This window comes from Xiphophorus hellerii, chromosome 2, assembly GCF_003331165.1.
Source record: "Xiphophorus hellerii strain 12219 chromosome 2, Xiphophorus_hellerii-4.1, whole genome shotgun sequence".
NCBI classification, from domain to species: domain Eukaryota; kingdom Metazoa; phylum Chordata; class Actinopteri; order Cyprinodontiformes; family Poeciliidae; genus Xiphophorus; species Xiphophorus hellerii.
In genome coordinates this window covers 3,692,484-3,927,611 of record NC_045673.1, presented here as the reverse complement: position 1 = coordinate 3,927,611, position 235,128 = coordinate 3,692,484, and the positions used below count along the sequence as shown (strand labels likewise).

The 235,128-nt window shown below is 38.0% G+C and overlaps 10 protein-coding genes and 1 long non-coding RNA gene across 19 annotated transcripts; 5 read left to right on the top strand and 6 right to left on the bottom strand.

The window, feature by feature from the left end:
* Window positions 1-12,890: 12,890 nt before the first annotated feature.
* Window positions 12,891-15,566, top strand: il17c (interleukin 17c). The gene is made up of 3 exons (XM_032579306.1): window positions 12,891-13,609; window positions 13,720-13,937; window positions 15,093-15,566. Exons 1-3 carry the CDS (start codon window positions 13,595-13,597, stop codon window positions 15,334-15,336), a joined length of 477 nt encoding a protein of 158 aa, XP_032435197.1. The 5' UTR covers window positions 12,891-13,594; the 3' UTR covers window positions 15,337-15,566.
* A 1,521-nt stretch (window positions 15,567-17,087) lies between these two features.
* Window positions 17,088-25,202, top strand: psme3ip1 (proteasome activator subunit 3 interacting protein 1). 2 transcript variants are annotated; one of them, XM_032580844.1, is made up of 8 exons: window positions 17,088-17,195; window positions 19,418-19,554; window positions 19,637-19,735; window positions 21,533-21,654; window positions 22,686-22,831; window positions 23,326-23,399; window positions 23,746-23,931; window positions 24,930-25,202. In XM_032580844.1, the coding sequence occupies exons 2-8, from the start codon at window positions 19,428-19,430 to the stop codon at window positions 24,932-24,934; spliced, it is 759 nt and encodes a 252-aa protein (XP_032436735.1). In that variant the 5' UTR covers window positions 17,088-17,195; window positions 19,418-19,427; the 3' UTR covers window positions 24,935-25,202. The 2 variants fall into 2 exon arrangements, with proteins under 2 accessions (XP_032436735.1, XP_032436727.1); XM_032580836.1 differs by having other exon boundaries at window positions 23,746-25,202.
* Window positions 25,203-27,079: 1,877 nt separating this feature from the next.
* acd (ACD shelterin complex subunit and telomerase recruitment factor) lies at window positions 27,080-29,420 on the bottom strand. 4 transcript variants are annotated; one of them, XM_032580804.1, is made up of 3 exons: window positions 28,627-29,420; window positions 28,015-28,050; window positions 27,080-27,942 (listed from the first exon to the last, which is right to left on the bottom strand). In XM_032580804.1, exons 1-3 carry the CDS (start codon window positions 29,387-29,389, stop codon window positions 27,248-27,250), a joined length of 1,494 nt encoding a protein of 497 aa, XP_032436695.1. In that variant the 5' UTR covers window positions 29,390-29,420; the 3' UTR covers window positions 27,080-27,247. The 4 variants fall into 4 exon arrangements, with proteins under 4 accessions (XP_032436695.1, XP_032436704.1, XP_032436714.1 ...); XM_032580813.1 differs by having other exon boundaries at window positions 27,080-27,960; window positions 28,033-28,050; XM_032580823.1 differs by having other exon boundaries at window positions 28,033-28,050.
* gan (gigaxonin) lies at window positions 29,308-45,541 on the top strand. Of its 2 annotated transcripts, XR_004341552.1 has the most exons (15): window positions 29,308-29,447; window positions 30,608-30,747; window positions 31,063-31,272; window positions 31,426-31,540; window positions 32,573-32,923; window positions 33,707-33,775; window positions 34,035-34,186; window positions 35,151-35,272; window positions 36,218-36,330; window positions 37,183-37,332; window positions 39,816-39,952; window positions 42,042-42,176; window positions 43,019-43,128; window positions 43,225-43,535; window positions 43,622-45,541. XR_004341552.1 is itself a non-coding variant. In XM_032580777.1 (14 exons), exons 3-14 carry the CDS (start codon window positions 31,088-31,090, stop codon window positions 43,395-43,397), a joined length of 1,812 nt encoding a protein of 603 aa, XP_032436668.1. In that variant the 5' UTR covers window positions 29,308-29,447; window positions 30,608-30,747; window positions 31,063-31,087; the 3' UTR covers window positions 43,398-45,541. The 2 variants fall into 2 exon arrangements, 1 of the variants encoding a protein (XP_032436668.1); XM_032580777.1 differs by having other exon boundaries at window positions 43,225-45,541.
* An 8,275-nt stretch (window positions 45,542-53,816) lies between these two features.
* On the top strand, window positions 53,817-90,433 carry cmip (c-Maf inducing protein). The gene is made up of 21 exons (XM_032588882.1): window positions 53,817-54,661; window positions 70,447-70,572; window positions 74,531-74,581; window positions 75,592-75,753; window positions 76,620-76,661; window positions 76,863-76,925; window positions 77,021-77,101; window positions 77,938-78,041; window positions 78,126-78,230; window positions 80,803-81,243; window positions 83,699-83,764; window positions 85,813-85,839; window positions 85,923-85,971; window positions 86,050-86,157; window positions 87,337-87,453; window positions 87,767-87,907; window positions 88,135-88,182; window positions 88,270-88,416; window positions 88,502-88,607; window positions 88,683-88,753; window positions 89,110-90,433. The coding sequence occupies exons 1-21, from the start codon at window positions 54,341-54,343 to the stop codon at window positions 89,161-89,163; spliced, it is 2,430 nt and encodes an 809-aa protein (XP_032444773.1). The 5' UTR covers window positions 53,817-54,340; the 3' UTR covers window positions 89,164-90,433.
* LOC116736442 (uncharacterized) lies at window positions 65,305-70,459 on the bottom strand. The gene is made up of 2 exons (XR_004342559.1): window positions 66,332-70,459; window positions 65,305-66,198 (listed from the first exon to the last, which is right to left on the bottom strand). It is a non-coding gene; the product is annotated as an uncharacterized LOC116736442 (long non-coding RNA).
* Window positions 90,434-94,616: 4,183 nt separating the features above from the next.
* Window positions 94,617-106,750, bottom strand: utp4 (UTP4 small subunit processome component). The gene is made up of 17 exons (XM_032581213.1): window positions 106,638-106,750; window positions 105,651-105,815; window positions 105,377-105,565; window positions 104,607-104,691; window positions 104,150-104,239; window positions 103,847-104,058; window positions 102,459-102,630; window positions 102,206-102,297; window positions 101,379-101,475; window positions 100,274-100,338; window positions 99,386-99,508; window positions 98,472-98,628; window positions 97,260-97,366; window positions 97,084-97,179; window positions 96,826-97,011; window positions 96,322-96,432; window positions 94,617-95,478 (listed from the first exon to the last, which is right to left on the bottom strand). The coding sequence occupies exons 2-17, from the start codon at window positions 105,807-105,809 to the stop codon at window positions 95,362-95,364; spliced, it is 2,058 nt and encodes a 685-aa protein (XP_032437104.1). The 5' UTR covers window positions 105,810-105,815; window positions 106,638-106,750; the 3' UTR covers window positions 94,617-95,361.
* chtf8 (CTF8, chromosome transmission fidelity factor 8 homolog (S. cerevisiae)) lies at window positions 106,749-108,931 on the top strand. The gene is made up of 3 exons (XM_032581227.1): window positions 106,749-106,887; window positions 107,868-107,991; window positions 108,531-108,931. The coding sequence occupies exons 1-3, from the start codon at window positions 106,868-106,870 to the stop codon at window positions 108,786-108,788; spliced, it is 402 nt and encodes a 133-aa protein (XP_032437118.1). The 5' UTR covers window positions 106,749-106,867; the 3' UTR covers window positions 108,789-108,931.
* Window positions 108,932-114,409: 5,478 nt separating this feature from the next.
* has3 (hyaluronan synthase 3) lies at window positions 114,410-127,197 on the bottom strand. 2 transcript variants are annotated; one of them, XM_032580707.1, is made up of 5 exons: window positions 126,581-127,197; window positions 120,006-120,099; window positions 118,895-119,445; window positions 117,253-117,354; window positions 114,410-116,402 (listed from the first exon to the last, which is right to left on the bottom strand). In XM_032580707.1, exons 2-5 carry the CDS (start codon window positions 120,097-120,099, stop codon window positions 115,473-115,475), a joined length of 1,677 nt encoding a protein of 558 aa, XP_032436598.1. In that variant the 5' UTR covers window positions 126,581-127,197; the 3' UTR covers window positions 114,410-115,472. The 2 variants fall into 2 exon arrangements, with proteins under 2 accessions (XP_032436598.1, XP_032436589.1); XM_032580698.1 differs by lacking the exon at window positions 126,581-127,197 and having other exon boundaries at window positions 120,006-120,634.
* A 3,615-nt stretch (window positions 127,198-130,812) lies between these two features.
* Window positions 130,813-155,079, bottom strand: tango6 (transport and golgi organization 6 homolog (Drosophila)). Of its 3 annotated transcripts, none has more exons than XM_032580655.1 (19): window positions 154,893-155,079; window positions 152,787-153,216; window positions 151,903-152,107; window positions 150,895-151,011; window positions 149,464-149,608; window positions 149,057-149,163; window positions 148,395-148,557; window positions 147,691-147,758; window positions 146,033-146,145; window positions 145,773-145,949; window positions 145,564-145,690; window positions 144,788-144,991; window positions 144,528-144,671; window positions 142,993-143,427; window positions 142,053-142,110; window positions 141,555-141,713; window positions 136,608-136,759; window positions 134,794-134,907; window positions 130,813-131,042 (listed from the first exon to the last, which is right to left on the bottom strand). In XM_032580655.1, exons 1-19 carry the CDS (start codon window positions 154,942-154,944, stop codon window positions 130,866-130,868), a joined length of 3,147 nt encoding a protein of 1,048 aa, XP_032436546.1. In that variant the 5' UTR covers window positions 154,945-155,079; the 3' UTR covers window positions 130,813-130,865. The 3 variants fall into 3 exon arrangements, with proteins under 3 accessions (XP_032436546.1, XP_032436553.1, XP_032436562.1); XM_032580662.1 differs by having other exon boundaries at window positions 147,691-147,763; window positions 148,400-148,557; XM_032580671.1 differs by having other exon boundaries at window positions 152,787-153,210.
* A 6,298-nt stretch (window positions 155,080-161,377) lies between these two features.
* On the bottom strand, window positions 161,378-184,464 carry n4bp1 (nedd4 binding protein 1). The gene is made up of 12 exons (XM_032580684.1): window positions 183,789-184,464; window positions 176,512-176,739; window positions 176,251-176,424; window positions 174,997-175,502; window positions 173,985-174,360; window positions 173,220-173,552; window positions 172,400-172,635; window positions 166,836-166,966; window positions 165,677-165,773; window positions 164,955-165,062; window positions 163,683-163,784; window positions 161,378-163,600 (listed from the first exon to the last, which is right to left on the bottom strand). Exons 1-12 carry the CDS (start codon window positions 184,098-184,100, stop codon window positions 163,264-163,266), a joined length of 2,940 nt encoding a protein of 979 aa, XP_032436575.1. The 5' UTR covers window positions 184,101-184,464; the 3' UTR covers window positions 161,378-163,263.
* Window positions 184,465-235,128: the final 50,664 nt, after the last annotated feature.

Here is a 235,128-nt window from a genome sequence, read left to right as displayed (position 1 = left end):
TGGTTTCTGCTGATTCTCCTTTTAATCTCTAAACAAAAGGCAACTATTGTGCAAAAAAAGAGCTCTCTAAATGCAGAACATGCCTCAGTGCTGCGATGACTATCTGCTGACGGAAAGTCGAAGGTTAAATATAGGCACTGATGCAAAAATGAATTATTATTCAGAATATTTTTCTGTTTGATTGTAATCTCGATTTTGCTGGACAAACCATGAAAACATTTCGAAATATTTGTCTCTATTGTCTTCTATAACCTTTGGCTGCGATATGAAGTATAGTGTTTATAAAATCTGCAGAAATCAGCCCATATCTTTTTCTGTAGACAATAATATGATTTAGGCCAAACCAGTAAAATGAACTTATCCCATTTTGAAGCACCAGATTTCAGCCAGACTTTCCACCAGAAACACCAGTCAAAGTTTTAACAGTTCAAAGGAAGTTGGACTGTGATTGTTTACATTTTCTTTTCAATATATTTTTGCAGTTTTCTGGAATCACGGTTTAAATTTTATGATTTTTTTCTCATTTTCCCACAGAAACTTCAACTCACTGATGATGTCACACACGCTATATTATGACCCTGTGAAATATTCAGAAACGTTTTGGATTGCTGCTGCTGTTACGTTCACAGTTTCATCTCTACATGTACAGTTTATACATCAAAACGTAGGCATTTGTGTCTACTTTTATTCACTGCGTCTCCCACTGCTGTATGATTTACAGTTTTCTGTCAAATCAGCTCAGAGCGCAGAGAGCGCTCACCCAAGCTCTTATTCACTCCCATTATATTTCAAGGCTAAATTCTTTTCCCAACTGGAATTGATGGCTAACTTTAACCTTTCATAAAACACTGCCGATCCATAAAATCTTCCATGTTTGACCACAAGAGTGTTCTCAAACTGTATGCCAAAAACTTCATCAGTACAACTTTTAGTTTTTATACAGTGATTGTTTGTCTGAGGCTTAAATTGTTGTATGGAATTCTGTCAGAATATTTGATAAAGAGAGCGGTTCTGCTTTCCAAAACAGGAGGGCAATCACCATAGCAACCGATTACCATAACAACCAGGGACTGTCTTACTCACCAATTTCTCTCCTATTAAAAACTATCTTTAAGTAAATTACATTTTCTCAATTGGTTTGAAAGAGGAAGGTTGACATATATAATATAAAGTTTCAGTGATTTAATTAAAAAGTGAAACCGTTTTTAATCTAATTTTTTTATTTCTGTTCATTTTGATGATTACAAATAACAAAAGCAACACAATTCAGTGTTTTAAAAAATATTAGATTTTGAGATAAAATTGGTTTAATAATAGGATTCAAAGAACAGTAAAGTAAAATCCAGTGGAAGGGGGAAAGTACACAAGCAACAGGTATAACTGCAGCCATGTTGAGGATTGAGAAGCAACAGTAACATTAATTAATGTTAATTAAGCAAAGCTGTGAGATTTAATTTATTGGTAGAACTTGGTAGCTGTTTGTCCTAGTAAAAGTACCAATATCTGGTTAGATGACCACAGTGTTTCTGTGTTTGTACTGTAGAGTACATTAAGATATTTTTCAGTATAGGTTAAAAATAATCTTTTAAATAGTTTAAATTGTTGATTTTTATGTGGACTGAAAAGATGTAAAAAATGAATTTGTTGCCTCCTTTTAGATTATTGTAATACTGAAGAGCACAATGTTCATGTAATTCATGAAAAATATTAATGAGGTTGATGTAAATCACTTCCTCTATTTTTCCACGCTAGAACTACAACGGCAGAGTGATGTCATTGTTTACAGTGAGGTAATGTCACATGACCCAAAACTCTGCAGGACATGCACATTACATTTACTTCTCTGTTCTGCTTCTCAGGTGTTTGCGTTCAGGAAATTATCCATATTTTCCAACTAAAGCTCTGCAGTAACTTACCAAGAAATGTTTTTGTTGCTGGATGACATGAAACACACATAAATAAATAAAAAACAAAACATTTTCTCATCATAAAAACTCATTTTGAAGATAAAAAAAACATACTTTTATTTACAATAATAGCAATCCAGACAAGAAACTGCCTCAGTGGCAAAATAAATAAATGAATATGAATTAATATTCAGCTTTTAAATTGGTGTGATATTCTGAAACACTGAAGTGTCACAAGCATGTAAAGAAATAGGAAATTTGGAAGAAGGGGAAACATTTTTTCACACCACTGTCCATCAAAATACTTCTGCAGAAGAGGACATTTTCTTGATAAAATTGTCATAAGGTGTGGTGGATGAGTGGTGAGGTAGAACGCCAGGAGACCCAGGTAAGAGAGATGGTTGTTTTAATAATAAATAATGTTCCAAACGGTCCACAAGATTCTGGCGGCACGGCTGAGCGGAAGCCAGGGCTCACAGAATAAACGCGTGGCAAATGAACCGGCAAACAGAAAGACGAGGACCCGACAAAACACAGAGACACAGGTGAGACTAAATACACAGGAGGTAATCAGGGAACGAGAAACACCTGGGAGTAATCAAAGGGAGACGGGACAACACAGAGACTCAGAAAACTCAAAATAAACACAAAGAAAAACATGACAAAAAAATTGACCCCAAACACACCGGCAAAGAGGAACATCTTCAGTCTGCAGCAGAAACACCGAGCTGACATGAAGTTCAAATAAAGTTTATTAGTATAACACGTTTCAGCAACAAGGGAGTTCATTTTTGGGTATGGAGGTAAACTAAACAGACATTTACTATCTGCAAAAACACAAACTCTTTTAGTGGACAAAAAGAAGACTTTTAGTCTACTTTTTAGTGCTAATATCTTAGTACACTTAAAATAAGACACTTAACTTCCATGTAACTTTTCAGCAAGATATGAGAGCTTGTTTTGAGTTTTAGAAAACCCTTAATATTGATTAAAAAGTTTTAGTTCAGCTGTCAGATTATTTCACTTGTAACAAGACATTTTTCCCAAGTTATACATTTTTAAATAATCTGCCACTGAAACTAATACTACTTTACGATGGAGTGTTAGGGCTACGCTAAGAAAACTAAAATAAATAAAAAGGCAAGAATAAAGTCAGAATATTAAAAGAATAAAGTCAAAATTATGAGAATAAAGTCATAATATGACAAGGATAAAGTTTGAATATTACGCCTTTATTTTCTTATTTAGCTTTATTTTTATACAAGTTTATTCCAGTTTTTTTTGTCTTGGTATGGTCCTAATACTCAATCATGCTTTTTTAAAAGAGCTTAAAGAGGAAGAACAGAGTCACTCTGTAATAAACAAGTCTGTGTTCCTGACTCAGTCTGCTGTTGCATCACTCCAACATGTGGAGTAGAACTGAAAGTAAAGCCTGGTCCTAAAAAATCACAATCTTTATCTGGGATTTTCATGCATCCTTTAGCTGAAGAATCATATTTTATTTACAACATTGACTCCTTTCAAAAACAAAACAAAAAAAATAGATCATTTAGATTTATAGCTGTTGATTTTTCAGTTATTGAAGACGGTGAGCTAATCTCACACAGTTAGAGTTGTAGTATTAAGAGAAGTTCAAACTTGACACACAGCTAGTCCAAGCTAACCTGAACTACAGGTTCTGTTGTAAGCTAATAACAGCCGATTCCATGCAAAGACGAACAAATCTAAAACAAATAGTTCTGCCAAATCTCCCAAATTATGGCAAACATGTCACCAAACAGACGCTAGCTAGTCTTAAGCTAGGAACAGCCAGTAAATCTTGAATGAAAAACTAACAATTATGTATTTTCCAGGCACATCGTGCTGTTTAATAATCAAGTAACTCATATTAGCTTCAGCTGTTAAAAAAATGCTATATGTATATCAAACATAACTTAAAGGAGACTTGACTTTGCAATTTGACGTATTGAAATTGGGCCTCTGTCTCTTTAAGAAGCTCCTGCTTCTTAAGGCAGAAGTTATTTTGATATGTTTATACATCAAAAATATCTTTGAGATATTTAGATATTTCACTTTAGATATTTCACTCTTAAAAATAATTTGCTGCCTTCAAATTGGCCTCTATCACTTTAAGAAGCTCCTTCCCGTTCCAAGAGTTCCTTCTTCTTCTCCTTCCATGGCAGAGTTCAAAGGTCAGAGGATAAAAAAAACAAAAACAAATAAAAACACAACAAAAACTGAAACCTTTTTGCTGATAAACCGTCTAAGTAAGTTATTTAATGTTTTACTTTTATGTTTCTGAGCAAATTTTGACATCTTTCTGTAAATTTGAGTACCGGTAATATTTCCTCCCCCCCCCAAAAAAAACAGCTCAGTGCTGCCCTCTGTGGGTTAAACGGTTAAACGGTGCCTAAGCAGTTCAATTCTATTATTTTCAAACACAAACACAGAAAAATAGCTTCTAGATTTGTCACTATTTAGTGCTTTGATAGTCGTAAGAGGGTTCTGAAAAGTCGCTAAACGCAGCGACAGAGTGGATAAGTTAGCAGCAGCGCTTCTCTTCCTCCTCATCCCCACCATTTGGCCACGCCCCTAAGCGTCTCTTGGCTCCGCCCACTGCGGGAGAAACGTTCTCAATTGGTCAGGGGGAGGGGCTATGCTTTCACTGGGGATTAGCTACACTTTGATGTCAAGTTTAGAGTTAAATTTGACCCTGAGCTGAAATTCAAGTCGGGCTAAAAGAGAAAGCAGTTGTGTTGATCTACTCATTATAGTCTAAAAATAGAAGCAGGAAGTTTTTCCTGTCAAGGGAGCAAAGATAAGAAGAAAGAAAGAAAGAAAGAAAGAAAGAAAGAAAGAAGCAAAAGTTGATTGACGTATAACAAGCTCCTATCAGTTACACTTTCCAGAAGATTTGCTTTTGACTCTGTGTTTTACAACGAGCAAAGTTATTAATAGAACTGCTTTTTTTTAACTTTCATGTCAAACTGATTTGCTTAAAGGGGCAGGATTATGTACTTTCCAGGTACATAGTGTCACTTTATAGCTTGATGAAGTAACTATGTCACCTTCAGTGGTTATGAAAATATTTTCTGTATCACAAACACCTTAAAATAAATTTGACTTTGCATCTGATGTTTTGAAATTGGCCTCTGTCTCTTTAAGAAACTCCTGCCCTTTCTCATACGCCTCATTCAGCGCCTCATCACAACAATGCTCCTCTAGGATGCCATTTTTATAAAAATGCTAAATCTTAAGTATTTTTGTCTAGTTTTTTCTGCTGTAAAAATCTTAGAACACTTGAAAAATTAGACCAAACGAACTTGCAAGCACATTTTCAGCCAGATGTAGAAGCTTGTTTTAAGTCAATAATTCCTTAATATTGATAATAAATAAAAGTGTTAGTTTCACTGGCTGGTTGTTTTACTTATAACATGTGAGAAAAATAAAATAATTGTTTTTTAATGCCAAGTTTGATTTTAATCCATTTGTTTTTTTCTTTCTTTTCTTAAAAATTAATTAGAAAGGACTGAATCAATTGAAAAGAAAGTAAGTAAGTGCAACAAGTTTTTAAATCTCTTACTAGTCATTTCAAGTCTACTAAGATATTTGCATTAGAATCAAGTCAAAAATAAATGGTAAGATTTTGTGTTTTTGCAGTGTAGGAGCTCAGGATGTTTGGTAGCTGCTGCTGCTGCTGCTGCTGCTGCTGCTGCTAGTCTGGAGGGACTGAGTGGAATAGTGGTGCTAAAAATAATATGTTGGATTTAACTCAGGTTCAGGAATCTAATTAGAGTTAATTAGTCGCGTTCAATCGGGATCATTCAAGTTGTAAACTCAAGATCAGTTGGATTTCTGAATGGCTCTATAAAATAATAAAGTTTTGGCGTGTCCTAGTCAAAGTCTAGACAAGTCAAGCTGTGGTCCAAGCAGCAACTAGGTGTATTTTCCTCTTGTGTTGCCTGTTCCAAAGTCTTTTTTTTAAGTTTTGTTTCTGATTTAGTTTCCCATAAAACAAAAGATAAACATCTAAACGTGTGCAGAAACTTTTTTCTAAATTTCTGATGAATACCTGTGCAGGGACTCATTTGAGTGCCACTGTACACTCCTGCTGATAAGAGGATATTCCCCTTACGTGATGGATGAAGCGCCGTATTGACTGAATGCCACCCGACTGTCACGCACCGTAACTGGATCAGGGCTCACGTGGCTTTGCTTTTGATCCTGAAACAGAAACAGAATCAGCTTGGCTTCTAATTTAGAAACAAAGCTGCGATATGCAGCACGAAGCTCCGCAGGAATATTTCTCACCGAATATTTTTCTGGAATGCAGTCGGGTCGGGCCGGGCCGACGTTTACGATTGCATACGTGTTTCCTGCAGCTTTTGGCACTTCAAACACCTTTTCACCTGCAGATGTGTCCACATACTGTCGCGAATGCTTCACTGATAGCATTATTTAGAACACTGGTGTCCAAAGTGTGGCTCAGGGGCCACTGGTGGCCCTTGGAATAAGTTTGTGTGGCCCTGACTGCAGTTGAAGGATGGTACAAATTGGTCCCTCTGGCATTTGGAGTTGATGCAGACACCTTTTTGTAACTGTTTTAGAAGATTTTATATCTTAAATGGAAAATGTACTAAAACAAAGAGTTTCTTTTATTATTATTTTTATATTTTCCTTTTATTTTTATTTCATAGAAAGTTATGCCACAAAGTTATGCCAGCAACTTTTTATTCATAAACTTGGGCTAAACTCAACGAAGGTTTTAAAATAATTTATTTTGTTGTTGTTGCTGGATATCAACTAAGAACATTTTATAGACCAACAAGTTGGTAAATAATTGGCACAAAAAGTTAAATAATTGTAAAAAATTAAGGCAAATGCCACGTTATGTTGGTTTTGTTCAAATATTGCTTGTTTAATTCATTGCTGTGCATGAATAACATTTTACGCAGAAACACACTTGGGATACACTGCAAAAACACAAAATCTTACCAAGTATTTTGTCTAGTTTCTAGTGCAACTGTCTTAGTACACTTTAGAAAGTAAGAGTAAATTTAAGTGATTTTTCAATAAGAAACAGGATCTTGTTTTAAGGTAATAATTCCTTAATATTGATGAAGAAGTATTAGTTCCACTAGCTGATTATTTTCACTTATAATAAAACAAATCTGCCTGTGAAGCTGGTACTTTAAATAAAATCTATATTTAAGAATTTCTGTTTTAAAAAGCTCCTGTAGCTTGCTGGAAAAGTTACTTTTAAGTTAGTTTTGTCGGTTTTTTAAATGTACTAAAATATTTGCATTAGAAACTAGACAAAAATACTTACTAACCAGCGTTAGTATTAACCACCATTTTGCATTTTTATAATGTAAAGCTGCCAAAAACTAATCATTGTCACACAGAGTCAGGCTCTGGCTCTGCTGCTGGTTTTCTTCCTGTTTTCTCCCATGTAATAAGTGAAACAATCTGCCAGTGAAACTAATATTTTTTATCAATATTCAAGAATTATTTATGTAAACCAACCTTGTACATCTTGCTGAAAAGTTACTTGTAAGTTAATTTTTTTCTTATTTTAAGCGTACCAAGATTTGCACCAGAAACTGTTTCCTATCAAATTGGAACAGTGTAGCAGGAAGAATGGAGGGAAACTGCAGCGTCCTGGCTGGAAAACCAAAGGTGCATTTACTAAATACTGACTTGAACGGTGTGAATGTTTATTCAATGTCTTATTAAATGTCACATATTTTTACTTGAGTGTCTTTATTTTTGGCAGAAATCAGTTCTCACCAAACATTTAAGTTTTCTTTTTGTCAAAGAAGCCAAGTTTTGTTCATCATGCCTGATTTGAAAACACACCAAAAACAATAAAACATCCCAGGACGTGGATACTTTTTATGGGCACTATATTACTGATGAGTGCTGTCCAGGTTTTAGAGCTGAAATCAGAGGAGAAAAAAACCGAACGTTCTGTAAAAAGAGCTTCAACGGGAGAGAAAAAACCTCGTTTCAGTCAGCAATGACATTTTATTGGTCTAGTTAAAGGATAACCAATGACGCAATGGCGGATGCATTGATTTCTAACCAACAGCCTGATGCTGGAGAAAAGGAACGTTGTGCTGGAAAAGTGAAAGCAACGGTGGGAAAGTGAGGAAGGATTGAGGAACCGTGGAATCCACCAGGTTCTGCCAGCCTGAGGTTAGCCCTGTTTCTGATTTACAGCCGTGGAAAAACAAGACGCTCTTTGTGCTGAAAGAGGATCCAACTAATTCAGAAACAATGCAGAAAACCGTGGAGAAAGAACGTCTGCTCACCAAATGTTTTATTGATTCAGCAATTTGTTTAGGGACAATGGAGTTTTGTTTATTCTACAGAAAAAAATATGATATTTTTGGAATATATTTGTCCAAAGATATTGCAGAATGCTACAAAAAGAAACATAACTAATAATAATAATACTTCAATTATTTTTTAAATAGTACTCAAGTAAGAGTAGCGCTACTTACACATATTTTTACTGAAGTAAAAGTAAAAAGTAGCCATCAAAAAATTACTGTTGCTTAGTGATAACCAGTTTCTACTGCAGAACTGCTGATACATTGTTGTTGTTGTTGTTTGATGGATGCAGTTTTTCCCTCCATCACCTGATGGGAGAAATTTGGGCCATCACCTGATGGGAGAAAAGCAGAAGCTTCTTGATGGTCTCGTGCTGTTTGAGGTTTTTTAAATATTATTTCTACACTATAGTTTCAGTTTCGTCTTCCTTTGAATTTTAATTTTGGCATCAAATTTCTGCTTATTTCACCAGCAGTTGTTGGGGGGGAGGAGGAGCCTGGACATGTCCTGGACTATGCCTGGACATCCACTGTGTCCAGGCATAGTCCAGGCATATCCTGCATGATGGATATCATGCCTGGACATGACCCCTGGACATGACCCCTGGACATGACCCCTGGACATGACCCCTGGACATTCCATGCCATCCATCACAAGACAAACAATGTATTGACAACCTAAGTCAAGTCAAAGAATTTAGTTTAATAAAAATCACCTAGATATTTATTTTTGGTGTCATGCTCCAAACAGAAGAGACAAAGACGAAGCTTCCCGAAGCTAGGGTGACCAGACGTCCTCTTTTTCCCGGACATCTCCTACTTTTCAGACCTAAAAAGATGTCCGGGGGAATTTAAAAAGCGTCCGGGATTTTGGTGAATTGCCTCAAAACACATTACATAGCTTACAGTTCATTGTAGGGCACTGTGCACGGCGCTGCGTCTCACGTAATCCCTGAGCCGCGTCAGTGCGGGCAGCACCCCCCCCCCCCCCCCCCCCAAGGTGTTCTGGTGCCCCCCCCCCCCCCCCCCCCCCCCCCCCCCCTTCTAAGTTTTCTGGTTTCGCTCCCCCCCCCCCCATGCAGATTGTCCGGGTTTTCCCAAAGTCAAATATGGTCACCCTACCCGAAGCAGATATGAATGATAACATTGATCAGGTTGATCCACATTTAATATTGTAGGCTACAATTCCCGAATCATTTAGACTTCCTCAAAAAAGCGCTTATACCTGCCTATTTTCGAAGTTTAAACATCAAATATGCCGAAATATCCAGTGGAGACCGTTTTAAAGCTAGCACAGAAGCTAACATCAACGGCATTCCAAATTTACGCTTTTCGACGTACAGCCAATCAGCGCGAAGGAAAATATACCCTAGCCAATAGCGTGTTGAGCAGCATCTTAGTTAGCTGCCTTAGCTTCCAAAGCTGCCTTTTTTCCGCATATTTTAAGATTTGCTTTTCGAAAATACAAGTAAGCTGTGAATTTCCCGCAAATAAATTGAAGACACGTTCTAAATAAATAACTGAATTTGCGAACACGGAACTACAAAGACGCTGAGGTCAACTGTAGTTCATGACCGTTTGTCTGCCGTTAGCAAACAGATGATTGACACGTAGCACCGGGTCAAACAGGGAAAGAAGAAAAACTGATAAATGTGTAGAAAAAGGAAATATGGAATAGAATAACTCTTTATTAATCCCACATTCACTTGTCACAGCAGTACAGTAAAAAAATTGCCATTGAATATAAAAATGTCTAAAAACAAAATTAACAACTGTAAAATAATACAGTACAGATAGAATTCAAATTAAACAGAGACCTGAACAAATGGGAGATTTTTAAATACAGAACATGTTCTCATGTTGTACAAGATCAGATGTGAAAAGTGTGACAAGAATTATTGTAAATATTGCACAGGATGGTCATATAATTGTTGAATTTACATTTAATGAACAACATTATGCAGCTTTGGGAACATGGGAGGAAGTTAGAGTACCAAGAGAGAACTTCATGGAGAAAAGCTCACAGGAAAACAGTGCTACCAACTGTGCCACCATGTAACCTTTATTTAATTGAAACATTTTGTTATTGCTATTGCTGAATTTGCACACACAAGACATTGATAGTTTTTAGAGAATATTTAAAACTGTTAAAATCTTTCCTCCTTGAGTTGGTCCATTCTAACTCAACGCTCCACTGGACCACCGAACTTTCTTGCTGCAAAAAGTGAGCATGTTTTCGAATTACTATGAAAACCAAAACAAAATTAAATACTGTCATTTTATTTTTAGAAAATGTGTTTTTTTATATAAATTTGGCTTGTCTCCTGAGCTGAATGTCATGTCTAGGCTCAGGCAATTAAAATGTCATAAAATTCACTTAAATTCACATGAAATAAAAACTACCAACAAAAGAACATGGACCTACGAAATAATAAAATAAATTAAAAGAGTTTAAGAATAACACTTACACTCTTCAGTGAAACACTTCTTAAGAACACTGAAGAAAAAAATATTAGTTCTACTGGCAGATTATTTCACTTATAGCATGATATTTTTTTCCACATTGTAAATAAATAACTTTTTCATCAATATCAATTTTTAAACCTAAAATAAGCTCTTATATTTTGCTGTTAAGTTACTTATTTTCTCTTATTTCAGGTGTACTAAGATATTTGCACGATTCTTGGTTAGATTTTGTGTTTTTGCTCTGTTAAAAACAGATTGCTCAGATTATTTCTTCAAATGAAACAATCTGCTGATGGAACTTGAACTTTTCCTCAAACATTAAGGAATTATTGATCCTACTTTGCTGAAAAGTTTCTTGCTTTGGCTTAATTCAAGTGTAGCAGGATTTTTTGTTTTTGCAGGGAAAAGTTTGTAAATTGTTGGAATTTTAATACTTGCTCTTTCTTTGTTTTGTTTTTTTGTCACAGGTAAAAGTGAACTTTCCCTCTTCAGTCCCTTCAAAAGCTCCAGAATTCCCACAATAATTGTCTGTTTCTGTTTTTTTTTTATTATTGTTTTTCTTTCTTCCTTTCTTTCTTTCTTTTTTTGTCCTGTCAAACATTTCGGTAGTAGTGACTCAGGTCAGAGTCCCTCCCTTGATGTTGAAACACAGGATGTCACGCTGGGTGCGTCGGGGTGTCATGCAGCTCCAGACGCAACAAAGGGACTGTGAAGACTCTTCGGGATCGGATGACCTTCGCATTTGATCTGATGACTTACTTGGCAGCTGCTCTGAACAAGATGCTGGAATTTCTTCTGCAGGCTAACATTATATATGGTGCTATTTTGGGACGAGCAGCGTTGCATCACCAGAGGCGGAGCTGAGGAAACCTGAGCTGTAATTCAAGTTTCAGGAGCTTTTTCATGATCTCATCCTCAGTGTCCAACAGCTTCAGATAAAACTTTCCAGATTTCTATTGTTTGGTCCTGGCAGCATTCAGTCCCGCATCGTCGTTTCCTCATCCACACACGCAGCGCTTGCGGCTCTGCTGATCATTGCCCTATAAAAATAAAAACAAAACTTAAACAGGTTGAGCGAGACCTGGATCTCATACGTCTACTTTACGTTTTTTGCACGTCAGGTTTTAAGGATTTCATCATCATCATCATCATCATCATCATCATCATCATCATCATCATCATCATCATCATCGCCATGAAAAGGTCGGAAATCCTGCAGCAGCTCCAAGCTCGCGCCAAACAGTGACGAAATAAAATAACAGAGAAAAGGGAGAAAATGTTCGACTTTTCACATGAGGAAAACTTTCCGGTTCAAAAACTTTAGTTTTAAAAACGTTTAAATATTTTCTGTTTGAGTTAGCAACTTTTTAGCTGGTCTTATCAGCGCCCCCTGCTGCTCATTTTGATGAACTTCAGCCTTTATCCGATTTGCCCTCGTTTTTTCTGTCTAAAAAAATATTCAAAGTTCTTCCAAGTAACTAAAACTTAACAAATTAAACTCACAAAAATACAGCACAACATAGAAGTCTTTATTTTTCTACTATTTCTTGTAGGGTTATTTCCTGAAAACAATAAATTTACATAATTTTCCCCATTTTTCCATGTTCTGTCCAAACAGCATGGCGGATCTGGTTACCTTGCAGTGTCAGGGAAGATTTGTTCAATAAAATGGGGAACATAAACTATCTCTTCCTGTTTCAAATAAAAATCTCAATTATATCTCGTTTGGACAAGAAAAGATTTTAAAGAGACAGTATATTGCCGTACAATATGTGAGATAAAATGGAGAAAAAGTGGGAATTAAGATTATTTATTCCCGTTAGAAGTTATTTTTTTCTTACTAACACGCTCAGGGCCGGTCCAAAATGATCTGCGGTCCCAAACTAAATCTCATTAGGGGCCAATTTCCTATTTAAAAAGTGAAACTCAAATATCACAAATATCAATAATCTATTGAAATGCACACATTTAGTTCTGTTAGTTTTTATTTGTTTTGTCTAAAGTCTAACAAAAAGCCAAAGTTAAGTTTTTCTTTTCTATAAAAGGTGAAGAGTAAATTTAGACCAATAATAAAAATTGTTTTTATAGCAGAAACTTATTATATCTACTTCTAATCATACTTGACATGTTTCTGTGAAATATTCTTAAATCTTAGTCAGAGGTTTGTATGTCAGAACCTGTGAGGAATGTCTGAAGAGACAAAAAAATTAACTAAGTGTCTAATAACAAAAGGATTTTTAAGACCAGATAAAATGCTGGTTTGCACTACAACATGTAATTCATAATGAAATGTTTGAGATGTATCACTTTGAGTGTGATCTGCCAGTGGAACTAGTAACTTTCCATCAACATTAAGCTGCTATCTTTTCCTGAAAAGTTACCTGTAAGTTAGTTTTGTCTTATTTCAAGTTTACGAAGACATTTGCACTAACTAAACCAAACATACCTGGTAAGATTTTGTACATTGGCATTGCTAATTCGTCTTCATTTGATTTTTATCATCATCATCATTTACTTGCAGTCATATTTGACTGGCTTTAAAACCTTCTGCAGCAGCAGGTGAGGTCATCGTCACTCTGGGTCAGAGGGGGGGCAACTTCCGGTTACCTGGACAGGCTTGTTTTTATTTTTAATTATACTTTTAATTGTGCGTGTCTCTCCCTCTCTCTCTCTCTTGGTTCATTTGGGAAAGAGGAAGTCTGGGAGCGTTTCCATTTCCTCATGCTGCCGGTGTTTCCCCCTCCGCTTTTCCCTCCTCCCGTCCAATCAGGCGCAAGCGGGGCGGAGCGCGAGCAGATTTAAGATGAGAATGCCCAGGCGCAGATTACAACCAGGATTTATCACAGAGATTAAACCATCTGCTTGAGTAAAAGTCTGCAAAAGAACATGAAACTAGCGCAGGTGAGTGATGGGAATCTCTCACCCCCTCCTTCTCCTTCATCATCCTCCATCATCATCATCATCATCCTCCATCATCATCATCATTCTCACCCTCCCTCTCCTCTCTACAGATCTTCATCCTGGCGCTGTGCGCCGCGTCCGTGACGATGCATCGTTGCTATAATGAGGCCGAAGTGGAGAAGAAGGCGCTGAAGAAGCTGAAGAAGTTCCCACGTCCCCCGGACATGACGCCCTCCCCCAACTTTTCCCCCGGCTGCCCGCTGGAGCTCTTCAAGAAGCCCGCCTTGGAGCCCTTGGAGGATCGCTCCCTGTCTCCCTGGAAATACGAGTGAGTAGAGGCTTTAATTCAAAACGCAAAAATATTCCTCTGTTTTATTCTTACTTGTTTATTGTAACTGTGAAGGAAACAGAAGCTGATTGCGATAAATAAATAAAAAGAGAGAGAGAGAAAAGAAAATCCAAACTGGATGTTGACAGACTGATGGAAACTCCGGATGATTTCCCAGTTAGACTTTAACTCAGAAAATTTCCCACTTCCACGCTAATACGATCTTTAATTTCTCTATTTGTGCCTTTTTTTCTTTTCTTTTCTTTACGCCCCTCAGATTAAAATAAGTTAAACTTCCTTTTACGTTCGCGTAATTGCATCTAATAATAATAATATTAGTAAAATCTTGCCGATGAGACAGAAGAAACGTTGTTTTTCTTAGATTCTGACTTTGGGTTCATATCGGAATGGAAAGTTCCGGCAGCCAAGTCAAAGTAAAGCGCGCAAACTTTGTGACAGGTGAAAAATATCAGATATTCAGAGGCGATTAAAGATAGGAATTTATTGCATTGCTCGGACAATGAATCAAATTAATTGTTCCTTTATGTATTTAAGGAACAACAAAAAAGACAAACTGTCCTACTTTGTTAGTTTATATATCATATTATTGGGTAGATAAATGTGCTTCTCACCATTATTATTCAGGTTTAACTTTAACTGGCTGTTTTATTCTTCAGGGGCGTTCTTTGCATTAACAGTGTCCATGGGCAAATCTTTCCCTAATGCCCCCCAAACTCTGCACTTTTCTTTATTTTATCTTTACATTAATAACTGGAGTAAAAGTGTTGCTTTCATGTTTGACTCCCACTGAAAAGTTACTTGCAAGCTAGTTTCGTCTGATTTTAAGTGTATTCAAAATATTTGCACTATTCTGAACACACTTACTTGTACTTTTGGTTTAGTTTATGCATGGTAAGATGCGGTTTTGCTGTGTATTGTGCTTTAAATCATGACGAGTTATGCTATATTAACACCTTATGTTTGCAGTACCTTGATAATAAGCATCAACAAATTTAACCGACAGCAAAGTTGTAAAGAACAGATTCTTTATAAAAGTTAAATACTGCTTTAAGAGTAGCTTTATGTAATAAATGTCAAGTTTACCCTTTAAAGTTTGTGTTTAAGTCTCACTGAGTCGTCTTCTTCCATCCACAGGATAGTAAGCAACACTGAGTTTTACCCCCAAACGTACACCCAGGCCGTCTGCCTGTGCAAGGGCTGCATCATGTCCAGAAACGGCACGGTGATAGACAACCAGGACTACAACTCAGCTCCGGTGATCGGCTCCTGGGTGTTCATGAAGAGGGAAAAATGTAAGAAAGGCGGGTACAAGCTGAAGCTGGAGAGACGGGACGTGATTATGGGGTGCACCTGCGTAAGGCCGTCCTCATCACGCTGACCCCCAATCCCAGCAACTCCTGCGGACTTGGAGCTCAAGGCAGCACCACCTCTACGAGGTTCTGAGGACATATTTATTATCTATTTATTTATCCAAGCTATGATGGGTTGGTCTCTCTTAAAACTAGTGTGAAGCTCTGCATAGTGCAGCTAATGGAGGGTATTAAATACCCGATTCTACAACTGATGATGTTTCATCAAAAAAAAAGCTATTGTGTACTTTTGTTATAATAATAATATTTGTTGGAATTATTTATATTATTTGTTTGCATTGATTTTCATCATGAGACTGGTGTTTTTTTTACTGTAGATGTTTTGTCCCAGTGGGACTTCACAGTTCAGCTTCGTTGAAGCACAATGAAACAACAAATAAATAAAATGTTGAAACTTAAATTCAAAACAAAGCAGCCTGTGTCTGACTTATTTGATTGTTCACAGTTTTTCAAAGGTCCAAATATACAGATACATCTAGAAAATCAGAAAGTGAAATTCATTCATCAGAGTAAAAACACAAAATCTTACCAAACATTTTTGTTAGTGCTCTTGAAATAAAACAAAACTAAGTTACAAATAGCATTTCAGTCAAATTTAGGAGCTTGTTTGAAGTCAATAATTCCTTACTATTGAGTAAAAAAAACTAATTTCTCTGGCAGATTAATTCACTTATGTCTTATTATAGGCAAAATAATCTGCCAGACAAATTAGCTTCAGCAATAAATATGTTGAAATTTAGGGATATACACTGAAAAACACAAAATATTACCATGCTGGTCTAGTTTCTAGTTCAAATATCATTGTATACTTGAAACAAGACAAAACCAGATCCCAAGTTAATTTTCAGCAAGATATAGGAGCTTGTTTTAGGTAAATAATTCCTTAATATTAATAAAAGAAATTATTAGTTGCACTGTCAGATTTTTTCATTCAAGACATTTTCCCCATGTCATAAGTTATAGAAATCATAGAAGAATCACAGTGATAGAAATAATAAAATTATATTCATAGAAATGAACAAGCTTTATATATATATATATATATATATAATAATGGTAATGGCGAACCAACCAGACATTGTCGTAGTGGATAAACAACAGAGGAAAGCCGTTGTGGTAGATGTAGCAATACCAAGCGACTGCAACATCAGGAAAAAGGAGCACGAGAAACTAGAGAAATACCAGGGCCTCAGGGAGGAACTGGAGAGGGCCTGGAAGGTGAAGACCACAGTGGTGCCTGTGGTCATCGGGGCCCTCGGGGCAGTCACCCCCAAACTGGACCAATGGCTACAACAGATCCCAGGAACAACATCAGACATCTCAGTCCAGAAATGTGCAGTCCTTGGCACAGCCAAGATACTGCGCAGGACCCTCAAGCTCCCAGGCCTCTGGTAGAGGACCCGAGCTCAGAGGATAAGAACCACCCGCGGTGGGTGAGAAGGGAATTTTTTATATATATATATATATGTTTATTTTTGTTTACGTTGCTCATCTATTTCTGTTCTGTGGCGGCAGAAATATGTGGATATATTAGTGGTTTCGAAAGAAACAGCGCCTCCTACTGTCATAGGCGTAGAATTGTATCCGAATGAGTTGCCTGTCTTGAAATATGTGAAAACCTTTCACTTTATTTCGGTTGTCTTGGCCTATGACTTTATTTGTATAATTTAAAACACGAGAAGAAACTAAAACATTTTTTAACAAACGTGTACTCGTCTATTTTTGACAGCAACCGTCACTGGTGGTTGATCAGAACGTAAAATTACAGTTTAGGTCAGAACTAATGAGTTGGTTGTCGGACCTTTTTCAGCGTAACACCAGGCGGTGATAAATAAGAGCAGGTTGTTAACCGCTAGCCGTAAACTCGGTAAGTTTTGGAGATTAAACAATTAATTCAGCTAATATAAACCAGCCGAATAATTACTCCGAGGTTGTGCATGTTTAGCACCTGACAGTCAGACGTACTGCCGGTTTTGAGTCGCTGATAGCTGCAAGAAGCTAATGGAGCTAACATTAGCTTGTGTCTCGCTCCATCTGAACTAAATTCAGATTATCTTTACACACCTTGACAGATGCCACGTTAACACATATCACTCTGAAAGCTTTAATCGGTGTGATAAACTTTCATTTAATAACATTTATCTGAATATTTTAAACAGGGACGGTCAAGAACAGGCAAAGCCTGGGGGCAAAGCCCATATTCACAGAGGAGTTGTGTCAAAAATGAGGATTGTTTTGTCTACAATTTAAATGAAAACTTGCAAAATAATCACAAAAAATGGCTTAATTTCAAAATACTTCTTTGGTATTTCCCTGACTTATTGAATATACATCTCTACCTATTATTTCCTACAATCATCAGTTAATAACCCTGTAATACTAGTTGTATTTAGTGAAAAATCCACAGTAATTTAAAGTTTCATATAAATAGAGTTGAAATCAAAAGAATTTATAAGACAAGATTTTATGTATAAGTTTAGACAATAGACTTAGAAGCCTCACATTGAGTATAGAAGACACAATAGTAAAATCCATTGGAATATTGCTTAAGATAAAAATACTTAATAAATATAAATGGTTTGTATTTATATACAAACCATTTATATGGGGATTTTCTGTCTGCTACATTATTCAGAAATATGCAATGTGAATAAAACAAATATTGATGTAGTGGTTAGGTTACAAAAGAGAAATTTAGTAGCATATGAACCAGTTAATAAACTTTTTATTTAATTCTTTAAAATGTATAGCACTCATGCATATATAAAAATACCAGAAATAATGTATAAATCAAAGAATATTCTGCCTTGAAACTAAAGTGCAGATATTTTGTTATTTCAATAGTTATTTATTACTTTTAATGAAGTCTAGACCTTCCTCTGACTAAGTAGGAATATGGTTTATTCAGTCTTACATGGCTATTTTAACAGAGGGAGAAAGAAATGTATAATGAAGGATTGTTTTGGGAAGGTTGCGGTTATCATAAATATGCAAAGCTGCACCCTTCAGCGTGTGTGTTAATAATTATTCTGGCTGGGACTCAGACATTTTGTTCCTTAAGACCTTGATTAGGTCTATAAACTGCATTCTTCTTGATTACAAATAAAGATCAATTTTAACTCTCAGAAGAGGCTTGAAACTCTACCTTACACTGAATGTAACTTAAGCTGTTTTGTACCATCTGTTCTGGTTATTACTGGACATTTAGTGCTATGGAAATATATTGATTGAATGTAGCAACAGAATTTATAGCAGTCAATCTGGACAAAGTTCATGAGTAACTATGCAAATACAACTAGAGGCTGACAGTTACACAATGTAAATGTATTGTATTTTTTTCAGCAGCAGATAAAAGTTTGAGAGAACGGTTTAGCAAGATTGGAGCTGCCGCTTCTCAGCAGACCTATTTACAACGTGGCAAAAATAAAGTGATTTACTATCAACATAACTGGTGCTTCTGTAAAGTGGAGAAAAAAAATATTTTATTTTCCTTTCTATAACCTTAATTTGACCAGGAAGAGTACGTTTGTAAAAGAGTGGTATATTATACAAAACAATTTAAGGTAATATATATATATATATATATATATATATATATATATATATTTAAGGTTAAAAATCTAAAAAATAAATAAACATTTTGCAGCTAAAAACTAGGACACATTACCATCAGTTAATCCACTGAAAAACAAATTTAAATATAAAATAAAATATTGCAGAGAAAATTAGGAAAACATTACATCAGTGGAATAAAAATTTTTTTCTCAGAAATATTTTCTTTTCTTTTTAAAAAAATAAAATAAGAAATACATAGATAAATAAATAAAGTATTAATACATTTAAATCCCATGTCAGAGTGGTGCAACAAATACAAAAAGCATCCCAAAAACAGAAAAAAAAAGTTGAGTTTTTTCCCTCTTCGGACTTCCTCCTAAAGTTAATCATTTTGATTATATTTTTAGTCTCTCTAATATCCATTATGGTTACATGGTAACATTGCTTCTTTTAAAAAAAACATATATACAAAAATATCTAATTTCCCTTAAAACTTCGTCGTACTCGCAGCTAAACGTGTCCCGCTGTCTTTAGGGTCGCTCCGATGGCCGGGGGAGAAGCGACGGGCGTCGACCTCAGCAGGAAGTTTGTGTCTGAGTCGGAGCTCGACGAGAGGAGGAAGAAGAGGCAGGAGGAATGGGAGAAAGTCCGGAAGCCCGACGACCCGGAGGGTGGGCGCGGAGCATCCAGAAGACTCGGATCCGGCCGACTCTGGCCCGTTTTAACACACGTTTGTGTCTGTGTGCTCACCAGAGGTCCCGGAGGAGGAGTACGACTCCCGCTGCCTGTATGACCGGCTGCAGGAGCAGAAGGAGAAGAAACAGCAGGAATTTGAGGAGCAGTTGAAGTTCAGTAGGTCCTTTTATTCCCAATATACTCCAGCATTTTACTGTAAAAATCATTAAAGTGTGGATAAAAGCATAAACATTTGTATGGTCACCGCTCATTTTGTTTATTTTTTACTTTAATTTCAGGATGGCGGCCATCTTGCCTGCCATTTCTGAGCGTTTATAACTAATTATTGCTATAAAATGTTACCCATTTTGATAACTTTGATTAACTTTATGACTTTGGCCATCCTATTCATACAATTTGTAAGTAATAATGTGAAGCAAAATCAGCTGCTGAAAATGAGCCATCATCCTCCTACCACTTCCTGTCAACTCCTTCATCTTTTTCCCCATTAGTAACATCCGGTTGTTGATCACATGACTCGGGCGATGCCACAAAAGTCTGTAGTTTTTACGAAATACAGTCATTTCGATAGAACTGAAAAACCACCTCATCCTAGATTTAAAGAAAACAAAAACATTTGTTTATCAATAACGGGAGCTTTTTCAAAATGGCCGCATTTCCAATGAGGAAATTTATTTTCATAATTCTAATTTGCATAATTTTAAGGTAAATGGAAGTGTAGCTACATTCTTAATTGTTAGCCTTAGATTCTGCTAATTTTGTGTTTAGCGTTAGCATCCAGTAATCTTCTGAAAAATGATTAGTGATTTAGCGTTAACTTAGCTAAGACTCTTGTTTAGCGAATTAGCCGTTAGTGAACCTAACTTGTGCAATAACCACTGTAGATTTTAGCGCTAACAGAAATTCTTCATTACAACCATTTGGAAAAGTGTCCACCAGAGAAACGAAACATATCGAATTTCTATGTTTTAAAATGTGTACGCTTTGATTGAGCACCAAACACATTCAGCTAATGGACAATTTTGGAGGAAAATTTTTTTTTCCATGACAACTGGCAACTGGCCATCTTGAAAATGTTAACATTTATCAATAAGTATGATATTTTGTGGGTCCAATTGTGTATGATTTGACACCAGAAATATTCATCTGTGATAAATATTGGTAAATTTTCCTCGACGACCATCTTGAATTTTTTAGTTTTCTGATTAGCGGAAAGCTAAAATCACTTGCTTAGCAAATTACAATACAGTGAAACTAAGTCTTTGGTCAACTCTGCCCACCGCTGGCAATAACTGCTACTAATTTCAGGTGTGTTGGAATTTCAAGAATTATTTCTCTTTGCTAAGCGCCGGAAAACTTAGTGAGAATATTTTTCTTGGTAACTTTCTTTGTATATTTTGTTTTTGCATTTAAGTTTAGCAGGAAGGTAATTTACCTTAACACATATTTAGATTGTCTCAATGTAGTGAATATTTATTAACACTAATTTCTCAATTATTGATTAATGTGTGTAATTGAAATAAAGGTTGACATTTATATAGTATTAAACAACATTGTTGAAATTGGAGGATTTTCTTTTGTTAAATAAATGTTTTTGTTCTTTGACCAATCAAGTGTAAAGGGTGTGTGAGAGACATTTGAAAACATAAAATTAGTTTTATTTTAGTTAATGTTGTCCCTGCTGTAGAATACAGAATACTATCACGCTACAGTCATAGTAATGGTAACAAATGATGTATAACAGTGAATTGAAACTGTATTTTTTTAGTTTATGTATGTTGTTTTTATCTCCAAGGTGCGGTGCTGGAAATGTTTAAAAGCTTACCTTGAAAATGCCTGAAAAATGTTTGATTTTTACTGTTGGAAAAGTGAACGAACCCCGTAGACAGAAGTCACTGTTCATTTTTGGATGTCTCAGATTAATGCCGTTTCTGTCTTGCCGTACGCTGACAGGAAACATGGTGAGGGGACTGGACGAGGACGAGACCAGTTTCCTGGACGAGGTTTCCCGGCAGCAGGTCCTGGTGGAGAAGCAACGCAGGGACGAGGAAAAGCAGGAGCTGTTGGAATACCGAATATCCTCCACAGATTTAACTCTTTTTTATTATTATTAATGTTGTTATTTATCATTTTGTGATTTTAAAGTTGCAGAAGGATGTTAAAATGGATTCAGTTGTTTTCAAGAAGTCTTGCTACTGACAATAATTTGATGCTGATGTCTTATAAATTAGTATTTCTATTTGTAAAACCAATATCTAAGTTTCATTTCTCAAAATGTTCAACAATCTTCATTTTATTCTCATATTTTTTGTATCATTACGCCTTTTGTTGTCGTAATATTATGACATTCTCAAATTATCACGATTTATTCTTAGATTTTTTTCAACCTTGTTCTCGTAACACTGATGTTTTTTTTTTATATTTTGGTAATCTGGTGTTTTTATTACTTTTTTTTCTCATACTATGATGACTATTCTCATATTACGACTTTATTCTAGTGCAATTATGACTTTTTTACTTCTGTTATCACAACATTATTCTGGTATTTTAACAACTTTATTCTCTTTCATTGCAACTTTATTCTTGTAATTTCAGTACTTAGTTCTCATACGACTTTTATTGTCATAAACCTTCATCTCAAAATATTAGATTATAAAAAAACTACGATTTGTTTTCATTTCAGTAACTTAAATTCGTATATAATCTATATCCATCATACAAATTTAGATATTTCCAGCCTTTATTATTATTTTTTGAAACTTAATTATTATAGGTTAGGGATAATGAACGCCTAAAATTCTGCTTTAAAAAATGTAAATAATGAGGAAAAGTTAAATATGTGGACCTCGTGGTGTCACACCCTAATCAGCTAATTAACTCTTTAATTAAAATGTTTCCTGCACCTTTAAATGTTCTCAGTCTTGGTCAGCTGTCTGCTGAAGAAGCGACAACAGGTCATTACTAAAAAAGCCTGCATACAGAGCACTACATGCAGGAATATTCACAGAAGGTTGAGTGGAAGGAAAAAGTTTAGGCTGGAATTTTAAACGTATTTGAAATAAATTTGATCTATCCCTGTTTGATCTCCGTAACTCTCCACCGTCACAGCGCTCTGGTCAAGCAAGCGTCAGCATCCGCAGAGAGTCGGAGAGAGTCAGAAAAGAAGGCGGGGCCTAAACAGTCGGGGGCGGAGCCAAAGACCAGCCACCTGTCTCAGGCTCATTTATTAGTGGGAGCTGTGAAGAGACGCAGGTACGAAGTTCTTCAATGGTTTTACTGAAACATGAAAATTACTCCTGGAAAATAGAAAACTGAGTGGAAAAGATTTGGTTCTTAATATTAGTTTTTTCTTGTTTTAATAGATAAAAAGTCAGGATTTCTAAAGATAAATGAACATATGAGGGGGAAAAGGAAAGAAGGGATTTCAACTAGTTTACTTTTTTCTTTGTGAATAATCCTGATTTAAAATTTCTAAAATTTTCACGATTCAAATTCCAGGAAAGTAAAGATAATTTGAACAGGATTTTCCATAATTTTCCATGATAAATCAGTCGTAGTTTCTCCTTGGGGTTGGGAGGCTTCTCTCTTTCCTTTTTCCCCTCCTCCTTTCTTTATTTCTTTCCCAAAAATGGCGTCAAACTGCGGGTTTTTCTTTACGTTCTTTAAAAAATTTTTTGCTGTATTTTTTGTGTGATGAGTTTGGAAACCATGGAAACCGTTTGTGAAGCCTCTTCTCTTCCTCTCAGCTCCTCGCAGTCGTCAGACGGCGGCAAGAAGCCGAGGGTGGAGAACACGAGAGGAATTGGAGACAGACTCGCAGGTGGGCATCGGTCTGAAACAGAAAAATAAATGTTTTGGTTTTTAGCAGCAAAGATGCAGAAGAAGAAATCATTCGGAAAAAAAGACATAATGACTCAGATTTGAAGAAGGATGGATGATCTAAGAAAGGAGACGAGAAAGGAAGGAAACTATTTTTTGTATCGTTCTCTTGTAAAAACAGTAAAATGTTCTCAAAAAACCTCAAATGAATGAAGGAGCGTTTCGTTTCCCCCAAAACATTGTGGATATTTTGTGTCTGAATCAAACTTTTTCTTCAAATTTTCTCAGTTTTTATCAATCTTCTTGGAGTAAACGGCTGTGCTGATTGTGACTGTTTTCCTGTCCAGAGCAGGACGGAGGAAGCAGGGAAGTTGAGGACCGCCGAGCCGTCCCCGGCCTCACGGCAAAGACGCCGCCGTCGGCCGCCCACGGCATGCTGCATCTGCCGTCGGCGGCCGTGTGCGTCGGCGTCTTACCGGGGCTGTGCGCGTACTCCGGCAGCAGCGACTCCGACAGCAGCTCGGACAGCGAAGGTAGCGTGGACGCAATCATGTCGCCGTATCCGCGGCACAACAGGGCCTACAGATAGACACACACTCACCCACCCACAGAAACACTAAGCGAAGCGTTCAGCTGCAGCTCCATAGCTGCACTTCACTGTAAAAATCCTTCAACTGTGGATACAAGCATTAAAATTTGCTTGCAGCAGAAATATGGCAGCCATCTTGAACTATCAAGATGGCTACCATTATTTAATATTTGCAAATTTAGTGCAAAAATAAATTTTTCTTGATGTCTATCTTAAAAAAATGGCAGCCATATAAAATTGTTCAAAATGACCGGAAAATGTCACGGAAAATTTGCACATTTTCTTTGACAGCCATCTTGAAAAATGGCAGCCATCGTAGATTTTTCAATGACAAATGGATGGAGTATTACAAATTTAATGCAAAAATACATTTTCCTTGACAAACATTTTGAGAAATTACAGCCATCTTGAATTTTCCACAATGGCTGTTAAATATTTGCAACTTTAGTACAAAAACAAATTTTCCTTGATGATTGTCTTGAAAAGTGGCAGCCATCTTTAATTTTTCAGTGACTAATGGTTTAAATATTTTCAAATTTAGTGCAAAAGTAAATTTTCCTTCATGAACGTATTACATTTTTCAAGATGGCTGCCATTTTTAGATATCTGGAAATTCTTCGATCATCTTGAAAATTCGCAGCCATCTTTAATTTTTCAGTGGCTGTTGTTGTTTTCTCCAAGAATTAATCCGCTGGGATTATCTGTCCCAGTTTAGGTTCTTGTATCCGCATGTGAAAGATTTTGCTGAAATCTTGAGTTACCTGCTGCAGCTTGTAGAGGTGTGTTCACTCCGTTCCTCTCCCAGCTGTGAGTTTAACTGTTTCTCTTTGTCTCCAGACAAAGTTCAGCCCTAAATCTCTACCTGATCTGTGCATCATTTCATGTTTTTTCGTCAATGTGGCTCTGAAATGTGACTCCTTCCCTCGATCACGTCTCACGCAGTTTAAGCCGACCCCCCCTGAACCACAGCGACTGCAGGCTGTGCTATTGGCTGAGGGAACAGAGACTGACAGCTGTGGAGCGAAGAAGAGAGGCCCCTTTAGGACTCACTGTAGGATTTTACGTTTGATGTGTTTTATCATCAGAGGAAACTTCTTTCTGTCTCAGATGTTGAAATATTCTGTGTTTACAGACAGATTTGTGAGAGTGTGTGACAGAACGACGGCGCTCCCTGCAACTGTCATGTTGTAATAAACTGATTTATTGATCAGCATCCAATCAGTGGGATGTTTTTTTTTTTTTTTTAAATTAATTTCAGGATTTAAGGTTTAATTTTCTGCACAGATTCAGTCACAAAAATGAAAACAGGAAAATTTTCAAATGATTTTTGTTTTCTGGGTTCCTTAATTTAGTAGATTAGTAGTGTTGTCTTTTATTTGTTGCTTTTTGTCCGTCCTTCCTCGCCTTTTGCTCCTTGAATTCCTTCCTTGTACAGTTTCTGTTTTCCTGTTTACCTCCTTCACTCCTTGTGTCCTATATCCTTTCCTCCTCTTATTTTCTGTCCCCTAACCATTTTTTTCACACTTGTCTCCTACCGCTATTTTCTTATCTTTCCTTTGGTCTGTCCTTCCTCGCCTTTTGCTCCTTGAGTCCTTTCTCTCTTATTTCAGTTAATTCCTTCCTATTGTACTTCCTTCTTTCTTTTCTACCTTCTTTGCTCCTTGTGTCCTACTGTCATTCCTCCCCTTCTTCTTTCCTTGTACACTTTCTTCTGCCCTGGCTTCCTTGTATCCTTTCTCTGCTTCCTTTCTAACTAATGTCCTTTCCTTCCTGTGTCTTCTCTTCCTTCCTTCATCACATTCTTCTTTCCTTTCCTTTTATAGTTCCTTTTCCATTTCCTAACCTTTTGTGTTGCTTTTTCCTTCCACCCTTGTGTCCTACATCCATTTCCTTATCCTCTTTCTAATTTTTTTCTACTTTACTCTTATTTCCTTGACCGTTCTTCCACCCATGTTTCCTAACTCAATTCCTTTCTTCACTTCCTGTTTCCCTTCCTTTGCTCATCGTGTCCTACTGCCTTTACTTCCCTTCCTCGTGCCCTGTCTTTTGTCCTTGCTTCCTTCAGTCCTTCTTTCCCTCCTTGTGTCTCCAGGGGCTTAAACATAAAACCAGATTAAATATTCAACCAACAATGCGATTAATCAGTATATTTATCGCCTAGCGCCACATTGCAGGTAATAAAGCTCTTAGTCTACAAAAGATCGTTGCACAATAATTAGGAAACTTTTTGAAAAATATGCTTTTATTCTATAATAAACATTAACATTTTTTTTAACTCTGGTACAGGGAAACCACACAGAACTGCACCTCCTGATGCATCTGTAACATTTACGTCCAGAACCATCAAATCTCAAGATAAAGAGAAAAAATTCTCAACATCAGAAAATTATGGAGCGCCGTTCGTAAAGTTACATAATGAAAAATGAACAGATATAATTTGGTTTATTTATCCTGCCAGATAAATAAAATGTGGCTGTTCATTCTTCTAAGCCATGTTTTCACATACTAGACATACTTTAATATTAAAATAAAAAGTATATTAAAATATTTAATATTAATTTGAATATTCAAACTAAATATTGAGCTTGTGAATTCAATATTTAGTTAGGCAGCTAAATATTTAGAAAACTAACTTTTGTTTTCTAAAAGTTAACTAACTTAGTTGGGAACCAAATATTTAGCTTCAAAACTAAATATATATTTTAAAACGAAATATTTAGCTTCCGAACTCAATATTTAGTGCCCATCTAAATATTTAAATTAAAAGTAAAATATGTAGTTTGTATATTAAATATTTAGTTTTAAAACTATTGCAAACTATTTAATTCAAAAAGTAAATATTTTACTTCCAAAATAAATATTTTGTTCCAACAGAATACTTAATTAAATATTTAAACTTAATATTTAGTTGGAAAGCTAATTCTTAAGCTCAAACTTAAGACATTTATTTGGGAACTAAATATTCAGCTTCCAAACTAAATATTTAAATTAAAAGCTAAATATTTAGTTTGGAAGGTAAATATTTGGACATTTAGAAACATGACACACCCACACCAAAAAAAAAAAAAAAAACACCCACAGGTTTTTTTCTCTGACAGGCGAAATAAACCAAAATATTGCTGTTAATCTTTTCTTGTGTAATTTTACAAACGGCACTCCATACAAAACTAGAAACCAAATGTGGAAGAAATATTGGACTTTTTTGGTAATAAACATGACAAAGCGAGTCCGATCTGTAGGCGTTCGGTACTTCAGTCCAATCAGTCGACGCTCTGCGGATCCTCTGTTGGTTTCGGAGTCAACAGATACCGCAGAGCCCAGTGTAGCAGAGAGGCAGCCACTCGGAACCGGCTGAAGTCCTGGTGGTTCTGATCCGACACTCTGTATTTGTAGGAGAACGGTCTGCCGTCGCCGTGAGTGCCCGGGATCTTTTTCGGGGCGGGTTGGGTCTGTTTTGGACTGTCCTCGTTTCTGGGAGTTCCAAGGTGGGAGTCAAAGAGCCAAGATGGCGGACTCCCACTGACTTCTTCCTCCTCTTCTTGTTGTTGTTCCGCCTCGCATCGCTTCCTCTTGGGCTTCCTATAGCTTTCCGGAACGGTGTCGGTTCCGTCTGAGGCAGGAGGTTCTGGTGGACTCACGGTGACTGATGAGGAGCTCGGTGGGAAGCTGGCGGCGGGTTGGTTTTGGTAAGGAGGCAGGAAGCTGGGAACCGGAAGCTGGGTGCTGGCAACCGGAAGTCGGGTGCTGGTTACCATGGCAGCAGAGTCCAGTTTCGGGGTGGACTCCGGGGACGAGTCGGAGGTGGAAGGGCTGATTCCCAGAGGGGGGAACATGTCCCAGGGGTTGGCGGAAAGCAGGGCGGTTGGGTCTGGGAAAGGAGCGACGTCCTCCATCAAAAGAGGGTAACGCTCACCCGCGTCCCCCGCAGTTCCCGCATCTCCCGCAGTTCCCGCACCTCCCGCAGTTCCCGCATCTCCCGCACCTCCCGCAGTTCCCGCAGTTCCCGCGTCCCCCGCAGTTCCCGCATCTCCCGCAGTTCCCGCACTCTGTACTGGATCGCCACCTGCAGGAAGGACACGGTAAGTACTTTCTCAGGTATGCGGACACAATATGGCACCGAATGGGGAGTTTGAATGTAACAATAGCTGTCAGATACTATGAAGTGGAATTAGGAACACGCTAAAAAATAATAAAGAAATAAATACAAAAATAAAGTTGTACAGAATAAAGTCATATTACGATAATAAAGTGACTTTATTCTGGTAATATGACTTTATGCTTGTAATACTATGACTTTTTTCTTATTATTTCAACTTTATACTGGTAATATTATTTTATTCTCATGGGAGTTCATTCTTCCAATCTTTTGACTTTATCCTTTTGCTTTTTATATTTTATTTTTATTTAGTATGGCTCTCCTACTCTTACAGAAAAGGATTAGGGCCACAGAATTATGACTTGATCTCAGAAGATTAAAGTAATAACTTTTTTCTTTTTTACTTCAGTGGTCCTAATAATGTTCCAAACTCATTCATAAAATACAGAAAAAGCTGACAAGAAATAATTATTCAAATTCAAAAATACTTTTTGATATTCCGCTGTTTGGCGCCCCTATGGGTGTATGCAGTGCGATACTGACCTGCCGGTTCGGTTATCTGCCACTCCACGTCCTCCACAGAGCAAGCCTGTCCCTTGCTCTCATACGGAATGAGAAGCAGCTTCGCCGGGACGGTGAAGCTCGGTTCCCCCTTGTACCTGACCCGGTCCAGGTCCCATCTGGTGCAGTTCGGAGGCGGGGTGTAAGCAGAGGTGGAGGGTCGGGGGTTCCTGAGAGCCAGCAGTCTCTCCCGGATGTCCCGCAGCAGTGTCTGCAGGCAGTCGTGCTGCCACTCTCCTAGCAGTTCGGACAGGTCCAGTCCGGTCTGGCTCCGCTGGGAGTCCTCCTGACCAAGAAGGGACCTCCAGGTTCTGCAGATCTTCATCCGGACCGAGGCCGAACTGGTGCAGCAGGGCGTGTTGTCTTTAACCGGACCCGCCGCGGTGGTGGCCAGCTCCCCCACTGACAGGAAGAACCGGCTCTTGGTCTGTTCCGGGTCCATGTGGAACCGGAGCCGGTAGTCCTGCAGGCACACGGTGGTGTTCAGGAGGCTGCTGAAGCACTCCCGGTCCTCCTTCTCCTGGAGCTGCTCCCAGGCGGAGGCGGTGAGCACGGCCGGGATCTTGAGCTCTCCGTCGGACAGGAAGAGCAACCCCGTCGGGCCATCGGAGCCCCGAGCCTGGGACTGGGTCATCTGACCCACCCCGATGACATGAGCCCTCAGCTGGCTGCCAGACGCATCCCCGCTCCCGTAGCTAAGGATCAGATTCTCGATCCAGGGAGTCAGTTTGCTCCAGGGAGGCATTTCTGGAGTTTGTTTTCAGCTTGACGGAGTGCGCCTGCGATTAGCTTCCGACAGGAAAGTAAGTTCATAAAATGGGTTCCTCCATAATAACTTGTTCAAAAAGCTTTTTTAAAAGCTTCGTTTAGAACATCAGTTTACAAACAAAACAAGGCAACAATATTAATACGATGTTTATGATTTCACAGATTAAGTTGCATGTATTCAATATAATATAGTATAATATGCGACACAGAACCAAATACGGAGGTTTACAACAAATCAAAGTTATTAATAAAAGTACAAAGTTGTTGAACAGATTTACTTTGAACCAAAATCAACTTAGGAAATTTTTCAATTGACATAAATTTGGATTAAGTTTTAAAAGTCTGCATTTATGAACAACAACAAAAAAACATTCCCAGTATAATTAAATTATTAATTCAAAATTCTGTTTTAACTTGTTCGCATAAGTGAAAAGAGTGAAGACTATATGTGTACATTGCAATATATATATATATATATATAAAGTACATTTAAGCTAAGGCAAATTTACTAGTGGTATTAACAGTAGTAATAACTAACGAATAAAGTAGTTGAAGATAAAGTAAACTTTTGATGTTCATATGAATCACAGGACTAGTTTAAATAACAATGAATTACACCAGTGATTTTTTCTTTCACTGCTATAATCTAGAGTGACTGACATTATCTAGCTCCGCGGTGAAAACTCAGTGGGGAAAACCTCTAATAGTCTTCAAACCTAAACTGTGAATGGAGTTTCTGCTGGGAAATATAACAGAGCTATATGTGGAGCAGCACAAAAGAAGACTGGGTTTATCTGAATATTTGACAGAATACCGGGAACATTTTTGCTTTTATTTTCCTTGCAAGTTTCTTTAACATTGTAAATACCTCTCTAAATAATGGATGAATAAATTAAAGTCACGAGTAACAACCAGCTGCTGTATTATTTATTTATTTATTTTATTTTTACATGAAGTTTGCACTAAGCTTATTGGTGGAACGCTTTTACCTGAACTCTTTCAGCCCATTTCAGGAGACGTTCAATAATATAAGACAAATGCATTATACGAAATTGTAATCGCATTTTTATACAAATTTCCCACCAATTATTAGTGTAAATGAGTAGTTTTGTTGAATATTTATATGTGCTGATAAATACACATTTCATTTATTATCATTATTCTAATTATACCTTCTGGTGTACATCTCGTACAGTTTTGTCTTATGTTCCTGAATGCAGCATGTAACACATGCCTGTAACGTCGACTTCCAGCCTTTTGGAGCGATTCATGGTCTGAGTGCAGTCCGGGGCACTCCCTGTGCCCAAAAATACAAAAACACAAAGAAAACTTCAGGTAAGACTTTACAACAAGTAATTATTCTAAAAGAAAACTGTAGCAGGTTGTTTTAGCCCGTGTCGGAGCCGTTAATCTAAACTGTAGATTGTTTTGCTGCTAGCGTAGCTTTTCCTGCCAAACTTGATTTAAAAACTGGTTAGTTTAATACGTTCCAGCTTGCAGCACCTGTATGCGCTGCTTATAGAAAATACATTTTTGTTATTTTTAATAGTGGTGCTTTTACAAAGTATTCGGCTCGGTAATAGATACAGATACCAACAGCATCAATTAGCAAACGTTTATGAAAAACAATGTGTACGCTTCTCTTGACAGAAGGAGACCTGTCCCAAGTCCAGACATGCCGAACTCCACATCCGGTGATCCCGGTTTGACGGTTTCGGATCCGCAGCACTCCCAGAAGCTCTTGAGAGTTCTTCGGACCTTCTGGCAGGAGCAAAGCTTCCACGATGCGCTCCTTGTGGTGGATGGAGAGGAGCTCCCTGTGCAGAAAAACATCCTGGCTGCAGCCAGCCCTTACATCAGGTCAGACATTCTTCCTGCACACAGCTGGTCGGACATTTGTTGTGTTTGTGGCAGCAGCATGATGGGTGTGTTCACTTTCATTAGCTGGGAGTGATTCCAGGCAGCTTTTATTTCATGTTGTGGCATATTCTGCTGTGAATAATTTCTTTTCAGGACCAAACTGAACTACAATCCTCCTAAAGAAGATGGGTCAACCTACAGAATTGAACTGCAGGGAGTCCCCATGGCCATCATGAAACAGATCCTGGACTACATCTTCAGTGGGGAGGTGATTCCCAGCTTTTTATCTTAAAATGCACTGTGTTCTCTCATTAATCTGGTCAATCTACACATGATTATGTTAAAAACAAGATACTGAGGTCAGAAAGATGGAAAAAATTAGTGCAAAGATGTTTTTGTTTTGGCCTACTTCAGTGATGTCCAAAGTTGTTGCTCCTGGGGACAAAACGGACAAATTTAAACTACTAGCAGGTCACAAAATTCATGAAATTTAAAATGCAAAAATTTGTTTATTGTGACTTTACGGACACATACAGATTTTTATGAAATCTATACATTCCTAAAGATCCAAAACTTAAAAAAAAGACTTTGGACTGTCGCTCCTACTGACAGTCATTTTAGTAACTGATAAATCTATTGATGATTTTGATGATTAATTAATTGGATGGAAAAAAAAGTTTCATATAACCCTTTTTCATATGTTGACAAATACTATGATTAGTCAATTAATGAAATAATCTTGAACTAATTTAGTAATTGATTAATCGTTAACTGGAGGATACAGACTAAAAAAATGTCATGTGGTGAAAAAAACAAACAAATTCAGAGCAGTAGTTAAGAGAAAAACTGTAAGAAAAATATATACATTTTGCATTTAATATAAAAGCACCTTTGTCTGTAAATATGTTTCAGCCAAAACTCCCACATGGCAGTTTGAGTTTCACCAGGTTCAGATTTACTAAAGGAAACATATTTATTACAGTTTAGGCAGTAAAATTTGTATTTTCTTATTTAAAAATGGAATTGAATAATTTGTATATTTGCATCTTTTAATGTTTTTCTAATAATGTATAAAAAAGCTTAAGTGGTTAAATGAAAAATATGTAGAAAGTGGCATTTTTCTCTTTGATTAATCATCAGAATAATGAATTAATCGATCACTAAAATAATCGTTAGTTGCTGCTCTAATAATGTGTAATGTTAGAATTTTTCAGAGAAGCTGAATTTTAACAGTTTTATTCTCTGTAAAGCAGAATCATGAAACACCAGTACAGCTGTTGGATTTGTTTCGTATTCCCAGATCAGCCTGAGCGAGGAGACCGTCCAGGACATGGTGCAGGCGTCCGACCTGCTGCTCATGACCGACCTGAAGCTGCTCTGCTGCCAGTTCCTGGAGAGCTGCATCACGGCGGAGAACTGCATCGGCATCCGCCTCTTCTCGCTGCATTACTGCCTGCAGCACGTCCACTACGTCGCCACGGACTTCCTGCAGACGCATTTCCGCGACGTGGCGCTCACCGAGGAGTTCAGGGAGCTTCCCCACAGCCGGCTGTGCGAGCTGCTGAACATGGAGAAGCTCAACGTGGGCAACGAGAAGCACGTGCTGGAGGCCGCTGTGCGATGGTTCGCCCATGACCCGGACGACCGTAGGGTGAGGAAGCGTCACGTTCTCCATAGCTGATTTCCAGCTGCTGGGCCTGTCAAGATGATAAGTTTTGTTGGATGTTAATGTGATAAATGATAATATTGCCGTTTTGAGTAGGGATGCACCGATTGCAATTTTCTGGCTAATCACCAAGTATTGATCTTTGAAAAGCCTGACATGCCAATTCCAATTTTTTTGTCTGAAATGTTGCTTAATATAGCAAGAAAGTTGCTGAGTCGGTAACAGTGGGGTGACGATTAACTGCAAACTAGCAGGGATGACCTGGTGGGTCTGTCGATCACGCCTCATTTTTAGGCATTTGTTGAGGTAAATAAGATCAGATTGACTCCGAATGTAAGTGTCAGCTGATCACCAGTCTCGCAAAATTAAGGAAGTTGGCGCCAGCAAATCGGTACGCCCCTAGTTTTGAGACAGTTTTCAGGTAATATATTTATAATGGTATAATAATGCAATAACACATTCTCAAAATCAATAAGCATTACATTTTATTGAATATTTGACACTGGAACTGGAATACATTTTAAATATGCAAAATAACTAAATAAGACAACAAATAAAATGAATCATGTAATGTCTGTAAACAAAATTGTCCCCAAAAATGGACTCGTTGAGACCAAAGCACCAGACTGAAGACTTTTAACATTCAACTTTTGGTAGAAAGAGAGAAAAGAGAAAAACGATAAATAATAAATTCATCACGTGATTAATTGATTTATTATGACAGGCCTAGTTGTTTTCCTTCACAGTTTTTTGTTACTGTGTCTTCAGGTCCATATGAAGGAAGTGATGTCGGCCGTGTGGATGCAGGGCTTGGACCAGAGCTACCTGAGAGAACAGGTGCTGCTGCAAACAGCAATTTGCACATTAGTATCTGTAGATTCTAATGTGCCATTTCAAGTTTCTAATCCTCAATAATCTGAAGGTTAATTAATGTTCTAAGAATAGAAACTCAAAGAAACTGAAACACTTTATTCCTCCATCACCTCCAGCAGACACTGAACTGCAGCCTTAGTTTCCTAGTAATCATTTTCACACAAAGTGATGAAGCTTAATTAGTTTTTGTGTTTTAGATGTTTATTTTGTGTCATGTGATCAGTCCATGGCAGAGCCGCTGATGAGGGAGGTGGTCAGGGAGTTCTGCCAGAAGGTTCTGACGGAGGATCCGCCGCAGGGCGAGGCGATGCTGACCGCCTTCAAACCCCGAGGTTACTCTGAATGCATCGTCCTTGTAGGAGGAGAAGATCGAAGGTAGGAATCTGTATTTTCATCTTCAAGGTGGAACACAACTTACTGCAGAACTACACAGTAACATGTTGGGAGCTGTTTGGGTCCACTAAGCCTGTCTTAATGATTGGAAATTAAAAATACCTCATTAATTTTCATTCAGATTAGTATTTTTTCAAGAGCAGTTTTGCTGACAGTCATTATGATCTATTTTATTAATGGTTTTGGTTATTTGTGTGTTTTTATTTTTGGTTATCATGTTTTATTTTGGACATTTAAAATCTCTTCCAGTTCCAGTGTCAAGTGTTCTTTACAAAATTAAAGTTTATTGGTCTTGGTCATTTATTTATAGATCTATAAATTTCATTTATTTATGTATTTATTTTAAATATTTATTTTGTAGTTAGTCATTTTTAAATCACTAACAATGTCACAATTATATATATATATTTAGAAATTTTGTATTGTTTGTGGTTACATTTGTATTTATCAATATTTAACACTTTTGATGGAGTTGCTGTCAGCATACAAGCAATTTCCTCTTGGGGATCAATATTCTATATATTCCACTCTTTTATTATGCTATTTTATTACTTGAAAATTGTCTCCCAGCAACAAAATTGTGGTTTAACACAGTAATTTCTGTACAATTTATAACCCAGCAACACGAAAAAGTTAATTCGGTTCAAGTCATTCAGTTACCCTTGTTAACTTTGCACTTAAAAAAACACTTCTTCCTTCCGCTCAACTTTCCAGTAATGTTCTTGATCCCATAATCGTGAAGATCATTTCTGTATTAAATATCCCTTTTTTATTGGTTTTGTGTAACATTTGAGGAACAGTTGAAATATCACAATATGTGTTTACTTTTTGAACGGAATTATTGACAGAAACTTAATTATTAAAGGATACTTTGTATTAGGGAGGTGTATTTCAGATGTAATGCGGTCAGAGACCTCCGTCTGATCGACTGTTTCACTCTGAACAGAACCAGGAAGCCGACCGCCATGACGCGCTGCATGTGCCCGCTGTACGACACCAACAGGCAGAAGTGGATCGAGCTGCAGCCGATGAGCGTGGCCCGTCTGGGCCACGGCGTGGTCGCCGCCGGTTAGTGCTCCATCGGAATCTGTTCCGGAATAGAAAGGCTTGCGATTAATGGTTTTTAAAATTAAAATCAGTTCCCATGGATTAACTAAAAATAATAATGTCCGCCAGACCTTCTTTTAGTGTTGTAGTTTGTCCGCCATCCAGCAGGGGGCGCCGCTGGTCATCCTTAAGCGAAGCCTTTGGGTCCAGAAACAAAGATGGCGGTGGGATAACAGAAACGGTCGGAACAGAGTCCGTCGTCGGATGGAAAATGCACTTTATTCGGTTCTGTTTTAAAATATAAACACTCGACAAGCTCACTACGTTAAGTTTCATCTTAATAGCGGTCATTTAGCCGAGCTACATGACGGAGCAACGTCAACCTCTGATTCAAAGATTGTTGATGTGCTAGTGCTACGAAGACGAGGAGACGGATGTGGAGGAGACATGATGGAAAAAGAACATGGCGCCAATTAGCAATGTTGATTTTGAGGTCTGTCGTGAGTTAAAACACTTCATGTAGCGAATTTTTAATATTTCTTCAGAAGCACAAAAGTTCTGTCTGAATATGTCTGTTCATGGGCAATTAAGTGTTTCAAATAGCGTCACCTCCTAAAATAACGACCTAAGTCTTAAAACGCCACCTCTTTCTTTTCAAAAGATGTTTCAGGCAAATAAAAGAAGTTATTATTTTACTTTCATATTTTATAAATATGTCTTAAGTTTGTGAGGAAACTGAACTTTTCTGTTTATTCAGTCGATATTTTATATTTTCATTCAGCATATTGTTAAAATGGAACCCTTCATGTTATGGAAATACTGTCGGCCCTCTTAATACAAGAGAAAACTCTGCTTATCAATTAACCGTCTGTCGATTTAAATTAGACGAATTCATTAATCGATAACTTGCATCTTTAGAGCAGAGCAGCAGGTGGGTGGTTGACGTGGCTGTTTCCTGTGTGTCAGAGGGCTTCCTGTTTGTGATGGGGGGAACAGATGAAAACGGCACGATCCTGGACACTGGAGAGAAATTCGACCCGGATTCCAACTCCTGGAGCCCCATGCCCCCGATGCTGCAGGTACCGACAGCTGCTCCTGGTTCATCTGAGAGATTATTCATCTACAAGCTGCACCTGTCTGTCCACTGCTCTGTTGACAACCTCCATAGACGTCCAAATGGCTTGTTTTTGCACCTTTTGACCACAAGGTGTCAGTATTGCTTTTAAAGTCAAATCGCAATAAAAAGCAGCAAACTCTTATTTTTGTCTAGTTTCTAGTGCAGTTATCTTAGTTCCAGCAAAATCTAAGAGTTTTTGGTAGCGCTTTATTTGAAGGGGTGTGCATAAGATTGATATCACACTGTCATGAACATGGAGTCTTCAGACATGTTTATGACTGTTGTCATGAAGTGCCACTAAGTAAATGACAGTTTTAATGCAAAGTTAACACATTTAATTGACTTTTAATGCAGCTTTGCATTAAATGTTGCATTAAATTGTTAACTTTGCATTAAAATAATTTACAAATGTTGATTACAAAGTACTAGTTCCGCTAGCAGATTTTCTCACTTATAACAAGACATTTTTCTTTGTTATAAAGGAAGAAATCTGCTTGTTAAACTAGTCACTTTTAAATCAATATTAATGAATTATTTATCCAAGACAAGTTTCTATAACTTGTTGAAAATGTACTTTTAAGTTAGTTTTGTCTTATTAAGATGTTTGCTGGACATAAATACTTCATAAGATTCTGTGTTTCTGCAGTGTTTGCACTCATTTTTACTGACTTTAGCACCTTTTTCTTTCTAATTTGGTTACGATGGGAGTCACAGTGTTCCCAGTTTTAAGCACCTTATCTGATCTTCAGTCAGCCAGTTTTTACACACACATATTGGCTTTAAATAAAATCTATTTTCTGTCTGATGCTTGCAGCCTCGTCAGAACTTCGGCGTGGTGGAGGTGGACGGGCTGATCTACGTGCTGGGAGGAGAAACCGAAGACCTGGCGCTGACCGCGGTGGAGGTTTTCGACCCGCATTTCAGCACCTGGAAGATGCAGACGAGCATGACGATGATGCGGAAGGTAACTGAGGAGAACTTCTCTTCTTTCCAACGTTGATTCAGTTCTTTGAGATTCACTGACATTAAATTTTACACATCAACACAAAATAAGATCAGGACCATTGCAAAACCTTGATTCTTTAATATTGTTATTCATTGTGTTTCAGTTGAATTAGATGTAAAGGTAATGTGTTTATACATATAATTTCATTAAATTACCAAAGATAATTTGTTGAACAGAATTTAAATATCAGCTTTGTTGAAGTTTTCTGCACACAAACCAGGAATTTGACTTTGGTTCCACCTTGTTCTCAATTTCAATATGAATATGTAAAAGCAAAACCAAAAGACAAGGTTGAATTATTTACAGTTTCTAAACTTTTAATAATTTAAAATGAACTTACACACAATAAAAAATTAAATAAGTAAATAAATAATAAACATATGACAATAAATATATATTATAGTAATATATATATATGTGTATCAATCTTTCTGTATATATTCAATCTTTCTGTATATATGTATATATATATATATATATATATATGTGTGTGTGTGTATACATACATGGTGAGCATGAGCAGTTATGCTCATGCTCACCACGAAAGTTCACCTCTCTGACCTGCAGGTGGCGCTGTACCACCTCTGAAGAGTTCCTGAAAAAGGAAACATTACTTATATTCCTTTTTTTTTTTTTGCAAATCAAGTATTTAATACTTCCTAAATAAAAATAAACTATTTATAGACATTAGCGATTACAGAAAAATGTTCCACAGTCACTGATTTAAAAACAAAAAATTTCACAAAAACGTAAGAGCTACAATGTGAATCATTGACATTTGTTTTCTGTAATTTCTGGTTGAGTGTGTAATTTCTTATTCTTGCATCGTCTGTCAGAAACATGCTGTGCAGCAGCAGCAGGACGGTCTCAGGGTCCAGTTAGCATATGTGTGGTGGTATCTTATCATATTTGTATTCTGCTTTTATATTCGTTTCCTTTACTTCTATTCTCTGAACTTCCAGCTGAAGATGCTCTTAGAGACGTTTCTTTTCTGTTTCTTTGTAATAAAAGATAATTATTGTGACGGAACGGCTTCATGTTAGGACATCATGTGAACCGGCACCACAGACTGCTGCTGAGCTTTACAGCCTTACTTTATAAAACTATGACCAACATGAGGTTGTAACACTTTCCTATGATTTTGTTTATTTCTGAGCCACTCAGAGGAGAACTAGACTTTAGGACACAAATTAGTCTAACAATGATCACTTTAGGTCGCTATTGTGAGGTGAAAAATGCCAGATTTCATTATTTTTTTAAATATTTAGATTTACCTTGCGCCAACAAGAATTATTTCAGCAACCCTGAATCCATAATTCATGCAAGGCTGGGATTTTAACGCCTTAATTGTGATTAAGTACATAGATTTTAATACATTAAAAATGTTAACATAATTAATCGCTATTTTCTAAACAGATATACAAAAGTCCTGAGATGGAACCTTTGTGTTATTGTGTTTCTAGTACACCCATAAATATGATGCACAAGCAACATCTGCAAACGACAGTAATGGACGTCAAATCTGCTTCGCTCGGACCACTGGGAGTTATTTTCTGGCACTATTTTCGCTCCCTGACCACAACACAAGAAATGTTAAAAAAAATAAATAAATCTGGTCAACAGAATGGAAAACAATTGATGACCCAAAAAGTGTGTTATATTGTCTGTCTTTTAATAAGGCAGCAGCCCAAAGGCATTTTTTTGTTTTCAGTCTTTAATGATGTGCAGATTTCATAAAAAAATGTGTTTATTGTTGAGCAAGTACATAAAAAAATGTTTCTTAATGAATTTTGTGCCATTTTTGGAAATGAGTGCTAAAGGTTTGGGCAATGTTGCTGTAAGTACTTGGATTTTTAACAGTCAATAACCAAAACAAAAAATTTGCAAAGCAGCCAACTAAATTGGTTCTTTAAAAATTATCTGTAATAATTAACTTATCAATCAGGTTTATTTGTATATTACATGTCAGCAACAAGGAGTTCAAAGGGCTTTACACCATAAAAACTCAATTATAAAACATCAGAAAAACAAAGTACAATAAACAATTGAGAAACCAGAGACGAACATTACATTTTGATGAGTGCCATCATCAAAATCAACACACATCGAAAATGTTGGTCAACGTTTCATTTACTACGATTCAAAAGCAAATCTGAACAGGTGGGTTTTAGTCTAGGTTTAAAGGCACTCAGTGTATCGGCTGTTTTGCAGTTTTCTGGAAGTTTGCTACAGATTTGTGGAGCATAAATGCTGAATGAGGCTTCTTAGGGGAAGCTAAGTGCAATAAATGCTTTCAAAATTAGTTAGACAAAGCCATTACTTCTGCTTTTTGCAGACGTAGCGCACCACTGCTGTTTTTGTGTTTAGTTTTAGTTTAGTTTTTTAAGTGTGTATTCTGCAGCTAACTAAATAAAAACACAGATTAAATGTTTTGCCGTTAGGTGGGATGCTATGCCTCGATGAATAAGAAGATCTACGCCATTGGCGGCGGCTCCTACGGGAAACTCTTTGACTCTGTGGAAAGCTTTGACCCAAAAACCCAGCAGTGGACGGGCCTGTGTCCTCTGAAGGAGAGACGGTAAGCGTGACCCCGTCAGGTGACCGTCTGCACATCGGCCTTGACGCCACGCGGAAGCACGAGTTGCTCAACAGGAAATGAAATGAGGCTTCTGTCGCAATTCTGGATGGGTTAGCGTTACCTTGAGCAGCGCCGCGCCACATCCACACTGACACATGATGCTGCTGCTGACGAGTCACGCTGCATTCAGCCTGGAAAACTCTTCTTCTTCTCATCAGCTGTGGCGTTGATGCAAACCAGCAACCGAACCAGAGTTTTGGGTTTCAATCATCATCAGATTCTTACCTATTCAAGCCGCTGTAGGTTGTTTTTTTGAGGGGTTTCTTTGAATAACCACATCCCAGCTCATATCTGTGGTTTTTACGTTTCCTCCATAACCTGATTCACACACTCACTTACTTTTCGTCTGCAATCCTCTCATTAGTAAGGCTGAACTTTAAGGTCTTGTTTTTAGTCACTCATCAGATCAGAAACTTATCACTTCAACTTTAAAATTGAAGTGATAATTTTTTTTATAGTTTCTTGAAGGAGGCAATGGTAACAAATGTTTCTGGACGATGGATTGTCCCTGAAATTATTGTGATAAACAGGATTGTTTTTTGAGACCATTTTGAAGTAATATAATGGTAATGGCATAAAAATGCAGGAACACATTATCAAACATCAATAAACTGTAAATTATAATCTACATTTAACACTTCAACATTTTAAATATCTGAAATAAACAAACAAAACAGAAACAACAAACTAAATGAATCACGAAGTTTCTGTAAACAGACTGAAGACTTTTATCATCCAGATTTTTGCAGAAGAGAGAAAGGAAAAACAATAAATAATGCAAATGAAAATTATTGAGCTCTGTTTAATTTAACATGTGATTAATTGATTTATTACTTATTGACTGTTTTGAAGTTTTACTGTGATCTGGGTTGTTAAACAAAAAATACTCAAATCTGTTTAATTTCTCTAACTTTTGCAATCAGAAATATTCAACCTCGTCAATTATCAAATTTTACTCCAACCCAGATTCAGCGTTGATTGCATTCTTTGAGTTGAGAGAAACAGAAACCAAACAGTGCAGGATGTGGTGACTGTGTGTGACCGTTTGGTCAAGATAAGTCACGTCACAAGAGTCAGGAGTTTGGATTTCAACAAAAAAGAAACGTATATTTTGCCATTTTTTAGCTAATATTTGGACAACATATCAATACGTAGGCCTCCTCTTCTGCTAGAGCTGATTTTAATAAATCTTTTCTTGCTTTCTTTTTATAAAAAAGAGATTATAAATGACAGAAAATATTTTCAATATTATTTCTATCTCCTCTGTAAGTTGTATGACAAAGTATTAAGGCCATGCTATGAGAAGCTTTAATTGCAAGAATATAGTCATAATCAGTGAGGTTCATAACTGGTGAGGCAATGATTTAATCAAAATCAGATTTACAAATAATTTCGCTGAAGGGCAAAAAGACAATTCTTCTACATGTGATGCGTAGCCGTGCTGCCGCCGCAGAATAACTCCGTTAACTCAATCAAACTTGGACATTTAGATATTATTAATTTTGTGCTCCACAGCAAAGGGAGAAACCGTTACAGTACAACTCAAAACCACTTCTTTCTCGCTCTCTGTATCAGCGCAGCAACGCGCAGACTCGTTGCCATAGCAACTGACGACGCCACAAAAAACACTCAAATATTTTTGCGCTGTCTTAAACAAAGTCAAGCAGAAAGTTAAAGCACAGCATCCAGTTCAGAGGCAAAGCTGTACCAAGTACTGAGGAAATGTATGTAAATTTCTGATTTTGAAGACATAGATAAATTAATCTCTTAAATATTCTGTTTCTCTTTATTGTGACATTTATCAAACAGAAATATCTGTTAAATAGGGTCTAAAAAAGCTAAGTTTGGTCTGATCTCACTTCAAACATTGATAAAAATATTTGTGAATATTTTATTCAGTTTCAACTATGGAAAGATTTGGTCTGTTTATGAAATTTCGGAACATTCTTTGTATGCCATGAAAACCAGGAAGGCATGTTAGATATGTGTGTTGATATTTCTGTTTTTTGACGCACTTTGTCCCGCTCAGGTTCGGTTCGGTGGCCTGCGGCGTCGGTCAGGAGCTCTACGTGTTCGGCGGAGTCAGAAGCCAAGAGAGCGAAAATCCTGAACAAAGACAGATGATGACCTGCAAGTCCGAGTTCTACCACGACGAGATGAGAAGGTCCAGTTTTAAAAGCTTAATCCAGCTTGTGTTTCATGTTTTAATGTGAGTTTGAATTTAGGCGAGTAAAAAACGGGACTATAAAACCTCAGTTATTTCTTATTAAACAGAGGCGGTAAAAACGTTGTCAAATTTTCCCTCTTTTACACTGAAACTGGGAAAATAAAAATAAGTAGCAGCTAGTCGTCTGTAGGCAGTGATTAAATCAGGGGTTTACAAACTTTTTCTGTTATTATGTAACTTTCGTAACTTTTTTTTTTTTACATATTTGTTGAAACTGTCACTATGTTGAGACAGTTTAATACAAGACAGATAATCCGTGAAAAGATTGAGCTCCTCTGCCTCCTAGTGCTACCTAGAAACAACGAATCACAGCTAGGAGGCGGGTCTTAATGCTGCCAATCAGTGTTGTGTACAAGCTGCTCATTGTGCCCACACAGTAGCTCTCTGCTACGCAACTGCTAGCACAGGATGTCATGAATGCTGAGGCTAGTTAGCGTAGCCTCTGAAGACGTGGATAAAGTTTTATTGTAACTGTAAGTTATTTTCAGACAAAAGAAAATTTTTCAAAATCATTTTCTTTCAATAAAAAAAACTTAGGAAATTTTAACAAAAACTTTCTCAAATACGAGTAGCAATTCATAATAAAATTACTCAAGTAAAAGCAAAAAGTACAGTGTAGTAAAAATACTCCTAAATGTATTTATTTATTTATTTTTTTTCCAAAAAGCTGTTGAACTTGTTGTGATTGAGTAAATGAAACCAGTTACTACCCAACTCTGCTAACTGGGTTACGTTCTGAGCGTGAAAAGTTGACGTGTTTTCTGAACGTTGTGCTTCAGCTGGATGTTCCTTGACGACCAGAACCTGTGCATCCCGGCCAGCTCCTCCTTCGTCTACGGGGCGGTTCCGATCGGGGCCAGCATCTACGTGGTGGGAGACCTGGACACGGGTCGGTAAAAAGAACAGCAGGCGTTGCTTTGCAGGTCGATCGCTTTGCTAACCCACAGCTTTTTCTCTTTTTTTTTTTTTTTGCGTGCGTGCGTAGGGACGAGCTTCGACTACATCCGGGAGTTTCGGCGCAGCACCGGGACGTGGTTCCGCACCAAGCCCATGTTACCCAGCGACCTCTCCAAAACGGCCTGCGCCGCCCTACGCATCGCCAACTGTCGCCTGTTCCGCCTCCAGCTGACCCAGGGCATGTTCCCCATCAGGTTGTGATTCCTGGCACCCCACGGCTCACTGCTGCCCCCTAGGCCCTGATCAGGGTTACGGCGTCACAGAAAACTGCGTTGAGGATCGTGGATCTTTACCGTTTGACTTGACGAGACTAAAACTCATCAAAACAAGTTTTTCATGGTGAAGGTTTTTTTCCCTTTTTTTTTTTTAGGATTTTTAAATATTTTCTATTTAACTTGGGATTTTATCTTTCTGTTCTTTTACAGATCATTCCTCATTGTTTTATATTTACTGATGGGTCGGGGAGAGATTGAACACTAATATCTAAAAAATTATGATGCTCACTTGATTTAGAGGAGATTTTTAAGGAACTTTCACCTGCAGCAGAGGTAATCCTTTAGTATTTAAGTGATATTCCTAAAATGATCCACATATGAGATGGTAAACACTTTTAAACTAAACGTTAACATTTATTTAATTTGTTCTAGCTGAGGCTTGTTAAACTGGGATGGAGATTTATAGGTTGTGGTGCTTTTATTTTTATACAAAATCTTTTAAAGTGACGCTTTTAATGCAGCTTCACTCCAAAAATCCAGAGAATCAGAAAGTCACTGGTTGCTATGGCGATTTCCCAGAGAGCAATGGAGGCCAAATTTAACCCTCAAACAAAAGGCCACTGTATAAAAACTATGTGTTGTCAAAATCAATCATGGTCCATGAATATCAGAACCTTCTGGTGGATAAACTTGTACATTTTTATCCACCTGCAAGGTTTTAAAAAGAAGACATGAAAAATTTAAAAAAGAGCATAAAGACTATGGTTTTATGTGGCTCAATGCGAGTGCTGTGTGTTCTGGAGGAATTTGACAGAAAATTGTAATTCCTACAACAGTGAGAGACACACAGGATGAAAGTAGAAAGAAATATCTATGTTTCAATTTATAAACTGTAAATGTGGAGACAAAGCTGTAGATGTAAAAGCGGTTTGAATAAAAAACAACTTCTGAGTATTTTCCAGGGTAGAAATTCAGCCAAGCCTGATTTTAAATAACGTATCATTTTATTTATTGAATATGAAGCTTTTTTGATTTCAAATCTATATTCTTTCTTACTTGAGCTGCTGATTTAGGACAGTTTTATGATTTGAACCCAGCTTTATTCTGTCAGGATTACATCCTTTTCTGGAGAGAAAAGGTATCTGCCTCAAAGATATCTGGAGATGTGAGGCACATTTGAAAGATATCGATGGATTCCCCAAATATCTTGATAATAAATTTGTTTACCAGGAAGCAGATGTTTATTCAAAGTGTTTAAATGTGGATATTTTTTTATTTGTGAAAGTGTTGGTGCTTCCTGCTGATAAGATGACGCTGTGTTTCCAGATGATACATCCGGACAATTATGTGTACACCTGATTATTGTGCAAACACACCATTTGTAGCGTCGTCACTGTTGATCATTCATAGTCGCTGAGTCGTGAACATGTTTGATCAATTTAACCTGCTGGATTTTCTGGAGGCTCCCAGAACTTGTTCCTCCAGAGGAAATCAGTTCCCTGAGGCGGAGAGCCTCGCAGACGTCTGCTTTATGAGAATGAATCGGAGCAGATCGACATTGTTCCACAGTGCCAGATGTTTAGAATATTTGACAGAGAAGGAAATCTTGTTTTTAATCTTTTGAACAACATTCAGTCAAGGAAAAATAAAGTTCAATTAAAGAAACAGAAAGTGATCCCATTTCTGTAAGAAAACAATAGTGGTATGAAGGAGCACTTTGTGGCTCTTTCCTCACAGTCCAGTATTTACAGTAAATATGCTGCACTGCATCACTGTTGTCTAAACAGAGCCTCACTTTTCACAAAGTGCTGAAAACAAAACACTCGTTTTGTTTTTGTTTGAACACAGGCATTTTCACATAAACATCACCTGCTAAACATACTGCTTTGTTATCCATCCATATGACGGCAATTTAGCTATAAATTGCCACCTTTCAGAAATTAAAATAAAGGACGCTCACCACTGCGCGTGTTGCTCTGCTCTCATGGGGTGGGATGGCCGCTGCAGTGATAGACAAGGTTTTATGGTAGTGTTTTTTGTTTTTAAAAAGTTATCCATAGAACAGTGGTTCCCAAAGTGGGGGGGCGCAAGAAGCGGCATGGATGATTGAAAAAGAAAAAAAAAAACAGTTACACAAAAGTGTTTCACTGTAAAGATGGTTTGTAGTTTGTTTTGTTGCTGCAACCTGAAGTGTGAAATAAACTTCAGTGGAGTTTGAAAACAAAATATGTGTTTAGGTTTATGTCTGGTTGAACGATGTGTGTGCCCAGTTGCTTTTTTTTTCTTTTTTAGGGGGTTGGGGTTGTTGTAAACAATGGGGGGGGGGGGCCAGAAAATCTTTGGGAACCACTGCCATAGAGCAACCGTTCATACATAGAGTACTCCAATCAGAGTAGCATACCTTAAACATGTTTAATTAAGCAAGTGTAGAATGTATTTGGTAAATTACTCAAGTAACTGATCATAACACCTAATTTAATAATCAAAATGTGTCCTCAGACAGGGCTCAAAAAGTATTAAAGTTGTATGAAAGTTCTGGTATTGTAAACAGTATTACTAAAATATTTATACAAATAAGGAGCTAAGTTTGGAGGCTGGTTCTAGACCAGATTTACCACGGGGGCCAGTGTAGTGAGTGTCTTTTCATGGGGACACTTAAAAAAAAAGAATGAAACAAAAAACCAGCGATATTTCATCATTTGATATAAGTGAGCCAAAGAGCCACTTGTGTCTCCAGAGATACAGGTTGCAGATCCTGATCCAGCAGATAGAAAGTGTGATCCTATCTCAATACAGCAGCTAATACATTAAATGAACACTGAATTAATAAAAGATGTCAACATTTCTTAATAAAACAAACAGAAAGCTCTAACAAACCTTTTTAAAGTAGGAAATATTTATGTATTTACTGTTAATCTCTTATGATTTGTTCTTTAAATGGACATTTGTATTATTTTGGCTGATACGGCTATACATTAAATAAGCAAATAATCGATTATTTAATGATCAAACCATAACCGTCTACTAAAACCATAATAAAAAACTTAATCATGGCTAAATGTTCTGTGCCATATCAGCCACAGGAGATGATTGAAAGAGACTCTGGTGTCTCTTTTCGTTGTAACGGGTCTGCAGTTCGTCTCCTGATCCATTCTGTCTGACGTCATTCAACACACCGCGCCACGACCAACACATTTGTTTTAATTGACTGTATTCAACATGTTCAGCCTGGGATTTGAGTCTTCCCTCTCACGCCTGCATCTTTACGAGAGGTTTTGCTCCTAAGGACATGATGGTATCGGGATGAGGACGTTTTAAAAAGACGCGGGTTGATGGCAGCTCACCGCGCCTGCGTAGTGTCCGTCTCTAGGCAACCGTGAAAGCTACGGACAGCGTCGCTCCGTAGCTTTCTTGGGGTCCTATTTACATCCCGCCACGACAATTTAGATGACCTTAATATATCCTGTGTTTTATTTTGGTCATTATTGTTACAATTAGTCTTGATATGTGTGTGATAGGCGAGCCTATATACATTTATAGAAATACGGAACAAATCGCGTCCCATTTAACAGCCAAATACGAAACGATTCCGTATTTTAAGGGACGGGTGGCGACCCTACATATGGGGTGAGAAAATGTTAGTCAACACTCTAGTTATAACCCATACGAATGGTAGCAGTTAAGTTAACATTAACATTTCAGCATATTTTAATATAAAAACTACTGAATACTAAACTGATTAAATCCATGTTGGTCAACATGCTAGTGATACCCCACAAGTCTCAACCGGAAGTGATTCGCGCCATCTTTGTAGGTCAGATGATGTGGACAAGCTGCCTCCGATCTCCTACTATTATGTAATTCACTACTTAGTGAACATAAAGAGTACATACACCACAGACGAGCTTTGCGGCCTGAAATTCATAGATGCATACTACCAATGTTTCAACAGCTTTGCAAAGGACATAGGAACTCTTCGTGTGAATAACAAGGTTCTGGTGACTGGCAGAGTAAGTAGAACACACGGAGGCTACATGTCTTAGCTTACAGATAAAAGCTACATTAGCTAAGCTAATTTTGCTAGTTCGGCAGTATTTCTCTTAGTATTACTCAGAGGTGGGTAGACTACTCAAAAATTGTAACTGAGTGTTCAAATGTACTTATTGTTTATAAGGTATATAGAAACAATATTTACCTTATGATATTGTCTAAGCTTAGATAAATTAGACAATATTTAGTTTAGATATTATCTAAGCTTAGAACTTAGACCTAGTTCTAAGCTTGTCGATTGTTTATTATTGTCATAGTAACTCCTTAGCAACTGTTTTGACAGTTAGTTATTGTACCTACCAAGATGGCTGTCAGCTACAAAGCTCGTGGAAGTGTGATGTTACACGAGAACTTTGTATAGACTACAATTAGCTAACCTTAGCATCAGAACCGCTGATTCGGGGGCACTTTTAAATGTCTTCACTATTTCTGTTAGCTCATGCTACCACTTATACGCCCTGCAAGACTCCTTAAATCCAACACATTAGAAACATGTTTTGTATGTCCACTTTAATCACCCCTCAGATCAACAGACACTCCGTTTTTCTCTCAGTACATGTCTAGACAAGTGATTAAGGAAACAGGATTATAGAGTGTAACGTTACAGGAGGGGATGGGTTTTAATTAAAGCGAGCGGTTTAATCCATCCAACCCGGGTCATCTGACTGCATAAACAACCAGTTTAAAGGAGTTGATTGAAGAAGCACGCTGCTAGAACTGTTTAATCCCCTAACTTTACTATCAAACAACTCTGTGCATTTATAGTGTTGTGGGTTAACCGTTTTGCCCTTTGTGCAACAACCAGGTCCGTTTTTACCATTTCTGAGTCCCGACCATGAACCCCTTAAGTTTCACCTTTGGACAAATGATGAGAGTTTGTTAGAAGTTTAACAGGATTTAATGACAAAATGATCAAATGTGTTACAACCGTACAATAGGAACAGATACAGAGTGACATTCACCGTCGCAGCGCTGGTCCACACTTAGCTCACCTTATGGATGAAACCAAGTGAGGCAAAGATTGTAGCGCATGTTTAGCTTTTTATTCTTTTCTGCAATCTGTACCCTCCAAGGGTTATCTAATCAGTTTCAGTCTGTTTATGTATGCGTGGCGTCAGTCATACAAAAACATAGTTGTGTAAGCTGTGGCATGTGTGTGTCAGCAGATTAAAAAGTAGACAAAAAAGATAGAGAAAAAGATAGTATCTACAACAATAGACTACAATAGAAATATATTTTATTGGACCAAAGTCCAATAAAGTATATTTATATATAACAAGTTAAAATCCTAGAATCAAGTCACAAAGAAAGAGTAAATAACATGGGATGTAAACTCTTACGCTATGTACAACCTTCTCATGCTGGTTCATGCACTGTTGTGGGATGGCATTCCATTCAAAAATTGTCAAGTCAGCCACTGTGGTTGTGTTGGTACTTGTGACACAGCCACACTGAATGCCTGAGGTGGGACGTGCTGGTTGAGGTCAGATCAGAAGACTGGTCATTGTAGCTGCCCCAGTAGACCGATAAATCTGCTCGGTGGTGGCAAGTGTTGACATCTTGGAGTAGAGATTTCTTTTTGCACCAAGACTATTGAAAAATATCATCCATGTTTCTGTTGCAGTTCTACCCATGTTGTAATGTTGCAGAACACAATCATTTTGCAAAGTTTAAACTGGTATTGATCTGGCCATTTCTTTTTAGAATTTTTTTACTTTACTCTAACCAACTAGATAATAGATCCATTCTATTAGATCTTATGCTGTGACCCGAGGTTAGAGTGTTGCAGTTAAAAGTCAGATCTCCAACATGGCGACGCCCATAGACATTGTTTGCAGTACATCGTACAAACATAGTTTTAGGCTTTACTTTCAGTAAGCAAACACCATTTAAGTCTTTAAGTTTAGAATTGCAGGTATTACACGCAACATTGTTTTTAGATGAATTCGAACATAAGGATCTCAATAAATAAACATGTTTCCATCACAGACTAAAGGAGTTGCCATATTGAAGTCCGCCGTAATACTAGTGATAGTCAGAGTTTCTTCCAGTTTCCCAGCTGGAAATCCAACTTCAAAGGGCAATCCAGTTGATTCTTCCCGACTGGGAAGTCAGAACTTTCAAGTTCTGAGTACAACTGGAAAGCAGCATCAGAACCAGGACAACATAGTTCCAGTTAAAAAGTCAGGATCCCAACATGGCAACACCCATAGACATTATTTGCAGTAGTTCTTACAAACATTATTTTAAGCTTTCCATAAGCAAACACCGCTTTTAATTTGTTCAGGTTATAGTTGCAGGCGCTACATATAATATTGACACTCTTACATGTGTGCGTTGTAAAATAAACGTTTCCACCACAGCTTACTACTGTTGATTCGAGGAGCGGCCATATTGAATCGCAAAATCACTCTTAAAACGTTTTAACTGGGTGGCAGTTGGAGTTACTCCTATTTTACAGTGGGAAATCTGACTTTCAATTGATTTATCCGACTAGGAAGTTGAAATTTTACAGTTCTTACTACAACTAGAATGCAGCATAAGTGCTGGTCAGGACAAAATTTGAATATTCTGCCAGTATGACTTTATATTCACATATTATTATATCAGTAAATAAAATTATAGAAAAATACATCGTCTGACATAAAACCAATACGATGGCATATTACGGCCATTGTAGATAGGAAAAAGAAAAAGAAGAGTACATTTCTGCCAAAAAAATAATTCTGAAATTTTGAGATTAATCTAAAAATAATTCTAGAAAGAATTTTGAATTTTTTGAGATTTCAAAAGTTGAATTTTTTTTACTTTAAGACTCAGATATCCTCTTCTTCCCCCCCCTCCCAAAAAAAAATTCTAGCAAATTTTAAATTTTTCAAACTAAAACATTTCCAAGTTTTTTCTTGGCAGAAATGTACTCCATCTTTTTTCTTTGTACAAACCCCCCTAATATTTTGCCGAAAACAAATGCATAGAAAAAATTTTGAAGAAAATTAAAATAATATAAAAAAGGAAATAGCTAATAATAATCATCATCAAAATATTATTAATAAGAAGAATGAAGGTAGGCAGAAATAGAAAATGGCGAATAAATCATAACAATTATACAGTATAATTAATTTTCTTTAAGTCAAATGAAATTCATCAAACAAAAAAAGATCTATTTGGACTCTATGATGAACGTAAGAAGAGATGGATAGATGACCAAGTGAATCAAAAAATGGAAGGACATTTGCATGGTGTACATAGAGAAGGATGAATCGCAACAAAACAATGTGTTTAGCAGACGATGTTCCTGTGAAAACTTCAGCGTTCAAACTGAAACAAAAACAAAACACTTCATATGCTTTTCAGCAGATTGTGAATTTAATCCTCTGACGTCAATGAAACACTCAGCAGAAGCCACTTGTGACAAAACTTCCTCCTTAGAACAAATTGAAGCAATCCCACGGCCTCTTTCAGGTTTTTACAGTTTCCTCGCAGACAGACAATCACAAGGTGCCAACAAGTGAGCCGCTGTTTAGACAACAGTAATGCAGAGCAGTTTTTACTGTAAATGCTGGAACGTGTGGAAAGAACCACGAGGCACTCATTTAAACTGGGACATTGTTTCATCTCAGAAACTGGATCCATGTCTGTTGCTTTTTTTTTAATACAATTTTTTTTCCCTCTGCTGCATGTTGTTAAAAGACAAAAAGCAAGATTTCCTTTCCAGTTAAAGGACATTGTAAACATCTGGATTATTACTTTAGAAGAGCGTTGTTCTGCCTTGTAAACAACATTTATTACCAGTCTCAATTACTGATTTTTGTTAAGATATTGAAATTCTATACAAATTTCATGCAAATGTGCCTGAAAATTCCAGGTAACTTTTATCTGGAATAAAAGTTCCCTGTTAACTTTTTATGTCTCTCACAGTGGTAGGAATTACTGTTTTCTGTCAAATCCACTCAGAGTGCAGAAAACACACATACAACCTCTCATTTGCTCCCATTATATTTTTGCTATCTTTTTTATGTTTTATATCTTTTTTCAAAAATCATGTAGACGTACAAAAATGTATTTATCCACCAGAAGGTTCTGAAAATCATGACTCATGAATGATCTTGATACCACTTATAGTTTTTATACTATAAAGTATAAGAAATGGCTTTTTAATTTCGGCCTTTTGGGAAATCGCCATAGCAACCGGTGACTCTGCATTTCCTGAGTCTCTGAATGGATTTTGGGAAATAAGTTGCATTAAAAGCTTCACTTTAAAGTATTTTGTATAAAAATAAAACCTGACCACAACCCCTAAAACCGTCCTGGTTTAACAAGCCTCAACAAGAACAAATTAAATATTAGTTAATATTTCATTTAAACGCATTTATGATCAAATATGTGGATCATTTTAGGAGTACATTGTAAATATCACTTAAATCCTTAAAGATAAACCGCACTGCAGGACACAATTCCTTAAAAATGTCCTCTAAATTAAATGAACATCATAATTGCATATATGTGTATGTATTTATGAAAGACAAACAATAATTTATTTCGAATAAAACACAGACTGAACAGTCCTGTGCTGTTGATGATATCAGGGACAGTTAGCAGATGATACATTTCTATAAAAAGTTGGGAAAATAATAATAATGACACAGTTTACAGATAAATTACATCAAAGCAGCCCTGCAGACATATCCCGTCATGAAAACTTTTCATGAAGTGTTTTATAATTTCCATGATTTCCTAATGAATATCTTGTGATGCCTGGCATTCCTCACTCTTTCCGGCCATCTTTCTTGTATTCGCTGACGCACTGAGCGCTGACACAACCTGCAGATATTCTGGCCTGTTTGAACGTGCAGCACCAGACAGCAGGAAGGATAGTCAGAGCTTCCGTAAAAGATGCAAACGATGACAGAACGGAAAAAAGATGGTTCCTATTGGGAATCTCAGGTAAGACATTTGTTGTTGTGGCCTGGGACCCCTGAGACGGGCCGGTGTGAAGCGTTTATTCCCCGTCTGAGTCACTCACCTGGGCTGGTTTCTGCAGGCTTTTCCCCAGAGTGTTGTCTTGGAAAATTGGGAAAGAGGCCTCTTTACCAATTTTATCGACCCGAATTTGGTTGAAAATGAAACTTGGTTTTCTGCACAAGTACAGTCTGCGAGAGTCATGTTGATGTGAAACTTTATGTCATTTCAAATTGGTCAAAAATTTTACTGGATCAACAAATAAACTGATAAAAAAAATAAAAAAATAATTTTACGGCTTTTTATTAGTAGAAATACAACACGAAAATATATAAAGAATATTAAATTGAAAAATAAATTTCAAAGATTAAAATTTGTCAAAGTTAAAACTACTTTGCGTTTAAACAGAATTATTAATTATCATGTCCTTGTTTTTATGTCTATGTGGACCATTGGTGTGTTCAATCAATCAATAAATTAACACTTAATAAGTTTCCTTTCTAGGGCATTTTAGTTTGTATTTCTCAAGATACAAAAATGGTTAAAAATCAAGAAATTTTAAAATGTATTTTTTTAAAAAGTAAAAAAAAAAAACGACAAGTGCTGGTAACCAGTAAAGTAAATATATTTGTGAATATAAAGCTACATTGATTATTAAATTAAATTTAAATGATAAATAATTTAAGTAATATATGATAATATCATATAATGAAAATGAAAACTATATTGAAGATTAAAGTCTAATTTGTACAGAAATGGCAAGAAATGGTAGTATATTCTCGAAACGGTTTAATAAAAGTCCAAATTTATCAAATGGAAATATGAAAAAAAGAAAAAAAATTTACAGAATGAAATTAAATTATATTAAAATGTGAAGCAAATATGACATTCTTTTCTCAATGTTTTGCTTGATATATAAAGTTAAGAAAATGTTAAATATATTGAATTTTGTGGTTTTAATTGGTAGAAATATATAACACAATACAATATATTATAATAATTTTCTAATTTAAATTATTTTAATTTAATAATTAGTTCCTCTACACTAAGTACATGTTTTTATATAATATAATTATATATATATTGAGAATGTAGAGCTAAGTTAATTGTTAAATTAAAAGAACTTAAATTTGAACATTTTTATAATGTCATAAAGTAGCGATGAATTTTTTCACTTTATTCCGATTAACTGGAAAATTTTAATCCTGGAATCATGCATCATTTCCAGGGAAGAAGAAAAGTGGAGGAGGAAGAGTAGGAGGGTTTCGCTTGTACGCCATTTTTTATGCGCGCGCACCCAGGGAGGGGAGAGCCGAACGCGCGCGCGCGCCCCCAGCAGACACACACTGGTACAAAAGACGCACGGCTCATCCGCTCGCCTCCCAATTGACGTCAGTCCGGCGTCACGTGACGGGGCAGGGTCCAATGAGCGCAGGGTGCTGTCTCCTCTTCACACTGAGACGGTCAGCAGGAAAAGCGGAGAATAAAAGCGATCGGAGAGGCAGAAATGGCCTACAACACCCTCTGAGGACCCCGGAGACGCCGGAACGAAGTGTTTTTCTGCCGATTCGACCCGAGGATTTACCGAGTCCGGCTCCGAGGTGTACCCACTGGATCAGGCCATGGCCCTCACACTCTGAGAACGGCGCTGTGTCCGTGGAGTGGGGGGAGTACGCGCACCGTGAAGACTGTTCACGGAGAGGAAAATGGTGGATTATTGTCAGTGAGTGATTAAACGGTTGAAACATCTGGATCTGCTGACGTCCTGTTCGTGTGTTGGTAGGTAAGCTCCCCCACCCCTTCCCTCCGCCTCATCCCAACGACCTTCTGATTTATTTTAAAACAAAAGAAAAAAATCCTGCACGACCCTCCGTCAAAACTCCACTGGGAACAATAAATCTGGGATTACTGGGGGAGAAAATGGATTACAACAGCGGCGGCGGGGGACACAACGAGCTGCACAACAACCAGTTCTACCAGTGCGAGGAGAGCAAGCCCTTACTGGGGGAGATGTCCGAGGGCAACAACAACACGAAGCTGGGCGCAGGGCCGTGCAGAAGGTCCCTGCACCACTGCAGCAGCAGCGGGATGCGCTACAAGCTGCTGCACGAAGGGGACATCCAGGTGTGCGTGGTCAAACACCCACGCACCTTCCTCAGCAAGCTGCTCACCTCCAAGTACCTGCGGAGGTGGGAGCCGCACCACCTGACGCTGACGGACAGCGGCCTCAGCTCGGCGACGGTGAGTGTTGAAAACTGTAAGACACGCGTGTGCGTGGCTGCGGTTCTGAATGTGTCGGTGCGTGATGCTTCTGCATTCCTGCACCGGAGCTGGTCTTGTTTGGACGCGCATTCTGGGTTTTGACGCATTTCGGGGTAAAAAGGGAAGCGGGTCGTAGACAAAGATACACAGCATCCTGAGGACACTTCTGGTCCTCCAGGTGAGGAGAGGAGCTTCCAGACCAGGGGCGTAGCTAATGTATCTGTTACCTCGGAGGGCCAAGATTAGAAAAGGCACCAAAAAATAAGCATTCGCTACTTTATTCCAATTTCAGGTTAAATTTTTTGAGAGGTGAGCAGAGTACTACAAAAACAAAAACAAAAAAAATGAAATAAGAGTAGCACTACTTCAACGTATTTTTACTCAAGTAAAAGTAAAAAGTAGACATCCAAGAAATTACAAAAAGTATTTGGTAAAAAGTCAACTCAAGTACTGAGTAACTGATCAAATTATCAACCATTTCATATTTAAATTAAATAATCAGATGGACCAAAATATAAAGTTATGTGGAAAAATTTTTATTTCAATGACAAAAATGTCAATAATACATATAGGTCAGTCCCCAACCCGTGGCCCGGTACCGGTCCGTGGACCAATTGGTACCGGGCCTCGCAAGAAATAATTAAATACTTCCGTTTTATGTATTGTGTCAGAATCCTTTAACCGGATTCTGTGGGTTACGTCTTGAGCGTCTACGTTGAGCCCACAAGCAGCAGAACGATTTAGAAACGGCAGCAACAGCATCGGTGTCGGTGTCCCCCCCCCACTGGAGAATATAAACAATAACAATATTTTTTCATTAAACCTTTATTTAAATCTGAAGTATGCAACATTATGTTAAAGCTGTTACTATGTCTTGGCAGTATGTGAGACAGATAATCTGAGAACAAAAATATGAAGCCTCTCTGCCTTCTCCCAGTTCTCCCTTTGCTAGAAACAACCAATCAGAGGCAGAGGCTGGTGGCTACTAGCCACCAGCATAGCCTGTTGTGAATGCTAATGCTAGTTAGCTTAGCCACTGATGATGGCTGATAAACAGCTTTCCTGTAAAGGTGAGTTGTTTCTCCACCATTAGCAGATTTATTGAGTATATGAGATTGATTGACAGCTCAAAGACCCGCCCCTTGGCTCTGATTGGTTGTTTTTGTTCTGTATCGGTGCATTTCTTCTGGTAGTTTATGAAGGAGATCAATCTTTTCAAGGATTATCTGTCTTATATTCCAGTGTCAGGACATGGTGATATTTTTAACAAATATGTAAAAAAAAAAAAAAAAAAATCTTAATAAAAGTTACATACTGCAACTTTAACCAGGATAAACCTCTTTTACAAGAGTGTCCTGACAACAATACAGTTAAACAATTAGTTACAAAAACACAGTACAATATGAATGACCTCATTAAATAAAAAACAGTCTCCTAAAGTCAATTCAAACAGAGGCTTATAGACTGTTTTCTGCTTAACGCTCCAAAATAACGACATAAACGCAGCATTTACTGACAATCTCAACAGAAAGAAAATAAGCGAAAATGAGCTCTGGTGAATTCTGAATGCATATGTGAACATAAAGCAGACCGCTCTAAAAGCAGGAACTGGACTACGCCGCAGGGCATTCTGGGTAAATACAATCAAAAACAAACAGCTAGCTGGAGAAATTGCTCGTGGTCTCTAAAAAAGATCCTGTATCCGATAACATCTTTTTGTCTACATTTAGTGAAGAAGAAAGTTGTGTTCATATCTTCTTTAGAGGTTTTGGTGTAGTTTCCTTCAGTGTTTCTTGGTGCAGCACCCCTACAGGTGAGGAGGGAAACAGGTTTTTCAATTAGTTTGGATTAATTTGACTGAGTGTGAAAGCGAACCGCAGCAGCTGAAAATGTAGCAAATGTTGCAACCTTGGTCCCCAATCGAATTGAGTCTACTAGACTATCAGGTGTGGAAACGCTCTCAATTAGCTGCATAATTACCTGAATTATTAACACAGACCTTTTGGGGAACGTAATTGGCCAGCTGGGTGGTCTGAGAAGCCCCTCAGATGTGAGAGATGAACCTGCCTGGATGTTTGCTCTGTTGGCTGTTGTTCTGCTTTAGTCCCACACCTGTAAGACCTGATTCTGGGTAATAATGAACCTCAGGGCATCTCTGTGTAGTCATCACTTGTAATTGTTGGTAATTCGACTGAATAATAAAACTTTTTTATTTCCTTCCCCCGTTATCAACACCCTTGACATTTTCCACTCATTGTTGTATCAATATACCTCGTTAAGCGCTTTTTAGACGTGTGCCCGTCACACCACAGAGCTCCGCTGCATCATGGAGAATATTTTTGTTGCTGCAGGAAATGCATGCAGCTGATGGGGGGTGGGGGAGAAACCCGTCTAAGTTTCTTCTTCAGAGGTGCTTTTATTTTCTGTACTTATGCTTCACGTTTTGAGGCCTGTCTTTAGTGGAAGCATATTTTTAGCAGTGCACTCATAAGTCGTTAACGTTGCTTGTTGCTTCCTCTTGTTGGGGTTTTAATTAAAGACCGAACTACTCTAAGAAACCCAGAAAGGCCTCGTCATGTTACCGGACAAACGGGGAACTAAATCATTTATAACTTCATAGATGTTTTTTGTTTTTTTTTAATGAGGATGTTGAAAATTTTCAGTCAGTCAATGAGAAGTTGTAATGCGGTTATCTTATTTGTCATAATCAGCTTACAGATACAATGACAAAATTCTAACAGGACTTCTTTTCTACGTTTTCCTGAACTAGATTTTTTTATTCCTGCTTTATTACTATTCATATATAAAATAAGGCTTTTTGTTCAGTAATATTTCCTTCTGTTTACTTTTACATCTCTGAAATGAAGCCTTCCTTAAGTTTTGACATCAATTTCAACACAATGTAATTTTTTAGCATTTTTTTTTCGAAATGAAAGAAACATTCACAACAACCTGCTAACTGTTACTGCTAATTAAATGGTACTGTAAACTAAGTAGCATAACCATTAATAATATTTTGTCCTAGATAACTTAAAAGTACCTGGAAAGTTTCAAGTTAGTACTTTATAAGTTGCATATAAGTTCCCTGTTTTCTGTATAGGTTTCCTATAAGTTATTTTTTTAAATAAGCCATTAAAACGATGCTTCGCCATCATCCTCCAACTACTTCCTCTTGTCGTCTTCTTCATGGTTTGTGCCAGTAGTAACATCTGGTTGTTGATGGTGTGACTTGTGTGATGCGAAAAAAGAGTTTTCATTGTTTCCATCCAAACCTTTTTTAATCCAAAACCATGTTTTTAAAAAAAAAAAATTGGCATGATACCATTAAATAATTTTTTCCTAAAATGCCACTTGCTCAATTAAATGTAAGCACCCTGTGTTATCTGATGCAGAGATGAGTGACTAAAGCGAATTGTATTCTGTAAGGTAGCGATGCTCCTTGCTGTTGCATGTTTTGTTAACAAAACAGAAAAACACAAGCGCTCTTCTGCGCGGCGTCATCCATCAGCCAGAGTCCTTTACTGAGCCGCAGTCTGCTTTGTTTTTATGGCAGGAAACGCAGACTGTGACGACGCTGCTCCTTCTTTTTGTTTTGAATCGAGTCATGCGGGTGATTTATCCAGAAATTCCTGTATCATGTGTCTGCGAGTCGTCACATATTCCCAGCCCCGCTCAGAGGCTGAAACATGAGGAAGAGGGCTCGTGTTCAGGGAGGGATGAGGGAGCGAAACGTGCCTTTCCTGAGTGGAGCCGTTGTGCTGCTCGGCGTCCTGTGTGGGCTGCAGAACAATGCCGACCCGTTCAGAGAGTCGACTCCCAGCGAGGAGAGGCCGATCACATCCCCACGCTCTGCAAATAACTGAGATGATTAGGAGGAGAAAAGAGAGTCGGAGCCAGCAGGGTTCACATGGGATCAGTTAAACCAGTTCCACTCCCTTCAGATCTAACCGCGCCACATCAGCTTTGTCTCCGTGTGTTTTAATGAATCGAATGACATATTTGTGTCAGCTGCAGCGTGGAACAGTTGCATCTTGGGAAATTTCCAAGTTTTTACTGAAACATTTCTGAGATTAATTTCAGAATTTATTTTTTTTTTCTGCCAAATTTTAAACTTTTCAGAGCACAGATATTTTCAAGTTTTATTCACGAAGATTTCTGATTAAACACACAATTTCTGTGGTTTTTTGGTGGAAATGTACTCTTCCTTTTTTACTTTTCTCTCTCCAATGGGCCTGAGAAAAGTAAAGATATTACACACAAAGAAGCATCAGAAATCAATTCCTATTGACGACGCCTCCACTAGTTACGATTGATCTTCTGTGTTGATTTAGCCTCAATTATTTTAACCAATAGTCAATATGAGGGCAAACAGAACGTTTTTATCTGATTTGGAAATTTAGCAGGAGATTCAAACAGGACCTTACATCTGGTGGGAACATAACACACACTGACCATCTTCTCTGTAGTACAAAAAGTTCTATTTTATGGTTTTATTTTCTGTTATGTCAGCAAAAAAATGTCAGGATTGTAGAATAGGTAAACTTTTAATTAGTTCTTGCTTGTTGGAATTTATATTTGTAGGAATTTGCAATAATTGCATTGTCTTGCAATGGTATGGTGGGACTTTTTTTAACTCTTTTTTTTTTTTTAAGCACAAGCATCACATCTATTCAGTCTGAACTGACATTTTGATACATTTCAGGTTTTACACAATCAGTTTAAGTTTGATTTCTTTAAGATTTCCCCACCAAATGTTCAGAGTGATGATGTCACGCACTCTAGATTCCGACCCTGTAAAATATTCAGGATTCATTTGACTTAAATTGTTCACAGTTTCATCTCCACATGTACAGTTTATACATCAAAACGTAGGTATTTCTGTCTACTTTCACCCAGCGTGTTTCTAACTGTGGTAGAACTTAAAGTTTTGTGTCAAATCAACCCAGAGTGCAGATATCTCACACCCAAGCTCTCATTCACTCTCACTGTATTTCAGATTTAAATTGTTTTTTCCGAACTGGAACTAAAGGCTCTCTTTAGCCTGTCATATCTCCTACATGAAACCATGTAGAAGCTTATAAATTTACAATTATTGCCACCAGAAGATTCTGCCACTTATGGTAGAAATATTTATTTGATACGACTTACGGTTCGCTCCATGGCTGCTTGTTTAAGACTTTATTTCTTATTTGCCTGGCTTGTGAAACGGTTGTTGCTCTGGGCTCCCAAATCCCCATAGCAACGAATGACTCGGCATTATTATAGTTTAGATTTCTTTTTTCATTACTAAGCCGCGTCTTTCTTCTTATAGCAATTTGTTAATTGCTTGAACTCTTAAATAATTAAGTGAAGCTATACAGAATCGAGATGTAAAGGAGAAGTCTTTGTTTCTCTTAGTTTTATTTCACTAAGTTCAGTCTGGATTCAGTGTTGGTAGCTGCATTTGTACCCTGCAAAGATTTCAGATGTAAATTCATTTTAAAGGTCACTTTTTGTCTTCATATTTTGAGGTTTTCGTGTTCAAAGAAATGGGTCAGAAAAAAACTTGACCTGCCACTTCTGAGTTACAGCTCGGCTGTCTGCACATAAAGAGTATTCAGCCAGGCTTCCTCATGTGGTTGTTTAATGCGTCATTCAGCCTCAACTTGAAGTTTGGCCTTAATCCTAATCTCAGCAATCTCTGAACGAGACCTAAACATCAGTCTGATTGGTTCCAGGCTGCACAAAGGCAGGAAGCTCTGCTCAGAATCATACTTCATAATCTTATCAGACTTCTGGAAAAAAAAAAAGATAAAAGTTGTGTTTTTTTTTCCTGCTCAAATACAGCTGTAATGACTTTAATGACAATAACGAGTTCACACCCTGAGCCTTGACCTGCACTGATAAACCTTCACATTTCTGTTTGCTTCTGTTCATGATGGATTTCTAGGAGGAAGGAGAGATGAAAGTTCAGCTCAGACGATCGGGTCGTGTTTTAAAAAATGAAGAGAAACGTCCCATAAACGTCTCCAGACACACTTTCCTACTGCGCTGTACTACAGCCGTTGCGAATACAGAAAAAGGGAGTCAATTTCTGCAAAAGATTTTGAGACTGATCTCAGAAATTTTCCAGGAAAAAAACTTGGAGTTTCAAAAGTTGAAAAAAATTCACTTTTGGAAATTTTCTGACTTCTTAAAGCAGATCATTTTTGTCTGAGTTTGAGTTTGAGTTTTTTTTTTGCCACATTTTTGACTTTTGAAATTCAGAGACGTCCCATTTTTTTCTAGAACATTTCTTAGGTTCATTAAAAAAATTATGATTTTTTTTTCTATCAAATCTTTGACTTTTCAAACTCAAACTTCCCAGTTTTTTTTTCTTGAAAATGTTCTATATTAATCTAAAAATGTCTGAATTTCAGACATTTTTCATGTCTTTGATTTTTCACACTCAGAAACTTCAAAGTTTTTTCTAGAAAACTCCTGAGTTTTTTGGTAGAAATTTTCTTCTTTTTATTGTCTCTAATTATTTCCTCGTCCTTGCTTCACTGTTTGAGAAATGCTGCTGTGATGCAGAGCGATGGGAGATGTTCCCATTGTTCCGCTACGCTGGAATTATGGAAAACATCATAAAACGGCCCACACCTCTGAAGCCGTTTAACTTTCTGTCCTGCTACATCTAAAATCTGCATTCCATGTAATCCTCTTTGCATTCCGCGTCTCCATGATGCTGCACCACCGCCCGTTTTTCCTGATCGTTTGCATGCCTTTGTTTCACGCCGCTGCGACTAGATGACGTACGCGGGAAGAGCTGCCGTTGTCCTCGGCTCGCCAAGTCTGCCGAGCGTTAAAAGTGGAAGATGAGAAATGATCTGAAAGCAGAAGTTGTTGCTTCGTCGTTCTGGTGAAACAATGTGAAGAACTGAACGGATTATAGTATCAGAATCTAACATCTGAGAAAGGGGTCAGAGGTCAAGCGGTTCTGAGGAGCTCATTCAGAGAAGGGAGGGGGAGAGGGGCTGGAAATGAGAGGGTGAAATGTTGGGAAAAGAGTTTCAAACTCAGCAGGGCCGGTCAAAACCTTTTTGAGGCCCTAAGCAGGTTTTAATTCAGGGCCCCCAATACCAACATGCCAACACTTCATCTTTCCCAGAGTTATAATAATAATAATAATAACATACCTGCTATTATTATAACAAATTTTGCTGGACAATAAATTGTCCCAGAAGTTATTGCAATAAACGATAATATTTCTGTCTTGAGATCATTTTCAAGTAGTACAATAGTAATGGCATAAAAATGCAAGAAAACATTATCAGAGATCTATACACTTTAATTTCTAACAAACATTTAACATTTAAAATATCCAAAGTAAACAAACAAAACAACTGAAACGACAAATAAAGTTAGTTATGAAGTCTTTAAACAAAATTGTTCTTCCAAAAAAAAGAAACAAAAAAAAAGGGGCTAGTTGAAACCAAAGCAGCAGACTGAAGACTTTTGTCTGATTTTAACCTTAAAGGAGAAGCAAACAAAAAAAGATGCACTAACTAATTTATATTTTGAAATGCAGAGTGGTATTTACTTGTTGTGCATCAGTTTAACTACTGAAAGTAAAATCTGCAAACACTAAACCTACAGAAAAGAAGAGAGCAAGTTTTATTTTTTTTATTTTGAGCAATGTGTAAAACATGCAATCTATAACTACAAAGCAAAGTCAAATGATGCTCTTAGATCCAGTCCTATTTACATCGTTCTGGATCAGAAATGAAGCTGATGACTCATCCAATATAATTAGCATTTTACCTCAAAAAATGTTGCAGACTTAAATAAACACAATCGATGTATTTCCTTAAAATGTAAGCATGGGGCGAAGCCACAATCTGTGATCTCTCTGCTAAAAATCTCCTCCATGTGAGACGGTTTGGTGTTTACAAGGGAGAAAACAAGCTACTTGTTTATGTGTAGACCTGCTAACCACAAACAAACCACAATCAGCATCAAGCAACTGCAATATTTGGTTGGATATCATATATCAATGACCAAACATGCAAATTCTGCTTGACAATAACAACACAGAGTATTTGTCCAGTTGGTTTGACTTTCCTTGCCAATGCCAACACTTTGTCGATGTGAGATTCATAATCTGTATCATTTGCAATGTTCAGCCATAGCATCACAACTGTTGGGTGTTCAGTGCAATATTTGTGGAGTTAGCAGGTAACAGGAAGGCTAGCTGGAGTACAGAAAGTTGCTCCAACTAATTAAAAAATTCCCTCTGTTTCATTGAGCATAAAAGATTTATACAGTTTTATCAGCCTGTTGGACGACTTTGATAAGCCAAGAATAATTACAATCTAGAAACTAGGTGGAGATGCTAATTGTGCTGATGATGCTAAGCGCTAATAAAAATAGCAAATTTCAAGATGCAGGGTTACAAGGATCACCACTGTACAATGGCTGCTGGACAAAACAAGTGTTTTGTTGTTGACCTTCCATTCAGAAACCACTTGCTGCATTCTTGTTGGTTCTGCAGGAAGCTCCACTTATGCTTTTCAAAGATGTACGGTAGTATAATTGCACATCTGTTTGTAGCCATTTTCACATGCGAGTGTAAACGTCGAGTTAAATGGAGCAGACTAAAATTTCATTATCTAAGAATGATTTTGTGCAAAACATTTAATGGACATGTTTTGTATAGACCAAAGACTTAAATCCTAACGGTCATAATTGGTCACTTTAAACTGTTTCAAGTTTCATCAGGAGCTTATGTTTGCGATTGTGTAGAAAGATCGGCTCTCTCAGGGTCCCATTTATCCAAAGACAGCCTCTGAAGTCTTGCATCGACCTCTGACCCCTCACAGCTCTGCTGCTTTTCCACAGTAACCCTCCTGGCTTGCGGCGGCCTTGCACGTGCTCGGTGTCTGCGCGCTCCTTGGGTCTGATTTATGGTTTTGTTTAGATAACGTTATATTTGGATCAGAGTTTGGAGCTGCTGGGAGTTCTTTCCAGTTCTCCGTCCGGGAAAGTCAGGACCGTTGGGAGCTCCTCCGTCGGTTGCTCATGTTTTTTGTTTGTTTGCTCTTCATCGCAGGCGCTAAAATCAGCACATTCAGTTATTAGTGAGCTGCTGAACTCTCAGTAATGACTGATTAACGCTGTAATAGTCGAAGGTTTTCAACACGTGCTTCGCTCTCATCACGACCCGTGTTTGTAAACATGACGAAGACTTTGGGAAACTGATTCAGCTGACATCATGTGTGTGACCAGGCAGAGATATGTCCACCTCCGTTTGTCACATGTAGATGTAAACAAAAAGAACAAAAGAGTCTTTCTGGGAACTGACTGTTAATTTTCATCTGAAGTTATTTAGGGGCCAGAAAGATTTAGAGCAGCAAAACGCAAAATATATATTTACGCGACTGCAATTTGCCTCTTATCCACGGGAGTAGTAGGTCACTTTTAATGTACTAATCCTTTAAAGGGAACATATCCACTTTTTTAGCCTTTAAATATGTTTTTTGTGTACTTTTAGGGTCTGAGTGTAAAAAAAAATTAGATTTATTCTCTCCTGGTGCTGCTAAATATCTCTATAATGAGAATAAAGTCAAAATATTACAACTTTATCATGGTAATGTTATGACTTTATTCTCATAATATTATGGGAATGTTATTCTGTTAATTTTCTGACTTTATTCCCGTAATTTTATTTTTACTTTTTCGTGTGTGGACCTACTATGTTCTCATTTTTCAAAGTGTTTCCCATCACTTTTGTTTTAAAGGGAATGCATATTGGCATCTTTGTTTTCATATTAACTGAATTCTTTTAATGTAGTTATTGACTTAAAATTTGGCTAAGAGGCAAATTAGAGGTAACTGATCATGTTGGTCACAAAAGATGCATTCAGTTAATGTTTTCTTATGTTTACATGATTTTAATTCATAGTAAACAAGGTGTTTGTGCTTTTTTACTGCTAATAACATCTTATTACGTGATGCACGTTTGAGTAAGTGCAAACATGGGGCATGTTTGAGGTTCAACACAAACAAAAGAAAACAATTAGTGTCGTGTTGAACATGTTTTATTCTTACATTTTATTATTTCGTGAAATAAAAAAATATATTCTGAAAAAGTTCTGCTGTTTTAGGACTTGAGAGTTTTCAGTAAATGCAGAGAGGAAATAACCAACCATTTACAGCTACAGAAACTTTTATTCTCTTTAACTTGACATATTATCTATATAAAACACTGTAGACACGTAAAAATAGATATGCATGTCTGGCAGGTGGCTCTGACACAGTTCAGTAACTTTACTTCTTCAATTTGGCTTGTAGTTTTTATCACAGTAACTGTTTAAGGGGTAAATGCTTGTTTCTTTTTCTGAGTATTGTGGTCTTCTCCTTCATTTTTCAGAAAAGGAGGGAATTGCCATAGCAACCAGCAGTAGTAGCACTGCTAACTAAAGTTAGCTAGGCTAATCCTAAAGCTGTAATCACAAACATTAGTTCCGCTAAAGCGTTAGCAGAGCTAAACATGATATTTAGAGGAAGCTAATGCTAAAGCGCTAACTTCAAATTAAATTATATCTGTCTTTGAAAGGCTACAACCGTCAACACCAGTTTGACCTAATTTACATCTTTTTTGATGCCCTTTGTTTATATTTTTTGAATTTTTTTTCCTGTTTTATTTTGTTCCAGAATGTTTTATGCTTTAAGTAAAGTTGAAAAACGAAAATGGAGAGGAAATAGAGCTGCTGAGTAAACAGTTTTAATGCACTTTGAAATAAGAGCATCAATATATACGTTTAAATAAATGATGTTTATAACATAACCAAGTTTATTACAAGTTGGTGCTTTAGAATTTATCTGGGAAAAATTATTTAGGGGAAGCTAAGTGCGCTAGACGTTTTAAAAGTTAGCTGAAGTGTTACATGAAACTTCAGCTCTGTGATTAATGGAGTGGGGGAAGTGTGCCCACCAGTGGATACCAGGGTCATGTTCTTGTTTGCATCCGTGTTTCTTTATTCTTTATTTATTCAGCGTGAAGTTAGTAGCTTCTTTTGCAGCCGTAGAAACTTGATACATCAACGAAAAAAAGCACGCGGGAGTGTGAGCACGGGTTGAAATTCTTATGTTTCTGAGAAGACCCTGAATATTTCCTGGATGTTGCACACCAAAGTGTTTATACTGATCACAGGAGGAAAACATTGAGCAGAAACTGCTGCAGGAAGTGCGAAGTGGCGTTCCTGTATGCATCGTCCTGCAGCAGCTTCAGTTCTTGATTACGTTCCTACTTCCTGTCTCGGGTGACGCAGAAACTTTCTCGGAGTCGTTTCTTCACAGAAACCTGCAGCTGTGCCCGCCCACGCAGCTGCAGACGTCAAACCTCACAGCTGCGTCGTCATGCCAAACGGCGATCTGCGCCCCTCTGTAGCAGATGGAGAAGTTAAGAGCCGCCGATGGCTGGAAGGAAGTGACTCCATCGCTTCGAGAGCCGCAGCTTTGCAAGAGGTCTGACGAAGTCCGGCAGCAATCACCTTCTGTTCAGGAACAAGAATTATTAGTGAAACTGCCACTAAAGTGACTTTGAAATGAAAAGACCTGGCGGGTACTTTATCATTAATAACCCTGGTGGCTTTGTTGTTCCAGGTGTGTTTGGTTTGGTCAGCTGACCTGCAAAATGGCTGCTTGACCTTTCCAGTGGCGAGCTGAACACCTGTTGGGTTTCTCCTCGGTCAGCTGCTGGTCTCCTCCTCATCTTCCTCCGCTTTGGTTTCTCTTTCTTCTCTGGTGCTCGAGTGTTTCCTCATGAGTCACCCAGAGAAGAGGGTGGGAAAAAAATCCAAGTTTTCCTGCAACTCAGCAAATGTTTCTCATATAATCAGGAAGATGATGATCGCAGAAAGAGTGCTGAGTTGTGCAGAAGTTTTTAGTTTTCAGTTCTTATTTTTGCCTAAAAACGGAACCATAAAATGTGCCAAAATGAGAGTTAAAGTTTGGTCTCAACTGGACATATTTTTGAAGGATAATTTGGTTTACAGACTTCATAATTAATTTTATTTGTTGTTTCAGTTGCTTATTTATTGTGGATATTTAAAATGTCTCCCATGTCTAGCGATAAATATTCATTAGAATTTGAAGTTTATTGATCTGTGAGAATCTTTTCTGGCATTGTTATGCCGTTACTATAACGCTACTTGAAAATGGTCTCGAAACCACACTGTAATTTTATCTTGAATAACTTCTGGGACAATTTATTGTCCAGCAAAATTTGTTATCAGGATGGGCCTAAATGAGATGCCAAATGGACCGGATTAAAATAAAATGTACCAAAATTTAATGCTAATCTGTACGGAGTACAACACAAAGTCAGCCAAATTCTGCGTCGCAGAGGGGAAAACCCAGATCGGCTGAAATAATTCAAAAAGTTGGCTGAAATGGGCAAGAATGAAGTCAAATTGAGACACAAACGTGGCTGAAATTGGATGTAAAATTCACCAAACTTGATTCCCAAAGTTGACAGAAATGAGGCATAAATCTGGTCCAAATGTTAGCATAAGTCAAATTTGTCCACTTTAGATGGAAAATATTCTGGAATTTAGCATAAATTAAACTGACATTTGGGGAAAATTGGAAGCAAAACACCAAACTAGATTTAACTGGTAAGAGTTAAGGTTGCATGAAATTAAGCTCAGTCCAACAAAAGAAGATGTTCAGCCAACCAAATTGAAATGCCAAACTGGGCAAAATCAGACTCAGAAATGTTTGATATGAGGCTAAACAGGTGGAGCTGAGAATTTTATCCACAAAATTTCCCCTTGAGATGCGTAATTCATCAACATTCACACTGGAACGTCCAAAATGAGGCACAAAATCTGACCCAAATTGGTGCAGAACTTAATGAAATTAGACCCAGAATTGAAATAAATCACAAAGCATCCCTTAAAGGGAGGTGGAGAGTAAAACTCGACCTAATTAGACACAGTTTCCGAATCAGGTGCCAAGTTGGCCAAAATCACCAGACTGGCAAAAACTGGTTTCAAAAACAACCAAAAAGAGTCATAAAGTTGGCAGAAGCAAAGCACACAGTTGGCTGATGGCCGGGTTGTGGTCTGCTTGGGCTTTTTTGTTCCAACTTACAGGCTTCTGTTCCCAGAAAACATCGAGTTTTCTGGAAACTAAAACTCCAGTTTATTTTGGGGATGTGGCGTTTTAGGACCATTTCTGTTTTTATGTCGGATGAATTGTTAAAATGATGTTTCATGTGACTAAACATTTCCTAGTAAAACCCAGAACATCTCTCAGGTTTTGAATCTGTTTTATGTCCTCTCTTCCTTTTATCGTTTTTTTTTGTCTTCATCATTGCTCCGTCTGCTTCTCACGGTGGGGGAAAAGCATAACGTACATCTCCATCCTCCTGTTTCTATGGCAACGCAGCAGAGAGCAAAGGAGCCGAGAGTTGCAGGAGGCTCCTTCATCCCTCGTTTATGATGAAGAGCAAAGTGAAAAGAGACAGAGTAAGGGGAAAAACGAGGGCTGGGAGCAGAAAAACGGTTATGAGGAAGAGGAGAGGGGCCGGCGCTCGCTCTTGTACAGGATGTTGTATCTATGGCAACCTCGGCTGGTTATCAGAAAATTGAAGTCCCTTCTGTTCGTTCTGCTCTGCCTTTTCAGAGATGCGGTGCCATTTATCTCCCGCTTCATATTCTGCTCTTCAGCTCATTACCGAGTCGTGCGCCGCAGAAACAAAACAAAACAAAAACAAAACCCGGTTCGGCGGCCTGCAGACGGAAAGACTGCAGCCGACGTTTACTCTTCCACAGAAAATGAAACATCTCCCCTGAACCAATATTTGCCGTGGACGTGGTCTGTAATGAAAATCCTGCACGTGGAGACAGCCAGCGATCTATGAGCTGCAGAGGGATGTGCACATGAAGGAAGAGCGTGTTTGTTCTTCAGCGGAGGGAGGAGGAGGGAGCTGTTTGCTCTACAGAGCGAGAGATGGACGTAATTAAAGAAGAGGAGCACCTGTCCGTTGGAGTCGCGGAGTCGCTTCCATGTAGCGGCTCAGGCGAGTTTCTGTGAGAAAAACATGACAGAAGGAGAGAGAACCCAATCCAGCTGAACGGCTTAGGTCAGGGGTGTCCAAAGTGTGGCCCGGGGGCCAATTTTGGCCCTCAAGAAGGCCACGTTCACATTGCAGCCTGGAGTGAACTAGATGGAGATGGTAATTGTGCTAACAATGCTAGTCACTATTAAAATAGCCAATTTCAAGCTATATGGTTACAAGTATTACTTGTTTTCTTTCACTGCTGTATGCGATGTACAATGGCTGCTGAAAAAAAACAAGTATTTTGTTGACTTGTTCAGAAACCATTTGCTGCATTCTTGTTTTTTGTGCAGGAGGCTCCACTTCTGCTTTTTAAACGTGTACGGTTTAGAGGTGCAGGAAAAAAAATCTATTCTATAAAGAATCATAATTCTTAGTCCTGGGAAGTCTGAATCAATTCAAAATACTGAAAATGCGGGAGCTGTATACATTTCTAATAATTCTTTTATATTTTTTTGATTTAAGAAAAACGCAGGCAGCTGAGGCTACATTCACACTGTGACCCAGATCCATTTTTTACACTCTGTTTCTTTGAGCATAAAGGATTTAGGCAGTTTGGCAGACCTTTTGTTTTAAATCTGGAATGATTTACACGTCCCTTGTTTATAGAAATCTGACTGCGTTTCAGTCACTCACTGCTCAAGAATATTTTTAATATTTTTAAGCCTCACTATTTGTTTGAGGCTTTAAGTTCTTGTTGTTGCTGCTCCCAGAAAAGGCAGGAATTACCATAATCAGACCTGAAAGTTTCTCCCAGTTTCACTCTGAGTCTTGACATTAGATCCGCTACAGAGAATATTCTCCTCTCTGCTCATCTCGCCACTAAACTATCTTCTGCTTCCTTTTATAACCCGTTTTATGGGAACTTGGTCAGATGTAATTTACAGTTAAGCAGCTCTCTCACATCAGCACTCCTTAAAAACTTGATCGCGTGTCGCTCTGCTTCATCTGCTGTCGTTTTCAGCGCGTCTTTGTGCTGCTCCTCCTCTGGGATCATAAATACTAGCCCACTCTGTGAACTCTTGGGCAGCAAAAGAAAAAAGAAAAGTAAAAGAATAATAAACAGGTAATTGTTAAAGAGCAGAGCAGCAGTCAAAGCTTCTGCAGATGACGTCTGCTCTGGCTTTTTGTGTTAATCTCCCACCAACAATAATTGCAAGCTAAATCATGCAATGACGCTAATGTCTGCAGAATCAGCGGTGAATCATTTGTGGCTCTTATTATAGAGCTGCCTTAGACATTTCTGTGAAACTCCTCCCATGGTTTTAGGAGGGAGAGCTTGGTTTCCTTGTGGTTTTGACTTGCTCTTGATATTTTTATCTGCTTGGGTCATGAACGCACACACACATATTTCTCTTGCGCCGGAAACTTGTGGTAATTTGTCAGTGTTTGGGACGGTCTGGGATCGCTGCTTCCCGCTCCTCCTCAGTTCAGTTAGTTTTTCCACCTGGTTTCTGCGTGTGAACACAGCATCACCGGCTGATTACACCGACTAAAGTACCTGCAGGTTAGTTTGCTCAGGGCGGCTCGGGTTAGGAGATGTTTCTTTTTGTCTTTCCAGCTGACTGGCAGGAAAAATAAAAGCCTTGTTTCTGCTCTGGCTCTGCTCCAGCAGACATCTTGTACTGTAAACAACATGCAGGCTGACGCTGTTGTCTTCTTTCTGCCCTACCTGCAGCCCACCGGTTACATGGAGACGACTTTGTCCTACAGCTCCATAGAGGACCTGCAGCTCCTCTCCTGGGACAATGCTCCCAAGTACTGCATCCAGCTCAGCATCCCTGGAGGCACCATCCTGCTGCAGGTGATTCACACACACCAGGAGGATGGAAATCGAGTGTTTGAACCTGCAGAACCCAACGTCGGCTACCTCTGTAGCAAAAAATAACATCAAAAACATGTTTAAAAACCCCTGATTAATCACATAAAAGATAAATAAGTACAGAAATGTGAAAAGTTAAAAGCACAAAGCGCTAGATAAAGTATTATTTATCTATATCAAATTTGCAAATTCAGAAAGTTTTTTTACTCCTTTTTTTCTATCTACAGTGGCCCTAATATGCCTTTGTAAACAAATCTATGGAAAAAATCAAATTAAAGTAATATAAAAAAGAAATAATAATTATTATTAATAATAATAATAATAATAATTGAATAAATGTAGACAGAGATGGAAAATGGATAATAAATCATAAAAACTATACAGAATAATGACATTTTCAAAGATCTAGCTAGCTAGTTATGTTGCTAGCTAGCTAGATTTTTAAAACGTCTTGAAAACCTCTGAAGACGACACTGAGCGCAACTTCCTTCTTTACTGAATGTAAACAAAAATGGAGTTTTGTCAGATTTCTCTTGTCGTTGGTCAAAGACAATGAGCTAGCAAGCTACCTAAAATCTGTAATTTAATAACATTAAACTCATCTTGCTCCTTCTGGAGACATTTTTATCACAGACAGGAATAAACACATTCAATTTGATTTAAATTTATTTCATAACTTGGCAGTAAAAAGGGTTTTGAACTGAGAGTTGCTTATTTTGTCGATCATATGGTTTTCAATTAAAATGCAATTAATTTATTATAAACCCTGGAATTACCTCAATAAAACATTTAATTCCACCACTAATTTTTATGTTTACCAGTGTCCAGAAGAACTGCTAAACTGACATTAGCATTTTTCCTCTTTGTTTTGATATGTTGATAATTTTACTTGTTGCGTGTATTTCAGTGATCTAATCAAAAAGACACAGGATGACCTAAAATACATAAAATCAGCACAAGGACACAAAATAACTTTGACAATATCTGAAAAGGCAACCTGATGGAGACGCAAGACGACCTCAAGGAGGCACGAGTCAACTGTAGCGAGGTTATGAACTCAGAGAGATGTGGGAAAGTCTCACAGAGACGCAGGATGACCTCAAAAACAAAAAAAACACTGAGGGAGACACTTGGTGACTTCGACAAGGTGTTGGACGACCACAGAGAGATTCATGGCAGCCTTAAAGACGACAGGGGTTGATTGACCACAGAGATACGTTAGCACTTTAACCAAACCAGATGACTGGAATCACTGTAACTTCTTTGTTTTTGTATTTCCTGCTTCTCTTCATGGTAATTGTCTTTCTTGTAGGGCTGGACAATAAATCAATAGTAATATATATTGCTACAGGTATGAGATCAATATCAGAAGATGTAGGTCTGAAGGAATATTCACTGAACTCCAGAACCCCACAGCATTATGGGAGATGTAGGCAGAGGAAACACTTCAGCTATTCAACCTCTCACAGCGAGCTAAGCTAGGTTGATGGCTTCAAGTCTCTCACTCTTTGGTTACCTAGCAACAACTGGAGTAACTTGCGCAGCAGCAGTTTAAGGTTCTGCCATTGCATAAAAATAAAAAAAATAAAAAACAACGACATGAAGTGGAAACTGTGGATAAACCAGTTTGGCAATATTTCAGATATTTGAAACAAAAACCTAGTCAATAAATATTGAATTTGATAAGTATTCAGTAGCATCCTGATACATTTTTCAGCCGTATCATTCAGCCCTACTTTGTGGTCTTTCTGCCGAGTCGTTTTCTGTCCCTGTTTGTTGTTTTTGAGATTATCTTTAGCTGTTTGTGGTATTTTGAATCATCATTCCTAGAAACATTTCATCGCCCTGACACGGTTTTCTTCCCCTGACCTCAGCAGCAGCTCTCTCACGGCGCTGGACACACTGTTCCCGCTCGGCCGTCCATAACACGGACCATTTCTTTCTGTAAACACACACCGCGCCCTTGCTGCTCCTGTCTTTTTTTCCCATTTTTCTTTGACAGCAGTCAGTCGGCTTAAAGTCACCAAACATGACTGTGTTTGTGTTGAGGAGTGCAAAACGCTCTGGACGCAGGCAGGAAACAGGTGAAATGATTCCTCCATTGCGTCGCAGCAACAGTTCCGCTTTCCGCGGCGTCAAAGACGATTGTGATTTAGAGACGCTAATGAGTTATTTACGGCCCCGCCGGCTGGGTAAACACTGGCTCGTCGAAGCAGGCATGTCTCGGTCAGAGGTGAAGCTCGGAGGATCGTCGTTAAACGGGCAGATTTATGTCTCGCTGCAGGTTGATCCAGCTCTGTTATGGATGCGCTGCAGCAGCTTTGTTTCACACAGGAAGCTCACAGGAAACCTCGTGTCTTTGTCTTGCATTCATGCCCCTTATTCGTTCATATGATGCTACAGACTGATGATGTATTTTGTTTGGATTTTATCTGTAGTGGAGCTTTTGTTCCTTTTTTGGGTGCATAATGTATTCAACCCCTTTTGAGTGAATACTTTGCAGAACAAAGTTCATCGCTGTTACAGCTTCCAGATAAGCAGATTGAAAGTTATGCAAAATAGCTGAAGACGATCTGATCTGATCTGATGGAGAGCAGGCAGCAGCAGCTTTCAGTTCTTCCCACAGATTCTCAACTGCTTTTAGTTATGGAGTTTGACTAGGCCATTTGTATGCTTTCAACTCAACAGTACTTTATTTATCTAGGCTTGTCACAAAAACTAACTTTGCTTGAAGACAAATTGTAGTTATTGCGATAAACAATCACATGTTATTTTGAGACAATTTTCAAGTAATATATTAAAAATGTCATACTAATGCAAGTTCACCCGCAACATACACTGGAAGACATTTTAAATATCCAACATAAAACACGACAATCTAAAGAGAAAATGAAAACCACACACAACCTAAACCACAAATAAAATATTTACAAAGTCTCCACCTGTCAAAAAGTATCAATCATCAAAATGGAAATGATCAAACCTAGGTTAATTGATCATGCAATTAATTGATTAATAGCTTATTCCAACAGGCTTAGTTGTATAGTATATAAATAGACACTGTAAAAACACAAAAACTTACCAGGTATTTTTCGTCTAGTTTTTATTGAATGTTAGTTTTGTCTTATTTCAAGAGGACTAACTTACAAGTGACATTTCAGAGAGATTTAGGAGCTTGTTTTATAATAATTCATCAATATTGATGAAAAAATATTATTTCCACTGGCAGATTATTTCACTTAAGATTATTACAGATTATTACAGATTATTTTCCCATGTTATAAGTGAAATAATCTGATAATTTTTCATCAATATTGGGGAATTCTTATAAAACAATCTCCTATTCTAACTGAAAAGTTTCTTGTAAAATAGGTTTCTTTTATTTCAAGTGTACTAAAATATTTGCACTAGAAATTGGACCAAAAATACTTGGTAAGGTTTTCTTTTTGCAGTGCATTGTCCATTTCTGTCTTTATATAGGTCTTAAATTTATAATGGTCTTAAAAAGTTTTACATTTAAGTTTGAGCTGAAAAAAATCCTTTAAAACCCGGTCAGAGAGATGTTGGAGTAGGGGATAAGATCTTTGGAAGAGATGGTTTGGACTTCCTCCTCCTCTCTGCTCCTTTGCAGCTTCTCTGGAATTTGGGGTCAAAGTTTAGGTATTATATGAGCTTTGGACACCCTGATCAGCTGCTCCAAATTGACAAGAAATGATAAATAACTTGCTGCCACGGTTACGCATCATATCAAATGTGCAAAAAGTAATAAAAAGTGGAAGACCAAACGTCAAACAGCAACGCCTCAAACCAAAACAATGAACAAAAGTGTAGAAAAAGAACAAATGAGGTTTGATGAAGAAGTTTCTCATCATTTTCATGTGGATCTAAAAGTTTTTGTTTATTTGGACCTAACGCGCTCTTTGTCTCCGGGTCGCTGCAGGCTGCCAACAGCTACCTGAGGGACCAGTGGTTTCACTCCCTGCAGTGGAAGGTGAGCTTTCTGTTTGTCTTTAACTATTAATTCATCAGTTTGGTTACAGCGCTCCTCACTCCCAGACTCATTCAGGAAAAGGTTTCTGCTGTTGTTGCTCAGTTTGTCACCGATCTGACCTGTAAAACCCGCCGACAGCTGAAGCCGACACCGTCGCTTCCTGTGCTGCGGATTTATAATCCATGTGTGTCCAGAGTTCTAAACACGAGGGAAATAAATTAGATATTGGATCATATTTGATACAATCCTGCTTTTTCAGATTTATGCATTTAAAGTGGTTTTGATCGATGGTTCTCCAACCTTTCTGATGGCGTTTCAAGTTAAATCTATAAAAATAACAGTTTAACAGTAAGAAAATTAGTTTGTTTTATGGAAGAGGATTAGTGGCCACTGAAAAAACATTACTTTAATCTCACAATTATGACTTTAATCTTTTGTGATCAACAGTCAGAATTCTTACTTCTTTCTCTCAGAATTTTGACTTATTTTCCACGAATTCTGTCTTTTCTCAAATTCTAGTTTTCCTCTGATTTCTTAAGTTCTTTCTCGGAATTCTGAGAAAAAAAACGTATGAAATTTGACTTATTTCGCCCCCAAGTTCTTCCTTTATTTTCAGAATTTTGTCTTTTCTCAGAATTCTACATTTTTCCTCAGAATTTTCAAGCTTTTTTCTCAGAATCCTGTTTTTTTTTCCCCCTGAGAATTTTGACTATTTGTCTTGGAATTCAGAATTTTTTCTCTGAATTCTGAGGAAAAAAAGCCAGAATTCTAATAAAAAATTCTTTGTCTTTTTTATGGCCCCAATCCTCTTCCATATTTAACCAACAAGAAAATTTAAAAAAAATTCCATTTAAAGCTGGACTAAAACCGAAGAATTACAAATATAAACTTTATACAACCTGCACAGTGTGAAAACCTCCAGGCAGGTCTATCTGCATGGATGGAAATAGGTTTTTTTTGTCACCATACAGCAGATGTTACTTTCCTCTGATTGTATATTTCTCCTGCAGAAAAAGATCTACAAATACCGTAAAGTCCTGAACAACCCGAGCCGCTGGGACGTGGTGCTGAAGGAGATCCGAGCGCTGGTGGACATGGCTCTGACCTCCCCGCTGCAGGACGAATCCATCCACCAGGCCCCGCTGCACATCATCTCCACCCTGCTGGCAGAGGCACGTCTCTCCCTCCTGCACACTCAGGCAGTTGGCTCCTGTATCGCTTCTTTTGGCATGGGCTTAAATATTTGTGCATAGATTTTAGAACAGAAGCTGCAGTTTGGATGCAGATCATTTTCTGTTTACAACCTTTGTTTCTTCATCCACTCGTCTTTTTTCCACAATAGCTGATTCATCTGGACACCTGCACTGCAAAAACACAAAATCTTACAAAGTATTTTTGTCTAGTTTCTTGTGCAAAGAAACTACTACTAATAACTTTAAATCATTTACAAACTTTAAATAAATTACAAATAACTGCTGTAGTTTTTTGTAATTACTACACTTGAAATAAGACTAAACTAATTTACAAGTAACTGAAAAATTCCTTAATATTGATGAAAAAGTACTAGATACATTGTCAGATTATTTCAGTTATAACAAGATATTTTTCATGTTATAAGTGAAATATTTATCCATTAATATTAAGAAATTATTGACTTAAAATGAGCTACTTATATGTTGCTGAAAAGTTATTTGGAAGTTAGTTTTGTCTTATTTCAAGTGTAATGAGCCGGAGGTGTCCATGATTTTGTTTGGTCCCTAACGACAAGTTAAGAACGGTAAAAAGTTTGGGCAATAAAACAGAAAACGATTGATGACACAAACAATTTGGAAATTGTCTAAAGTGTTTTTATGGTTTTGTTCTTTACTGATGCACTGATTTAAAAAAATAGTTTATTATTGAGCAGGTAAACAAAAAAAATCAACAATAAACAAATTTTGCATTTTTATTTTAATACATTTTGATAACATTTTTCAGTTTTGCTAACTTAGCTCCAGTATTTCCTGTGTTGACAGTTGTTATTTCTTCCTGTCTGCAGAACTCGAACCTGAGCGCTCAGGATCACGAGAACATCATCGTGGTGAGTTTCCAGGTGAAGCCTCTCCAGCTTCCCGCCGTTTTGCCCTTTGACCCCCTGGATATGGACCCCTGCAGTGTTTCTGGCTGCATGCGGAGCGGCCGTGTTGTTTGTGCAGCTCACCTGATCCTGCGGCCTGGCGCTCTGCCCAGGTAAATAGCAGATAGCATATGGAAATATTTATCTGCGTGTGCTCTTTTGCAGGCGATCGCTCCGCTTTTGGAAAACAACCACCCGCCGCCCGACCTGTGCGAGTTCTTCTGTAAGGTGAGAAGAGGAGCAGCAGCAGCGCTTCGCTCAGCTGTTGAACTCTGCAGATTCAGGATTTTTTAAAGAAGTCTTCCTTGCTCTGCTTGTTGCAGCACTGTCGGGAGCGGCCGCGCTCCATGGTTGTGATCGAAGTTTTCACGCCTGTAGTCCAGAGAATCCTCAAACACAACATGGTGAGAAACCATGAAAATGCTCTAAAATTCAGGGGTTTTTGTTTTAAATCAGTGAACCTGGAAACCTTTAACAGCTGCAGAGTCTCAGCAGTGAAAACCACTTCCTGTCCCGGCGTGGTTCCACCCTGCTCAGTTCCTTCATGGGATGGCAGACTGGTAGTTGGCTTGTTTCCATTAAAGGCTCTCTGACGCTTTATCCCAGTGTTTTACAATGTAGGGCCCGTGGCCCCCTCAGGGGACACGATGGCGCTGTGTGGGGACCTCAGATAGTTGGAGCAAAGATGAGAAAAAAAATGCAAAAGTAAAAAAGATCAATCCCATTATTTAATCTTAAATATTTCATTACTATTTTTGTTTTATGTTTTTAAATAATTTTTAAACAAAATATAAGTTATGAAAGTCATAATATTACATCTTTATTCATAGAATTTTATGAATATACTCTGGAAAAAGTATGACTTTATTCTTATAATTTTCTGACTTTATTATCGTGTTATTTCAACTTAATTTTTTACGGTTTTATTCTCATGTTATGTCTTTATTTTTGTACTTTTGTGATTTTTATTCTTGTGATATTATGACTTTATTTTATGTTATTTTGACTATTTTCATACAAGTTTATTCTCACAGTTTTGACTTTATTTTCTTAATTGTATGACTGTATTTTTTAAATATTTTGACTATATGGTTGCACACATTTATTCTCGCAATATTATGACTTTGTTATATTATTTCAACATTATTCCTGTTTGACTTTATCCTCATAATTTAATTACTTTATTTTTAGTTTTTTCTTGGCAATCCTCAAACTTTGTGTTTTTCTTTTCTCCTGGCAGGATTTTGGGAAGTGCCCTCGGCTTCGCCTCTTCACTCAGGAGTACATTCTGGCTCTGAACGAGCTGAACGGCGGGATGGAGGTGGTTAAGAAGTTTATCCACAGGTGAGCGAGCCTCTCTGAGCGTTCAGAGCGTTTAGACGTGATTCCGCCTGCAGAATCTCTGGATTAAACATGTTTGTGTTGCAGCATGCACGGTCCGACGGGGCAGTGCCCTCACCCCCGTGTGCTGCCCAACCTGGTGGCCGTCTGCCTGGCGGCTATTTACTCCTGCTACGAAGAGTTCATCAACAGGTCAGTCATTTCCTGAAAATCATGCTGCTTTTCCACTAGAAACGCTAAATCTGCTTCACTTTTAAAGCTAATTACCGCCTTTTATAACCTGCAGCTTCACACTGAATGGCTCTCCGGAATGTTTGGGGGTAACCCCGTTTGTAATCTCACCGTTTATGATCCGAGTGTTTAACTAGAGCTGTTGATCCAGAGGAGCCGTGGCGTTGTTTGCCTCCATGTTTCCATTGATTAGACAAACCCCAGGCTGGTAATTTCCCACATATTGCAGCTCTAATATGAAGGAAACGGGACAAACAGTCATTTCCAGTTGTTACCAGGAAGGCAGCCCATAATCGGATCGGTCGTCAAACGCACATTATGCCATTTATAGCCCTAAACTAATTTGCAGCATCCCACAGCGCCACAGAAACACACAAGCAATTATAGGAGAAAGAAATAAATGGAAAATAATTAAATATATTGCTTGATCATTGGACTGTGGAGAAAACCCTGAGGCTTTTTATGAGAGCTGCTGTTAGTGGGTTTTTCTTGTCAACAAACTCTTTATTGAGCTTTATTAAATTTAATTTGTTCTACATATGAAACAAATGTTTTGTATCCTGTAAAAAAAGAGAAAAAAGCTGTTGGCGCGTTCTGTTTTTAGTATTTTCAAGTAAATTTCCTTCTCTCAGATTTTAATTTCACAGTTTCAGTCACATTTCATCATCTTACAAAGTTATTTTTTACATCTTTTGTAAAGAGAGAGGTGGGGATTTTTTTGGGAAAATGACAATTTGCAGTTTGCCATAATTCATGTAAGAGAAGACAGAAAAGGAAGATTTTAGGTCTATTCGATATATGTTGTAGAATATGGTGGCGGCAGCATCATGCTGTGGGGGTTGTATTCAGCAGGGGCAGCTGATCAGAGTTAATAGAGCTAAATGCTGGACCTAAAAAAACATCCAAATCTAAAGTAGGAAGATTTACATCAAAGAATAGGCATGTTGTAGAATGGCCTAGTCAAAGTCAAGACTTAAATCCAATTGAAAATCTGTGACAATAATTTAAAATTGGTTTTCTTGGACGTTCTCAACCAGTGGAGTCCAAACACATTTTTTATGTGGGCCAAAAAATATATAATTTTTATAAACTAAAATCACGGAAAATATCTGTTTTTTGTTTTTTTTTACGTACTCAACAATTAACGAAGAATGAACTATTTTAATTGAGCAAAAATAATGTCTTTTTTTTCTTTAGGAACAGGATCGTATATCCAAAACCTGAAATGTTTTTTTCCTTCATTTTGTTTTTCTTAGTAATAAAAATAAAATCCAGGTTAGCCTTAATTTTAAAACACTTTCTGTATTTATATTTGTCTTAAAACACAACATTAAAAGCAGATTTTGGGCGCACCAAAGTCTACTTTAGAGTATAGGTCAACAAACGGATTTGGCCCTAGTTACCATGACAACTGAAGGAGAGCGGAAAGCTTGGAAAAGATGATGTTGCATCTAATGTTTATCAAAAGTAGATTTTAATTTGAATTTAAAAATTTTAGTTGTGTGATCATTTATTTAATTTATGAACACCTTTACTCTAAACCCAATCTGACTGAGCTGGAGTTAATTTGCAAAAAAATAAAAAACAAAAATAAACAATTAGCCAAACTGTTAGGACATACGACCCGTTGCTGTTTGAATATTTTTGCAAAGTGAAATAAATTACAGAATTTTTTGTTTTTAAGCATATGCACTGACTGATGGCACTTTTTAAATTTCGTTGTTCTTGTGACAATGACAATAAAGATTTACCGTATTACCGTACCGAAATAAAATGAAAACAAGAATTACATCACCGAATGGAAATACTGGCTTGTTTACCCTCCGTTTGACCTCTTTCCAGGAATTTTTGTCTGGATGGTTCCGCTTGTTTTCTTTTGGGTCTTTATTACCTGCAACCCCAAAGCTTCTCTTCTCCTAGAGCTACCGTTGCCATGGGAACCGTCACCAGTGGCAGCCATTTCTCCAGACTCCGTTTACATCTCTCTTGCCCTCTTATCTCATTTCCATGTTTACCATGTGCTGGAAAGTTTGACTCGGCTTCATTTCTTTTGTTTGTCTGATTGTTTTTTGTCCGTATGTGAACTATTTACTACTTTATCATGGCTCAGTTCCAATCCTTTCACGGGAAAAAAAAAAAAATCCAAATGCAGTACTGATTCTAGCAAGATATAGGAGCTTATTATTGATCAATAATTCCCCAATATTGATCAGCAAGTACTAGTTTCACTAGCAGGTTATTTCACTTATAACAAGACAATTCTCCCATGTATTTGGAGCAAACATCTGCCAATGGAATAAGGTTTTTTTTTATCAGTATTAAGGAATTATTGAGCTGCTATATCTTGCTGAAAAGTTACTTATAAGTTACTATCTTATTTCAAGTGTACTGAGATATTTGCAGTAACTAGACCATAAATACTTGGTAAGATTTAGTGTTTTTGCAGTGAAAGAAATTGTATCTGTAAATATTGAGCATCAGCCTGCTGTTTAGATGCAGCCATGATGGTTTGTGATGTTTCGCCCACCTGCAGCAGAGACAACTCTCCCAGCCTGAAGGAGATCAGGAACGGCTGCCAGCAGCAAAACGACCGCAAGCCGCCGATGCCGCTGCGGCTGCTGCGACCAGAACCGCCGACGCCGCCTCCCTCCACCATCCTGCCTCTCTCCAGCGCCCCCCAGCCGTCTCCACCCGCTAACCCGGCGACTCCGTCCATCCCCATCTCCTCCCTGACGCCCTGCCTGCCGCTCTCCCCTCCGCCCTCCATCGTCAACTCCAGCGAGATCCTGGTGGAGCTGGAGCGGAACAACAACACGGCCAACGCCAAGCGGAAGGGCGGGCCTGCAGGGGGCGACAGCGAGCCGAACCTCATCGACTGTCTGCTGGTCAGCCCGGCTGTGAACACGCTGTCCATCCAGCTGCCGGCGCAGGCCGACCGAGTGCTGGGCTGCTTCGCCCTCATCCTCAAGATGCTGTGAGTTCACACAACTAGCTAATACTTCAACAAAACATCATATTAACAGACTGTTTCTAGGAGAAAACGAGCTAGCAGCATATTCTCGATTTGTCTGCTGTATTAGCAGAACAAAACATGCAGTTGAATAAAGAACAGAAAATTCTCATAAGGGTAGCCAGTGAAAACTTTAGGAAAGCTATAAAAAATATATTATATATGTATATATTTTTTAATATGTCTAATTAAATTTTTAACTGAATAAATAAACCTGGCCCCCCTTGGGGCGCCACTGGAACAAGATGTAATTTGCAGTTTTCAAAATTTGCAAATATTAAAAGCTTAGACCTGAATGAGATTTTGGTGAAATGAGGAAACCTGGCGTTGGTTGGAGCTCCACTGTTCAGCCTTGCATAGCAGCAGAAACAGCATTCAAAGTTCAGCTCACACAAACTAGGACTTTACTCTGCTGAACTGATTGACAGTTTTTACTCAATCACAGTTTAAGTTCATTGGACTTTTTGCAGATTTTCCCACAGAATGTACAGCTTAGATTATGACGTTACATCTAGATTCTGACCCTGCGATTTTAATTTTAATTTTAACTGCTTCCATGCTCACAGTTTCATCTCTACATTAGCAGTTTATACATCAAAACGTAGGTATTTTTCTCTCCTTTCACCCAGTGTGACTCCCACTGCTGTAGGACTTACAGTTTTCTGTCAAATCACCCCAAACTGCAGAGTACACACCCAAACTCTCATTCACTCCCATTAGAGTTCAGTTCTGATTTTTGTCTATCTAGACTAGAACTGAGGACTTTGTTTAGCCCGTCTTACCTTCTACATAAAACATTATTCACACGTATAATTTTACATGTGAGCCCATCAGAAAGTTCTGACCCTCTGGGGTCAGAATTATTTTCAGTGTGGCGTATATTTTGTTACACAGTAACAGTTTGTTTAGGGCTTCAACTCATTTCTGCCTGCCTCCTGTGAAAGGCGGCAATCGCCATGGAAACAAAAGATTTGGAATTGAATCTCTGGTTTCCACGGCGATTGTGGCCTCACAGAGTAATTTCTTCTTTAATATGTTATTAGACTTCCTGGAACTCTACACTCAAAAGTGCTCAGAAAATTATATCTGAAGTATGATTTTTTATTTTTTTTAAAAATTTTTAATTTTGTACTTTGGCCCTTTTGAGTTTACATATGCGAGTGTCTGGCGCAACAAAAGACCTTTCTCAATGCAAAGTACGCTAATACGTTCTTGTGTGCTTGGTAAGTACGTACTCGACATGTACAGTTGAAAGTTCATTCTCGCTGTGAACAGAAGTACGCGGTACAGTAGTTCTGCTGTTGGAACAGAACGTAGTTGGTAATGTTGCTCAGCTAAGATGTTTGGTTTTCTTTATTTTGACCTTTTCTAATTTATGAATGTGAGTGTTTGACGCAGGAATTGGCCTTTTTTAGTACCAAAATACAAAAGTACATTCCTGAGTGGCAAGGAGAGTTGAAGGTTTTTTTTTGACAGTTGAAGATCTTTCCCACAATTTCAATAAATGTTCCAGTTTTACTTGGTAATGGGATTATTTTCACATCTATAATGGATAGTAAAATAACAAAAAAATCTATGCCAAATAAATTTAGTTGGGAAGAAGCTATTAATAAACTGAGCCATTAATATTTTTGAAAATAACGTTAGAATATTACGAAAATAGTCGTAACATGACTTTATTCTCGTTATACTACGACTTTATTCTCATATTATTTCATATAGGGTTAGGGTAACCCTATCCCTAAGCCTTGTACAAAAACAAGGTTTTATCGTAATTTTATTTTATTTTTATAATTTTCTTGGCCCTAATACTCTGTCGTAAGAAACAGCATAGAGGTTCATTCTAGTAGGCGGAGCCTGAGGAAGCTGACCAATCAGAGCAGTTTCTGTCTTTGGAGTAAAAAGCTCATTTTAAACTCCTGCTTTATTTTGTAAACATTTTAAGGTGAACTGAACACTGAGTTGTTAAATTTCCATTATGTTAAAATCTCTGTCATCCACACACACTAACTGGAAACACACACACTAACTAAGCGCTTCCTTTTAGTGATAAATGCTTTCAACAAACCAGCCAGAGTGTCCCAGTTAGAGAAAGGCGAGTGTGTGAGCCCCCCTGACTGGCTGATCGCTGCTGATTACAGGGTGAAAGTGGAGCGGCGGCGGGGCGTAGACCCAGCGACTAAGCTGGCAGGCTTAAAAAGCAACAGTGTCTGTAGGGTTGTAGCATTTATGACAAAGCTGGAGTTACTTAATCTGTGTAATCTGAGGCTGCAAGAGCTTCTGTTACATCAGCACAACTGTTAATCTGCGTCATCGCAGCGCTGCTCGGGTTTCACTTTCTGCTGTCTTTTTTTTAAATGTTACAGGCATCTTTGCATTGTCCTCATGGATTTCTTGCTTTTCTTTTGTGATTTTTCAGGTCGGACTACGATGACTGGAGACCGGCTCTGGCCAGTCTGCTGCAGCCCATCCCGTTCCCGAAAGAGTGAGTGCTCGTATCCTCACTTCCTGCTCTCACCCAAAAAGATTCACAGCTCAGGAGTCAAAAACTTCTGAATAAAATAAGCGAGGAGACGCTTCTGTTTGTTTTCACTTCACTATTAGAAATTAATTAAACAAGCAACTTATAGAAACATCTTTTAGAAGAAATAACTCTCCAGTTGAGGTCTGGACTTTGATTAGGCCATTAAAACACCTTGCCTCTTGTTTTCAGCCATTTTGCAATAGATATTCTGCTTTCAAATGAAGTCATACCATCAACCCTCCTCTACCATGCTAGTAACTCATGCTAGGTGTTAATGTTGTGCTGTAGGGTTGGCAGAACTAACTTTTTAGTTAGTGGAACTAATGTTTAGGTTTAGTGATTTAGTGTTAGTGCAACTGGCGTTGTAGTTAGCAGTACTAACGTTTATGATTAGTGCTTTAGGGTTAGCGTAACTAGTTTTTAAGTTGGCAGTCCCCACCACTGATGGCACCATATTTATAAAATACATTTTAGAGCCTGGATGCAGTTATTCTAGTTTAGTGCCATTGTCTGAATATGACAAATCTGAAGGAATTGTTGAACCTCCAAATCTTTTATATTTCTGATTTGGCGTCAAATCCTGCCACATTAGTTTCCCTCCAACACCAGTAGTGCAACCATGACCTAACCTCCTTCTGGCTCCAGTCGCTGTGGATGTAGCCGTGTTTCTAAGAGGCTCCTGCGGGGGCCGGCTTCCTGACGTAGGTGTGTGAAGCAGCGGTCCCAGCCTTCCTGCCCCCAGAGAGCCTGCTGTTGTTGGACAGAAGCAGCCCAGAGCTGTTGTTTGCTGGCCCACCCAGAGCTTCATTAGGGTTGACTGGTGAACATTTTGTTGTTTCTCCAACGCTGGGATGCACCTGCTTCTCACCTGCACCACTGCTGCCCCGTTGGCGCTTTAGGCGTCGTTGGGAAGGGCAACAAGCTGACAATAAAATGAGTCATCTTCGCCACACACGAGTAGAGGGTTGATTTATCCGACTGAGTGGCTGAAACAACACAAACCCAATAGTTAGCACGTTAAACGTAAAGGTCCATGATAGGAAAACAACTGGGTTGTTTGGAGCAGATGTTCTCCCCAAACGGAACATGGCAGCTGGTCTCAAAAGACTTCTGGGAAAATGTAATTCGGAAAAAAATGGAGATGTTTGGCAATGATGCACAGAAGCAAGCTGTTGTGCAGGGTGAAGGAAGGCTCCTGGCTGGGGCAGCTGGCAGCCACTGACACAGAGCAATAAATTCAAACACAGCAGCAAATCTACAATAGAATAAGTCTCAAATGATTAACCTCGGTTAATCATTTGAGACTTCAATAATCGTCAACTAATTTAGTAGTTGATTAATCATTAACTGGAGTTTTCTGTGTGTCTTTTTTCTCTTTCAAAGTCTCTTGAGGGCTTTGGTAGAGTGTTAACAGTTTGAATTTCAAACAAAAAAATCTGGTTTTATGCAAGAAATCTGAGTCTTAAACAATTAATCAGATTAATTGTGATTATTCAATTATTGAAATAATATAAAGTGCAGTGCTTGTTTTGCATTTTATAAATATACATTTTTACATAAAATGTATATTGTTCTAATTTTAAAAAATTATTTTATTATTTATTTACATTGTTTTATGTATTTTAAATATTTTCTAACATGCATTTATGATTGAATAAAAAATCTGCAGAATATGCCAATTTGTTGCTAAAATAATCAGTAGCTGCAGCCCTTCAATAGAATGACTAAAAAATAAAAAAATCAATAGGTTACAATGGCCTAGTTAAAGCCCAGAAATCAGCCTGTTTGAAGTGCTGCAAGTTGACAGCAGCTCAGACTGCAATAACAAAGTGATACAGAACCTTTCACTAATTTCCTCTAGAGGACAATTAACTCTCAGCAGTCGGAAAATATAACGAGCTTGTTGCTCTCCTGGAACCTGTGAACTTGTGTCATCAGCGTCTCGTCACTGCAGCTGAAACAAAAAACGCTCCTGTTTCTCACATCTGTCTTTGTTCTCCTCCCTGCAGAGCTCTGGCTCATGCCAAATTCACAAAGTAAGTATCTGATAGTAGCAATGTATGCAAAGCCGACTCGGTGGCTTCATCTCGGCCTGACGCTTGTTCCTCTGTCTGCACAGGGAGCTGAAATACGTCATCCAGAGGTTTGCAGAGGATCCCAGGCAGGAGGTGAGTGGCTGCTCCTCTGTGTGACAGAGAGAACGGAGGAGGAAACAATAGCAACATCTGTTTTTCGGTGGCCTTCAGGTTCACTCTTGCCTGCTCAGCGTGCGCTCGGGCAAAGATGGCTGGTTCCAGCTCTACAGCCCAGGGGGCGTGGCCTGTGATGACGACGGCGAGCTGTTTGCTAGCATGGTGAGGCCATTACTCCAAAGGCTAAAAATGAATGCTAATATTAGCGTTGTAAATGCTGTTTTGTTTTATATTTTTATCGCTACTACAGACCAGGATTCTGTGTCTTTAATAAAGCTTGAATTCAATTGGATAACATCTTTGCACACCGCACATCCTGGACACAAACTTTTATCTTCAGGTCAGCGCTACAGAACGCGAGTTACTAAAACCTGCTGCCACAGAGACAATTCTTTTTTCTTGTCCTCCTCTTTTGTAAAGACAATACAAATACATTTACATATTTATTGATTTGGTCTAAAGTTCATATTAAAGTGTTTTCATTAAAAGCAAAGTGGAACGAAGACCAAATTCCTTGTTTGTGTGAACAAAACCTGGCAAAGATGAAAGCTAATTCACTTCTTCCATCCATCCATCCATTTTCTGTACACCCTTGTCCCTCGTGGGGTCGGGAGGTGCTGGTGCCTCTCCAGCTAACGTTTCGGGCGAGAGGCGGGGTCACCCTGGACAGGTCGCCAGTCTGTCGCAGGACAACACAGAGACATACAACCATGCACACACTCATATCTAGGGAGAATTTAGAGAGACCAATTAACCTGACAGTCATGTTTTTGGACTGAAGCCGGAGTACCCGGAGAGAACCCACGCATGCACAGGGAGAACATGCAAACTCCGTGCAGAAAGACCCCGGCCGGAAATCGAACCCAGGACCTTCTTGCTGCAAGGCAGCAGTGCTACCAACTGCCCCACCGTGCTGCCTCCTAATTCACTTCTTTGCTTATCTAAATTAATTTCTTCATAAGTAAATATTTACATATTTATTTTGTTTTGCCTTTTTCAAATACATTTATATTTAAAACATTTTTCATTAATATCAAAGTAGAATCAAATCCAAATTCATTGTTTGTGTGCACAAACTTGGCAAAAGAAAAAAGCACATTTTCTTTTTTATTTCTCTGAATTAATTTTATCTCCAAGTGGAGTAATTTTCTGCAAGGGCTCCATTTTGTACCTTAAAGCACAGCTACTCTCATTCAGAAGTTGGATGCTTCCCTCATGCTGAGGAACTGTTGACAGTAGTTTTATGTCTAACATGCATTGATTTTTAACTTTGTTGCCCGTTTTCCATGTTATTGTTGATGTTTTTCCATTGAAATGAGTTAGTCTCCCTCTCTCCTGCAGGTCCACATCTTGATGGGTTCCTGCTACAAAACAAAGAAGTTCCTCCTCTCTCTGGCTGAGAACAAGTTGGGTCCCTGCATGCTGCTGGCCCTGCGAGGGAACCAGACCATGGTCGAGGTCAGAATACAATTTTTACACTTTTTTAGACACTTAAACTCCAGATGAATGCTGAAACTCCCTACTCAACCTTTGACCTTTTTTTTTTATTTTCTTTTAATCAGAATTGCACTTTTTTTTACCTGGTTTATGAGACATTAATATTTTGTGCTGCAGCTTACATTTTCCATTTTAAGATTAGCATTCGTCTATTTCTTTCAAAATCCACCAGGATCTTTTTTTTTTCTAAGTGTGTATCTGCATCAACCAAAAGCACTGAAACCTACTGAGACAAAAGCCATTAGTTTTACAGATTTTGTCTTTGTGTTCTCAGATTTTGTGTCTCATGCTGGAGTACAACATCATTGAGAACAAAGACACGCAGCTGCAGATCATCTCCACTCTGCAGAGCACGCAGGTGGGCTTCCGCATGTACGAGCAGCTCTGCGACCGTCAGCGGGAGCTGAAGGAGCTGGTGAGTTTCTCCTCTGACTCTCCTCTGAAAGCTGCATGTTTTTAATAATTAATTTAGGGGAAGCTAAGTGTGCCAAATGTCGTCAAAGTTAGGTAAAGCGCTAAACAAAAGATTAGCTTTGCCATTAGCAGTTTAGTGTGCCTACTACTGGTTTTCTGTGCTTTAAAAAAGAAACTTATCTTGTGTATTTTTTTACAACTCCAACTTTTCCTTTTTGTTCTCTTCAGCAAAGAAAAGGAGGTCCCACCCGGCTGACTCTGCCCTCCAAGTCCACGGTTAGTTCACCCTCAGTCTGTTAAATCAACTCTCCTTCCTGGCTGGCAGACAATAAAAACATTTGCTTCGTCTCTTCCTCACTGCAGGATGCAGATCTGGCCCGCCTGCTGAGTTCAGGCTCCTTCGGGAACTTGGAGAACTTGAGCCTGGCCTTCACCAACGTCACCAGTGCCTGTGCGGAGCAGCTCATCAAGCTTCCGTCACTCAAACAGCTCAACCTCTGGTCCACTCAGGTCTGCAGTCGCTACGACTCGAAACAAACCGGAGGCGGACGAAGCTGTGAAATGACTCGCCTGTGGTTTGTTTTGTGCTCCGCAGTTCGGGGATGCAGGACTAAGGTTGTTATCCGAGCATCTGGCCTGCCTTCAGGTCCTGAACCTGTGTGAGACGCCGGTCACCGACGCCGGCCTGCTGGCTCTGAGCTGTAAGAGATCGCTCGCTGATAAATCTACTGATGCGTTGGCAGCCGTAGCTGACGGAGCTGCTTTTTGTGTTTCAGCCATGAAGAGCCTGTGCAGCCTGAACATGAACAGCACCAAGCTCACAGCCGACACGTACGAAGACCTCAAGGTAACTCCCGGCAGCTGGAGCAGAAGTTACATGTGGAGGACTCCAAGGTTCAATCCTTGGATCCCTTCTCTTTATCTGATCCTTGTTTTTGTTGGAAAGTTCTGAAGCACAAAATGCCTGAGTTTACTTAGAAAAACAAGACCCTGATAAATTATTTTTTTACTTTTTCCACCTTCAATGTGCATACCTTAGTCACATGTGGAGTACCCCAAGGTTCAATCCTTGGTACCCCTCTTATTTAATATCTACGTGCTCTCTAACTTTGAACTGCCTTGTTGCTGAAATGTGCTTTACTAATAAACTTGACTTAATAATGTAACAATCAGCAGATTTTAAGTCTTGTTTTCTCTCTTCAGGCCAAACTGCCCAACCTGAAGGACGTTGATGTCCGATACACAGAGGCCTGGTGATCCGCCACGGCCTCCTGCCCCATCCATGGTCACACACACACACACACACACCCCACCATCAACTGCATCGACCAGAACCTCAGCGCCTCTCCGCCAGCCAGGTATGGAGGAGATTTCTTCAGCTTCAACCACTTCAGGGTGCAGCCGTGAAGGAAAGGTCAACATTTCTCCATGGACGTTTCATCCCTCCTCCCTTCTACCCTTTTTTAAGGATCTGTTTTAGTCAGACTGCACAGGGACCACACCCATTTCATCCGTCCTTGGCCCTAAATGGTCTCTAAGTTTTGAGGCTCCCTGTAATGAACGCTGGAGACGTTCAGGTGTTGTGTCCGAAACCGTTTTCCCTCTAAGGTGAGTTCCTCCTACCAGTTCTGACCTGATGTAGCGTCAATAGCCTCACATTGCATTCAAATACACCTCGTATTCTAGATAATCGAGATTAAAATGAATCTAGAATCAGATAATCAAACTTTAATATCATGAAATACCACCAGACTTAATCAGCACTTTCTAAATATTTATCATGTATTTGTTTTATTAATAATTCAGAAAAGATGGAGACAGAAATAATTTTTTTTTAATTTAGCTACAAAGAAAAAAAACCCCATTACATTACCAATTTAAAAAAAGTATTTTAAACGTTATTTTCAAAAGGTACTTTAAATCTTGAAGCCATGACTCAAATTTATTGAATGTGATTATATTGGAAAGGGTCAGGCTTGAGTTTTATGTTTTGTATCCAGAAGTTTGGATTATCATGTTGAATTTAATTTTATTACATTTAGCTAATAAAATTATGTATCTGTTGATATCTGACCAGATCTGGAGGGACCCTGTCCCCTGATAGCCCCCATCTAGGACCACCCATGGTCCAGATGGTCTTCAGCCCCTGAATAATTCTGCGTCAGGCTCTTTTGTCCAGGTCACAAAAATACATAATTTAGAAACTTGTCATGTAATTCTGGATCAAGGTTATGGGCCAAGCCGTGAAGAAAAGACAGCTTTTCTCTAGATTATTACACCACCATGGGACATTCAAGTCACTCCTAAAACAAATTCTAAAGAAATAATACTAAATTTATTTAACAGAAATTAAAGTATTTTTTAAATCTATGAATATAATAATAAATGTTAAACTGTTGCACTTTTAGCTTCAGTCGTATTGAGATAAAATCACAGTAGGGCTGAGCGATATGGCCAAAAATAAAATCTGATTTTTTTTACATCAGTTCCAGTTTTTAATATTAATAGATCTTTGTCTCACTTTTTTTAAAAATAAAAATAATTACAGAAAATAATTATTTTTTGTAATTATGAGAAACGAGCCCGTTTCTCACCGGAAACGGGCTCGTTTCCGGTGAGAGTTGGACTCCGCCAGGGCTGCCCTTTGTCACCGATTCTGTTCATCACTTTCATGGACAGAATTTCTAGGCGCAGCCAAGGTGCTGAGGGGATCCGATTTGGTGGCCTTAGGATCTCATCTCTGCTTTTTGCAGACGATGTGGTCCTTTTGGCTTCATCAGATCGTGATCTGCAGCTCTCGCTGGAGCGGTTCGCAGCCGAGTGTGAAGCGGCCGGGATGAGGATCAGTGCCTCCAAATCCGAGGCCATGGTCTTGAGCCGGAAAAGGGTAGAGTGCCTTCTCCGGGTCAGGGGGGGTGTCCTGCCCCAAGTGGAGGAGTTTAAGTATCTCGGGATCTTGTTCACGAATGGGGGAAGAAGGGAGCGGGAGATCGACAGGCGGATTGGCGCAGCGTCTGCTGTCAAGCGGGCGCTGTACCGGTCCGTCGTGGTGAAGAGAGAGCTGAGCCAAAAAGCGAAGCTCTCGATTTACCGGTCGATCTACGTTCCCACCCTCATCTATGGTCATGAGCTTTGGGTCATGACCGAAAGAACGAGATCGCGGATACAAGCGGCCGAAATGGGTTTTCTCCGTAGGGTGGCTGGGCTCTCCCTTAGAGATAGGGTGAGAAGCTCAGTCATCCGGGAGGGACTCAGAGTAGAGCCGCTGCTCCTTCACATCGAGAGGAGCCAGTTGAGGTGGCTCGGGCATCTGGTCAGGATGCCTCCTGGACGCCTCCCTGGTGAGGTGTTCCGGGCACGTCCCACCGGGAGGAGGCCCCGGGGAAGACCCAGGACACGCTGGAGGGACTATGTCTCTCGGCTGGCCTGGGAACGCCTCGGGATTCCCCCGGAGGAGCTAGAAGAAGTGGCTGGGGAGAGGGAAGTCTGGGCCTCCCTTCTGAAGCTGCTACCCCCGCGACCCGACCTCGGATAAGCGGAAGAAGATGGATGGATGGATGGATGGACAGAAAATATTTTCTATCATCTCTTCTATGACTTGTGCAACTGAGTATTGGAGTCAGGGTATAAAAATTTATTGTTTAATTTTGAGAATATAGTCATAATATCAGCAGAATAAAGACACAATTGTACCACAATAAGTTATAAAATTACACAAAAAAAGTTGTTTTAATGAGAAAAAATCTTTTGGTTATCGAAATCTAATGTAACCAAGTATTTCCTCGAAACAGACAGTTCTTTGCACAATCATTTCAAAGTTCTGCTACTGATAATAATTTCATGCTGATAGCAAAGTATAACGTCACAAGACACTCACCATTCTTCATTTTAAGTTTTCGTATAGAAGTTATAAAATTACTACTTTTTTCTAACATTAGGACTTTATTATTTCTGTAATATGGGTTTATTCTCATATTACTTTGTCTTTATTATTATACAACTGTGTTCTTGTAATATTATGGCTTTATTCTCGTAAATAAATAAAAAAAAAACAATCTTAGCTTGGCCCTAAGTTCAAAATCTAAATAAATTGAAGCTGTAAAACACTTGTCAAAACAAGATGGCGGCCCTGAGCGTACCAACATCAAAGTCCAGATTTTTCCAAAAATGTAATCTTTGAAAAACAAAAAATCTATTAATTGATTACATTTTATCTAGAACCGTCTCTGGTGTAGATTTACTGGTGTTGAATTTGCATTTACTGGTGGAGGAACTCATTTTGCAGCGGAAACTTTGCTCTGCACAATAGCCGTTAGTCTCCGAACCGCTCCATGATGTAGCTCCCTGAACGGACCGACCGAACCCTATCGGAGTCAGGACCTTTCAGTTTTTCCTAAAAAAAAAAACAAAAAAACTACTCCTAATGTTCGTCACATGGGGAAAAAAAGAAAACTGAGTTTTTTATGATCTTGCACATATTTTTCCAGATTTGGAAGTGGATGCGTTCGTGTTCCGCTTGTTTTCGGGAGGGAAAACATGGCGGCTGCTGTTTCTTTTTCTTTTCTTTTTTTCATTTGTATCCGGACGGAAGAGGAAAACCACTAAGCTCCGAGTGACGTCATGTTGAGTCCTCTCGGGACATTTTTTTGGCTCTGGAAACAAACTGTTGTAGGACAATTTTGCCAAAAAAAAACAACAAACTTCTATATCCAACCAACTTCTGTCGACGCTGTTCCGACTTTGAAGAGAGAAAACGATCCGGACGGATTCATTCGTGTACATATTGGATCGGAGCAGTTGTTTGCTACATTCCCTCGGAACCAACGTTTTGAACTTTTTGTTCCCCTCCGGTATCAAACACACGTCAGACGTTCTCTGTCTGGTTAATTTATTGGCGTCAACCTGCCGACTGCTCCCACCGGACAGGACGTTTTGTTTCCTATTTATTTGGTGCCATCGAGGCTGTCTGTATCGACCCGTAACGGTCCGAAAGGTTCGGGCCCGGTTGTCCTGTACATACCGGTGTACATAATCGTCTTTTTGAAGTCCTTTACCTCCTCTTCATCCCCTTTTTTTCTTCTCTAAGCCTGATTTCAGCTGCAGGCTTGTGTTGCCTTCATCTTAACGTTTGTTTGTGGTTGTTTTCCTTGTTTTTTGTTTTATTTTTTCACACAAAGTGCACTGTAATCATAAAAAAGGAAATGTTTTTAATGCATATTATTTTAACGGTTTCCAGCTCTCCTCTGATGATTTAATCACTTTAATCAGTCTTGTTTCCTGTGTTGTTGTTGCTCTAGTTTAATTTTCTTTTTTGCACGTATGCGTTGCTGCATCATCTTATATTTGTTTTTATAATTTCTATATATATATATAGATAAGGTTTGTAAAATCTGATAAAAGGGGGGGTTTGATCACTTGTCTCCTGAAAACGAACGACTGAAACGGAGGGATTTAATCCCCCAAAAGGCCAGTTCAAAGGGGGTTGATGAAAGCCGATCTGACCGTAGCTGAGCTTTATTTGTTTAAATGTGGCCATTTTTTTTTATATAAAACAATAATAATAATAATGCACATATTTCTCGTTTTTCTTAAAGAATGTTGTTCAGATAATCATATCAGAGGTGAGACCCAGTGGTTCCACATTAGCAGCTCGAATTTTACTGCTTTGGTTCATCCTTTAATACTTTTTAAGTTTAATTGGAGCAGTTTATGTGGGCAGGTAAGAGGGAGATGAAGAAAAGATTGTTTATTTAATTCTTTAACTTTGCTGATGCAGCCAGGAGCCAGTTAGTTTGAAAGATTAAAAAAACGCAACAAAACTATCCTTTTATGTAGCTTTAAATGCAACATTTCATGTAATATGAAGGTTTAACACAAAGTGGAAATGAGTTTGTAATTTTCTGCCTTAATGTAGAGACAAGTTTAAACAGATTTTTAGAAACATTTTGTTTAAAAACTAATTCTGTTATCCCGGCACTACCACTTTGTGACCAGCAGGGGGTGCTGATTCCCCAGTAACGAGCGCTTAAAACACAGAGGGGAATCGGTGGAAATAAGGAATCATAATCAATAAATTAGAATATTTATTCACTCCAGCAACTCCATAATTAAGTGAAACACATTATATAGACTATTTGTACACAGATTAACATTTTCAAGCCTTTATTTGTTACTTATGATTATTTTTTGACTTACAACTAATGAAAACACATTGCATCAAACGAATACAAAAACAAACAATTTTAAAACAAAAATATGCAGTTAATATAACATATGGTTGAAGGTTATTTTAGAAATCTGATAAGGTCATATTTTAATTAATTGAATATTAATTTAAGGATATTTCCCAGCATAATAGACATTTGAATGCTGCACTCTCTCACCTAACTGGCTCCTGGTTTTGGTTCCCAACATGCAGGCATGAGCCGGATCTCCCAGAACCGCTCCTGTAAACAAATGGGCCCTTCTGGACCGCAGCGTGTCGAGGTTTCAGTGTTTAATGGTTGAATAGAGACTCCTCTCCTGTTTCGTCTCTATATCCTGTGGAGCTTCGTCCTCATTTCTTCTGCCATCTGTTTTTTTATTTTTAATTATTATTGTAGGCAATCTGTCAAGAGGTTCTACACACGTCTGTGTCAAATCTTATCAGATTGTGAGTAAGAAAAGCAGCCAGATGTGGCACAACCTGAAAAATCAGACTGAACGTTTTCTGTTTGCAGCTGGAAAAGTGGCGCCCATCACGTTTCTCTCTTTTTCAGTTGCATTGATCTGCTTTTCCTGCTGGGTTATTATTATTACTATTATCAATTATTATTATTGCCGCTGCTGCTGCTCTGTGGCTGTTGTAATAAAAATACAAAGGCTCTTTGACAGGAAAAATAACTATGATGTGAAATAATTTCAATCAAAAATAAAATGTCTGTGAATATGTTTCAGCTGACTGAGTCATGTGTGGGTTTTATTAGGATTTTAAGAATAAATTAAATGTCTTAGGAAAACAATGCAAAAATTGGACAAAAATTCAACATTGCTTATTTTTAGAAGAGCAAAAACCAGAAACTGAAATACTTTTTGTCCAAAGAAAAATCTCAAAAGTAAAATACTGTTGTGGTTTTTGCATATTAAAAATATTTTTTATCTACTTCTTCTAACTCTTTCTCCCTTCTTTTAAAAATGAATTAAAAAACAGAATTAAATTAACAGTTGACCTTAAGTGACAACAACCAGTTATGTATCAAAAGAAATTAAATCTACAGCAATTATTGACATTTTTATAAGTTATCCACTCCATTCTTTAGTTTTAGAATGGAGGTTTTTGCATGTTTTGACCCTTCTAAGCCACCGTACTCAGATACATTAATGCACACACAGACGGTCGGTTCTCAGTTTTCACTTTATCAAAACATCTCCAACAAACTGGAGAGATTACTGTGATCATGATGACTTGATCGCTGTTTAGGTGGCAAACTTTTTCTGCCGGACAGGAGCGGGGAGCTGAGCCACGATGTCCACCAGGGGGCGCTCCACCACAACCAGAGACAGATCCTCCAGCAGGTTCACAGACAGCAGGTGCTGTGGGACAAAGCAATAACGCTCAATCTGTGGAAAAGGTTTGTGAACTGATGCAAATGTTTTGCAATATTTATGACTTGTCTTCTACCACATCGTGTTAGGGGCATCGCAGACAGGAAAAAAAGTAATTTTCTGCCTGAAATCTCAGAAATTTTCTAGAAAAACTATAAAATTTGAGTTTGAAAAGTAGAAAATTTTCTGGAAAAAACTCAAAATTTGAGGCTCATCACTAAAAGTTTCTACAAAAAACTTTTTTAAATTCAAGTTAATTATTTGCTTGAAAAACTTTAAAAACTAAAAAATGTTAGACTTTTCTTTAACAATTTCAACGGTTAAGTTTTTTCTTGAAAATTTCTAAGATTAAACTCAAAATTGAAGTTTTTTCTAGAAATTTTTTTTTCTAATCTAATCAGATTGACAAAACTGATAAATTCTGAAATTTTCAAGATTTTTATATAATCCAAAAAACTGAAATTGAAAATTTTTTGGTTTTTGCCCTTTCACATCTATAGATATAAAGGGCATTATAAATAAAATCTATTATTAATTTCTGAAATTAACCTCAAAAATGTTTTTACTTTTCAAACTTTAAATTTCCAAGTTTTATCTAGAAATTTCTTAGATTAATTTCAAAATTTCTGATCTTTTTCTGTGAAATCGTAGACTTTCCAAACCCAGAAGTGTTCACCTTTTTTTTTTATCTACAATGGCCCTAATATGCAGTTGCAGTTTTCTGATTATTTTGCAGCAAAAAGTTTTTAATTTGAAAATTTTCAGCCCAAACTGCTGAGCTTCACACATGGTCAGTTCCAAACCTGCACATTCAGAGCGTGGAGGTTTTACCTGGAAGTTCTTGCAGGTCTTGAAGGCGTGGCTTTCTCTGAGCCTTTGTGGCTCAGGAAGACTCCGGAGGATCATTTGATTATAGAACTTCGTCTTCGCTTCAGGAAGAGGCTGTGCAGATAAAACAGTAAGGTGACCAATGATGGCACTCTGAACAGGCTGGAAAAGGTCTAGTTACACAAAACATTTTCATTACCTTTTTTTTGTGCACAAAATCATTCCTAGATAATGAGATTTTAGCTGGTTTAGGGCATCTTGCTATTTTAAATACAAATAAGTTGCTGCTGGCCACGCCCCAACTCAACGTTTACACTCAGACATGAAAATAGCTGTTAACAGATGAGCAATACGTCTTTGAAAAGCAGTAGTTGTGCCTCCTGGACAATCAACAAGAATCCAGTAAGTGGTTTCTGGAGGCTAAGTCAACAAGAAAATACTTGTGATTTCCAGCAGCCATTGTACACCACATACAGTGGTAAAACCAGCTGACCAAATGCTGCGTACCAGACTCTGGTCGATGATGCAGAACATGAACATGTCGTGCAGCATGATGTGCGCCGGGTTGTTGGGGTTGAAGGCGATGCTGGTGACCGGCGTGTCGCGCTGCAGCCACAGCGGGTGCAGGCCTTGCCTCTGCAGCTGACGGCTCCACTCGCTGTACTCCTTCTGCTTCAGGGAGAACTCAAAGATCTGCAAAACAACGACACAAACTTAGCAGGTTCGATCCTCTAGGTGAAACAGAAACGTCGCCGAGGCGCCCACCTGCTGGTCGGCGTGAACGGAGACGAGGTTGCCGGTGGTTGGGTGGATGGAGACGGCGGTGGGGCAGGAGCTGTAGGCCGGGACCGAGCAGTGCAGCTGAAAACCACAAACAGATTCTGTTTCCTGTCGCTGTTCTGCTGCATGATGTCCAAACAAAAGCAAACATCTGAGCTCACCTTCATCTTTCGAAGGTTGAAGACGTGGATCTCGCAGTCTGTGTTCGCCGTCGCGAGCCACTGACCGTCTTCACTGGGAGACAGGATGTGGATAGGCTGTCTGGAGCCTGGAAACACAAAACAGATTAAGAATCAGGGAACATTTAATACAATTGGTTCAAAAAGTGACTAAATGAAACATTTCTGCAAGATTTCACCTCCAAACGACAGCTTATTAGGGCTGAAACAATTAATCGGAATAATTGTGATTAATTGATTATTCAAATAATCGTCAACTAATTTAGTAATCAACTCACCATTAACTGGATTTTTAAAAAAGAGAACACTTAGAGCAGTAATTAAGCCAAAACTGTATAAAACTGTACAGTAAATATATACATTTTGCATTTAAAATAAAGAAAAAAAAAACGTTTGTTGTCTGTAAATATGTTTCACCCAGAACTCCGCTAGTGGCAGTTTTAGCTTCGCCTGGCTGTGATTCAATTGGTTAACACAAAAATTTGTCAACAGATTAGTTCTATATTGTATTAAGGCAGAAACGATTAATCCCGATTAATCAATTATTGAAATAATAATCAGCTAACTTGGTAATCAATTAATCGTTAACTGGAACATAGAGACTCAAAAACGGGTCAGTTTCTGAAAGAACACCTTCAGAGCAGTAATTAAGTTGAAACTGTATAAAACATAAATACATTTTGCATTTATGATAACAAAACAACTTTGTCTGTAAATATGTTTTACCCAGAACTCCTCAAGTGACAGTTTTAGCTTCCCTTAGTTCAAATTCTGTAAAAAATAAAGCAAAATCCCCTATTGAGCACCGTTTCCTATCCAATTAGTAATTAGTTAATCCAAATAATAGTATTTGTTCAATACTGTACTGGACCTGAAACGATTAATCATGACTAAAACATTACTCAAATAAGCGTCAACTAATCGATTAATTGTTAACTGTAGACTCAAAAAAGGTCAATTGCTGAAAAAACAACTTATTCAGAGAAGTTATTAAACCCAAACTGTATAGATTCACCTTGTTTAAAATCATTAAAAGAATGTTATGTTACTGCATTGTAGGCAATAAAATGTTTATTTTCTTCTTTGCTGATTTGCAGCATTACCTCAGTAGTTAACCAATCAGACGTTTCCGACGCCATGACATCATCGTCTGCCTCTGAGCAGCAATCCAAACAAACCTCCAGCGAAACTCACCAGACTTGTGTTTGAGGGTGTGAAGGTATTTACAGTCCGTCTGGTCGAGAGCGACGACGACGACGGAGGAGAGGCTGGAAGAGGCGAACAGCCTGCAGGAGTCTGAGGAGAAGCAGAGCTGATGGACCGACTTCAGCTCCCTGGGCAGCTTGGACACCTGCATGGAGGACGAGACCATAAAACGAGAGACGAGTCTCTGAAATGTTTCTACATGCTGCGCTTTAAATATCAGGATGATTGCAGTTAAGACCATAAAACAGCTGAAATAATTTCTAGTTCAGAGAAATAACAAATCAAAATACTCCGCTCATTACAGCTGTGACTTTTGCTATTAATACTCTGTATGCTTTTTTAATTAAAAGATGTATTTTTCTCAGTTTTTGCTTTATTGAAATACATTGAAAATCTCAAGAATTTTTCAATATTTGACAAAACCTTTACTCTCTTTGAAAGCTACATACTGTAAGCTATAAACTCCATTCAAAGGTTAAACAGGTCATAAGGCTTTTACCTAACTTCAAGTGAAGCAGCTTGTTGCCAGTTCTGCTAAAACTGAGATTTAAGTTTCGTGCAATATTTTACAATGTAATCATTCTTCAGCTGCTACAGAGTGCGCCCTCTGGTGACTGACGTTATTCAACTTTTACTGGTTTCTCACAAACAAACCTCTGTTTTTAGAAATTTCCCTCTACAGAAATAATTTATGCATCAAGACGTAGCCACAGGTGTCTGCTTTGAGTAAATATAAGAAGTATTACTGTAGGTTTAACAGTTTTCTCCATATAAAATATTTTCAGTCTTTCTGTTCAGTTAAACTTCATGTTTAAAATCTGTACTCCATTATAAATGTCCAAATCTGAAAGCTTAAATAAAGAAATCCTGCTCTTCGTTTGGCTTTTTGTGTGTTTCCTCACCTTCTGGATGCTGATGTCGTTGCTGCTGATCTGCAGCCTGTAGAGACGAACGGCGGCGACGGTGGCGTAAGATAACCAGCTTCCACACGGAGACAACGCGCTGCAGCAGATATGGTCCTCGCCCTGCAGGGGGCAGCAAACACAACAATCAGTTCAAGTTTGGTAACTTGTGACGTTTCACACAGAGAAAACTCCAACAGAACCAGAACCAGTCACCACAAACCAGGGCCCAGTTGTTGTTGTTTTTTCAGCAGTTAGAACGGTCAGTTTCTGTTTCTGTCTGAAATCATTTAATTACTTTTGGAGCAGAAAGAAAAAAACACTTAAATCCAATATTCCAATTTACTGAATCAGTCTCTACTCATGTTTTCCTGTTTTGTAAAAAAAGGCAAAAAGTAAAAAACAAAAGAAATTTTTAAGGGAATTAGTACAGATTAAAAAACAAAAATTGTAGTTATATTTTGTTGCAAAGTTGATCTGAAGTCAATAAGACACACTAGTCAAACAAGATGGCGGTTCTGGGAGTGGTGACATCACTCTGAACTACGGAAACCCAAATGGTCCAATGGTGTAAAAATCCAGATTTTTAAAAAATTAAATATTCAAAAATCACAAATCCAATTAATCAAAAAGATTGATTTATCCCCCAGCCCCACTGTGAAATTAAAACTGATTAAATAAATTTATTAATCCTAAAATATTTGGCTAACATGATGATGTCATGCTTTTCCTGCTTTTAAAATGATCAACCAAATAAAACAGCCTGAATGTTTCCCTTCAGAATAAAATCATTGAGATTTTACTCAATGGTTTACTGGAACCAGTCAAACCATTTCAACATGTGGAACCCAGATGGTTACCGTGGAAACACAACTGTCCTTTACCTACCTTTGTCTTCAGCTGGATCAGTTTCTCTGGTTTCCTCTTCACAGGTAGACTCTCTCCAGGTGTTCCTATCAACACACGGTAGAGAGCTGTAATCATTTTAAGGATAAACAAATATAAAAATATGATACTAATAGCTAAAAATTCAGATTTTTAGGTATTAAAATACTTAAAATTATTATTTACAGTAGCTGTAATAGTTATCTCCAACTTGGCCACTAGATGTTAGTTAATATGTTCAAGTTTAAGGTTCGAGTCTGATGTTTCAGACAAACAACAACAGAGTTTGTTTGGAGGCAGATGAAGAGCAAAATCCTTCAGTTTCAGTTTCAGTTATTTTCTGAGAGGCAGAAACTCGCTGGTCACTCGGTCAGGAAGGTCAGCGCAGAGCGACTGGTGCTTCACGTGTTTTCACTGTAAACGTCTCTAATAACACAGAAGAAAGTTGCTAGATTTGTCACTTTTTAAAAAATAAAGTCTCTAGAGAAAAGCAAAGTCATTAAGTGTATCAATAAAGTAATTAAATAGGCCGTCCTCGTCCTGACCACACCCCTAATTAACTCCCTATTGTCATCCCCAGTCTTGGCCACGCCCATCAATGTATCTTGGCTCCGCCCACTTTGGTGGAATTTATGCTTTTATATCAAGTTTAGTTACACTTTAGACGTTTGTTTGACATTAATGAAACTAAATATCTGCACCTTTTGAGCTAAATTTATCCACTGTGAACCTGTTTCTGAAGCATAAAAACTCTTCAAAATAAAATGCCATCAAAGAAATATTTAAAAACTAAAGAAATATGGGTTTAAGTTTGGCATTTAATGTCCACTGAGTGAACAGTGTCGCATTGCAGTGTTTTATTACTTTATGATTTGGTTTAATGCAGGAGTCTCAAACTCCAGGCCTCCAGTCGCAGTCCTGCAGTTTTTAGATGTGCCACAGGTACAAAACGCTGGAATGAAATGGCTTAATGACCTCCTCCTTGTGTAGATCAGTTCTCCAGAGCCTTAATGACCTAATTATTATGTTCAGGCGTGGCGCAGCAGAGGCACATCTAAAAGTTGCAGGACTGGAGTTTGAGACCCCTGGTTTAATGCGTTTTCCTCACCATTTCTGTCGCTCTCTCCAAGCCTCCACAGCTCCAAATGATCCGGGAACTGGAAGAGCAGAAGTCCAGCTTTCTTTGCACAACTAACAAGGTTTCTCTAGAACAGAGAGGATGCAGGTTATTTCCAACTGACAGCATTTATACTACGCAGTCATGTGAAAACATGAAGGCATGATGTAAAAATGTCAGTTTTCTGTTTACATATTTGTACATATGGATATTTAACATCAGCACAAATGAAAAAAATAATAAATTTTAAGTTGTTTTTTTAAATACAATAAAAATGCAGTTTCTGATGAAGTATTAAATTAGAATATCTCAGCATCACGTGATTAAATATCATTACTTAGGAGTTTAAACCAGTTTTTTTTTCCTGTTTAAGCATTAAATATTCAGCCTGTTGTGCTCCTGACGCTTGAGGAAAGAGAAAAAGTGGCGAAATCCACTCAGAAAGAAGCTGTGCTAAGGGATTTAAATAAACCTAAGCTGAAATCATGGCCAAGTCAAGCTGTCCGAGTGAGTTCATCCAGGAAGCCGACCGCAAGACGCTACATGAAGTCTTCTAAAACCACAAAATATCATAAAGGAAAAAAAAGAGAGTCCAATTTCTTTCATGAGGATAAATTTATGCTCATAAATGTTCCTGCATATATCCAATTTTTCAACATGTTTCCGAAAACATCCTCTTATTTGTCATTCAACATCATCTGTGTCTCTCTTTGCTCACAGATGATGTTGCTGCCTCCTGGAAGTGAGGGATTGTTTTTTTTTATTTCTGTGTATTACTTCCTCTCATACACAGTAAGATTTTCTCTTCCTGGACTCACGTGTGGGAAAGCAATTTTACGAAGCGCAGACTCCTGGGTGTTCTTCTCCACTTTGTCCAGCAGGGGTCTCACCACCAACTGGGTGTCCATACCTGAAACGAACCAATGAGTTCATCTTAAAGCTTTAAAAATATTTTTATTTAATTTTCCAAAAGATGAAGGCTTCACCTGAAGACATAGTTGAACAAGTGAGACAAAAACCTCAATGCAAAGTAAATATGACACTCAGATGTAGCAGCCAATCAACTCTGACCTCCAGAAATCACGGCCGAGTCGGTGTGAACCAGCGCCCTAACATCGTGCGAGTGGTTCTTAAAGGTTCTGGTCTGGACCCACAGCTTGTCCTGCTGTCCCACAGTGGAGGAGATGAACTGGAACTGGACAATGGTTCCTTCAGACGTCCCAGCGATCACACTGCTCTCATCCTGTCAAACACACCATTTCTTTATATTTTTTTTCTTTGGATAGTGATACTTACATTCCTTCTGACAAATTAAATAAATACAGAACTGTAGATATGACTTAAGTTAATAAATAAATAATCAGTTCACATTCAACATTTGCTCTTCTTCTTCTGTTTCTATCCGGTTTTGGCTTGTAAAAACAGAAATGAAGAATATAAAGACAACTATTGATTAACATTACTCTATGCTGAGTCAGTGAATCTTAGGTCTGGACAATATGGTTGAGAAACATATCACAATACTAATTATGATGCTAGTCAATAATTATAATAATCTGATAATTATTAATTAGTTTTTTGTTTTAAATATTTGAATTATTGCCAAACTGGTGGCGTGACTCTTTTATCCACAGTTTTAACTTCATACCGTTTTTTTTTGTTTGTTTTTTTTTAAGCAGTTATTAAGCACAGTGGCAGAACCTGAAACTGCTGCTGGGAAAGTTACTCAACAGTTCGTTGCTAGGTAACCAAAGAGTGGGTAAGTGAGTTGTTGCTAGGTAACCAAAGAGTGAGAGTTACTTGATTCCACAAAGAGAGGTTAAGAGGCTTAAGACTTTCCTCTGACTACATCTCCCAAAATGCTGTGTGTTGTTTTCTAGAAAATAATTGAGATTAATCTAAAAATGTTCTGAGTTCTTTTCCGGCAGATTTTAGACTTTTCAAACACAGAAACTTCTACGTTATTTTTTTTTTTTTTTTAAAAGAAAATTTATGAGATTGATCTAAAAAAAAGTTTTTAGTTTTTTTCCAGCAAATTGACTGACATTAGCCTCAAAATTTTAGTATTTTTCTAGAAAAATTTGGGCTTTTCAAACTCAAAAATGTTCTTGCTTTTTCTAGAAAAATACTGAGATTAATCCCAAAATGTGATTTTTTTCAAGCATATTTTAGGATTTTCAAACTCAGTTGTTTCTACAAAGTTTCTAACATTAATCTAAAAATTTCTGAGTTTTTCTAGCAAATGTTGAACTTTTAAAATTCAGGTATTTTTTAGATTTCTTCTAGAAAATGTTTGACTTTTCAAACTCAGAAATTGTCTTAAGAATGATCTCTAAATTTGTGAGTTTTTTTTGTTGGAAATTAACTTTTTTTTTCTATTTTCTATGGTCCTAAAACGCCGTTCTAAATATTTGCTAACATCCAAATCCAACATGCTTTACTTGTGTTGGGTTTGCTACCTGTGAAACGGCCAGAACCAGGACATCCCACTTGGTGACCAGATGGGTTCTGATCAGAGTTCCAGTCAACCCGTCCCAGATCTGGACCTTTCCTGCAGAATCGCCGCTGATGATGGTGTGGTCGTTCAGAAAGGCGACGCTCCAGACCACCACCTCCCGGCTCTTTGAGGCTCCAACGCCTCGGTCCACCAGCAGCCTGTGAGTGGCGTGGCCTGCAGTCAGAACCAAACAGGAGGAAATAACGGACCGAGAACCCAAAAACCGAGCAGACTTTCTGTATGGATCGTTTCAGGATGAAGTCACCTGTTTCCGAGTCAAAGATCCGGATCATGTCCATCATTCCTGCTGCTATCTGAGCACCAGACGGATGCCAGGACAGCGATATGATCCGACCTGAAAGATTAAAAATGTATCTGATTTTTCTGATCAATCAAACCGTGACTCTAGTGAGTTAGTTTTAATTTATCATGAAATTAATTCATTTATTACTCACTATGACAGGACTATTCACTATTACATAACATAATTTATTACTGTCTTGTTATAGTGTTCTACAGAGCAGGAAATATGTAAACTAATCAAGCAATTCAATAAATTTAACTTTGACTAAACCACTACAAATAGTATTTTTCTAGCCATTCAGAGATGGACTTTCTTTCTCTAGTGCTTTGCATCAGTTTTTCTTTCTAAGTCTTTACAAAGAAAGAAAGTGTGTCATTTGTTACTGTGCAGATTAAAGTGTGAGTGGTGGGAGACTCACCTTTCTGTCTGCTCAGGTTCCTCTGAAACTGAATCCTGTCCTCCAGGACCTCAAACATCTTCACAGTCCCGTCTTCACAGCCAGCCTGTCAGAGAAAACAGAGCTGGATCAGTCAGACCCAAAACACAACTTAGATCTAACTGGGACCAGGTCTGTCACAATAACACATTTTTCTGGACGATAAACTGTCCCAGAAGTTTTTACGATAAAGAATTATATTGTTGTTTAGAGACCATTTTTCAAGAAATATAACCGTAATGGCATAATAATGCAAGGTCACATTCTCACAGATCAATAAACTTTAAATTCTAATGAACAGTCAACATTTTAAAATGTCAGTGTCAAATTTATTTAAATAGCACTTTTAAAAACATCTTAAAACTGCTGTACAAAGACATTAACTCAGTAGAATGAACAAAGAATAAAACATCACAACAGAAAAGTTTCAGTATCAGGCCTCAATTAAATGTCAACATATAAAAATAAGTTTTAAAAAGTGATTTAAAATGACCCAGACTGCAGGCCGGTCTAAAACTTATTTCAGAGAATAGGAAATATCCAAAATTAACAACAGAAACAACAAATAAAATAAATTATGAAGTCTCTGTAAACAAAATTGTCCTTCAAAAAAAGGGGCCAGTTTACAACAAAACACCAGATTGAAGACTTTTGTCATCCAGTATTTGGTAGAAAGAGAAAAACAATAAATAATGCAAATGGAAATTATTCAGTTTGTTTTAATTTATCATGCGATTAATTGATTTACGCACCGCCAGCAGAGTCCCCTCGCTGTTGCCGCTGATTGTCCAGATTGGTCCTCCGTAGGCCTCGATGCTGTAGCGGGGCCTCAGGTTCTCCAGGTCATACTCTGTGATCTCCCCGTCCAAACCGGCGCTGAACAAACGACAGCCGACCCAGCAAAGCGCCTCGATGGACCGCCCGTCCCGCCCGGCGATGACCTGAGCATCAACAGATCCGGGAATCTGTTCAGCTGAAGAGGAGACGGTGGAAAAGTTCCAACTAACCACATGTTTGATCCTTTACCTTCTCCTGGAAGTAGTTGTCGGCAAAGTTAAAGATCTCCACGGCGCCATCTGCTCGGGCCACGGCCAGCCGCTCCGTGTGGCTGTTGAAGGCCATGGACCGGATGGCGCTGGGCATGTAGTCAAAGAAGCGGACCCGGTGCACCTTAAATTCCCCCATTTGGATCTGGGACAGAAAAAAACACAAAAATATGAAGAAACTAAATAACCAGTTCTAAAGTCCTTTATAACTTTAACCAGTTCTAAACCCCTTTAGAACTGGTTATTAACTGGGTATTAGTTAATAGCTTTAATACTTAAAGCTTTAATACTTAAAGCTATTAAGTATTTTCTCTGTATCTCAGAGAATATACTTTAAAACAGAGTTCCTAAAAATAAAGGCCAAAAAACCATTTGCCATAGTTGAACCCATTTGTGTAGAGTTTTAAACTGATATCAGTTAAAAATAAACATCAAATCTAATCATTAAAAAACGATTTAAACCACCAAAAATTAAATGGCATCTTTTTAGTTCCTAACATAGACAAGTACTTTCTTAAAAGTTTAAATCCTTGCCTAACAATAATTCCTTAAATCTTAATAACATTTGAAGGAACATGATATATTTTCATATAAAACCTTTGATCGTCTCATTAAGAAACACTAGTTATTCCGTCATAATGCCATTAATAATCCGCAATTAAAATGTTATTATTATTTACGGATTTGATGAAAAGTCAGCTGAAATTATTATTTTTTATTAATATTATTGCTCTTATTAGATATCAGAACTTTTAACGGGACAAATGTATCCTGAAGCCGCTCAGTTGGCTGTAAAATCCTGTTTAAATCTAAAGAACGTGAAGAAAAAAATAACAGTTAGCTCCAAATGCTAACGACACCTGAAGCGATGTGTCGTTTAAAAGCACTAAAACGCCTCATAACTCAAGTACAACATTTACAAACTTTCTAAAACTCTCACTTTTACTTTATTGTCAGAAAAACTCACCTTAGATTTAACGCTGCACGTTTCAAAACATCAGGAACCACGTTGACGACGACCCGGAGCAGGAAGTCCAGGGGGAAGTGCGTCATGACGTAACCTGCACGCATCACTTTCCGGTTGGCGGGAAGCTGAATGTAAACAGAGCAGTTCGGATTCCTTGGACAGTCGTTTCGGCTCTAATGAACCTTTTCATGCGGATTTAAAGACGCTGCGGCTGGTTGGTTGTCTGCAGGATGGTTCAGATATTCATACGGTAAAAACTCCGATATTTATCATTTTATTTCACAGAAGGTTTTCGTATTTCTAGCGGATAATTTTCCAAAAGATCCAGAATAACAGCAGCAGGTTTAGATTTGAAGAAAGTGTTAAAAGATGGATAGCGGGGCTTATTTGTGAGTCATAAAAATAATCATAAAAGTTTATTTACTTCCCTCTAAAGTTGTTGAAATATTTTTTAACTGGTGCTCCTCAAATATCGTTCCGATGTATACGCTGCAGGCGAAAGCATTTTAATTTTAATTAGGTAATGTTATAAACCTTATTTATCTCCTAAGTTAGATGAAATTCACAAAATATCATTATTTTAATCTATAAATTAATATAACTAATATTAATAAATAATAGAAGTTCTGAAACTATCTAATTAGGTAGCAAATAAAAATAGAATTAGACAATTTTATATATTTTTTTATTTTATGAACTAAAAATAGTCCCGATTGTGGGATGCTTTATATTTATACATATATTTTTTAATATTTTAATTTTCTGCTTACACCATAATTTTCTTTAGTTCATTGGTAATTTTGCTGTTATTTTCTATATGTTTTCCAACAACTGATTAGCACTGGGTGCTTGCGGTGCCTTGCGAAAGTATTTAAACCCCTTGAATTGCTCCAGATTTCATTTTTATTCGAGTTTTATGTGACAGACCTAATCTACTTTGTATTGTTCTATCCCAGAAAATTACATTGAATATTGTGGTGGTAACATGACAAGAATGGTGCAAACACTTTTGTATGACACTATATAAATATTGTTCTGTTCTTATGAATCTTTTTAATGTTAAACTGGGATCATAAAAACATGTTATGAGGTTTTCATGAGACATAAACATGTAAACATTCCCCCTCTCTCCTGTTTTTCTCTATGAAGAATTTGCTCTGTTTTAGTTGCAGAAGTAATGACGGAACTTCCTGTTTAACCAGAGCGTACCGTGTGTTTGTGCTCCTGCAGGGGCAGCGTGGACGGCAGCAGCCCTCCAGAGTGGCTGCTGGTGGAGCTGCAGGGAGAGGTGATGTCCAGACGCAACTCTGGGCTGGCGGGTAACGTGATGGGAGACCTGCTCTACACCAAGGAGGTGGAGATCCTTCACACCCATTGAAACCATCCACTCACAATCAAGATCAGATGCACATTTTAACTGGGCTGAAACAATTAATAGTGATAAATTTACTAATTTATTGATTATTAACAGGAGAATAAAGACTAAAAAAAAAGTCAATTTGCTTTAAGGAAAACATAATCAGATCAAAAATTAAACCAAAGCTGGACAAAAACTATATGCCATTTGCATTTAATTGTCTTTATAAAGAGCAAACTTATCTTGTTTTACATCAAATTATTCCTATTTACTAAATGACATAAATCTTAGCAAAAATGTAGGGTTTTTTTGTAACTTTCTTTAAATTTAGTATCAGTTAATTGTCTTTCAAACATATTTTGCTTTCCTCCAAGACTTTTCAATTGTGAATTGAAACTATCTTTTCAGTTCACATGTATTGTTTTTATTTCCAAGGTGTGGTGCTGGAAAAGTTTGAAAACCGAAAAAGAAGAAAAACATCCACAGTTCTACGTTTGTCTCTCAACTTCCTGTGCTGTTCGTCTTTTGTCCACCAGGGGGTGCCGGTGCTGGTTGTAGGACATCACATTCTCTACGGGAAGCAGGTCAAACTGGAGAAACCCTTCGCTGTCCTCACCAAACACTCCGGACACTCACAGGACACTGATGCTGCCGGTGACGTTACCATGGAAACGGACCAGCAAGAACCTTCCTCTTCCTCCACGTCCTACTCGGTGTCGGCTCTCATCAAACGGAAACTGATCTTTAAGACTCGCCCCAAACCCATCATCACAAATGTTCCCAAGAAAGTATAGAAGGACGATTACTGGCCGGTCCAAACGGGTCAGAGGCTGGTTCTGTGTATTAAAGTGCTGCTTTGTGACGTTTTTCTCCTCTGTTTGAATTGAAATGTTTTTGTCTCCTATTCCTAACGTAATTAAATGATATCTAAACTGCATGAGTGGTTTTGATTGTTGCCTTATAATCTGTTCAGTTATTTTTTGCTTCATCAGTTTATTTAAATCAGCCACATTTTATTCACAGCTCTGATAAAGATGTGTCAAAAATACACTGAGGCTGAAACGATTAATTGGATTAATCATCATGAATTGATTATTGAAATAATTGTCAACCAATTTAGTAATCAATTAATCATTAACTGGAATATTCAGACTCAAAAAAAGCCACTTGCTGGAAAAACACGTTTGTCTGTAAATATGTTTTAGTTTTACCCCGATCACATTTACTAAAGGAATGCTGTGTTATTGCAGTTTAGTTAATGTTTATGTTCTTATTTAAAAAAGGGAATTAGTTGTTGTTTTTTTGCATATTTTAATGTATTTCTAATATTGTATAAAAAGGCATAAATGGTTAAATTCAAAAATCTGGTTTTATCCGTTTAATCGGTTAATCATCAGAATAATCCGTTATAATCTAAAATAAACTGATAACTTTAGGTTTTAAGAAAAGGGTGATAAAGCAGTAGGTACAAATAAGTGCAGCAGTTAGAAACAGACATTTCTCAATGGGGAGTTTTGTTCTTAATGAGATGTACTTAGATTACATGTTAGAGTATAAAATTTGAGTTAATCTCCCTAATTTGACAATCTGTTCAAGTCACAGTGGTTAAAATAAGAGTTTTCCCGCCTTCAGAGCAAAACCACTATCTGACCAGCAGGGGGCAGCAGTGACAAGCCGAATAAAAAGTTCAGGTTTCATCCAAAAATCGTCAGAAAACATAAGTTTGCTGACAAACATTCAGGGTCTTCCTCTCTGCTGCAGCAGCAACATGGTACCAGAATGCTAATGGCTTATAGCGTGTGTTTGATGAAGGCGTTTCCACACGTTTAAAAAAAAATGGCCGCCTGTCAGAGGCCACCATGGCTGAATGGACCAATTCATTGAGCAGCTCACCGATAAACACTTCGCAAACCTCTAAACTTGTTTTCCAAAGTCAAAAAACATGAACTGAGTGGAACAGTTCCCAATGGTGAGGATGGGTGCCATGTTTGGGTCCTGAAATGGCAAACAGAAGGTCCAGAGATTGAAATTTCAAAATGATTATGTAGAAAAGTGTGAAAAACTGTCAAGGATTGTTATTTTGAAGTGAGATCCAACAGTAAGAAACAACCAGGTGGTCTAGTTTCTAGTGCAAATCTCTCAGTACACTTGAAATAAGACAAAACTAACTTGCAAGTAACTTTTCAGCAAAATATTGGTGCTTGGTTCAAGAAAAAATAATTCCTTAATGTTGATTTAAAAAGTGCTTGTTAACATGTTATAATGTGGGGGAAATGTCTTACAGAATGTGTTATAAGTAAATAATGATAGATCAATAACATTAATTATATTAATTCGTGATTTAAAAATAAATTCTAATTTGTTCGAAAAATTTGTTTGTGACCAAAAAAAACCTGAAGCAAGAAATCTGTAAGCTGTTAAACTGTCTCAGAAAAAAATACGTTGTTTAGGATTTAGTTTCCGCTGTCGCTCCAAGATGGCGGACCAAGAACTCATATGATATCTTAAAAAGACATCATTTTTTTCTTTTAATGTACAAGTCCTTTTTGAATCTATACATTTAAAATTGAACAAAACAACAACAGAAAAACATAAATTAAAAGAAAAAGTCCCACTGGAGACAGGCTCCTGGATTTTATAACTTAAATCTCTTTGGTGTTCAGTTTTTACACGGTTTTGAACAAAGTCCATTTGACGTAAAATGACCCAAATATCAACAGTTAAAAGAACAATGTTCGATAGAAAAACATCACTGCTACACAAATGAAAGCTGGCATCCTAGGAACATGTTTAAAGCAATCTCTGAATTGATGAATGAAACTGTAGTAGAGGCTGTAAACGGAGGCTTGGACCCTCATGAACAATAAATTAGTCCTGGACAGCACCAGAAATCCAGCTGCTTGAGGATTCAGATTTTCTGCTGGGACAGGTGATTGTGCTGTTGGTGACCAGTGGGACGGAGTCAAAGCTGCTGGGTTCAGACTCTGAAAAACCAGTCACAAAAATCAGATTTTCCCTCCTTCATTTCTGTCTGCATACAGTCGTTACAAAACTGTTGAGTTTTAAGCTGCTGAATATTCCATACGTTATCATCTTTAATATAGTCTTGATCAGTAGCTTTCTAAAGTTTAAAAAAAAAAATTATTTGGACTTTAGCTGCCGTAAGCTAATTTTCACTCAAATCTTTGCGCTTGACGTTGATAAATACAGAGTGGGACGCAAGTTATCATGAATGAGCTAATCTTATGATCAATAAGCGGCCATTTTCTTAAAACCCTCCGTTTTCGCTTATCAAGAGGGCCGGTGTTCTATCAGATTATCATACGCTGTCAGAATAGCGTACATGCAGTGAGTACGCATTCCTGCGCATGCTCATTAAGAAGTCCGACCGTCAGAGGAGCTGTCAGTTCAGAATACGCGACAAGTTGTGACGAAAATAAGTAATTAAATAGTTTTAAATGATAACTAGTTAGATACACATGTATTGTCGTGGTTTCAAAGTGTATATAAGCAGAGTCTATATACACTACAACACGCCCATGTAAAACTCATTAACCTACTAAACCGCTACGTCAGGATGTCGTACAGCTATTAATAGCAAAGTGCATGACGATCTACGTCATGATTCTATGTTGCTGATTAAATAAAATCATATGGTAATGACAGTGTATACTTGTCTGATAGATATAGCCATCAGTTCGTGCTAAGCGTATCTGACAGAACAACGACCGTCTTTCCATAACCTAAAGGGTAAATTTTAATAATATTCTGACGCTGCTGAGGTAAACCTGTCCAGTATTTACATTTCTAAACAGGACCGCTACAAACCGTTTCTCTTTTCCGTTCTGCGATACCGCCGACATCTTTGTTTATATCAACTGACTCCGCTAAAAAATGACCGGCGGCGCCCTCTGCTGGATGGCGGCCAAACTACATAATAATAATAATTATAAAAATAAGAAGTTAATATTGGCACAGATGTCATATTCGTCAAGGCACGTTATTAGCAGCTGGTCAGCTCACTCAACATAAAAAGAAGTTTCAACATTTATGAATATTAAAATTACAAAAAGGTGATAAAAATCTGCTTGTGTAGATTATGCCATCTTCATAATCTCATAGATTAACTGTTTATGGTATTTAAGATATAATCAGGTAAGCGAATATATGATCAGATAGACAATGTAATCTAAACTAATACATGCTAAATCTGGTTAAGCTAATCTAAGGCATTGTAGCTTAAGCAAGCTAATGGGGAGTAAAGTCAAATACAAAAAAGTAATATAACCCAAACTAAGATAATCAAACACAAGACAGGAGTAAGTAGAAAAAAGCTAAGATATGCTAGGGTAGGCTAAATTCAGTCGAGCTAAGTTTATGTTGACAGAACTAAGGTAGGCTAAGCTAAGACAGGCTCAGGCAGAGAATAATGTAAAAATGTCTACAGTTCTCTAAGGTTTTCAGACTACTGCAATAACAGAGAAAAAGTATAATTCCTCAAATGATGCATTTATATTTTTAGGTAATTGCTGTTTGGAAATCTCTTTGTTGAAGCTAATTTACTATTTGATGTCTGTAAAACTGCAATATTTTAGGTTTTTTTTTCTTACTCCAGCAAAAGAAATGCAAACTAAATGTGTTTTGGTGACTGGCTTCTGGTAATGAAAGATGTCTAAAGAACAAATTTAACAAGGGTTTAAGTTATCTATTGACTCAACACTGTTCATCCATTGAGGTTATGAGTATTACTTAAAATTAATTGGCTTTACAAACAAAATGAAAAATCTGAAAATGGTCAGGTGCAAAGACCAAACAGAAAACGAGTGAAAAACAGCCAAAGTTTAAAGAAAACTTCATAAATCTTGGAGAACTACTGATCAAGACCATTTTAAAAATGAATCTCTTGCCGAAGAAAGAAACATAAAAATACACTGAATAATAGATCAGGACTTTAAAAAAATGTCCCCTGAGTGCAAATGTTCCCTGTTTCTTCTAAATATTTGGGTTCTGGACTCTCCACACTGTTGGGTTTCAGATTACCTTGAAACAAAACAGCAAATACCAGAAATAACTGATTTCTTCAGGTTCTGCTTTGCAGCGATCACCTTCAGATTGTTTCTGGCTAACTGACGCTTCGATTCCACCAGCTGGGTGTTGACATTTTCAACACATATTGCATTACTATACACTTTTTCTAAGATTCTTGTTGCTTCATATCAAGATTTGTGACAGAAATACAGCAACTCTTGACCAGTTTGTGTTGTTTAGACAGAAGTTGAGAGAAACTACTGACCTTTCAGTCCAACTTTTCACTCTTTCACCAAACATTCAGGTATTAGCTTTGTCATTGCAGTGTGTTTTCTTTATTTATGACCAACTGAGAGCTCCACTTCTTCCCGCTATTTTAATTTAATCATCATTCTAAAATTAGACTTGCACTACCCTCAGATCAGGGCATGTTTTTACTCTGCAGCTTGCATGTTTTCTTATTGGCTGGTTGTACATGATGGGTCCCAAAGACCAGTCCTGGAGAGCTGCTACTCAAGTTTTAGATGGCTCCCTTGTTCGACACCTGAATCAAATTGTTCATTAGGACCTTTTTGCTCTGCAGAGGCCTGATAATGAGTAACTAATTTGAGACAGGTGTGCCGAAGCAGAAATGCATTTAACAGTTTAGAGATAGTAGATATGCAGAGGTGGGCAGAGTAGCTAAAAATGTATTCAAGTAAGAGTAGAAAGAAAGTTGCCATCCAATTAAGAGTTAAAAAGTATTTGGTGAAAAGTCTATTAAGAGGAAATTTAGTTATTTTAAAACTCAAAGTGAAAATAATTCATATAAATTCAGTGTATTATAAGCCTGGCGGGCCACCAGGCTTAATTTGGCTAAACATTGTTTATTAATTATAGATTTTTTAATGAACCATTGACAGTGATAGCAAAGACGAGTTAAAGAGTCTCTGGTAAGATGGTTGGAAGCATAAAGGCAGCATGATGTGGTCAGTATGTCAACACATAAGAAACTGACATCAGGCGTCTTTTTTTACTCTCTAATCACTTCCTGTCTCCACTGATCTACATGCTAACAACAATAAGTAACGGATAAAAATTTTGGACACTTTATTTCGGATTAAACAACTAAAATGCAAAAAATTATATTTATTTTAATTGTATCTTTTTATGTCTGCCTTTTTTAAGACTTTGTAGATGGTGTTTAGATATTGCTATTAATACAAAATTACAAACTGATATTTTCAAACTACCTGTCGTCTATAAACATTTTTTAACTCAAAAACACGACAGATGACTGCATCGCCCCAACCACCAGGCTTAGCAAGTTTTCTGAACTAACATAATTACAAAATAAGGCAAAAGGGTAAAAAAAAAAATCAAATCAATTTCTTTCAATATGAAACTTCTGACAGTTTCATATTAAAATAAGTTTGTTCTTCATTCAGTGAAGTTATTCACAGTATCCTGAAATTTTACTCCAGAGTAGAGACACTTAATTATAGTTACTCAAGTAAAAGTTAAAAGTACAACATAGAAAATATAGTCCTAAAAGTAATTTGTTTTCCAAAACGTTACTCAAGTAAATGTAACTAGTTATTACCCACCTCTGCACAGGACCGGACTGGGACTGGATTTTAAAAATTTTAAATTTTGCCTCAGGCACATCAGGAACTTTGATGTTTCCTCCTCTAATTTTCTCACTTCTGCTTTGTAAAAAAATAAAAAATAAAAAATCACAGGTCTGCCGCTAACTTCTCCTCAATACCTACATGTCCGCCTGAACAGCTGCAGACGTAATGTTTATAAAAATAGGTTTTTTACATACTGTATTTGCTGGAACTGTTGCATGGCATGACAGTTTGTTATGAGACAAATAATCTGTAAAAAGATCGATCTCTTCCACTTTCTCTCTGAGCTACTACTTTTCTTCTGTCTGAAGAAAACAACCAATCAGAGTCAGAAGGGGGGGTCTAAGCGTTGTCAATCACAATCTTGTGTAGAGCTTCTCATCCCTTCCATTCCCTGCTTGATCCCTACTACAACTTTTCCCCATCAGCAGATCTTGTTGTGAAGGCTAAAGCTAGTTAGCATAGCCACCGATGACGGTGGATAAAAGATTTTCCTGTCATCTGAGTTTTTTCCGCCATTAGCACATTTAGCAGCCAGTATATGAGCATGATTAACGGTGCTAAGACCCGCCTCCTGGCTCTGGTTGTTTTTGGTCTCAGGGAGGAAATAAATCATATCGATCTTATGTCTCATGACATGGTGACAGTTTTAAAACATATATTTTTTATAAAAGTCACACTGCAGCTTTAAGACCTGAATCCAAACAGTACAAAGCACCATCCATCTCTCAGATTTCAGATTCTCGTCTTTGTAGCACCAGTGTTGAAGATCCCAGCTCTTTGCTCCACCTTGTAGAGTCAAACTGCTGTTAAACCTGGAAACCATCCGGCCGCCGCGGTTCAGGACTCCGCGTACGGCAGGTGATACTGCTCCTCCCTCTTGTTGCATCGTTTAGCTACGATGGCTAAGTACAGCACCAGCAGGATGAGCCAGTAGCAGGCGTACAGCACTGTCCCCGCTATCAACAAGGCCTTCTCCGTTTCGCTGAACGGCTCCTGGGTTTCACAGTAGACGGTATACGCCACGCCTCCCAGCAGCACCAGCGCCCAAACTGTGACCGGCACAGCGCCAATGAGGTTGACCACTATCTTCCTGCGGCCAGACGTTCCCCATCCGGCCTTGTTGATGGTGAGCAGGGCAAACATTTTGGCAGGAAGCAAGCTGGACATGTAGAGCAGAGAGTAGAGCGACATGAAGATCATGACCAAACTTCCTCGCAGAAAGCAGGCGTAGGTGGCCTTCACCATCCCAACCAGCTGCACCGTCAGCAAGAAGAGCAGGATGTTCCAGAGCCGCCCGCGGTAGAACAGGTGGATCACTGTTGCGACCAGAAAGAAGGGGAAGAAACCGGTGACCACCGACTCGTAGGTCATCCACAGACTGTGCTTGTGGAACCAGAGGGCGTTGTAGAGCCATTCACGGAAGTAAGACTTGCTCCATCGTGTTTGTTGGTTGAGCCAACGCAGATACTGCGTGGGTGTCTCCGTCTGGCACTGAGACCGCGCCGTGTATTTAGTCTTGTAGCCGAAGCTGAGCACCCTGTTGGTGAGGTGGCGGTCGTCGCCAAAGCTGCACTTGGAGCCCAGGAAGGTTTGGTGGTACCAGGGCTCCAGGAAGCGCTGCAGCAAGGAGTTCCTGTACATCCCCAACGGGCCGCTGATGCACTGGACGCAGCCGAAGTAGGACTGGCAAGCGCGCTCGATGTTGAAGGCCATCCAGTAGCGCACGCTGCTCAGGAACGAGATCCACGAGTCGTACTTGTTGAGGATCTGGAGGGCGACATGGTGCAGAGAAATGTCTTGTAGAAAACAAAGAATTTTCTTTCAGCAAAGAACAACACAGTCAGAGCAGAAATTAAGCCAAAACTCTGCAAAAATACAAACACTGAGCATTTAAGATTAAAAAACCTTCTCCTACAACTCCGCTACTCCTTTTAGCTTCACCTGGTCTAAATTCTGTTTTTAAAAAAATCCTATTTTATCAAATTATTAATCAGTTTATCCAAAAAATAATCAACACATCAGACCTACACTGTATTGATGTTTCACATCTTGATGTTAGAAGTATTTTTATAGATGCATGAAATTATCAGGTGAACATTTATTTTCTAATTTAAATTAGGGCTTGAATATTGTATAAAAATATAAAATGTATATATAAATGACTGTCTCAAGTAATTTGTTCTCCAAAGATAAACCAAAAATAAAACAAAGCACACAAAAAACCCAGCAATTATTTAAACAAGTAGGTGGATAAAAAGTAGATAACTAAAAAAATAAACAACAAACAGAGGTTACAGAAAATTAATAAAATATAAATTAAACAGAAAGCATATAAAATGGGGGCATATAGTATATATGTTGTTTATTGTTCTGTTAAAAAGCAGAAATAAATAATAAAAAAAACTAACATTTTTTATCCCATTAATCGTCAGAATAATCGCTTTCTAAATTAATCGTTAGTTTCGGCCCTAATTTTAATTCTTTATAACATGGATCAAATGTTTTTAAGTCTGTCAATGTTTCAGATGGTTTCCTCCAGACTGAGAGCTCTCTCAGCTCTGCTCACTGCAGAAAACTAATCACAAAGATCCTTCAGATCAACGTTCAGCTTCCCTACCTGCACGTCCCCGCCGACTCCCCCCACCATCGGGTCTTCCTCAAGAACCTTCAGCATCTCTATAGTACAAGCCGGGTCCAGAACAGTGTCCGAGTCGCACACCTGTACAGCAAGACAAAGGGTTGAATAATTCAGAAGGTCAAATTCAGGCTGCAGCTGCTGCAGAACGAGGATTGCTGATTATGCGTAAAAAATCTGCAGAGAAATGAAGGACTGCTGACAGAGACGTGAGCTGGATCATTCAGGTTTCACATCAGCAGGTCGACCTCTGACCCGGAGCGCGACGCAGCAGATGAGGGGGTTTAAGTGTTTAGACTGTTTTGGGAGCAGAAGTACAAAAATGTCTAAAATCACCCACCTCTAACACTAACGTGTCTTAAAAGCCGAATATTGGAGAATTTAAGAGTTTGAAAAAGGAGTGAAACGCTTTACTCAAACTTTCTAAAATCTGAAAAATATGGAAATTGATGGAAATTAGCTAATTGATGAAAGTAAAGATTAGGGCCATTGCAGGTAGGTAGATAATAGGTAGAAAAAACGGGTAGCTTTTAACCAAAAACCTCAAATTTTTAGATTAATCTCAAAAGTTTTCTAGAACAAACTTGGAAAATGTTGAGATTAATCTGAGATTAAAATGTTGAGATTAATCTCAACATTTTGTTCTAGAACATTTCCAACTTTTGAAAGTCATAAATTTTGAAGACTTTTCTAGATAATATGTGAGATTAATTAGTAAATCTCACATATTAGTCATTATATTAGTTAATTAATACATTTTGAGATTATTTAATTTCATAATTTCTTGCTATTTCTTTTACTTTTTAAGCTAGGAAATTTCCACATATTTTTCTACAAAATTTCTGAGATTAACCTAAAAATTTCAATCTTTTTTTTTACTGGCAAATGTTTGACTTTTGAAACTAGAAAACATCAAAGTTTTTCTAGAAAATTTCTGAGATCAATCTCAAAATTTCATAGCTTTTTCTCGCAACGTTTTGACTTTTGTAGCTCAGAAATGTTCTTATTTTTTTCTAGAAAATTTCTGAAATTAACCGAAAAATTTAGTTTTTTGATTTGAGTTTTTTGGAAGGAGTTTATTTTTTATTTTATGTCTACATTGGACCTAACATGTAGTTCCAATAAATAAGTAGTTCCTTTAATTTTGTGGTTGGAGATATTCCTGTCACAATAAGTCATTTAATCGCATGATAAACTAAAACAAGTTCAATAATTTCCATTTTTATGATTTAACTTTATTTCTCTTTCTCCTACCAAAATTTGTCTTCAGTTTGGCAATTTGGTCTCAACTATCCATTTTTTGAGGGACAATTTTGCTTAAATAATCTTCATAATTAATTTTATTTGTTGTTTTGTTGATTTATTTTGGATATTCAAAATATCTGCCAGTTTCAGTGTTAAATGTTCATTAGAATTTAAAGTTTATTAATCTGTATGAATGTGTTCTTGCGTTATTTTGCCATTAGTATAATATTACTTGAAAATGTTCTCAAAACAACGATATTGTTAATCGTAATAACTTCTGGAACAATTTATTGTCCAACAAAATATGTTATTGTGACATTTTTCATAGGAAAAGCGAAATTTTAACCACCGGGTGAGATTTTGAAGGAGTTTTTCTTACCTGAACATAATCCACGCTGTCGCCCAGAGCTTTGAAGGCGGTGTACATCACCTCCCGTTTCCCGCCCCACTCCTGCATGACGCAGGAGTAGCGGCGGCCTTTAACCAGCCGGGCCACCCGGGACGCTTCCTCCATGTGCACCGCGCTCCTCCTCCCTCCTCCAACGCCTCCTCCTTCCCCGCCGTCGCTGTGAAAGTTCCCCTTCCACACCATGCTGCCGGCCTGCTCCGCTCCGCCCATCACCTCCTGGAAAATGTCCATCATGTATCGGTCCTCGGGCCGGTTTCCGTCCACCACCAGCACCACCTTCAGGCCCGGGAAGGAGATCCGCCGGACGCTGCGCAGACATTTCCTCAGATAGTCCGCGTCTTCCTGGTAGGCAGCGATGCAGAGGGCGACGGAACGGCGCAGGTGCTGAGGCCGGGCCGGGCTCCGCATCCTCCGGTGCTCCAGGAAGGCGAAGAGGCTCTGGAGGAAGAGGTGGAGGGAGAGGAAGGCGCCGTAGAGGCCGAAGGAGAGGTGGTGCTGCTCGGTGTGGATGAACTGGTAACCTTCAGAAACCAAACATGAGCGTCACAGTTTCTCCTCATGGAGACGTTACACTGAGCAGGGCCGACCAAAGACTTTTTGGGGCTCAAGGCAGATTTTCATTTGGGGCCACCCATACCAACAGGTTCATCATTCCTACTCTAAGTGTAGCTGTGTTTCCATGACAAATGTGTGCAAAACTTTGTCGATATGCCGCTGAAGTTAGAAAAAAAAACAACAACAACACAGTTTTGCTATTTCCATTAAAAAAGAAATGCTTTTGGATAAATTTTTTTCACACAATAAGACATTTTAAAAAACGGTGCGCCATCATCTTCCTACCACTTTCTGTGGTCTTCTTTGTCATTTCCGCCAGTAGTAACATCCGGTTGGTGTTTCTAATGCAGTTTTGCAGAATACACTAATTCCGATATGGACGAAAAAGCACTTCATCCTAGCACCAAGACATGTTTTTTTCTTTTTTTTTTTAATTTCCATGTTTCCATTAAGCTAATTTATTTTCGTAATTCCAATTAACGTGGTTATATGTTTAATGTAAATGCAGCTGGTGAGAGAAGACAACCTGTGACGTAGGCCAGTAGGATGGTGAACAGAACCACCGCAGCAAACAGGGTGGTGGCCACGATGTTCAGCGCATTCCTGCAGCGAGAGGGCATCTGGTGGAGGAAGTCAAGACCAGGAATAAGAGGAAAAGCAACAAAAAAAATCAGTTCGTTTATACAGTGCAAAGGACTTTGGAGAAAACTAAACTGGCTAAATGATAAAAACAATTTCAATAACTGATCAATGTGAGTGTGAGCAAACATTTCCATTTACTCTGAAAATATTTAAAGCAAATTGTAGGTTATCAACTTTGTAATGGTGCCGTTTTTATGGAATATTTGAATGAGGGCTGAAACGATTAATCGGATTAATCACAATAAATCGATTAATCACAATAAATCGATTAATCACAATGATGTCCACTGATTAACTGATCATTGTGAGTAAACCCCTAGGAGAATTAGCTGTTGCTGCCCACCAGTCAACATGAGAAAGATCAATTCTGCCAACCATTGTAGGGCTGAAATTATTAATTGCGATTAATCGATTATTTAAGTAATTTTCAACTAATTTAATAATTGATTAATCATCATACACATAAAAGAGGACAGAACAACTTACTCAGGGCACTAATTAAGCCAAAACTGTACAAAAATATAAACATTTTGCATTAAAATGAAGAAAATATTTTCTCTATATGTTTGTTTTACCCACAAATCCTCAAGTGGAAGTTTTACCTTGACATGGTTCTAATTCTATAAAATAAATCTCATATCAATCTCATTTCTCTATCCAATTATTAATCAGTTAATCCAAAAATAATCAACAGATCAACCAAACACTATTTTGATGTTAAATCAAGCGGAAAGGGCTGGCCTTTATCTTTGAGAATATGTTCTTGCCTTATTATTCCAATAATAATACTTGAAAAACAAGTATTATTTTTGCACTATAATAAACACTACAATACTTCAAAAATAACAATGTTATAGTTTATCGCAGTAACTTCTGGGACAATTTATCATCCAGCAAAATTTGTTATTGTGAGAGGCCAAAGTTCAATAAACCTTAATGAACGTTTAACATTATGGACAAATATCCAAAAATAAATAAACAAAACAACGGAAGCAACAAATAAAATGAATAAAGAACCAAATTGTCCTTCAAAAAAAGGCAAGGTGAGACCAAAACACCAGACTGAAGACTTTTCCCATCCAGGTTTTAATAAAACAGAGAACAGAGAAAAACAATGAATAATGCAAATGAAAATTATTGAGTTTGTTTTAATTTATCATGCGATTAATTGATTTATTGCTTATTGTGACAGGCCTGGTCAACACATAAGGAAAAAAATTAATGTTTTTTTTTCCAGTACAGGTTCAGAGAAACTCGTCTCTGGACAGTTCATCCAGCCGAGTGATGCATCTTTTCCTGAGCTTCCATGAAAGTCATCTGAAAACACTCCATCATCATCGTCACAGAAGAACTCCCGCTACCAGTCCGACCAGTCCCCTCCTCCCAGTCTGCCCCACTCTGGGTTAATAGCTCTAATTAAAGGCCAGGCGGGGTTTACCCGGAGCTCAGCACCAGTTGAAACAGGAACAATTCTGCCCTTTCATTCATAAAATTACCTCCAGCCCCCACCTGGCCGCTCTCACAGCACAGACACAGACTTTCCAGACATCACATTCAGCTCTGAGGGACGGAGACGTTTATCGCCCAATCTGAGCGATTTTCACCGTGGATGATCCGGGATAAATGACATTCATGACAGAAAAAAAAGAACCTGGCAGAATTTCACAGAGTGAACCAGACATTTCTCCATAGTTATGCTCATGTGTCATCAAAGCCATTTAGAGGGAGTTTAATCAGAAATCAGAGCTTTGTACAAATCCTGGTTTCTCTAAACCTGCAGCTCATTTTAGCATGGGCTAACACTGCTGAACAATTTATAGAAAAAGGTTCTGCCTTTCCCAGATAAAGAAAACTTGATGTCATCAAAGGTGACCTACAATGCTTCCTTGAGCAGCTTAGGATAGGTTTATGATCAATACAAATCACTTTTTGCACTAAATAATTCTTAGATAATGAGATTTTATCTGTTTTAGAGCCTTTTGACATTTTAAATCCAAATAAGCTGCTGCTGGCCACCAACTCGAGGCTAACACTCACACATGGAAATAGATGCAATTATACAACCGTACATCTTTGAAAAGCACAAGTGGAGCCTCCTGCGCAGACAACAAGAATGCAGCAAGTGGTTTCTGGATTGCAAATCAAAAACAAAACTTGTTTTTTCCAGCAGCCATTTTACAGCGCATACTGTGGTAAAACAAGCTGACCAAATGTGTTGAAGTTTCGCTTGGGTTGCTAGGTAATGGCGGAACTCTGCTGGGGTTGCTAGGTAACGGCAGAACTCTGCTGGGGTTGCTAAGCAACGGCAGAACTCTGCTGGGGTTGCTAGGTAACGGCGGAACTCTGCTGGGGTTGCCAGGTAACAGGCAATGCCTGCTGATTTGTGATGTTACATTCCAGAGGTTTTTGACACGACTTATTTTTCAGACACCCAAAAATATTAATTTATTTCCAAAAAACAGTTGATTTTTAATCGCTTGAGCTGTTTTATGCTTAAATGGAAGTACAAAAGTGTTATAAATGTGAATTTAAATTCGATAAGTAAAATCGTCTACCACATAAAATATTACCTTTTTCATTAAGAAATGATTTGCTTGTAAAAATCTTTATCTTGCTCAGAAGTTTATTGTAAGTTAGTTTTGTCTTATTTCAAGTGTACTAAGATATTATGCACTAGAAAATAGACAAAAATAATTGGTAAGATTTGTGTTTTTGATGTGCATTAGCTATAGCTGTTATTTATGATATATCAACAAACTTCTAATATCTAGGCATTGTTGTGTTTTTTCTTTTGAATTATTTTGTTAAAACCTTGGACAGAATTTAAATACAAAACACTTTAATAGCATATTTATACAATAAACAGAAACAATATAAAAACGTAACAATTTTGTGTGCATTGTTTTCTAATTAATGGCAAAAAATTATTGTTGGAGAGCAGATCACAGTAAAATCCTTTTGTTTACAAAAATAACATTTCATAAAGGTATCTGAAACTAAAGTATCAATCTTATCACGTTAGTATTGATACTGATACTGACTTAGTATTGATATTATCAATATTTTGGACTAATCCCCCCACATCTAATGTTAACAGCTTAGACAGTGCAATCATGTTTACAGCTTCGTGTGTGATATAATGGAGAGAATATAAATTAGTCAGACTGGATTTCCCTTCTCCATATTCCCTTTGAAACAGCAAAATAATACAGTTTTAACTGGGAATCCCTGATGATCTACTGGGATTTCTGTCTGGATCAAGTTTGTCTTTGGTAATGAAGACAAATTAAAGGGAGAAGAGGTTGGATGATTTAACAGGCCAAAGCAGCAGCAGAGGTCTGAGCCACCTGGAGGTCAAAGGTCACATCATATGGAGACTGAACATGGAGAGTTTGATTATAGAGCTGGTTGAAGGTCAAGAGGTGAGCTAGAAACCGGGAGTCAAACAAGACGAATGAAGAGGCGCAAGTAGATTTATCCATGAAGTTACTATATCAGTGGAATTGGCACATTTGCAACTCAAAAATCACAAAATTAATTAAGGGCTTGATTTTCTTTCTAAAGTGAAAAACCACCATGAAACCAGAAACCAAACCCAATATAATAACACATTATCAGCATTGTGAAAGTTTAGTGGAAGCAAACAAAGCATCACCTTTGTTCTGCTGTAAGACATTAAAGAGGGTGAATTATGCAAAATTCATATTTAGCACATTTTTGTAACTCAATTTGGGTTTCCACAGCTTCTAAAACAGCCCAAGTAGTTTAAACAACAACATCCAGCTGTTTTTTTGGCAATAGGTTAATGGTTTTTGATGAACAATGAGCCAATTGAGAGACACTGCCCGTTACCTAGCAACCCAAACTGAGCTACAACATGTTTGGTCAGCTGGTTTTACTGTTGTATGCATTGTACAATGGCTGCTGGAAAAGTCAAGTACTTAGTTTAGTTGGCTTGCCATTCAGAAACAACTTGTTGCATTCTCATTGGTTGCGCAGGAGGCTCCACTTTTGCTGTTCAGAGATGTACGACTCTATAATTGTGCCTCTGTTTTCAGCCATTTTCACGTTCGAGCATAAACGTTGAGTTGGGGGGACTCAACGTTTCAACGCTGGAAACAGCTGAAACAGCCTAAAACTGCTCATTCTGACAGGAGCTCCAATAGGCAGACTAAAATCTCAATATATAAGAATGATTTTGTTTTAAAAAATTGTATAGCCCATAGATCTATCCTATTGTGATCAAGAAATTATAATAGTTCACTTTTAAACTTTGCGGAAACGTCAGACACTGCGTGTTTATTCCTTCTGCAAGAACAAACCTGAATGTGTGATGATTAACTCCATCTTCCATCAACCCCCACCTTCCTGATTCCTTTGCAAGCGAATTTTGTGTAAGATAAGTAAAATTCAGAACTGAGCAAGCCTGCAAACACTAAACTGCTTATGTGAGTAAATATGACAAACCACAGTAAAGTAAAGCAGGTCAAGGCTGCCACTAGGTGGCGTCTTATCAAATAAGCCTGAACAAGAAAGTCCTCTCATACAGCAAACACACAAATAAAATCATGTCAGATCTTGCTAAGTCTAGAAGCTTTTTCTCATAAATTTAAGATGTTCTTCTAATATTATGACTATATTTTTGTAATTAACAATTCTCAGAGTCTGTACCTAATATTTGTAAACCTCACAGGAGGGATGACTGAAATCAAAGCCACTCTGTGGAAATATGTTTATTGTCATTTACAATTAATCATAAAATATGGAAATTTATTTTTTTAAAAACATAAATGACAACAAATCGATTAAAATCAGATCTGGTATAAAATCAGACTTAATTTTTAAGCCATGTTGCCCAGCCTTGGATAATGAGAGGAAACCTCTCAGGTTATATTTCAATCATTTTCAGAGACATTGGAGTGACTTTTTAAAGTTTTTTATGTCCTGATACATAAAAGCTTAGAGTATAAAATGGGTTGTACCTTTTTCTTGCCAGGACTTCGTGTTCAGACAGAAGCTATTTGGCTGATTTACTGAAAGTAGGACTAAGAACAGCTTATTAAAGCACATATTGCCACTTTTATTCAGGAGGGAGACACATTAAGGGATTTCTGAACTAGGACATGGCAAGAAAAATAAGGCATCTCTCCAGCAATAACAAGGAACTACTACAAGCTGGCCTGTAGCTACAGAGAGTCCTGGGTACATATTCTAAATCAGTGAACAAATGTGTTGAGGCCAAAAAAATCCAAATATCCAAAATAATATATAATGTATTATTATATTTTATTATCATTCACCCTTTGAATAATCTAAATTAATGAGTTACAACAACATTTAACTTCCTTTTGGGATTAATGAAGTATTCTGCATTGAATTTGAATAGAATTGAATTTATTGTTATAGTGCGGCCGCCATCCAGCAGAGGGCGCAGCTGGTCGTCCTTAAGCGGAGCCGTTAATACAGCAACAAAGATGGCGACCAGGCTAGAGCGGGAAAGAGAAACGGTCCAAACGGAGTCCGATATGGGATGCAAAATGCACTTTATGCGGTTGTTTTAAAATATAAACACTCAAAAAGCCCCTTAAGTTGTTTTGGGATATAAACACTCGACAAACTCCCTAATTTTCAACTTAATTATGGTCATTCGTCAACTTCTCTTTTAAAAATGACTGATGTGCTGTGAAGGCTAGCATGTGATGACAGAAGAGGCACAACAGAGAAAAATGGTAACATGTGCAAGTAAGCATGCTTAATTTTGAGGCTGTTGGGAGTTAATGAATGTCATGGAGCGAAGTTTTAACATTCCTGACTATTTATATATATTTATTTATATTTATAAAAATACAGAACAAATCACGTCAGGTTCAACACATAACTACACGAAAATGCCAAATAAAGGACCATTCCGTATCCCTATCTGACTGTAAATTTGTTCATGAGGAATTACATGTTAAACGTTTTCATCTTTTATTTTTCTATTCAGCAACCTAAGAGGTTCCTGTTTTGTTATATTTTATGTCTAAGTTTAGTAACAACAGAAAAATTCAGTACATGCAAAATAATGTTGAAATTAAATGTTTTTTTCTTTTTATATATAGCATGTTATGAAAAATGTTTATATTATGGAAAGACAGTTGACCCTCCATCGACTAAATGTTAGTCGATCGATGTGGTCCATCAACTTTATATTCAAAAAGTCCCACAGAATAAAACTGGAAATATTCTCTCTCTGCAAACATGAGCGCCCAGACCTGAACACTGTCCTGCACTGTGGCTGAGCCGCTACTTATCCCAAACTTTCCATCCAGTTTGTCTCTGAATGCATCCATTCATTCAACGTTTGCATCAACCTGCCAGACGTCAAACCTCATCCTGCTTCATCACAGATGTCTAATCTCACTTTTATTCAGTTTAATTAATCCTTTTTCTCTGTCTGGGGGTCATTAAAGTGCTTACCTTCCTGATCCAGTGGACCCTGCGTGTTTGTCTCCCCCCCAGGTCTCCGTCCGTCCAGCCGGGACGTCCAGCCGTCGCCTCTCCTCAGCACAGCGCTCTCCTTGTTCTGGCCCCCTCCCTTCTCCAGCTCACACTAAATCTTTATTCCAGCTTGCTCGCTTAATTCAGGAGATCCCACATCCAAAAATACAGCTGGCAGCTCAGACCGCCACCCTCCTCCCTGCCTGGGGGCCGGCCTCCTCCGCCTATCCTCCTCCCTCTAGCTCCTGGTCCCGTCCCGGAGCATGGAGACCCTCCAACCCCCCAAGCTGGGATTGATCCGAGGCTTTCAGCTCGCAGATGATGCCGCTGCAGCTTTTGGGTTGCAGTTACTCTCCATCCCGACTCCTGATCCCAACAGTAGGCCCTGAAGGATGAAGTCTGAGGGTCAAAGATTCAGGTTTCCTCTCTCCTCTCTGCAGAATCAGCTTCTCTCTGCAGTCTGAATCTTTGTCACTTCGTTCCTCCAGCACCCCAACCTGCTCACTCTCTCTCTGCAATGCAGCCTCCAGCTTCCACCCCTCTCTGGCTGACTCAAAGCATCCCTTTATGGCTTTATTTGTCTTCCCTCCACCTTCTCCTCCGTTCCTCCCTGCTGACGTCCTGCAGGTCGGACAAACCGCTGCGGCTCTGGGAATCAATACTATCCACGCTACTCAATTACATTTCATTCAGGTCAAGTAGCAGGACTGCAGATAAACAGATAAGGTCATTTTAGTACTGAGGTTCTTCACATGAGGATTTAACCACATTAAACACTGCAAAAACACAAAGCTTTACCAAGTATTTTATTACACTTCAAATACGACAAAACTAACTTACAAGTGACTTTCAGTAAAACATGGCAGCTTGTTTTAGATAAATAATTTCTTAATATTTGCGTTGAAACAATAAATCGGACTGTGATTAATCAATTATATCAATTTATTTAAACTTAATCGATTAACTCATTTTTTCAATATAAATTTGATTAACAATTAATTATGATAAATTGGATTATTGTGATTAATCTATTATTTCAACATATTTGAATTTGATCAATTAACTACCGATTAATCATGATTAATTTACAATTAATCACAATTAAGTGGTTAAATCGTGACTGATTATTTTCATATAATTAAACTTAATCTGTTAGTAGTAAAATAGAAAATTAGTTGATTATTTGAATAATCAATTCAAATAATCACCATTAATTGTGATCAGTTATTTAAATAAAATCAAACTTAATTGATTAACAATTGATTAATCACAATAAATCATAATAATCAATTGTTTCAATATAATTCAATTTAATCACTAATACTAGATTAATCATGATTAATCATACTGATCGATTATTGAAATAGTTGTCAACTAATTTGTTAATCGATTAATTGTTAACTGCATAGACTCAAAAAAGGCCATTTGCTGGAAGAACAAAACAGAGCAGTAACTACACCAAAACTGTAAAAAAATATATATTTTGCATTTAATTAATGAAATTTTTTATCTGACTAACCGATTAATAGTTTTAAAATATTAACTGGCAGATTATTTCACATATAACATGGGAAAATGCCATGTTATAAGTGAAATAATCTGGAACTAGTAATTATTTTCACCAGTATTAAGGAATTACTGACATAAAACAAACTCTTATATCTTGCTGAAAAGTTATTCGTAAGTTAGTTTTGGTGTTTTTTAAGCATACCAAGATGAGTGCGAAGGGAACTAGACCAAAAATACTTCTGTGTTTCTGCAGCATTCATGTTCTAATAAGTCTAGTGCCATAAGTTGGTGGTTTATCAATCCTCTTGCATCATGGGAAGCATGTTGGCGTCTTAATGCATCATCAAAACCCTGCAAACACCATCAGTGTTTCAGCTTATTATTCACACCAACAAGCTGTAACTGAGGAGGTTCTGGAGACTCTTTCAGTGTAAAACTCTCAACCATTTCTCCTTTTATAGACTCTTAAAAACTCCAGAGCCAAAATATCTGCATGTTGCCTCATTCTGAAAACATCTGCAGACTTTAGATAAGTTTGTTCCCAGAGCTATTTTTGGTCTAGTTTCTGGTGTGTTTCTTAGTACACTTGAAAAAAGACAAAACTAACTTACAGGTAACTTTTCAGAAAGATATGAGTTTGTTTCAAATAATTCCTTAATATTGATGAAAAAGTATTGGTTCCCTTGGCAGATTATTTGATTTACAACACGGGAAAATTAACAGTGAATCAAATCTGCCAATGAAACTAGTACGTTTTCATCAATAATAAGGAATTATCATATATCTAGTTACTTGTAACTAGTAAATAACTTTTCAGCAAGAAAAGTTACTTATTTGCACTAGAAAACGAACCAGGGATACTTGGTGAGATGTTGTAAGTAAAGATTGTTCTCAAGTCGGAGTAGCGCTACTTCAAGGTATTTTTTACTAGAGGTAAAAAGTAGCCGTCCAAGAAATTACTCAAGTAAAAAAAGTATTTGGCAAAAAGTCTACTCAAGTTCTGAGTAAGTGATCAACTAATCAATCATTTTATATTTAAATATGACATCATAAGACAGACCAAAATATAAAGTGGAAATTTTGGTACTTTAAGAATGAAAATGACAATAATTCATATAAGTAGCAAAAAACAAAATTATGCAAAATAAAATTTTTCCAAATCAGTTTCTGTCAATATGAAACTTTAACAGGAACTGCAGGAGTTCGTCTGTCTGGTGGGTTTTTGGTTAAAACATGTTTGTTTTTCATCAATAGGCAGAAAATCCAGATATTTTACTCAAGTAAGAGTAGAAATACTTCATGATAAAATTATTGAAGTTAAATAAAATGTATATTTTTTCAAAAAGTTACTCAAGTAAATGTAATTGAGTAGATGCAACTAGAGGCTACCCAGCTCTGCATGAGGCAGACAGAAGGATTTTAAACATTTGAAGCGGCTCTGCATGACGTTTTTCTGGTAAAACATCAGAGTCTCACCGTGGGGGAGATCTCAGACTGCAAACAACTCAGACCGTTGCATATTCATATAGAGACAGACCAGGGGGTCAACCCTTAAACCCTGTTAGCCTTTTGCTAAACAAACGACAACAAAAGAAGGAATTCCTCTCCGTCAGACTCCAGACCACACATAGGCTGGTTGACACAAAGCAGCGCGGCCTTTGTTGGATATTTCTGCCCAGATCTTCTCGCCATGAAGTCCAGACTTCATTGGGCTTCTAAACATCTAGTAGGAGAAAAATAAAGACACCTTTGAGTGCGAGTCTCATTCAGGCTCCTCCTGATTCATGGTAAACAACTCCTGACCTAGTCTTTGTTTCTTTAAATTTTCTTTCTTGAGATTCAGACGGCTCTGCAGTCGTTATTTTTCTTGTTAAAATTTATAAAAGCTTGGAATAGTTGCTCAACGTAAGACTGAAATTTCAAAACTGAATCTTTTTCAATGATCAAAACGAGTCAAAGTTATACAGAAAGGCTGAAACTTACCCACAGATCTCTAATATTTGCTTAAACGCCCCTCAGTAAACAAACCACTAACTTGTTACACTTAAAAATCTGTTTGCAGCATTTTGTTTGAAAAGTTGACCCAGAAAAAGTTGGCAGTTTTGTCCCATTTTCCAGCGCCTGGGTCTTGGTACATTTGAATTCAGACAAAACTAACTTAGAAGTAACCCTTCTGCAAGATACAAGAGCTTTTTTCAGGTCAATAATTCCTTAACATTGATTTTAAAGTACTTGTTGCACCGGCAGATTTTTTTACTCATCACATTTCCCCCATGTTATAAGTGAAATAACGTGACAGTGAAACTAGTACTTTTTAAAATCAATATTGAGGAATTAATGACTTAAAACAAACTCTCATATGTCCTGCTGAAAAGCTACTTATGTTAGTTTAATCTTAATTCAAGTGAACTAAGATCTTTGTGCCAGAAACCAGTTATGGTAAAAAAATAAATAAATCTCATTTTCCAAATCAAACACTGTAAAGTCAAAAATCACCTGGGTAAAAACAATAAATAAATTTTATTTATTTAGAAAAAAATGTTAAATCTAACTTGGCCCTATGTGAAAATATATTAACTGCGATTAACCAAGTTATGGTTTAATTTTCAAGTCTGATAACTGCCAGTACCTGCCTGCCAACCTGAAGTAAATTTAAAAAAAGTAAAATATTAAGGAGAAAAAGACACTGGATGAAAAACAAATTGACATTGGACAGAACAGAAGTATCCTTTATTGTCCCGACTCATTTCAGCTTCTACGGCAGGACGACGATCTTCTTCTCCAGCTTCTGCTCTGGGAAGACGAACCTCCTCATCACGTCGTCCAGCTCCTCCAGAGCCAGCTGCGCGTGGAGAACGGCCGCCTGGTCCGGGTCCGAGCGGACCACCAGCTTCAGGGCCCGGTACAGGTCCAGGAGAACGTCGCTGAGGACCTGCAGGAGGCAAACAGAGCAGGGCTAAAGCCGTTTCCTGAATTTTATTTTAACCATATTTATTAACCCAAAAAGTATTTGGTTATGGTGTGACTGGATAAAAAATGAGCAAATCAGTATCTAGGAGGTGGAAATTTACTGTTAATCTCTTTCACAAATGTAACAAACTGCTGTGGTTCAACAGGACATTAAACGGTTTTCCAAAATAAAATGGAGTATTGGAGCCATACTAAGGAAAAACAAACAAAAAACTCCTTAAGCTTAATAAAGCAAAAGAATAAAGTCAATATTACCAGAATGAAGTCGCACGAGAAAAAGTTTAAATAATATGGGAATAAAGTCATAATGACTTTATTCTTGTAATATTTACTTTATTTTTGGGAAATATTATGACTTCTCACATTATTCCGGCTTTATTCTCATAATACTGACTTATCTTTATCTCCACTTTATTCTCGTATTATGACTTTATTGTTAAAATATTATGACGTCTTCTTTGCTGTTTGCGCCAGTAGTTACATCCGGCTGTTGATCATATGGCTGCAAAAAAACCCTTTTCATTGCAGTTTCACCAACTTCGATACATTTCCCCCCCAAATCGGCATGTTTATATTAAGCAAATCTATTTTTATAATTCTAATTTATGCGACTTTACAGTCGACGTGAAACGCAGCTGGTACTGTGGAGGAAATCTCAGGTTTCACCTCTAACGATTTTTGTCCATCCATCTTTGCTCTCACTTTGGCTCCCGTCTTCTAAACCATCACTCTATCCTGCCCTACTTTGACCTTTGCCCTATTTTTACTTTTCCCACATCCCTCTGTTATTACAGTCCAGCTGGTTCTGCAGTGATGACAGGACTTGGACCAGAACCCACAGCTGGAAGACAGCAGGAGCCACAGCACACCTGAGCAGGTACACAAAGGTCAGGGCGAAGGAGAGCAGACCCAGGAAATAATACTTTTAGATTTGAAAGATCTTCATTTCTCTGTTTCAGTGAAGTTTTTCTCGCTTTTCGATGTCTCCGTTCCCTTTTACATTCATCAGATCTGGCATTGAAGAAACTAAGAAATGAAAAGGTTAAAGTTTTAAAATCTCTTACAGAGTCCAACAGTGCGGGGTTACAAACTCCTCCATGTCAATGTTGTTTTCTATCATATCTGTGAAAAATGCTTTTTTTACCCCCAGTTGAGATAATTTTAGCCTCCATATTCAAAAAGCTGCCACTCGTTGCTATGGTGACGGAATCCCAGTCGTCTTAAACCTCAGCTGCTGCGTAAAAACTTTAAGTTATACTGAAACAATTCTTGACCCATAAATGTCAGAACCTTCTGGTGACCGAACATGTAAATTTTTATGAGTCTACAGTATTTTTTGTCACAAATATGAGAGAAGGAAAACATTCAGACCCTGAATATAATGGAAGTGAATGAGAAATTACGTGTGAGCTCTCAGCACTCCAGGTTGATTTAACAGAAAACTGTAAGTCCTACAGCACTGACAGACACGCTGGGTGAAAGTAGAGAAAAGTACCTACGTTTTGATATGTTAACTGTACAGGTGGAGATAAAACTGTGGGAATGAAATCAGTTCAAATAAAATAAAAAATCTGAATATTTCACAGGGTCAGAATCTAGAGTGACATCAATAATCTGAACATCCTGTGAGAAAAATCTGGATATAAATCCATCAAACTTAGACTGTGATTGTGTGAAAAGTGTAAAATGAATTAAAACCTTAATTTAGTCAAATAAAGACCAAATTTCTATCAGCCGTTTAAACTTTGAACAAGGATCTTAATGGAAAGTACGGCTGAGATACGGAGCTTTAGTTCTTTTACTTCTTCCACCAAAATCCCATCAATTTTCATCTTATTTCGTAAACATGGTAAAAAATATCACCACCAATATGGAGAGCCAAAAGGGACAAAATAAAAAGCTACATCATTAAATTATTAATTAAATGCGCCATGAAATAAATGTTTAATTTAAATATTTAGATAATTTTTAATAGACTATATATTACATTTGTAAATCATTGAAACAAAACTTAGAATAACTGAAGCAGAATAAGAATTAAATGCATATTTAATTGCTTAATGTTTCCTGTTCCTATAGTGATACCATGAAATAATTTTATCTATAAAACTCTGATCTGCTGAGTTCCACTGGTTTAAATTATTCAAACATTTAATTAAACATATATTTATTTCATGGTACATTTATTTAATAATCTAATGATGCATTTCTTGCTTAATTTTTCCACTTTTGGCACTCCGTACGCCAACATCGCTGCACTTTATTCTTGATTGAGCCACATTTGAACTGATTTATTTGCATGTTCTTTTTTTCCAAAGGTAAGAAAAGAATTTAAAAACTTTAAATTATGGAAAAAAGGCCGAATTGTAACAATTAATATCTTCCTAACTTTAAGACACAGTTTGAATTACTCGGGATTATCTAACAACATCCACTTTTCCTTTTTTCTTTAATTCCAAAAGCTTAAAAACAGAAAGCAATCAGCAATTTCAGCAACAATGTTTAGGAATTAAATCTAAGATTAGACGTTAATTTGAGCACATTGACATAAAGAGTTTAAATTTTCTCAAAGTTTGAAGGGATTTTCTTGAAACCTACTAACCTAAAAGCGCCAGAGATGCCATAACATCAAACCATTCAGTTGTCTGAAGAGCCGCAGGAAACAAGAAGAGGTCATGCTAAGGTTTCTGACCCCGAGGCAGGAAACAAAAATAAAGGAAAACACAAACACACCTGAGAGACCACCAGGTGGAAAATTACAAGCCGTGGAGTTTAAGAAACATCCATTATGTTGAGGATCTGACAAGTAGAACAAACAGTGAGCGTCTCAGTTTCACCTGCAGGTCAGGAAGTTTCCTCCGAACACGAAGCCCAACATCAGGACAGCAAGTTTCAATTTTAGATGATAAACCAACACAAAGCAGCTTATAAACATGAAGCAGAAAGAAAATGACAGGCTTCTACAAATAAAAACCCAGAAAGTGTTGCATGTTTCCACCTTCCCTGAGTCAATATCCTGCAGAATCAGCTTTTAATGCAGCTTATTTAACTTTAGGTGAACTTAAAGTTTAATAATCTAATGTTATCTTCATGTTTTTAATTGTTTTGCATATATTTCCAATATATTTCTTGCACAAATTGCAAAAGTTTGAATTTATATTTATACAGTTTTCGATTTTTTAAATGTTATTCCATATTATTTATTTTACTTTTTATATTATTTTATAGTTTATCAGCTGGTTTCCATTTGTGACCTAATATGTATCGTAATTTCGTTCTCTAGTGCATCTCTAATGTTTTGCTGAATGACAGTAAAGATAATCTGGGTTCACTGCAAAACCTCACAATCTTAAAGTATTATTGTCTAGTTTTTAGTGCAAATATCTTAATATCTAACTAACTCAAAAGCAACTTTTCAGTAAAATATTGAAACTTGTTTTACGTCAACGATTAATTAACAATGATTAGATGCACTGGCAGATTGTTTCACTTGGAACATGAGAAAATGTCTTATAACTGAAACAAATCTAGTTTCAGTTCATCAATATTAAGGAATTATTTACTTAATCTCCTAAATTTTGCTACATGTCTGTTAGTTTTCTCCTATTTGAAGTGTATTAAGATACTCACACTGGAAACTAGAGAAAAATACTTGGTAATATTTGGTGTTTTTGCAGTGCAGGGTGACGTGGTGCGTTGCAGAGTTTTGTCACCTGGGTGGTTTTATCGCTGAGGCCTCTGAGCAGCTGAGCAATGACGTGGACGGCGGCTCTCCTCACCTCGGCCTCCCGATCCGTTTTAATCAGCGCAGTCAGACACGAGCTCAGCTGCACGTAACAATAATTAAAAAAAAACATGTTACCATTAAATATTCACAGCAGGAAGAGGCAGGAAACCATCCGGACTCAGTGGAAATGAAGGCTAAAGAAACAGAAATTCTGAATTCACAGCATCATTGTGGCTGAGGGTGATATGTGGTCCCTGGTCTGACTATGTTTGGCTCCAACAACTATTATTTAAAAATTACACTGTTTCATAAAGAGAAAAAAAACTACCAACAGCACCAGTTAATATTTCAGATTTAAAAAAAACACTTTGTACTTTGTGTCAAAATGTTTGCAGCATTTTTCTAAATTTTAACGATATTAAAGGGAATCTCTTTAATGATTGTTGTCCAAATTGGAAATATTGAGCTGATTTTAATTCATCATGTAATTAATTAATTCATTACTTATTGTAGCAGTCTCAGCTAAAACTTTGAGACATTCTTCACATCTTTTAAGACAATTAAATTTGGATTCGCATCATCTGTCAGCCATGATCGCAGGAGAGCTTTACTGTCTGAGAATGTTTAACTTTCTTTATGGCACTTGAATTTTTTTTAAGATGTACTTGTAGACATTAATATTTGTCTTGGTGTATGAACTGAAAATATTGAAGATTTAGACATGAAAGTGATTTAAATTGAGAGGTTTCTGAATATTTCACAGACTCCAGAGTGTTTGATATCTGTAAAAAAAAAAAAAATAGAAAAAAAATCAAACTAAAACCCTGACTGTGCAAAAGCTGTGAAAAGTATCAGACTGTAAACTCCTGATGTACATGGCGTTGTCAGTGTGAAAAAGATCACAGGTTTATGAATAAGCGTCTTGTTCATCCAGCTGACACTGAAGCTCATTCAGCGAACGCGGAGCGCCGTCGTCGGAGCCGCAGACCTCGGCAGAGGCAGCTGAGCCTCACAGTTTGTGTTTGAAAACTATTTTTATATCTCAATAACATTTAATCTGCAGCGGATCTTTCCTCAGAGGGACACAACCTTTACCTCAGTGTTTCCAAAAGTTGGGGTGAGGACCCCACTTTGGTCACAACTCAACACGTTTGGGGTCTTGAGCAGAAAAATCTGCACTGCAAAAAATCTTTAAAAAATCCCAGTAAGTTATTATTATTTCATCTCACTGCAGAAACAAAAATCTTACCAAGTATTTTTGTCTAGTTTCTAGTCCAGATACCTTATTACACTTGAAATAAGACAAAACTAACTTACAAGTAACTTTTCAGCAAGATATTAGAGATTGTTTTAAATAAGTAATTACTTAATATTAACTTAAAAGGGCTACTTCCACTGGCAGATAAATTCACTTGTGACAAGACATTTTCCCATGTAAATGAAATAATCTGTCAATGGAACTAGTATTTTTTCCATCAATAAAGGAATTATTGACACAAAGCGAGTTACTTTTAGAAACTAAACAAATATACTTGGTAAGATTTTGTTCTTTTGCATTGTTGCCTTTTAAATAACATTTCTTGTATTTTAGTAACTTTTCACTCCCTTGTGAACAATAAATGTTTTAGTTGAATTATACTTTGACATGTATAGCAGAGTTTTAGTCAGACTAAGCTACAAATATTCTATAAAATCTGCTAATCTTGAACAAATACATAAAATAAAGCAGATTTTTGTTAGAATATTGGAAAAGCATGATTGAAACGTGAAATATATTAAATTTTTCAGCGACGTTCTCACCTCTTGTGCCAGCGGTCCCAGAGAGTAGTCCAGTCTCTGGCAGAGCTCCCCCAGGTTGGACAGGCTGCTGGCCCGGACACTCTGGTCCGGATCTCTGGTTCCCTGCAGGAAGACGCCCAGCAGAGGGCGGCCGAGGTGCGGCGCCAGTTCCCCTGGAGGACGAACACACGCAGCGTCGGGTGAGACTCTTTCAAACCAGATCCCATAAAAAAAACTTCAAATGTCTCCGATTTGGTATTTTTGTTTTCTTTCTGCTGTGTTTTTTTATATGTTGTAGCGATTTATGAAGGCATAATTTAGTTTAATTTGATGAGTATGACAGACATAAATACTACCTGTATGTTTTGAGTCAAGTCGTTTAAATTGCTGCTGTGTTTTGAAGCAGGGCTGAACAATATGGCTGAAAAACGTATCATGACAAAAGCATTTCATGCGAGTAAATATCAAAAAATTGAGAAGTTTGTTATAAATATCTGAAATGTAGCCAAACTGGTTGTGTGACATTATCTGTTTTATTCAGTTTTCACTTCATGCTGCTGTTTTTTATATTTAAGCAGTTATGAAGAATAGCTGAGGAACTTTAAACTGCTGCTGCGCAAGTTACTGTGAAAGGTGTTGCTAGGTAACCAAAGAATGAGTGAGTTTCTAGGTAACCAAAGAATGAGTGAGTTGCTAGGTAACCAAAGAATGAGTGAGTTGCTAGGTAACCAAAGAATGAGTGAGTTGCTAGGTAACCAAAGAGTGGGTGAATTAGTTGATTCCACCAACTAATACAGCTGGCTGTGAGAGGTTGAACAACTTAAGCCTTTTGTCTGTCTACATTATTGAATATTAATTATGTATTACCTATTGATGTTAATCACAAGTCTATTGCAATATATATTGTTTTATCGTCCAGCCCTATTCAGAAGTATGGATTACAAATTATTTGATAGACTGAATAAATAAATAAATTAATTAATAAGCTCTGTCATGATGTAGACTTTTACATTCCAGATTCATAAAAGGCTTGAAAGATGAGAGTTCAAGTGTCAGATGCAGATTTGAACATTTCTGATGACTTTTTCTGGTTTATCTACATTTCAGCCAAACATGTCGACATTTGATCCTGCATTTTTGTGCATTTTTCCTGCACAGTAATCATCTCACAAGCATCAGCAGAAGCTTAAATTTCTCTTCAGTCAGACGAGATGCTGTGTTTTGCTGCGTTCATTTATGTATTTTTCTGACTCAGCTCTGGTTCTGTGTGCCAGATTCCCATCGTGCCACTTTTCTGGGACAATCGGGGTGTTTATATCCCTGCATGGAGGTTGGAAGGAGCTTCAGTTTGCCTCTCGGACAGCTGCTGCGTTTGACTCCAACATCCCAACTGGCCAAAATGTGTCTTTTTGGCCAAGCTGTGATTTTCTAATTAGAAGGCTTTCTTAACCGACTGGACGTTCAGAGCCTAGTTTTCCGTTTCTGATTTGTTCCTAGTTTCTGGCAGAGAAACTTGCAGACTCCTCAGTAGGAGTTCTGCATTGAAAATGTTATTAAGTGAATTTGTGGTTGGGTTCGATGCACGCTGTAAGGAAGGGTCAGTGCTGTGTTTGTGTTCCCGTCGGTCAGTTGGACGCCTCAGCGCTGCTTGGCAGAAGCAGCTGCAGGCGACTCTGTGTTTTGTGTCTCCCACGAACACAGCTGGTTCCACAGCCAGCGGCGGGAGCAAACCTGCTTCAAACTGAATAATTTCAACACGGCCGCCTCCTCTGAATAGATATCCACGTCCCTCTTATGGGACGTTTGGCGACGGCCATATGCATAAATCAATTAATCACGATAATTAAAATGAGCTCGATAATTTCCACTTGCATTATTTATCATTTCTTCTTTCCCTCTTTCTACAGAAGTCTTCAGTCTGGTGCTTTGGTTTCAACAAGCTCTTTTTTTGAAGGACAATTTTGTTTACAGAGGCTTTATAATTGATTTTATTTGTTGTTTCTGTTGATTTGTTTATTTATTTTGGATATTTAGAATATCTTCCAGTACCAGTGTTACATTTTCATTAGAAATTAAAGTTAATGATCTTGGAGAATGTGTTCTTTTATTATTATTATGCCATTACCATTATATTATTTGAAAACTGTCTCAACTTCTGGGACAATTTATGGTGCAGCAAAATTTGTTATTGTAACAGGTCTATTCACATCCCTTAAAGGAGGCCCAAAGTAACATTTTGCAAGTTTTTGTTCTTCTATTTGTGTCTCTGCTCTAAAAGCAGCTCAAGAACTTAAAAAACTAAAAAAACAATAACAGCTGTTTTCCAGCCATAAGTTAATGTTTTTTGGTGTGTGGAAAATGACACCAAAAATATGTCAAAAACCTCTCAATTATCGAGTCACATTCATTGGGAACTATGCCGTTACCTAGCAACCCTAGTGGAGCTCCAGCAGGTTTGGTCAGCTGGTTTTACTGCTGTATAATGGCTGAATGAAGTGGACCACTTCCTGTCATCTTCTTGGTTGTTTTTCGTCAGTAGAAACATTCGGCTGTTCGTGTGATGTGAAAAATGTGTTTCCATTTCGGTTTTACGAAATAAAACTGTTTGGATGCAGCTGAAAAACAACCTCAGCGCAAAAACCTTTTATCAAAATGGTTTATTTAAATTGTTGTGTATCCATTTAGTAAATTCTAATGTTAATGTAAAGTCAATTAATGTCTCATTAACCCTTTAACTGCCCACTCGACCATATGATTTAGCACATTTTGAGTCTCTATATCTCAATATGAGGAGTGCCTAACTTAGCTTAACCTGATTGAGCCATCTCTGCCGCTTGGTTGAGGTACGATATGCTAAAGAAATCCACTAGAGGGCACTGTTTCTTTAAATAGTATTCTTCTTCTTCCCCTCTCCAACCAGGAAGTCAGAAACACAAAAATCTGTCACAAATATCGACTGGTTGTGGTAAAACTTTGAAAGGTAGAAATAGGTTTCTGGCATATAATAGTGTTATAGACCTTACTAAACAGAATTATGTTACTTGATACCACCTAAAAAGCTAAATTCAAGGTCTAATAATTTTTTTAAAATACGTTTGACCAAACGGTTTATTTGTCACTTTATGGTAAATGTTGCAAATTAAGCTAACGTAGTTAACATTTAATTTTTTTGCTATAAAATCAAAAGTAATTTTCATCTATTGGTGTAAATATGAAACAATAAGTGTTATTACAGTGTTATACACTAAGAATAATTATAACATCATTATCTTACAAAATAATTTTTGTGACTTTCTGAGTTGATATTAGCAAATATGGTAAAATTTTAGAATAAATGCGGGGAAATCATAATTTTCACAATTACTAACTAATTTTAACTTTTCAACCACCACTAGAGGGACACTAAATCCTTCTATGGTGCAAAGCCACGCACTCTTCTCGCCCTTGTACCAGAAAATCCTCAAGAATCTGATGGTGATCTGAGCGATGATGACCAAGTAGAAGATCCTGATTATCAGCCCACACAAGCAGATGATACTGGAGACAGCTCTTCTGAATCCCTGGATGAAGAGGAGGCTCCCTCAAAAAGCAGATCTTCTACACAGCCACCTCGTAAAAGGAGCAGGAAAGGGAAACACACACTAAAAACTGTTCCCTTGGAGCAGCCAAATGACAACGCCGACCCAAGTTACACCCCAGGCCCCAACAAAAGCACAAGAAGAATCTGGAAGCAGGAAGACATTGATGAGTTCCAGGTTCTTAATTCAAGATTTGAACCCCTTGAAGCTGTGCCCTCACCCTTCCAGTATTTCAAAATGCTCTTCACTGATGAGATGATTGAATATATCACACATCACACCAATTTGTACTCTGCTCAAGAGTTGGGGGACCCAATCAAGACTAGTCCTGAAAAGATAGGGCATTTCCTAGTGATCCTTCTTTTTATGGGTGTTTTCAATTTCCCGTCACTGGAGGACTACTGGCACCGTGAATCACGCTTCGACCTGATCACTGACATCATGCCAAGGAGGAGATTCCAGCTGTTACGGCGATACATTCATTTATGAGGGAGATGCAGTCTGTGTCCAAAAGGAGTGTCCAGGTGGAAATGTGAGAAATGCAATGTCTTCCTGTGTTTGAATGCAAACCAGGAATGCTTTAAGTTATATCACCAGAGGTAAAGTGCATCTAATGCACAAAAAGAATGCTGTTTTGCAAACACATAGATAAGGTTGGAAATGTGATGTTTTAATATGTTTGGTAATGTTTTTCTGTGTTTGCCATGTTTTTTCAAAGTTTAAATGAAAACAAGTAACACTAGTTCAGTCAATCCTCCAGATACGCGACACTTGTGTCCCAAAATACATGCTGTTGCACCAAAACAGAAAAGGTGTGCTGAGATATAAAAGCAACAAATGTTTCTATTGTTCTGCAGTATTTTCTTTTCCTTTTTGAATGTAAAAATGAATGTTTTGCACTGTTACCTATAATCAGAAGTGGATTGAATGTGAGAATTTTGTGCTGTTGCACTTTAATACAGATACAGTCAAGATGGGAAGATTAAAAATGCAATATTTTCTTGTTCGACGCAATATTTTTCTTGGTTGAAATTAAAACCAGTGTTTTGTGGCATTTTGACAAAAATAAACTGTATCCAATGCCCCAGACATTTTTTGTTGGTTATTTCTTTATAAATTAGCATTTTATTTGAATTTATCTAGTGTACTTGGTATTTTTATTACATCATATACTTAAACCATCAAGTGACATCTCAACTGTTTGGTAGAGATCAATATTTTAAAAACCACAGGGTCTGTTGGAAAAAAATTTTTTGATTGTGTATATGAGTCACCCTAGGGTAAAAGAAATGCAAAGAAAAAAATTTTCACAGGTTTTTTTCTTGGTGTGGTTGTTAAAGGGTTAATGGACTGAAACAAGCGAGCCACACAGACTCTGTCTGATACTCACCCATCGCTCTGCTGGCCCGCATCAGAACCTCCCCGACCTTCAGCCGGGTCTCCAGGGAGCGCTCCTGCTTGGACGAAGGGAGCGACGGGCCGCGCTGGAAATCCTGGAGGAGCCTCTCCAGGATCCGACCCGGGTACGAATCAGCCAGAACGGCCAGACCTGAAAGCAGTTCGGACTCAGTCTTTGTTATTGTGAGCTAAAAGGAAGCTAAAAGCAGGCTGAAGGTAACATAAAGCTAACATCTAGCTAAAGATAAGAGGAAGTCAACAGCAAGCTTCAAGCTATAACAAAGCTAACAGCAAGCTGAAGGTAACATGAAGATAATAGCTGAATCTAAAGGGAAGTTAACAGCAAGCTGCAAGTTAAAAGGAAACTAACAGCAAGATGACGTCAACAGAAAGCCAGCAGCTAGAAAAAGCTAACAGCTAGTTGAAGTAACCTTAAAATTACTCCATTTACAGAAAGTTATAAAAATAAACACGAGAGCGGAGGCGTTACCTTGGATGGCCGACAGGTAGACGAATGAGTCTTCATGTTCCAGGTTCTCCAGGAAGAGCTGGACAGGACACAGAGAGACGGGGAATTATGGAGATCCAGACCGAGGATCAGCCAGTCAACAAACATCAGAGAGAATAAAACAGATGATTGATCCGAGGAGAACCAAACCGGAGAGGAAAATCAATACCGGGGGTTTCTGCAGCATCAGCAGGGGCCCGGAGCTAAAGGGAATCCCTAAATAAGGAGCATCTTTTCCTTAACAAGCCCCCAGGAGGGCAGCGGCGTCCCGCTGAGGAAGACTGCCTCATCCATTATGAATGTCCCAGGAGACGAGGATGAAACAGGAAACCTGCTGATACTCGCGTTCGGACCACAAAGCAAACAAGAACTCCTGAATCTAGGAATTACAACCTGGAAAATTCCTGGATTCGAATCTGAAACTCAACAAAGGTTCGTTATCATTATTTTTAAAATGTAGATTTTATTTTTGTCTCAAACTAAATATCTCAGTTTTCCAGGTTTTCAAATTCAGAAAGTCATTTTGTTTCAAACGTAAATGATATTTCAAAATTTAACTTGAAAATGTTAAATATTAACTGGCTGTGATTCGGTGGAAGGATAAGTCACAGTGGTAGTTTTTATGGAAACGTTCTTCTCTGTGTTTTTAAAGTGAAATTTGCAGCTGAGCTCACCAACTTGACTCTCCTCACTCACATGTTGTGACTCTACACTGTTGACCGCAGTACAGGGCCATGTAACGCGCTGCTGATACCCTGGTAACCCCCCAGAGGAGAGAGGCTTATAGGTCAAAATGCGACTGATCTGCTTTATGTAATATTAATGCGTTAAAGACTTTAGATTATGTTTATGCCATATCGCCCAGCCCTACCTGAACAAGAAGAAGAAACGTTATGAAAGAATTCGTCAGTAGTCTACGAACCGTGAGGACTTTCTCCTGAGCCTGGACGGCCTGTGGGTGTCTGCGCTGCACCATCCGGGTCACGACTCTCAGGGCGACCGCTCGGGTGGGCACGTCTGGGTCGCACGCCTCCAGCAGCCAATCAGAGAGTGATTTGTTACTTGGATCAGGGTCACCGGATCTGGATGGCGGACCGGGGCGCTGTGGGAGCCTGCTGACTGGCGTCTGCTGGTTTCTTTCTTCACTCTCCGCTTTGCTGTTCTTTGTCGTTTCGTCGGGGTTGCCACGGCAACGAGCAGCATCAGCGAGGTTTTCAGATCGGTAGGCGCCGTGAGTGGCGATGACGGCTCTGAGGTTGGACGCCAGCTCCTGGATGACGACATCGGGATGCTGCTGGGACAGCGCCTCCAGCGGCCGGAGCAACTTCAACATGCAGGAATAATCCTCAGCGCTGATCTGATGAGGCAAAGTTAGGAAAAAACAACCAGAAAATTAATCAACTGCTGATAAGAAATGCATGTTATTGATTAATGAGTTGATCTAAAGTTGATCAATCTTAACAATTAAGTTGTAAGTGGCTATTTTCTTAAAAACCTGAGTCTTCTGAGGGTTGACAATCAAAGCCATAAATAGCAATTCTTTTTCATTAATATACCAATCAGTTTGTTTTAATTTGCCATACGATTAATTGATTTATTGCTTATTGCAATAAGAGTATGGTTTATGTCACAAAAACATTATACAGTCTCCAGTTGTGAAACCAGTAACAAACATTACATATTTTTTCATCATCAAAACACATAAAATAACATGATATTTATAATATTAAAAAGAAATACATACGGTAATTCAATTTTAATATAATTTTCTCAGCTGCATTCAATACTGACTGACTAAACAGAAGTGTTTAACTAAATATTAAACTTAGCGATATTTAGAGAATTCAACATAACAGGAACTTCAGGTTCCTGAAAGTAAGAATAAAAGATGAAAACTTAATCCTTAATTAAAAGAAAGATATTCATACAGAAGCACCGTCTGTAGTTGCTTTGGGAAGAATGTTAAAACTTTTATCCATCAAGCGAAATAACTCACAACAGCCCTAAAATATGTTTTCTATCATGTTACAATTTTTCGGCGATATGCTTTCTGTCATCACATTCTCACCTTCGTAGCACAGCATTCATTTTTAGTTGAAAATTTGACGCAGCTCGGCTGAATGAGCGTTAATAAGAAAAAACTTAACTTAAAGAGCTTGGCAAGTGTTTATATTTCTAAACAGAACCGGAAAAAGTGCTTTTTCCACCCCACAACGGACCCTGTTTGGACCGTTTCTCCATCTCGTGCTGTGAGATCTCCGCCATCTTTGTTTTTGCTTCTGTTAAGGATGACCAGCGGCGCCCTCTGCAGGTTGGCGGCCAAACTACAACAATGAAATAAGGTCTAAGCGGCTGTTATTAGTTCATCGATTGGAGCTCATTTTAATCTAATAAACCATTTATTGGTAATTAATCGTAAGTTGACTAATTCCATTAGCGGTTTGAGGGATTTTGTACCTGAGGTGCGGACAGGAGCGTCGCCACCAGGCCCATCCCCATGCTCAGCGTCTGGCTCTCCACTGGGTTTCCAACACCTGGCGCCGAGGTCCCATCCAGCCCAACGCAGGCCCTCTGGAGCAGGGACACCATGAAGTCCACAACCTGCAACCAGAACAGATGAATCTTGGTAAAAGTTCTATCCATCCATCTTCTTTCTCCAATCATCCACCCTTATTTTCCCTCCCTCTCTCCATCCATCCTTCCCTTCATCCTCTGACCTGTGAGGTTTTCCTCAGCAGCTGCTCCTGCTCCAGACTCTCCACCATCACAGCCAGCGCCTGAAGCAGAGTTAACTTCTCTGCTCGCCTCTCAGCTCCACCCAGCAGCTGCTGCTCCACCTCCAGAAGCGTCATGGCCGCCACATCCACCTCCTCTTCATCCTTCAGCTCTTCATCTACAGCAGCCGCCCAACCAGTCAGCTCCTGCAACAGACGCCATGTCAGCAAAACATTTCTGCATAACGGAAATGATCAGAAAAAACGCTTCAGCTTTTCCTGATCACATCTTTACTTAAAGAGCTTGGCGAGTGTTTATACTTCTAAACAGAACCGAAAAAAGTGATTTTTCCACCCCCAACGGACCCTGTTTGGACCGTTTCTCCCTTTCTGAAGGAAAAACGCTTCAGTTTTTCCTGACTCCTGAAGCTGGCTGCTTCCAGGTGCCTGAGATTAGTCAATATTCTGAGATTAAAGTCATTTTTTGGAGATTAAAGTCAAGATTCTGTGGGAAAAAAAGAAACATTTCTGAGTCATATTTTTGAGAAAAAAGTCAAGATTGAAGAAAAAAGAGTCATATTTATGAGACTAAAGTCATATTTCTTAGATTAAAGTCATATTTTTGAGATTATGGACAAAATTCTGAAAAAGAGGCATCATTCTGAGATTAAATTTCATTGGCCTTAGTCCTTTGCTGTATGCTGGAGAGTTTCTTCTCTTTGTTTTTGTTTTTACTCTGCGGTCTGCAGGTTTTTCCGTGATGGCGGTCCTTTTGGTACCTGCAGCAGGTCCAGGAAGAAATCCCCGGCCAGGTCGGAGTTGCTGAGTTGGGCCAGCAGCTGCACCAGACACTCCAGCCTCCACTGCTCCCCGGACAGCTTCTCGTACAGCTCCTCATCCTCATCGCTACGATAACAGCAGAAACTCTAGAGTTACGCTGAAAGCTAGAGACCGCTCAGATGATTACAACTCAGCTCTGCATCGCCACCTGCAGGTCTGTCTGCAGACGAGCCTGACGCCGCCGTCGCCGCCCGCCATGAAGTGGAACGCCGCCGCCACGTCGTTCCTGCGCTCCCTCAGGCCAGAGAGTTGCCTGAGCAACGGCAGAGCTGCAGATGTCTCTGAATGCTTCAGGAACCAGAGCAGGATCTCCTGACAGGGGGCGCTGTGGTGCACAGAGAAGACATACGATTCATTTCTAAGTTCGCTGCCGAGACACAGCAGAGAAGATTTCCAGTTAAAACTCACCGCAGATGGGAGATGCTCTGTTTGGTGAAGCAGAAAAGCGTGAAGATGACGGGAAGAACGTCTTGGAGTGCCGCGAGGAGAGTCGGAGACGGACTGTTTCCAACGACCCAGATCTGACCCACAAAGAAAAATGTCAACAATGTCACCCTGAAGCATCAATAATCACATCTAACACTGTATATAGATAAGATGAGATAAGATACTTTATTTTTCCCTTTGGCATTTTCCCTCATGGAAATTATAATTTCCGACTACCACAAAGGACTCCTATGTCCTTTCTACAAAAAAACAAAACATTTTTTGTAGACAAGTTGTATTTTATTGTTTACATTTGGAAATTTTGCGCATCCACACAATGCTGGAGGGCAAAAATAGACTATTCTTTTACTTGCCATTGGTAGCCATGCTGCTGCGGTAGAACAACGCCGTTAACAAAATGAAACCTGAAGATGTAGGTGTTATTAATTTAGTGCAGTGCGCCGCAGTAAATGGAAAAAGAACGCAGAAAAACTGTTGAACAATAACTCAAAACCCCTGTTAGTATTCATTTTTTCTCTCCCTGTGCCAACTACACTACATGCAGACCCGTTGCCATAGCAACTAACGCACAACAGCTCCACTAGCGGATCAGAATTCAACACCGAAAAACACACAAAACATTTCCTACACAATATTACATCTTCAGACTTAATATTAATCATGCAATTATTAATAACTGATAGCCAGTTGATTAGCTAATTTTAACTCCTGCTCTACTGATGATCTGTCCGGGAGTTGGTGTGTGTGTTGCCTTATTTTTTTGAAACTGAACTGAAGCACACCTAATTCCACAGCGCATCTACATGTTAAGGAAAACAGAGTTTGGGGGGAACTTTAAAACTGTTTCTTACCCAGCAGGTTGTTGCTAGGTAACCAAAGATTGAGCGAGTTAGTTGAAGTCACCAACCTAGCTTAACTCGCACTGAGAAGTTGAATGCTGTGCAGTTCACTATCATATATATATATATATATATATATATATATATATATATATATACAGTACAGACCAAAAGTTTGGACACACCTTTCTAATTCAATGGGTTTTCTTTATTTTCATGACTATTTATAAGGCAAGAAATCCCATTTATTAACCTGACAGGGCAGGTTGACCTATGAAGTGAAAACCATTTCAGGTGACTACCTCTTGAAGCTCATCAAGAAAATGCAGAGTGTGTGCAAAGCAGTAATCACAGTAAAAGGTTGCTACTTTGAAGAAACTAGAATATAAGGGGTATTTTAGTTGTTTTACACTTTTTTGTTTAGTGCATATTTCCACATGTGTTATTCATAGTTTTGATGCCTTCAGTGTGAATCTACAATGTCAATAGTCATGACATATTGGAAACTCATTGAATTAAAAGGTGTGTCCAAACTTTTGGTCTGTATTGTGTATAATATATAATATGTTGAATATTCTAAAAAATGTATTATTGATCATTTCTGTATCACCATATTGATATTTATTGATTATTGTCCAGTTCTAATTCAGGATAAATTTTCTAAGAACGAGTCTTAAAGTGGATCTTATGGATCTCTTTATCAGATACAACTTATTTCAGTTCACTTTTTCTCATAAAAATCATAAATAAAAAAAAGAAGACTTTTTCAGATTGTTGCACCTTGTAGACATCCTCCAAACAGCGAGTGAGATCCGACTCCTCCACAGCGACGTGCGGATGCTCTTCAACTACAAAACAAACACAAGAGACGGTGATGAAGGCTATGGGTTTATTTAAGAGCCAAAATGTAATAAATTAGAATATAACTGAAAACCCCATTTATTTCAGAAAACTTACCACTAAGAAAAAACGCACTGTGTATATTAATCACAAACAGTTGTTTCACAAACATCCTTTATTTTGGTTTATTATGGTGATTTTCCACTTAGAGTTAATGAAAACTTGACATTTAAAATTAGAATATTATATAAAATCAGTAAAAATCCTTTTTTAAAAGACAGAAGCATTTAAATAGTGAGGATTCTGACCCTCACTATTTAAAAATACTAAAATATGACTTATAGCTTTTTACAGTGGAGGTTTGTTTGAGCCTAAAGGAGGGAATCACCATGGCAACCAAATTCTCAGTGCAGTTGTTACGTTGTTTACTTGTTTACTCTTCCTTTTTTTAGTCCATCATTAAATAGGATCCAAATATTATCACAACGCTAACAGAAAGTACGTGATGTATGTTAGATTTTTAGCTGCATTGACCCCCTTAAAAAGACCCCTCTGAATATTTAGATGTTTTAAACTACCAATTACTTATTAGTTACTTTAGTAACTATTTGAACATCAGGCCAGTCTGTGGACATGTTACTGACCGGAGGCGGTGATGCATCGGTGCAGCGGGGCTAGCAGTGGGGCCAGCAGGTATTGCTGAGCGAAGGTGGGCCTTTCCTGGACCATAGAGAGCGCCGCCCTGGTGGCGACTCGCTGGAACTGCTGCGCTGTCAGTTTGTCTCGGAAATGCAGGAGATCAAGGATCTGAGAAGCATCAATTCGTTAAGCCACAAATATTTGTAAGCAGTATTAAAAAGGTTGCAAAGGACAAACTGAGACAAATAAATTTTACACAGGTTTGCAGTACAATAAACAGAAATACAATAAATCAACAAGTACTGGCAGGTATGTCGACACGGCGGAATGAAAAGCTTTCAGGGGTGTGTCTTGCTAACCGCTGCAGGTCGGTTAGCAAGGAAGATAGGTGGATATTTCTGAGAAGGAGTAGCTGCTAGCTATAGTGGTAGGAAGGTTTCCAGTGCAGACTGTTTTCCTTGCAACTCTGCGTTCCTGCTGATCCAAACCGCAGGCAGAAATGAGGGATGGGGTTAGCTATAACGAGGTACAGGTGCAGCAGTCTACCTGCAGCACCATCAAGCAGCTGGAGGAAAACAATCTGATCAGCAGAAACCCTGAATCTGTGTCTGCTTAGATGGACGACCTGCTGCCTGCGTCACCCTGCAGAGGAAACCGTGATGCTGACCTGAGGACAGACCAGCCTGAAGTATCCGTCCGCTGAGGCCGACTGCTGAGGGCAGGCCGCCAGGATCCGCGCCACAGCGTCACATTTCCTCCAATCCGAGTCGCCCCCTGCAGGAGGAAAATGGAAGTTCAGCCAGGAGAACTAATGAGCGGTTTACAGAAGCAGCATTTATTATTTTCATTTAATTCCACTTAATATATAGATATAATTTTAGTAATTATATATATATATATATATATCCCTTTAGTTATTTTAGTTTTCCTTTAGTTATTAAATATATATTTCTTGTCATTCTCATCCGCCCTCTGGGCCCCCCAATGGTAACAGTCTAGCTCCGCCACTGCTGATGGGAACCTGAAGGATTATTTGCACATTATCTGTATATTATCTCTTCTCCTCTTCCTCACCTGTTCCTCCCTCCAGGATGGCTCTGACGACCGCCTGCACGCCGTTGGGCTGCATCAGACGCTCAGACAGCAGCTGACCGCAGAGACGCCTCAGCCAGGCCGGCGCTGATCCCAGAGCGGCTCTGGAGCTCCCAGGTGGACCTGACTGGAAGCAAGCAGAGAGAAGAGGGATGTGAATCCAAAAGCAGCATGTAGAAGCATAACGACCCATGGAACCAACACAAGTTTCATCAAAGCTCAATAAACAGAAAAACAAGAACCGCCTTGAAAAACTGGAGAACAAAACATGTTTTCTTGCTGGTTTTGTTTCCGTTTTATTATTATTATTACTGATCCTATTATTATGTTTTATTTTTATTTAAATGGAAGCTAATTTCCTGCACTAGAATAATGTTTTGGACAAAAAAAGGTCAAAAACAACCACAGTTTGAGGAATTGGTTGTTGGTGAAGAGTCATGGTTTTCAACTCATTTTTGCTGCCATCATGTGGACAAAATAGATCACTGCAGCCATAAGTTCAATACCTGTCAGGATTTTCAGATCAGCAGAAAAAATGTAATGGAAAGCTTCAAAATCTGATAAAAAATTTCTGATGTTTTCAGGTACGATCATTTTATTTTTTTTAAATTGGTGGATAATTCAGAAGTTTATTCAAAATTCTTGAAATCCAAAAAACTTTTCTTTCATCGTCCATTTCCTGCATGTTGATGGCTGCAGCTTTTCTTTAGAGGAATCCAGTCTGGTCATTAATTCATTCCAGATGGATTCTTCTGCAATAATGGTATCAACATGATGCTACATGTACATCACAGGGCTAACAATTATTTTAGTAATTGATTATTCTGACAATTAATCAAGCAAAAAAATTGGATTTTTAACTCTTAAGCTTAATTTATGTAATTTTAGAACTGCATAAAAATGCTAATAAATAATTAAAATTCCTTTTTAAACTAATAAAATAAAAATTTGATTGCCTAAAATACAATATTGTAGCTTTCCTTCAGGAAAAGGTTGATTATTTGTAGCAAAGAATTAATCAAAAAGTTCAGTCATTTCATGACTTTACATGAAATTGTAGGGCTGAACTGGTGATTATGTTTTGATTAATGAATTAATTGCTAGGTAGCAAAAGTTACTTAATAGGAGATTTAACTAGAATTTGAACCAGGAAACGCTATAAATGCCACTTGATGAATTTTTTTTCTTGAATGCTAAATGAGTGTATATTTTATACAGTTTTGGCTTAATTACTGCGCTTTGTTCTTTCTGCAAATTACTTTTTCTTGAGTCTGTATATGCTAGGTAACAATAAATCGATTACTAAAATTAGTGGATTAATTGTTCCAGCCCCAATACGTAATCAGAATGTGATGGACGATTCTGTTCTCTGCACAACAAAAACAACATTTGGGTCAGAACAGGAAGCGGCACCTGTTTGGGTCCACCCTGCAGGACCAGCAGCTCCTTGGCGATGATCGGCTGGTAAACTTTTCCAAGCAGATTCCTGAGCGCCTCCTTGCACGACCGACTCTCCTCTGTGCTGAGTGGCTGCATCAGGGAGGAAAAACAGAAACTAAAGCAGCAGGACTGAAACAATCTGGACTACATTCACACTTCTTTCATAAGTTTGTAATCAGAATTTTTAGCCGTTGTTTACATTTGGATTTAGCACATCGAGAATTATGATGCATGTCTCACATCAGTGATTTAAAGGGGCAACATCATGTAAAATCAACTTTTTTGAGCTTTGCATCGTGTTATAATGTCATTCCCTCATTAAAAACAAACCTGGAGTTTTGCTCTGATTCTTTCATGCATGTTTGAGAAATCCTGCAATCTCCATGGCAACCATTCAGCTGTGCAAAATGCCTGGTTGGACCTAGCTCCGCCTCCAAGACACAGGTCCTCCTCAGAGCTGCAGTTTCCAACTCCGCTCTTTCAGACTAGCCAGCAGCAATTAGCAAATACCTGGTGGGACTATGCTCATAATAGAAGCTACTACTCAGTAAAACGATAGTAAAAACTTTGTTAAAGGGTTAATGGAGGAGAGATGTGATGATATCCTGTAGGAAGCATTTTAGGAAGAACAGGAGCTTCTTAAAGAGACAGAGGTCCAATTTCAAGGTGTTAAATCAGGACGTAAAATTTCTTATAAACAGACCTTTTATAACAATTGAAGGTAATATAGTTACTTGATTGGTATAAAATGCCATGATGTGCCTGGAAAACACATAATACCGTCCCTTTAAAAGCTGGATAAAATGCAACATGGCTGTTAAGACTGTAGATCGGACAACTATCAGATCTGATTTAGTTCCACATTTGGAAGTGGCAGAGATCAGGGTTTCTGTTTTTTAGTGAAAAAGCCAGAAGAAGCTGGCATTTGGTTAAAAAAAAAAGCGTATTTGGGTCGCAGCAGCATGTAGAAGGTAAACCCACCCTGTGGTCCTCTCGGTGCGGCTCGTAGCCCAGCTGGCACAGAGCTGCCATCACGTCCCCCAGATGTCTGCTGAACACCAGCGTGGCAAGAGTCGCCAACTCAGCCACCTGCAGCAGGACTCTGGTTGTGGTGAGCAGACGGCGACCCGCCGGGGGCGATGCCTCCCTCCGGATCAGCTTTTCCACCACAGCACCGAATGCAGACCTAATTAAACGATCATGAAGTTTAGAACGATTAATCTCAGGGCTCGAGTACTTCTGACTCGAGAATTTGGTCTCACATGACAAAAAGTTTGGGTTTCAACTTTGTTTCGCACTCCAATTCAGAAGATGACAGTAATAGGTGTGGCCATTTATTGCACCATTTGTTATTTATTATGAAAAATGTCTGATCATGATAATTTTGATTTATTGTTGGATGTTAAAAAAAACTGTCAGGATGCTTGGAAATGTTACGTTTGCCATTGTTATTTCATATAACATGGGAAAATGTTATTTAAATCACGACTTCTAATAATATTTTAAAAATTAAATAAATAAAAACTTAATTTTATTAAAAAAATTAAATATTTTTTTAATTTACTAAATATCCGTAAGTTTGAAAATATAATTAAATGCAATTGTTGTTTTTTTGTTATATATATCACACTTTTGTTTAATTAAGTGGTTCCCTGAAGAAGCTTGTTTTAAATTGTAATGTTTTTTCAGAACAATATTTGTGTTTGAATCCTGTGCAATGCAGTCACAGGCATATAATTACTGAAAAAAATATGTTTTTTATTGTTAGTACCACAAAATACCGTGATAAGATTCTAAGGCTATATCGTGTGCACCTAAAAGCTATTTTAAAACCGCCAGTAAAGTCAAAGAAGAAGAACGCCCACCTGCGGCCCAGTGGGACGCCGACCCCGGCGCTCAGGTAGGGACAGACGCCCAGAGAAACCACGAACTGCAGCGCCGCGCCCAGCGTCTTCTGCTGGGAGACGCTGAGGACGTCGGGCGGAAGCGGCGGCGCCATTTCCGGCGTGCGGAGGCTTCCTGAAGGGGGCGGGGCCTCCTGGAAGCGCTTCAGCTCCTCAGTCAGGTGTCGGGTTAAGGCGAGGAGGAGGAGGAGACACTCTTGAACAAAGCTCCAGGTGACGTCATCTGTCTCGGCGCCGTACCAGTCAGCTTCGCCCTTCGTCTCCTCCCTCAGCCGCGCCGCCCGCTGCAGGCTGCCGTCGCTCCGAAGCCGCTCCAGAAGGACGGACCTGTTGGCCCCCAAGGCGGCATGGAGGGCCTCCTGCTGCGACGTTTGCGCAGACGCTTCTGCAGCTGCAAACGCAGAAAATCAGTGTGTAACAGAATTTACATTTAATGTTCAATTGAGCTGTATGTCAAAATTTTCCCTTTTGCACCACCTGGTGGTAAATCATAGAAGGTGCAAGTTCCATCTTAGATGTTTTGGAAAGAATGTAAAAACTTTATAATTTTTAATCTTGATACAACATTTTTCCTAATGTATGAGCAATTAATCTAATTATTATATGGCACATTTCATATTCACAAGTGTACATTTTTATTATCTTCAACCTTTTTTACATGTTGGTTAAGGAAATTGAATTATATGTATCTATTTCCAAAAGTACAAACATAAAAGCTGTAAATACATATGAATGTTGTAGGTTACTGAATGTTTTTAAATTGGTCATATCTGCAATATCTGCTTTCTGCATTTTTGTACCAAGGTATTTACTGTAAGAGTCTACACCCTGGCATACATTTTCATATTCTATGTTCTGTTCATTTGATTTTCTCTGTATTTGTAAACAAAGAGCAAACTAGCAAAGCTACTGATGTATTTAAATGTGCTATACTGGTGGAAAGCTATGAAACAAATCTGTAAGTTTGTACATTTATGTCTGTTTAAAAAAAGAGGAAGAAACTTTTAAGTCAATTCAACGCTGTTTTATCTGTATCGGATTGGCATTGGCCGATACTAAACATCAGATATCCGTATTGTAAGTGAAAAAAGTGAATCGATGCATCCCTGTTATTTGCAAACACTGGAAATTTGCAAGGGTGCAAATTAGGGCTGGCTTAAAAATAAAATCTGATTTTAATTGATTTCCCTCCCTCCAAGCTTTCCTTTCTAAAAAAAATTATAAATGACCAAACATATTTTCAAAAGGTGACTTATTTCAATCTTCCCCCCTGTGTCTGTTTATTAGCAGAATTAAGACACAATTTTACCAGAAGAAATAAAATTACGAGAATTTTCAGTAGTGTTTAGTAGTCATTTGATAAAACGACATGTTACCAAATGCCATCATCAGGAAAAATACAATAAATAAATTGATCAATGCTCCAGTTATTAATCAAAGGCAGCTCTCAACAGATGGGGTTCCAACCTCTATTTAAAGGAACTCAGTCTTTCGGCAGTTTTGCAGTTTTCTGGAAGTTTGTTCTAGATTAGAGAAGCATAGGAACTGAATGCTGGTTCTCCATATTGGGTTCTGGGGATGCAGAGTAGTCCACAAGCAGAACGAAAACTCGAGTCACTTTGAAACAGTTTTCAACTAATAAAACTGTTTATTATTTTTATGAATAAATTAATAAACAGTTTATTAGTTAATAAACTGAGTTTATTCAGTTTATCTCAATAAAATGAGATCAGTTTAAACACTGGTCTCATTTTATTGAGATAAACTGATCTCAATAAACAGTGAGATCAATAAACTGATTTCTAAAAAACTCTGGAACTGGCATATATTATGCAAAATAAATAAAACTAGAAATAAATTGGGTTATGGAGTCTGTAAACAAAATTACTGTTAAAAAATATTATTCATTAGATTCAGAGAAAGAAACAGGCAAAACTATCACGTAGGACTTTTATAAACAAAAACTACAAACTAACAAAGGAACAAATCTATAACAGAATGGACACAAACCATGTGAGAAATTGATCAGAATCAGATTTCTGAGAATTTACCGCGGCAGAAACTCACCGCCCAGAGGTCGGGTCAGGATATTTATGGCGGAGAGGATCTCGGAGGTCATCTCGGACTCCTAGCTTTCATCACCGCTCTGACAACAACACGCAACTGTTATTTATTTCTGATATAAATCCCGCAACATCAAGCTACACGCAGCTTCGGCTAAAACATATACCGAACGGACGCTCGCGTCTGACGTCATCACGCAGCGCCGATCTGAACGGGAAATGATTGGCTGACACTGTGGCGCATTTACTGGACAGCTGAAAACGTCAAAAGTGTATTTGGTTCAATTTAACTCGGATATCAGAGTCTCCATTTAATAGTCTATAAGTGAGCCTGGTGAGAATATTGTGTTCAGAACTAGTTATATTTCCGCCGTTTGATTTTCTAAAGTATTTTTTAAAATTTATTTATTGTTTTTATAAAAGCTGTTACTGTTCCCTCTATGGTCCAATCCTCACAAATAGTAGAATCTGTAGTGTGAACAGGTTCTGTATTAGAAATGACGAGGATAAAAACAATAAAAGTAATCAGTTAAGGTGGTCTGGATGGTTTTCCCCAACTTTACAATTCATGAGCCCAGATTTCATGAAGCAACTGTAAAAACGTATTTTGGGCTTCAAGTTTTTCAAACAGCTCCATAGTGTAGCTTTTTTTTATTTTATTTTATTTTTTAGACAAAAACAAGATCTCACCACTAGTCATTTTGTTTAACCAAATAGGTTTTGACACATGAACAGGTAGTATACTGGTTTAGAGAACTGATACTGAGTGTGTCAAAGACTTGCCTAATACGACCAAGGTAAACCCAACACAGCATAAACATGTAGAATATAAGAGCGTATACATTTAATTGAATTTGATTAAAGTTTTTAATGTAGAAATTTTATGAACCACACTCCATCCCAGTGGTGCATACCTTAAGTTTCTTAGCAAAAAGAAAAAAACTACCTAGTAGGAGACACTGGATGAGGTTCTATTGTCAGGACACAAGTGGTACAAAAGTCAAATTAATCTGTTTGAATTCCTGACAAACTGGATGACTATCTGGGCATAACTAGTATTTAGATTTTGTAGGCAAGGAGAAGACCAATTTTTATTGTTTTATAAAATTGATTTAAATACAATCATTGGTGAGATTGAAGGAACTTGTCCTAAGCAATCCTTTGTCTACAAATCTGAGCAATTGCTCTCAATTGAATAGAGTAAAGTGACTTAGTGGATAGTCATATGCAAGTTGAAGCAAAAATAATTCTGATCCTTGATGAAAACAGAATGTTTAGACACCCAAAGCAGATGCAAAGGAAAAACTCCAGCATGCTGAAGCAGAGGAACATGTAAAAGTTGCAGGATAGCTTCCCTGAGTGTGTGTCGCCCCTTAGGCAAGAGTCCACAAGCATGACTTCACCCCCCAAGCAGGAAGTAGAGTTGCTTTAGATAAAATCTTAAAGCACATTGGAGTATTTTAATCAAGGCAAAGATTGTTTTCATTTTCAGGGAACTAGCATGCAAATATTTTCTACCAGAAACCTCATAACCAAAATTTTAGGGCTATAAAACTACAGTCAGAACTTAATGCTAACACTTGCTGTAAATAAATTCTTTAATACATGTAATTTTATTGAGTTACTTTTGGACAGGCTTCCAGGCCTGGAACAGATTGGATGTCAGTGCAGCAGTAGAGTACAACATCCTGATTGCAACGAATCTCTTTAGTAGCCCTTCTGGCCTGGATGGTGAGGATGTTTCCCTGGATGGTGAGGATGTTTCCTTAGATGGTGAGGATGTTTCCCTGGATGGTGAGGATGTTTCCCAGGATGGTGAGGATGTTTCCCAGGATGGTGAGGATGTTTCCCAGGATGGTGAGGAAGTTTCCTTAGATGGTGAGGATGTTTCCCTGGATGGTGAGGATGTTTCCCAGGAGGGTGAGGATGTTTCCTTAGATGGTGAGGATGTTTCCCTGGATGGTGAGGATGTTTCCCAGGATGGTGAGGATGTTTCCCAGGATGGTGAGGAAGTTTCCTTAGATGGTGAGGATGTTTCCCTGGATGGTGAGGATGTTTCCCAGGATGGTGAGGATGTTTCCCTGGATGGTGAGGATGTTTCCCTGGATGGTGAGGATGTTTCCCAGGATGGTGAGGATGTTTCCCAGGATGGTGAGGATGTTTCCCAGGATGGTGAGGAAGTTTCCTTAGATGGTGAGGATGTTTCCCTGGATGGTGAGGATGTTTCCCAGGATGGTGAGGATGTTTCCCAGGATGGTGAGGATGTTTCCCTGGATGGTGAGGATGTTTCCCTGGATGGTGAGGATGTTTCCCAGGATGGTGAGGATGTTTCCTTAGATGGTGAGGATGTTTCCTTAGATGGTGAGGATGTTTCCCTGGATGGTGAGGATGTTTCCCAGGACGGTGAGGATGTTTCCTTAGATGGTGAGGATGTTTCCCTGGATGGTGAGGATGTTTCCCTGGATGGTGAGGATGTTTCCCTGGATGGTGAGGATGTTTCCCAGGATGGTGAGGATGTTTCCCAGGATGGTGAGGATGTTTCCCTGGATGGTGAGGATGTTTCCCTGGATGGTGAGGATGTTTCCCAGGATGGTGAGGATGTTTCCCAGGATGGTGAGGATGTTTCCCAGGATGGTGAGGATGTTTCCCAGGATGGTGAGGATGTTTCCTTAGATGGTGAGGATGTTTCCCTGGATGGTGAGGATGTTTCCCAGGATGGTGAGGATGTTTCCTTAGATGGTGAGGATGTTTCCCAGGATGGTGAGGATGTTTCCCTGGATGGTGAGGATGTTTCCCTGGATGGTGAGGATGTTTCCCAGGATGGTGAGGATGTTTCCCAGGATGGTGAGGATGTTTCCCAGGATGGTGAGGATGTTTCCTTAGATGGTGAGGATGTTTCCCAGGATGGTGAGGATGTTTCCCTGGATGGTGAGGATGTTTCCCAGGATGGTGAGGATGTTTCCCAGGATGGTGAGGATGTTTCCTTAGATGGTGAGGATGTTTCCTTAGATGGTGAGGATGTTTCCCAGGATGGTGAGGATGTTTCCCTGGATGGTGAGGATGTTTCCCAGGATGGTGAGGATGTTTCCCAGGATGGTGAGGATGTTTCCCTGGATGGTGAGGATGTTTCCCAGGATGGTGAGGATGTTTCCCAGGATGGTGAGGATGTTTCCCAGGATGGTGAGGATGTTTCCTTAGATGGTGAGGATGTTTCCCAGGATGGTGAGGATGTTTCCCTGGATGGTGAGGATGTTTCCCAGGATGGTGAGGATGTTTCCCAGGATGGTGAGGATGTTTCCCTGGATGGTGAGGATGTTTCCCAGGATGGTGAGGATGTTTCCTTAGATGGTGAGGATGTTTCCCTGGATGGTGAGGATGTTTCCCAGGATGGTGAGGATGTTTCCTTAGATGGTGAGGATGTTTCCCTGGATGGTGAGGATGTTTCCCAGGATGGTGAGGATGTTTCCCAGGATGGTGAGGATGTTTCCCAGGATGGTGAGGATGTTTCCCTGGATGGTGAGGATGTTTCCCTGGATGGTGAGGATGTTTCCTTAGATGGTGAGGATGTTTCCTTAGATGGTGAGGATGTTTCCTTAGATGGTGAGGATGTTTCCCAGGATGGTGAGGATGTTTCCCTGGATGGTGAGGATGTTTCCCAGGATGGTGAGGATGCTTCCCAGGATGGTGAGGATGTTTCCCAGGATGGTGAGGATGTTTCCCAGGATGGTGAGGATGTTTCCCAGGATGGTGAGGATGCTTCCCTGGATGGTGAGGATGCTTCCCTGGATGGTGAGGATGTTTCCCAGAATGGTGAGGATGTTTCCTTAGATGGTGAGGATGTTTCCTTAGATGGTGAGGATGTTTCTTTAGATGGTGAGGATGCTTCCCAGGATGGTGAGGATGTTTCCCAGAATGGTGAGGATGTTTCCCAGGATGGTGAGGATGTTTCCCTGGATGGTGAGGATGTTTCCTTAGATGGTGAGGATGTTTCCTTAGATGGTGAGGATGTTTCCCTGGATGGTGAGGATGTTTCCCAGGATGGTGAGGATGTTTCCCTGGATGGTAAGGATGGGGAAACACTGGTGGCTGGAGAACAATTGGTTCTGTTGGGTTGTAGCGGAACTGGCTGAACCTCAGCTGCTTGCTGTTGTAGCGCGACTTGGACTTGTAGGCGTAGACTTGATCCTCTTCATCTACAGGAGCGAAGACCGGCTCGTCCTCACAGCTGGTGTGTGCATGCAGAAATGTGTAGATTTAGTGTTAACATGTTGGTTCTAGTCCTTGAGGGCCAAGGGCCTCTTACTAGAATCTTTTAGACATAGCTTGGTCAAACTGCTAGTTTTCTATGCCTGGTAACTTGTTTTGGATATGCTTGACGATGTATGGAGGATTTGATAAATTATGACCAGTGGTTGCTGACCATAATTGCATCAAAGGTGACACATTATCCTGTCATTGAACAGGTTAGGTTTATGGAAGGCTTTTTTTTTTTTGCACATTTGACTGATCAATTCTGCCAGGCCCACTCGCCACTTTAAATTCAAATAAGCTGCTGCTGGTTACATCCAACTTAAAATTCACTTTCACAAGATGGGCAATTATACAACCATACTACTTTGAAAAGCAGAGCCTAAAGCACCTGGTGTTAAGTACTTAAGCTGGAAACAGTTGAGATGGATGGATGGAAGTATGAAAACGATGTGAATTTTGCATAATGGGTCACGTTTAAATTATCAAGCCCTGATTCATCAAACAATCTACAGAAGTTCTCATCTTAGGAACTTCTTTCCATGTAATTGTAATTTGAAATATGTGCCAGTAAAACTGTGAAAGTGTTATCCAGGGGGTGGACTCTCACCAAAAGTGACATTTTGCTCACAATGTCTGCGTCAGACTGGTACAGTAAAGCCCCACATTTGAATCATACTGAAAGCACAACCTGTGACACCTTAACACCAGTATGCTGCATACTTGCGGTCCAACATTTAGCAGAGGGAAGACCCAGTATGCAAATGCATTGTTTTTGATATATCTAGGATCAGTTAACTCGTCACAAAACAACAAACCATCTTGACAGTTGCCATGGGGAGCAATGTTTACAACCGTTTGCCACATTGTCTTTCCTGTTGAGCAGAGACATTTGCTGTGTTGTGACTAGATTGTAAATCAGACCAAGGGGCTCCCCCTAGTTGACTGAGTTTTTTTTATGAAGATGGGCATATATTTGTTTTGCACATGCAGTTTAGGACTAATCGGGCAGCCGCTTTCAATTCTATTAATTTTGCGCAGATTTGTGATGTAAATGCAGCCACTCATGCCTTCCTATAGGAACTTTTAATGTAGAAAAAAGTTCAGTTATCCTGTATTTTTGTGTATCTGTTGCTACATGCTAGTCCAGGAGGAGTGAATGCTGAAGGTCATTAGCTGCGTTTCCATTGTAACTGTGCGCAAAACTCTGTCAATATTCCACTAATGTTGGAAAAAACACAAACATTAAATATTAAAATCGCGTTAATTAATTTGCTCATGTGAAAAGTCATTAAACATGCTGCGCCATGATCCTCCTTCCATTCACGACCGTCCTCTTCTTTTTATGGCGGTTCAAGTGTGCGTTACCGCCATCTACTGGAATGAAGTGTGGATCGGGATGCTCAATACATCACATAGATTTTAAAACTAAAATAAACAAAACAAAAATAAATTATACTCTCTCTATTAATGTTGTGTTTTTAAGGTACCTCAACAAAAATAAGATACAGAAGTGGAAAGTCCTGTAATACTTAACAGTTCCGTCTTCTTTGTCTTTTCCGCCAGTAGCTGTAACATCCGGTTGATGATCACGTGACTTATTTTATCAGTAAGCTACAAAATTAGTGTATCATACACCGCTAAACTAATTTTGTTGTAGCCGGAAAAAACACATAATTCTAGCTTGATTTTTTTTAAATCAAAAAACATATTTTTTCCAAATTGATATTTCTATTAAATTGATTTATTTGCTTAATTCCATGGAATTTGCGCCATTTTAAGGTCAAAACAGCAGCTAACTACTGGGTTTCTTTAAAACTGTTTGAAATAATTAGAAAAATAGACTGAATTTAATGCACTGCGATCAACTGGAAAGGATTAGTGATTGAACTGAACTTTGTCAAGATGACATTGTGAATTGGTGTTTTACAAACAAAAGGAACCAATTTAGGCCAAACATTTAACTGTAAATGCATTAAAACTGTAAAATGTATTCAAAAAATGACTGTCAAACTTCCTATGAGTCGCTCAAAATGTTAAGTTTCTGCTGGAAAGTGCGGAGGAACTTCAAATAGGGTTGAATTTTCTCTGATTTTTATAAACAGGGATATATAAAAAATAAGACTTATAATAAAAAATATGGCAAATAGAACATGTTCTACAATGCTTTTGCAGCGGCACCATTTATTAAAAATGAGAAGTTGTTTAAAATGTTGCAGAAAACAAAATGGGCAGCTAATGTTTGATGGGGAAGGCTGCATTTATTCTGGATTTTGAACATACATAAAACCATATGTGCACTGTAAGCAAAAATGTGAATATTTACAAGACAAAAAAATCAATATACACAGAAGAATTATAATACAAGGGGGGGAAATCCTTCAGTAACCCTTACAACAACATAAAATCCTTTAAACACATGAAAGTTTTGAATTTAGCAAAAACCAGAGGGTTGTTAGATCTGCAAATTGCAGCCACATTCTGAGTTTTAAGGAGATAAACATGAAACGTTTATCTTCAGTGCATTTCACTTTAGTTCCAAATGTATCTCAGAACTGAAAACAATAAGAAAACCTCAAGTACGAGGTGTAATCAGAAGATAAATATTGTAGTGTTTGTTTCCACCGCTTCCAAACCAAGGTTCATAACTCACCGAATACCTCAGAACTGAACGCTCCTCCAACTCTGATGGGTTTTCTTTGCTATTTTTAAAAAGAGATCATCAAAGCAGTAAATTCTGGTTTGTTGTGGGAATTTTTAAGCCGAGGATCCTCAGTCAACTGTTAACAAACCTGGGTCAGGTTGTTACACATTCCAACAACTCCGACATATTTTGAAGGAAAATATGGATGTTTTTCACAAAGTAACAGGTCACCCTCCCCATTCAACCATGTTGCTACAGCTGCAGTTTGCAGCTTGTGCCACCAGATGTCACTACAACCTGCACCACATGCCTCTGAAAACAGCTTTATGCGGTCCTGCTTCTTTATTCTAAACAAACTTTAATACATTGTTACCACCTTTTATTCACTGAACTGATTTTTTAAATAATCCATGTTCGTTTTCTGCAAAACGGTCTCAGAGCTCATCAACCAGCTACAAAAAACGTTTTACTGGAAAAAAAATGGTAAAAATAAACGAGTTATTTCCTTCCAAACCAACTTTGTGCTGAACCAAAGCAACTTAACAATTTAAGCAGCATATCAGGAAACTCATGTTTATTTATGTAAGGTGCTATAAAAGCTGAGTTTGATTAACATCAGCTAAACTGTTCATAAATCCAGGTTTAAACATAAATTTGTAGACTTTCAAATTGAAAGCTGGAGTTTATAAATGCAACTTGGAACTGCGTGTGTAACTCCTGACTGAAGGGCTGCTTGAAAATGTCATAAGTAGTGTTTATAAATGTAGCCTGATGCTTAAAACAGAGATTAGAAATTAGATTGGTGATAAAGAGCCACACTGAACCACTGATTTGGATACAAACATGATCTCACTGCAACACAATCTCCCCAAAAATTCAAAATGGAGGATCAGACTAAAGCAGGTTGATTCAGGTTTAGCTCTAGAACCAGTGTGGTGGTAAAAACAATTATTATTCATCCTGTTGTGAGAAAAAAATTACTTTCCATCTTTCTGAATGTTGTTGGACAATGCATCGCCACCTAGTGGTCAGGTTTGATCATTTCAGGAAAAAGTCGCTGTGTAAAGTAGACCTGTTTCTGTGCTTCGATAGTAAAATGGAGGGAAAGTGAGGAGGGCGACCAGTTGACTGAAAGTACGATTTCCAACGGTAAACACTTATAAACAAAGTTAACCCTCTTCAACATGAGATTCTCTGTATCTTGTAAAACTCTCCCAACCTTCAGAGGTGAAAGTTGAAAGTCTCGATCGCTAGCAGAGATTTTATTCCCAGACAAACAGAATTTTTCTCGATGAAATACAGAAATCGTTTCAGTTGTGTTCTGCAGACAGCGGTGCTGCTCACCTCGATGGACCAGAAAGCAAAAAATAAAAAACGATGAAAAAAAAAAAAAATCCCAGAAAATATTCATTGCAGATAGCAGCTAGTTTAATAAACAGTTTCTGTGCCCTCCGACGAGGAGAAGAAGAAGATGGTGGCCGGTTCACCCCAGCAGCAGACCCGACAGCGCGTTCAGGTCTCTCATGTACGGGTTGTCGCTGAGGATCCGGTCGATCCGCTGCTTCTGGTCAGGAAAGATATCGTACAGCTTCCTCTTCAGCTCCGACGTCTCCCCCGGCGACCGCTGCGGTGGCGGGGCGGGCGACGGTGAGGGAGAGCGGCGCGGCGGGTGCCACTCGGGCGGCCCGGAGTGCGGCCAGTGTGCGGTGGGGTGGGCCGTCAGGGAGGCGGGGTTACGCAGAGTCTGGACGTTAACAAGCGGCTGCTGCTGGGAAGAGGCCCGGAAATCCGGAGGGTGGAACAGCGGCGGGGAAACTCTCCTGGAGAGAGAAGGAGAAGAAGAAACAGGCTGCAGATAAATCCCAAACAAGCAGAGTCACAGATACACATCGGATGACTCACCTGTTGTCTTTCAGCAGGAAGTCGTCCAGGTGGGGTCCGTCTTTTCCAAGCGGGTCGTCGGGAATCATGAAGTGATCCTCAACGAAGGTAAACTGAAGAAGCCTGTCAGGAAACACAAAGTGCAGCGTTCACACAAATGAAACAGGATTTGTTTTAAAAATTTAGTATTGAAAAGCTAACAGTAATTTGTAAAGGTGAGCTATTATGCATCCTTTTCCTGGCTAGAACAGGACAGGTCTGTCTCTGCCACTTTAAATCCAAATAAGCTGCTGCCGGCCACGCCCCCAACTCAAAGTTTACACTCACAGGTAGGGATGGGCATTTACAGTATCGTCATTTATCGTGAAAAGTAAGCAACAGAGCAGTATTTAAAAAAGTCCAGAGACTGTTTGACTCTTTAAAATAAATATCACATTCAGTAGAATTTCCCATAAAATGCCCCCAGAAAACTCGCTTTGAAATGGAAAAACATTCGGTATTAGATTTCAGGAAAACCTCATCACATAAATTTGATATGTGAAATTACTAAAAAACATTAGAGACTGTGTTTGGAGCTCAGACAATTCTCAGTTTGTTAGAATCACCATCCTTTTGTGTTTCTGTGACTAAATGTTAGAATGTAATATAAAGGGAATGAAGAAAACGCTGCTTTCAGGTAAAATATGCTCATCTTGATGTAATACACAAACCAACCAGTAGGCGATGAGAAAATCACACAGAAAATAAGATTTCAAAGTGTCTGAAGTTGAGTTTTGCATTTAAACTTTGAATAAATAACAGCTGTTAACACTCACATATTTCAGCAAAATTGCAAAAAAAAAAAAAGTATTTCTATTTACATTGCCTTGTCTATTTAAATGTTTCACCACAAAACTAGGAATAACTGACATTTAAGATTTATTTTGATGAAAAACTATTTTATTTTCTGGTCTGTAAATGAATCTAAGAAACATTGATCACCTCCAATTAAAGAACTAAAACATCATTTTACTTTCCATTAAATTATAATAAAAATGTGACTTAATGAAAAGAAAAATTGAAAATGTGCCACTGATATTATGGAATACATTAAACAAGAGAATATTTTACTAATTAGAACAAGTTCCTGTGATGATTCTGTTTCCTCTTTCTCAGAGGAACTTTTTCAGTAAAGCTAAACAAGCTATAAATCTTTATTAGTCAGCTGCGTCGCTGGACTTTCCAGCTCCCTTTCAGAGTAATGAAACACGTCAGAGTCTGATGAACTGAACTCTACAAATCACGACCAATCACCTCTCTTGAATGATCCGACGCCATGTGTCCGAGGTGTCAACAAAGTCCCGCAGGTTGTCGTTGGTGACGATTATCCCGTCTGTCTTCTCTGCTAGGTGGAGCAGGAACCTGAAAAAAAAGAGACAGAGCGGATTGTTTGGATTAGACACTCAGGATTTTCCCGGCGTTCAAAGGTCAGACATTTCCAGAGCGGAGAGGAAAACCTGAAGAGCTCAGTCAGGATCCTGTTTTCAGTCTGAAGGCATTTATGACACAATCTGACTTCAAGTGGAACTGGTAAACTTTCAGAGCTATTTCCAGAATTTCCTCAAATATCTGTTCAATGCCAATGTCTCAAATTTAAGAGATTTAACAAAAGGATGAGGCTTCTCTTGATCATTTGTAGACCACCTGAACAACTTGAATAAAAGTTTCATTTGAGTTTTCTTCCACCAGATTTTCTCATTTACAGAGAAATAAATGAGCTTTTTATGCTAGCTACATTTTACCTCCTTTTAGCTTATTTAATTTTTCTTTATGTTGCTAGCTTACTTTTTCTAGGTTTAGCCCATTATTGTTCTTTGTTTACACAATTTAACTTAGTTTATCTTACTACCACTTAGTTCATCTTGGTAATTTAGCATGGTTAGGGTAGCCAACCTAAATGTAGGTTTAAATACGTAGCTGTGCTTTTAAAGCCACTTTTATGGTGGAAAATGAGGTGAAACGTTTTTTATTCTTACCTGTCGTCATGTGAAGATATTCTCTGGCCGCAGACTTCTCTGGAGGGGGTGAAGGACAGCAGCCGCAGGTCTTCCAGCTGGTTTAGAAAGTGTTGCTCTGCAATAAAAAGAAATTTATGGATCAGAACAAGATATTTGGAGTCAAATGATGATCTGGAGCCTTTGAGTAATTTAAAAATGTCCCTGAATTTGGGGTTTATCACTTTGGGTTCTGAAAAGAGGTTTGTAATACTGCATCTCCAACATTGATATCTTTTCTTTTTATTATTTTTGGCATTTCCTAAATATTTTGAAAACACATTAATAAGATAAGAGAGAAATAATAATAACAATTTATGTCCTTTTTTTATTTAAATAATTATAAAATCTGGAAAATCTAAAACTAACCATCAATCTTACCTCTAGTGTCGATCAGATACTGATACCAACTTGGTATCAATATTATCGTTAAGGGTTGGACGAAACGGCTGAAAAACTTATGTCAGTCGATATCAATAATTATTGATTAGGTTTTTGTTTTAAATATCTGTAATACTGCCAACTGGTGGCAGGACCTTTCCTGTAATAACTGTAGTTTTCACTCCACATCGTTTTTTTAAATTATTATTTTTAGTTATGAGGCAAAACCTTACACTGCTGCTGTACAAGTTACTTAACAAGCTGTTGCTAGGCAACCAAAGAATGACTTCCCACTTTGGTTACCTAGCAACCTTGAGTTTGACCAGCTAAAGTCTTTCTTTTCTTCAATTCCCAACATGCTGTAAATATTGATTATTGAATATTCTATTAAACGTATTATCTACCAATATTAATCTCAATATATATATTGTTATTGATTTATTGTCCAGCCATATTACCTATATAATAAAAAGGTAAATCTACTTACTTTTGTACTTTTTTGTAATTATTTTTGATAGAAAAAAATTGGTATTTTGAAATTTGAAGCTTATTTTTTTTTAAAACTTTTGTAGGAAGAGCGAGAACAGAAAAATTGTTTTCTCTCCTAATCAGTTAGTTTTCTGATAATATAAATTTTAAAATAATTCTAAGAGTTTCAAGAGTCTAGATTCCGTCATTGTTGGAATATATATATATATATATATATATAAAGCACCTTTCTGTGTTTAGTTTTGAACGTTAAGGTGAGCGTCAGGTTTACCTGTAGCGAGTCGGTCTCTCTTCTGACGCCACTGTGGAACGAACACGGTGATCTCCCTGTGGCCTCTCCGCCAGAACATTTCCACGGCCAGAGCAATGCCGCGGCACGAGAAGAACCGGTGAAGGCCATGACTAGAAAAAAAATAAAAGGAAATTAAACTTCAAAACAATGTAAAAAGATCCAATGGAGTAGGTCTGAAGCTAGTGGTCATTTTAGTTTTCTGTTAATATGATAAATTCTGCAGATTTTTTATTTAATTTCTTAAGCTTGTTTTGTACAATATTAAATTTTCATAAAAAATGCAAATAAACAGAATTCAAACCCGTTTAAAAAAATAAAATGAACAATTTTATTGCCTTTAATGCAGTAACATAGCATTCCTTTAGTGTATGTTTGATCATTTGCAGCAAACGATGCATCTACAGCAAAACAAGTAATTCTAACGTCAACATGTGAAAAGCTCTGTCATTTCTGCTTTACTTTACATTAATACAGCGTAAGCCTAATCTGTTGATTATTTTTGGATTAACCAATTATTGATTGTGTAACTAAAGGTGCTTACTAGTAGATTTTTTTTAAAGAATTTGAACCAGATGAAGATAAAGATAAAGATGAAGAATTGCCCCTTGAGGAATTCTGGATAAAAATACTTGCAGAACAATAAGTTTTTTTCATCTTAAATGCAAAATGTATATATTTTTTGTACAGTTTAGGCTTAATTATAGCTCTGACTTAGGGTTGAGCATTTTGTTGTATCGCTTATCCTTTATTGTGATAAATTTCCTGTCATGATAAAAATTTTGAACGTCATTAATGATGTTTAATACACATTTTGCAGAAGTGTTCTTTAATTTCAGATGCAACTTCGTACAAGTGTGGGTAGAAAAAAAACTGAATCAGAGAAAACAGCAGCTCAAAAAGGGTAAATCTATTTAATTCAGGGGTGGAATATATGAGTCTTGCTTTGCTTTTCAGAAATTCACCCGAAACTGAATGCACAAACATCTGTGACTATGATGCAATCAGAAACAACGAACCCAAACATTTTAAAGATTAGCAACAACTTAAAATAAAACAGGCTTTTATTAGCCTCTACAAAACTTCCAGGAGACACAATTTAAAACATCAGCTGACACACAATGTTGCCGGTGACGTGCACAAACTGCAAGCGCACGTCAGACGGCTCCAATTCAACATGTTGGTAGGTAGAGCAACAAAAACCGCAAAGCAAACAACCAGTAGCAGCAGCCCAGATGAGAAATTCCCTGAGCAGGAAGCTGCAGAGAGATCGCACAACCATAGACGTTATCACAGCCAGCAGATCTCTGGTGCTGTTCATCAGGCCCAAACCGCCAAACCAATACGTGTCAGGGATTTTTCTTTTTGCTTGTTTGTTTGCTTATTTGAGCAACAATGTTTGACTGTTAAAAATAGCACAAAGTTTCTGTCATCATGATGGATATTTCAGGTACAACGATTTCAAAAAAATCCTGGAGGCAAATTACCTGCCTCAAATATTCATTAACTATTTTGTAATAATAATAAATAATGTTAAGCTATTCAGCACAGTGTGGTCTGGCTGGAAGGTTATTTATGTTGCACAACATCGCTGTCGCTTCTGCTAACGCCTACACCGTTGACGCAAGTATGCTAGGTGCTATTTTTAGCTGTGGAGGGAGACGTAGGCCTGTCACGATAACAAATTTTGCTGGACGATATGGTTGCAACTAACAATTGCAATTAACGATTATTTTACTAATCGACTATTCAGATTATTAATTGGATAAAATAGATGGCCGCGTTTTTTTCTTTATATAACAGACAAACATAAAAAGATGCAAACAAGTAAATGATTCAATTCCTTTTCTAAATAAGAAAACTTTTTTAAAATGCGGTGCCAGCTTTCATTCAATGAACGCTTGAGCTTTTGTAGCAAAAGATGAATCTGCAGCTAAAAAATGCTTCTAACAATAAAAGGTAAAAATCTCAGCCTTTTCTGCTTATGCATACAGTGTAGAGCTGATCTGTTGATTATTTTAAAAAACAATTAACGAGATTAGTTGTGATTAATCATCAACTAATTTAGTAATCTGATCAAATCTGAATATTCTTTTTGCATTAACCAATTAATAATTGGATAGCAAAAGCAGATTTTTTTTTAGATTCAAGTGAATCTTAAACTATGCAACTCGGAGTTTTGTCTGTAACTTACTCACAGAAGTTAAACTTTTTGAATTAAAATTCCTCCTCGTCATGAGAATATCTCTCCCGTCTGCGCTGGTTCTTTCCCTTTCTGCTCGGGTTACTATCGGGTTTACAGATCTGGACTCACGTGAGCTGTGGTTTCTCAGAGACACATGCAAGCAGCCTGAACAGGTTAGTGATGCCACAAACAATATTTAGCAGCTTTCCTTCCAAGCTGACGTTACGCAGCCAAAACAGCAACCATGAAGGAAGATTACTGGGACTTTTGGGGCAAACGGTGATGCAATGAGTTATAAAGCTGCCGCAGAAACAGGCACTAAAACATGGGAGATGCTGTAATCATAAACTAAAGAGATAAAAAATTCCAACTTGAAATCTGACGAAGTTGCTGCTGAGACTGGTGATACTGATCAGGGGGAAACATTACAGACCCGTTTCACTTTCTTGGTGTTTGCAACTCTGTACAAACATGTCAGAGTAAAAACACGGTGCATTCAGAGGCGGATCATTTTCAGCCAGGGGTCAACATATGCAAAGAGCAGGGAAGTTCCCAGAGCTGCTGAGAGAGAAAGTGATGAATGACATGAAAGTGGGGGTAAGTTGTGTAATAATCACCAAACTCTGCGGTAACACAACCCAAGGGGGGAAAATTTTTTTTTTTTAGGATCAGGGCATGTCCTGGTCTGTAAGCCTTCACTGGGACGTTTTTTTAAACAAAATAAAAACTTTTTGAATGATTATTTAGTGATAAACTCAATAATTCAGATTTTATAAAACAATTTCTGACAGATTTGATCATTGAAGAGGTCATTTATAACTAGGGGTGAAACGATTAATCAAAATAATCATGATTAATCGATTGACATAATTGTCAATTAATCGTTAACTGGAGTATAAGGATTCAAAACAGGCCACTTGCTAAAAAAAACCCTACACACTCAAAGAAGTAATTAAGCAAAAACTGTACTAAAAATAAATACATTTTTCATTTAAGATTAGAAAAGAACCTTCTCTGAACACCACACTCAAAGCAGTAATTAATTGTTTTTATCCGATTAATCACCAAAATAATTGATAAAATAACTTAATACCTTCATACATGGAGAGAACAACTGTGGAAGTAAATATCAAGACTGACCTTTTGACTCTATGCTGGAAGAAATTGTTTACATAAATCACATCTGGACTTTGCTATTTTCAAATGATATACTCTGTTAAACTAGTACATTTCCATCAATATTAAAGAATAATTAAAACAAGCTCTTATATCTAGCTGAAAAGCTACTTCTAAGTTAGTTTTGATTTATTTCAAGTGTACTAAGATATTTGCACCAAAGTACTTGGTAATACTTGGTGTTTTTGCAGCGTAACGAGGGTTGTCAGAGTAAATGGGGTTGACAATAAATGGATGATATGCTTTCTGCTATTTATTTGTCACATAAAATCCCAGTGAAACACTTTAGTGATGTAAGAAAAACAGGCACAACCGAACTGCTGGTTATGTTGAAACATTCGGCTGAGTCAGAGGTGCATGATGGGCACAGTTCGGGTAAAGCAGGAAGGAAGAAACCAGAACGTGAAAGGAAATAGTTGCACAAGTGAAGAGTCAGGATAAGGTCATACAGGATGAAGACCGAACCCATAAATCAAAGTGAAAGCAAAAACTCCTTTTATCTTCATCTGCACATTAAGTTCGTGACAAATAACTTCTGGATCAATCAGAGATTGAAATCGCTGATTTTCTTTTTGTTACTAGAAAAGGTATTTTGTTCTGAGAAACACCTCCGTAACGAGCCGCCCTCGCTTCGACATGGTGCTACAGCTGCTCCGAGGCCTGCTCACAGTCATACCCAAACAAGATGAGTCACAACAACATGTGAAGGCGTGGGCGCGCCAACGACGCCGGGGTTGTAGCACCACGCATGGTTTTGTGTGGCGCGTGCATGAAGCGGCGATGGTGCTGATGGGAAGGGTGGCGGCTTCACGAGTCAAAAGGAGAACATGTAGTACGCGGTGTGGGACGTGACACCAACTAAACACAGATTCGATTTGTCATCGGATGAGTTGCAGCTTCACACAGATTCTTAAATTAAAAATAAAAAAATCAAACTAAAACGGATTCTGACTAAATATCAACATGAGCCGGTTATGACTGGCACTTATTACCAACATTTACTCCCTTCTTTGTTTTTGTATTATCTCAGAAAACGAGGATTGACTCAAGCGGCGCTTAAAGAAAATCTCAATTTCAGCCAAAAAAAAAGCCAATGACTGATCGCTTACGGTGTGCCAGTAACTCCTGTTTACACCTGCACCACAGCGGTATCACATTTATCACCCCAAAGGTGAGAAATGAGGGAGGTGAACAATTCTTATCAAAATGTTAGTCATGATTTTTCTTAAAGTGTAATCAGATCGAGATTCTGTCACAACAAATTCTTAGTTTTGCTGGTAAAGTTGAGGCTGTTACTAACAATTCTTAAGCCTTTTTATACAATATTAGAAATACAGAAAACAATTTAATTCCTTTTTTAAATAAACAATTATTTTTGTTTATGCTTGATTATTTGTAGCAAAGGATGAATCTGCATGTAAAAAAGGCTCAGTCTTTCCTCTGACTTAACGTCAACACAGCATTATGCTAATCTGTCAACTGTAGATTTTTATTGTACTACGTTGTACTAAGTACTACTTTGACTGTATTATTCTTTCAATGAAAGGCCTTTTTTGAGTCTGTATACTCTAGTTAATGATTGATTGATCACTACACTGGTTGACGATTATTTCAATAACTGATTAATCACGATTAAGCCGATTAATCATTTCTTAAAAGAATCAATAATACACTGTATTGATGTTACGCTGAACAGAAAGGACTAAGATTTTCACATGTTGATGTTAGAAGTATTTAATAGCTGCAGATGCTATAAATGATCAAACATACACTAAAGAATAAAGTATTAATCAATGAAATGTTTTTTCTTATTTTAAAATACTAATTTGTTTATTTTTATCTTTCAATGTATTTCTAATATTGTATAAAAAAGACTTAAATGGTTAAAGGAAAAATTTGCAGAATCTGGGATTTTTTCTCCTGATTAATCATCAGAATAATCGATTAACTGACAACTAAAATAACTGTAAGTTTCATGCCTACTGTAATGGTTTATTTTCAATACACACGTGTCAGTATTCTTTGTTTACTGTGAATCATATGAGATTTTATCTGGCAGGAAAAGGAGCCTACATTTCTCCTCCTACTCTAACACTTCCAGTTCATCATCTCCAGAGGTTTGTGGCGACTCAACCCTTAAAGGACTGAAAGTGACCAAGAAGTGAGAAGCTGTGTGCAGACTCACGCCATCGCCACGTTACTGCCGTCTATAATGATGTGCCTGAGGTCCGGGTTCCCCCGCTCGTTCGGCAGGTTCAAGGTGAACTGGGTCCGCAGCGACTGGTGGAACCGAGCCAGGCCGGTGACCGGGGGGGCTGGCGGGTCGTTGGTAGGCGGGGTCCGGGCCACGCCGCCCTGGAAGTTCACGTGGCTGATGGTCTGGTAGGCAGAGGCTGCGGTCCGGTTGATGGGCTGAGCCGACTGGGAAAGACGCAGGAAGCAGAAACACACAATTAGGGGTGGGAACTCAGGAGCAGCAGCTCATTCTCAGCTTTGTTAAGTCAAATCTGGGTGTGATATTAGAAAGTAACACCACAAAACATTAAAAAAAACAACTAATAAAAGATCCACAAAAAACAGAGTAATTGCCAAGGCTGGACTCGTGTAAAACTACAGAATTAAAAAGAACAAAAACTCAACTAGTCTAGGTTCAGCTTAATGTAATTATATAAACAATATCTTATTACAAGTCATTTTTAATGTATTGTCTTTATGTACCCAATCTTTGGGTACATAACAAGACATTTATCCCGTTATCAGTGAAATACTCTGAAAAGGAAATAAGACCTTTTTCATCAATATTAAGGAATTATTTACCTAAAACAAGCTTCTATTTCTTGCTGAAAAGTTACCTATGAGTTAGTTTTGTATTAAAGCGTACATAGATATATGCACTACAAACTACACCAAAAATACTTGGTAAGATATTATGATTTTGCAGTGCCTGAGCCTGAACTGGATGGAGAAATTAACACATATTTCAACAAACACAAACAGAAACTCACGCTGGGAGTTGAAGCCAGAGAGGCGTTACTCAGCCACTGCGGCGTGCTGCGCAGCGCCGTAACGCTCTCCACCTTCACTGGTCCGCCCAAAGTTTGAGTCCCGCATCGAGACAGGTAGTCCCGCTGCGTGACTCCGCCCCCTCCTCGCGCCAGGTAGTCTGTTCGGGATCCGGACTGCGTGGGGTCAGGGTGCGGCATCGTCATTATCCGGGACATTCGACCGTCTGCTGTTTTGCCGCTGGTGGGGATGATGTTGTCGTCATCGTCGATCGTAATCACCTCGTAGTTCCCTGCTCCGCCCTGAGCACTGGAGCTTCTCTTGATTGTGATGGCCTAAAAAAGATGTAATACACAGAAATAAATGCATGTTTATTTATTCAAACAGATTCAATCAAAGTAATCTCCAAAACAAAATATTGTTACTATAAAGTTTAAGTGTGGAGATTAAAGTCTGGAAGCAGTACTAAATTTTTATTTTTCTCTGCAAAGTTGCTGAAACACTGAATTCCTCTAAATCAAGACTAAAACCCCCTTTTGTTTAATGGGGTGCACCAATTCATTAGCAAGCTGATTTATTGGTGATGATTTCGTTAATTTTGGGAGATCTGTGATCCATTGATACTTAAATGTGAAGCCGATCTTATCTACCTCAACAAACAACAACAGGAAATTGACAGATTAATGGAAGCTTTAAAATGTATGGATTGTGCTGTAATGGCCTGAAACGAGGATTATGGGATTATTTGTGGTTTGATGTGAGATTACCTGCTGAGTGCTCGTCTCACTGCCACTGCACTTCCGCCGGTGTCCCAACCCGTTGCTGCTTCCTCCTCGCTGGCTCGGCTTTATGTTCTCCTTCGATCTGCCAGAGTCTCCCAGCTCCCGCTCCTTTTCCCTGAAACGGGACGTCATTGACGAGGCCAACGAAGATGAGGAGGAAGAGGAGGATGAGGAGGAAGAGGAGTAGAGGGTGTCAGCGGGACGCAAGGAGTTCATTTGTCTCTCTCTGTCCCCTACTTTGCAGTCCTGCTCACAACGTTTGGTTTCTTCAACTATTTTCTCCAGGATTAGAAAGGTGTCCTCCGTCTGCCCCGTCGCCTTGACGACACGCTCCACCACTTCCTGCTGGTAGCCCATGGTTCTGGAAAGGAAAAGTAGATCTCACAAGGTAGCTACAACTTTTGAAAGGCGCCCACAGTAAAATTCAAGCACTTAAATTACATAATTTGTTACTGTTATTAATTATGTTTTGTGGTAGTGTGCTATATTTTACAGCAGGGACAAAGTTAACTAAAACTTTATGTTTTGAAATGTCTCTCTCAACTTATACAGAGAACAAATTTGGTGCACTGTACAAGATTATACCAGCATAAGCTAATTCAAATTCAAAAACACTTTATTGATCCCAAAGGAAAATTAAATGTTGTAACTCATATTAATTCAAATTAACTAATAAATTAATTTAAATCTAGAGTCCCTTGGCAAGTTACAAAAACAGATATAAAATACAACATCTCTTCCAGTTGACTGAAAACGCTGGAGCTCAGCTAGGGTTGCTAGGTAATGGGCGGAACTCTGCTGGGGTTGCTAGGTAACGGGCTGCGCTGTGTTGGGTTTAGTAGGTGAGGGGCCGTTCCTACTTTTAAAAGGTTTTTGACACCAAAAAACATTAACTTGTTGCCAAAAAATGGCTGGGTGTTTTTGTTTTTAAAAGCAGCTGAAACCCAAATGGAAAAACAAAAATGTGCAAGGTGTGAATTCCCCTTTCAAGGTTTACCTGAAAAAGTTCACCAGGCAGCGGAGGTTGGTTTCCGGGCTGACAGCCTCGCCGTCGTCTGGTACGGCCTCGCAGGACTCCTGTGTGATCGGACCGGCCACCGTGTTCGATTTCCCTGTGTAGCAGGAGGAGGAGAGCGTGGAGGAAGCAGACGGGGTTTTGGACCTGCAGCTGCTGCCGGCGCCCCGGACCTCCCTGTCCCGAGGTCGCTCTCTCGCCGACCTATCTGGCGACTCCTCCTTCCGTTCCAGGGAGTATTGTCTTTTTGTGTCCCGAGTCTCGCTCTCGGACGAGCGCCGCTTGTGTGAGGGTCGGGTGCCGTTGAGCAGGACCGCCTCTGGACCCAAACCCGCTTTCATGCCTGCGCAGACGGACGCCACCACCGGACCGCCTTTCTCCTCAAAGCTGGTGTCCAGGATGCGGTTGGAGAGCTCCGTCACCGGAGTGCTGCTCTGTGAGCGGTCCTGGTCAACCTCCGCCATGCTGGGAAGCAGCGCCTGGTTGACCTGGGAATAAAAATTATACACTGAAAAAACAAAAAATACTACCAAGTATTTTTGGTCCAGTTTTGTCTTATCTCAAGTGTACTAAGATATTTGCACTAGAAACTAGACCAACATTCAAACTCAGGGCTCACTTTTGAGTACAAATGCAGCTAATTTGGGCCATGGAGCAAAAACTGAAATGATTAATCATGATTAATTGATTATTAAAATATTCATCAACTAATTCAGTAATTCATTAATAATTGAATAGAGTAAACAGAAAATGTATCGAGAGGAAGGGCTTTAGACACTCAACCTCACAGCTGACTAAGCTGGGTTGGTGGCCCATCAACTCACTCACTCACTCTTTGGTTACCTAGCAACAACTTGCTGGGTAATAAGAACTTTCAAGTTCCCTCCAAATTTGGTTGCCTAGCAACAACCTGCACAGTAACTTGCACAGCAGCAGTTTCTTGTATTCTCATAACTGCTTAAAAATAAAAATGTTGTGAAAACTGTGGATAAAACAGGAGGTTATGCCAACAGTTTGGTATTATTTCAAATATATAAAACAAAAAAAAAAAGATTAATAATTATCAACAGATATGAAACGTTTGTATCGTGATAGGTTTTTTAGCCATGTCGTCCAGGCCTGACTCAACTGCAGAAATAAATCGACCTTTTGATGATTTTCTTATTTATTCTGTAAATACAAACATGCATTTTTTCCCTAGAAGCAAAAATCATAGATCATATGGATTTAACCAACCAGTGCCGTTGTGTTTGTGCTGGTGGGGCTGTGAACCAGTCCCAGTAACTCCTCCTTCAGGGCACTGGGCAGCAGCAGGAGCTCCATGGTGTATTTATCATCTCTTTCCTCCACGAAGGACTTGAATGCTCGCTTCACCGCCGATTCTCTGTCACTTGGCAGACTCTTCTTCTCCTGCACAGAAAACACAAACAAATGAAGAAAAAACACAAATAACTGCCAACTTAGCAACTTTCATTAACGTAATTTCACCAGTCCTACTTGGAAGAGAGCAACAAACTGCTGAACTCGGCTTTGCGCCATCACAACAGGCTCAGCGCGGCCCACCAGCCACAGACGGCCCGGCTCCGGCACCAGAACCTCGGCGCTGGTGTCCCGTATGAGCCTGTCCAGGAAGAGGCCCCGGGCCCCGGCGAAGATGCAGTGCATGTCCGTGGGATAGTGCTCCTCTTTCTGCAGCTCCGGGTCGCAGAGCCCTCGAATATACTCCTTCAGAGAAAAAACAAGAAGATTAATGCTGCAGCTTACGGCTATTTTAGCAATCAAGTATTCTGGCGACTCATCTGATAAAATAATATATTAGAAAAGATAACTCATTCAGTCCCTTTTTTAAATTAGAAAATTTACATTTTATTGCCTAAAGTGCAACAATATATAATTCCTTTGATGATTTGTAGTAAAGGATGCATCTGCAGCTAAAAAATACTAACAATAACATGAGAAAAGCTATAACAATAACCTTTTTTTCTGATTAACCGATTATTAGCTGAATAGCAAAAGGTGCTTAAAGGGGGACATAATTATTACGAAGTTGTACTTTTCTCTTAAATACAAAATGCATGTGTATTTTTTTTTACAGCTTTACGTTGTTATATTGTGTCCTTTCAGCAAATGGCCTTTTTTATTAATGTGCATACTCCAGGTGACGATTAATCAGTTACTAAATTAGTTGATGATTATTTCAATAATCAATTAATTACGATTAATCTGATTAATCATTTAATATTTGAAGAGAAAAAGGTATTTAATAAGAGATATTCTTCACAGAATTTGAAGCTAAAACAGTGACACTTGACGAGTTTCGGGTAAACCATATTTACAAAGCTTTTTTAAAATTAAATGCAAAAGGTATATATATTTTTTACAGCTTTCGCTTCATTACTGCTCTGACTTTATCATTCTTTCAGCAAATGGCCTCTTTTTGAGTCTTTATATTCCAGTTAACAATTAATCAATTACTAAATTACTTGATGATTATTTTAATAAACAATAAGTCACAATAAATCGTTTCATCCCTAAAAAAATGGATTTCACAATCACAAAGTTCTCCATTTTAAGCAAATACAAAGAGAGAAAGATATTAAAAAACGAAAAATGAAAGTAAGGTTGGTGGGTATTTGTATTAATTCACGTCACGTGAGGGCGAAACCGAACAATTTGCAATGAATCAGATTCAGATACTCTCCTGGCTGAGGGAGACGTTTGGGTGAATCAGCAGCTTTCTGACTGATAATGTGACACGCCCGTTTAGCATTAATGAAACACTCGACACGAGGGAAATGAGTCAACAATGACCCCAGGAGAGGAGCTCAGGTCTGCGTTCATCAAGAGAAACGCGGCGAGGCTGCCTGATTCAGCTTTTACTGAAAATCTAGGACTGTTGAAAAGTTAATAAAATAAAAATAAACTTTTATAGGAGCTGGAAATAATTTTTAAAAATCATCAAGTTCATAAACGTAAAAGATAATAAACTGCATTTACTCCAACTGAACACTTTACAATAAAATAAACAATTTTATAAAAGTTGAATATTAAAAAAAAACACCAAGTTGACAAAAAATACAAGCATAAGCATAAATGGCCTTTACTAAAAATTTAAACCTGAAAAAAAAAAAAATATATATATATATATATATATTTTATGGACATGCAATAAGTTTTTTTGGGGGGGTTTAAATTGTCAGTTTTTTAAAACAATGACAAAAAAAATCATGACTTTGTGTGATGGAAAAATTACATTAAGGTCACATCTGCTAGTCATGTTATATGAATGATTGTGAACTCTCACCAAAAGAACTATTTGGGTTACATGTAGAAGGTTGAAAGTTGTTTTCTACAGCTGCATCAGAACCAGACTGTCTCTCCCCTTGTTGTTAAATCTTTATCCTTGGTATAAAACTCATGTGTTTCTCTGCATGACAGCTTTTCATCCAGACCTGCTTCATTACTGATTGTCCTATGAGCTCTCTGTATGATTGAGTGATTTCACCTGAACAGTGCTTGGAAATAGTATTTTTTCCACAAAACTTTGATAAGAAAAAAAAATCTACAATTTATAAAGAATAAATAAAACAATAAATGACGTTTACTGAAAATCTAAACCTGAAATAAATCTATTACAAGTTAATAAAATATATTTTTATAAAAGTTGAAAATACAAAAATATATATCAAGTTGAAAAGAATAAAACAAATAAAACCTTTTAGCGAAAATCTAAAACTGAATAAAAGAATGCATTACAGGTTAACTAAATAAAAAATTAGTTCTCATAAAATTTTTAGAAAATATAAAATTGATTAAAAAAAATAAGCCTTTACTAAAAATCTAAAACTAAACAAAAATTTTATTACAAGTTAATAAAATAAAAATATAGCTCAATAAAAGCTGAAAAAGACGCCATTCAAATTTAAATAAAAATATGATAACATTAAATATAGAATAAAAAAAATAATTAGCCTTCACTGATTTTAGCTAGCTAGCTAGATCTGTCAATAGCATCACATTTTGATATTGGCCCTGATTTTCATATCGTTGCATTTTATATGATAATTTTGATATCGCTGATGAATTTGCAATAAAAATACCTGATATATCAGCTTTACCATCGTTGTCTGACAATTTTAGTCTTATTTACATATCGTATCAGTAAGATAAGCAGAACTGGGCCAATATTAAGGACCGATGTTTGTTTGCATCTTGTTGCCGTTCGTGTTTCAAGAGGAGATTGGTCATGTGACATTTGTTTGGTCATGTGATAGTGATGCAGTGCAGGACTGTAACATGTTTGAAGCAGAGAAGCAATGTAGGCATTGTGGTCGCTTTCTCAATGTTTCGAAGAAAAATACATGTAGCATCGGTAAATATCAGTTATCAGCCATTACAGCTAAGTTAACATCAGATAAATGACGTTTCCTAACTGAAGCTGAAGCCGCTTTAAAATTTTTGGACACAAAAACTGACTTTAGAGAGTCTGGATAAACAGAAACACTGATGCTAAGCTTTCTGGTAGTAGGAAGCTAAAATTGACTGCTGCTCATCATTGGAGGCTGATGAAATCTCCACTGAAACGTTTTGGTTTTGCTTGACTGGCAGAGCTCAAAGCAGCTGCTAAAACACGACCAAGACTCGTGACACATGATGCAGAAGTGTGAAAGAGTCTCTTCTGTGGGAAATTACACCCATAATGTGTGGCTAACTTTTGATCGAAATGCTTTTTTTCCAGTCAGCCAACAGCATTATGTCTGAACAGAGCTGCAGCTCACATGACTTAAATTATGCAGTGAATCAAAAGGATCCATTCACAAACAAACAAAAAAGAGGATTTGAGACCAACTTCAAGCCCATTATTATTATTATTATTACCTCAGGTGTGTTCATGTAAACGGCAGGTAAAGATAACCAGAACAGAGACTTCCTATGTGGAGATCCCCTGGTTAAAATACGCTCTGAAACTGCAGCTATGGTCAGAAATGTTTAGTTAGCATTTAATGTTGTGGAAAATGTTAAACTGCATCAGCAGCTCCAAAGCAAAAAGATATTTTAAAAAATCTGCAACATAGCTTTACAACAAAACAACCAACATTTCACTGTCAACCAAACTGAATACAGAGCTGGAATCAGGCTTTATGAACATTATAGTCACTGTAAAACATTCATTTCAAACTTAATGGATTTTTTTGTGGAGAAAATTGTTATTTTGTCTAATCATCACATTGTTTAACTTATGCAACTTGTTAAGAGATACTTTACTGACTTCTGTGATTCTTTGTGGTTATGGCAAAAAAATGAAAAAAACAAAACAAAACAATGACATTTAATTCTCCAGCAGTATTTTAAATAAAAATACTGTTGGACATTCTCTACTAGGAATGTCGCAATAAATCAATCAATTAATTGCATGATAAATTACAACAAGCTCAATAATTCCCATTTGCATGATTTATTGTTTTTCTCTTTTTCTTCTTTCAAAAACTGAACTGAGAAGGTTTTCAGTTTGGTGTTTGTCTCTACTACTCATTTTTTTAAAGAACAATTTTGTTTACAACCTTCATAATTCATTGTATTTGTTGTTTCAGTTGTTTTGTTTATTTATTTGGAATATTTAAATCCATTTCTAGTGCTAAATGTTCATTAGAATGTAAAGTTTATTGTTCTTTGAGAATGTGTTCTTGCATTACTTTGCCATTAGCATTACATTACTTGAAAATGATCTCAAAACAACATTATTATTGTTTATTGCAGTAACTTCTGGGAAAATTTATCATCCAGCAAAATTTATTATAGTGACGGGTATAATCTCTACTTTCAAGTAGGAATGCACCAATTGCAGTTTTCTAGTTTTCTGGCCGATCATTGACTCCGATTTTGGCTGGGGCCAATTTTTTTTTTGTCTGAAAAGTTGCAAACAACAAATTAGCAACAGCTAAAGAGAACAAGTTGCTGCTTTCCAGAGTTTTGCGATAGCAGATAAGACCAGTTTATGATGTGATTACTGGCTGATGACAGACAATGAATAAAAAACAAAAATTAAGGATTTACTGGCCAGCCAATTTATCCATGCCATCCTAGTTTCAAGTGTGTAAATATTAAATTATCCAAAATACATTTTTTGTAAAAATACTAAAGATCAATACATTTTATGTTAATAATACTTATGTTTACTCGGCATTAAAAATGACAGCTGATTAAACTTGTTGAAAGTTAAATATAACTTAACTTGAACATAATTCATTGTTTTCTGCAGTCACTGTGACACATTTTACTGAATAAATCATTTCCTATTTCCTTTTGCCAGGTGATTTTTATGAGAAATGGTTCATAATGTGTCCTGCAGAGTTAAATGAAGGTTAAGTAAAAAACCTTTTATTGTTGGGCATGAGTGTGAACGATTAAGCCGACTCATGTGAAGGATGTTAACTGTTAGCATGACACAGACTTTACCCTCATATATAAAAACTCCTCACCTATTGTTGTGATTCATTACTGAAAACATAAACAGGTCAAATAAAGCCGACTAGACAGGAGACTTTACTATTCAACTCATGAAAAATGCTTTTACTTAAAACAAAATCTCATTTCCAGCATTTCAGACATTTAAAAATCATAATTTTGATTCTGTTTTAATAAAAATGATACCTATATATCTATATATATGTACAATCTTGTACATTGATGTTTATCTTCTAAAGGTCGAGTAATTATCTCCTTAAGACTTTTCACATAAAAAACTAAGTTTCTGTTTTTATTGAGTTTGTTTTACCAAAGTAAAGTATTTACACATTACTTCATGAGTAGACATAAAGACCAGAGATGCAAAAGCTTTTAAAAAGAATGACTTAGTTTTCTGCATCATCAATGTCCACTCTTGCTTTCTGTGCTATTAACAGTAAATCTCCTTCAATGGGGTTTTCCACATCTGTCTCACTTTGTTCTTTGTTTCAACTAAACAATCCAAGCTGGAAGAAGTTGATGGCTAAGAGGAAATAGTAAACAATGCCAAAGAAAACGCGAGCTGCAATTGTTTTGCCATGATCAGGATTCACTTCTTTTAATTTGGATGTGGGTAAAGTCACCATTGTTACCACCTCCTGCCAGACCACTGGTATTACGCTAACTTTCGGTGGAATCTCAGAAAACTGCTCCAAAACCAAGGGGAAAGTAATACATGCTAACAATAATAATAGTAGTCGTGTATTTGGAGCTACACAACCTTTCCAATCAAAGCTTGCTTTCCAAATTAGGACAGAAATAAGGAGCAGTAGATAAATGGCTTTTTGGTAGAAAGCAATTTTGAGTAGCTTTAAACCAAAAAACAGTCGATTTTCAGCCCAAAACACAATTTTGTATATAATATTAAAGTCTTGTACAACTCAATAAGTCTGTAACCAAAATATAAATAATCCTTGTAGTCAGTCTGGTACAGTCAGTGCAGGCTGCTTTTTGTGCTCCAATTGCTTAATTTGGGATTAAGCTTTTAGCTGCACTGAATTATTAATGGTTTGTTATTTGTTAGGCCAAGTTGTAGGTTCAGGAATTTGCAGTTACAGAACAAAATACCCAGAATATAGACCAGCCCTGATAACAACTAAACTGCTAACTGATCAAGCTTTTCTAAAAATATGTAAAGGGTCAGATTTTCATCAAACCCTTTAGCTTAAAAACAATAAAAGCTCTTTATTTAGAATATGCATCATCACTGTTTTTAGTTAGGAAATCCCATTCTACAGTAATAAACTAACTTTTTTGTCCTTATTAGTGATCCACTAACCAACATTTATTCTGACAACTCATCATTCACCAAAGATCATGGGTTGAACTTTCGTGGGGGTTTTTGTTTTGTTTTGCTAACATTTGTGATTTTCTGTCTCTTTTCCCAGATATCAATGTAAACTGAGGGACTATCAGTTTTTCTGTCTTTCTCTATTTATACGCAGTCAGTAATATTTAAAAGCTCTGACAGTTGACCATTTCGTTTTTATATCAAAATGTTTTGAAAATTTTAAAAACATAGCAGTTCAAATTATCCTAGATGTCATATTAAGCATCGAAACAACTGGTTTTGACAGTCTGTTCTGAAGATTTTTGCTCAGATAACTAAAAAATGATCAGTTTTACGTTGAGAGAAAGTGTCCAAACCAGGCTTTTAAAGTTTAGTTATTGTTTATGTAATCAAAATGAGATTGTTTGCTCTGGAAAGACCCTTTCTTTTATCCTATTGAGCTGGAAACTGTTAAGATATTGACTTGTTTTCAGTTTTTATTTCATTAAGAGCTTTCTTCACCTGCTGAAAACTGGAAGATTAGATTATTTTCATACTGATTGGTGCATCAATACTTCAAAGTCCAAAAAAACAATTAAAACCCTGGAAAACTGTTGATAGATTTTGGGAGATGACAAGAAAGTTTAACAGTTGATTTGAGATTTTTAAGATTTCTAAAATAAGACAGAAGAGGAAAATACAAAGAAATAATGGTTGTATTAAGATTTTAAACCTAATAGTAAGTGAGATAATAAAGTGAATTGTTTGATTTAAGGTTTTTAAGACACTGAAGTGAGGCAGAGAAGCTGTTGGTCAGAAAAGTTGAGGTTCATGCCATTGACACACACCTGTTCACCAGGGAGTGGTACTGTCGATATGCACTTTAGGTTCTCTTATTTCTGACTAAAAACGGCAACATGTCACAATGAACTGTTGGTTAATGTAAAGAAACCGACGTGACAGCGTTGGTTTGCGTACAGAAAGGCCGGTTGAAACCCACCTTCGCCTTGGACACGTCGTCTCTGTTGCCCCGGAGCTGCAGCCATATCTGCCGGGATGTTTTGCTGCCGTGCGGCTGTCCTGTGTGGTCCAACAGACCAATAATTGTAAACGTCACTTTAAAAACTTGCTCCATTCGGGGCCTGGCACATTTCAGCTCCTCTTCTTTGTCCTCCAGGACCGTAAACTCGTCCACTGTGGGGGCCTCCGCTTGCTGCCTCCCGGCCGACGCAGGGAGCCTGTTGCCCGGCTGCTCCGGGCACGCTAGCTCGGTGATTCGTCTCATTCCGAGCAGAGGCCGAGTTGTTGACATCCCGCCCTGTCGCTTCTGACCACCGCGCCTCTATATTCAGACCTCCAGGCGCTGCTGGCGGCTTCTGGGAGTTTTCATGGCCTCTTGTCTGCGTTTGTTACAGAGCTGCGACGTAACGTTAACCGCCTCTAACGACATGAACGCGGCGGCGGCAGCTAGCGTTAACAAGTCGGAAGCTCGGTCTGACGTATCCGGAAAGTCCCAGTGATGGCCTCATCAGAGCACGACAGCCCGGCACAGTGTTGTGTCCTAAGATCATTATCTGCCCGACAGTTAAGAAAATAAAAACTCCGCTCAAACTAACCAAAATTCTGACGCCATCCTGATCATTAAACAAGACCACAGATTATTTAAAATGTGATAATGAAACAAACAAAAATAGGTTTCACATCGGGGTAAAACCACCGCTCTGCCCTCTAGTGGTGAGCAAGTGATACTAGCTTGCGATTGATAAAATACTTTAATAAAGCTGCAGTATGTAACGTTCATAATGTTTTTTTTTTGTTTGTTTTTTGTTTTACATATTTGTCGTGCCAGATTGGTATAAGACAAACAATCTGGGAATAAAATTGAGCTCCTCTGCCTTGATTTCTGCTACAGCTTTTCCCCGTCAGAAGATCCTATTGTGAATGTTCAGGCTAGATAGCATGACAATGACGGATAAACTGTTTTTCTGTAACGGAAAGCTGTTTCTCAGTCAGTAGCACATTTAGCAGTGAGTGAGAATGATTGACAACGCGAAGACTCTCCTCTTTAGGGCTGGATTTCTTCAGACAGCAAAATAACTCGATGAGGAGGTAAAGATCAATTTCTTTCACAGATTATTTGTCACACAACAAACTGTTAAGACATTTTAACAAAATGTGAAAAGCATATTCTTTTTAAAAGTATGACTCTTACTACAGTTTTAATCCCAAACGGTAATTAAATGTCGTAACTCCTCTTATGTAAGGTTCTTTAAAGAGTTTTTGTAGACTGAGGGCAGGAAGGATCTCCTGCAGCAGCCTGTTATACAGCAACTTTGAAGAAGTCTCTGACTGAAGACACTCACTACTTTACATTTAACATCTTCATTCATAATAGACTCACTGGTTCCTAAGGATGACTAAGGTTAGAGGTGTGTCTGGATAGATATTACTTATCTTAGCATAAATAATTTAAATATTACTTTTGATTAAATTTCACTGTGTTTTATTGTGTTTTGCAGGATTTAATCCTTCAAGCTGCTTGGGTACAAAAAGATCAATCTTTATGTTTCTGTGAAAATGTTAACATTATTGTGTAAATTTGTTTAATTTTGCATCTCAGTGCTGCCCTCCTCGGATGAACAGTGGCTGTGCAGCTGCACGATGGTACAGTTTGGTTTGTCTATGTCACATTTTGCCCAATTGGCTCTGTGGCGCGGCTTTGCTTTTAGATACATTTTAGTGTATGTCGAACTTAATATACGTTGTTTAAAACAGCAAAACATTAGCTTTCTATGCCCATTTAAGCCGCCATCTTGTGAGGCGCGACATGCTCTAAATCCGCCATCTTGTTATCCCAAAATACTAAATTAAATCATTTACTGCTGTGAATAAGCAATAGATTAAGAATCAATTGTCTTAACAGTTATTGATTTCTAATTCAACAAGCTATTTAATTAAACAATACTCTCTTAAAATGGTTTAAAAAAAATCTTCATCATTGCATAATTTTTATTGGTTATTGTTCAGTTTATATTTGCATGTTTTTACAGTTTTACTTTTGGTATTAGTTACTCTTTTATTTTCACTTAATTTAGTTGAGTGTGACTTATAACTTCATCTATTGTTATTTTATTACCTAAGCAACAGAGACTGGGAACTATTTGGCTGTTACTTCCTGATAATCAGTCATTGCCCCGACTTTTAATTTGAATCTAAATTACTAATTTTGTTTATAACTGCCTGCAGCATTGTGCGTATTTTTGCACAATGGCATACTCCAGATGGGCAAATATTTTCCTATAAAATCTTAAATTAAAATGTACAGAAGCAGTTTGCCTCATTTAAACTAATCTTCCTGCAGAGTATAAATGTTGTGCTTTTAAACCAAACCGCTGAGTTGTTTAGAAATCCTACGAGGGTGCTCAGAGCTGATTAATCTACTCTTTTTAAAAGTGCTTTGGTGTGAGTTGCGAATAGCACAAAGAGTCCCTTTAGAGGCCTGATTGTTGTACTTTACTGACCACAGTCGATAGCCAGCTTCAGGAAACAAATGTTCTCCCCTGATCACCTGATATTACCCCAGTGCAGCAACTCGCTGCTGGAATGGAGATTAAAACGGAGCCGTTTAGAGAGAAATATTGAAACAGAGGAACACAAACCTCACAAGGGCTGCACACAAACACAGAAACATGTTTTATGGATGCTGAATGCTGGCGACGACATAACAGAAGCTTAATTTATACCTAACATAATATATAAACCTTTTATGATTCTGTCTATATGAATGTTGGGATAAAGAAGAATACAATGTCCTCAGAATAACAGTTTGAAGTTTAGTTTTAACATGTTGGACTGAGATTTCTGTCATGAAGTAAAAAAAATCATTCTGAAGAAAGTAGTCAGTCATGTGACGTCCCTTTCTTAATCCACTTTAAAGTGGACCTATTGCAGAAAATTCATGTTTTGCATTTTTGTACTTTTATTTGGGTCTGAATAATGTCTAAAAACAGACTGACTGCTTTATAAAAATAACACCCAGCCATTTTGGGGGAATAAGTTTGTGTTTTTTTGGTGTTTGGAAAAAAACTTCCTGATTGTTTTGTGCTGTTAACGAGTAACCCAATCCAAGCCCATCCAGAACATTTGGTCAGATCTTACAGTCTTACCGCTGTGTGCACTGTACAACGGCTGCTGGAAAACATAATTGTTTTGCTGTTGAGTTACCATCCAACAACAACTTGCTTCATTCTTCCTGGTCGTGTAGGAGGCTCTACTTCTGCTTTTCAAAGATGTATGGATGTATAATTGCACATCTGTTTGAAGCCATTTTCATGTGTGAATGTAAACGCTGAGTTGGGGGGAGGGGGCGTGGCCAGCAGCAGCTTATTTGGATTTATTGTGACGGAGGCCCTAAAACAGCTAAAATCTTATTATCCAAATCTCCTTTTGTGGGAAAATATACAATATTGTTCCATTCTTGGTGACAACTGCCATAAAATGTTAAAAATGACTCATTTATTTTGATGTAGATTAATTGTAGCCCTTGTTTTCTTTGACCAATTCAGCAAAGTTGGAATGTTTTTGGGCATGAAAAGCCTATTTATAGTCAGGATGTTAAGTGCAGACTTTGACTAGACTGATTTAAAAACGTTTATTTTGTTTTGTGAGGTATTCAGAAGTGCTTGTGTGACACAAATACAATGTCCTGCTGTTCATCTCAAATCCACTTAACCTTAAAGTCACAAACAATTGACTTATATTGATATTAAAATAACTTCAGTGATCTAAAACATTTTTAAAAACAGGATACATTTTTAAGGATAGTAATAATAATAATAATAAAAAAAACACTTTTATGACATCATATTTCAACATATTAAAGTCTGTTCCCTGGATCCCCTGGAGTTTTTATTCATGATTTTGCAGAAGATGTTTCTAATGCATTAATACTGTATTTCACCATTTTAACATGATTTTAATGTAATGTAAATTTTAAAAAATGGTTTCTATTCTCATTCAGGAGCTGCTGATAATTTCTGTGTTTTTTTCCACTGAAGCTCCTGATGACCTCAGAGTTTTACCAGCAGGACCTTCTCATGTGCTGAAGACAGGAAACATGTCCAAACTTCTCATTTCTCACAGGAATGTTGCGTAACTTTCCTTTAAAGTTTCGATGTAGTATCGGTTGAAAGGAAACGGATGGAGGTGGAGTGAAACTACAGAAAATGTAGATGTTTTCATGGAACAGATTACAACAATACATTTTATTTTATTTAAAATTTTTTTTAACTTTCCCTCCACCAGAGGAAGTCATTCTGACTGTCTTTATTGTTGAATTATTTGATTTGTTTTGTTTATTCTATTTAGGGAAAAAAATACACATTTTATTCATTTATTTTCTTATTATTTTACTTTTTTTTTTAGCTTTTTTATTTAAAAAATATATTTTAGAAATGTTAGTAACATATGATTTTACATATTGTGGATATAGCTGATGTTTAGGGGCACTGTTTTAAATACAATTATTTTCAGTTTAGTATAATCAACATCATATAAACAGTGATTTTTAATTTTTATTTTGACATTTTAGACCAACTTAAAATAGCAGATTTTGTTTTTATTCAGGGGCTGCACAGTGGTGCAGTTGGTAGCACTGTTGCCTTGCAGCAAGAAGGTCCTGGGTTCGATTCCTGGCCCGGCATGGAGTTTGCATGTGCATGCTGTGCATGTGTGGGTTCTCTCCGGGTACTCTGGCTTCCTCCCACAGTCCAAAAAAACATGACTGTCAGGTAAATTGGTCTGTGTCTCCGTGTTGCCCTGCGACAGACTGGCGACCTGTACCCCGCCTCTCGCCCGGAACGTAGCTGGAGAGGCACCGGCGACCCTCCCGACCCCACTAGGGACAAGGGTGAACAGGAAATGGATGGATGGATGTTTTTATTCATCTGAAAATCACAGATTTTCCCAACGTCACCTCTAGATGGCGGTGTAAGCTTCATTATGGCTATGGTTCCCATTTTCGCTTCTCCCAGCTGACAGAGTGTAATATCGACTTAAGGATGCTTCAAATCAATATTTTTCATTATTTGAGGTCCAAACGCACACGGCAAAAGAATATTGTCTTCATTAAAGTTCATAGTGTTATTTTAGCCGCAGAGAAACAGACTAGCTGCTGTCTCTACTGTTCAAACTCTGCCTCAATCTGATGCTGTTGGTCAGAAGTCTGCAAAATACCATATAATAATAATAATAATAATAATAATAATAATAGTAATAATAATCTGCTGTATCTCCAGCTGTTTAAAATAGTAAAAACTGGGTTTCTTTGTATAAATTAAACACATTTCCAAACTAAAAACTCCGGAATTCACAGTTAGGAAGGAAGGAAAGGAGGGATGGAGAGAGGAAAGAAGAAAGGAACAAACTAAGGAAGGAAAAACACAATAAACAAGACTTGAAAGGATAAAAGAAAAGAAGGGTAGAAAAAAATGAAGGGGAGGAAAGAAGGAAGGAGACAAAAGAAGAAAAGAAGGCAGGATAGAAAAAGGAAGAAAGGTAGGTCACAAGGAAGGACTCAGTATGTGAATAAAGGAATATGACATGAAGTTGGAAACTCAAATATTTTCCAACTTTTGTTCTCTTTTTTTCATATTTCTCCAAAGTTCTGTCCAGATACTATAAGAATCCAGTGGATTGTTTTAAACAAAATATAAAAAAAATTCCAAAGGGATTAAAAAACCTTTTACAACTTCAATAGAAACATTAAAATTTAATAGGAAAACGTCTGAAGAGAAAAACAATTCTCCGGCAGGGGGCGCCACATGTGAGAAATATGTGTGTGAGCATATGCGTGCGTGCGCGCGCGCGTGTGTGTGGGAGGGGTGGGGGGGGGTGCCGGTGAGCCTGAACAGCTGTGTTGCCACCTGCGGGGCGAAAGGGAGGCTGACCTGCTCCTCTTTAGTTCCACTCGGCATGACTAAAAAAAAAAGAAAAAACCAAAATAATAAACTCCCAAAGAAAAAAAGAAAACCGGAAGCGGAAGCGGCCGGACGGTGAAGTTTTCCCCTCGTTAGAAGGAAAAAGCCCCTGGCCGGATGAATTTTCCAGCGGAAATCCAGACGGGAGGAATCCAGGCTAAAGGCTGTTTAATTAGTGAACAGCGGTTCCACTTAAATATGAATCAAAAAGCAAATATGACCCGAGAGACGAAGATTAAAGCGCCGCTGGATGAAAATGGCGGCCAGACGCGGCGCCATTATGGGTCTGTTACGTAACATATTTTAGTTTTTATAGTTTAGGTACAAAGATTGGTAGGTAGGTCCCAATGAAGGAAGGAAGGAAAGAAGGAAGATGGCAGGAAAGAAAAAAGGAAGGAAGTAAAGGTTAAGAAAGGAACAAAGGAAAGAAGGAAGAAAGGAAGGAAGGAAAAGGCGAGGATGAAGGGAGGAGGAAAAGAATGGAGGAAGGAATGATTAAGGAAAGAAGGAAGAAAGGATTAAGGAAGGAATGAAGGAAAGTTACAAGGAATGAAGATAGGAGGAAGGAAATGAAGGAAAGAAACAAGGATTAAGAAAGGGAAGCAGGAAGGAAAGAACAAAGAAAGAAAGGAAGATTTAAAGAAGGTAAGGAAGGAAGGAAGAGAGAAACAAAGGCTTAAGGAAGGAAAGAAGGAAGAAAGGAATGGTCAAGGAAAGAAAGAAGGAAGGAGAAATCAACATTTAAAACTACCACTTGTATTTATTCAAGTTATCTTTGTCCGATAAAAGAATTAATTCAAATATCTGATTCTTTAAAATTGCAGTCACTTTTATTAAAAAAAAGAAAACATCAGATTTTTAAAAACATATTTATTGAAACTGTCACCACATTGTTAGAGTTTATGAGACAGATAATCTGTGAAAAGATCGATCTAATCTGAAGAAGTGCGCAGCTCCTGAACAAAAACAACCAATCAGAGCCAGGGGGAGGGTCTTAGCGCTGTCAATCATCCTCATGCACCCGCTGCGACATGTGCTAATGGTGGCGAAACAACTTACTGTTACAGAAAAACTGTTTATCTGCCGAATGCTAACTAGCCTTAGCAGTTAAAACAGGCTCTGCTAGCCGCAGATGAAGGTGGGTGATTGACAGCACTAAGACCCGCCTCCTCGCTCTGATTTGTTGCTTCTAGAATGAACTGGGAGGACAGGGAAGTGGTGGAGATCTATTTTTTTTTCACAGATTATCTGTCTTAAAGTCACGACAAATATGTACCCCCACCCACTCAAAAGAAATAAAAGCAATAAATATGTAAAAAACCCAGCAAATATGTAGAATAAACTTACTGCAGCTTGTGTTTAAAAAGAGGAAAAATAGAATATATCAGTTAAAAAAAAGAAAATCCTGTTTTATTTTTAGACTATCTAAATTTATCAGTGAGTATAAATAATTAAACGTTCCTCAAAAACCCTGGTTAGCTTATTGTACCGCCATTTTCTTTTTTTGCAAGTCAAAAGTATTTTTTCTTAATGTGTGAATTTTTAGGCACCTAATTAATTCACTCAAATTAAACGTTGAATTTTTCCAAAATTTGTCATTTGAGATTGTTATTTTCAATGAAGAAGAAGAGATGCATAACTGAGGAAAATGGAGGGAAAAGTGCTACGTGGGCCTTATGTAGAGAGACTCGGAGATAACACTTTGAGCAAACACACACACACTCACACACACACACACACCCGCCCACTTAACAAATTTATTTATGTAGAGCTCAGCTCCAGCCTCCCACCTCCTCCAATCATGCTGACTTTTCTCCCCCTCTTCTTTCTTCTTTCTTCTCCTCCATCATCCCTCTTTCCCTTGCAGGTCATGGGAGATATCGAGGAGATAAATATCGCAGGCAATAAAAGGCCTGCATCATGAATAATAAAACAGCCGTAATCTCCACCGATGATTTATACATCTGATGGTCGGACACAGTCGCACTCAGGGGCGGGCGGGGAGTCGCACATCGAGCGCCGTTAAATTGAGACGAATGGTGATGCAGAATGTGGGACTGGCGCTGGATGCACACACACACACACACACACACACACACACACACACACACACACACACACACACACGCACACACACACACACACACACCCCAACATGTGCTAAAAGACGCTGAAATAAACACAATCACTCTGGATCTCTTCTTTATTTTTGATCCAGTTGGGTATCAGCTCGTTACATTCACTTGAGTAACTTTACTTTTAGGAGTATTTACTTTTTTACTTTTACTTGAGTAGTTTTATCATGAAGTATTTCTTACTTGAGTAAAATTTCTCAGTTTTCTACCCACTGAATGAAAAACATATTTTAACAAAAACTTCATCAACAGAGACACACACCTGCACTTTTAATTAAAGTTTAATAAAGAATAAAGAAGCTTTACGATTTTGCTATAATGACGAGGTGCCTTTCAAAAACTTCAAACAATTCTCTAATTCTTAAGAGCTACCATCTCAAACTACTTTCAGTATGTTTTCATTTCTAATATTACTGTAGATTCACTTCGATTTGGACCAAAATAACAACATTTGTTACATTTTTAGCTGCTGAGATTCTTTCACATTGCAGTGAATCAAACGATCCAAACTAATTGAAAAACCTGTTCCCCTTCTCGCCTGTGGGGGCGCTGCACCAAGAACCACTGAAGGAAACGACACGAAAACCTCTGAAGAAAACACTGAGTTCAACTTCCTTCTTCATGAAATATAAACAAAAAATGGAGTGGATTGTAGGATTTCTCTTTTATCGTTGGTAAAAGACCATTGGCCATTTCTCCAGTGCCAGACTAGCAAGTGTGTTTTGATTATCTTTGCCCAGAATGAATATTAGGGCCATACTAAGAAAAAATTTTATTACAAGAATGAAGTCATAATATTACGAGTACATAAATAAGTCGCAGTATTACGAGAATCAGCTCATACTACAACTCTTTTTCTCAGAATATTATGACAATGTTCTCCAAATATTGACTTTCTCCAAATACAAGAATAAATTGCGACTTTATTCTCATATTCTTTCAACGTTATAACTTTATTCTCATAATTTGGCCCTAATACTCCGCCGCAAGAATGTAATGTCTGTATCAAGTAAATAAACGACCGCTAAACGGCTGAATGAATGGAACAGGAAATACTTTTATTTGATATTCACAACCGGAAGTGTCCTTGTAACGTAGCAGCTAGCTTAGCACACAGAGAACTTCGGAGGTAAGTTACGTTTACTTTGTTCTGAAATGATCCAAAGTCATTTAATACAGAGAGACGTTCATGTGGTCATTATTATGAAGCTGCATGAACAGATTGTTCATGTTAGCTGGATGCTAAATTGTCCCGGACGTTATCGCGATAAACGACAATATTGTTGTTTTGAAACCATTTCCAAGCAATATTAATGGTAATGGCATAATAATGCAGTTTGAAAGATCAACAAACTTTAAATTCTAATGGACATTTAACACTGGAACTGGAAGACATTTTAAATATCCAAAATAAATAAACAAAACAACAGAAACAACAAATAATCTGTGCTATGAAGTCTCTGTAAACAAAATCGACCTTCAAAGCAGACTGAACTTTTGTCTTCCAGTTTTTGGTAGAGAAAAGAGAAAACCTATAAATAATGCAAATGGAAATGATTTAAATCATTTTAACTTAACTTGATTAATTGATTTATGGCGACAGACCTAGTTTTACCTCTAAACCTCAGATTAGTTGCAGGTTTTCTGGTTTTTGTTGTTCTGTTTTTTAGCTGCAAAAATAAAAATTTAACCTTTTAATTCCTTGTCATAAAATCCAAACAGCACATGGATTGTATTTGTCGTTACGCTGAGTGAGATCATTTCTTAAGCTCTGTAAGAAATGACAGCCTCCTTTCATTTTCGCCCACTTCTTTCTGCTGGCTCGCCTTTTCCTCTCTCCTCTCGTCTTATCCTTCTCCTCCTCACACGATGAAGAGCGACAGCAGGAGAAAAGAGGAATTAGTTGTAGCGTGTAACCTGCATGTAAGGCAGCAATATTACACCAAGGTTAGGGCTTTCAAATCTCATCAAATGTCAGGAAAAATGGAAATATTTCTCTGTTTTCTCCCTTTGTGGCTCATTTCTACTCTTTATTCCCACTCTTCATCCATCCCTCCTCTACTGAAGCCCCCCTTTTGTTTTCTCCTCCTTGTCCTCCTCCTCGTCTTCCTCCTTCCCTCCCACTGACAATCCTTTGCAGACATGCCTGTCCGGTGCTGCAGCCCATTTAGGGCCCCTCTGCTGCAGCCGTCTGGTAATTGGAGCTGTAGTCGGGGCCGGCACATGGGACCAGGGGGGTCCTGGGTGTGTCTCTTCGTGTTTGTCTGCTTCTTAGTGGACAAGGAGGAAACAGAAAGCAGAAGACGAGGGGGGAAAGATGCTCAGCAGAGCCAAGTGTTAAACCGGGACATCAGGAAATTAAAACGAGGAGAATGTGGCACTGAAATTCACGTTTACTGACACGTCAAATTCCTCTTTGAGATAAACCAGGATCTGTGTGTATGTGTTTAACCTGCTTGAAAATTCAGATTTAAAATGTAAGAAAAGTGGAAAACCTTCAAGAAAAGCTGTACAATTACTATTATTATTATTTTTTAAACTATAGGATATCAACATAATACATTTCAGTGCAAAAAAACAGACACTTTTTCTTCAAATTAAACATCTAAATCATCTGATTTATGTTGATTTGTTAGCTTAGCAAACATTATGCTGGATGACGGATGGGTTCTGACGTGTTTCCATCCAGTCCATTCAGTTCAACAAAGCAACAACACAAACTCTTACCAAGTATTTTGTCTAGTTTCTGGTGCAGATATCTCAGTACACTTGAAAAAAGACAAAATTAATGTACGAGTAACTTTTCAGCAAGATTTAAGTCAATAATTCCTCTGGCAGATTATTTCACTAATAACATGGGAAAAATATCTTATTATAAGTGAAATAATCAGCCATTGAAACTATTACTTTTCCACTGGCAAATTATTTTGCTCATAACAAATAATTTTTTATCAATATGATGGAATTATTGACTCATATTTCTCGCTAAAAAGTTACTTATAAGTTAGTTTTGTCGGATTTCAAGTGTGCAAAGATTTTTGTACTAGACGAAATGTAGTCTAGTGTCAGTGAATTCAGTTGATATATGTAGCACCAATTCACATCATTTTACAAAAAATGTAATTTCAATTCAATCACAATTGATCATGGCGATCAAATAGTTCATTAAATTCAGTATATTAATCAAATTAGCCTAAAAGTTTCTAAGGAAAGCCAGCAGATTGCATAGAGTCATTAACTTGCAGCATTAACTCCTCCTGAATGTAGCGACGGCAGGCCGTCGCTTGCGTTTGTCGTTTACTTTACAGCAATCCCTCATATTCAACATGCATGTGGCGACAGTGGAGAGAAAAAAAGTAGCAGAGTGAGGAAAAGTGGTGATTATGGCCTGCTAAAATCCAGAAAATCAAGGTTTTATTTTCTCACAAACTGAAGACCGTCACTAACAAACATGTTGAAAACCTCAGTTTATCTCCAACCTCTCTCATTTCTGCCATGGCTTCTCTCATCTGCTCTCTGATTGGTTCGTTTTCCTCGCCGTCGCGGCGGGAGGAAGAGGCTCATCAAGCAAAGCTTTGTGGCGCCTCAGTGTGAACTCAAAGTGTTTGGTTCTCCTTCAGATGAACAATTTATGACATGTAGGATCAGATACGGAGCTACCAAAGGACATGCAAATAAATAACATCTGTGGGAGAAAAGGAGATAAACTCTATGAATATTTGATTAATTAACAACATAAAACGTTGTGGGAGAAAAACACAGCAGATATGATTTTTAGAGCAGCGTTCAGATTAATAGATTAAGGATCAGAAGATGCTAATGTCTTGAGAGCTTTGTTACCGTTTTTGTTGCTGTTTGGTGCCGGTTTGCATCAAAGTAAAAATCAAAGAGGACTGAAAAGTAAAACTGAACCAACACAACTGGAAAATCGTGTGCAGAAGTTTGAATTTATTGTGGTTCAATCCACTCAGACGTCTTCAGGCAGATTTGTTACCGGAGTTTTTTAACATTACACCATGTTATCATGTTATTCCCTCATCAAAATCATTCCTGGAGGGTTGCTTTGATTCTTTCATGTATGTTTGAAAAATCCTTTAATCTCCATGGCAACCATTTTGGGATGCCTAAACGCTCAGAAAGTGTTGCCTTTCCCACAAAGCTCCTCCAGACTAGCGGCTTCTTAAAGCTGCAGTACGTAACTTTTATAAAAAAATATTTGTCTATCTATTTGTTTAAATTATCATTATGTCGTGACAGGTTGCTAAGAAACAGAGAATCTGTGAAAAAATGTAGCTTCTCCTACACAGAAACAACCAATCAGAGCCAGGAGGCGGGTCTTAACACCGTCAATCACAATTTCATGTGGTGCTGCTCATCCTCCCTCTGGCTTACTTAGTGTTTTAATGTTTACAAATATTTAACAGTCAGGAACTAAACGCCACACTGCTACTAGAAACTTCACAGTGACTGTCTTTATTAAATAAACTCTTAAGATGCATCTGTAACAGAACAAAACAAACAGAAATTTTATTTTCAACAAATAAGTGAAAAGACTAAAGCTTTGTGTTTAATGTCCAAACTGCTGCAGAGTCCTTCAGAAAACTGTTTGCTCATTTCTCCTTTGCTCTGCATTGAAAGCTCTTGCCGTTTGTCCGCCAGTGAGCGTGCACGTCGGTGTCGCGCACGTGTCCGGCAGCAGGTGAGCAGCTAAGCTGACAGAGACGAACCACCTCACTTACCTGAGCCGGCGTTTCCTCCCGTTAGCACCGTTATGAGCGTCACGTCACGGAAACACCTACGGCACACGCTCAGCGACGATGCAGATGGAAAACAACAAAAAAGAAAACCAAGAAGAAAAAACCGGGTGTGTGATCACTGAGATTATGGGCCGTTATTCATGACTTAAAGGGACAGAGATCGCTGCACTTCGGATAGTCTTATTTACGCAGCAGACTCTGGCAATCTGCACCTGCTACCGCTGCAGCAGGTTGTTGATATCTTTATGGCTTGCAAGGAGCAATCTACAGAAGCTGATGAATTTGGTGCTTATAGCACCAAGCAGAGGCGCAGGGTGGTGAAAATATCCCTTAAACTTCATCTCATCTTCAGAAAAAAAGAATCTGTTTGTTTGTTTAACCTTTTCAGACAGAGAACTACCGCAGTACTTTTCACACAAAAAGCAAATAGCCTTGCTCACAGAACATGTGTTTAGCTGGGTTTCAAGTTGTAAGGAAGCGCACATACCTCCAAATTGCTTAGCAGAGGGATTCGAGGGAATTATAAGGTTCTGCATGTAGTTTAAAAGCAAAATGTATCTGCAGACTGTAACATTAAAGCTTTGGCATCATATTTAACAAGAAGGAAGAAACAGGATGCACAGAAGGAATTTCTTTGAGAAAAATTTATAAAAATCATTTTTACACCTGGTAGTCTGGTAGACTCAGTTTGGTTGTAAAATAGTTTGATTGTAAAATAATCAAACTGAGTTGATTGGCTCGTAGTCTTTCACCAAAGACAAGAGAAATCCTCTAACCACTAAAATCTGACGCCACTCCGGTTTTGTTTCCATTCGTGAAGAAGGAGTTTGTTCTTCAGAGGTTTTCTTTCCTTTGCGTTTCCTTCAGGCGAGGGATGGAACTGGTTTTTCAAAGGATCTGGTTGGTTTGACACATTGCAGCCTGAAAGAGAACCACAGCAGCTGAAAATGTAACAAATGTTGGAACTTTTGGACCCAAGTGAACCGAATCTACCAGACTAGTATGCATGAAAACATGCTTGGACTCTTCATGAGGCTGAGTGACGGAGTAAAATACGAATAGCTTGGTGTTGCAGCAGTTTGCCTCCCTGTTTCAGCTTTTCCCATCGTTATGATTTCTGTTAATTTTCTGTGGATCTTCAAACCTTAATGTGCTTCTTGGTCTGTGAAATTCCAAATGGCTTTATTTTTGCTTGACTGAACTTTTACAGTAAAATGACAAAGCGCAGTGTTTTACAGGAGGTCAGTGAACTCCTCTTGGGATCAGCCCCTCTCCTCCTTTGCTCCTGCCAAACACGGGGCACGTTTTAATCATAACTTTCCCCCTTTTGCCTCCGGAGTCTTTTCTCGGTTTGCTGTTTCAACATTTTACTCACGCTTTGATCTGCATCCATCCACGTGTCTCTTTTCATCCCACACGCTTTCTTTCTTTCTTCAGTTTTTTCTTTCTTCCATTCAGTTCCTGTTTGCTTTGCAGCTTTTCTCCGCTCACCTTCACCTCCGCACCTCCCGCCTCTCCAACACGTCTTTTTCAATCACTTTCTCCTCTCAATCTCCTTTCTTCTTCTTGTTCTTCTCCTCATGCATTTTATGTTTTTCAAAGTCAAAACATCTGTTGCTGGGTGTGCAGATGGGAGCCAGGCCGTCTCGCTCAGGTTGATATCTCACTTGAAGAAGAGACGCTGACAGGAATCAGAGAGGTAATATACAAACAGGTTATCAAAAAGATGATTCTCCACCTGTACCTGCCTGCCTTTCCTCCTCTGCAGCAGGAGACCAGGTGTCGGAGCGGGGAGATGGTTTAATTGTGTGGGGAGTCGGATCAGTGTGTGTGTGCGGGGGTGTAGGCGTGTGTGTGTGTGTGTGTTCTCTGCAGCTGATAATTGGAGAGGCACACCTGGACGCCGGTCACCTCCCAACCCCGACCCGCCGCCCTTCAAACCGGCACAATTCGCTCCAGGTGCTCGCCGGATGTGTGTGAGCGCTGAACTCTTGTGCCCAGCCAGTGTGTGTGTGCGTGTGTGTGTGTGTGTGTGTGTGTGTGTGTGCTTGTGTGTGTGTTTCTGACTGTCCATCTCTTCCATCTCTGAGAGCAGGAGGTTATTCAGCTGTTCTATAAAAGATTCAAGCCTGACTGATGACCTCGGCCAACTAAAAAAAAACAAAAAAAACAAACTCACTTCTTTCTGATTTTTTTTATTTAACCTTTTCTTCAGCAAAGGAAACACATCAAAAATTCCCTTTCATTGCTGCACCGCCTGCATGAAGGCAAACCGGCAGTAGCTACACCAAGGAAACCAGGAATTCATTGTTAACGACCCCTGATTTTCAAGCTCAGGAAATTAAAAACCAAAAATTACAAATGGAGATCTATTGGTTTAGGATGTTTTATGGAGCTAAATTAGTCTAAAAAATATTTTAAAAATATTCACAAAAACATATAACAAGAAGTGTACAACATAATTCACAAATGTGTGTGAGGCAATAAAATTCACATATGAATAAACAGTTTCTCATATTTTAACATTCCAAACTGCGCAAGGATGCACCAATCCACTTTTTTCACTTCCGATACTGATACGGATATCTGAGGTTTACTACCGTCTGATACGATCCGATACAGAAAATCAGTGCCGAATTGACTTGAAAAGTTTCTTTTTTTGTTTTAACACAGCCATAAATGTACTGAATTACAAATTTATCTGATAACTCTACTTTAGTACAGCTCACATATATACAGCAATAGCTTCACAAGTTTGGTCAAACATGTAAAAAACAACTTTAATTTGTTAAGTCATTTCAATTAGGAGAATAACAGCCAATGTAAAATCAATAGTCAAAAATCAGAAACTGATAAAAACAATAGTTTGACTTGGTTAAGTAGTAGTTGCATTTTTGCTGTAAGTGGAATAATCTGCCAGTGGAAACAGTATTTTTTCATCATTACTAAGGAGTTATTGACTTAAAAGAAGCTACACTATAAAACATTTGAAGGTGATTTAACTTGAAATGAAAGTCCACCTGCTGCCCTGAAAATGCAGTTTAAGTCAACAAGAACATTTTATTGGTTTTAACTCAGAAATTAAAGTTCATGAAGTTGATTTAACAACAAGAGACAAGTTGTCTAAATATTGTTTTTTAACTTAATTAATCTTGAATTGTGAGTTTTAACTTAATGCTGCAATTTAATTATTTCACAATAAACAGGAAAAAACTTCCCTCACCTAGTTAAAGAACAAACATTTCTTTATTGTTTTTTACTCACGTTATCAAGCTAAAACAATTTAAATTCTCTTTTCAAATTGCATGAACAAAATTTCTGATCTGATGATGAATTTGATTAAACATTACAATGAATTTCGCTCAAAGACATTTAGTGGGAAGAGGACATTTTCCTCAAGCATAAAAATGAACATTTGCCTTAATGAAACACAAGAGTCAGATCAATGTAACGCACTTCCATCTCAGGATACAAAAACCTGCCGCTAAGCATTCTGGGAAATAATTCCCACTCCTGTCTTCAGTTTTTTTAAGTGCTGACCTAAAAACTCTAGTTTGTTCAACTCTTGGAGGTTTGACAAAATTAATAAAAAGTTAACACAACTTACAAGTAACTCACACATTTAGGTTCAAAATCTAAAACTCGCTAAATTTATTTGACTTAAAGAGTAGAAAACAGTAGACACAACTAAATGTAGCTCAAAGGTTTTACAAGCTGCTGAAAAGTTAAGCAAGATGTAAACAGTAAATATCTTACACTAGGTTCCAGTGTAAGATATTTACTCTAGACCAAAAATACGTGGTAGGTTTTTGTGTTTTTGCAGTGTACCAGATGTTCTCAGTCCACCTTCATCATCTGATTCAAGATGAATTCCTGTTTAGTACTTAAACTGGAATGAGGACTTCTTTTTGCTGCTTTCAGGGAATAATATTTCTAAACTGGATCAGCAAACAATCCACCGTTACACAGATGTAGCTCAGTTTTCTGTAGAAAGTCTCTTTAAATTATTTGTTCAGACTGAACTCAGACTGGAGGCAGTTTGAGGGCGTTTAAACACTGACACTGCAGTGCTACAAGGATTTTATCTCTAATTTTCTCTGTCCTCGCTCTGTCTTTTAATCTTGTAGTAAGTGCCCCAAGCGTTAACCTTATTACCCTGCAGACCCAGGGGACGTGTAATGAAACACTTCCCTCATTCAGGGGGTCAATTTGCTCTCTTTTCTTTATGAAGTTTAAAGCCTTTTTCATCCCATCGGCATTCCTGCCCGTCTGATTTCCTTCCAGTCTGTCTTGCCTTTAATTAGGCGATCTGCCTGTGTGTGTGTTACAGAGTAAAGGAGAGAAATCCTGTCTCAGGCTGATTCATCGAGACAAGGTTTGATCTGTTAGCTGCAATATTCCCTCCTCTTACTTCTTGTGAAAAAAGAGAGAAAAACTTCTCTTGATGCTTTGACTGTTTGCCTGAGCGCAGACAGATTGCTGCTCTGATTTTCTTCATCTGAAACACAAAAATCAGGCATTACCAATTACAGATGACACACACAAAGCATTGTGAGCCTCGAGCTGTCATCACGCTCAATCCTGCTGTCAAGGAATCAAAACAGATCAAATACGGAAACACAAAGAGAGAAAACATCCATTCGTTTGACAACAACTGCTTCGTTTCCGCTGCAGCTTTCTGTGGAGTCCCGATTGCAGTTAGTTACATCATAATCAACATATTGCCCATGTGCTGTTGATCAGTCATTGATCTGTTCTTTACAAACTTTAAGAAGTATTTCTGCAGGAAATATTGTTAAAAACTATTGGTTTAAGAAACAAAGCCTGAATTAATCGACTTAATGGTTTATTTTATTAAATGTAGTTACAATCGATTAACTAATAAAACCTTATTTTAGTGTTGTTGTTTGGCCGCCACCCAGCAGAGGGCGCCGCTGGTAATCTTTTAGCAGAGTTGACGTAAACAAAGATGGCGGAGAGAAACGGTCCACACACAGTCCGTAGTGAGGAGGAAATGCACTTTATTCTGTTCTGTTTGGAAAAATGAACGTCTAAGAAACTTATTAGCACATCATTTAGCCGCATCAGTAATTAAAAAATTACTGCTGAGCTACCAATCGATGTCCTGAAGACAGAAAAGCAGAAGCATGACACAGAAAAATTGCAACATGATGGAAAAAACATGGGACCTGTAAAAATGGTTGATTTCAAGGGGTTTTGTGAGTTGATTCACCTCATAGAGCAAAGTGTTAATATTCCTCCAACAGCAACCAAAGACCGGACTTCTCTATGAACGTCTCGTCAAAGGAGAATTAAGTGTTTAGCATTTATTGTCATCTTTTATTTTTCAATCTAAGTGGTTTCTGTTATAAATACACTTAGATTAATCATAATAACAAACTTTAATACGTTTTTCTGTGTGAAATAATGTTTATACATTAAGACTAAAACCAACAAGAATAAAGTATCAATTAATCAACTAACTCCCATTTTACTCTTACTCCTATTCTTTTAATGTTGTAGTTTGTCCGCCATCCAGCAGAGGGCGCCGCAGAGCCTGTTGATATAAACAAAGATGGCGGCGGCATTACAGAATGGAAAAGAGAAACGGTCCAAACAGAGTAAGTAGTGGGGAGGAAATGCACTTTTTTCAGTTTTGTTTTAACATATAAACACTCAACAAAGTTTCCTTCAGAAGCAGGAAAAAACCGCACGTCTGTATGAACGTCTCTGTTCATGGAGAATTAAATGCTTAACACTTAAATTTACATCTTTTATTTTTCTATTCAGCAACCTAAGACATTCCTATTTTGTTATAATGAGAGAAAAATACAATTTTCTGTTTATTCAGTCAGTATTTAAAAGAATTGGCACAAAATAATGCTACATTTTAATGCTTTTTCTTTTTAAATTTAGCATATTGTTGCCTTCTTAAAATACAGGCGTGTTATTTTTTCCCCCCATTTTTTTATACTTAAAATAATCTTTTGGCAAAAAAATTACCCTGGCCATTATTTTTGGAAGAAGAGAATAAGAAAAATTTAGATTCCCAGTTTCCTTCATGTTACGAAAAGATGCCTCTTACAGAAAACTCAAGTTTTATCAATTGATTGTCAGTTGATGACATGAATCAACTTTAGATGAACTAGTTAATGAATAACTTGTATAAATAATATCAAACTTTAGATATCTGATGACAGGCTGCATGGTGGTCCAGTTTGGCTTACATAAATAAAGCATCAGTTTTATCTACCATTAATCAATCCAACTGCACTGTGATGAGGGATTTAGAAATGATAAGTAACAATGTAAATAACAAAAAATGTGCTAGGATGGAAATAGACTTGGTACTTTAATAGTTGGTACATCTGAACTTTACACTGGAAACTCGATATTTAATAATTGAGACAAGCGTGTTTAGTGGCGAGTCAACAAGGCCACAAATGACAGTTAATCAAGGGAGTTAAAATGAGAAATCTCATCAATGGAAAAAGAGAGAAAAAAATTGCAAATGAGCTTTTAATGTTTGTAGTGACTTTCTGGACTCCACTGAGGAGTTTAAAGTTATAAAAACTCCTGAACTTTCTGATATCTTCTGCCAATTTTTTGATTTATTCATTTATATTTCCAGTTTCTTTGTGTCTTGCTGTAATTGCATCTCGTCCTCTGGGGATAAAGAACGAATGAGCATCCAGGCAGTGAAAGTCCTGCTTTGGGTTAATGTGAAATAACAAACTAAATGTCTCACAGTGGCATTATAATCCTAATTAGGTGGCAAAACAGAATGAAAACAGCTATTTGTGGACATCCACACAAAACGTGCATGTTTATGACACCAGCTCATTTTATGCATATGGCTGAGTGGAAGTTTCTTTCCTGTCTGAACTGTCAGTTTTACATGCAGATGACTCATTATCCATAAAAAAATAAAAATTACAGTATACAGCATTTAATACAAAGCTTGTTGTGGTGCTGATATTATTGTTTTGGAAATGAAAACAATTTGTTTTGAAAGCTACAATCCAACTTTGAAATTTTGAGATTAATCTGACACATTTTCTGATTTTAAACAGAGGAAAATTTGCTTGAAAAAATTCAAATGTTTTCAGACTAATTTCAGAAAGTTAATAGCAAAACTTGAAAATTTATGAGTTTGAAAAGTCAAAAATTTGCTAAAAAATTTCAAAAACTTTGAGATTATCCTCAGAGATTTTCTAGAAAAAATGGGACATTTCTGTGTTTGAAAAGTCAAAAAATTTGCAAGAAAAAAAAAGGAAATTTTGAGATTAACCTAAGAATCTCAAAATTCTTAGGTTATTTAGGTTATAGCCTAAAATTCTTTAGGTTATTTCCTGGAAAGTCGATTTCCAGGATTGAATTAGTCAAACATTTGTTAGAAAATATTCAGAAATTTTGTGATTAATCTGACATTTTCTTGAAATAACATGGACATTTCTGAGTTTCTAGCAAAAAACATTTGCTAGAAAAAATGAGAAATTTTGAGCTTGATCTCAGAAATGTTTGAGAAAAAAAAATCCTGAGTTTGAAAAGTCAAGAATTTGCTAGAAAATATTCTGAAATTTTTAGATTAATCTCAGCAATTTTCTGGAAAAAACTTTGACGGGTAAAAAAATATTCAACTTTTGAAAATTTTTGACTTTTAAAACTCAGATATTGCAAATTTTTTTCTAGACATTTTTTGCGATTTATTTATTTTTTGCCAGAAATGTACTCTTTTTTTATTCTATCTAAATTGTCCCTAATAAGCTGTCGTAGAGTTCAGCACGTCCTTTCTGCATTTAGAGAATCACATATCCTCTATTTTTACCTTCATGTCACATAAGTGGCTCTCTGTCTCGAAAGGCGACTGAACCTAATGACTTCCAGCTCTTACAACGCTGAGAGATTAGGAAAAAAACATTTTTTGTACTCTGAATCTGTATCTAAATGACAATCTGAGCTTTGAGATGCTTAGTTAAGCAAACTTCTCAGGTATGGCCTCAGTATTATCTCTGTGTGACATGTAAATCCCAGAGGAAGACGGCAGGCTGAATTAGAAGGAGAGTCGTTGTCATGCAAGCTCCTCATCTGTTTTTAATAATAACTCTTCTTCCTCTGAGATTCACTGCTTCAATAATCTTCCCCGTTCGCCTTCCTTCACTTTTCCTCTCCATTACTCTTGTGATGCTGTACTGTGACTTTATATTTAACTAAATGCTGTAAATGCACATCAACACTTGCTCCAAATAGTCCTCTGGGTTGTGCATGGCCTTAAAATATGTGTATTATTCCCCTTTAAATTATCCTAACAGCAGAAATGATGTACTGACCCAATATTTGCTGCCTCTGAAATAAAGTATAGATTTCCCATCAAATGTTAAAATTAGACTTGCCTGTAGTTGTGTTGTAAAGATCCTACAATGTGCATAAATCCTACGCTTGCAGTCAAACACTGAACAGCAATTTTGATGTGGGAAGATAAAAAAGAAAATACAGAAAACAAGGAATTTAAAAACAATTTACTGGGAGAATAATTAGTTTCGTCATTATTTAATCAGAAATACATCGGCACTAATCCTTTGAAAAAGTATTTTGCTCTTAGAAATTTCTTGTTTTTGCTTTATTTTTTGTCACCTTTTATTGTTTTGGATCATTAAACAAAAGAAAAGGCAACCAAAGTAAAGATAAAATGCAGTTTTTAAATAATGATTCTAATTTTTGGGGGATCTGAGCTAAAAACTGCATGAATTAAATGTGACTAACTACATTTTCACATTTAAATTCTAGACACAGACACGCCTGAAGAATCAAGTGTTGAATTATTAACTGAAATATCAGTAGAATATAGATATTTACAAAAATACTTTCACATTTTAAGCATGAAACCAGGATGGATGGATGGATGGATGGTTGGTTGGATGAATGGTTGGTTGGTTGATTGGATGAATGAATGGATGAATGGTTGGTTGCATGGCTGGTTGGTTGGTTGGTTGGATGGATGGATGGTTGGTTGGATGGATGGTTGGTTGGATGAATGGTTGGATGGTTGATTGGATGAATGAATGGATGAATGGTTGGATGGTTGATTGGTTGGTTGGTTGGATGGATGGATGGATGGATGGTTGGTTGGATGAATGGTTGGATGGTTGATTGGATGAATGAATGGATGAATGGTTGGATGGTTGATTGGATGAATGGATGGATGAATGGTTGGTTGGTTGGATGGATGGATGGATGGATGGATGGATGGATGGATGGATGGATGGTTGGTTGGATGAATGGTTGGATGGTTGATTGGATGAATGAATGGATGAATGATTGGATGGTTGATTGGTTGGTTGGTTGGATGGATGGATGGATGGATGGTTGGTTGGATGAATGGTTGGATGGTTGGTTGGATGGTTGATTGGATGAATGGTTGGATGGTTGATTGGATGAATGGTTGGATGGTTGGTTGGATGGTTGATTGGATGAATGAATGGATGACTGGTTGGTTGGTTGGATGGATGGATGGTTGATTGGATGAATGAATGGTTGGATGGATGGATGGATGGTTGGTTGGATGGATGGTTGGGTGAATTTATTGGAGCTATTTTTTTCCACTTATCCAGGTCTAAATATTAATCTTGGTTTCCCAAACTTTCCAGGGCATTGAAAGGAACCTGGATAGTTTCATCATAGATTTAATATTGATTAAAAAACATTACAGAGATTTTAGCTTTAATCATGAAAATCCTGCTTCTGGCTCATAGCAACACTGATGATGATCACAGTTGAGTTCAATATTTTAGTTTTCTGGAGATCGACTGGTTTCAGGTAAGGTTCAGGTGCGTAGAGGTTAAAGTTTAGATAAGCAGAAACTCCAAATAAAAAAGGTTTATTTGAGGTGTTTGGTGCGAAGCTGCAGCTGCTTGATCATTCCGCCTGGCGCTTCCTGTCCTCTGTCACACTGTCTCCACTCCCAGCATCTCTCCTGCGGTATGAAAACTTTATTGGATGCCGGCAGAGTCCTTGAGGGGAAACACTTTAAATGTCTCTGCAATTATACTTCTAATAATGGCTTCACTCACCGCCACACACACACATCACACACACATCGAGACATACATGCAGCCGGGGGCCGACGGTGACACAAAGGAAGTGGAAGTTACTCTGTCAGTCAGCGAGGCTATTAATCTCTGTCACCTGGAGCGGTGTGTGTGTGTGTGTGAGTGTGAGAATGTGTTACAAAGCAAAGGGTGTGTGTTACAATCAAAACATGTCCGAAAGCAAGCTGAGGTTTCCTCACCACATCAACCAACAGATACAGTAAACATGTAAACAGATGTTTGATGCACAGACACAGAATCTAAGGCTGTTTTTCACACCTGACAATCTGTTACATTTGGTTTGATTTGAGATCAATGTTGCAACATTTGTTACATTTTCAGCTGCTGTGGTTCACTTTCACGCTGCACTGTCAAACCAACCAAACCCTTTGAGTAACCTGTTCCCCTCCTCACCTGTGGGGGCGCTACACCAAGAACCACTGAAGGAAACAACATGAAAACCTCTGAAGAAGACAATGAGCACAACTTTCTTCTTCTTCAAATAGAAACAAAAATGGAGGCGTCAGATTCTAGTGGTTGTAGGATTTCTCGTTTGTGTTTGGTAAAAGATTATGAGACATTTCTCCCGCTAGCGATAGCCTAGCGCATTTGTTCTGGTTGTATTTACCCACAATTCCCTTCACTGTATCCATTTCCTGCTTTTGGAGCGGTCTCTGGTGCTACATGTATTCGAATCGCACCAGAATTCACTTCAACCTAACCGAGGTCTGCAGGTGGACTAGAGTTCGCTTCTTTGGTCCAGTAACACATTCACACCTCCACAAATGAACCAGACTTTCTAGACAAACAAACTGGAGTTCGATTAAAACAAACTAAACAGGATTGGTGTGAATGCAACCGAAAACTAATTTCACTGTTGTAATAGAAGATGGACCTCATTTACTTCAACAGCTCTCACCATCTTTGATCCAAAATCCAACAGCTTTGTAATAAAAGTGGTACGTTTTGGTTTGTTCCTGAAGAAATTTAGCAGCACGGCTCAATTTAATATGATGTCTCGTAAGTTTATTGTCTTGTTCATGAGAACTTTCATTTTGGCATAAATGAAATGCAGAAAAACGAACCAGCAATGTGATGAATGAAGGTCTGAAGACAGGATTGTGTCCTGATTGAAACTTGAAACTTTTACTTTTCTATGAAAATAGAGAAACAAATCTTCTTATTTTGTTTCTGATTTTTTCTATTTGTCTTTTTAATCAATTTTCCAACTTGTGGCATTTCTTCCTACCTGAACTTCTGGTCCCTTCTCTCCCATCCTTCTCCATTCACCCTACTTTGCTCCACAGTCATCCTCCATCTTTGTTATTTTGGTATTTGGACCATCATTAGACCCCATCCATCCCTTCCTCCTCCACTGACCTTCTGCTTTCTTGCTTCCCCTCCATTCTTCCCTCTCTTTTCTCTATTTGATGAGGAGAAATCTAGGAAAGAAAGGTGTTGCACCCTGATGTGAAAGATGCCAAATGTCTGGGTCACGCTCACACCGAGGGCTGACCGCTGTGAGTTCGTTTGTGTGTGAGTGAAAGTCTGACAGGTTCACAGCAGGGGGCGCAAATCAGAGTGCTGCAGTGTTTTAGTTAACACTTTGATATGAGCTGGGACTATGACGGAGTATTAGGGTCAATATACAAATATGAGAATAAAGTCAAAATAATATTAGAATACAGTCAAAATAATACAAGAATAAAGTTGAAATACTATAAGAACAAAGTCATAATGACAGAAGAAGACAGTCATATTACAAAGAGAATAAGGTTATAATATGTTGAAACTATAAACATAATATTATGACTTTATACTTGCAATTTCATAACAAAAGTCTCTCAATTTGATTTCTTTCACTTTCTTGATCCTGATGCTGCGTCTTATTGGGTAAACATTTCTTCATGCTGTAAAGTCATGATTGGTGAATCCCAGTTACTGAAGGAAATGTAAGTTTAGTTTTTAACTTTGGCTGAAATTTTGTGCTGCACACACTGGTAAAGTTTTTCTTTCAGACGACACTAAGAATTTTCTATATAGTGACAGTTTCCACAAATATGTAAAAAAAAAAAAAAATTAATTAATAAAAGCTACATACAGCAGCTTTAAGGCCAGCGTTATGTAACATGATCATATTTCTGCCTGTTTATTCACATTTATTTGTTGTTGCTTATTCTTTACTCTTTCATAAAGCGTTAACCTCTGTCCCTTTTTATTTCTTCTTTTAAATAAAAAAAACTGGGGCTTAAATTTATTTAAATAATTTCAGAACCCGGTTTTATTATGTCCTAGTACTTTGGATTTAAAGAGATGTTTGTTTATTTTTTTACCATGACTGTAATTCGTTATTGATCTTTGAATAAAAGCCGATGCCTGTGAAGTCACGAATCGCTCTCTTATCAAGGACAGTTCACTACATTGTCATCGCTGAGGCTTTTCTAAGCAGCTGGAACATTTTAACAGTTTTATAAATTATTCAAACTGACCACTTAGTGAACTGTGGAGAGTAAAACCGACCTTTTATTATTTTAATATGTGAAATGAAGGTCTACAAGCATAAATATGGGCTGATTTGCACTTTTTTTTTGACAACAGCTCCACATGATGTGAGCTGACAGAGACAGTGTTTCTGTGGGTTTGCTGTCCTTGCCCAATAAAGGGAAAGCGTTGCAGATAAATGTTGTTCTCCACACACCTTGCGTCTCTCATATATCTCTGTTAGTCCACAGGCTGCAGCTGCAAGGCCGCGCTCCCAGTGTGTGTGTGCTCTCATAAATGCGAGTCGGAGCGTGCTTCATGTTAATGTTTATGAGAATGGATGGGATGAGTGTGTTTACTGCCTCCCGGCTTCGGAGAAAATCACTCATGAGATTTAAACTTGAGAGATTTGCTGCTGCTGTGTGCGGTGAGAGTGTGTTGTGATTTAAGCTGCACAAGCTCTTGGTGAATTCTGCTTTCAAACACTTTCACAGAAAAACATGTTTTCATTTCAAAAATGGACTTTTTCTCGTTTTGACTGTGTTTACTCAGTTTATGCAATTGAATAAACAAATGCTCCTATTATTATCCTTTGTCAAGAAAAATCTAAATAAAATCTTGGATCTGTTTACTGTGATCATTTAGTGTAACAGGCTGACAGACATTTTATGACCAAAGAAGACGGATGACATAATCATCTGGTAAAATCACACAGTTTTGATTTTAATTTGAAACAAAACAAGAGAATATAAATCTAAAGGCAAAAATATCTGAATTATTTCATCTGAAAATGAGACATGATTAAACCTCTGCTTCTTCTAAAACGGAACGTATTATGCAAAGTTCACATCTTGCCCTTTTCTGTACTTGCATTTCGGTTTTTACTGCTTCTAAAAACAACCCAAGCTTAGAAAACCGCCCAGAAATCTTTTTTGGGAATAATTTCATGTTTGTTGGTGACTGGAAAGCAAGCAGTTTCAGAAAAGTTACAAATTAGCAGGTACTGCCCGTTACCTAGCAACCCCACTAGAGTTCCGCCTGTTACCTAGCAACCCAGCCGGAGCTCCCGCACATTTGGTCAGCTGGTTTTTCCACTGTCCAATGGCTGCTGGAAAACACATGTGTTCTGTTATCGACTTACCAGAAACTACTTGCTGCATTCTGGTTGGTTGTGCAGGAGGCTCCACTTCTGCTTTTTGAAGATGTATGGTCGTATAACCGCAAAAGGGTTTTCAACCATTTTCACATGTGAGTGTAAACGTTGAGTTGGGGGTTATGGCCAGCAGCAGCTCATTTTGATTTATTTATTTTCTATTCCTGTGTGTGTATCATCACATCATCATGATGTGATGATCAGAGTATTTCAGTTAATATGCAACTAACATCAGCTAAGCTGTAGTTTAGCAGAAAGCAAGGAGCAGGGTGATTGACAGCGTTAAGACCCGCCTCCTGGCTCTGATTGGTCATTTCTGATTGAGTGGTGTATTTCTGCAATTAGTACTGGCAGAAGGCAGAGGAGCTCAATTTTTTCATATTATCTGTCTCATACCATACTGTCATGACATAATAATGATTTAAAAAATATATATATAAAAAAATATTTTTAATAAAAGCTATATACCACAGCTTTAATGGTGAAAAATACAATGTTCTTCCTTCTCAAAGTGTCTTTTTGTAAAGCAATAGATTAATTTTCCAAGTTAAATGTGACTCCTCTAGATATGAAAAGAGCCATTTTCTCTCAGATTCTGCAATGTTCTGCTTGAAAAGTCCGCAGCTCTGAATTATGCCAAGGTGGATAATTACCTTCTTTTTTAAGGGGGCACACGGTCCATTGCCAACGAGGAAGTAACACTATGAACAAGAACATCAATTTGAGAAGGGATGAGATTAAATTTCTGTTCTCTATTATGTTTCTTTGAGATTCTGAGCACAGATACAGTAGAACAGATTGTAACTTATTTAGTGTGACCTTTGTGGCAGATTTGTCAGGGTAGCCTGTTGTGTTACAAGGTAAGGTTATATGGTGCAGAGGATATTTAGAGACAAAAGTACAGAATGAGAGAGTTTGATAATGCTCAGTAAAGTCTTAGGATGCATTCACACCAGTTCTGTTCGATTTAATTGAACTCTAGTTTGTTTGTCTAGAGAGTTTGTTTGGGGGGGGTGAATATCTGCAGGCCTCTGAGAAAAGGTGTTTCATATCTAAGGTGAAGGTTTTAAGAATAAGATACAAACCAAGGATGACAACAAGAAGACTGAATAAGAAGGAGGTGAGACACCAATATGATCGGCAAAAGAGGATTGTAGGAAACAGAAGGATCTGCAGAAAACTGACAGGCTTTTAACGTCTGTGGAGGCGATCACTAGCTGTGTTTCCACTGACTATATAACTGTCCCATTTGACATTTCTAAAAGGATTTTTTTAATGGAAACATAATTTTGAAAAAACAAAACAAAAACCCTCATTTATTGATAAGTTTTGGTGCTAGCATGAGGTATTTTAGCCGTATTGTAATCGGTTTATTTCACAAAACTGCAAAGGAAACACATTTTTCACATCATACAAATCACGTGACTAGTCAGTTTAATATTTATCAACTAATGAAGTTTATTTGTATAGCATAAATCAACAAGGCAATTCAAAGTGCTTCACATCATAAAAAACACACACACAAATTTATTTATTTATTTTTTCTCTCCGAAGAGTTTTTGCGGCGCTAGTGGCTCGTATTTTTTTGACAGTAGGCAGACAGGAAGGAGGGTGAGGAAGACATGCGGCAAAGGTCGTCGGGACCGGGAGTCGAACCCGCGATGTCCGCGTCGAGGACTAAGGCCTCCAAACGTGGGGCGTGCTAACCCCCTGCGCCACCACAGCACGCCCCACAAATTTATTTTTAATAAAAACATCATACAGTCACCCATTGTGAAACCAGTAGGAAATGTTGAATTTTGCATAATGACGTCGTTAAAATCATCAACACACATCAAATATGTTGGTCAAAGTTCCATTTATTTTGGTCCAAAAGGTGGAAATATAGCCTTGATTTAAAGGATTATAAGCAAAATTTGCTAAAAACTCATATTGAAGTTTTCCTTTTTGATCAAAGGTTTAGTTAGCGTGGTTTGGGTGTTCCTGTGTGAGTCTTTGTGTTTTGTTTGTGACGTTGGTTGTTTTCTTTGGATCATTTCTTTTTCGTGGTTTCTGACTGTAGAAACCTCCAGTTATTGTTTATGTGACTCGTATGATGTGAAAAAAGTGTGTAGCAGTTTTTTATAGCCAAAACCTTTGATTGAAAAATGAGTTGTTGTTTGTTTTTTTTTTTACATTGGGGTGTTTTATTAAGCTAATTTGTTTTTGAAATGTGGAATTGCAGAGTAATGTAGCCAATGGAAACACAGCGATCTCCTCCCCAGGCGTTAAAAGCCAGTCAGTTTTCTTCAGATCCTTCCTACCATGCTCTTTTGTCTGTAACTTGGTGTCTCACCTCCTTCTTATCCAGCCTTCTTGTCCCTGGTTTGTATCTTCTTTTTAAAATCTTTAACTTCATGGATTGGTTTATTTTTACGTTAATTTTCTAAGTGACTCAGACCATCTGAGCGGCTGTTTCTGTTTTCGTCCTCAGACTTGCCTGCTGTCTGACTCTCCTCTGCAGAGCCGTTGGCTGAAACTCTCCAGCCGATCCGCCTTGAACCTGAGTGTTTTCTGTGAGTGCACGGTACTACATCTGCCTATTAAATTTAAACACCATTTTCTTGACTGCTTTATAAAAACCAGCACAGGCGAGGCCACAATTTAGCCCTCCACTTAACACTCTATCACGCCGTCGCTGTTTCCCCCCGCACTCGTCCCTTTCTCAGCGTAAATCTATCTCTCTTTACTCCACTCAGAAGTCCATTACAGCCTCCCGCCTGCAGCCTCCTCGGTTTGTTATCTGTCCCACTCACATTATCTCCACCTCTCCTCTCTCTCTCTTCATTATCGTGCTAAAATCAGATCTGACATTCTTTCTCCATCTCTTCATCTTCGGCTTTTACCGTCACCGATGCTTCTTCCCGTTTTCTTGACTGCCCGACTATTTTTTTCTTTTGCAGATGTTCCATGGACAAGTTGTGTTTTCCCCCCATTTATTTAAACCGTCTTTCTTTTCCTCCATCCATTCTTTCTTCTACTCTGCGGTCCTGCGTGCACTTCATCACTTTTGGCAGCACCGACTTAAAAAAAGAAGAGAATTTTATGCAAATGCAAGGCTGAAAAATGAGTGTTCACCTCAGTGGCAATGTGCAGAGGGAAGCAGCGAAGAGCCTCATTACAATATTTTCTCTTTGTTGTGGATCCGGAGGATAATAATTAAGAATGATTTGTGATTCTTGGGAAGAAGCTGAGCCTCTTCAACTCCTAAAACCAAAGTTTTACACATGTAGACAGAAGATGGAGGTAAAGAAACAACTATTATTCAGATTTTCGAGGCAAAATGAGATGAGAAACAAGCCAACAACTAGCAAAACCATCAGCTGAAGGTAAATCAGTTCCTATAGTTGATGTGTTTCTGACAGCATAATCAATGTGATCTTGGAAAATGTTGCTCCGCTCCTCTTTTCTGCCTTCATGCAGCAGTTTTCTGATGGACGTTCCTCCGAGGGTTTTCTGTCTTCTGTCTGTTTGCTCTCTCTGACTTTTAAAACTGATGCAGCACCACTGAGGCCAAATATCATGGGGTCAAAGGTTGAAGAAGTCGGGGTCAGCATCCAGATAACCTCCCCTGATGCACTTGTTTACATTTACTGACAGTCACGGACAGACTGGTGACACTTTGGAAGGAAAAATTGGGAGAAATATCACCAGTTATTCAATTTCAGTCACAAAACCAGTTTAAAAAGAACTTTATTGCAAAGTAAATTGCTGAGAATGCCTTCCAACCCTAAAATAAAGTTCAGTTTCATCATATTTTTAAAAAAGTTTTTCCCTTTTCCTAAATAGAAACACAGAGGTGAACCCAAAAGGCAGAAGAGAAAGCAGCTGCCATGGCGGACCAAAATGTCCGGTGGATGTCGGAGACGTGTCTTTGTTTGGCTTTTTCTTGTTAAAAATAATCCCCAAACTGTTTCCAACGCTTCTTCCCCGTCGGCCATGTTTGTTTACTCTGAACAAACATGGCCTCTTTTGGTTTCAAAAGATTTCTGGAGATTTTCCATCTTACATATAAAGTGTGATGTGTAGTTTTTGGACACCACACACTCTCAGGTTTTGAAAATCAACCGATAACTTTAAAGGTGAACTTTTATGCTTCCTTGAACAGTTTAGGTCTATGTAAAACATGTTCATTACAGTTTTTACACAAAATCATTCTGAGATAATGAGATTTTATTCTGCTCAGTTCTTCCTACTCGAGCTGTTTTAGGGTGTCTTGTCACTTTAAATCCCATTAAGTTGCTGCTGGCCATGCCGTCCAACTCAACATTTGCACACACATGTGAAAATGGCTCCAAACAGATGCACAATCATACAACCGTACATCTTTGAAAAGTAAAAGTGGAGCCTGCTGCACAACCAACAAGAATGCAACTGCTGGTCTCTGGATGGTAAGTCAGCAACAAAACACTTGTCTTTTCAGCAGCCATTGTACAGCATAAACAGCGGTAAAAACAATTGACCAAACACAGCTTGGGTTGCTAGGTAACGGGCAGAACTCTGGTGCGGTTGCTAGGTAACAATGCATTGCCCATTGAATGTCACTTAACAATCTTGAGGTTTTTGAAACATTTTCCAGACATTAAAACATTAAATTATTGCCAAAAAAAGGCTGATTGTTCTTTTAAGTGCTTGGGCTGTTTTTAGAAACAGTTGAAACCCAAACAGAAGAACAAGAAATGTGTAAAATGTAAATTTTTTAGCAATATGTTCCCTTTTTAAATCTTGCCCTGTGAACCAGGCATTAAGATGAAACTCATTTTTAACTTCTTGTATCCAACATCTTGTCTTTCCAGTTCTGATGCAAATCATTTGAGCAAAATACGGAGTAGGAGTGAGTAAATGGTGTGTCCAAAGTGCGGCACGGGGGCCATTTGCGGCTCTTGGAATAATACTTTGTGGCCCCGACTGCGGTTTAAGAATGGTACAACAAAATAATTTTTCTTTTATGAGTCACGTCTTTTTTTACTTTGATTTTAATATTATAGTAAGTTGGACCACAAACATCCAGCAACTTTTTACTCAGCAGACTTTGGCACCCAGTCATTAAACTTGGTAAAAACAGTAAGGGGTTTAATAGGAAGTTCTTGTTTTTGTTGCTGAGTTTGACTAAAACCATTTCCTGCACAAAATCTTACCAAGTAATTTTGATCTACTTTCTAGTGCAAATACCTTAGTACACTTGGAATAAGACAAAATTCACTTATAAGTAACTTTTCAGCAAGAGATAGGCGCTTGCGTTAAGTTCTTTTTCTTTAAAATGTTTTGTTTCAACCTAAAAAGTTAGAAAACTGCATTTTTCTTTAAAGAATTTTTCTTTTTCATGGAAATATTGCAAGCTTAAATCACAAAAATGAAAGATTTGCAATAAAACAATCTAGCATTTTTAACTGGAAGAAAATAGGGCCGATCAGTTTTGTCAACTTGGTGACTTTGGCCCACAGTGTGAAAAGTTTGGACACCCCTGAAGGAGAACGTTGAGGACTAAAAGCCAGAGGTGGGCCAAAGTTTCATCTTTCTAACACCTGCTCTGCAGCCTTGACTCCAACGCAAACATTCCCAACTTGACCAAGAAACAAGAAACTGAAACTACCTTTCAGTTGAGCAGTTATGACTTAAAATTCTCAGTGATTATATAACTCAAAGTGTTAGTCAACACAAATGCACACAAGCAACAGACGCGCGGTTTCCTTAATGAAGTAAAATACTGGAATTGGTGGAGTTGCAGATGGAGAAAGATCGGAAAGGACAGGAAGGAAAAATAATAGCCAATTTAGCCTTGTCATCTTAAAGCCGCACTTTGGCATTTTAAATTTTAGTTATTCCTCCTCAGCACTCCGTTTGTCACATTGCACAGGAGGGGAAAAAACTTCAGTTTCTACACAAATGGCTTGTTAGCATCAGCAGAATGCCAGTTTGAAACCAAAGGGTGATCGTAAGTGATCTCTGAAATCCTGAAAAAGAAAAGCAGCTGATGGAAGAAAGGATTGGAGAAGGAAGACAGAGAGGATGAGGGTCAGTGTTTCTTTTTTATTTATTTTTCTGGTTGAAGAGGATAATGAGGAAAGAGGTCAGGAGGAGTGAGATGAGGAGAAGCTAAAAATGGAGGACAAAGATAAAACGAAGCGCCGTTTAGACATGTTATGGATCCAGTAGGAAATTTACCAACTTATTTTATGGTGTTGATGGATTTCAATCAATTCTCAAAGATTTTGACAAAACTGTTTCTTAATCTCTGAAGAAAATAACACAAAGTCATGACTAAGATGATAGTAAATCTTTTATAACCATTTGTTCACAGGTCTGTTCGGGTTGGAAGATTGTTAAAGAGGAAGGAAAAGTGTCCACTGGTGAACTTGTAACGGATTGTAAAGATTTTTCTTCCTCAAAAGACTCGTCCTCCCTGTGACGGGTCTTTCTGTTCAACAGTTCTGCAAAGAAGAACAGGTAAAAATTCCTCCATAATGATGTTAATGACTGTTAGCAAAGATGGCAGCTGCTTCCACCAAGGGAGGGAAACTTTTTGATATAAAGTTTTTTGCACTTAGAAGAAACAAAGACCTCTGAAGCCAATTAGTTGCACTCTGAGAAAAGGGGACTAAAAACACTGCAAAACTTACCAAGTATTTTAGTTTCTGATTCAAATATCTTAGTACACCTGAAATGAAACAAATCTGAGAAGTAACTTTTCAGAGAGATATACGGGCTTGTTTTAAGACAAAAAGTACTGGTTTCACTGGCAGATTATTCCACTTACAACATGGGAAAAATGTCTTGTTACAAGTTAAATAATCTGCCAATATAACAAGTCACATTTTTATTAATATTAAGGAATTACTGACTTAAAGCAAGCTCCTACGTATATCTTGCTGAAAAGTTACTTCTCAGATATTTGCTCTATAATGTTTTGAATCTTCTGTTAATTGTATGACTGTTTTGGTCTTCCACATTAAATTCCAATGAAATATGTTTGTGGTTGTAATGTGAAAAAAATATGGAAAAGTTCAGTGCAAGCCACTGTATTTAATGTAACTGTTGCTGCCATTATTTTAACTTTCTTTTGTAAACAGGTTTATTTACACTGCATAAATACACAATATTCCCAACTATTTTTGCTCCAGTTTCTAGTACAAATATGTTAGTGTGCTTTAAATGAGAAAAATAAATTAGAAGTAACCTTTAAGCAAGATGCAGATATTTTGGTTTTTGTGTTCTGCAGAATCGTCTCGGTTGGAGGCACCTTTAAAGTTCTGTTACGTTTTTTACCTGTTAGACCCTCTAATAGAGGTTTACGAGACTTTTTATGCAAAATTCACATTTTCCACGTTTTTGTGCTTCCATTTGGGTCTCAACTGCTTCTAAAAACACACAATAAAACACCCAGCCATTTTTCTAGTCGTTCTCTAAATCTAACCAAGTAATTTTGAAATAGTTTCTGGTGCAAATATCTTATTACACTTAAATTAAGACAAAACTAACTTATAACATATGGTGGCTTGTTTTAAGTCAATATTTCCTTAATATTGATGAAAAAAAATTCTAGTTCCACTGACAGATTATTTTAGTTTTAACAAGACATTTTTCCAATGATATAAGTAAAATACTCTAGCACTTTTTCAGTAATATTAAGGAATTATTTGCTTAAAAAAGCTCCCACATCTTCTGGAAAAGTTACCTGTAAGTTAGTTTTGTCTCATTTAAAGTACTAAGATACTTTCACTAGAAACTAGAACAAAAATACTTGGTAAGATTTTGTTTTTACAGCGCATGTGTGGTGATTTTGATTTTATTTCTTATGCAACAAAAATGCCGCAATTGCAAAAATGTTTTTTTTTTTTTTTTACATTAGAATATAAACAAAGATTTGTCAAAATTTGTAATGTAATTGCAGCTACTGTTGCCGCAGATTCCTCCGTCTTTAACTGCTTTGGAAACTGAACAGTTTTCCAGCACAGATTAAAATAAAAAATATGAGGTGAGCCAGCCTTGTAGTCCAGAAAAGCTTTTATAAAATGCAGCAGACCCAGAGTTCATGAGCTCGCAGCAGCATCTGACGGCCTTGGAGTGGGAACAGATTCATACGTCGGGTCTGAAAGCTGCATGTCTGTTTTCTTCTGTGTTGGAATACTTCTGTGTGAGTGTGTCGCATTTTATGCAACCCAGTATTTCAATTAAAAGCTGAAAGCCGCCCTTTGTTTGGCGTTCTGTTGAGGAGAGAGAGACGGAAAGAGTGAAGCGTATTACTCTATTCAGACATCCAGCAGGAATGAAAAGGAAAGATTCAATTTTGTCTCCGACTGCTGCACACGAAGGACAAACTATTCATTGATGTTTAGAGAATACACACCACCTACCTTCACATTTTTCAAGCCCCAACAAATACACACATCTGCCGGCACACACATTTACAGTACGAACACAGTCGGCGGTCTGCATATGCTGCACAGACTCCGGTTATAAAGATAAATGTGAAGCGCAGCCTCAGCCCTTCACGCTGAGACTAAACTAATATCAGCAGCTGCAAACTTTGTTCTGACGGCATGAAGTACTGCAACGTAATTTGAGGAATTACATTTTCCAGATATGAAAAACCTTTTACAAGACAACGACGACTCATTCCTGGTGAGACATCTTTCTTTAAATGTCGAACAAAATTCAGGAACGCTGGCGTTACCGGGTTTAAGACTCTGGAGGAATATAACAACCACAGAACCGGAATGAGAATTTACTCACAGCTCAACACAGAAATACAGTTTTGGTAAAATAAAAAGCAAGTCAATTTTTTCTGTGCCAAAATCATCCATTTCCCCTTCCATACCTCAGGTCACAGGGTTAACAAACCCACAGGTCGCATATGTACTCCATATTTTCATATTTTTTAGATTAAAATGGGATTTAGAGCCAACTGAGACACTTTATGAGACTTTTGTCCTATTAAATGTTGGATAATCCACATATTGATTTGTTCAGTGTTTGGATGGGTTTGGCGTCACCTGATGGCACTGTACAGTAATATACTGTAGAGCTGGGTATCATCTGCATGTTTATGGCAGCTGATCTTGAGGCCCCAGGATTGAACTTTGGGGTTGCATCCTAATTAGACTCCCAAACCATCACAATTTGATGTAGATAAGCTCAACTTGCTTCGCCCCCCAACTCAACGTTTACACTCACACGTGAAAAATGGCTGCAAACAGATATACAACCGTACATCTCTGAAAAGCCGAAGTGGAGCCTCCTGCACAACCAACAAGAATGCAGTAAGTAGTTTCTGGATGGTAAGTCAACAACAAAACACTTGTCTTTTCCAGCAGCCATTGTACAGCACATACAGCGGTAAAACCAGCTGACCAAACCGTGCTGGATCTCTGCTGTGGTTGTTAGGTAATGGGTGGAACTCTGGTGGGGTTCCTAGGAAACGGGCAGTGCCTGCTGATTTGTGATGTTACATCCTGAATGTTTTTGAAACAGCTCATTTTCCAGACACCAAAAAATATTAACTTATTGCCAAAAACCGGCTATGGGTTTTACTTTAAGCAGTTGGACTGTTTTTAGAGGCGAGACTCAAATGGAAGCACAAAAACAAGCAAAAATGTGAATTTTCCATAGTAGGTCACCTTTAATGAAAAAAAACAAACTATGTTGTTTACCTATGTGAATAAATGTTTGAAGATTTTATTTGTCTACAATTAATTTGATCCCTTCTTAAATTTTGAAGTGACCTAACAAAATTATCCAGAGGGCCGTAAATGGCCACACTTTGGAGCGCAGTTTGCAAAAACCCAGCTGCCACAGAAATAATATCTGTCGTCAAGGTTGTTTATCCATTGAACACTAACAGCTCAATACCACCCATATCTACACTGATTCAGCCTCGTCTTCCTATTGTATATAAACATATTTACAAGAAAGAAAACCTGTTTTCTGCTTTACTTTTCAAATGTCTTCAATGAGAGCAAAGTGGAGCTGAAGCCAAATTCCTTGTTTGTGTGCACAAATTCTGCGAATAAAGCCAAGATAGTTCGACTTGCAGTGTTTTGAGTGAGTAAATATAATATTTGAGATATAGAATATATCATCCAGGGAAAGATCTGTGTGGAGTTTCAGATTTTTATTTAAGTTTGGTGTTTTCTGGGTTCTATCAGCCATCAAAATATTGCCACCGTGCTCTGAGGGCACACTGTCACTGATTTCATTTTTTCCATCTCCGTGAACTGAAGGTGTCAGTGCTATTTTTTGTCTTCATTTGATTCTGTCATCTGTCTGAGAAGTAACAGACCGGCTGCTTGTCGGTGTCTCAGCTGACATCTTCGAAGAAAAATGAGGAAGAGTCTCCTCTTTGCTCTCCAGCTCTCTTGTCTTTCATTAGTTGCACAACCAGGTGTGTCACTTTTCGTTTTGGACAAACTGGTGCAGCACTCCGAATGTCTATAAGCCGGCGCCATGAAAAACTACCTGTCAATGTTTTATCATCTCACTGTCATGTCTGCTTCATACACTGGATTTAACACTTTCTTTACCTCTAGGGCCAAATAATAAATTGGCCTGATTAATAAGTGAGAATAAATTAATAATCCCAATCTGACGGTATAGATTCGTTTTTAAGGGTTGAACGTAAGATGTGTGATAAGTTGAAAAACTATTATTATATCTTTAGTGCAGTTCTAAAATATTTTATACAGTTTATAGTAAAAGAGTCGACAGTAAAAAAAAAAAAGGTTCAGAATAAATATTAATTAATGTAAGCCTAAAAACAATGTAAGTACAAAAAGAAAATGTTTAGTATATATATATTTTTCATGTTGTATTAATGTTTGAATCATTTTATTTAAGAAAATTACAATCAATACATCGGTGATCAGCTAGTAAGCCTTTTGTGGGATTGAGTGGTAGTGACCACATTCACCAGTAGGGGGCTTTCGCGCTGTCCTCTCATTGTATTAAACTGCAGCATAAGAAAAGCAACTGGAAATCCCTCGCGAGTCTTTCCTCATATTTTCAGGTAATGCTGATCAAAATATCATAGATATTTTAGATTAAATCCTTCTTTGTTTTGTGAACTTTATGAGTAGTTAACGTTTCTATGTTACACAACTGATACACAGTGTGTCGGTTGTGTACTAGCTAATAGCCTTTAAGCTAACGGCAGAAGCTAGTAACCTGTTAACTGTCATTTCTGTGAGGAAACATGTTAAAATGCAGATATTTAGCCATGTCTTCTTATTTGGTTTATTAATTAGCTCTTATAGGAAATCTTTTATTAGTTTTTTTTTTTTAGAAGCGGTTTCTTTAGTTAGATATAGCATTTTTGTGTGTCACTTAGTAGTAAATAGTCATTAAGCTAATGGCAGGAGCTAGTAACCTGTCTGTTATCATTTTAATGTGCAAAAACATGAAAACACAGATATTTTCCAGTTTTTTAATTATTTTTGCTTTATTAATTAGTTTTTTTTTCTAAACTGTTGCATGAGAGAAGCAACTGAAAATCACTCCCCTGGTTCTTTTCCCCATATTTTAAGCTGAGATTTTGGCCTTGATTTTGGAGTCCTCAAGGAACCAAAACAGGCTTTAAGTGAAGTTTTAGATCTCAGACGGCCGTATCAGGCTTCAGATTTCTCCTTAAGCCTGTAAAAGAGCCAAGCGAAGCTGGACAACTCAGACCACTTCAATTACATGATCCTGAAAGGTCATTATGGAACTTTTGCCCAATAACGCCAATAAATTAGAGCCTCCCTTCGACTCCAAGGACCAATTCTCGGTATTCTGAATTCTGGGCTGCGGTTAAATGTATGTTTTGCAGCAGTGAACGTACAGGCCAAGTCTCTGCAGGCCGGGCGGCTAATTAAACCGCCGCTCGGCCTCCGCTGCAGTTAATGCTGTTCAATTATGAATGAGTGAGAAGGGGTGAAGAGGGCAGCACAATCAATGAAGAGGGGGGCTTGTAGGGTGGATGTAAAGGTGGTGCCGAGGCAGGATGAAGAGGGATGAATGTGAGGTGGAAAGAGAAAAAGAGCGAGGCAGTAAATCAGAAGCTGTGGAGCGGATGTTGTGACAGTGTTTTGTAGCTCTGATTTGAGCAGAGGAAGGGCTAATTTAGTGTCAGTCAGGCTGAAACGGGCCCTTCGGCGACATGGAGCCCGGTGTTTGTTTTGGTCCTCCTGACAGCCTGAGGCGCCTCTTTTTATCTCCTACCTCATCGTCTTTTTGTCTGGATGTTGGTTGTTTCTCTCCGTGGCAGACGCCTGTCTCGCTCTCTTTTTCTGTTTCTCTCTCAGATTCACAACAAAAGGAAATAATTTCTTCAGCAACTCAACTTCCTCCTGCTGTGACTTTGAAATCTGCGATAATGCAGAAATTTTGCAAAGATATTTGAGTCAGATTTGATGTTAAAAATCTTCCAAGTTTTCACAGCTGATAGTCCAGTAGATTTGGTTCTTTTGGGGACCAAAACTGCAACATTTGTTAAATTTTAAGCCGCTGCAGTTCTCTTATACTTTGTGTCAAATAAATCAAAGCCATTGAAAAACTGTTTCCCTCCTTGCCTGTGGTGGCGCTGTATCAAGAACCACTAAAGGAAACGACACAAAAACCTTTGAAGAAGACAGTAAAAAACAAAACTAGAAAATTCATGAAGAAATTTAACCGGGGCCTGCCAAAGTGTGCCCGTCGGTTTGGACCCAGCGTTCTGATGCTAAACATTAGCATCAATGCTACACTTAGCTAAATAGTAGTCATTAGCGTGTGGAAAGTCACAAGCATCTTGCCTAACAGACTTGCACCATTCAGTATATTAAAATGAATGCATAAGCTGAAATTAGCCAAAATGCTAATGTAAGCCTAAATACTTTCTGTAGCATGTGGGGTATCATTTGAATGTTGTCTGTAATTAACTTACTCCACTCAGTATATTAAACATGGCTAATAAGTAAGAAAAATAGGTAATAGCTTATTTAAGCTAAAAGGCTAATGCTAATGAACTGCCTTGCTGCGCAAGGCAGTCCCCTAACCTGAGAGAAACAGATAATGCAGAATAATACTATTGCACCGCCTGTGGCGGTGCACTAACTTGAGGGGCATATTAAGGCTTTTATTTTGAAATTTGCAGTAAGCTTCATATTAAATGCCCACACTCTTCCAATGTGTAACAATGCTTTGGATAAACCAGTCACATAAAGCCAAAAAGAGCAATTCCATGATGTAAAATCTGTCAAGGCTTTTATTTTGAAATTTTCAGTATGCTTCATTTTAAAGTTCCAAACTAATCCCATGTGTAACAGTGACTGAGTTAAATCAGTTATATACAGCCCATAGCAGCAAGTAGTTCTAAAGGCCAGTTCAGTCCTGCTCTGTTTCAACTGAGTCTTCCACCATAGATAGAACTACAGTGATGCGTATTTGTAGTCCTAACCAGCAGCCAATAGCCTCCTGAGTTCCGTTGCTATGGTAAATAATTCTCTCTGCCAACTGTGAGCTGTGAGTGAGACATGCAGGGGGAGACAATTCTCTGTTTGAACCAGCCAGTTTGACACAAAAAAAGCATTTGGAACAACTCCTTCCCGTTCGGGAACCGTAATACATATTCGAAAACCGTTTGAAGCGTATGAGAGGGCTATTTGTCGTCTCCGATAGTCCCGCGATTCATATCTCTACGTCACTCACAGTATTAACAGCGATAAGAGAAAGAAATGGTGTGCCCAGATCTGAAATTTTTGCGAAATATATGGAAATACATGGGTGAGCGCCTGAGAGAGCGTCAGAAAATCCTGTCGCATGACTTTGCTCTGAAGCACCGTGACAGAAAACCGTACGCCCTAGAGAAATTTCGAAAACATTTTACCGGAGCAGGCATGCGTATCAATGTCATGACCGAGTTTGATACCAATCGTGTGATATTTGTGGGCATGAGGGCGAGTTAAAAAATGATTTGGGGTCAAAATGGCACTCCATTTCTCACTCCAGCGGAGCGGCAGTTGGTGTCAGTTACACTCTCATTTTTTGAAAAATCAAAAACTTTGGGTCGCTTAGAGACAAATTGTGGACAAACCGTAATTGGTTTCGACGAGCCGTCTTCACTTTAGAAGAGATCACGGACGTATCTACAAAATGAAATTTGAATGGCATTTCTACGTGAATTCTTGACGACACAGAAAATCCTCAAAAATATGGTATTTTTAGGATTTTTCTTTCCTCGCTCCATTGACTTATAATGGTTTTTTTTGTGAATTATGTCGCCATGGTAACCCCGAATCCCACCACAATAACTCCAATGGGCTCTTTGCACCTCAGCTTCCGCGTTCGGGGAAAAGCGGCTCATTTTTGTCCGGTCTATTAAAGATGTCATTTTACAGTCGGTGTTTGCAGGGCTTGCCAAAGCTAACAATTAACGATGTACATCGTATTTGTAAGGCGGGATCTAAAGCCCCATCAAGCAAACTGGAAAAAGGTTTTAAGATGTACGTATCGTCATACATTCATGGATATGAAGGTGAGTCTTACTTTAAAGTTCTTTAAACTTCGTGGCTAACATTAGCTTTAGCTTATGCTAATAGGCAATATTCTCGGACATTTTACTAATACAATTGTACTATTTAAATATCTAAACATTCTTATTCTTTCTAACGGACAATGTTCTTACGTTATTTTGTATTCATTTTTAAGTTTATTGTTTTAATGTGTGTTTTTTGTCGTCAGTGTCAAACAGAGACCAAGTAACGGGGGAGATTTACGGTTCGGGCTTTTTGCTTCCGAAGCATGAGGAAGCACAAGAAGCCCCATAATTTTTGTTTATTGTATTTTTGAGTTCAGACATATTTAATTAAGGAACCAGAGGTGGGGCGAGTAACACAAATTTTAAAAAGAAAAAGGTTTGTTGCGGTGTGGATGCTTACCTCGTGTAAAATCGGATGTCATCATCAGACCCTGCCAACCTTTGTAATCCGAAGGTAGAATGGATTTTCAGTTCTTCGATCTGGCTTGTTAGGGCTTTTATTTCTTCTTTTAATTTCTGGTTTTCATTTATTACCATGTCCAGGCCAGCTGGTTCTGGGACAGAGCAATAATCGTGATCTGCATACCTGCATTCCACAGGCGGATCAGTTGCGCCGCTGTCCGGCTCTGGTCTGCTCACTCTTTCCCATACACTGGCTCTTACAGGCTGAACACAGAAGTTGTTCCATTGAAATAGCACAGGGAGGCACCTTTTTTTACCATTCTTCTCCCGCCAGGAGTTTTAGGCTGATGAAACTGATCCGGAGGGAAGTGAAGGCTGCAAACTTTGCTATGCGATGTTAGCTTGTAGTTGTCGCGACTAATATTGACAAGCCATCGTCTTTGTAAGTCAGGATCGCTTGGAAATCCATGAAAACTTAACCGACTGTTATATTTAGAAGACGCTGTGCACCGTGGAACACAACAGTGTTCATGGTATTGCTTAAATTGCCTTTGAAATATGAGTTTATCTTTCCTTGCGGTCATGGTCACTCAAAAGGAAAAAAATGAGCCGTATTTGCGCATGCGGATGTGACGTCAGAGCGGCAGGTGCAAAGAGCCCAATGTCGTGAATTTTCCGCACGTTTTGATACCTCATTTGTGGCTGGGCACGCAGCGGTACGAGCCGCATTAACGATCACGGAAGAAAAATAAATAATATTAAAGAGACATTCTATTGGGTGTAGAACAATAGGTGCCTGCATTGGTATGGGCAATTTTTATTTATTATTTTATTTTATTTATTGCAGTTTTACTATAAACTGGTTAAAAAATAACTGAATTATTAATTTCTTAGCCCCTTTTCCTTCTCTTATACAAGCAGACAACACATAAGCTCAACAACACAAAAGCTTCATATTTATTACAAAGTATTGATCTAAGAATTGATTTCTTCCTGTAATGGAAATGATTTCTGATTAAGTTTTCTGTTTTCATGCTTTCATGGATTGTTCTTCTTTTTTCCCTTTTCTACACGGTTTTCTTATTAAATTCCACTTTTTTGTTAAGTTTGTTAAACTACCTTGAATCTGTATTTCTAAATAAAGACTAACAGAAAGATCACACAGTAACTTTTATTTTTTATAAAACCTGTTTTGTTCTTATAACAAACAAACCAGATAAAACAAGTTTGGGTTTCTTTATGGTTCAGAGAATTAAATTATGATTACAATTATCATCTAATATTATGTACAGATTAAACTCTAATCTTAATTTAACATCCTGGAGCCTGAAGAAATCCAAACCTGTTAAATCAACTTTTTTATGTTTGGTATAAAAAGAAAAACAGGATTTATCTAAGAAAAGCAGGTGAATGGACTGAACTTGTGTAGAGCCTTGCTGGTCATGTTGACCACTCAAAGCGCTTCACACTACAGTCACATTCACACACACACACACCGACATGCAGGTCGGAGGGCAACTTGCTGCTAAGTGCCCCGCCCCAGGGCAGCTCAACATGTGGCTGAGGAAGCTGGAATCGAACTTACAACCTTCTGGTCACAAGACGACCACTCTACCCACTGAGCCACAGTCGCACTAAAAAAGCCACTGCATGATCCTTTTGCTAATCTTCTTTAAAATACAGATTTAAACAGTTTAAAAGCTACAATTCAGTGCAATTTAATATAAAAAGTGAGTAGAAACAGTAAACTAAAGGACAAACCATAAAAGCACAAGTACAGTGGAAATAAACAGAAATCATTACTATCAAAAGAAGAAATTTTAATTTCTAAATCAATACGTTGCTATAAAAATTGAGCCCAGTGTTGCTGCGGCGCTAAAACAGCGAAGGGAAAAGGGCTAACGTTCGGCTAATTCAATTAATTTTAAAGTTTAACAATAAAGCTGCACATGTGTTTGGGGTTTCTTCAAATCTTTGGGGGCAATTTGCAGTGACCAACTGACCTGACCTACATGTTTTAGGAGATGTGGGGGGAACCGGAGCACCCGGAGAAAACCCACGCAAACACGGGGAGAACATGCAAACTCCACACAGATGGTCTCTGTGAAGACGCAGCGCTAACCGCTGCACCACCGTGCTGCCCACGTTTTTTCCAATTGAGTTGGAAAGGGATCTATTTTCTAGTTTGTCAATGGGGGATAAAACTTTAACATTTTAAATTTGACGGAGCGTGGCCTGGCGCCCCGTACACAGAGGCTACAAACTCCATGCGTTTGAGTCCTCTTTCCTCTCTTGCTCGTCTTTCTCCTTCTCTAAATATCATCATAATCAAGAACATTAGACATGTTCTTGATTGTCTTCACTCTTTTGTTTTTCTTTTGGCTTCTGCCTCGCAGAGTCTTCCGTACTCTTTTCCAAAATGAAATTTTATTTTTTTTCTTTTTACCGTCCTGCATGGCTTTAGTATCCGGATTGTCCAAATCCTCCAGGACGGTTTCTCCAGCGATCTTGGTCTCTTCTGTGGATTCTGGATCTGTGGAAGAACCTGATAAAGGTTCTCCTGAGAGTTTCTCCTCTGGAGAAACTTCTTCACTTAAGACTTCAACCGGGTCCACTTGGTCCTGTGAGTCTTCCTCCTTCTCTTGGGAAACTGGCATGTGTTTTTTTGGGAAATCTTCTTCCTCAGCTCTCAGCGTGTTGGGCAGCAGTAGATCCTTTCTTGCTCTTTGCAAATCATTTTTCACACACCTTATTTCCTCCTGGTATTTCTCTGCTTGATGTTTCAAAGCAGTGACTTCGGTTTCATACCGACAGTTGAGCTCCAGGTACAAACCGTTGACCTTCTCCAGCTCAGCCTGGGCACTGCTTTCCTTCTGTAGCAGGATTTGAATCTCTGTTGTTGTGTGTTGTTGGAGGACGGCATATTCAGCTCTCAGGTTGTCCAGTTGTGCCTTGTCCTTCTCTAATGTCTCCAGGTGAGCTTTTCTCTCCTCCTTTACCTGCTGCTGAAGTTTTTCGACTTGTTGCAGCGCAGATTGGTTTATTTCCCAGATAAGCTTCTCTGCCTTTTGTCTGTGTGAAAGAGCAATTTGGTCCTGCTTTATCTTCTGCTGGTAGGTCTCAACCTGCTGCTGTAAATCCATTGTCTGTTTTATGTCTACATTTTAGCTCCTGGTGTGAAACGTGAACCTGATCCAGTTCATGGAGCATCTGCTTCTCCCTGTTTCGCAGAATTATGATTTCTCTTGCCATTTTTTGGAAGAGCTCCTCCTTCTCAGCTCTCAGGTTGTTGACGAGCTGCAGATTCTCTTTCTCTCTCTCCATGTTGGCGTCTTTCTCACGTCTGCCTCACCACACCACATCCACCGCACCTATTCCATGACAGGAGCAGGCATGCGTATCAATGTCAGGACCGATTTTGATACCAATCGTGCGATATTTGTGGGCGTGATGGCGATTTCAAAATTATTTTGGGGTCAAAAATTCTCTTAATTTCTCACTCTAGCGGAGCTCCAATGGCTCTGAGGCACACTCTAATTTTAGGAAAAATCAAAAACTTTGGGTCGCTTAGAGACAAATTGTGGACAAACCGTAATTGGTATCGACGAGCCGTCTTCACTTTCGAAGAGATCACAGACGTATCTACAAAATGAAATTTGAATGGCATTTCTACGTGAATTCGTGACGACACAGAAAATCCTCAAAAATAGGGTATTTGTAGGATTTTTCCCATTGACTTATAATGGGGTTTTTTTCGTAGTTTTTTGCGAATTATGTCGCCATGTTATAGCTCCAATGGCGTGAATTTTCTGCACGTTTTGATACCTCATTTGTAGGTGTGCACGCAGCGGTATGAGCCGCATTAACGGTTACGGAAGAAAAATAAAGAATTATAATAATAAAGAAACCTTTCTTGGGAGAATAGTAACAGGTTCCTGGCATTGCTTTGCATGGCAGGCCCCAATAAAAAAAGTGAATGTGTTACATTTTTTTCATTTTTTCAAAATTTTAATCAATTGATCATAAAAATTTGAGAAAATCAGCTGTCAACTAAATATTTTCTTTATTTTTACCATTACTGGTTTAAGTGATCAACTGACCAATGGGATTTATCTTTCCTGCCATCATCAGCAACTCTGAAGAAAATTGGTTAATATAAATTAACATTTAAAATTTCCTTTGCGTTTAATAAAGCATTTATTAGCTAAATTGAACTGAAATATTTCTTTCCATAGTTCAAACAGCAAAGTTGACAATAAAATATAAATAAAACCTGTAAGAGGAAAAACTAATGTAATGAGCACGTTGATTTTTTTTAATCTACTTTTTTTCTGCATTTTCTGACAGCATGATATGTAATTCATTTTAATTATAGTAGTAGTTTTATTTCCTAGTCACTTGATATTTTCAGTTGTGGCCCAGAAAAGCACCTTTTGACAACATGACAAGTAATTATTCCAACCTTAGTGATGTTATTTTATGTCGATGACCTTTTGATATTCCCAACTCAGACATTTGCTGCACTGCTGCTTCTGCTTTGTGTTTCTGTGTCTCTGATTACAATTCAGTATAACTCAAATTACAATGAGGTATCTAACTGAATCTTAATTAATTAAATAAATAAAATACACATGAAGACGTAGAAAATATTGTCTGCATTTAGAAAAACAACCTGAAAAATCTGTGGAAACTAGAGCTGTGCTGTAAATTAATTTAATCTGTTAGACAAATTTTTGGTTTTTGAAAATTACATTTTCAGAAAATTTGATATATATATATGTATATGTATTTTTTTTTCACCAATGGACTCTGGGTTTTTGAATTGTGCCCAGCTCAGGGCGGCCATCTTGTTTTACAGCTTCTATTCATTTGGAGTTTGAATTTGAATCAACTTTACGATGGAGTACCAGGGCTACGCTACATTTTATGTTGTAAGACTAGAATAAATTGGCATAACAATAAAATCTGAATAATAATACAATGAACTCATAATATTACTAGAACAAAGTGGTAATTTTATGATTAGTTCGACACAAAAAATAACAAAAATGAAAATGGGGAATGTTGAGCATCTTTTAAAATAACACTTTAAGACTTTTTACAAATAAGAAAATACTTCATGTTTTAACACATCAGCATCACATTATCAGCAGCAGGACTTTGAAAGAATCACTTCAGATCTTAGTAAATCTATAATCTTTTTCCAGATTATAACAACAAATTAAGACATTCCTCTGATAAAATTGCATTTTTCTTCTGCTAATTTTATGACTATATTCATGTAATTAAACATAATTTCTCATACCTTGACCCTAATACTTACAGAAGAAATTATTTACATGATGTATTTTCTGTCATTTGTAATTTCTTCATTAAAATCCGATCTGATTTGAAAAAATAGGAGCTTTCATTTTTAAGCCCTGTGGAAAACTCCTTCAGATGAACAGGAAAGCATCATTTCTGAGGTTTTAAATGCAGATCCTAACCGCTCAGCGCTTTGTTGAGGGGTCCAAGCCTCCACAAAAACCTCTTTTCAAGGGTTGCTAAGCGATGATTAGATAATAGTCCATTGGAGAGCAGAAAACTGAGATTTCAACACAGATATCGCCATAAAAAGAGAAAAAATTCTCACAAAGCAAAAAAAATAATTCTCCATAATCAGAGAACATAATAATCTGTTGTGGAGGTTTTATTATACAGCAAACAGCTCAGAGTGGTGATCAACACAGGCAGGGTGTGGAAAGTGTTTTTGTCCCTCTTCTTCTTGCCTGACAAAACGTTTCTTCACATTCAGACGGAAATAAAACCAGGCTGCAGCATTTCTCTGCAGGGTGGAAACATACGAAACGCACACAGACACAAATCCGGACGCACACATATGCACAAAATTAAATCAGCGTCAGCGAGCTTGGCACTTGTGCCTTCCTGGCCCCCCGACCTGCTGGCTGATTCAATTTTCAGGGCAAATCTGCCGACAGTGACCGCTACCATTCACCTTTAGAGAGAACGGAGCGGGGAGGAAGCCAAGCCGAGGCTGGCAGGTCGAGAGAGGCAAAGAGAGGGTGAGAGGAAAGGTGACTCTTGCTGCACATTTTCGTAGTTAGTCGGAGGGTTTGCGATGAAGGTGAACGCCGACGATGTTCCTGGGTGGCAGGAAGAGCTTCAACTTCAGAGGACCTGAGCAAAAAGGAGAAAAATCAAGATTTAAATGGATGTTTTCTCTTAGGCTATGTTCACGTTGCAGGCCTTAATGTACAATTCCTGTTTTTTATTTTTTGTGACATTGATTTATTTATTTTTTCTTGCATGGTCCTTCAGACATATATGCAACTTGTGTGGTTTTTGTTATGGTGTTTTGCTTTTACACAATCCAGTTCTGCTTCTCTTCAGTTCAGGTGTATGGTCCGTCTTAAAGGTGCAGTACGTAACTTTTATTTAAAAAATATGTTTTTTTTACATATTTCTTAAAATTGTCACTATTTTCTGACAATTTGAGACAAAAATATTGATCTCCTTGGCCTCCTCCCTGAGCTTCTACAGCTGTCTGAAAAAACAACCAATCAGAGCCAGGAGGAGGGGCTTAGTGCTGCCAATCATCCTCATGTACTGGCTGCTAAATGTGCTAATGGTGGAGAAGCAAATTACTGTTACAGGTAAAACGTTTATCTGCTGTTATTGGTGGCTTTGTTAACTGATCTTAGCATTCAAAACAGGCTCTGGTAGCTGCAGAGGAGTGATTGACAGCGCTAAAACCCGCCTCCTGGCTCTGATTGGTTGTTTTTAGTTAGCGGTTGGAGAAGGCAGAGGAGCTCAATTTTTTCAGATTATGCATACAGTCAAGACATGGTGACAGTTTCAACAAATATGTAAAAAAATAAATAAATTTTTATAAAAATTACACACTGGAGCTTTAAAACATTGCTCGCTCCTTTCCAAATGCCCCAAAATTCCTGAACAGATTTTCTTCACAATCCTCTCGAGGCTTTGGTTATCCATGTTGCACCTTTCTCTAATACACTTTTTCCATCCACTCAATTTTATGTGCACAAACCACTTGCCTTTTTTGACAATATTCAACATCTATTAGACTGAATTTTGGGCTTCCATAATCTGTATGCATTAATCATCAAGATTATAAGAAATAAATGCTTGAAATGTTCCACTGGATCCATGTAGTATAAGTTTCACTGTATGAAACGAAGTGACAAAATATATTGAACTATTTGATGATATTCAAATTTTATGAGCTCTTCTTGCAGAGGAGAACATTTTTTACTTAAATCTTTTGATCTCTCATTTTTCCAATCTTTTTTTTTTTAAGTTATTAAAATTTATGCTTGAATGAAGCTGCACAGAGGCAGGAAGAGATGGATTTAGAAAAAGATGTAGTGTAGGAAAAGGAGTTAAAAGGAAACTTTCGACTCTGGTAATCTGGACGCTTTTCTGTTAAAAAAAAAGAAACACCTGATTTTTATTCCTGAGAGGGATTTTAATAACACAAACACCATCCCAAGCTGATGTAGTAACATGACACCTTCACACGCCCACACAAGCATGTTGTCTTGGTCACACTTCTTTTTTTCTTTTTCTTTTTTTGCATTGTGAAGATTTCTTCTCTAATTAATGATAACAAAAATATGGAGTTCTGAACATTTTCTCTGTCGAAACAAGCAGAAGACGGCGGAAGTGTGAAACCTTCCCAAAATGTTCCAGGTTTGAGCCTTTTGTTTCATGACGGCTCAAAGAAGAAATTCTGTTTCTATTCACTGGATGGAAACTGCAAACCAAATGTTAGTTTCTGAATGGCTGTTACTCTTTGTAGATTATTTATTCTGCACAAGCTGTAGTTTGTCATGAGATTTTGTCTAAAATTTTAAAGAAACTGCCTTTTGAAAAATTAGATAAGCGCCCTGGCCGGGATTTTTTCCTGTGTAATTCCGCTAGATGAGAATCTTCACAATTCTCATCCGGAAATATTACGGAATTTCACTCCTTTGTGTAATCCGAAATTTCTCCCATTGACTTGGATTTCTCTGATAGAATTTAAACCAATCGGCAAACAGAAGCAGAAATTGTGAACAATCATGTAAGTTTGCTGTGCTGTTTTAGAGATGTAGTCTGCTTGAAGTTAACGAAGTTTTTCAGTCCGTGTTGAACCACCATTAGGAGCCATCTTGTTTGGTTTGGCATTTTTGCCTACAGTGCAGACAATTTTTGATAAACTTCATAGTGTCGAACTGGTACATTACATCACTGCTAAGCATTAGCGATTGGGAAAAGTTTAAAACTTTGTTAGCTGAGAGTCCAAACTTTGTACGAAGCTAAATATAGCGTTAGTTTTTTACCAGGTTAATTTCAACCACTACCTGAATTAATTCACATTCCTATATGAAAAAGTAGTCAGGGGAACTGTGAATATGGTATATTTTGCTTTTTTATTGCAATAAACACAATTTATGATATATAACTCCTCAACAGAGCCACAAAGGGAGTCAAAAGTTTTGTTTTTAAGTTGAAATAAAAATTAAGATCTTTTATATATAATTTTTGTTGTTTGTTTGGTACCATTCAGTATTAGGCCCATTCTAAGAAAAAAAACCATTACGAGATTAAAGTAATAATATTACAAGAATAAAGTCGAAATAATATGAGTATAGTTGTAGTTTTACAACAATAAAGTCATGATATTTTGGAAATAAAGTCGTACGAGAATTAAGTCATAATATTACAAGAATTAAGTTGCATATTAAGTTGAAGTAATGAGAATGAAATTGTAATATTCTTAGAATGAAATCATATTACGCGAATAAAGTCATACAAGGATAAAGTAAAAAACGAGAATAAAATTGTAGTATTACAAGAAAAAAGTAGTATTATGACTTTACACTCGTTATACTACAATTTTGTTCTCCTGTTATTCAGACTTTATTCTTGTAATTTTATGACTTTATTCTTGTACGAATTCTTGCAATACTACGACTATTTTCTCTTAATTTTTAATTTTTTTCTTAGCGTGGCTCTAGTTTGTAAATGTTTCTATCTACCGTCAGACTTCATCCTCTGCTCACGTTTCATATTCAAACCAACATGCGTTCATAATAACATAATTCAAACATGAACATGTATTATTTTTATTTTTCGTTATCATACAGAATTAAATACAGTCAAACAGAAAGAGACACAGGAAGGAGCAGAAACAGAGGAGGTCACATATGCTCACTTCCATAGACATAAGCTCTGATTAAATTGAGTATGAATTGCTGGCTGCTCCTCATGTGTGTGTGTGTGTGTGGGGGTGTGTGCGTGTGCGCGTGTGTGTGTGTGTGTCCTGTAATATTGTCTGCAGTCCCATGGGCTGAAGCTGAGCAAACTCAATCAACTCCCACTCACCTCTGAGGCGCTCCTTACACCGTCAGGCCAGGATTCGACTCTGACCCGGCAGAGACCGAGGGCGAGCGAGCTTCACCGTGCGTTAAGGAGAGAGAGAGATCTGTGTTGTCGTGTTTATGCGGCGGGGGCGGCGTGTCTGAGTCGGCGCCCTTGAAGAAATCAAAGCGTTCTGCAGATTGAATGCATTAGCATGAGAGGCTGAGGTTTCGTGAATAGCTGTGCAGGAACATGCAGCTCTTCATGTCTTACTGTCAAGATTAAAATCCAGGCAACTCCCTCTGAACTGTACCACACAGAAAAAACGAGCAGTGACCTTTCACCCAGATTACCAAATCCACTGAAGGATTCAGCGGATGTGGAACTAGAGATGCACCAATCTGATATTAAAGGGACAGTATCACGTAAAATCGACTTTTTGTCAGCTTTAATT

Excerpts from the sequence above, each read along its gene's own strand:
- il17c (XM_032579306.1), top strand. Across the intron at positions 13,938-15,092 it reads CTGTCTCCCTGGAAATACGA|GATAGTAAGCAACACTGAGT; the intron begins GTGAGTAGAGGC and ends TTCCATCCACAG.
- psme3ip1 (XM_032580836.1), top strand. The coding sequence starts at position 19,428 with ATGGCCGGGGGAGAAGCGACGGGCGTCGACCTCAGCAGGAAGTTTGTG. Across the intron at positions 19,555-19,636 it reads GAAGCCCGACGACCCGGAGG|AGGTCCCGGAGGAGGAGTAC; the intron begins GTGGGCGCGGAG and ends TGTGCTCACCAG. Across the intron at positions 19,736-21,532 it reads TGAGGAGCAGTTGAAGTTCA|GAAACATGGTGAGGGGACTG; the intron begins GTAGGTCCTTTT and ends GTACGCTGACAG.
- acd (XM_032580793.1), bottom strand. The coding sequence starts at position 29,389 with ATGCCTCCCTGGAGCAAACTGACTCCCTGGATCGAGAATCTGATCCTT. Across the intron at positions 28,051-28,626 it reads GCAGATAACCGAACCGGCAG|GTGGCGATCCAGTACAGAGT; the intron begins GTCAGTATCGCA and ends TCCTTCCTGCAG.
- gan (XM_032580777.1), top strand. The coding sequence starts at position 31,088 with ATGCCGAACTCCACATCCGGTGATCCCGGTTTGACGGTTTCGGATCCG. Across the intron at positions 33,776-34,034 it reads AGAGCTACCTGAGAGAACAG|TCCATGGCAGAGCCGCTGAT; the intron begins GTGCTGCTGCAA and ends TCATGTGATCAG. Across the intron at positions 43,129-43,224 it reads GGTGGGAGACCTGGACACGG|GGACGAGCTTCGACTACATC; the intron begins GTCGGTAAAAAG and ends GTGCGTGCGTAG.
- cmip (XM_032588882.1), top strand. The coding sequence starts at position 54,341 with ATGGATTACAACAGCGGCGGCGGGGGACACAACGAGCTGCACAACAAC. Across the intron at positions 76,926-77,020 it reads TGTGCGAGTTCTTCTGTAAG|CACTGTCGGGAGCGGCCGCG; the intron begins GTGAGAAGAGGA and ends TGCTTGTTGCAG. Across the intron at positions 85,972-86,049 it reads CAGAGGATCCCAGGCAGGAG|GTTCACTCTTGCCTGCTCAG; the intron begins GTGAGTGGCTGC and ends GGTGGCCTTCAG.
- utp4 (XM_032581213.1), bottom strand. The coding sequence starts at position 105,809 with ATGGGGGAATTTAAGGTGCACCGGGTCCGCTTCTTTGACTACATGCCC. Across the intron at positions 104,240-104,606 it reads GAACCTGAGCAGACAGAAAG|GTCGGATCATATCGCTGTCC; the intron begins GTGAGTCTCCCA and ends TTAATCTTTCAG. Across the intron at positions 96,433-96,825 it reads GCATCATCGACCAGAGTCTG|CCTCTTCCTGAAGCGAAGAC; the intron begins GTACGCAGCATT and ends TTATCTGCACAG.
- chtf8 (XM_032581227.1), top strand. The coding sequence starts at position 106,868 with ATGGTTCAGATATTCATACG. Across the intron at positions 106,888-107,867 it reads ATGGTTCAGATATTCATACG|GGGCAGCGTGGACGGCAGCA; the intron begins GTAAAAACTCCG and ends GTGCTCCTGCAG. Across the intron at positions 107,992-108,530 it reads ACCTGCTCTACACCAAGGAG|GGGGTGCCGGTGCTGGTTGT; the intron begins GTGGAGATCCTT and ends TTTGTCCACCAG.
- has3 (XM_032580698.1), bottom strand. The coding sequence starts at position 120,255 with ATGGAAATGTTTGCTCACACTCACATTGATCAGTTATTGAAATTGTTT. Across the intron at positions 119,446-120,005 it reads CCTACTGGCCTACGTCACAG|GTTACCAGTTCATCCACACC; the intron begins GTTGTCTTCTCT and ends TGGTTTCTGAAG. Across the intron at positions 117,355-118,894 it reads ACAGCGTGGATTATGTTCAG|GTGTGCGACTCGGACACTGT; the intron begins GTAAGAAAAACT and ends CTTGCTGTACAG.
- tango6 (XM_032580655.1), bottom strand. The coding sequence starts at position 154,944 with ATGACCTCCGAGATCCTCTCCGCCATAAATATCCTGACCCGACCTCTG. Across the intron at positions 152,108-152,786 it reads GGCGTCCCACTGGGCCGCAG|GTCTGCATTCGGTGCTGTGG; the intron begins GTGGGCGTTCTT and ends TCGTTTAATTAG. Across the intron at positions 149,609-150,894 it reads TGCAGGGTGGACCCAAACAG|TCAGGTCCACCTGGGAGCTC; the intron begins GTGCCGCTTCCT and ends GCTTGCTTCCAG.
- n4bp1 (XM_032580684.1), bottom strand. The coding sequence starts at position 184,100 with ATGTCAACAACTCGGCCTCTGCTCGGAATGAGACGAATCACCGAGCTA. Across the intron at positions 176,425-176,511 it reads AGTTTGTTGCTCTCTTCCAA|GAGAAGAAGAGTCTGCCAAG; the intron begins GTAGGACTGGTG and ends TTTTCTGTGCAG. Across the intron at positions 175,503-176,250 it reads GCACAAACACAACGGCACTG|GTCAACCAGGCGCTGCTTCC; the intron begins GTTGGTTAAATC and ends TTTTATTCCCAG.